This window comes from Ictidomys tridecemlineatus, chromosome 3 (assembly GCF_052094955.1).
Source record: "Ictidomys tridecemlineatus isolate mIctTri1 chromosome 3, mIctTri1.hap1, whole genome shotgun sequence".
NCBI lineage: Eukaryota > Metazoa > Chordata > Mammalia > Rodentia > Sciuridae > Ictidomys > Ictidomys tridecemlineatus.
The window spans coordinates 135,213,392-135,429,604 of NC_135479.1; the positions used below are offsets into that span (position 1 = coordinate 135,213,392).

Consider the following 216,213-nt stretch of genomic DNA (forward strand, 5'->3'; position numbering starts at 1 on the left):
AGTATGTACACAAATCATCAATAAGGGTAATGAAGCTGGATTCAGGGGTGTAAGCCTATATACTGTACTCTGGAGACTAAGACAAGTTCAAGGCCAACCTGGGCAACTAAGTAAAAATCTGTCTCAAAAATAGACAATCAAAAGGACTGAGGATATATCTCTGTGGTACAATTCCAGTATACACACACACACACACACACATACATACACAAAAGGGAAAACACAGGAGACAATATGGTGTATACAGTCTGTGGTTTGAACTGCATATTTAAATTTGCAGGTCATTACCATATAGATATTTTACAAAGCTATGTATCTGGATACGATCCTGAGAGAGGATACATAATTACTCCAAAGACTCAACTCTGGGACATTACTGTCTTCAGGTATCATAAAGTAGGGAATCTAGCAAAAGAATATGATATGAAGTATCAGAAGAAATAGACATAAAACAAGCATTCCAGAAAGAACTAATGGATTGACTATGTAGAAGCTGCTAATAGGTCAAGTAAAATGATGACTGAAAATTGACCAGTGAATTTGTAAAAGTGGAAGTCATTATAAACCTTGATTATCAAGTGTTAGTGACAAAAAGTTTGATTGGATGGGGTTCAAAGAGCTAGCAAAACTTATAAAGATACCTAAGTGCCAAAAAAATGGGGGTGATATCAGAGGGAAGAGAGAAAAAATAATGCTTTTCTCAAATACATTGCTCAATTGCAAACAAGTTTTATCTAGTGTCTCCTACACACCCAGTACTGTTAGGTACTGGATAGCAATGAATTTGCAATTTCATTCATTTATTCATTCATGAAATAATTATTTTTTGAATGCTCATTATGTGACAGATACTTTAAACATTTTAAGTTGTTAATTGTTTTAGTAGTATTTTGATATTACAACAAATTTAAAAGATAAAACTATTACTATATTTTCATAATCCTAATGCATCAACATTTTTTTCACATTTCTTTCAACTGCTAGCCATATGTCTTCATAACTTTTACCCAACATTATTATGTTTTAAGCCCTTATCTTGATAGATATATTTCCATAATATGAAAATTTTAACAGCAAACTGGTTAACTAAGCATTTTCATTCCCATCATTTATACAATCTTCAAATTACAATATACTGTCATTATTTATTTATATGTCTTTTGTTTTCAGTAAACTATAAGTAGACTCTCAAAGCCCAGGACTACTTCTGATTCGATTTTGAACTCCCATCATCTGCCTGTTTTATAGGTAGCACAAAGGTTGTAGAGAAGTGTGTAAGAGCATGAATACTGACCACTTGAGGTCTCATTTTGACTTCTCCACTTGTAGGCTTGTAGCCTTGGACAATTTATTTACCTTCTCTCTATTTCACCTATAAAGTGAAGATAATAATAGTAGTCTACATGTTGTTGTGAGGGTTTAAGTGAGAATGTGGAAAGTCCTCATGATCTTGTCTATTACTTGGTAGATTCTGTGTACATGTGCTACATGAAATTCAAAAATTTGTGCCTGAGATATGCTTCATGAATGAATCATAAATCATTGAAGAATTTATTTTTGTTTCACACAGGTAACTTTTTGAATGTTTTTGGAGAATTTCTTCTTTTGATCAGAAACAGTGTGATGAGCATGTACCATGTACCCTATAGCCAAAGATAAATAATAATTTCTTGGGCTGAATTTTCCTAGGTGATATGAGTAAGTTAAACAACATGATATTTCTATAGTTTTGATTACATTATGGGAGTTAAGCTTCACCAGGGCAGGGGCAGAACCCGAGCCTTCAGCAAGACTGGCATCTACTAGCTCCCCTTTCACCTGAACTCACCTAGGTCCTTTTCTTCTTTTTACATCCCTTTTCTTCTGCTTAATTGCTTTCTATGGACTTCAAGTTCCATAATAAATAAATTAATATGTTTCAATTAGGTAGCTCTAGGAGTGGAGGGGTGGGAGAAAGTCAAGGATGTGAGGAGCAAGGCATTTGTGAAGAGACAAGTCAGTTTGGCAGATGCCTTGGTCAGAGAATGGGGGTAGAATTGGAAGGGCAAGACAGTCAGGATGAAATCCTATTGGAGTATCAAAGGTCACAACAGAAGGTTCTTAAATAAGAGTGTTGACTTAATGACAGCCATTATGAAGCTTCTCAGGATGATTGTACAAATGTTACCAGAATTTTAGGGCAAAGGCTCAGGTTTTGCGGGTTCTAATGGACTAGATTTAGCCACTCGTCCCAAGATGCCAAAGAGACATGCAGTGTGAAGGCAAGAAAAAGCTTTAATCAGTATAGCCACACTGAGAAGCCACACTTTGGTCAAGTGAACTAAGGACTGTCTTAAAGGGGATGACAAAGAACTTTGAGGTTTTATAGAAATGGGCAAGAAGGTAAGGGTTGGCAGGTTTGCATAGCCAACAAAGCAGGGGATTTTAAACAGGTGATGATCTGATTGATCCTTATCTCAGGACTGGTTCTCCAAAGCTCAGGGAAGTTTTATTGGATCAGGGGACAATTCTGTTCCCATCAGAGAAGATTGCTCCTGCTTAGGGGACAGTCTCAGTTTCTGATCGTGGGATAATTGCTACTGCGTAGGGGGACAAATTTCATCATGAGAGAAGTTTTTGGGGGACCTTATCATGGTGTAATTTGCCTGAAAGGCTTGCTGTTGCTTGGGGATAGTTTTTGTGTCTCTGGTTATGGAGATGTTTATCAATCAGACCTGTTAGAATCCAAGGTAATTGCAGGAGAAAATGACTCAGGAGACCTCAGGAGAGAAAGCAAAGATGCAAAATGAAGTCAGAGAAGGAAATAGTGTAGTTGGGTCAGAGCTGGGTCCACCTTTACAACTCCCATCCCCAGTGCATGTGTGTGTGTGTGTGTGTGTGTGTGTGTGTGTGTGTGTGTGTGTGTTGCAGCTGAAGTCTCTTGCTGAAAGCTGGAGAAATGAGAATGAATGCAATCGTTCTATTGGGATTATTTCGTTCTGTCACCAATTAGTTATTTCACTCATTCATTCAGCACACATGCACTGAGAGCGTATTTTGTTCCAGGTATGTCCTAGGCACTGATTATTTACCAGTGGACAATCCAGATGCAGTTCTGCTGTCATGACCGGTTGCTTCTTCACAAGACTGTCAGTTCTAGTAAAAGCTCTGGACTGCCGAGATGGCTTTTCTGTTTCTTCCTGTTGCTCTCTGTGTTTGGCACATGGTGGGCGCTCAAAAAGACTGTCATGGCCTTGCTCCCTAACAGTTAGATACATACAGACGGGAAGAAAAGTCAGGGTTGCCCCGACTTCAGCTGTGAGACCATAATTTTAAAAGAGCACATGTCTGCGCCTATGTGTACGGTGTATGTGCGTGCGCAGGGGGGCGGGGGGGTGGTAATCCTCCCGGAGCGCCGGGCACCGTGCCAGGCTGAGCTGCAGGAGGATGGCTCTCCTTTCCTCGCGCGCTCAGAACGGTCCAGGCAGTGGCTGGGCGCCTTAGGAAGGAGCACAGCCTCGCATCCGCCCGCAGGCGGACCCCTGCGCTGCTCCTCCTCGCAGCGGGCGGGACTGGCCCGCTGTGCCGCCCAGAAGCCGCAGGCTCGGGAAGCCCTGTACGCTGCTGGATTGCGAGCCAAGGCGGCGGGTGGAGCCTGATCCACGATATCGCGGCCAATCGCGCGGCGCCGGGGGAGGAGCCCCGAAGGGGGAAAAAGAAAGTGCGGCGGAAAGTAAGAGGCTCATTGGGGAAGACGGCCGGGATCCAGGTCCCCTGGGCTTCGCTTTGGCCCGGAGCACGGAGAGAATCAGTGCAGGGAGACCCTCCACCCATCCCACCCTTTTGCTGTGCCCGCTCAGCTTCCCAAGAAAGGTGAGTCTCGCGCTGCAGTGAGGACTGGTTTCATCCTGCCACAGAAACTCAGGGTAGATGGATTCTTAGAGATCGTCTCCTTCAATCCTCCTGTTTTACAGAAGGGAAAACTGAGACACAGGGCGAGGCAGAGGCCAGGGTAGATCACTCAGTGCGGTGGCGGGGATTCGAACCCTGCAGTTCAGAGCCCCATCTTTGCGTGTGTAGGGATTAAGTAACGCAGTCGTGGGATCCGTGCGTTTCTGTGCCCATTCTCAGCCCTTTGCGGGATCTACTCCGGTCTTCCTGCGCCTTGCTTGCTCCAGCGCGCAAATGTAAGCGATGAGCACTGGAGGCTGTGTGTCCCAGCATGCCCATTCAGTGTCACGTCGCTCTCAACCCCGAGCTATGACAGCTTGGGTAAAGGCTGCCAGCAGCCTCACTCTCTCCTTTACTGACCTGCTTTCTCGAAAAGATGCTCCTGCTAAGGATATCCCACAGGCTCTAGGCGAAGTTTCAGGGAGAGGGAAGGGACGCCTGGATGCTGGTGACCTCTTATGGTACTTCCAGTTCTCTCCCCAGTCCCGGCAGGGAGCGGAGCTGTTGGCCTTGTGGAGAATGAGATGTTCCTCCTTAAGGAACTGACTTCACGGAACCATGTCGCCCCTCCCTTTCCAGTTTGAAATACTGGGACGGAAATCAGGAGGCTAGAGTTAGAGAAAATCAAAACCACAAAAACAAACTTCTGCTGTTTCCTTAAAGATCCCATTCCCAACCTGTCTTTCCTCCACCACTGGTTGTGCAATTGTGAACCAGGACACCAGGGGAAGCATTTTCCTGCTCTGCTGTCAGATCCCAGGGTTAGTTACCAGCTGTAAAAAGAGGATTTGCCTGGTTTCCAGTTCTGCCATGTGTTAGCTGTCTGAACTTGGGTAAATTAGCCCATCTTTCTAATACTATTTTTCCCCACTCACCAAAATGGAGATTCTAATGGTCACCTTAGGGTAGTTGGGAGGATGAAATGGGGCAGGCAATTCAAGTTACATTTTGTTTTTAGCACAGTGGCTGACCTGGTACCTGGTCTATTTGAAACTGATGATAACTATTATAAATATTCTTGAATAATAATCCTGGAGACTTTGAGTTTTGAGACTGCTTTCTTATTACATTGAAGTGACTTTTTGTTTTTTAAATATGGAAATGTGATGTTTTCTTCTTCGGAATTAGAACAGTTCTGTTAAAGTACATCTTTCACATGTGACTTGGATCATGGATGCTTGATGTGGAATATAAAATTGATATTTCTTAGTGATATGAATTTTCTACTAGTTTTTAGGTTAAGGCTCAGGCCTGTGAACTGCCTTGATCTGAGGCATCTTTCATTGACAACGAGGGGCTTTAATTTAATGAGGGATAAAAAAGACCAGAGGAGGAAGTTGGAAGTCACAGCTGTAATAGACTGTGCTAAGCCTTCTATTCCTGCTCTCTTAGATCAGTCAAGCAACTTTATGTTATTCAGCTAATATTTGTGCAGGGATGCTACTAAATTCGTTCTCTTTTAGAGACTAACTTGCTTTATTTAAACACAAACACACACAGGCCTACACTGGTCTTCCTGTATTATTGCTATTTTAAAATTAAATAGCTTCTTTCATACATCTGTACCCTGCTCATGACAGTTGTTTTTATTTGATTCACACAATAATTCAGTTCTATCTATAGGCCACATCATAAGTCCCTGACTTTGGTATTTATAGTTGGTTGCCCTTCACAGTTCAAAATATTTATATGCAGTATTGATGAGTACCTGAGAATGGGTGTGGTACATCTTGAGAGAAGGTAAGAGTCCAGTGGTACCCACTCAGGTACCTCCCACACCAAACATTTGCAGAGGATGGAATCTCTTGCTTCTGTCAGCTTGTTCCGTGTGCATGCATTGTGATGAGCTGGCGGGGATACATCTGAATGTGTGCCTGAGAGACCAGGGACTTGTGGGGAAAAGCAAAATGTTCAAAATAAGGTCAGAAGAAGGGGATGGAAGGGAGATTGAAAACAAATTTCTTTTGGTTCTGATTCTTTGAAGAAAGGAAATCCAGTTATCCTTACTTCTTATACATATTATTATTTGTTGCTAGCAAAACCATATGTATATATATAGAACTTTAACATTTCCAAAGTACATTCCACATATATTACCTTCCTTGTTATTTGCAGTAGCCCTGGAGAAGGACATAGCAGGCATATTAATAGTACAAGGCACCCATGTTTTGTGATAAAACCTACTTGATTTCAAATTCTAGTTCTGGTACCAAAGTAGCTGGGTGATACTAGCAACTTATTTTACTATTTAGGGCTTCTATTTTACCCAATTCTAAAGTAGGATAAAATTGCTTACTCTAAGAATTTATGTGAAGATTAAATTCAGTGAAATAATGTCAAATATGTGTAGTGAATAGGTGCTCATTAAATGACACCTCTTCTTAGCTAGTCTTCATTTACTGAAAACTGGAATGAGACTCAAAAATGATAGGCTGCCATGGGTCACCTTGATGGGAAATTCCAGCTTTAGGAATATAGTTTATACCTTTTAGCTTCTAGTTTTCCTATAACACCCTGCTACATGTCCAATAAGATCTTGAGTACTTTACTTTAGTTGTTAGGTTACCTTATCTGGCTGGTGATTTCAGGGCATCCTTTTTGTCACAGAGTAGATATTTCTTTGCTAAGAGTACAATCCTTCAACATGACTTTGTAGAATTTAGTGGAGCTGACTCTCAGGAGAGAGAGTTTAAAGTGATGATCTCTAAGGCAACTTACTCATTTTCATTTGTTTGATGTGATGCCCCTTCAACTCTTAGGAGGAAGGATTACTATGAATATATAAAGTTCAGAATTATGTCTGATTTTTCTTTCTGTCCTGGGTGGTTTCTTCTCTCTGCAATCCTGTAATAGTTCAAAGACTGGTATTGAGAAACAAATGCCATGCATGGCCATAGCATCATTCAGCTCTTTCACAAATTCCATGGATAAAGAGTGGAATAGAGAGAACAATATGCAAATTTGAAAAAAAAAGCATCCTTTCCTGTTGATGTTAATCATTTGTTTGGAATCTCAGTCCTCCTTGCGGAAACTTATGGCTGCAGACTTCAGTAGGAAGATGAGCTGTTCTGTTTCTGGTCCAGGCAGTGGGGCCATTTATCTATAGAGACTCCTCACAGGTCATCAGGTTTGTCTCCTTTATAGCAAGCAGACAGGCTTGCAAATGCAGTCCTGGGAGAAATGTTTTTTTCCTTGCTTTTGGCATTTGGGAACATTTATTTATTTGCTTTTGCCAAGAAGTAGGTACATCTTACCTGGTGTTGTTAGGAAAGCAGAATGCGACTGGAGGAAATTGGAGGAGGAGACAGGGGGAAAGAGAGGTTATCTCCAGTGTACATACAATTTCATTTGTTGCTCAACTTCATTGGGCTTTTGCTGGTGACACAGATGTAGGTTCTGGTGAGTCACTGTTGCCTTGCCTGTGAAATATTAAAGAGAGCCACCTACTGTGCTCTTTGCCCATTTTGGAAATTGCTCTGTGGGGAAAGAAAAACCACCAAAGAATAAGAAGGTTACAAAACATTTGGTGTCTGACATGTTGGGGGATAAACTCAGGTTAACTTTTCATTTGCTCATTTTTATAAAACTTGGAGTGCATTGTTTATGCTGATGGGATAGATAGGATGCCCTTCTAGTTTGCATTTATTTCAACTTTCTCAGCTGCAGCGCTTTGAGTTCTCAACTCTGGCAGGTACCTGAGGCACTCTTCTAAAGGGATTATTCTCAGGCTCTGCAGTTAGGAAGTAGGAACGCTGGTGCCTCCTTAGAATCTTCAGTCTCTGTCTTTTCCAAAAGTCAGCATCTTTTCCATAGGAAGAATTTAATAAACACTAATTCTTTCTTCTGCCAGAAATTCCTTCAATTTATTAGTCTGTTAAATTATGGTCATCAAAATTTAATAGCTATTCTTTATTGAACTCCATCATGTTTGTGCTGAATGGTTTACATACATCGTCTTATTCAATCCTTGCAATACTTCTGTTTTTTTTATTTTAATTTTTTTTAGGAAACTGATGTTAATAGAAGTTAAGTAGCATGACCTATGTCACATAGCACAACCAAAGTATGATGCTGAGAATCATCAGTACATTTCATTTTAGAACTAGGAAGAAACTGAAATTGTCCTTTCTCTAGACTAGATCAGAGGACCTGGGCTAAGACCTCTGGCCCATGCCATCCACATCCTGCCATTCTAGTCCTGGTATTACTTTGTCTGTGACTGAGGAATCTCTATTTTGGGGCCTAAATGTGAGAGAGCTGAACTGGATGATCTCTAAGGTTATTCTGCAGTGCATTGTGTAGTTTTCTTTAAGATTCCTTTCAACCAAAATTCTGCAATCACATCTCTCTGCAAAAGTCAAAGTAAAGGGGGGAAATGGGACTAAAGAGGAAATATCCCTGTTTTTTTTTTTTTTTTTTTTGCCCAGGAGATGTATTTTCAAGCCAAACAGACCAAGGCAAGGGAAATTAGCATCCGTTGGTGCATGTACTCTTGTCATTTCATTTCAACACAAAGATATCTTTCACATATATATCATTGTCTGCCTTTTCCTGATGTAAGAACTGAGGCTCAGAGCAACCTACAGACTTGCTCAAGTTTATGCAATTAGTAAAGATTAGAACCTGTGTGTGCTTGAGTGCAAAACCCTTTGGTTCATTGTATTGTATTTTTAGCACCTGAGGACTTGTATAACTACAATCATAAATGCCCCCTCCCTGCATTCTTATGCCATATCTATTCAGGCTGTATCTTTTCTTTTCCTCTTTCCTTTCAGACATGCTGCTCAAATTCTTTGTTGATTTTTCTTAATTTATGGAACTGCCTTAAATGCTTATAACATCTTCTATCTCTAGGATGATATTTGTATGTGTGTGTGTATGTGTGTGTGTGTGTGTGTGTGTGTGTGTGTATGTGTGTGTAAGTAGTTTGTTCATGTCCTTGATTGGCACCTAAGTAGCTGAGGACATGGTTTATCCTGTCCTGTGTCCAGCCTAGTGCCTTGCACATACAAAGTACAAAACTGAATTGATAATGGATTCTTCCTAGGTCAGATCAGCCTCTGTCAAATAGGCCCAGAATTAGTTTTCTGATTTTTTCCCCTCTATTATATCATAAAACTAATTTTCTTAAAGGTTGACTCTATAGACAAATAAGATAATTTTAATTTCCTTTAATTTTCTGTTCACAAAATCAGACACATGATAAGGAGTTATAGAATCTAATAAGATTGTTCATTGCTGGCTCAATGATGGAAAAACACATTTATAACCTAATAATAAAGGATGTTTTGCAGCAAACACAGTGAAGGATGACACTGAAGTGCATGCTTGCATATATTGACAGTAAGGCCAATGTCAAGTGTCATAAATAAATTACCTGGAGAAAGTAGGAAGTTTCCATAGAAGAGAGCAGCTGCAAAAGGCTTCAATCTCAAGACTTTTAAAAGTAGTGAAGAATTCATTTTACTTGATATAATTGGCATCAGGTGAACATAAGGACAGATAACCTCTGATTTCAAGATTATGCCCCATGGGTGCTTGTGGCTCCCACCTGTCTGGCAATAAGTATTTATGATTACACTGGCTTCCTCCTTTACCACTCAATTCTAAAGGCAAAATATAAGATATCTGCATTTTTTTTTTAAATCAGTAGAATAGTTCCTTAAACTAGTATCATTAGAAGTTACAGTGACTTAAAATTGTGGCTCTGTGACATAGTTGGCTTTGACATCCCACTAACTAACCTCCCTGGGCTTGACTTTGGAAACATTATTTGGTCTGTCTCTGCCTTATTTTTAGCACCTGTAAAATGAGGATAATAAAATTCATTTCATCAGGCTTTTGGTAAGTGTCAGTCTAAATTATAACATTTGTTAAAAGCCTGGTGCTGGGGGATTTAAAACTTTATTATGATTAACAGCAATGATAATAATTCCATTGCAGGTCCAAATGAATACTGGCTTAGAGAATAAAAGGCCTAGTTCAAATAATAATAGTTTTTATTTATATAGAACTTGAAGCCTTGAAAATCTCAAAATCTTGCTATTATATACGCATGCACACTTTAAAAATATTACTTCATACTTTGTTACTCAGAGAGACTAAATATTTGTAGCAGGACTGAGTCTTAGATCCTGTCTTTCTAACACCAAGTTGGCATGGTCTAAGACCATGAATTTTCCCTCAGCCATTCAACTCACCAGCCCTGGTTCTGGTTGGTTGCATTTTTCTCTGTGCCTTCCTCACCTGTGAAATGAGGATGTGGACAGGATTCTTTCTCAGATAGTTGCTATGAATACATGACTGGTGAGCTCTGTCTTAGGAGATACCATGCAAGACTGAGAGCAGGGCTTCATTCCTTCCACATCCACAGGTCATGGCATGTGGAACAAGACATTGTAAGTCACAGATGCCTGGCAGTATCATTGGCTTCAGTGAGAATCACAGCTGAACACTGCATCAAGAGTCAGATGGGTAAAGATATCTTATCTGCCTTAGGGATGTGATTCTACCACATTTCTATAACCTGCAGAGCCCACCCCCTCCCCCACTCTGGAATCCAGATTTGGGGATGGGAAGAGAAAATAGACAGCTGGGTTAGGAAAATGTACATTTATGATTTTGGAAATGAAAGTGAAAATTTTGAAAAAAATAAAACAAGCTCTGTGTCACCATTAATCATAAAAGGATAAAATCTTTGGCTTTTATTTGGATTTCAGCATTATGAGTACAAATTTTCTGCTTTATTCTTCTGAGTTTTTAGTGCCCATGGAAGAAGCTTGGCTTTCATTGAAATATAGGAGATCTTTCACTTTATAGAAATGATAGAGACTCAAGAATCATAGTACATAGTAAATATTACTTTTTTAGAAGATTTGATCTCAGTTTTCCAATTACAGAGATGATGGGGACAGGGGATTGAATGATGGTGAATAGTAGGTAGTGAAAAATCGCTTGGCTTTGAATTTGGGATTGGATTTGAATCCTAGATACTGCTTGCTTAGGCTCTCCAGCCATATTCCCCTCAACTGTAAAATGGTAATAAGCATGTCCTATTTATCTCCCAGATATATAGATTAGACGGAGATTTCTTATGATGTTTAATTACTTTATTTAGTCTATTGTTTATTTTTTATTTCATGCCAACTAGAATACAAAATCTACAAGTCAGAGATATTTGATGTATTTACTAATGTATCCCAGGTGCCTAGAATAGTGCCTAGCAAATGGCAGATATCCAATGGATGAGTCAATGATGAATAAATAAATAAATGTATGGGTAGATATAAGTATGATTAATTATCCTCAAGAAGTAGAAATAAATACATGGAACTGGTTAAATAAATAATTTACATTGATGATATTGAAATATAATTTGATAGGTGTACTTATAGACACTTTTATATATAACCTTATACATATACAAATGTGTATGTAGGTGTATGTGTGCATATATGCGAAATGTTTAATTTTATACATTTAGAATATTGAAATGATAATATGTGTACGTGTAGACATGTGTGTGTATGTGTGTGTGTGTGTGTGTGTATATATATATATATATATACATATCTATCAATCTATATATCTATGTTTTGGAGTTATCTGAAACTACCTTAAGAAACAGAAATGCTGAAGTGATTGTTTATTGTTTAAATGCTATAGTTGTTGTTTAGAGAGTTTGGGAGGAAGGAAATATATGTATGTATATTTTCTGTTTATATATAATGTGGATGGACAGGTAAAGAGAAGAAAAACAAGTGATTTCATGATTAAGACATGGAAGACTGATTGAAACAACCAACACTGAAGAGATCTGTATTTTAGTTAAGGTGTTCAGGAAAGGATATCATAGAAGGTGCCAATTGAATGAGGAGAAAAGCCAGCAAAGGAGCCAGGGTGGACCTGAGGTCATGTCTGAGGTGGCTGGGTCTGGCTAAGAGGGTCAGAAGACTGGTAATAAGGTCCTGTGACAGGCAGGGGCTAGATCAGACTGGCCTTGCTGGCCAAGGTGAGAAGTCTGGATTTTGCATAATGTGTGACAGGCTGTCCCTGAGAGCACAGAAGCAGGATGGTGACCAGATTTAACACATCTGGAGCCTTGAACAGAGTGAAGGAAAATGGAGGAGCTTATTTATAAGAAAGGGAGATGGACGGCTCTGATCTCCTATGGGCTGCTATGAACAGATGAGAAAGACATCTTGGTTTCATTGATGTGTCATTCATAGCCTCTTGTACCCCTTAGACTGTCTCAAAGGGGAAAAAATAGGGAAATAGGAAAAACTGGATTCTTTTGGTTTTTCTGAAATGAGACTGTTCTTATTTCCAAATGCAATGAGTAGTGGAAGGGAATGTATGCACTATTGCTCAATTCAATTCAGCTGGAAATTTCACAGTTCCTGTGTAGGTGTTTTATATAATCAGTCCCCCAAAACATTGAACCTAGTTATTTCCTTATAAAACTTCAGCTACCAGTTTCTGAAATCTGAAGAGTGAGCAAATTCAATTCCATATAAGATCAATTTCTTCTTTCTGGCTCTACACATTTAAATGGTATCTAACCCTTCAATAAGTTGCTTGTAGGCCATCTCTCCATGAACTATTTATTGGTCTATGCACATGTATTCAGTCTTATATGTGGCCCTTCATAATGGGAGTGAAAAATAACTTGACAACCTATGACAAACCCCATTTCAAGTGCTTTATGTATATTAGCTTTGAAGTCTCAGGACAATCCTATGAGGTAGGTACAGTTGAAACCAACATATTAGAGAAGAGGAAACTGAGGCCCAAAAGCTGGAGTCCCCCATTTGAACTTGAGCAAGCTAAATTATTATGCCATTCTGCTCTTTGATTTTAAGAAGTGATCCTACATATTTATTCATCTCTCTTTGTCCCACTTACTTCATAGTGTTTTATTTGAAGGAATAGTTCAATAAGTGTATTTAATCAGTGAATGAACATGTGCCCTTTAGTCTCAGGTGGTATCATTTCATAAGCATTTAGTGGTAAAAGCATGGGCTTTCTACTGAGACAACCTGGGCAGGCAAATGCCTCTCCCTACTTTTGGGATATGGTCAAATTACTTAACATCTCAACCTGCTTCCTCATCTGTGTTCTTGGCACAGAGAGAGGGCTGTTGTGAGGATTAAATAAAATATGCATATAAAGTACTTAGCACAGTGCCTGGAACATAATTAGTACTCAGTCCATTTGAGCCCTTTTTATTACTTTTTTGAACTAAAATAACCTCCCCAAACATGCTTATAGTTATATACGCAGGCAGTTTTTCTAGTTGTGCTTGTTTTATTAACTTGCCTTTAAAAATCAAAGCCAAAGATCCAATCATAATCAGTGATGTTAATTTTGTTCCAGGGCCCATTCTGGCACATTGCCCAAAGCAAAGCATGCACTGTGGATGCTAAAAGGCCCTCTTATAGGAAGAACAGCCAGTCCTGGGGAACTGCACGGGAGCAAAAGGTGTTGTGTGACTGCCCTGTCTCTTCCCCTCAAAACATCTGATACACCTGCAGGCAGCACTTGCAATCCTGCCCATTCATCTCCCCAGCCCATCTGCCTGGCTGGAAAGTTATTTTGTATTCCAGCATTGGCCCCCGAGCATCCTGGGTGACAAGAGAAATGCAGGAGAATACCAACAATTTGCCCCAGATAACATTAAATAAGAGTAATTCACAGAACTGGCTGTAAGTTTAGGACCAGATATTGATCGAAGGCTTCTTGTGACCCGGAGCTGTGCTGAGTGTGTTATTTTCATTGTCTCATTTAATCATTACTGCATCCCTATGCAAATTTTAAATTTTAGTTGTAAATTTAATTTACAACTAAAGAAAAACAGAAGTGCCAGTGTTGTTGCCTCCATGAGTGCATTGGGGGCTGTGATGATAAAATCAAATATGTTTTTCTGTCTTGCCACATTTTTCTTCCAAAACAAATTGTGCAGGGTTGCAGTACCTTTGGAATCTCCAGGGACCTCCCCTGCAGTGAAGACATGTTTGGCAGAGAAATGAGACAAAGGTTGTATGAGGGAGTCCAGAAACTTCATTCCATTTGACAGTTTGTTTTGCTCTGGACGAAGGTAGTAACAATGAACTGAGTCCTGTATGCATTTGTTTCCTTCTTTGTAAGAAATCACTGCGGTGCTTATTGGTGGTCTTACTTCATTTTCTGCTGTTTTAACAAAATACCTGGGACTGGGTAACTGATGAAGAATAGAGTTCATTTCTAACAGTTCTGGAGGCTGGGAAGTCCAAGGTCAAGTGACTCTCATCGGGAAAGGCCATCTTGCTGCATTATCCTAAGGCAGATGGTGGAAAGTCAAGAAGGCACACATATTCTCAAAAGAAAAGGGGCTGAACTGACATTTTTATCAGGAACCCACTCCCTGGATAACTAATCCACTCCCACTGTAAGGGCATTAATCCACTGAAGGGCAAGGTGCTCATGACTTCATCACCTCTCAGCGGTCCCACCCTTCAGTGCTGTTGCGCCTGCGCTTATACACATGCAAGAGACACAGAGAGATGGGGGAGGGGGAGAGAGAGAGAGAGAAAGAGAGGGGTGGGGGAGAGGATGGTGCCTGATTCATAGTTGGAACTCATACATATTTTAAAATGAGTGCATGAGGAAATAAATATTCCTTGGGCTTTCTTTTTTTTTTTCCCTCTCTGAGAATGGAAGGTGCTGTGGGATAATTAAAAATGGTGAAATTTCCAATGTACGCCTTTCTTTTTAAAGTTTTACTTTCAAAATTATCTCAGAAGGAGATTATTTTAAATTATGTGGCATTACTTAATCTTGGTTATTCAGGACAGTTTGTTGGAGTGGACTGTAATTCCTTTAGAATTTATTGAGGTGAGATCATTTACCCATATAACAAATGGCTGCAGACTGGTATACTTTTACATTTATGCAATCTGATTTTCATAAATTTTCTTTTCTTCTCCTTCTTACTGTCTGCTAGTTCTTGCTTTCAGCTCACCTTTTTCTAGCAGTTTTCTTCCCATTCCCTGTACAGGGAATGGTTTCTACTTTACTGTAGACTAGGAATCCAGGCAACAAATTTGCTAGAACTATGTGTGTGATAAGAATAAAAGGTGTAGAAAGTAGACTACAGAGATTCTTCTCTGAGTGAGGGGAACAAAAAGGTGTGGTGGTAGCTCTAAAACCTGGCTTCATATAAATCAGGTGATATCTTACATTGTAGTGTTGGTTTTCAGTTACATGTGTTAGTAAAAAGGGACCAGTGACAGGGACAATTCCTTTGCTCTTTTGGACAGTAGCATTTTCTGAGAACTTTACATAGGTAAAGCATTGGTGAGATACAGAGATTAGAAAATCACACAAACCCAGCCTTTGCAGAGTAAGTTTATAGATGGTTATGAGTGATAAGATACATAAGGGGGTTTATAATACAATGTATTTAATATTTGAAATAGTGTAAGAGTATCTAGTGCAAGTTTTAAAAATATATAATAAAGAATTTGGTATTTTAAGAAGAGAGACAACAACTGTGTAGCTCAGGAAGCGGTTTATGAGCAAGTCCCATTTTGAAGGGAGTCTTGAAGTGATGGGCAGGAATGGACATGAAATAGTTGGTGAGGAGTGGTATGTGAGTGAGGGTCTAACTAGGGGAGCAGAAATAAATGGATGGATAATATGGATGCTGTGGAATTTGGGATTCATCAGAGAGAGAACTACAATTGTGGGAAAAGAAGAGCAATTAAACATCCAGAAGGAGAAGTTTGGAGATCAGAGGAAAATCATTAATCATAGACCCTGAGAAAGAGCTGGTGAAGAGGTCTGAGGAAGGCTGTTTTTTCTGTGGTCAGCAGACAGGCAGTAAGAAAAGTTGGATATGATGTAGAAGAGAGCAATGTTCAATCCATGAGAACAAATTATAGACCTCTGCTGCCCCTCACTGTATGGTGTGGGTGATCTGCCCAGGGGTCTGGTGCATGAGGCTGTGGAATATTTCACCTGCCTGGCCTCAGACTTGGAGACATTGGACAGGGAGATCTGGCAAGGTTGGAAGAACAGTGGACGTGGCTACTACCACCAAGGAAGAGAGCCAGCAATCAGAAATGGTGTGCATTAACTGCAGGAGTATCTAGGGCCTGGAGAGGCCCTCTGAAGGCCAGCCCTAACTTGAAACCATTGGGAATAAGAATTCTGGGAAGTGTAATCCCAGTTTAACTTCATGGACCTTGTTAAAAATCCCCACCAAGGACAAGTGTGGTGGCCCACAGCTGTAATACCAGCAGCTCAGGAGGCTAAGGTAGAAAGATAACAAGTTCAAAGCCAGCTTCAGCAACTTATCGAGGCCCTGTCTAAAAAAAAAAAAAAAAAAAAAAAAATCACCATCAACTTATATTCCAGCTAAGGCAGTAAAACTAAAACATAGAGAGAGGAAAGCAGGGCCTTCTTTGGGTAGGACCCAGTTTAACTGAGAGATGGCCTATGAGCAAAGGAATCACTAAAGATCAGACTCTAAAACTTGGGATATAGTTCATTGGAGGAGCACTTTCCTAATATTTGCAAGGCTGTGTATTCAGTCCCCAGCACCAGTAAAGAAAAAAAAAAAGTGAGCTGTGTCATTCAGTACCTTAAATATCCTTTTGAGAAATTTTTGCTTTATTCTGTAAGGCAAGGAGAACCACTGAATATGCTTGAGCAAAGGAGGGGCATTATCAGATTTGTGTTTTAGACAGATCTGGTATTGGTGAGAAAATGTTGCAGATTAGAGAGGGAATAGATGGGACAACTCGTGGGAATTCTATCATAATAACCCAGGGGAAAATTTTGCATTCCTAGAGCTCTATTCTGTCCTCACCAAGGGTGGTGATCCAGAGTCATCAGAAGAGGTTGTTCAAGACCATTCTTGGAATTAAAATGCCAGTGGACATTGCAAGCCAAGGCTGGAATGCCCTTGTGATGTGGCTAGATAATTCCTTAAAATTCCCTAATAATTTTGCTTCTAGTGTGTGAAGAACAAGAGGAAATATATAAGCAATTGGAACAGTGAGTTAAATGAAGTTGGCTCATGTACTCACATCAGTGTCATTTGAGGGAAGGCAAGGTCCTATAAAGATAAAGATACTTATTTCCCTTAGTAAGACTTTGGGCTTTACTGAGTGATAGTCAGGGTATTCCTTGTGTTTGTCCAAGAGCCCAACAATTTATGAATTGCTTTTCTTGTCACTAGATTTGATAACAGCTCTGTAAGGTCAGTTTGTTGTGAATTATTATAAATGAGAAAACAGAAGCTCAGAGGTTGAAATGACCATCAAGAGGCCACTTAGTCCTGGATGATCAAGAGAGCTCACTGGAATTCTGTCTATTCAATGGGCACCTTTCAATCACTCACCTTCCACTTCACTGTGCACCATTGCCTGGTTATCTTCTTGGGACACCTCTTCGGTCATGCTATGTTCCTGTTCTAAATCCGTCTATGGGTTTTGGACTTCATTACATGTAAGGTCTCTTTTCACCCAGGCAGCAGGTGTCTGGTGATCTGGGTGATACAGTTCTTGCTCTTTTGATTCTTCAGCCCAGTGCAGTATTTTTACTGCCTTCGATCAAACTCAAGGTGAAGAGGAAAGTGTCCTTTACAAAAAACATACCTGAGTACCTTAACATCTCTAGGAAGTGCACACATTTTGAATTAGGCTGTTCTCTGTCTTCCCTGTCAGCACTTACCAGCACACATTCCTGCATATTTAAAAGCCTTATCTTCAGCCCTCCTGCCTCTCAGGACACAGCTGAACTCCTTCACTTGTCTTGACTTATTTAAACCACAGGCTCACATCCCATGCTGTATTGCCTCAGATTTCAACAGCCTGTAGCAAGTGACTAAAACACCTGTAACCACCTTTTGCTGCACCCAGGCAGTGTTTTGTCCTCTTAAGAGGCACCCCTAAGGCAAATAAAAATGAGGTAACTACTGCAGGACTTTACTTTGGGGACTCCAGGATTTTTGTTGCTAATGATGTAGAGGCATTGAAAAATGGAGCTTTTGCAGATGTTAAATGGAATATGTGTGATGGTTCTCAGGGAATACTAGATCGCTGGGGTCAAGAGGACTAAAACTCTGGCTTTTACAGTAGGCCTTTGAGGAATCTACCATTTTTAGAATCAGCTGAACCTGTTCCTAGCTGGCATAGCTGGCATTCTGACTTCTCGTCCAATGAGCTCTTTCTCTTATCTTGTTTCTCACCTGAGAATGGATCTTCTTATTGCTCCCTTCCAGGTATTTGGATTTTCTACTTCCTTGTTCTTGCTACAAGGAAAAGTATATAGGGAAAAGTTTAAGAGACTCAAAGGTTAGTCTTCTAAAATAAGACAAAAATAATAATAGCTAACCACTTTGAGTGTTTATGCTGTGCCAGGTGTTGTGTAAAATTGTTTTACATAACTCTCTTACCTAACTCCATGAAGGGTTTACTGACCCTCTTCACCAATAGGGACACTGAGATTCAGTGTGGTAAAGTAGCATGCTCAGATAGGGAGAAGGATTTGGGCCCATGTCTGTGACTGTAAAACCCACAATGAAACAGGATGCTTTGCCTAGTTGTGCTGAGGCTTGCCTTGTTGTCTCATGGCTCCTGTCTAATTTGCTTACATGTACAGCTGAGCATCTTGTAACAGGTGTTTAGTTACTACCTGATTTGTCTGACAATTCTCTGGAAACCCATCTTGGACTAATTCAGCATCATTGGCTATTTGAGTTTCTCGCCTCTTATTGCTTCCTTTCCTCCTTTTCCAATTTCCTTTTAAGTTCAAACACATAGGAGATACCTTAATTAGTTGATGACCATTGTCCCTTTTTAAATGGTATTTTCATTTCCTCAATATATTTTTTCTCACTTCGAGGGTTAGAGAGGTGAGTAGGGAAACATGTGCTTTTCACTGGTCCTAAGGATCCACATAGACGTGGAACTTCTGCTTTCAAATACCGACGACACCACTGGATTAAATGCCCAAAGGTGTCTGAGGAAGATGGGGCCACTTGACCAATTTGGCTCTAGAGATCTCAACCAGGACAAAGTAGATCAAAATTATAGAGGACCAGAATCTAGCTCAACATCTTGACACATTTATTACAGTTGGGACCATATGAAAACGGGACTTGAAATGAATTCACCACCACTAGAGATATTTAAAAAGGGCCTAGACATCCACTTGGCAAGGATGTTACAGGGAGACTTGAATATTGGAAAAAGGAGTTTGAATTAAACTGACATTTAAGTATCTTTCCGGCCTTGAGACCCTGTCTTGAATTCACTTAGAAACTTTATATTGGGAATAAAGGTTTCCCCTTGTTATAATTAACACCAAGTAGTGATGTCGCCTCCTCACTCCCCCCCTGCGCTTCCCCCTTCTGAACAACTGCTCGATTTAAGAAGGGGACTTAGGCTGAGGAAGGATGTGGTTCCTTCCCTCTTGGCAGCACTCTGTGTCAGAATGGAGGACTTGTGTCTGGGCCTGGCATGGTTCCCTCCTCGGTCCCTCTTACCAGCCCAGTCGTGTCTGGGACCAGAGCACGTGGGAGGTGCACATCCGTGTAGAAAAACCTCCCACTGGCTGCCAGCGCTGGGTTGGTTTTTTTTTTTTTTTTAATTTCCAAAGGAATGCAGTGTTACCTAGGGCAAACCTCTTGAAGGAAAGATGATACACCCCCAAACAAGTTCAAGGCAGACTAGACAAGCCTCCCCTGGAAAATATTCCCTTTGTAGTTGGAAGCATATGAAAAAGATTCTTTAAAAAATGGTTTCTTCTTGCTATTTCAAAGGACAGTAGCTTGCAGGCCAGAATGTCAGGAGTACATACTCCCTCCCCCCCCCCCCCCACCGGACCCAATCCTTTTCTATCTTCTTCCCTTTTTTTTTCTTTTAAATTAATTTATTATTAATCTGAAAGCTCTGTTGTTTAAAAGTGATAGTCCTTTGATTTAATGTCGGGATCGAGACAGTTCATTGGTTCTCCAAGGAAGGAATGTTGCAAGGATAGGAAGTGGTCAGCAGCTGATTTATAATCTTGAATGTGACAGAATTAAAGAAAGGAAGACTGGCAGTGGGTTCTACTGGTCAGGGCAACAACTAAGAGTGGACAGTGCTTTTTAATTAAATAAGGTGATCTTTCCTCTCAGGAAGTACAGAGGCTTAAAAATTAATCTTCAATCCGGTTCAGTTTTTTAAATGAAATGTTATAGCACAGTATGTTATGCTCAAATCTATCATGTTTGGATATCTCAAACTATGAAGTTTTATTCCTTGTAGGGAGACTTCAGAAAGTACTAGATATCTTCAGTCAAGTCAGTTCAACTGTCCCTAGAAAATAGATGTTGACAACTTCATAGCTGTAGGAAATCCATAGAGATCCGATCAAACACTGCCTGTAGGACGTTTGGCCAAGATTTCCCATATACACCATAAATCTTCACCAAAGTCATGGGAAGAACAGCAGCTTCAGCTCCTTTAGCAGCCTGTTTATTGCTTCTGGACCCAAGGAGTTGTCTTGATATGGGACCATTCCCTGTTTAGCCATGACTCTTTTCCTGGATATTAATGATATTTTTCTTTCCTTGGATGGATATTAATGATATTTTTTAGGGACAGTGATATTTCTTAGTGGCCTTTCAGAGTTAGGAGACAGCATGGCTTCATCAGAGAAAGGCCTAAACTGAGAATCAAAAGACTTTTTTTTTTTTTTTTTAACATTTCCAATAACAAGTTATCGACTCAAGAAAGTCACCCCTTCTTTCTGGGCTTCAGTTTCCCAATAATGTCCTGGATAACATTATTGATTTATAAGTTCCTTTCTGATTTTCTAGAGGTTATCTTGATAAGAAAGTAGATAAAGTGTGAGAGAATTAAAAGAAAACACTAGCAAATTCAGGGTGAGGTTTGGTGAAAGAATTCACTGTTTAAACACTTCTCAGGAAGTCTTTGCTGCAACAAAGTTCCCTGTGGATCTAGGAAACATTGAGACTCTGAGGAAAATCTGTCTTTTTAGCATACTGCAGGGTATATGAGTACGTGCTATTTGTCTCATTTCTCTTTGCTGGGAGCTGACTAGAAACATGGATTTTATCACAATATATCTTCATATAAAACTTCTATTTTCTAAAAAAAAAAAAAAAAGAACTCAATAATGAGTAAATTCTAGGTCATAGGCCATTATGGAAAGTTAAGGTTTTAGTCCCTGATTAGCAATTTTGCAATCCTGGAGTGGCCACAAGTACAGAGGCATAAAAATCACATATTCTGTGTTATAGCTCTGATTATTTCCAGTAAGTACTGACCTCAGAACGCTCTTGTTATCTTCGGTGCTTTTGTTTTTCTGTCAGTTCAGTGAAGTGGTTGATGCAAAGTCTTCCACAGGTCTCCTGTGATCAAGGATCTCTTTGTCACTCTTTTGATAGGCTGTCTTTCTAAAATATATTCTATATTTCACTGCTATCTTATAGCAAGTATCCTGAGAAATTATACTTTCATTCATAATACAGGGCCATGATTTTGAACATCTATTATTTCTCACTGCACATAATGATGACCCTAGGACCTACTGAAATATGTAGGACTGATACTAAGTAGCTCTTGGTCCCCACATGGATAACTCCCTATGTTTTTATTTATTTATTTTTTGTTTCCTTTTAAAGCCTTAACTTTCTTCCTCCCATCAATATGCCTGCTAATAAAAAGTGTTTGCCTTCCATCCAAATTTGCTACTTCTCTGCTTTGACATAAGAACTCAGTTAACTGGAGTGTTTGAATGAGGATATGAGGATCTATACCCTAAGTGAAGTTGATCATTTCTTTTTTTTTAAGTTGATGCATCCTAGTTGTCATTTAGAGCTCTGGTTTGCCTACATGTTGGTTTTGGACATTTATTTGATAATTGATACTGTCCAATAATTCTTTTAACTGTTGAGGTCGATTCTATTGGTTTCACCTCCCTCTTGTTCAGATGTTCATCTTCTTGAGTAATAGACTCATTTCAGGTTCTTGCTGTGATCTTCTGGGACCCTATTGATTTTTGAGTCTAAATAAAAATGACCGGAAGTCTAAGTGTGGTATAAAAAAGACAAAAGTTTTGAAAATAATCAAAATGCATCCATAGGGAAATGGCTAGATTCTCTATGGTATAGCTGGATAATATAATCATATTTAGGCACTGAAAGGAATGAAATATAATTACATGAACTGGTCCAGAAGAATGTAAATGCTTTTTTGTTAAGTAAAAGAAGCCAGACGTAGCTCCATACGTGATTCACTTTTTGTAAATGAAGAGCAAAAAATGGCAAAGTCTGTTTCTGGTAGTTAACACGTAATTATGTTGGGAGTAGGATTGGATGAATGCTAAAGGGAGAGAATAGTACATAATGTTTTTACCTCCTACCTAATATGATTTTTTTTAAAAGAGGAATAATTTCCCCTAACTTTTTAATGAAAGTTTTCAAAGTTGAAAATATGACAGTGAACATGTATGTCCCCACTACCGAGATTCCATTGCTAACATTATGAAATCCTTGCTTCATCATGTGTCTCAGCATGAACGTGTCTATGCCTGATCTTCATGTGTGCACCTGTGTTTTCAGATGTGTTTACTTATTTAAGGAATGAACCTGGAGCCTTTTGCTAAATGAGACTCATTGCCTATCCCAAATAATGTCAGAGGGAGAGCTTTGACTGATTCACAAAGACACAGAAACAAGTACTGCCAGACGGTTTATTAGCTGTCTTTACTTTAGATACCTTTTCTCTTCTTTATTATTGGTAGTGTTGGCACCAGAGACAGGGAACTTGCCTGTTAGGGTTTGGCATTTGCTAGAGTTTCCTGGTCATCCCGGGAGTCCTCTGTCTCCTGCCACATCATATCGCCTCTACTCTGACTTTACATAGAGCCAACTGTGCAAAAGCCTGTGCACTCTTTTTTTTTTTTAATTTATTTTTTAATTGTTGATGGACCTTTATTTTATTCACATGTGGTGCTGAGAATCGAACCCAGTGCCTCACACATGCTAGGCATAACCACAGCCACTTCTTCAGTTTGTAACCTTATGAAACACTCTGGAAACATTCAGGTTTTGAGAGAAAATACAAATGCTTTGTGGTGCCACTGAGCCACTGCTTGGTTTTAGGGTGTGGAGTCCTGAACCTTTCAAGGAACTTGGGACAGGCCATATTTTGTTTTGGTTCTAAATAGTATCATTTGAAGAAAGGTTATTCATTTGAGGATGGGTTGTAATTAGCTAATCACTATTGATTGGAGAATAATGATAACAGTAATAAATATCAAAAAAGTGAAATATGAATAACTTTAGGCCAGATCAAAATTCTAGGCTCTTTTATTTTGCATAATTCATTTGAACTGTTGGAATTTGCCTTTCTTGTTCGTGATCAGATGTTCCTTCCACCTACACAAAAAAAGTAGAGTCAAACTCATATAAAATCTGTATCGTTTTTTTCCCTGGCATATCACCCTTAGCCATTTTCCCATAATTCTTTGCCTACTCCTCTGCAGATTATACTCATCAGATTTCTCACTTTCCTTTAAATACCCCATTCACTTTTCTGCATTCAGAATTTTGCTCAAGTTATTTTCTCTTTCTGGAAATCCTTCTTTTCCCTTCCCTCCTTTTCTCTTCACTCCCTGCTGTCCCTTGTCCCCACCTGACACACAGACGCACACTCTGGTACATCTGCCTCTCTCTCTGTTTAGACATGGGGTCTTCTTTATGATACCTTCCAAAGCTATCAGCTAGAAGGAATCTCTTCTCTTCTAACTGAGCATGGCAGGGCCTTCTCACTGTGTGGTCTGTGCATCTGTCCAGTGGCAGCCTCCAAGGGTTGCGTGGAAATGCAGACACTTGAGTCTTGCCCTGGAGTCAGAGAATGTGGATTCTCATTATACCCTGATACACAGAGAATCTTTATGTGCTTCACTGTTTGAGAAACACTTTCTTAGAGCAGGTTTCCAACTTTGCCTTTCACTAGATTGCTTTTGTGTCAGTGGATTCTAAAAGACCACGTCTTGTGATCGGAAACTCCATCTTCAGCTTTTGTCTGCAAGGCAGGTTGGAGAGCTTTGTACACAGAAGGGGCCCTAAATGTGTGCTGATGAAAGAAAACCTGTGCTTTCAATGAGGGCACAGAGGGGCTCACATATTATCTCGGTTTCTTCCTCTTACTTCTTTGAGAAAAGCCACACTGATAGGATATGGAGAATGTGAGCCCTCAGTAGCTCACTGTCCAAGAATTGTGTTTAAAACATAGAAACACATCTTGAATAAAGACTTTATTGGCAGGGTTGTATCTGCATCACTCATGATCGTGATTTTGTTCCAGGAATTGGAAGCCTGGTCACAAGGTCAGCGTAAGACCCAGAATCAGACTTTGGTGCTTCTGATCTCAGCAAAATAGCATTGCTTTAGTTGATTACATTTCATTTTTAAATACTTGACAAGGCAGAGGCCTCGTGATTTTAAAGGTTTTTTTCTGCCTCCTATTCCAGTGTGTCTTCAGATTCGTTCTCCCAATGTCCCCATCTTCTCCACTTTCCCTGGCATCACCATTTCTTACTGCCAGTTACTTCTGTCTTCTCTTTTGGTCTCTACAGACTGCTTTTTTAGTTTTCTTAGTTATGCCACTAGAACTGAACAGTCAACTCTTCTGTATTGTTTTATTCTGGTGTTTTCCCTAATCACTCAACAAATGTTCAGTGTAATTAATACTCACAATGAATCTAAATAAATATAATAAACAAATATAGCAAATAAAATAATAAATATAGGAATGAAGTAGATTAAATAAATATGAATAGAATGAAATAAATATGAATATATGATTATGAACAAATTAAAATAAAAAATAATGAAATGGATGGCTATTTGACTTATAAAAGAACAAACCCAGCAGAGGTTTGCCATCTTTTTTGTGCTATTGTAAACAGATCATGAACATGTGATGCCTGCCACATCCATTTCTTTAATATTACTAAGATTACAAAATTGAATACTTCGTTCTACTTTTATCCATGACATTTTTAGAAGATACATTTTAGATCTGTTCTCTGCCTGTGGCATTGGAAAGGATTAGAAATCAGCAAAACAAAACTTATTATTTTGCTTTAACAACCTTCAAGATTTGCACAATGAAATGGAAAAGATAACGTGTGTACATATAACCAAAAAACAAGATAGAAGGGACCAATACTTACAAACATATGTTTTATAAAGTCTTTGTTTAGAGATCCAGGAGGTAGCCAATATGAAAGATGTGGCAGGCAGGTTATTAGGATGTTCTTTCCTCTCTGCCATCCTCCCTTCTTTCTAGTAAAAGTCCACTTTATACCTTAACTTCTCTTTTTTTTTTTTTTTTCCTTTGTGGGTGGATATCTGTATGATGTCTATTCTGAAGTCTATAGCTTCAAAAACGCACAATTCCTTTTTTTAAAAAATTCATTTTACAAACCCTATTTATGAGCCTTTCTGCAAAGGAGATTTTTTCTGTCCTGCCTGTACAATTAGCCATGTTTTTGTTTTCATAGCTACCAATACTCATTATTTAAAGTGTCTTTTCCTTCTCCCCACCTCCCTAGAAGTTCATTTGCAGCTTTCTTCTGTTTTTTTTTTTCTGCCTATTTGTAATAATGGAAATTAGTCTTTCTCATGCATATCTCTTTTTTAGTTTTATCTCCTAGTATTTATTGTAGTGGAAATTATAAAAATTACAGGCTCAGAAGTGTTGGGGAAATAAAATTAACAACAAAACTCTTCTCAGAAATTCTATCCACAATATAAAAAAGAAAGAAAACAGCTTAATTATTTAATGAGCTTTTAATCAGAATGTGATACACATTGTAGTTAATCCACTATGAGATTGCAAAGACAGAAACTGCAATCCTTTATGTACCCATTTTCAAGATAAACAATAATTTGTCCTCAAGTAAGAAGGCTTGACAGCTCCATTTGCCATTCATAGTCCATCTTTTTACCTGATAATTTGGGTGATCAATGGTGTTAGATTTTAGGTAATTGGCTTTATCCAGAAGAATACCAAAATTCTTTTATCTTTATTCAGGAGGTAATTTTGGAATTTGGAGCAGATACCTACCAAGGTTAGCCTCCTATTTCTCCCATAGAAACTAGGAGATATGGACAAAATCTCCCTTGATGCTTACTTTTCAAAGAGATGCGCCCAGGTCTTTGAAAAAGGCATTCCTAGGTCAGGAAATGAACGAAAGTCCTATCTAGCTTTCAAAAGGATTTATATATATTTCAAAGAGAGGACAAAGTCCTTAACAATTACAAGTGTTCTAAAGTAAATGTTCTGAGAAAAAGACGGGGTTTGCAGAATAAGGGGTAAGTATCTCTTCACTTATTTTCAGCTAGGAGAATTAAAGCTCTTATTTTTAGTTTGTATATGTCCTTACAGAGAGTAGATTATATTTCACTATTTTTAACTACTGTGGTTCAGAAATATAGTCTTATTTTTTTTTTTTTGAGTTTAAAGTCAACCAGAGATTCAGATGAAGTTTATCTTTGACCTTGTGTAATATATAAAACACCTCCATGGTGGAATCTGATCTTAACATTCATTTGCATTTCCTTTATTTTAATTCTTGTTGTGATAAACAAAGATACAACTTACTCTTGGAACCCATTTGAAGTGCCCTGTTTAGTGGCTTTAGGCACATTTCCATTGTTGTACAACTGTCTGTTCCATCCATGTCCAGATCTTTTCATCTTCTCCAACTGTATCTGTATCCTTTAAACACTAATTTCCCATTCTCTACTCCTCTCAGCCCCTGTCAATCACTAGCATTAGCATTTTAACCTTAAAAATTGCCCATGAAATTTCAATGTCCTGCCTGTGGGCAATAAGTGAAGATTTGTGTTTCCTCAGGACAAAGGTATTTTCTTGAGAAACTGAGTGGGAAAAATCAACTGGAAAGCCTTTGTATGTGGTTCCCCCATTTGTGCAAGTGATGCTACACTAATTACAAACAATCTCAGTCAGGGCACTTCCTCAGAATCATCTAATTTGTGCCACTCCATTACTTTCAAAGTAATAAAAAAGGCTTTTCTAGTGAAATATATTTTTTTTCTTATAATTCAGGCATTTTACTAATGTAGACTTGGCATTTTCTATGACCTTTGCTCCAGTGAATCTTTATTTTTCTGAATTGATCTTTTAGATTATTTTGTGAAACAAAGCAAACTAAATATTGAACACTTCCTTCAAATGTTTCGTTAATAGTCTGCCATCAGCATTGGGGAGAATGATGCAGAAGAATCAAGACAGACATTCTGCTACAGTCAGAGAACCTTATTTAAAACCAAGCTTTGTTATTTGACTGCGACAATATCAAAGGTGAAGGTAGATCCTTCCCCTTTCGGGCTTAATTTCACCATCCATAAATAGGAAAATTATATCCCTTTCTGAATAAATCACGTGAATATCAAGTAAAATAGGACACAAACAGAAGCTGTTTGCATTCTGTCACAGCACAACTCATTGCTGTTCACTCAGGTTCCCAGCACATAAGAGGAATGTGGAAGGTATTTGTTGAGTGAATGAACAGATACTGTTCTCAAAAGTTGAATCACCTGGGTTTCCTTGCCACTTGTACTCCTGACTTGACTTATCATCTCCCCACTTTTTGGGTTCTTTTTGTCCCCAGTCAAATTTTCTTTTCCCAAAGTATGCTTCAGGTTTAAAAACTCTAGAATTCAGAGTTTGAGGAATGATCTCAAGGAGCCCAAGGACTTTCTGTTTCAGTTGTCCATCAGCTTTTTCTTTCTAAATGTGGCTTCCTCTCCAAAGCTTCTGGTGGTAGGAGTGGGTAGGGGTGGGGAGTGGATTTAGAAATGGCAGTTGCAAATAATCGTCCAGTGGAACATACACAGTTAAGACGAAGGGTATTTCTCTTGTTTTTGCTCAGTGTCAGCATGCTCAGGGGCTTTCACCCATTATCAAAAGATAATGACCTGCAATAACATTGAATCAGACGATGTGAATCCAAATGAAGCAGTATGCAGTGTCTAATCCCAGGAGTTCCCTGTGTGGACACTTGGGTGGTAACTCACCGAGAGGCTCTTGTTCAGTGTCACCATGTACATGATAGATGCAAATGCATGAATTATGAGGCATAACCAACTCACACTGACAAAGGTAGGTGTCAGTCTCAGGGTATTCTGTTGAATGTCAATTGATCAATTTTATGAGAAAACACCTCCCAAAAGATGATCTTGGGAGAGTAATGAGTGTTCAGTGACCAAAGGCGTGGAAAACAAATGAAGGAGTTACTGTATTTTTTCTGGGCTGAGAATCTGCTCGTAGAATCATTCTATTTGGAAGATTGCAATCATTCAATCAATAGTTCAGAGTATGTCCTGTGTGCCTGCTTCATGCTAGCCCCTGGGGGACAAAAATGAATCAGAGGTTAACCTTGTTTGCAAGAGTCAAGACATACATACTTAATTGTAGTTCAAGATAAGCAATTACATTGTCAGGACGGTAAGAGAAGCATAGTGAAAGTTGTAAAGGGAAGGGAGAAATTACATCTGACACAGGGAAGCAGGGAGGCTTCCTGAAACAAGTGGTCCAGGTCTTGAAGGACAGGCAGCATTTGTACAGGTGGAATGGGAATGAAGGACATTACAGACAGAAGGAACAATTAGAGGGGAACAAAGGCACAGGGGTGATTTATGACACCATCTGTGTGTGAACCTGTGGCAGGAGTCCGGGTTATACTAGAAGGAGTGGTGCAGGAAAGGACTGGAAAGACGCATTTGCTGTCAGATCCTGGATGATCCAGAATGTCATATGAAGGACAAGAGGGAAATAGCATTAGAATGTTCTGTGTGGGAAGATTGCTTTGGTCCCTGTCATCAGTCAGCCTTTACCCGTGTCCCCTTGACACCCAAAGCTTACCTAACACATCTGTAGCTTTCTTATTTGTAGTGTGGTAAACGTTTCTTCCTTTGGATTTAGAGGGTAGCATTTCAGTTTGTTTTTCAGGCATTGGTGAATGGAAAGAATATTTATATGTAAAAATGATTGGATTGTAGATCAGCCTAATGAATGCACACATTTGCTCACCTTTCTCATTTTCAGAAATAGCAGAACAATTAAAAATAAAAGTGCCTTTTATTTTTCTAGCAGATATAAGGTCATATATGTGGAGGGGTTAGTGGACAGATCCCCTCGTGTGCTGACTCCTTTTGTAATTGGAGGAATAAAGGCTACCCTCTGTTTTGTGACTCTTTTTTGATGGTGTCTTTACATTCAAATTTGTCATTAGTCTTTAAGTATCCAAAATGCTAGAAGAAGTGTAATCACCTCCAATTAGCTATGCTGGTGGAGCACAGCATTATAGTGAAATCCACCAGCCAGCGTGTCTTATGACTCATTTTAGCTAGTCATTATGCCACAGTTTCTCCATCAGCTGGCCATAGGAATGCATTAGCAAATTAGAAAATTGATTTGAATTTCCCACTTTTTTTCCCATTTAAGAATTCATGACCCTTACTATAAAACCATCTCCACTAGGAAGATGACACACCACAAGAGAACTTTACAGGAATTTTGCAAAGCTTGGGCTATTGCTGGGATAGCTTCCACAGTCCAAACTTTCCTTCTTCTTAAAGAACTTCCGTCAGCATTTCAAAACTGTGCCAAGGATCCTAATGCGTGGAGATAATTCGAAAGAATTGCTAAAGTCGGTTAGGTTTGAGGAAGACTGTAAATTATTCATAAGTAATTTAGTTTTATAGTGTGCTGTGGCATTCTAAAAGGACCTGAGAAGTCCTGTAGAAAAATGATAACTTTTTAACTTAATAGATGACCTAATTGTAATAACCTGGTGTTTCTTTACAACGAGATTGAAACAGCAAAACATAACTTCTCAACATCATTCTGTAGAAGCCCAAGCTGGATCATGTGGATCAATAAGTGGCCTTTGGTGGGTCCAAGTTAATCTGAGAATAAAATGAATGTATCAAGAGGTTTGAATTTGGTAGATGTATTTATTAGAGCTATGTATCAAATACATCCTCTACCTACCAGGATTTACATGAATTTTTTTAAAAATTTTTTATATAACGTGGCAAAACCCTCTAAAACCTTTCTGTGTCAACAGAGCTGCTCCATCTGATATTATTTTCATGAATCTGAAGAAACACCAAAGGGGACTGAAATAATAAGACATTAATTTCAGCCGCAGAATGCCAGTGTTGCTGACCCTGTGGGGTTATTGCAGAGTGAGATTAATTATGCAGATCTGCCACCCTAGGCTTTGGAGTTGAAGTACACTGTTGTGATTCACTGCAGGATCATTCATGTAGCCAGCATATTGATATGATTATTATTCCACCAAGGTTTTATCCGCCCCTAGACAATTACAGAACCACTTACCAGCATCTCTCATTGACTTCTTATTTAAAATTCCCAGGGCCACGGCAGGCATTCAGGTCCTTTTGTTGGAGACAGCTACAGATCAATGGCATGAAGCAACATGGGATTTTCCTCAGGACATGATGAATGCTGAGCTTGTTTGCTAAGCAGAAGATAGACATTCAGCTTCCAGTCGAAAATAATGTTTCCGAGCCTTGTTGTCGTTAACACCAACTTTTAAAGTACTGACAGCAAGAAGAGAGAGGGAACATACAGTGAAAAGAAAGATCCAGAGATTTGGTGTCAAGGTGTTTGAGTTTGAACGCAGGCTTCCCCATTTATTACCTGTGGAACTTTGGGGAAATCACCACTTCTGCAAACTGGGATTGATATTAAATGCCAAACTCCTGAAGTCTTCAGAGGTTTAAGTGTATATATATGTTTGAAGAAAACTTTGTGAATGGTAAAGTGTTGTAAAATATTTTCTGGGCTAATGGGAATGGGTTCCATTCTTGAATTGTTAGTGTCATTATAATCTAACTTACTTTTCATGGCCCTATTGCTTGGATAATGTCCTGTTCACTCCTGTAGTACCGCTTTCCCAGTGCAGAGTGTGGTAACCATGCGTTGATGTGATTAGAAGCTCCAGGGAATGCATGTCCTTGTAATGATGGATAGAATAAAATTCTTGTTCCTCTGTGGTTTTAGGAACTAAATACCTACAGGATGATAGTCGTCTAATTAGCACTTTTTAATATGTTTTTCTTTCTGTTCTAGGATCAGTGGTAGAAAGTATGGCTTGCTTGTGTTTTAATTTTGCTTTGAATGTCTTCCTTATGCATGGGGGCATTTCAGAGTACTATCTGTTTTCAGAGTCCAGCTGTCACCCACCCCTCACCCCTTGGTGGAAACCCCTTCCCCTACCCCATCATTCACACCCCCATACCCTTTTAAAATGCAGGTAATTTCTTCTGCACAGCATGTTGTTTGGTCCCATTCAGTTACTTAATAACATGAGCAAACACAGATGACATGCTGTGCACAGTTTAAAAATAATAGCAAATATTCTTTTAGGTATTTTGAATATATTGACACATATAATCTGTTCAGTGAATGTATGAAGTAGTAATTATTATTCTCCCCATTTTTTAGTTGGAGAAAATGATAAGGGACAGAGAAATGTGAGTGGAGGAAACATAAACTCAAGGGAATATTTCCATAAAATGGGCCCATTGTGCTGACCCCCGAATTATTTCTTTTCCAAGAAGCAGTTTACCTGCAGCCCTGCCTGGCTCAAGTGGACAGGCTATGTCATATTCCTCAGTAAACTACCTGTTATCTGCAGGAGAAATGTAGTCTCCAAGTAATGCAAATATGTGGAACACAAGGTACCCTCAAGGGATGACTTTTGTGATACTTACACAGACCAGGTCACAGAATTCAGGGGAGATAAGGATAATTTCCCCTATCCATAAAATCTCGAAGAACAGCTTCCAGTTAGAACCAGTCAGCATGGTCCACAATGCTCTTGAGTAGTCATGGCAGTGGGGACTTGAAAGTCTGATATCATCCTTCTGTCAGTCAAAAGTCAAAAGGTAGATCTGAATAGGACTCTAGAAACTTCCCTGGGAACTCCCAATAAAACTGGATGATAGAGAGGCACAGTGTCTGTCTCCTCTCTAAGAGGACCTGTTCTCTCCCCTTTCCTCTTTCCCATCCCTTCTAATAAACTCATGCCTGATACTCTGATGCTTTCTGATATGATAGCAAGAATCAGGGTGGGAGCCTTCTTGCTGCCTTAGTTTCCCAAGGCCCCAGTCCTGTTTAACAAAAGTAAGGCACAAAGAGATTCAGTAACTTGCCCAGTATTCTATAGGAACTATGTGGCAGACTCAGTAAATGCATGTTTAACTAAAAGAATAGGATTTTGAGCTCACAAGGTATAATTAGCTATATCCAAGTTGGAGATCCCTACTAGGTTGTGAGTTCCTAGATTCCTAGGCAGGGTAAGATCTGCATAATCCTGTGGCATTTAGCACAGGGACTCCATGTTGTAGCACTCAGTTATGATTAATCAGCTTGGACTGGAAAAATGCCCCTGAAAAGCTTACAGTGCAGCTGCAAAATACCCCCCACCCTGTTATCTGTCAGTATTTTTTTTAGTACATGTTCTGCCCTCCTGCTCAATTTGCTTGTCAAAGCATTTTAAAACCTCATATTAAGCACTGCTTGAACACCTCTCTGAGAGGGAGGCCTGTGTTTTTTGTAAGGAGCTGTATGGTGAAGATAAGGCATACTTGTTGAAATTAGGGTCACTTGAGTCTTTAGTGGTTTATGGATTGGTAGGTAATAACACTATAAAATTCCAGCTCATTTTCATTCTTATGTAAGATGGATTGCAGGGTCTTACTTTATTTGCAATAAAGTCACCAAATGCCAACTGCATATAAAAAGAACCATGACTAGAGTCCCCCACCCCTTCCCTCCATCCAGTGTAACTGGTGGACTGAGGTCACAGCCCAGACTATGGGACTGGTGGGTGCACATTGCCATCTGTCAGGATGATCCTGGTGCCCAAAAATTGGTGAAAGAAGCCATAGAATTTTCTCAACAGGGACACAGACTCACACAGACCTCCTCAGTGTTAGTTCAAAAGGGGATTTTCTTTTAACACTTTAGATACAGAGGCATGGGATTTTCTTTAGGACTTGCTTTTTCTATTATTATTATTATTATTATTATTATTTTGCTTATGTAAATTCCCAGAAGACTTGTGATATTACCTTTGCACCAGGAAGAAGATTAGGGATGGGGATGGCGAGGATACCAAACAGACTGCTTTCCCCTGCTGACTGACGATGAGTGGATGTGGAGGCTCTGCTGTGTTTTCTTTATCAGCTTGGTATATGCTGAGTCCTTCATAAAGGCTTTACTTTAGTTGTTGACTTTAACTCTTCCTAATAAAAGTAGTTATGTAAACTGAGGCACAGGACAATAAAGTGCACACCCACCCACGGCACACAGAGAGTTAATGGTGCAGTCAGGACTAGGGTCCTGGGCTCATCCTACCTTTTCTCTTGTAAGAGAATGTGGGGAGTTCCTGAGAGCTGGGAGGCCTAGGGCTTCCAGCCCCTGAACCAGGGGGTGGGGAGGTTTGGCTCTAGTCTGATGAATGAGCTCTAGCAAGGCACTTATTTTCTGGTAGAATTGGGGGATGCTACGAGGGTAGGCATGCTCTCTGAAGGGACAGCTGACTTTGGCTTTCAAGATTCATTCATGTTTGATTTCTGAACACAGGATCTTGTGACAGTCACAGAACTCTTGGTGACATCTGCTTAGATCAGTGCCTAGGGGGAGCTGCTTTCTGAGGGTTGCCTTAGCCACTTGTGAATAGGTACCTATGAACAGGTGTGTAAAACCACATATTTGTATCACACGTCACCATTTATGAAGCCTTTTCATAAACATTCAGTGTGACCCCACAGCATCCTTTGAGGTAATAATTCGTTATCCCTACTTTATTGATGAAGATACCAGTATAGAGAGGGATTGCATAAATAATCCAAGACCACAGCTAAACAGAATGACCAATAGAAACAGGATCAGAGGCTGATTGTGTTGTGCTCCTCCTACCACCCAGAGTTGTCCTATATTTATATGTGTTTACTGTGTAACAGCACTGGACCCTATGTGGTGGATATACACTTGGAGTACTGGTCTGAATGTGTGTGGGGGGAGTGGATAAGACAGAACCTAAACAAAACAGACGAGGGCAGAATATTCTCAGGGATCTAGGAGAGGAACAGACACCTGCTCACAGTTTTTAGAGAAAGGATAGTTATTTTTGGAGAGGGAAGATAAGAGAGAACCAGGAAAAGCTGCAGAGGGAAGGTGGGGCTTGCAGGAGATGCTTGGAAAGATAGATTCATTTTCTTTTCAGTGGTAGCCAGTTTAGTCTCAAGTGCAAACCCAGCAGCTGTTTATTGGACTGAGGATTTATCTGGGATATGTGACTTGAGCTCTCCCTTTCCAGTTGAGAACTTTCAATGTCTATATCCAGTGGGACCTGAATAGCTATATTGTACCAAAGAAAAAAAGAGTTCATGGTCTAATAACTTTGGTTAATGCTTTGTTAAACCAAGCTGACCACAATATTTACTTGATAGATTACCTTGAGCCTTTATAATGCCGGTGTTTATTGTGACTCTTTGGGAGATATGAGATACATTACTTTTTAAACTCATATTTCTTTTTTTGGTGGGGGGGGGTTTAGTCAATTTTTTTTCTGCTATAACTAAAAGACCCTACCAGAACAACTGTAGGAGGAAAAGTTTATTTAAGGGCTCACTGTTTCAGAGATCTCAGTTTATATACACCCAGCTCCATTTCCTGGGCTATAGGTAAGGCTCAGCATCATGGTGGAAGAGTTTGGCAGCCCACATGATGATCAGGAAGCAGAAAGAGACTCTACTGGCCAAATACAAATATATATCCTCTGGCCATGCCCCGATTCCCACCTCCTCCAGCCATACTACCCTACCACTTCAGTTACCACTCAGTTAATCCCTATAAGGAGATTAATTGACTGATTGGGTTAAGATTGATTTTACAACCAAATAATTCTAAACCTTCTTGCATTGTTTCATAGTCAGCTTTTGGGGGACACCTCACGTCCAAAGAATAACAGGTTTGGATGACTTGTTATGGTTTGTCCGTGAGCATCTGCAGAATGCTCACTACAGGACACAATGGTTTTAAATATACATTTTAGTGGGATTGTATTGAACTTGGCTACTTACTTTCCTAATTTTTTTCTCTCTCTTTTTATTTTATGTGTATCTTTGCTCCAAAGTTGTGAGATTACTGACTATATTCCTTAACAGGGTAGTTATTTCAATATAGTACACAGCTTCTATTCCAGTGTGTGGAAGGGTTAGAGGCTCAGTAGATACTGCTTGGTGTGAGCGGAGCTTGATGCTGTAGACTGAGAAGCCAAAGTGTATAGTCTTGATGGGTAAATCTATGAAAACCTGGCTGCAGGATTTTTTCTTCTGTCCTTCCTGACAGAAAGGCCCACGAATGTGCCTTTCTCTTGCGAGCCTCACAGACAGGAATGTGACCTTCTGACCATCCCTTTGAATTAGAGAGGTTATTAGTGGCCATGTTGCTACATGAAATGTAAGAAGTGAAAACCTCAGTTGACCAAGAAGTTTTCTATGCTAGAAAAGTAATTAATTCAATAACCTGGAGGTGACTGGATCTTGGTCCATAAGGTGATATGACTCTGTTATGTCTGTGGTGGTTGTAATTACCCCAAATTTCCTACTTGAACTTCAGATGACACCGCATGGCCCAAGTGAGTTGCTTCCTCCTCTCGGGCAGTGCTCCTGTGCTTTGCAGTCCCTGCTCTGCAGCACAGCTCTCTTGGGGGTGGACTTACAATCTCCATGAGGTTAGGGATGGTTTCTATCTTCTTCTTCCTGTTTGTTTTCAGAGCTATAAAAATATCTGCTGAGTGAAACAGGAGGAATATTAGAACTTCTCATCATCAGTTTTCCTTCCTCCAGCCCTAGAGGTTTTGGGGATAAATTCTTTTCATGTCATGGGTATGTGTGGGACTTAATTGGTTTTTTTGGTTTAAAAGGGAAGATGTGTGTGTGTGTGTGTGTGTGTGTGTGTGTGTGTGTATTCTGTACCTTCTTTAAGTTTTTTCCATTATTATTATTATTATTATTATTATTATTATTGTTATTATTATTTGGTGTACCAGGGATTGAACTCAGGGGCACTCAACCACTGAGCATATCTTCAGCCCTATTTTGTATTTTATTTAGAGACAGGGTCTCACTAAGTTGCTTAGTGCCTTGTTTTTGCTGAGGCTGGCTTTGAACTTGTGATCCTCTTGCCTCAGGCTCCTGAGCTGCTGGGATTACAGGTGTGCACCACTGCTCTGGGCTTCCTATTGTTCTAAGCATCCCTTAATTTTAAACAAGCAAAAACTGTCCTATATATTTTATAGAAGCACATTAACAGTAAAATACATAAATAACTGTACAACTTAGTAATTTTGTTTAACAAAGGCATCATTAGGTAACCATCATCAAAGAATCAGAATATTATCGGACTCCACAAGCTTCACTTTTATTCCTCCCTGTCAGTGTCTGCAAAGGTAGTCCATTTTTAATCTGAATTCAGTAAGTTACAAAATATTGCCTTTTTGACTTTAGATCTCTGTTCCATTTGCTTCTTTCAAAATTAAGCAAAACAAAACAAAAATCAAACTTATTTCATAGTGACCAAATTTTAACACTTTGTATTAATATAGCTTTTATACTTGCAGAGCCTCTTTCCACATGTTGGGAACATCATTTGATCTTCTATAATCACTCTATGAGATAGGAAAGCCAAAGGTTTTACTGTACTTTTAAAAATGAGGATTTGAGGGCCAGAAGGTCAGGCTTCATCATAGAGCCTCTCATTTATAATCTTGGCTTTTCTGGATGTAATAGAGCCCAAACTTAACTTTTGTCTTGCTCCTTTTTAAACATTTTGGAAACAGCACTAAATCTAGACCAAGAGTTTAGAGTAGGATATGGCAAATATGACCATTATCACAGTGGGTCCATTGTAAATGTGGACCAAGTTGCTTGAGCTTGTTTTTGAAAATAATGTTTATTGATAGTATTTATGATACTGACCATGCTAAGTCCACCAGAATTTCCAAGAATATTCCTCACAACAAATGGTGAGGTAATATTAATTCTTATCATTCCCTAGCCTCAAGTGTCCGTATACAGGGACATTCATCTTCAACTTTTCCACCCACTCCTGAACTCATTTAGAAGTTCCCATGAATCCCTAGTGTGTCAGTCTTACATTGGTCATGAGGAGTGAATGGGTTAGAGCTCTTCCTAAGTGGTCACTGCATTTGCCTCACCTCTCTTCTCAGGATGACCAAGATCATGCAATCAAACATAGAGCTCCAACTCAGTGCTCTTTATAAATTGCTCTTTCACCTCCCTCTCTGAAAACACAGTTCTAGTTCTCCCCATGAGACACAGGACTTCATGGTGATATTTCTTCCCTCACCCCTGAGAGCATGTTGCTATTCAAAATACCAAAGAACAAAAGGAAATCAATCTGCTCACATTCTATTCCAAGCTTCCAAAGATGGCAGGTGGTATATTATGTTATATCTGTTCTCTCAGAGTTCTGAGCACTTTGAAGCTATGGGGGAAGGCAATACCTAAGAGGAGTGTGCTTATATTTTCTGTTGTGAACTTTGTCTCTGCTGTTCTATCAGTAAAGGTTAGCAGCACTGGCTTGGTAAGCCAAAAGTTGAGGCAGTTCACTGATCTCTCCCTGTGTGTCTATTGCTGGACTTTTCTGGAACATTCAGTGCTTAATGACAAGACTGTTATTTTGAAAGTGAATGTTGAAAATAGAAACCATATTTAGGTTAAAACAGCCTTCATTTATTTTAAGTGCCTAAAAGGGCTCAAAAATCATTTGTTCAGTTTTTTTAAAAAAGAAAAATGATTCCACTTAAATATATATTTTTAATCAGCATACAATAAAAGTGAACTTTTTTTTACAGTAGAGCTGTATGAATTTTCTCTTGTGTGTTGAATCATGTAACTACTGCCACAGTCAGGATACAGAACTGTTTTGTGTCCCTCAACAGTTCCTCTGTGCTTTTCTGTAGTCACTCTCATCTGCCATCCTGACCACCATGGTCTGCATTTTCGAGAGTGTCATTTAAATGAAATGATACAGTAGGTTGACTTTCCTCTGAGGCTCATCCAAAGTGTTTATCAATAACAATACGTAAAGCTCATTGTTCAAGGCTGCTGAATAATATTCTATTTTATTGGATGCACCAAAGTTTGTTGGTCCATTCACCTGGTGAATGACATTTGAGTTGTTTCCAGTTTGAGGCCATTAATAGTAGAGCTACTAAAATATTCATGTAGAGCGTTTTGGTGTGAACATAGTTTTTATTTCTCTTGGGGGAAATACTTAGGAATGAGATTGCTGGCTCTATGGCAAGATGATGTTTAATTTTATACAAAAACAGCCACTGTTTTCCAGAGAGTCTGTACTATTATATATTCCACCAGTATGGGAGTTCCAGGTGCTTTGCATTCTCTTCAGCTCTTGGTATTTTCAATAATTTTTAAAAATTTATTCTGAAACGTGTGTAATGGTATCCCATTGTGATTTTAATTTACATTTCCCTCATGGTTAGTGATTTTGAACATCTTCTCACATGTTTATCTTGGGCATATCCTTCTTCGTAAATTATCTCTTCATGACTGAACATTTTAAAATTAGGCTCTTAGTTTTATGTACCCTTCAACTTTATTCTTCTTTTAAAAATTGTTTCAATATTGTAGGGTCTTTATCCTTCCATATAAGTATTAGAATTAGCTCATCGGTATCTAAAAATATATCTTGCTAAGATTTTGATTGGAATTATTTAAATCTGTACATGTCAGTTTGGGAAAAATTGACATCTTCTCAATGTTGAGTCTTTCAATTCATGAATATGGTATATCATGTGGTTGATCTCTTGTATTATTTTCTGTTACAACTGTAACAGATTACTAGAAAAGTTACTTTAAAAGAACCTATGTATTACTGCAGTTCCTGTGATTCAGAAGGCCAAGCAGAATGTGATTTAGCTGGTTCTCTACTTAGGGTTTTATGAGGCTAAGAATTCTAAGTGTCAGCAAGGTTGTGTTCCTTGCTGGATGCTCTAAAGATGAGTTATGAAACATTTCAATTTCTTTAATAGTTATAGGGCTATTCAGGTGGTCTATTTCTTTTTTTTCTTTTTTTTTTAAGTTTTGGTAGTTTATTGGTTTCAACATATTGGATTATTTTATCTAAGTTGTGAAATTTATGCACCTAGACTTTATAGAATAGATTTATTACACTTTTAATGCCTCTGTGATCAGTAGTCATATTACCTCTTTCATTTCTATTATTCATGATGAGTATCTTCTAGTGGTATATCAATTTTCGTGTTCCTTTTAAATAACCCATGTTTTCCTATTTTAGTATTTTTTGATCTTTACTTATTATGGTTTCTTGCATTTTGCTTGCTTGGCTTATTTTCCCCTGCTTTTTTTTGCAGGGGAAGATTAGATCATCTACTTGAGAGAGAGATTTCTTCTTCAAAGTTCTTTAATTCAATAGATTATCCCATAGGTACATATTTGGTATGCTGTACTTTAATTTTTGTTCAAATTCAAAATATTATCTAATTTTCTTTGGGACTTTCTCTTAAATGTCTGAATTATTTAGAAGTATATTTTTAAATTCTGAAGTGTTTGGAGACTTTTTGTTTTGGATGTCTTGTTTAATTCTATAGATAAGAGAATATATTCTCAATTACTTTCAATTTGTTATGGTTTGATTTATGGTACACGATATGACCCATCTTGGTGAATGTCCTCTGTATACTTAAAAAGAACATACTGTTATTTTCTTTTTAGAGTCCCCAAAATGTTGCTGCATTCCCTGAGAAAGGCAGATTAGAATGTTTCCTTCATTTTACCCAGAATTAGAGATTCTATGTCCCTTAGCTAAAACTTGTTTACTGATAAATATTAGATTTTGAAATAGCCTTCACAGGGATTCTCTTATTATTAAAAATTTATAAACTAGGGCTGGGAATGTGGCTCAAGATGTAGCGTGCTCGCCTGGCATGCGCCGGGCCCTGGGTTCAATCCTCAGCACAACATAAAAATAAAATAAAGATGTTGTGTCCACTGAAAACTAAAAAATAAATATTTAAAAATTCTCTCTTTAAAAAAATTTATAAACTAGGTAAGAGTTTGATGATTAAAATAATTCTGATTTCTGAATAAATGTTATTTCCTTTTCTGTAAAATAGTATAATTAATAGCTCATTGTGTCCTTCAAAGGTATGATTGTCACATTTTGAAGGTTGTACCAATCCAAAAGCTACTCAAATTTTGTCAGTAAATTAGAGAAGGGAAAAGGAAAAAAATATGGATGAGGTCAGCAGGACTCTGGCAAGTGATTTGGTAGCAGGGTTGACCCCACATGGGAATGGCCATCTATAGTTCATGCCCTCGTGTTAATGGCCAGGTTTTTCACTGGGCAGATGGTAGCCAAGGGCATCTGTCAACCATGGCAGAAACGAAGCAAGTAATCGCAGTGTCATGGTTACAGGAGGTTTATCTGGCTGTGTCAGTCAGCCTTTCATCACTGTGACTAAAAAACCTGACAGAAACAACTGGGAGGAGGTAAGTTTTGTTTTGGCTCACAGTTTCAGGCATCTCAGTTCATGGTCATCTGCCTCCATTGTTTTGAGCCTGAGGTGAGGCAGAACATGATGTCAGAGGGCCTGGTGAGAGTTTCTCAGCTCATGACTGCCAGGAAGCAGAGAGGAAAGGATTAGGGCCAAGATAAATTCTTTCAAGGTGCATCCCAATGAACTATTTTCTCCAACTGGGTCTCATCTCTCAGTAGTTCATGGAGCCCTCAGTGGAGTTTTCCATTGGTGAGGTCAGAGCCCTCATGATCCAATCACTCCCCAAAAGCCCACCTCAGAACACATGAGACATTGGGAGACATTCTAGATGCAAACCATAACTTCAGTTTAGAACAAGACTTTACAGGGTACAATATGAAGTTTCTGGGAAGGAGAACTGATAACCACCAGGTGGAAGTTCCAAGCCTTGAGCAGTCTGTATGAATATGGAGCTACACATGGAATTGGGAAACTGGGATAAATTCAGTCCTGTGGACTGGTGAAGTGCCACTGTGGAGAAGAAATACTGACAAATGGTGACGCAAAGCAACACCAGCCTTGGGGCAGTAAACCTAGTTTTAGCTTATCCCCTGCTGTTACGACCAGGGAATCCAATAGTCAGAGTGATTCCGAGATAAAGAAGTCCTGAAGTTTATCAAGCTAGAGAATGCAGACCTTAGAAAATTCTACATATAGGGACAGATATTACAGTGCTGAGCACATGTTAATAAATCTTTGTTAACTTTTTTTTCTTGATTGTACAGAACTAAATACATATTTGCTACATGATCTAGGCATCTAAGTTGATAGATTAGAAAATAATATCATTAAATGCGAGAGAAGTACTAATACATAAGGTGGGACATATAGAAATGTCCATACAGTATATAAAATGAATAACACAGAAAAACCTAGCTGGGAATTCATTATATGTAGATTCCAGATATCTGAAAAGCAAGATCTGATAGGGCCCAAAACAATAATCTAAGGCTCAGCTATAGTTCAGATACAGGGAGCTGTTGCATGATTAGGCAGGTTCTTTTGTTTTCTGACAGTTTCTCCATTTTTGACCCAACACCTCCTTACCCTAAGAAACAAGAACCAAAATTGTATTACTGTTTATAATAATAAAATTCCAAGGTTGAATGCAAGATGATTTTAAATGAACCAGTGTTCTCCAAGGAGTTTCAGAGCAGCCAACCGCTTCTTGCTAACCTTGATACCTTAAGTCTGTCAAAACTAGCCCCTTCAATCACATTTCTTTTCATTGTGCTTTGTTTTAATTCATCACAGGGAAGGACTCATCCTAGATTTGTGTTTGCACATAGGTTACCTTTGGATTAGCTTTACCTTGGTGACCTCTCTGCTGCCTCTGGCGTAGTCCAGTTACTCTTGGGAATATCAATTAAGGTCCTCAATCACACTAATTAGAATGTCTTCTAAGTATTGCTTTAGGAGTTCAGCAGCTTATAAACAAGCAAATTGGGAAAATCTAGAGGTGTGCCTGGGTTTTTAAAATAAGCCAAAGCAGTTCAGAAGGCCAGATGGTTTCAGTATAGCCAAGTAGTAGGGCTGAAATTACTTGTGCTCAGAATCTCCAATGAACCGTCTAGTTGCTCTTGCTGACAAGGATTAATGCAGAATTATTAATTACTTTTATTAATGACTTGGATAAGGACATAGGTAGCATGCTGATTGAGTTTGTAGATGACACAAAGCTAAGAGGATAGCAATTACTGTGACAGCCTCAGGACCCAAGATGATTTCAAGACAGAATTTAGTCGCAATCCATCCAATACATGCCTAACAGAGTGACCTCCATAAGGCACAACTTGATGACTATATCACTCCTCTAATCAGAAAATATTAATGATTCCCTATTTTCTATTTAAGTTAAATCCCAAGTCTTCAGTCTTCTCTTCATGGCATTGCCATGTTCTGATTCTAAAGTTCTCTCCTTTCCAGAAAATTCTTCTATAGTTCTTTTTCTGATACCTTGTACTTGAGCCAAACTGGGCTGTTTATAGTCTATTTCCTGTTTTTGTCTCATATTTTCATTAACTTTGAAGATTATCTCCACCAAGAGTTTCTTTTTTACCATACTTTCTCTCTCAATTATAACCAGCCAAACCAGTTCTTGTTCAGTCAGAAAGAATCTCTTGTGTTCAGTCTGTGCCTGCTTCAGCTGCAGTCATCACTTTCCTTGCTAATCTTCAATAACATTTATTGTATCCTCTCTATTTTTACCAATTTCTACTTTGTAGTGCAGTTACTTGTATACAGTTTAAGTCCTTGCTAGACTCTGCCTAGTGCTGTAACTTCTGTCTGAAATGTCTCTGCCTTTCCTAAGTGCCTGTGTGTGTTTTATACACAGTTGATGACACTGAAGTGGTTTGAATGGAGTTTATTCTGAAGAGAAGTGCCTTTAGAAAAGGCTCTATATCTTGCTTGCTAGAGGCCCCTGCAGTTAGTTTATAGTAAATTGTAAACAGAAAATGCTCCTTAATGTTTTTTTTTTTTTTTTTTTAAGAAGTGCCTTGTGTAGGTTAGGAAGGTGCTTTACCAGTGAGCTACACCCCTAGCCCTTGATACATGTTTATTGAATAAATCACGAACTAATGGGGAACAGTAGATTTCCACAAAGTGATGGTGTAAATATTGGAAAGGAGTGGGTTGGAGAAGAAAGATACATTTAATCTCAGTAAAAGAGCTGCTTGTGTTATAATAAACCCTTTGTAATTTTTGTATGACTAGGCTAGAGAAGGAAGCATGATATGACCCACAGATTGTTGCTGATGTGTGACTAAGACAGGTGACATGGGTTGGAACCTTACATTGTCCTTTAGGATTATCATACCTTAGACTGCTTGGCAGTACCAGTTTATACCTTATCTTTCTAGGTAATATTCTTAAAAGTGGCACATTTAATTGATGGTCTAGATCATGCTATTTATTGAGTACCTCTTTGGCTGTATTAGGATGGTAGGTCCCTTTGGTTGTGAAACTTGGAGTATAGACTTTTTTGTTGTTGTTACTGATAATTAAAGCCAGGGACACTGTACCACTGAGCTATATCCCTACATTCCTAGACCTTATTATTTTTTTCCTCTGAGACAGGGTCTTGCTAAGTTGCTGAGGCTGGGCTTGAACTTTTGATCCTCCTGCCTCAGCCTCCTGTGTAGCTGGGATTACAGGCTTGTGTACCATGCCCAACTGCATCATAGGTTCTTTGAAATAACAGCTGTCAGCCTGTTGTGGGTATAAATTCCCTTTCTGTCACTCTCCAGAAACATGATCTGGACAAGTTATCAAGACCTCTGTAAGCATCTTTGTATGGCTGTTTTCTTCAAAACAGATAGCAGAGGTCTTGATCAGGGAATTTCTGAGTCATCTCCAGGTTTCAGGGTTTATAAACCTACAGAGGATTTACCAGTGGTTGGACATATCTAGGGTAGGAAGAAAATAAATTCCTTCCAGAGTTGTTAAATCTCTAGGTCTTCTGCATTAAAGATCACACAACCAAATGCAAGGGCAGGGTTTCTGCATGTTGGCAGCTTCAGCTGGTTATCAGTAGGAAGGCTAGAGATCACAGAAATTGGACTCCTGCCTCATCATCTGTCTCTTCCAGTGAGAAGAGTAAGAGCAGCAGGGCAGAGAGTTTGTATATTTCCCCTTAATATAAATTCAGATTGTGGTGGACGACAGACTAAGTCTGCATCCAGGACTTCTAGATGTTCCATTCATCACTGAGAAGGAAAAGTACCTGGTTCCTAAAATATTCTCCATTGGAATGGACCAAAGGACCTCAGAAAAGGGTAAAATTTCTCTGCCAGAAATGTGACTCCTGGTCAAACATCCAGATGAATATATTATTATGTTTTATGTAGGCAGTTATAGTTTTATGATTAAGAGAGAGTTCTGGAACCTGATAACTGGTTTTTGATCATAGTGCCACCTATTTCTAGCCAAAGGATCTTGGTTATGTTACTTTGACTTGTCTGGGTTTCCTTATGTATATGTAATTTGGAGGTTAAATAATAAATGACAAAATAAAACCCCTATAATTGGTAGGCTCTAATAACTAAACCTGTTGGTATTATAAAACTCTCCTAGCCGCTCTCACTCTATGATCAGTGTTCCTACGCTCTAGTTTTTACTGTTTAAACACTGGAGAGTAGCAAATGCTCTGCCTTACCTTCGTGTCTGTCTTGACAGGATGGGACTTCGGTGGTGTGTAATGAGTCTCTGCTTCTATGGGATCCTGCAGGTTGATGCCTCAGGTAAGTGAATGACTTTTGACAATCAATTGAAGTTTAAGTCATGTTCAGGACAATGTATCCACTCTTTCTGAAGACTAATTTTAAAAGAAAATAATGCTTCTGTCCATTATCTTCTGTGGTAGCACAGAATCATATGTAGAAGAATTTGGTGATAGGAATCTGGTGATAGAATCATTGATGTCTCTAGTCTTCATGGACACAAGACACTTTGGTAATGTGGTCCATTGTGTATAGACAGAGGACATTTTCATCACCTTCAAGACCATTAGAAGACTGTTTCTTTTCCCTTACCCTAGGACCAATGGGAGAACAAATGGCAGTGATGGTAGCACTGTCTATTTCTCAAGCTTGAGCCTGCAGTGAGGAAGGCCTCGGTGGTTAATAGGTCACTAAGCCCCTAAAAACAAACCAGACACCAAACCAAAAATCATAAACCAAATCAAAAACCAATGATGGGTTTCTGCCGTAATACTTCTGTATAGGAAAAAAAAAGAACTTGTCTGTAGTCTCATTCTTTCCTGGGAGGTTACTCTGTAAGAGGAGCCAGCCAAGACCTTTACTGAGTTTGAATAAATGAGAAGCCATTATCAACCCGGATCATATGAATTCAGAGTTGGAAGGGCCTTGATATTAGAAAGTGCATGTTTTGCCATCTCCTCTCATCTCCAGCATTGCTGTTCAGAATCACCCCCTGGTACTTCTAACTAGTGATCACCCATTGTATTTTTGGATTGATTGCATTTTTAGAAAGTTTTTAGTACAAACAGAAATTTTTCTTTGTCATTACCATACATGTTTTCAGTTCAGCTGTATGATTGAAACATAAAATAGTTAATGCAATGTTTCTGTAAATTTAATGCTGGAATATGGGAATCCTCATTTGGAAAAAAAAAAAGATTGCCATGTATAATTTTTTTCTCCTGAATACCATGGACTATACTTTGAATATCTTTGCTTTAACTCTTATTCTATGTGAGAAAGCTTCAGAAATGTTGAATCAGCGATTATATAACTAGGACCCCAGTGTTCTGCAATATATAACTTCAACTGTGCATCACGTGGCATGGATTTGAGCCCTCCTACCAACCTGATCATCCTTGCTGGGTGCATTTCAGTTTTCTATGCCACTTAAAGCATTGTATTAGAAACCAAAAATAGGTCTAAAGGAGGGGTAATAACTAGGACAGAGTACAGCTCAAAGCTGAAAGTAGAGATAACTTCTAAACTTGTTGGCCCTTTGGGACTTCACAGAGGAAAGGATATATTTTAACAAGAGATGATATTCATTGAGATACACTGCTATATAGATGGTGTATACTAGATTCACAGCATTTCTCCTACTTGTTTGTGTTTCTCATTTGATTGTGACCGACTCCATGAGTCCTGATTTTTAAATATGTTGAATATAACCCCCACTGTTAATTTGCTCTTGTTTGATTTAGTTCTGTTTGAATGTTAACTACTCACATTCCTTCCATCCTTGTCCATTTCAACTGAAACAACCCTGCCAATCACTTTTTATTCCTCTCCTGTCTTTCATTTTCTTCATATCGGTTATTATTTCCTGAATGACATTAACTCTTTCTTCTCTCTTCTTCTCCTACCTGTCCTCCTTCTGTTCCTCCTCCCCACTCTTTTTTCTCCCTAAACACCTGTTCTCCTCTTCTCCTTTCTTCCTTCCCTCCCTCTCTTCATCATTACTTCCTTCTCTTGGTTTTAGCCACCCGAGGGCACAGACTTGTCCATCTGTTTGATCTCCAAACATTTGGTATGATGAATGACACACAGAGACATAGTAGGTGCTCAATACATACATGTTAAATTGATGAATAAGTGTCCCTCCATATTACCCTCTTTAATACCCCCTCAAACTGGCTAGCTTTATACTAGAAATGTTTAAATCTGTACTAGTAATTCATTGTGGATCCATGTTCTGCTTCACCTTTAAGGAAAAGGAGAGATGACCATGTCTCTCTTGTTGAAAGATCAAGGAATTCTGAAGTTAATGAGAGCTGGTTCCTCCTCAGTGGAACAGAGCTGCTTTTTGAATGACCTTTACTGTAATCCATCCAAGGAGTGTCCCTTCCCCAAATGCCATTGGTAAGGGAGCTCTCTACCCAGGAACTGTGACTCATACTTCTGCCAGGGGAAGCTGACTTCTTGAATAAGATGAGTTCTCATTCCAGCCCCATTGAGTCACCATGGGAGCAGGAAACATGCTGTAATCCCCTCGGCCCATCTGGCACATACTCATTTGCCTTCCTCATGAAGAGGTGTATTGTGTCTGCGTCAGGGCCGCACTTCCTAGTCGGAGGGAAAGGAGTCAAAAGGAAGCATTGTTGACAAAAATAAAAGGGGCAACTGACTGTGAGGAGGAAAGGGACCATTGCGCATCTTGAGGGATCAACCAAGTTCTCTGTGTGCGAAGGTATCGCTTTTTATGATGGAGATGCTGGCTGACCTGCTGGTCTTCAATGAGGCTCTCTGTGCTTATCTTAATGGAAGCACCAGTTTTTAAAAGGAGCAAAAAGAGAGAGAGTCTGAAAACCTCAAAGCACACTACATGCATATGGGATTATTAAGAATCTTATCTGTTGTTTGGGGACTGTCTATGGAATCTCCCCTTTAAAGAGAAGTTTCCAATTTTAGAAAAGGAACCATAACAACTTCATGGTTTAGTGGTATGCAGTGGGACACGGCATTCTGACTTCCAGATATGGTCTTCTGGTAGCAGAACTATGATTTCTTACCCTCCAGGGGTGGGTGTGCAACATTGACATCTCAGGTAGTGACAAAAGCAAATAATAATTTAAAAAAAAAATCATCATTATTTCCTTTTAAGGAATTAAATCATAGATACTTATAAAAATGATATATAATTATAATGTAGTAGAGTAATAATAATAAAGTTCCCTTTGTTTAAAAAAAGCAGTTTACATTTTACGTATTCAATATCATTTAGTTCTCACACCCAGATTATCAGGTGGCTGTGGCTATTAAACTCCCCTTTTTGGATAAGAAAACTTAGAATCAAAATGGCTAAATGAACTGCCAAAAGTCACACAGGTAATAACTTAGCATAATTGAGACTTCAACTAGTTTCTCAGTTCCCAAGACTCATATTATTCTTACTAGATATGCTTCTTTGAGGCCCTGGCATAACGTAAATAATTTAGAAAGAAGTCATGATCCATGGAATTACAGGTAATCATTTTGAAGGAGTCACAAGTAATCATTTTGCTAATTGTTGAGGAATTACTCAGTAATGGTTTTCTATGCTGCCTAGATAAGGAGTGTCTTTACAGTCTCAAGACCTTTTCTTCAGAAGGAAAATCATGACAATCCTAATTTCAAACCTCAGGATTCTCATTTTTGTTTGTTATAGTATTTAGTACTTCCACTATTAAACTCAAAGAAGTTTCCATTTGCAACAATTACAAAGGAAACTCTGGAGTCACCACACATTTCTCCTTGGCATGTTTCCTGTTAGCTGCATGTTAGAAACTTAAACTGTTGAAGTTGCCTTCAGACTAGAAATAAAGACGTGGAACCGTTGACTCCAAATTGGGGAGACAGTGAAAGTGGCACCATATCCTGTATGGTGAACTTGAAAGATAGTGCCTCAACAAAAAAACATTTGCTGTGCAGATCATATAAGAAAGAACATGCACTGCGTTATTTCCTCAAAATGTATGTATGTATGTACCTACAGATCTTTTAATATAGCTTTTTATTTCAAAGTCAATAGTTAACTTCATGCTAACTGCAGGGTTAAACTCCAAAATATTCTCATTGGGGTAAAGGGGCTGTTTTATAGTTTAGGAAATGAAGAGCCAGGGAGATAGCTTAAGCACATGATGCTCATGATAACAAGTCTGATAGAGCTGGTTTTGAAGGCTGCCTTGATCTCAGAAGCAGGGCTCTTTCCTTGATATCACATTGCCTTGTTTCTGCTATCAAAAGTAAAATCCTTTGATTTCTCTTTTATGAAATCTGAAGAGAGTGGAGACAATCTATTGATTTATTGGGCATGAATTAAACAATACAAAATAAACAAATTAGTAAAGACACTGAGTTATGCTTGTAATTTACCATATTAAGTTCTGATTGTTGTTTTACTGCACAAGCTGTTTAATGACATTTAAAAAAATCATTTCATCACTTTTTGTCACTACGTTCGGACCTGTAAACCAAACCAGCCAACCAACTAACCAACAACAGCGCAGACCCCAACTAATTCAAGCTTGTTTTCATTAAGGAAGATTATGCCTTATAAACACCCATGAGGTACACCCTTCTTATTCCTCAGTTAAATGGCTTCTGAGGACAATTTTAACAACAATGATTTTATTACCTTCTAAAGTGAATCCATTTGAACATTCTATTTTCCAATATCTAGGGTGAAAAGGGGGAGGTTCTTGTTTTTTTGAAAAAGTCCTGCAGTAAAATTTGAGAAAAAGGATATAAAATAAATGGCCAGTGGGATGCCATGAGAGAGCAGAGAAGTCAATAATTGTTTCAAGAGATAGTGAGGAAGACTTCTGCATCAATGAATAAGTGCCTTTTCCTTGGAGGAAATGCATTTCTTATTTGGGAAGAGAATAGTACAGGGTAACGGAAAGGATAGTGTAAAGGCAATTGAAACCAAGCCAAGCTGGAATGGGAGATTGGGAACAGATTGTGGAGCACAGGAATCCATTCAGAAAAAGACAATCATTGTGTTTAATGTATTTAAATATAGTTGGCTAGAGTGCTTCCACCCCTCAACCCCAAATTCTATCTTATTTCTGCAAGGACGTATCATGTTTTTAATGCTACGTAATGGTCCTTTCAGCTTTTGTTAGGAATTCAATTTGTTGCCAGCCTCAATGGCCTCATTTTATTTGAATGTGCTTTTGAAAAACTCCACACTCAGACGTGCTTGTGACATTCAGTCCTGTCTCTGTCGCCCATGGTTGGTCATACTGAACACTCGTCATTTCTATGCAATTTAGTGCAAACATTTGGAGAATGTATGAAGAATACCATTTCATTTTATTCTTAGGCCTAAAGGTCATTGGAGTCACAGAATTTCACCCTGTTGTCCTTTAAATGCTGCTTCTTGGGGGCAGATCTCAGCCTCTCACCATTGCTTTTTTATTTCCCTTCCAAGCTGTATTTATATTTTGAAACACCCTGATATTTATTTTTGGGTTACTTGTACTTCCCAAGGGTGAGTATTATGTAGCCTGATTGAAAAGAGATTTGAGGACCCTAATTTATTGGTCTGATGCTGACTCTGCAAATAAACAGCTTCTTGTAACACACTGATAATTCCATGATTGGAAAAATGACCTGATTCTTACTTCATGTGGCTTTGTTAGTTAAGGGAAACTGGAAATTTTCAGGGAACCCATGAGTGCATAATGGCTGTAGGTATCAAGGCTTAGTTCATAGGACTTTATTTTGCCCTTTGAATCAGTTTCCTTTTCTACTATTTTCCCTTTCCTCTTCCAGAACATGTGTTTCTGCCCTACTGAAGTGAGCTCTGTAGAATCAGGTCTTCACCTTAGAACTGACTCACCACCAGGCCCATTCTTGCCCATTTTGATTCCACTGTTTTCTTTTCTTGCTTAGCTGATTAACTACTTTAGGAAACAAGATATATTCCCACCCAAGATAAAACATGATGATTGCCCTTTAATCTAGTGGGTGCTGCCGTTTCTCATTTAGTTCTGAGAGACAGAGAGAAAATGTGTACACTTTTCAAAAACTCTGGGAACCTCAGTCAATAACTCCACGTACTTGCCATCCAAATCTATAAAAACTCAGGTAACACAATTGCCTTATGTTGTCTTTCCCCATTTTAGAGGGAGTAGAAAGATTGAAAAATACAAGATGGCTAAGCACATGATAGGAGAGAGAGAAAATAATCACACCTTCAGTGATCTCAACTTGTCTGTGTTCTGTTGTTTCCTTGAATTTTGTTTCTCCTTCTACCATGGGAGCCAAACACATGTGTGATAAAGCAGTATATTGTTAAGAAGTGAATATCATTTTCCTACAGTATTTGTAGGTCCTGGAATAAAAATAATTTAAGGGTCTAGCTTTATTTTGTTATTTTTTTTCTTTCTAATATACATTCTTATTTTTGGAAGCGCTCTTTGAGAAAGACGGGAGTGTGCACTTTGTATATACACTAAGGTACTGGTGTTTGCATTCCCCCCCTGAGTATATTATATAGAATGTTGTGGTCTTTTCAAGGTTTAGGTTTGCCATGCCATACCCACAAGGTGGACCAGAAGAAAGTATTTGCCTAACTATGCATCCTCAGTGGAAACTCCAGAGCCTGTTCCTTTAGACAGATATTTTTAGACAGATATTAGAGAAAGGAAGCAGAAAACAAGTGTTATCTATTAGTCACTAATGACTTTTCTATATAGACGTTGACCTTTATTAATTAACTATGATGTGTTTTATATTACACTTGCATAACAGATACAATTATATTTGAAATATAGAGCCTTATTATGTTTCAAAGCAAATACAATATACAAATTATTGTTCTCAAGTAGAACCCAAATGGACCATTATTTGGTATTATTTTGTTTGTCTTTTTTTTTTTTAACATGGAGAAACTTTTAATTGTTCATCATAGACTTGTTTGATGTTTAGATGCAGTAACCCACAAGGTATAAATGGATGTGGATGAGTTCACCTGAAAGATCTTTCCTATAGATTCTCTGGGACTTTAGACTGTCCCAGAAGTTGATTAATGAACTGATTTTTGATTGTCAGAGAGAAAACATTAATTTTATCTATATGTTTTGTAATTTTCTTTGGGCTATTTTGATTTATCTGGTCTCCTAAGGAAAATGGATTTCCTCTTATGCAACATGTTCTGGCACTCAGGGATGGAATTTAAGTAACTTTTCAGCATTTTTCACTCTCCACTCAAGATAAAGGAGAATGAAAAGAAGGGAGGAGGAGGAAAGGAGAGACAGAAATACAGAGAAAAAGAGAAATAGAAATACAAAGGATAAGAATAGTGATACAGACACACTTTAGAATGCAGTAAAGGATTTGCTGGATTTGATAGACAAATTAATCTTTTCAGATTAAAAGAGCTTCTTTTTTCCTTTTTTATTTGGGGGGGGGATGCTACACTTAAATATCCTTTCCTTTGTCCTGAGATTTGCATTGGATCATTGAATGGTTTTCTTTTCAGAGTTTTTTTTTTTGTAAGTTTTATTATTTTCTTCCTTCTTAGTATATTAAAATAATAAGAAGAAATATAAACCTTAAATATAATAGAAGTTTCCTTATATGTAGTGCACCTCCAATTATAAAAGCCATCACCATCTCCAGGGATAAGGCTTTGGAAAGCAAGAATATTTGTATTCTGAGGAAAGTGTGGAGCAGCTGTGGTGGAGACTTGGAGGTCCACATTGCTTTTACAATAATGAAGGAAGAGGAGATGGTCAGAGTCTGGATCCCCTTTTGCTTGTTCATAAATTCTAAGACAGAAAAAAAAATCTGTTATTTGCAACTGATGTTGAGCTGTGAAACGTCTTTGCTAGTTGTAATGTATTGCTTGAGGCTTAGCACAAACTCAGCTTATATTCAGATCTAGAAGAAGGATGCAGCTTTGGAGAATAATTGAAATCATGAAATTTTTGAATAGAGTAATTAGTAAATGGAAGTGTAGGAGGAATCACTCCCTCCCATGTATGTAATGTTACGGAATGCTAAGGGGGCTTTCAAGAAAAAAGTGAAGACAATGTTCTTTGTTCCTGGTTGCTTTATTAAAGCAAAGTCTTACTTATCTCACCTTTATTACTCTAAATATTCTGTTATTAAAAATGATTCTTCATTTCACCTACACTGCAGTTATAACTGATGACTGCAATAATAACCATGAAGCATTATATGATATCGATATTTTTAATCAGTTAAAGAAGATCATGTTAAACTAAACATGGCTTTAAATTTCTTACATTTTAATTGTCTGTAAATAGCCATAGTGTATGTGTTTGTGTGTGTGCACCTGCATGTGTGCACACATGCAATAGAAAAAAGAAAGGCAAGTGAAGGAAATAATATTAATTGAATGAGGGAGTATATTTGTATAATATTATATAACTTATGAAACAGTCCCATAAGATAGAGAAATTTTTTTCTTCTATGTTTACTGATGAGGAGCTCCACATTCAGAAAAGTAAATTAACTTGCCCAAACTCACTACAGCTAGTAAGGGGTAAAAACTTGTATTACTCTTTGGTTTTTTAAGGTGCATGGTATTTTATTTATTTATTTGTTTTTAAGTGATTTTATTTTTTAAATACATGACAGCGGAATGCATTACAATTCTTATTACACACATAGAGCACAATTTTTCATATCTCTGGTTGTATATAAAGTATGTTCACATCAATTCATGTCTTCATAGATGTGCTTTGGATAATGATGTCCATCACATTCCACCATCATTGCTAACCCCTGCCCCCATCCTTTCCCTCCCACTCCTCTGCCCTATCTAGAGTTCATCTATTCCTCCCATGCTCCCCCTCCCTACCCCACTATGAGTCAGTCACCTTGTATCAGAGAAAACATTTGGCATTTGTTTTTTGGAATTGTCTAACTTCACTTAGCATTATCTTCTCCAACTCCATCCATTTACCAGCAAATAAAATGCATGCTATTTTAAATATACCACACTGATAACTGAATTCTTTGTATTTAAAACTCTTTGTTTTTGAAATATGCTGACCAACCAGCTGCATGTCCAAAATTGATGACAGAAAAAATACATATTTGAAAAGAAATACCCAACCGATTAGCAAAACTAAACGTAAGATGTGCTTTTTGATTATGCAAATACTGTTCCAAATTGATTTGTACCAGGCTTCCTGAAACCCCTACATTGTATTTCAAAGGTATATATTCAGATTATAGATATCTTTCTATGTTTATAAACATTTCCCTAAAGGAAAGCACTTCTAAATAAGAACAAGTTTGCAGATGGGTACAGGGAAGCTGGCTCAGTACAAATGCAGTGGGTTTATGTGGAGTGGGAGGCTGGTAACCTCAGTGTGCCACAAGATTGCTTTGCTATATTCATTTAGTTTCCATGTGGCTAACTCAGATACTAACTGAAACTTCTCGGCTGTTTCTCTTTAGCCAACTACTTCAGATTCTGTTCCTCCTTCCATGTGTTAAGGGATGCAGTAAATGATGTTTACATGTGGCTCTGAGATGTTTTTGGTCTCCAACAGTGTACAGTTCTAGAAAATTCTTTGCAGTCTAAAAATGCCAGTTCTTTTCCACTAAGCTTTGGCAGTGATGGGGTGTGAATTTTGAAATTTGATTGTGGTTTCACTCCAAGTTCCATTTTATTTCTGATGGAGTTGGAATGTTTTATCCTGCTCAGAAACTGTCACTTTTTTGTGGGTGTAGCAACAAAATGGCTAAAATAACTGTCACCTGGACTTAGCAAGCACACAAAAGATTGGGCTGGAGGGATTATCACCAACCTATTCATAGGTAAGCTATTCCACTTACTGCAAGCTCTCCAAAATTGAAATCCTAGCATGTTAATACACAAATCCTCTTCAGTTCCTAAGGAATCAGGTTTTTAATAGGCTATTTATCCATTTTAAAGAGTAAAATACTTTTGTCACAGAAGGATAAATATTCCCCTCTAATTCTGAGACTGTATCTGGTGATTTAGTAAGAACAGATCAAAGATCTATATAACCTCAAATTTTAGGGAAAATGGTACTTTATGATTAGATGGAAAACTGTGTTTAGCAGATGCTCTCTGGATACCTGTTGTGGACAAAGCTTTTTATAATGGGGAAGGAAAGATAAATAAAACATTTTGCATTTATTCACTTGTTCATAGTGTATGGGCATGGGCTAGACCTGGTCCTTGTCTATACTGGTAAACAAGGCAGACATCTCTTCCATCATGGTGCTTACAGTCTTGGGGATGCATTGTGGCTGAACAAAAGAAGTAAATAAACAGATTTTTATAAAAAAAAATCTATGCTGATTATCTATAGGGCATTGTATTGATGGAAAGTAATGGGATAATACTTCCCTTGTTGGTGGTTAGGAAAGATCTATGTAAGATGTCTTTCTATTGAGATCCAAGGAGGAGAAATGCCATCTATATGCAAAACAGAGGGAAAGGCAGTGGAGTGGCATGTGTCAAGGAAAGCCCTGAGGATCATTCCTACATTATTGCTGGAGCTTCAAGAATTTGGTAGCAAAGGGCAAGGAATGAAGAGGAAGAGGTAGCACATACTAAGGGTTTGTTATTATTTTCCTTCATGGTTGGAAAAACCACGGGAAGAATTGATGAGGGCCATCACATTATCCAGCTGTCATTTAGCATTCATGCTAGTTACTGTGTACGAAACAGATTGGAGAAGATCCCAGTTTCTCTCTGCATGGTGAACAAGGTCCTTTAAGCAACCCTTTCGTTGTAAAACAGGTAGAAATGCTGCATTTAAAGATAAATGTCTTTTAAAATGAATTGATGAGTTGGTAAGGAATCCTCAGAGGCCAAAACTGAAGTGAAAACAGGAATCCATAAATGAAAGGAAAGCAGTTCTGTAGCTGGCGACTGCCCAGGATAACATCTCAAGTCTGCAGCAAAAGATGTGTTTACATACTAGGAAATTTGGGGTAGTTTCTTTAAAAATAAAACAGAATTCTTACTTTATAGATTACCCCCAAACAATTCTTGATTGAATTAAATATTTAATTTTTTAAAAAGCAATTAAATCCTAAAAGTACTAAAAATCCTAAAAGCAGCAAATATATGCAAACATTTTTATAAAGTTGGTATAGAGAAGGCCTTTCCAGAGACATCACCAAAGGTAAAGCTCTTAGAAGAAAACTTGGTATATTTGATTACACAATGATTGGGAAAAGTAATAGGGCATTAAAGGAAAATGAAAAATTGGGAGAATACATTATGTGGTAAGGGTTAATATTATCAGGAATACAAGGAGCTCTGACATAAACAAATCTTTCCAATATAAAGTAAAAAAAAAATGAGCAATTATTTAAAACTGGCAGTTCAGAAAGTTCAAAAAAGAATTGAAAACGAGGTGATCCTACTAACTTAAGCTCAAGTTCATGAGTAGGAAAATAAGAGCAAAAATGCAACTCCATTTTTTATTCATCAGTTTGGCAGAGATTAATGGGACAGTCCTGCCTGGCATTGGTGGGGACATGGTGATCTAATGAGCAAGTAGGGTGTTCTCATACACAGAGGTGAGCAGAGAGAGTTTGTACCTGGAGTAGGTCATGTGGAGTGTATTGTGGCTGTTTATTTCTAAGGTGCTGTGGAAATGCCTCCTGGTGTCCTGGTAATGAATCTTTCACACATAAACTCTGAGGAAATATTCAGAGAAAGCACCAAGATGTATTCATAACGGTGTTTTTCATAGGGTTATTAAAATAGATAACACTGAATGTAAATATTCATTGATAAAGTGTGAATAGATGAATTGCTGTCAGTAGAGGGGAGTACTATGGACCTATTACAAATATAATGTGAACAAATTACACCCCACATATGTATAATATGTCAAAGTACACTGTCTTGTATATCTAAAAAGAGCAAAAGATAATTAACTTAAAAATATATAATATGCATTTATATTTGTTGATGTGGTATGTTTCTGATAGAGCTTTCTGATTAAGAAAAGGTACCATAAAGCAGGGATAGATCAAAACCTTTAAAAACAGTAGCAGTTGCTTGCTGGACCTGGATGGCATTAACTCATGAGAGTCAAATGTTCAGTTTTCAGGAAGTTTTTGAACCAGTTATCAACTGCTTGGTGGTTTGGAATTACCTCTAGTGAGAATACTTATCCTATGGAAGCTGGTAAACAGATGCTACAAATTTTCTCTCTCCTCTACCAGCCCACCATGCACGTGGAAGTCCATGTGTACAGATGTGTAGAAAGCCTTTGGTAGAATATACAAACAAACCTTGACAGAAATTATCTTTAGAAAGTAGAACGATGTTTGGGTTTATTTCCTCATTTAAAAAAATAATTTTACTAGGGCCTGAGGTTGGGGCTCAGTGGTAGAGTACTTGCCTAGCATATGTGAGGCACTGGGTTCAATTCCCAACATGGCATATCAATAAATAAAATAAAGGTCATTGACAACTAAAAAATTTTTTAAAAAATAATTTTACTTACTGTCTGAATGTATTACAGTCATAATGTAATTACAGATAGAGAATAACAATTTTTAGAAGTAGGGGAGAATGAAGATCTCTACTTGTTGGAATTCTGGGGATGGTGAGAAGAGCTAACTGTGGCAGACTCTGTTGTTGAATCATTGAATTTTTGTTTTCCCCTATGTTGGTATGTTAATGACTTCCCTAACATAGAGATGATTTGATTTCAATATTTATAAAATGACCTCCCTAGATTACTAAGTTACATGCTTTCTGAGGGCAAAGAAATATTACTATTGATTTTACTGCATTATGACAACCGCTGGTCTTTGTATATTTAAGTATATATTGTCAGGAGAATTAATATTAGCTACAGAAAGAGCTGGAAGTTCCAATCAGTGAGTCCTCACTTTCTCTCATCAAAATTTACTAATTCTGGATACTTAGTCCCCAAATTATTTAGATGCTTACCTATCAACCTGCTCTTTTAAACATTTTTATTGATTACAGGCAGCTTTCTGTTTTTTAAATTTTTTTTTTATTTTTCATCTTTGTGCTTGTTAAACACAAAATCAGTGCGAAAGAGTATGCTCAGCCAGCTGTCAACATTTCAATTTCTGTGGGCATGATTATGCGTGTGTTAAACAAATGAATACTTTTTCCTTCAGCTGTCAGCATTCCTGCATTTCTCCATGCAGCAAACATATGTAGTACTGGGTTTACATTAGGAGCTGGAGACAGCGCGCATTATTTTATATTTACTAAGCATCACTTTGGTGAATGGCATCATGCAGTATTTTGCAGTCTAAACGTTGTAAAGTAGAGCATCATTCCTCTTCACAGATGAGGAAGTATGGGCTTGTAGAGGTCAGATGATTCCATAGTCCTGCAGTAAGTAAGAGAACTAGGACTCAAGCTCCTGTCTAAGCCCATTTATTATTTTTCCTGGCTGGTCCATGGGATTCCCTACCCTTTCACTACTGAGGACATCATTTATTTTATATTTTTCTAAATACTCCTGTTTCACAAAAGAAAACTAGACATGTTAGTTACATAGCCATCACTGCAATGTAATATGAGAACCTTTCATTACCCAAAGAAGAAACCCTGTATTCATTAGCTGCTAATCTTCAACCCTTTCCTGCCCTTCTCCAGACCTATTCACTAATCTGCTTTCTATCTGTGTACATTTTCCTGTTCTGGATATTTCATATAAGTGGAGTCATACTATATGAGACTTTTTTTTTTACTGGTTTAGCATAATTTTTTCATTTAATACAATATTTTTAAGGTACATCCATATTACGACATGAAACAATACTCCCTTATTTTTTATTGACAGGTAATATTCCACTGTTTATTCATTCATCACTTATAAACATTTGGATTGTTTCCACTTTTGGGCTGTTACAAATAATTCTGCTTTGAACATTGTAAGTTTTTGCATGGACATACATTTTCATTTCTCTAGGGGATATACCTAGAAATAGAATTCCTAGGTCATGGTAAATTTATGTTGAACATTTCGAAGAACTCTCAAAACTATTTTCCAAGGTGACTACATCATGATAAATGCTTTTTGAAGTATTGAAATAGCAGGTGAGTCTGAAGTGGGTTTTGACAACTCAGCTTTATAGAATGACTCCTTCAGGTAAAACATATTGCAACAAAAAAGAAGAGATGGATGCACATTCAAGTGACTTCCATGTGTTGGCTATAGTGAAATTGGGAGTGTACATATCTTTTTGTGGTCCTGATTTCAGTTCCTGTGTATGTACACCTCAAGTGGTATTGCTGGATCACATGGTAGTCTATTTTTAATTTTTGAAGGAATTTTCCTGGCGTTTTTCCAGAATGGATAACACATACAAGAAATCAGCCTTATGAAAAGAGAAAACCCTGCTGCTTGCAGCAATATGGATGAATCTAGAACATATTATGCTAGTAAATAAGCCAGTCACAATACAATATCACATGAGCAATCTAAAATAGTCAACTCATAGAAACAGAGTAGAATGGTTTTTGCAAGGGCTAGAACAGGTAGAAACAAGTATTAGTCAAAGGATACAAAGTTTCAATTTTACAAGGTAAATAAATCCTGGAAATTTACTGTACAGCTCTATCATTAGCAAGATTGCATTGTATAAATTTACAAAGAGGTTAGGTCTTCATTATAAAGTGTTCTTTTGTTCATACCAATAATGAAAATAATAACAACAAATATGGTGGGAGGAAACCTTTTTGTTTCATCTTGTGGTGGTTTCATGGATGTATAATCATCCCAAGATCCATTGAGTTGGATTCAGTAAACATGTACAATTTTTATATGTCAACCAAACAAACCTTACTGAAGTGAAAAGAGGAGGAGGAGGTGAGGGGAGGAGAAGACCATGGTGAATTCAGAAGCCTTCCTTTTTCTCAGCTCCTTAATCTTTGACCATGCAGTGGAGCACCTGAACATTTACTTTTTATTTAATGTTGACAAAATTAAATCTCAGTACTATGGGAGCTCAGAAAATATCTTGGGTCCGAAAATGCCCTGGTTAATTCATAGTATATAATTCAGAATAAAAAATCCTGAACTGAAGTTAGATCATGGTTCCTTGTGACTCTTAGTGTCCTTTATCTATAAAATGAAGATGATAATATTGGGCTTGCCTATCTCATGGAGTTGTTATGGAGATTCACTGAGATAATATATTTAAAAGTTTTCTGTACCCAGCCAAAGGAAACAGATGCTCATTCAAATAAGCCTGGAAACTGAGAGCACACACTTGGCAGATGGGTAAGCACCAACTGGCCCTCTGTGATATGAGATTAGGATTGAGATTTCTGTATTGGAGGGTGGATGCTGTCCTGCAGGAAAGTACATTTCCAATGTGATTAAACCTTTGCCCAGAAAGGATTTTCACAAACTCTAAATGTTCATTTACTTATCAATATTCTAAGAATTCAAAGGCAAGAAGTAGCATCTTTTTGAAACTCAGTTGCTTAAAAACCAGTCTCTGGGCTCATGTTTTGTGACACTCATTCTGGTTTTGATGACTCTGAATTGGTTCTGACTTGTACTGTTTTTCAGTTGTGTTTTTTAATGTAATTGCAGAAGGAAGATGGGAAAATAAACTGTATTCATCATTTCAATAATGATTTGTTGAGATTTGAGCCAGGCATTTGCTAAGCTTGGGACACAATGGGCAACAAAACAGGACTTGTTCCTTTCTTCATTCTACAGTATATATAATCTCCTATGTTTTTGTCTAAATGTCTCTGGGTTTTTGTTATGCACCATGATTCATAGGTGGCCCCATGACCCTTTGCTTTAAAAATGAAGAACAAAGTAGAGGTCACATTTACTCTCTTAAAAAATATAAATGAGAAATAGCACAAGGAGCATAAAGGATCTCAATGCCTTAGTTCAACTCTGTTGCTAATTTGCTAGGTGACCTTGGGCAAGCTCCTTAGCCTCCCCGAGTCTGTGTGTCCTCAACTGTAAAATTGTTCACTTTCTTTGGACTCTAATACTTTAGGATTCCGTAATTGAAATAAGTTTGAGGTTCAGGAGCCTCTGAGCCAAGTCACCTTCCTTTTTCTTACACTTTCCATTAATCCATCTCGGCTCTTTCCTCTGGCTCTGCCTGCTTCTGTCCATCTTAACAGTCATCCTAGGCTAAGCCACCCTGTCTTGCTCTGGGAGTTTTTTGCAGTAACTTTGTAACTGACTATTTTTGCTCCTTCTTTTTACTTCTGCCAATTCAGTCTTCACACAATGACTAGTGTGATCTATTTAAAATTCTAAATTAAGCCAGGTTTGTCCTTTGCAGGTATTTACTGTTAAGATTAGGATTAACTTCCAGTTCCTTCCAGTAACCAATGTGACCCAATGTGTTCAAGTCCCTGCCTGTTGCTTCAATTCTTTATAAGTCATTCTCTTTATTGCTTCTGTCAATGAAGCTTCTTGAGATTCTTCCAGACATTCATTTGGGTGGTTTTCTTTCCATTCTTAAATTCTTCTATTTTGGTGGGGGGTGGGGTACTGGGGATTGAACTCAGGGGCACTTGACCACTGAGCCACATACTCAGCCCTATTTTGTACATTTATTTAGGGGCAGGGTCTCACTGAGTTGCTTAGTGCCTTGCTTTTGCTGAGGCTGGCTTTGAACTCAAGATCCTCCTGCCTCAGCCTCCCAGAGCTGCTGGGATTACAGGCTTGTGCTACTGCACCTAGTTCCACTGTTAAGTTCTTTCTTTGCATAACTTTCCTCTCAACTTTGCTCTTTACCTCTTCATTCAATAGCACTCAGCTCAGAAGCTTCAACAAAGCTCCTTTCCCTCCCCAGCTGTTGACAGCTCAGGATGACTAAGATTCCTGTGATATATCTTTCAGGTTACCCTGTACTTTCTTTTCATGGTATCCATTCAATAGCAATTAAGTTATTGATTGCGTCAATATTTACTTATTACCTAGTTAATTCATTATCTAAAGTCTCTCACCTTCCAAAGCTCCCTGAAAACAGGCAGGGTTGTATTCACCTGTGCATCTTTAGTACCTGGCAGAAGACCTTGCACTTAGTAGGTGCTCAGTAAATATTCCGTGAATGAAGGAATGGAATTTATCAATGGCAAAAATTTCCTTCTTTATGTCAGCCATGAGATTATGAGAGATCACGATGTGTGTCAGGGAGTCCTTGAGGAAGTAGAGACTTTTATTTCCATGCAGTTATCAGTTTCTATTGTTAGTAGTGTCCTTGTTCACCTTTTGTAGAAACACATATCCACCAGACTATGCTGGGCACTGTGCAGGGTGTGCAGGACCTGGGTCCTGTCTTGAGCTCACAATCTAGCTGGGGGTCCAGCCAAATTCTCAAGTAACAATTTCATGAGATAGGAAGTGGCAAGGGTCACAAGAGAGGTTGAGAGAAACTGCTAAAGTGGTTTTGAAGTGAGAGAAATCGCTTCAAACTGAGAACAGGCAGCTATGTCCAGGGGTGTAGTGTCTGATTGAGGCTTTGAATGATTAGTGTGGTTTGACTACTTGTAGATTGTGGATAAAAGACATAGCAAAAAGGGGTTATAACCAAACAATTGCCTCCTCTTGGCTGTTACAAACAAAGCCTAATCAAGAGGTAAGAAGTGCACCTTTGAAATAATTCATTTTTTATTCACTCTTAGTTTTATCTAATTTAGTTTTGAGGTGTATGAAATCTATGAATTGACACATGCATACAACTGTAGAAAAACCATCACAGTTATGATACAGAAAAGTTGCATTGCCCCCCTGAATTTCTCATGCTGTCATTGCACAATCAACTCTTCCCCAATAACAGCAATCACTGGCAATCCCTGATCTGTTTTCTGTTCCTATAATTCTGCCTTTACCAGAAGGTCAGATAGATGGAATCATGCAGGACTTGTTTCTCTCACTTAGCATAATGCATTCAAAATGCATCCATACTGTTAGGTATATCAGGAGCTCACTCCTTGTTTCTAAGTAGTAGTTTATCTTCCATCCTGTTGTTTTATCAGTTTTTTTTCCATCAATTTGTTTTATTCATTCCATAATTGAAGAAAATTTGATGACTTTAAGTTTCTGGCTATTAAGATTAAGGTTCCTATAAACATCTGTGCACAGCTTTGTCTGAACACGCCGTTTTCATTTCTCTTGGGTAAATATCTAGGACTGACATTGCTAGGTCATATGATAGGTATATCTTCAGTTGCCAGATTATTTTGCAAAGTGATTAGGCTGCCATTTGCATTCTCATCTTCAATGAGAGAGAGTTCTAGCTGCTGCCAATCTCACTAGCACTTGGAATTTTCTATTTTAAAATGTTAAGTAGAGGCATCTCATATGATTTTTAATTTATACCTACCTAATAACAGGATTTGGGGATATCTTTTCATATGCTTATTGTCGAGGTATAGAGGTATATCTTCTCTGATGAAGTGTGTTGAAATCATTTTTCCCTTTCATAATTAAGTGGTTTGGTTTCTTTTTGGATTTCCAGAGTTCTTTATACATTCTGGATATAAATCTGTTATCAGGTGATTGTAAATATTTTTTTCTCATCGTGGCTCACCTTTGCTAATTTTTAATTTTTCTAATTATTTTAAAATCTTGTTCCCTTATCCCATATAGGATCTAGTACTATTCTTTCTCTGTTCAGTATGCTTATAGAACTTCTAGACTTTTTCAGGCATAGTCAGGCTGGAGGGATCTGAAGATGAAAGAAAAAATAATTATCTAATTAACATGGAGCCTTTAGGTATCTGGAAAGAAAATCTGGTTATTCAAGCATCTATAAACTGTGGAATAATGTCCCGATTGTCTTGTGAAGGTATAAATGATATGCCTTCCATTGAACACTGTCATTCTTTGAGGTTTCTAGTTGTTAAAATACCTTGAGATCAGGCTTCAGAAGAAGGAAACAGTGGAGACTCTAGATAATTAGATCTCACAAACTGCAGTAATTGCCCATGTGCAGCTCTATAAATTACCACTGATGAAGGTGGGTCTGGGGGATATAAAAGGCGCATGCACTGGCAACACAGTCTTTCTCACCTTGATAAATCAGTCCCTCACTATAACAGTTGTAGAACAAGAGGACCATCTCAGAAAGCCATTAGCTTTGCTGCATCCCTCCTTAGTCAGGGTTCTCTTAACTTCTTTTGTAGTTCAGTAAGTAAAAATAGATAACAGAGGGAGAAAGATGGTCCTTTCTTTTTTAAAAAAAATATTTATTTTTTAGTTATAGTTGGAAACAATACCTTTTTATTTTATTTATTTATTTTTATGTGGTGCTGAGGATCTGAACCCAGGGCCTCACCTATGCTATGCGAATGCTCCACCGCCAAGCCACTACTTCAGGCCCCCCAAAGACGGTCCTTTCTATATACATGTGGAGATGCATCAGCCTCAGGGCAAATATATTTTTCCTAATGCATCTTTTATTTCTGCTAGTGGTTATTGATAGGTGTCAGTCATTCTTCAAGTAGCACCTGTGGCTTTTAGTTACTACAAACATTAAGGCTATTCTTACCTTCTATGACACTGGTCTTCCATTCTCGTGCTCTCCTACATTATCCCATACCCTGTTCACCGATCCCAGATGACTGATGCGTCACTAGTCATGGCTTCTGTGGTTCTCATAGCCCAGACTCCTTCCTTGTCCTTACCACTGCATATTCTGTTTGCTTTTTAGGCACAAATCAGATGCCATCTCTTTTGTGAAAGCACCATTGAACTCCACCTTGCTCGCAGTCAGAATGAAGAGCTCCTTCAGCCTCTTATGACATCTTTTCTCTTTTTAGCATTTGCATCATTTTTACTTTGCGTTGTATTTGTCTGACTTTCCCTTCTTTTTACCTAGGAAGAATTGTTGAGAGCAGAAACTCTGCCTTCCTTATATCTGGATCCCTCATCAAAGTCTGTTATCAACTGTCACATGCTGTAGGTTCTCACTGACGGTTTATTGATTGAGGGACATGACATAACCCACAGTTCACCCTGCTTCGTGACCCAGACAGAAGAGGTGCCCGAGTGGCTGATAGTTGTAACTAGAGGTGACAGGGCGATCTGATGTGTTCTAAGCCAAGACAGTCCCATTTCCCCACTGGATGTGACTATGCTCTCCTGTCTAGAATAGGATAAGGATGATTTGATTTTGAGTAATAAGCAACCCGACTCTAATTGTCTATCTTAAATGCCTTCCATTGTTCTGCTTAAGGTGATTTTCTACCAGCATGAAATGTTCTCCTTCCCAGACAGTTGATGGAGGAGCTGAGTCATGCTTGACTATACTTAATAAGACAGAGGCAGCTCACGCCCGAGGGAGCTGCCTTTGAGGACACGTTGACATTTCTGACTCCTCTGCTTTTTGAAAGTGGGTGTTGTGAGGGAAAGTTGAGCACGAAGATAGCTTTGGAGTCTCCACTGGAAACAGGCCTGTACAATGACACTCTCTAATTCAGACAGATGTGATTGGCGCCACCACCTCTTGGTTGTGACATGTGCCTTCTGATGCTGGCAACTGTTAATCATAGATTTTACACTCCTCATTAAAGAGATTCACTCACTTTGTCCTACTTTCTGTTAACCAGTGCCCCCACCCCCACCATTTCCTCTGATTTCACATTCTTTAAGATTCAGCCTAAGGAATACTCTTGAAGTTTAGAGTATATTTTATACTCTATCACATTATAGAGATGGAAGGGACTAGAGATCATCCGGTTCCACCTTACATTATACAAGAGAAACTGAGTCCCAGAGAAGACAGTTTTTCTTGGCCACAGTCAGAATGAGATCTTAGATCTAGAAAGAGGCAGGTATATGTTAGAATCCCTATCTCCCACTTAGTTGCTGGGTAACACATGGACACCCCTTACCAATGCATCAAGATTCTTGTTTCTTAAAAGGAACCAATAAAGCCAGGTGTGGTGGCACTGACCTGTAATCCCAGTGGTTTGGGAAGCTGAGGCAGGAGAAACACAAACTCTAGCCCAGTCTCAGCAATTTAGCAAGACCCTGTCTCCAAAAAAAAAAAAAAAAAAAAAAAAAAAAAAAAGGACTGCAGATGTGGCTTAGTGTTAGAGCACTTTTTGGGTTAAATCCTCAGATCCACAAGGAAAAAAATAAAGCCAGTAATAGAACTATCTGGAAGAGTTCTTAGGAAGATTTAAAGCAATAATAAATGTAAACATCCCAATACCTGACATCTGAAAAGCAGCTGATATTTGAGAGGTGGAGGTGATAGTTAGATTAATAATGGAAATCACACTGGCAAAATAAGGACAAGAAACCAGAGTCCTGACCCTGTGCCATTGTTCCCGGAGGGAATGAAAACAGATGTACCCCAGGAACTGTATTTAGTGGTGAGAAAGTTTAAAGAGTCTCTCTGACACTGAATTTCTATATTCAAGGAAAGAATCAGTAGCTAGTTTGTTACAGGACAGAAGAAAAGAACGTGGTTTGAGATGATTGTTAACATAAAGAATCAAAGTGAGTGGAGTGTTTGACGGAAGGAATTGTGTATAAGGTCTACAATTTAGTATCTTTGCTGACTGAGGAGTGAGTCCACATTTAACCTGCTTTCTACATTTTAGAACTCAAATCTTAATTTTGGAGGTTTTGACCTTGATTACCCTAAATGCAATAAAAACTCAACCAATAAACAGAAACGAACAAAACATGAAAAATGATTCATTTTCTCTGATAACTCTTTCTAGGCTCTCATATGCTTCTTTGTAAAAATGAACATAACAATTGTAACTAAAACCTACTAAGTTCTATCACAGCACAGAAGTCATGTGGAGTTCTCATGAATGATTCTATTTACCCCTAAAAAACATTCAATGGGGTATGTGATTTTACTAGCTTCCTATTTTGTTCTGTGGCTCTGACCTATGAGGAAACTGAGGTATATGATCCTTTTTTTTTTCCAAGTACCATGTATATGAGAAGCGTTGCTCTAGCTTGATTTTAGACTCAGCAATAACTATGTGTGAGCTTCTTCACCTACAGAGTGACAGAGGTGAAGATAGTCTTTGTTCTTGTGTGGCCTGGCCAAACAGAGCACATGCCCCGTTGTCTTCCATGGCCCACTAGTGACATTATCAGCAGAATCCCTACAAATTGGAAACTAAAAAGCCAAGTATTATCTGAGAGACTGAGATCAATGGAGCAATGTCTGATTCAGAAATCTGCTGCCCATTAGCTCTGTGAGCTTTCTAGGTACCCCTCAGAGACACTTTCAAAACCTCAAAATGGGGTTGTGACCTCCACCTCTAGTGTTTAAAATGGCCATCTAAACTAAAGATTATGATGAATTGCTAACTGTTAGCAGTCGTGGATTTGTAATCTTAGGTGGAATATGCTGTGGGAAAGAAGGTAATGAACACTAAGTGATGTGTTTGAAACATTTTCCTCCCTTCAAGAGTATGGAAATAAAAACTGTTACATCTGTCTAGGCAGACACCTTGACTCTCAGTGTTGCCATGAAGCATTGGGAGACCAGAAGTCCCCACAGATGAGTGTTCTGGACTTGACAGTGTTCCTTTGGTATATACACCTAGAGACACATGAGATAGATACCTGGGCAGTTATAGTTGTACTGTGAAGCCACTAAAAATCCTCTGCCTGGGACTGCGGACTCTTTTTCTGATCTAGTACCTATTTTTCTAATTTTAAAATTTCAACTTTACAGTAATTATTTTGCTTTTTTTTTTCTGTGACAAAACATTGTTGGCATAGCCAGTGGTGAGGCCATGAGAGGATGCAAGATAAGTTGAAAGGATTATTTAAGAGACAGAAAATATGATCATTTTGAAATGTTTGCTATTGCTACATGGGAGAAAAGTGTGTTCTCCTGTTTTGCTTTCTCTTTGTTAAGAGCTATGGATTTCAGTTAAGTTGCTTTCCAGTTTCTGCTTCCTCTTCAGAAATAGATGTGATGGAGACAAACATGGTCAACCTCAAGATTATAGTGAGTCAAGAAGCTGAATATAAATGAAAGTTTAAAAATTTAATCTCTATGTGTTAGGTTTTTGGAGCTATGACAAAATACTTAACATAAACCACTTAAAGAAGTAAAGATTTATTTTGAGTTGTGATTTTATTCAATGGTCCCTTGCCCCTTTCACAGTAGGCCTGTGTTGAGGCAGAACATCATGATGGGGAGCATGTGGTGGAGCAGAGTTTCTCACCTCAATGAATCCACCAATGGACTAATCTGGTGTTGGGATCAGAGCTCTCATTACCAAACTGCTTTTCAAAAGCCCCTCTTTTTAAACACAGCTGCATTGGGAACCAAGCTTTTAACATATGCGTCTTTGGGGGAACATTTGAGATCCAAACTGTATGTTTTAGTCAGCTTTTCTGCTCCTGTGATGAAAAGACTTGATAAGAACAATTTTAAGGAGGAAAAGTTTATTTGGGGCTCGCAGTTACAGAGGTTTTAATCCAGAAATGGGTGACTTCATTCTTTGGGGTCCACAGTGAGGCAGAACATCATGGTGGAAGAATGTGGCAGAGAAAAGCATCTCAGGACATCAAAACAGGGAAGCAGAGAGAGACTAAGCTCAGCTCACAAAATCTATATCCCACAGGCAAACCCCCCAATAACCTGCCTCCTCCAGCCATACCCTACCTGCCTGCAGTACCCACTCAGTTAATTCTTATCAGAGGATTGACACACTGATTGAATTAAGGCTCTCATAACCCAGTTATTTCACCTCTAAACCTTTTTGCATCGTCTTATACATGAGCTTTTGGGGGATACCTCACGTCTAACCGTAACACTATATATAACACACTGACCTCCAAGGAGAAAAGAAAACAGACTGGTGTTAAATGTAGTTAGTATAAACTCTCTTTTGTGTTTGGCTTTGTATGCTGCAGTACTATATGATTGTGTTATAGAGCAAATATCTAGTAGTCTAGGAGATTTTCATCCTCCTCTGTAACTAACCCAGTCTTTAACCTCAGGCATCCTCTCAGCTCACATGTGCAGCCGTTTTCTAAGATGTATACTGGATTATAGATGACCTAAATATTTGAAAAGTTGGACTGGTGTTTCATTTTAGCATTTTATCTTCCCAAATCCTGTTCTTCTCCTTGGGACAGGGGTGTGTGTGTGGGGGGACTCTGCTGTCCAGATGAGTAACCATTGAAAACGGAACCACTTGGAACCCTCACCTCTTGAATTCTTCCTGCCATCCTATTTCTCCCCATCCTTCACCTGCCAGACACCCGCTTGAACCTCCCTCCCTCAGCTCCCAGCTTTTGATGCTTGCTTCACTCACTTTTCTCTCAGAATCTTTTGTTTTCTGCTTGTCACTACCAGCCTTCAAGAAAATCTACATGCTTGACACGTTATTAAAATTGGATGAGACTGCACTGGCATTTCACAGGTGAGGCCTCTGTTAAACGCTGTGGCAGGATTGTAGCCTGCGTCTCTTCCTCTGGCAGGTGATGGAGATCGCAAGCTCCCTTTCACTCCAAGCAATTTGCTCAGAATTGCTGGGGAGCTTGCTGGCAAGGCTCACAGATGTGCTTTCCTTTGATTTTGTATCTGTACGGAGAATATGGCTACAAATCTGGAGGAAGGGAATCAGAGAGCCTAACGGAAAGCTGAAGACCCTGATAGGCTTTTACTGAATGAGTCTCCTGTACCTTCATGTGGAACATGAGACTTGGGAGTGGGGGCTTCTAGAGACCACGGGGTACCTGGAGGACTTGTAAATTTCCATTCTGCTGTTGAGAGAAAAAAGTGATTGTTGAGGTATCTTGGCTGACTGAGGAGTGATTCCACATTTAGCCTGCTTTCTACATTTTGGAACTCAAATCTTAATTTTTGGAGGTTTTGACCTTGATTACCCTAAATGCAATAAAAACTCAACAAAAACAAACAAAACATGAAAAGTGATTCATTTTCTCTGACAACTCTTTCTAGGCTCTCACATCCTCCTTTGTAAAAATGAACATAATAATTGTAACTAAAACCTACTAAGTTCTATCACAGCACAGAGGTCATGTGGAATTTTCATGAATGATTCTATTTACCCCTAAAAACCATTCTATAGGGTATGTGATTTTACTAGCTTCCTATTTTGTTCTGACTCTTACCTATGAGGAAACTTGAGGTATATGATTCTTTTTTTTTCAAGTACCATGTACATGAGAAGCATTGCTCTAGCTTGATTTTAGACTCAGCAATATCTATGTGTGAGCTTCTTCACCTACAGAGTGACAGAGGTGAAGATAGTCTTTGTTCTTGTGTGGCCTGGCCAAACAGAGCACATGCCCCGTTGTCTTCCATGGCCCACTGGTGACATTATCAATTTCAGACTTCTGGCTTGAATTCTTGGCTGTTTTCATCCTGTTTTGAAGGGAAATGTTCTATTCTGCAAATTTCTCAATATCAACAGAAAACGTTTATGCCATTACAGATTTGGAATATATTTTACTGAGATGATGCAGTGGAATGATCAGGAAATTTAGGCTGAAAAAGAATGATTCCACGTGTGCGCTAGCAGTGTATTCCATGTCTTTCACCAAGCCAGCTTAGTGTAGTTGTAATAAGAGAGAATTTTTCTAAATGTTTTTTTCAAAACTCCCTTGTAGTCCAGCACTCTCAAACACATTGCTAGAGATCATAAGTTTTACATCAGTATTTGTAGAGCCTTATGCAGTTTGAAATTGGTCAGACTCGGTTTGGAATTGAGAGAGGAATGTGATATTAACCACAGCAGGGCCTTACATGGAGAGCTGTCTGCTAAATGCTTTGCAAGTCTCATTTCACCTTCACAACAGTCTTCTTTCACACATGGGGATATTTAATTTACTTGAATATTATCACATGGCTAGGATGTAGCAGAACAAGGAATAGAACTGGGATGGTCAGAGACTCACCATTGTGTACAGCATAGGCAAAACAGTTTGTGGCTATAAGGGACTTGGTTTGGTCCCAACACAATATTGTCCCTTCTCTGAGACCTGTCTCTTGAGTATATTCACTGCATTTGTGGAGTGGGGTATTATCTTAATGGAACTGGAGGCTGTGCATAGATCTACGATCAGTATGTTTTGGGAATCTACAGTAATATGTGAAATACATTTACCTCCGGTGCAGATAGTTTGTTTCTTGAATGGAAATTTGAAGGAGGAAATCATATTCTTTTCTGGAGTTTGTGCTCATAGCCCGTAGTACTCATAGAACTGTGAATAAATAATATGTATTAAAAAATAAGGAAAATAAAGTATGTTTGATTATTGTATGAGAATTGTAATTGGATCTTTATCCAATTTAATCATGGATTAGAAAAGATTGCTTGGGTTAAAAAAAAAAAAGGAACTCCAAAGCTAACTAATGACTGCTTAGAGTTTCCCCAGTGTACTGTGCCACACTTGACATAAGCCAGTTTATTTACTGTCACAACAGCCCTGCAAAGAAAATCATTCCCTTCAGCCCCATGAGGATACTCATTACAGTAATTTTTCTTGTAAGGAAAATAATGGAACCATGGTACAAAGGCAGCATACCCAGAATCCCTTCTTCATCCTGCTAACTCTTCCTGACTCTATGATGAAAGAAGCAGGCTATTCTAGGTGGTGATTAGATGCTGCTCTCTACATTCTTCCTTATTATGTGCAGCAGCAGGCAGGGTGACTACAGGACCCTTCTTGGACAGTAAAGCCTGATAATTCAGGGTGGGTGCTGTAAAACCAGTTGTAAAATGATTTGATGGAGACCAGGAAGGAGCCTGCAGCTTTTAGAAGCACCTCTAGGCTTAGAACCTTTGCTCATGTCCTCTGCCACAAGGAAGATTTTGTAGAAAGTGATGTTTGTGTTCTCAGAGGGAGAGAGAGGAACCTCAGCACAGCAGGGAAGGGATGAAGACTGTGTTCAGAGATCACAGTTTGATCCAGTAATAATCGTTAGGAAAGATCCCAACCTTAAGCCATCCACTAGATAATTTCATTTTATAACAATGTATTAGCTACTCTATTTCTGAATTTAAATTTCATAGGTTTGTTCTCATCTGGTGTGTGTGTGTGTGTGTGTGTGTGTGTGTGTGTGTGTAGGGGGGCTTCATTAACTTTTTCAGTTCTTCATTTTCTCCTCTCTCCCCTCACCCCCTTTTCTTTATTTTTGATTGTCTGGTAAGGCTTTTTAAATTTAGCTAGCCAGCCCTGATAATAGGTAGAAATGGGTAGAAAAGGGGTAGAAAATGGGCAGCACAGTGTAATTATAAATACCCTGTGTCACAGGGAGGAGTAGTACACCTCTGGGGGTGGAACTTGTTCAGGAAGATCTCTAATCAGGCCTGCTATTCTGAAGCTGTGCCTTGTGGATTTTCCTCCCCAATGCAAATCCTTGTTCAGAATTTGGCATTCTTTCCTTATCAGGCAAATCTTATCATCTGTTATCATCTGCCCAGGGCTAGTTCCTATTTTCTTCAAATTACTCAATCAAGAAAACTCCCTTTTTTGGTGGGAGTAAGGTATTTCTAATTATCTGGTCCAGGAAAGCCATCTGCTGAGTTATTAGCCCGGTATTATTGAACAGTAAAAGCAACATGAGGATGGATGACGGATGCCATAGCCTCTCCAGCCCTCTCCAGCCCCCAGCTTGTCACTTCCCTTTTGATGGCTTACTTGACAAATAAGAATTCTCAGAAACATTTTCTATGCCTTTGACACATTTGGTTTTTTTTTTTTTCTCCCCTGAATAAAAAAAAAAAAAATCTTGTTTTAATAATATTTTCCTACTGTAAATCATTTTCTACATAAATACTGTTTGCAGATTTTTCTTTTTGAAAATTGGTGATGTATTATAGGACAATGTTAGAGAAATACACAGCTATTTTAAATATTTTTTCCCTGAGAAACAAAAATAATATATTTTTCAAATTTAAATATCAATCAAAGAGACTTCAACTCATGGAATGGATAAAAACCCTTAGGATTTGTGATGATCAGCTATCAATAAGGAGATTCAAAACAAAAGAGTGGTGTAAACTAATGTTTCTCCATCTTTAGTATGGATAAGGATTGCCTGAAGATCTTTAAAATGAAGGTTCTTGTCAGTAGGTCTGAAGGTCTGTAGTTCTGTAAGGGTCCGGTGGAGCGGCGGAGAAAGAGATCACACAAGAGACTGGCTCCATGCAATTGGCAAAAGGGGATTTATGGGGATCCATTCCAGCGCGCTGGGGCTCTGTGCTCACTCAAGAAGGGAGAGCAGCCCAGAGCCCAGAGCACAGGTCAAGCAGAGCTTAAGTACACTTTCTGGAGAGGGTGGTGGGCTTTGCATACATCAGAACAAATCATCATGAGGCGCAGGAAAATTGAACAACAACTCTGAGACGAGATTATCACAACAGGTCGGGCAGGGGTGATTGGTCATTCCTAAGCGGGTTACACATTCAAACTGATTGGTTTAGGCCCTGTGACAAACTGCACAGGGCCCTAGGCTAGATGGCCAGTAGGGCGTTGTCTTAACTATCTCAGGAATCTGGGTGTATCCAGGAATTTAATAATACCTAATCTTTTACATTCAAGATTTCCAGCTTAGAAACTTTACCCTTTCATTTCCTGTAGCCACTCTAAAATGCTGATGATCTTGATGGGTCCTGGGCCACACTTTGAGTGAAAGAAATATTAAAAAAAAAAAAAAGCGTATTTCTCATTTAAAATCTAGAAGTAGAAAATTTAGGGCTGGTAAGGTACCTTCATAAGTTGTTCAAGGTCCCATCTTCTTTCACTTTCAGATTTCATCATCTTAAGGGTATGTTGGTCATTCTTATGGTCCATGACTTAGCTTCTGGCCATCATACCAGGTGATAAGTAGCAAAATGGAAGTAAGAGGGTGGTAGAAGGATCACAAGAACCGTAGGAACATATGGATATCTTTCAAGTAAGTTTCCTGGAATCTACCTCCATGATGATTTTAATTATTCCATTGACCAGAACTTAGTCCTTTGACCATATCCAGGTGAGAGGCAAATTGGAGAATGACATCTCTGTTCTGAATGACTGTGTGCTCAACTGGAAAATTCTGAACTCCAGAAGAAGGACATGGATAGGGTGGGAGTATGGTAAAAGTGATGTGTCCAGCAGTTTTTACCACAGACTGGAGATCTGACACAGAAAAATGATTTACCAAAAGTTACATAGAATATCACAATTCACAGATTAATTGCAACTAGCATTAGTCAGCTTTTTGTTACTATGACCAAAAGACCTGACAATGACAACTTAGAGGAAGAAAAGTTTACTTTGACTCATGGCTTCAGAGGTTCTGTTCATGTTCCACTAACTCCATAGCTCTTGGTCTGAGGTAAGGCAGAATGCCATGACAGAGAGAAAAAAGCTCAGTTTATGACAGAGAGAGAGAGAGAGAGAGAGAGAGAGAGAGAGAGAGAGAGAGAGAGAGAGAGGGGACAAGTATAAAATATAAACCCCAAAGATATAATTTCAGTGATGTACTTCCTTTAGCCACACCCTGACTACTGTTATTACCCAGTGAATCCATCCAAGTGGATTAATGTACAGATTAGGTCATAGCTCTCATAATCTAATCATTCCACCTCTTAATATTCTTGTATTAACTCAGACATGAATTTTGGGGGGATACTTTGTAGTCAAACCATAACAACATGCATAAAAATTCTCATCTTTGTAGGACATTATATTGTAGGGTGTTATGGTTGGACGTGTCCCTCCAAAAGCTCATGTGATAGTCAATACAGAGATTTTCAGAGGTTAATGATTAGATGATGAGAGCTTGAACCCAATCAGTGGCTTGATCCATTTGATGGATTGATAATTTGAAAGACTGGCTGATAACTGTAGGCAGACAGGGCATGGCTGAAGGAAGTATGTTACTAGGTCCATGACCTTGGGGAATATATCTTATACTCCTGGTTCCTTGTTCTCTCTACTTCCTGGCTGCCATGAACTAAGAAGCTTTCCTCTGCCAGGTCCTTCCACCACCATGTTCTGCTTTCTCCTAGGTCCAGAACAGTGGGCCTATGAAGCCTGAGCCCACATAAACTTTACCTCCTCTAAGATGATTTTGTTCTGTTTTCAGTCACAGCAACAAAAAGCTGACTAGCACATAAGGTCACTCACTTTGTATAACTGTTTTGTATGGTTATGAGTTTCCTTTTTTAGATATGAAAACCAAGGTTCAATTGGATGAGGGACTTCATTGGTCATGATGCCTACTCTGACTTCCCTCCTAATACTGTGTACCCTGCCTCTCCCCCATTCCAGATCCTTCTTCCTGGGTTCTGTGTTTGTCTTTGCTCCATTGACTTATCATCTTCCAACATACTATCATATGTACCTTTTTATTTAGCATGTTAATTATGTATGTCAATTTCCCAGTGTTAGAAGGTGAGTTCCATGAGAACTATTTTCCCACCACAAGCTTCTGCTTTAGTACTGGGCACATGGTAGGATGATTAGCACATAATTTTTACATGAATGAGTAAAACCAATAGGTATCAGAGCCTGCCTGATAATATCTTTATCCTCAACCCTAACATTCCATACTCTATGCCCCCTATATGAAGGCTTCTGCTGATGTATGTCTCACTGGAATTCCTCTCTGACTCAGAAACTCAGTTCCACACTTAACTTATTTTATTCTTTGTCCTCAGGATTCTTACTCACGGTGGCTAGCCAACTAAACAGTTTGATTGTACCTGGGATTCTCTGGCGATCACAGTCCTAGGTCAACATTTTCTGAAGAGTCATATATACCACTAGGAAAAAAAAAACAAAACTATCAGAATGGATATAAAACCAGCCCTTCTGTTTGACTTAGTCTCTGCTTTCAGCTTAGATTCAATGACGAAAACCTGCTGACGGGAGGATTTTTAAAGTGATTGGGTCATTGACATTGAGTTCCAGTTTGGAATATAAGAAATGACTGGTAGTAACCTCAACCTAGTCTCAGGAATACCACCTCCATCCTCTACCTTGTTTATAATCATATATTATGGTATAGTATGGTATGGTACAATATTATATAACATAACAAAACATATTTTCATGCTTTTGTTTGGAAGTAATCACTTAGTTCATTTTCCTTAATTAATCGTGTGTGTGCCATCATTTTTTTAAAGATTGTTGACTTCTCCATGAGCTAGACTCAAATTTATCATGCAGATTCAGCTAACATTTTGCTGTAGTTTGGACCTGAATGTTTCCTAAAATCTCATATGTTGAAGACTTCGTCTCTATTCCATGACACTATTGGGAGGTAGTGAAACCTTTAAGAGGTGGGGCCTGGTAAGAGGAAGTTGGGTGGGGGGGGATGGGAAGGGGACACTGGGACCCTAGTCTCTTCCTCTTTTTCTCTCTTTGCTTTCTGGCCAGTATGAGGTAAAAAAGCCTCCTCTATCTCATACTGTGTTGTCACAGGCTAAAAGCAACAGGGTCAAGTAACCATGAACTAAAATCCCTAAAACTAAGAGCCAAAATATACCTTTCCTTTTTATTTACTTATTTTTAATTTGTTCTTTTTAGTTATACATGACAGCAGAATCTATTCTGACATGTTTATACAAACATGGAATATCTCTAATTCCAATTAGGATCCCAGTCTTGAGATTCACTGTGGTATATTCATATATGTACATAGGGATATTATGTCAGATCCATTCCACTGTCATAAACCTTTCCTGGTTTAAGTTGATTTAACTCAAGCACTTGTTACAGCATGAGAAAACTTACTAACACACATAGGCTGAGCTCCTTTCATATCACTAGCCCCTTTGGTTCTCATATAGCACTGTAATACATGTAGGTTGCATGAGCAGAAACAAAGTTTAAAAGGAGAAGCATTTTATTCAAGATCATATTACCTGTAAGTTGCACATGGCAAATAATTACACATGGAAAGTAACTCTACCTTGGGCCTTCCACAGTTCCCGCATTTGCTCTTTCTTTCACGTACCGGAGCTTCCTCAGTCTTTGTAGTTGTGTGTCTCTACCCCAGCACTCAGCACAATGCCTTGCTCACAGGTCTCAATAAATATTTAATAAATATAAATATATATGAGCAACTTTCCTGTGGGAAATAATCCTGCTTTGAATGTGTGAGCTTAGATTTGGGACAAGCATCCTAGATCTATGTTCAGGCAGCTTTTATTTGTGCTACCACTCAGGCAAAAGTAAGTCAATTAATCTCTCTGTCTCCGTTTCCTGGCATGTAATGTGGGAATGGGCATGAAAGCCGAGAGGGTGTTGTGAGATTAATTAGTTAAAATGTATACCCTGCTATATAAATGCTAATTGCTGTCAGGAGCGTGGGGTGGATTTTCCAGTGACTTGGCTTCCCGAGGCTTTGCACATTTCCATTAGTCCTCTGTGCCACCAAGTCGCAGCCTTAAGAAACCCTTTGGCTGAGAGAAATGATGACTTTGTTGTTCCCCCATGTTGAAGGGCCAATTTAGAAAGGACTTCCACTGTGGAGTAAACTGGATAAGAAGGGGCATTTTAAACAAAAAGTAATTCAGTGTGCCAGTAATTTGCTAAATTCTCTTTGCTGTTATTAGAGACAAATCTATTTGCATAACAGCCTTTCCCTGTCTTTTCTGAGGCTGGTGCCTGCAGTGAATCATATAATTAATTTGGTATTACATGACACTCCAGCCTGTTGCCATAGATTTTATTTTTATTTGTTCATTGAATAATTTAAAAAGCTCTGACAAAACACCCTTAGGTAGCTGGCGAGAAAAACTTAAAAGCTCACAGAACAAATTTCAAATGGACAAATACCCCAAAGAAAAAGCTTAATAATAATTGCATTTTTGCTAATGCTTATGAATACTAATACAAATGCTTTCACTCCCTATTGTAAAGGAGTCTTATTCTTTTTCTAGATATATACATTTGGTCCATGAAATATAACGTGAAAGAGTCACGTAACAGGTATAATTATGGCTTTTCCAAAATGTACTCAATGTAATTTGATTGAAAACCAATTAAGTCAATGGAATCAACCAGAATCTTAGTGATTGATCTGTAATTAAATTTTAGTATGTAAGGACTTTTAACAAATACTGTTTAAAAAGCGTTTACTCTTGATTTATTATGTTATGAAACGAAAATTCACCCTTATTATTCACAATATACAATATACAATACCAATTGTTATGATGAATCTCAGTGCCTTAATATAATATGGGTTTATTTTTTGCTCACATCACAGTCCCTTGAATGTGATATGGCATTCGTAGATAGTTCTGCTCAATACAAGGATACATACTCCTTCCTTCTTGTGATGCTATCCTTTTAAAAAATATCTGCTATTAGTGGGTGCATTGGTGCATGCCTCTTATCTCAGCTGCTCAGGAGGCTGAAAAAGGAGGATCACAAGTTTTAAGCCAGCCTCAGCAATGGCAAGGCACTAAGCAACTCAGTGAGACCCTGTCTCTAAATAAAATACAAAGTAGGGCTGGGAATGGGGCTCCATGGTCAAGAGGCCTTGAGTTCAATCCTTGGTACCAAAAACAAACAAACAAAAAGTCTACTTTTCAGGGTCTCCGTATAAGGAAAAGAGAAAGCACCAAAGATCACATATCAGGATTCATGTTGCGCGTCTTTTCTGGGTATATTCCATTAATTAGAACAAATTACAGGACCCCAACCCTACTACTGGGGATATGTAGTTTTCACATGGGCCAAGGAAGATATAACAGGCTTAATGTGCATCCAGCCAGTCTTTCCAGTCTTTCCTTGGAATACCCAAAGCTTGTTTCATACCTCCTCTTATATTATCTGCCTGACTGAGTACCTGCTTGTAGTTGGCAACTGCATGCTAGTTTTTTTTTTTCTTTTTTTCCTATCTCCTCTTTCTTAGTCAGATCCTACTTTACAAAAGAAAAAAGCTACCTTTCACTCTTTGTCTGTCTTACAATCATTCATTGTTCAGGGCTATGGAGACCTCCAAGGACTAAGTGACACATTGTAATAGAGGGGTCAGAAAGTCTCCATTAATAAAAGCACTGTTAACCTCTAGCAGAGCTTCCTTTTTCTCTCCAGTTTATCAGTGTTCCTGTAGCAACGAATCATGGCATTAAAACTATGATATGTGGCCCAAGTTTTTCTGATGTGAATTGAGATAAATTGCACAGTGCTGTGGCCTCACGGACGATAATTTTCATTTAAAAATTGCCCATGCCATCATTTGATTGGGGCCAACCAATTCAGAGAAAGGAGATGCCTTTGGAAACAGCATAAGGAATGTCTTTATGAAATACAGAAGGCAGGGACATCTGATTTCATCTAGACCACAAACCGAAGATAGTGAAGTTCCAGCCTGCATCTGCTGTCCAACTGTCTGTCTGTCTCTTCACTCTTTTTAATCACATACTTTGTACTTAGAAGTTGAAATGGCTATCATACCAATACATTCCAACACATTTTTTTGGAATTAAAAACCAAAATCAAAGACTTCTCCTAAGAGAAAGGAGGTGCAGATGGGATGATCTGACACTGGCAATGACTTTGCCAATTGTATTATGGGGTAGATATTTCCTTACTCATTCCTTCTTTTTATTTCTAATTATTATTTTCAAAGAAAGTCATGCTTAGAGATTGTTTTAAGATCTGTATATTAGAAGACCTGTACTCAAGTGATTGCATTCTTTCTGCTTAAATTTCCTGACTCCCACTAGCTATCCCCCTCAGAGGTAAGAACTTTTGAATATTTATTGCTTCTAACATTTCCTATCTATACTTTGATAACTAATTTGTTTATATTATTTTTCATTCACTCAACTATAAGTATTTTATTTTTACTTTTAAAAAATTATAGTAAATGGGGTCTGAGGTTATAGTCCAGTGATAGAACACTTGCCTAGCACATGTGAGGCACTGGGTTTGATCCTAAGCACTACAAAATAAATAAATAAATAAACAAACAAACAAACAAATAAATAAATAAATACAATAAAGGTATTGTATCTATATACAACTAAAACAAATTTTAAAAAATTATAGTAAATGAGGAGTAAATACAGCTATCCCCTATTCCCTATCCATTCTTCTCTATATAATACTATTGCATATTTGCTAGAGTCAATAACCATTTAATTAATGTCTTTATATGTTAGTGAATTATGATTATGTTATCTTTCTTATTCTCTAAAGTTATTAGTTGCATTTTTCAATATGCTTACTTAGTTTTTGTCATTTGGTAACCATGTTCATAGTTTTTGGTTACCTTTCTGTGTAATTTTCCACACCACTCATATCGTCAGATACTCTACCTATTTCTGTATATTTTCTCTTTATTGCTGATTCCTATTCCTTCCGACTGTACTGGTTCATCACCAAGTCTGCTACACAGCTGTCATCTTGGTTATCTTCCCTGTCATTCTGAGGATCATTCCTTCTTTCTCTTGAATTCCCTGTTCCTGGAACGTGTGTTTTCCTCTTTCTTACTTTATTTTCTCATTTTGGTGGTACAAATGCATCAACAGCTATCTAATCAAGAGAACGTGGGAAATAAAACGAGTGAGTCCTCAGGATTCTGAAAAGGTGGACCTTCACACTTCATTGTTTCATCAGCTTTAGATTCAGGATTAGAATTAATTTTCCTTCATATGCATTGCTCCATTATTTTCTAGTTTCCAATCTTGTGTTTTCTAGCCAGCCCCCACACCCCTTTTTACTTTCTGGTAGCCAAAACATTTATAAAGTGTAAGTCTGTTTTCCTCTTTGATGCTGGGGAATAATGGGTATAATAATAGATTATTTTAAATTTTAAAAAATGGTATACTTTGGGTCTGGACTTTTTATTCCTTTTGATTATTTAATCAAGAGTTTTTCTTTTTTCTGTTTTTCCCTACTTTGGGTCGTATACTATTGAATTGTTGAAATTTCTGGCTGCTCTTATAACTTTTCTGTTTGTTTTCCATTTTTTTCTCCTCTGCCTTTTAGGGAATCCTCAACTTCCAAACGAACCATCAATTTGAGTTTTACATTTATAATATTATATCACAGTGCATGTATATGCTATATTACCTTTGTAATCATTTTTAGTTTCAACCAGCTCCTTGTTTTTCTGAATATTCCTTATTACAGCTTCTTGTTCCTCTTTCAGGAATATAGTAGGTTCTTTTCTCTCTGAAATTAATGATAATTTTTAAAAACTATTTTTTTAAAATACTTGTTTAATAATTTTAGTTCACTCAAAATTTTCTTTATTTCCCCCCAAACTACTTTTTGTAATAGATTTTTTTTTCTCAAGACATCTTCTTGGGTTAACTGTTTGTATTGAAGAAGCAATTAAGAAGTTGATTGGAAATTCTAAATGTTGGTGTGAAGCTTGTTAACCTTGAGCTTTTCTCTTGGATGATATGACTGTACAATCTGTTAAAAAAAATCTGTGATATTAAAATTGTTAGCTCTTTCTACTTAAAAGCTGGTTAAATTACCCTGTCTAGAGGGTAAAAGTTTAGCTAACCTCATCCTTGGAGCTGAGTGGGGAAAATTGTTACTAGAAGAATGAGAATGGAAAAAATGACACAACTGGTTTGATGCAGCTTGTATACAATTTTCTTTATTTGACCATTTTCCCCATAGCCTTGGTTTTGAGGTACCTGGTTGCATCTGCCATGTTAGGATACATTATTGGCAGCGATAATAAGCAAGTTATCTATGACTTAATAACAGAGATCTACTCTGTTACATCAGGGAACAAGCTGGGGGTGTCTTAGTTTTTGTGTTCATATTTGCCATAGCAGAAGAAAAAGGAAGTTGGTAAATATACCCTAGACATTAAAACACCTACTACAAGTGACACTCTTGCCATATTGCCAAAGTCATACAGCTTCTCCTTACATCAGAGATTCAGAAAAGTACAATCTTATAATGTACCTGGGAGGAGAACCAGAAATAGGTGAATGGCACTAATGACTTCTCACTTTGTACTGAAAGTTCCTGGGTCTTTTCACCATCTGAATTGTAGATCATTTCGTTCTCCAGCTTTTCCCTGCAGATTTATGATATGTGTTCTAAAATCTGATAAACTGGCTACAACTTGCCCATTTTGATGTTTGTTTCTCACGTTCTTGCTGTTACCTGGTATTGGCATGAAAATTGTTCTAGTTTTAATGGTGCTTCAGAAAGGAATGATATTGGATGCATTTATAAGTGTCATATTTATCAGAAAACCTATGGTTATATGTTTTCTATAAACTGAATGAGCTAATTCTGCAACTTTGCAGTGTTAAAGTAAATAATGAATGTAGTAAGGTAGACTTTTTTTTCATTTAAAAATATGTACTGGTATCACAAATGTATAATGATGTAAACAACTTTTTGATCTTCCCAGTTTTCTCTATATGTTGGATTTTAAAAGGTAATTCTAATGAAAGCATAGAAAAAATAGTAATTTGTTGAGTCTTGAAAAAACTGTTTCATTTCCCAGAGATTTATTACTTAAGTGTCATTTTTTTTCAAGTCAGAAAGATTCAAATTCTTTGCTTCATTAAAAATAAAATAACTACCATTTAGTTGTTCTACCAATTATCTAGTGCTACAAAAATGTTGCCTAACAATCACCAACTTAAATGGCAAAATTTCATTTTATTTGTTCCACATGTATTTTTGCTCATGAGACCATAGGTTGCCAGGCCCAGTTTGATCCAGGCTGGGCTTCCTCTGACATCTTTGGTCAGTTGTGGAAGGACTGGATAGCTGTGCTTCTGGAGCTGTCCAGCTGCAGCAGGGCTGCCTCAGCTCTACCCCATGTGTACTCTTATTTACTAGTTGGCTTTCCAGGGCTTGTTCTCATAGTAGTGACATGATTCCAAGAGAAAGCAAAAACTTTAAAGTCCAAGGCTCAGATTGTCACACAATGGCTTTTGCTGCTTTGTGTTGGCCAATACAAGTCACAAGGGGCAGCCCAAATTCAAGGGATGGGAAATAGACTTTCCCTGATTGAAAGACTCACAGTTTCAAATTGCAGAGGTTGATGATTTTGGAAGGAATTAAGGAAGGGGCCTTTAAAATATTTTTTGAATAGGCTATGTCTTTTAGAATTGTCAAGTTATCATTAAAAATAATTTTGATGTTAAAATACATAATCTGGGCACATCAATGAAGGAATTTAAAGAATTGAGTGACATTTTTTTTTCTGGCCATGAAAATTTTCCTGGATGCTTATATATTAACAATTAATTTTCAACTGATACTTAACTCCTCTCATTTAGAACTAACCCATCCAATTATGAATACCTGATTTCACTGAAATTTTATATTTGACAAATACTTATAAAACTGAAAATCGAACTTGAATTGTATATGTTAAAATCATAATAAAACTCATTCCAGAAGAAACAGAGTGTTAACACTTACAGCTTTATATATTTATTTATTCTTAGAAGAATAAGATGATGAAAAAAATGTCTGAAGACTGTCAAACATAAGAATATATTCCACTGAAGTGAAATTAGGTGTAGAGACAGTGGAATTGATACAATTAAGGAGAAAAAGAAGTATGGAATTAATTACACTTGAAAGAAAGCATCTTTATATATTTTTAGGTTTGGCATCATTGTATGGCAATCTCTATTCCGTTGGGTGTAATTAAAGGAGTGATGTAACCATTTTATTTTAAAATGACAATCATTTACCGTATGACACAATGTATGTCTTTCCAATTATTCTACTTAGCAGGAAAACTGAAATGTATTGAAGACTTAAAGTTAGGATGAATGTAAGGGATTCAAGAAACAAATAAAGCTATCTTAAGATAATTTGGGGGGGTAGCTTAAAGGACTCCCATTACCCTTGTAATCTCTTCTGTTTTTGCCCTCCACTCAGATTCCACTCATAAGAAGTAATTATCATGTGTTTTTTTTCCTGAATTGAGTGATTATTTTTCATTATAAAAAATAAATCCTGAAACACACTGTTAATTTTGTTTGACTCTCAATCTTTGAACCACTAGCACTTTTATTCCCCAGTGAGCATCCAGGAGACCTTGACTTCTTAAGGTCTGTAGTCACGCTGCTCAGTACTGTATCCGGTATGATCCCTAAATGGCTAGCCCAGGTGAAGTTGTAATGTAAGTGTAAAATAAATGGAATGTTGAAGATCTACTGCAAAAAGAATGCAAATGTAAAATAACTCATTAACTTTTTTCGGATATCCTGGATATACCACGGCTAAAGAATACATTATTAACATTAATTTCACCTGCTTCTTTCATGAGGTGACTGGGTATCTAAAATTATATTTCTATTGGATAGTGCAGATCCAGCCCCCCAAACAGGAGATGTGGGAGCCCAGAGAATTCTCTCTCTCTCCCAACTAGTTTATCAGTTACAGTTTCTTCCTGAGGACTTCTCTGTCTCCAGGAAGTGAGAAAGCACATGACTTCTTCTTCAGATGATATCTCCCTCAGTCCTTGTAGGGTTTCACAGGATCAAGCTGTCAGATCAAATGTTTATCCAGATGATATCCAAAAGACAATGAAGAAATGGAAAGAAGCAATTTCTTTCACTAGTGGTGTTTATTATATGCATTTATTGGAGGGACCATCGAAGGAGATTCCTAGAAAGATTGGATATCCTAAGGAGAAAGTGTGTCCTCTGGAGGACTTTATTTTGAAGTGACCCATCTTCCCTTTTCTTTCCTTTTTATTATTCTAGAACGCTGTGATGACTGGGGACTTGATACCATGAGGCAAATCCAAGTATTCGAAGATGAGCCCGCTCGCATCAAGTGCCCGCTCTTTGAACACTTCTTGAAGTTTAACTACAGCACAGCCCATTCAGCTGGCCTTACTCTGATCTGGTATTGGACTAGGCAGGACCGGGACCTCGAGGAGCCCATTAACTTCCGCCTCCCTGAGAATCGCATCAGTAAGGAAAAAGATGTTCTCTGGTTTCGGCCCACCCTCCTCAACGACACGGGCAACTACACCTGCATGTTAAGGTAGCTCGACTGCTCTCTCTTCCTTTTGATTCTCAGGCTTTATTCGGGTGTTGAATGCACCATGAAGCTGGGCGAGGGAAGGGAGGATGTAGAGTTATGCTTCACTTCAGTGTCTTAGCCTAGAAGGACTGAAGTTTGTGCAGGGAGAATGAGCATGCTCCAGGAATATTCTCCATGGGTGGTTTGGAACTTTGTTTATTTGCCCCCTTCCCCTGGCATTCGAACACATATCCCTAACTTGGAAGCATCCACTTCCCTAGAAAATTAACAAGGCTGGGAATAGAGCCCATTTGAGTCTTTTATTCTTGGCATCTTTCAAAGTGCCTGGCCTAGAATAATTCAGAGTACCTTTATAGAAGAAAGAATATTTAGGAAACATCAAATGTATGTAAGACAGTGTTTAAATTTTTCTACTGAAATTCCCCTAGGAAGCAAGTGAATACCACATTCCTGAGAATCTAAGACACTATTGTTAAAAAACCTACCATTATTGCAATGTTTATCAAACCCATTTTTTTTCTCTAATATCTATGTAGATTTTATCTTAAAACATGTCTGCTTTTCTTTTACTGCAGATTAATGTTGTTTTTGTTTGGGAGTGGGCAACTCTTAAAAAAAAACTGAGACTCCTTCAAAGAATAATAATTTCAAGGCTTAGTTCTTTGGATACCTTTTACTTACAGTCCCTTTTACCTTGATATACTTTGTTTTCGAAATTCTCATCTAAGTTGTGACTTTCATTTTTATTTTTTCAAGCTGGGGAGCATTTTTTTCTTATAATATAATTTCCTACTATTTAATGGGCATATTGCTTTACCAGAGCAGCAGTAACAAAATACCAGAGACAGTGTCCTAACCATTAGGAATTTCTTTTCTCAGAGTTCTGGAGCTGGAAGTCTAAGATCAGAGTTGGCAGGATGGGTTTGAGTCACAGCACCTCTCTCCTTAACTTGCATAGGGCCATCTTTACATTATGTCTTTGCACCAGGCTCCCTCTGTATATGTCTATGTCCTAATGTCTTTCTGAAAGGACAATAGTCATATGACACTTGACCCCCCCCTTTTGAGCTCATTTTACCTTACTTATATTTTAAAGGCCCTGTTTCCAAATAGAGTCATATTCTGAAGTCAAACTCAATATATGAATTGGTGTGCGTGTGAGACACAATTCAGCCCATAATAACTACTAATCCCATCTTTTTTTCTCTCATCTTTTGTGTTTCTCTGCTTTCATAAATACAAGCTATGCTATGATTACTTAAAAAAAAGTCCTCTATTGCAGAGAAGCCTCGAGATCACTGTGTCCTAAGGGTCTATGAGGCCTCTAAAGACCCTTCTGGAGCTTTCACCTGACAGTGGTTTTATTGGAGTGAATTTTAGATTGGTAGTGGGTTCCCATGGAGCATGGAAGTCAGCTGTTCCCATTATTTATGTCCCATTGCCACTTGGTATAAGTTAAAAAAGATTATATTGGAAATAGCATGAGAAGAGAAGGCAGAGAATTCAGGCTGCCATTCCAGCTCTGCCACCACTTTGCTGATGAATGTAGGCAAGTTGTGTCTATATCTGTTGTCTTCATTATGAGAATTGGCCTACCTGCTCTTTAAGCTCCTCTTCCTTTTTGATGATTGTTTATCCTTTACCATTTCCCAAGTGAACATTAGCAGATCCCTGGGATGGAGTCATCTTCTGTTTTCCATTAAGACTCTGGTCTCCACTAAATGATATTCTATAGTCTCTGTGTTATTTTTTTTGCTTAGCTTCCCACTGCTTGCCCAGAGCAATTCCCTAAACTTTCCTAACCAACCATTTTACATCATAAGTGTAGAACTGCTTGGCCAGTAAGGCATGCATATACCTTTAATGTTATTTATCAATTAAAGATTGTCTATTACCTGCCTGCCTATCTTCCAAGTCTCCACGGCAAAGTGAGAATTGAAATTATCATCTGGGAGCATTTAAAAGCTTCTCACTGGGCTGGGGTTGTGGCTCAGTGGGAGAGTGCTTGCCTGGCATGTGTGAGGCACCGCATACAAATAAATGAATACAATAAAGGTCCATCCACATCTAAAAAAATTTAATAAAATTAAAAAAAGCTTCTCACTGCCCTAAGATCATTTCTAAACTGGGAATGGCCTTCAACCCAACCATGTGGACTCACAGGACTAGATAACTTTAAGGCCATGAAGTTAGATTCATCTTACTATATTTTACCTTATATTCTTGCTCCAATAATAGTCAAGTTTGGGGATTGCAAAAGTCAACCACTGTTCATCACTTTTATTCAAATCAGAACATATATCTTTATATTCAATTGAAATATACCTTTTATAGCTTCTGCCAATAGAATCTTTGTTTTACAAGGCACAGGTCCTGCCTGCCACTCCCTTATGCCACATTCTTAGTATTGTCACAAGTTGTTTTTGGGTACTTCTCCTCTTATGTTTGGGAATTCATGCCCCACCTCTTTCATTGTATTTAGTATCAATTCATAAGTCAAATGTTTACTATGCTTTGATCCTATTGCCAGAAATAATGAAAAAAAGGTGGAAAGTGAAAGGACTCTAAACACTTATTTTTATTATTCTATATATCCTATCTTGTTTCCCTATATGTAGATAAATTTTTTTTAAAGAGAGAGTGAGAGAGGAGAGAGAGAGAGAAAGAGTGAGAGAGAGAGAATTTTTAATATTTATTTTTTAGTTCTCGGCGGACACAACATCTTTGTTGGTATGTGGTGCTGAGGATCGAGATCGAACCCGGGCCGCACGCATGCCAGGGTAGCGCGCTACCGCTTGAGCCACATCCCCAGCCCCATGTAGATAAAATTTTATATCCATTTTATTCATTTAACAAATATTTTTCATCACTTACTAAAAATTTAGAAACTACTAGATGTGATGAATATAATAAATACCAGTAATCATATGGAGCTTGTTTTACAGAGGATATAGATAGATATCTATGATATAACCATTTAGTTTTATATTATGATAATTTTTAATAATTATTTTTTTACAGAAGGTAAGGATTTATTTTGACATAATTATAAAAGCATGGAATATAATTTGCTCTAATTCAGTCCCTAGTACTTCTCCTTTCTCTCCACTCCTCTCTCCACTTGTTGCCTTCTCCCTACTGTACCGATGTATTATGATAAATGTCACCAAGGAAATGTTCAAGGTGCTCAATAAATAGGAGACCTAAGCTAGATGCAAGGTAATACCATAAAGGATAACAGAGAAGAGGAAACACCTGTGTAGATATTATTATGTGATTTCAGTCATTCTAAGTAGATGATATGTTTGTTTTGCCCCTCATCTTGATTGATTTTATAGTTACCAATAACAATTTTGAGTGGTTATACCATATTTTTTTTAAGTCTTCCTTTTGTTTGCATTTTCTCTTGATCCTAGTGTTTTATTGCTGAGATGGCACTAGATGGACATTTTGGGGTATGTGTCGTCAACTATTTCCCTCTTTCCATATTTCCATCACTTGAAAAAAAGATTTCCATACCAAATTATACTTTGCCCAAGCTGTTTTTACCATTGAGCTATGCTTAAATATTGCCATTCTTGCCTTGCTTCACCAACACTGAGTATTATTAAAAAATTTTAAGTGAAAAATTTAAACACACTCACATGGCACCACACATTTCTCACAAAATCCCAATAGCTTACCATGGGTATCATAATCTGCCCTGTGGTTGGGCATTTTATATCCCTAATCCTTTCTCCTTTTTAAAAAGTCTAATATCAATAATGTTCAGGGTCATGGGTAAATATTTTAGAGCATTATCAGTAGATAACTGTGTTGATAATTTTTATTCTGTGATACCAATTGGCATAAGAAATGCCTCCATAAGCCATTCAGTTTTTACAGGAACTTAACACACATAAATGAAGTCTCTACTTGGTTCACTTTAATGTGGTTGCTATATTAAGTGAAATGCAAATGAGACTACCTATTTATTGCATATTTCTTTTTTCAGGAACACTACATATTGCAGTAAAGTTGCATTTCCTCTGGAAGTTGTTCAAAAAGACAGCTGTTTCAATTCCCCCATGAAACTCCCAGTGCATAAACTGTATATAGAATATGGTATTCAGAACATCACTTGTCCGAATGTGGATGGATATTTTCCTTCCAGAGTCAAGCCCACTGTCACATGGTATATGGTAAGCAAATTAGAGCACATTTTATTTTTTTTTCTTAAATGACAGTACTTATTTGCTGAGTTAAATGTAGGAGCTGAGATTTCTCTTTTATGATTTCTGCTTTAATAACTTTGCATAAAACTTGCCACTTCCTCGTTTTATACTGTTTCAAAGAAAAAGGTAATGGTTGCTTTGCCTCAGCCCACTGTTTCTTAATTTACATCACCTGGAATACCAGAACTAACTTGTTTCTGTTCATTTCCTGTTGAACACATTTTGAGAAATGTCTTCTTTTACTCACTGCCTAATGAGGTCAGAAACTGCTGAGTCATCTGGTGAACTTCAGCTCCTTGGTTTGTCAGGACTGTAATTTGGTATTTATGTGTGTCATTCTGATTTGCCCTCCTTCTTGGGCACCATCTCTCTGTGGTTTCTTCCACATCTAAGGGATCTGGGAAGTATTTAATCAAAAAATGAAAGTGTTTGAAGGAAACACTTATGGTAGCAGGAAAGCTAACTTAAATCTCAAGTTCCCACTTACATCAAAGCCAAAAACTCAAGGTCTGCAAAACTTGGTGACAAATTATCCATGAGAACTCCTTTCAGTAACTGAGTGAGAGAAGCTACCAAACCTTTGAGACTCTTATGGGAAGGCAGGGAGGGCAGCAGAAGAAAGTGACATGTTGTCTGGCCCACCTGAGAGCAGGAGGCCCCAAAAGAACCACAAGTGCTCATGGGAAAGTACAGCAGGCCAACTCAGGAGCAGCAGCTGAAATTAGGAGAGGATTTACTGGGAAAAGACAGGTGCAAATAGTAAGAAACTCTGATGGGGTTGGAGCCATTCTAGTGCCTTATAACTCTAAAATGTTAACAGATACACAGAAGAGAAGCAGCTACGTAAGGCCCTAAGTTTGATCCTCATCATTCAGGAAAAGGAGAAAATGAATTAGATTAGGACAATGTAGAGGAAGGAAAAAGAAAGGACTTGCAAAAAATGGAGGAAGGGAATAGTCAGGACATCCCATGGCAGAGCCACCATAGATTTGGAGAGGAATCTTTGTGAAGTTAGAAAATCCTGACATATTCTAAAGTCCAGGAAAAAAAAATAATTTGACATAAAAAAATAATCAACAACAGCAAAAACAAGCAAGCAAGCAAGCAAGCAAACAAAAACCCAAGGTAAAATCCTATTCGGAGCTACAAGAAAAAGTAGACAGAATAACATCTATGCAGAAAAAGAAGGTATGTCAGAAGTGTGTATTATTACCTACTTCAAAATGAGCTAAAAGACATTAAGAGAAATCACAACAAAATTGAAAGAATAACATAAATAAATAGAATTAGAAAAGTCCAGAAATGACATAACTCACTGAAAACTTACAATGAAGAAAATATTGTTTCAGAAATGCAGGTAAACTAAGGAGAGAGAGAGAGAGAGAGAGAGAGAGAGAGAGAGAGAGAGAGAGAGAGAGAGAGAGAGAGAGTGTGTGTGTGTGTGTGTGTGTGTGTACCTATATAAGTATGTTCCATTCTATTGAATTGATAGAATACTCTATTCCCCAAAACTCCCTTACCCACCTACCCCAGCAGAAGGGTGCACACATGGTCACACACACAAACACACCATACATAATGCCTGATGACTGGTAGGAAGTAAAAAGGAAAAAACTTTTTAAAGTAAAAAATAAATAATGAATAAAATAAAAAGGTTAAAGTAGCTATACAAATATCAGATAAAGTAGACTCTAAGACAATGAGGATTACCAAAGATAAAGAGGACATTCTGCAATAGTAAAAAGGTCACTTTGTTGGAGGCATAAAAATAGTAACAGTAAATGTGCCTTTTAAAAATGCCTTATAATACATGAATCAAGAGTTAACAGAATTCAAGAGAGAAATAGACAATTCCACAATCATAGCTGAAAAAACTTAAATTCTCTTACGTGTTAATGAAACAACTTAGGAATTAACTTAAAGAAAGTGTTAACTATTAGCCAAAGGTGTGCAATTTGAACTTGAATAAATATAGTGCTTGCAATGGTTTTAATTCAATGAAGTAAGTTCTAATTCATAAGTTTATAATGATATTTGTAAAAATTTTCATTACTTGCATTTGAACACTGACAGGAAATCAGTTTATTATTTGGAAACCTAGTAAACAAAGAGAAATAATTTAATATTCCTTCTGATTTTCTTGGAAGAAATATACCATTTGTAATGAAATGGTGCAGAAAAGTATGTTTTATATAAGCATCTTACTAATAAATGAAGGAGAAATTATAGATTTGAAACACCACTTTGCAAGTCCCAGTTGGTTAATAAATCTAAGCATTAAGCATCAATGATTGTTAATGTCACAAAATGATAAACCACTAGATATTTTTCTTCTAATAGAAGAACACAGTGTTAGCTATAATCTTGTCAAATGTATTGATCAAGTCTTTAGATACTGCTGATATTTTGCCAGAAATCTAAAGAATATAAGAATATATTGAGGAACCCTATGAGTTTGCAGCTGGCAAAATCCAGACTGTGTGAAACTCTACAGGCCAAATATGCTGGGTGATTCAACGTGTAAGAAAAGGAAAGGCGTGGAGGAGGAATGTCTTAAGAAACATGACATTAAAAGAAGCATATAAGACATTTAAAAAAATGGATGATACTATAACATCTAAGGATATACACATAGGTGATAAAAATGATCAATGAAAACAAAGAAGTGATTTTACTATGAAAGTATAGATAGTCACTACTTCTGTGGACAGAGAAGTAAAGAAAGTGTGATTGACATGGGACACATGGAAGGCCTTCAAGGGTGATTGGCAAAGTGCTATTCCTGGACCTGACTGGTGCTTACCAAGATGTTTGCGTCAAAGTAATTCATTAACTCATACATATGTTTAGAGTGGATTTTTTTGTATATGGTTTATTATATATGTTTTATTGTATAATAAAGTGATTAAGAGTAAGGAAGAACTTGAGAAAAGGAAGGAGGGTGAAAGGAGAAATAGAGGAAGGGAGAGAGAGGGAAGGGTAAGGAGAGGAAGAGGCAGATTGATTTTAGAGCTTCACCAACCCTGCATGGACCTTAGTTGAATTCTGTTCATCAAATGAGTTGTACAACAAACTGTGAGAAAATCAGACATTTCTGAACTCATAATACTGATGATATCAGTGAATTATTATTTTTTAAAGCTTGATAATGGAACAGTAGTTATACTTGCTGAGAAAGTCTTATGATTTAGCAATATAAACAGAAATATTTGCAAATAAAATTTTATGATCTCTGTGATTTGTCTCAAAATAATTTTGGGGTAGTGAGTGGGTATAGATTAAATAGAACATAGACTGATACTTGTTAGGGCTAGTAAGGATACAAGGGCTCATTTTATGTTTTCTTTGTAATTCTCCATAGTATGAGACAATTAAAATTGCATAGATGATTAAAATAATAACATTAACAATTTTACATGAATAAGTGTAATATATTTACAGTTTAAATGTGTTGATCTATTTACTCTGCAGTCAAGGTCTTTAACCTTGTGTGCTTTTTCAGTTTTCTTCCCATACAAATGCACTCATTTTCTCCTCTCCTTTTTCCTCATGCAGTGCCCCTGACTAGAATCTCCTTCTTTTAAAACAGATTAAATTCTACTTGCTACATGAATTGTTCCTTGCTTTCTCCATCTGGAAATCACTTTTTCCATATACACTCAGAGCTATTTATTTATATCTGTTTTCACTGCATTTATTTTTCTGTAGTCATTAATTCCTGTATCCATTCCATATCCACTATCTGAAGATCAGTTGTATTCACTGTAATGTGCCAGCAGTCTGGGGGAAAAGAGACAGATGTCCAGCTCTGAAATCTCAAAGGAGTGCACAATTTAACATGGATGAGTTCATAAGAATAATTTCTGTCCTTATCAAAAGTAGAACTTATATTTCACAACCATGATAAAGAGGAATTGCTGGTGGTTTTAAGAAGAGGAAGAGCATGTGTTCTGTTTGTTCATGGAAGAGGAAGAGCATGTGTTCAGCTGTTTCTTCAAAGTAATACCATATCCAGTGATTCCTTGGTTTTGTATTTTCCTCTCTGGAAGAGGATTGGTGCTATGAACCATGGCAGGGAATAGTGAAAGAGACACTGAGGAGTAAGTAATGCATTTAATAAATGTCATATTAAGTTAGAGATTTCTGCAAAACATCTGGGTGGCAGTGACTAGCAGATAGTGGTTGTGTACTTTTGGGTCTGGAGCTTGGGGGGAAAATCAGAAGTGGTGATAGAGAATTGGATGCATTTCTGTGATGGTTGAAGCCCTTAAAAAGGCTATATAAAGTGAGAAGAGAAGCCAGCCAAGGTCAAACTCTAGAGAGATTATTCATGAGGTGAATGGAAGATAAAGTCTGGAGAAGAGACTGAGAAAAAAAAATGTCACTGCCATAAAACCATTGTTGTGGCAGATAGCCAACAGTGTGTGAGTGACTGAAAAAGACAATCAGCAAGCAGCCACCTCTCCGTCTTCTACTCCTGATGCCTGTTATGCTGTTTTTTTTTTTTTTAAATTTATATCTTTGCCTAATTGAATGACACCTTTGATCGTACAAGTTCTGCCATCATGGGAACAAAATCAAGGATTTCATTTGTTGCACACTCCTGTTGCTGTACAGTAGGGCTGGTCTTGCCTTCATGCTCTATGTTCTAAGTGAGCTGCAAGCACTCACTTAGGTATCTTGGCCCCACTATACCAGTTCTCTTTTTGTTGAAGTATCTACCTTGAAATTGTAGAAATGATCTTTTTTGATAATTTAAATAAGTCTACAATGGTTAAAAGTTACATTAATTATAATCAGTTCTAGCAATTTTGCTTTCTTTGTTATCTGTAAGCAGAAAGAATACTGCTGAATTGAAAGGAGGGAAAGGAAACCAATAATCTCACATTTTACTAGTGTAAGGCAGTGTGGTAGGTGACATATGTAATCATACATAATACTCATTAAAATTCTGTAACATAGATGCCACCTTTTAATAGATTGGGAATGGGAGACTCAGAAAGGTAAATGATTATTGTTAACATCTATTGAGCCCAGGGACTGCATTCTAAATGCTTTATTTTACTCTGTCTCTCAATATCTTTTGTGAAGTAGATTCTCTTTTGTCACCATTGTAGTTAAGGAAACTAAGGTACAGTGTAGTTGAGCAATTTGTCAGAGGCCACAGGGCTAGGAGCCAAGCTTCAACCCATGTGTTAAGAATCCACACTTCTGCATTATCTTCCATAATTTAATCAAAGTCATCCAGCTGCAGATGGGAGTCTGGGATTTCAGGCAGGTCTATGTGGTCTCTGAGCTCACACTATTCAGGACTGATATACAGGCTGGTTCAGTCTTTACTTATAGAATTCCAGCACTTGGAAGACAGGCAATCTTTGAATAACAAATCAAACTTTAGGCTGGACTGAGACCTAGGAAAGCCTGTAGAGGGCCTTGGGAAATCACAAGGGTATCTAATAAACTGAGATTGGAAGAAACAGAAAACCCAATGTTTATATTTCAGAAATGCAGAGGAAACGGGACAGGATTGCTTTTCTGCTCTCTGCATGTCTTCTTTTTCTCTTTCCTCCTCCTTTCGGCATGGCAGGATATCCTTAATTCAGGATCCAGAATTCACAGTTCTCTCATTCAACAATCCTGTGGGGTAGATTGATGTGCAATAAATGTTTGTTGAATAAAGCCAGGTTTCCTAACCAGCCTGAAAAAACAAACCATGGTTGGTGAGTGATCTGCTGAATTTCAAATAGCCAGTTTGTCACAGAACTTCTGAAACACAGTATGTATATAAATGGGAGACTGCCTGTTTATTCACACAGGGACTTCCAAACATGTTAGCAGGAAGGACAGAGGTAAGTGATCCTGTTGGTGTTGTTTTTATTGTTAGATTTATTTAAAGAAATGGGTTTTAATATACAGAAAGACTTCCTCACTTTCATATTACTGGATTAATTCTCTTCCTCATTGTTGTAGTTGGATATTTGAAAGTTCATGTTAGAGAGATACTAGCGAAACAGAGGCAACTTCCCCACTTCCCTTAGGATCAGGAGAACACTTTATTGGGCGTTTTGTATATTACATTTGTGGCAATTGCTGACATTCTCTCAACTGCCATTTAGCAGAGTGAGAGACATTCTGGATATTAATTTTTAAAGAACTGATTGTTCTCATACCCATGGTGATCATTAAAATGGGTGTGTTGCCTTCACTTGTCATTTTGGGTATGAAATTAATCCAAACTGGTCAGATATTGTTTATGGATTGCTCTCAGAAACTAGGAAAATCTTTGATTTTTTTTTCTGACAAAGTTCCATCAGGAAAGAACATTTCTAAAAAGCATCAATCCAAGTCTTTTCATTGGCATAGCATGTCTTGTTGGGAAGTTAGTCCAAGGTCTGTGTAATAGACTTTATTTTTTAAATGCTTGCTTCAATTTGGTTTGACAATTTGGCTAGATTGATTCGTTCACTCTCCTTTCCCTATAGTCTCTATAGAATAGTGATTCTCAATTTTTGCCATGAAGTTAGTGTGCATCATATTCTCTTTTAGAGCTATACACTCATAATTCTACATATACATATATGCATGACGTTATTTTATATACTTTTAGATCCTCTGAGGACCAAGATTCATCACTTAAATAAAATTCAATTCAAGCAAATGTCTCTGAAGCCTTGAGGCTGAATCATACCAAATGAATTACCTACTTTCTATTTTGATAGAACTTAATTTATATCTCATCTTTGTTCTGGTAGCAATTGTCTTTCTCTTCTGCACTAGGTAGTGAGCTTCTTTTTCCTTTTCTTTCCCCTAAATAGCAGTCACACAGCACAAAACTGAGCCAATATATATTGCACTTAGGAATTGATTGGATAATTTAATGAATTAGGCTGAACTGTAAAATTCCATGAGGGAAAGTGCCACTCCTATTTTTACTGACTGTTATACACCCAGCTCCTAATAGTGCCTGGCACAGAGAAAGGACTTTGTAAATATTTATAAATATTGGATGACTTAGCTCTGTTTATTGGAAAAGACTGGTTTATAGAACTCTTCTGACACTTCATGGCAAAATATAATGTATTTTATGCCATCTTAATCTTGGATACAAAAACTTCAGTAGCTATTCCTGACTCTTCAGATCTTATATCTTAATTAAACTCTTTGTAGTCTTATTCCCACTTCCCCTATCCATCCTGTAACCCACCACCCATGTCTTATCTTCCACATGCTTACTACCACTTACCTACTCCACATGTCTTGGAACTTTGCTTCTTCCAGACACATTTTTGATGGTGCAACACAAATGTATTGAGCTCCATGTGCCAGACATGGGGCAAGTTGCAGTCCATGGAGAATAGTGCTCCTTCACGTCCTCCTGGCCCCTATAGGAGTTAGTTTTCTAGAGGAGGAGGCATTCTCTATATAAAAAAAAAACATCATAATGAAATAATTTTTAAGTATTAACAAGGAGGGAAATAATACTAGGAGAGTTGCAGGTGAGTTCTTCACATTTTTCTCTATGTCTGGAGGGTTTTTCTTTCCTGTCTTTCAGTAGCTATTAATATACTACTTATCCTTTAAGAACCAGCCTAAGTCTTCCCTCTCCATTAGTTTTTTTTTTCAGTGTTTTTGATTTGATCTTCAGGTACTCCCTGCCTCTGTATGCTTTCCATTGTCTTATGAATACCAGTAAGTTATGAATCCCTGTGAGTTAGGAGACATGTTTTTAACATTCTTTTTGTGCATTCACACAGTTCTTTGCATGTTGTGGTTTCTTGAATGGAAACACTTACTTCACTGTGACATTCCCTTGATCACAGCCTTCCTCTCCCCATACGCTTCATTTCCGTCCAAGGATCTCAAGAGTCATTTCCTGTGCTCTTCTTTACCTGTAGGTTGTGGTTTGTTATTACAGCAAATGTTATGTGGTTGAAAAGTTGCTCTTCTATTTCACTTCTCTCTTTTGGGTGCAGAATGAGGAACTGATGGGTCAATTAGGAGGACTTTATCTTCTAGTTAGCTAAGTATTTGCTTCATTGAAGAAATTCACTTGCCATTAATTCATTTCTTGCTTTTGGAAATATGGAAGTATGTTTTGTATTCTTTGAATATCCAACTCTTTGTTCATGTCCATTTTCTTCTGATTTCTGAAGTCATTATAAAATTTGCAGAATTTTGTTTTTCAGGATTTATTTCTATGTTCAAAAACATCTGTGTGTCTTAGGAGTATGTGCTAGAAATGGAGCTACTTGTAAGAAAAAGAATTCACCAGACACTACAGGCTGAAGTTCATTTGCATTTATAATTTAATAATGTCTTGACATCCCCCACCAGCACACATACACACATTTATTCATTTATGTTCTTAAAATTCTGTAGATGTCATAGCTTTAAAACAGCTATAAAATGTTCCTTTCACCACCTTCGTATACAGTGCTGTTGAGGGTCTCGTGTGGTAGTGTATACCTGTAATTCTAACACCTCGGGAGGCTGAGGCAAGAGGATTACAAGTTGGAGGCCAGCATCACCAACTTTGCAAGACACTGTCTTAAAAAAGAGAAAGGAAGGAAGGAAGTTGGTTGGTTGATTGATTTTAAAAAGGGATTGAAGATGTATCTCAGTGGCAGGTGCTCTTGAGTTCGGTCCCCAGTACTCCACCAACAAAATGCTGTTGACAGGTTCATTAATAATGCTTGACTTTTTATCCTGAAAAAGTCTGCTTTTTTAGTTTATCACTAACTGCAGGAACCAGTCTGATTAAAGTGATAGAGCCAATCAAACTATTAACACTGGGCTGACTCCAGGCATAGAATAAGTGCAGGGCCACTGTATGAAGTGAGGACACAAGTATCAGGTGGGATTCAAAGCAATGGCTTTGAAACAGATAAATTTGAGTTTACAACTGAAACAAATAGATCCAATTTTCACACTACCTACTGCTATGACACTGACTGTTGTAACTTACAGATCCCATTTCCTCATCCATAAAGTAGGGATAAGAACACTGCTAACTTTTTTTGAAAAAGAATCAGATAATACAGTGCATGTTAAGTGCATGTTTCAGCATATTCTTTATAGTATCAACTCACTGCTGGGGAGAGTTGCTCATTCTTAGTTAAGAAACCAGTGAAAGACCTTTTTCAGCTGTGTGGAACTAGGTTTCAGCTCTGTACTGTGCTATCTCTGAGATCTCTTTATCTGTCTGTCTCATTTTTTCCTCTCTGTGAAACTGGAGCATATTCAGTCTGATGTGTCTACTTCACAGGGATTTAAGAACACTAAGCTAACAAATGAGAGAGAAAAATATCTTTGAACTGTTTAAATGAAAGGTGCCACAAAAATCCAGTAGCTTTCTATATACATTCTAAACTCTGTTTAAACCCAATCTGACACAAACTCCTTATCAGAGTGTGGTTCTTTGTGGCTTTATACTTTGTGTGTAACCTCAGGGTACTAAAATCTTCTCCTGACGTGACAAGTGTCCAGGAGCAGTGCTTAGTCAAACAGGAGAAGCTGCAGTGTGAAAAGCTAACCTGAACAGACAACATCAGCCTCCTCTTGATGACCTTCTCCAAGAAGCAAAAGTTCAGGGCTGTCCTTAAAAGACACATTTCCTGTATCACAGAATTGCAAAATGTGCCTCTTAGGGAAATTGCCATATTTCAAAATACATGCTCCAGGAATTGAAGAAAGAAAACCTCAAGCATACAAGAATCAAATATGTGAGGCCAGGAAACTGAGCACACACACCAGTAACAGATTCTCAGCATGTAAAGATCTAAAGTTCCTTAGAGATTACCTAATCTTTTTTCCCATTCATGAATCATTGATGCTTAAAAGAAAAACAAAGTTTTTTGAAAAGTAAATATTCATCATGTATTTCTGCCACAGAGGATATATGGATGTTTAAAAAAATATATATATATATATATGTATTGCAGTTGCTCAAGTTTTCTTAGTTATTTTTTAAAGATTATATAAATATATATATATATACACACACACACACACACACACACACACACACACACACATATAACGAGATGGAGAGATAGAAAGCAGGACTTGAGTTAGTACAATCTCAACATTTAACCATCAACTCATATGAAAATATGAGTTAGGAGCAGAAATAAACTCTTAGATGGGGCTGATGAAAAAAGCTTTGGTTTTTGGATTCGGGAGTCTATGATGGTCAATTGTGAAAATTGGATAAAAGAGCAGCAATGACTGATGTAGCAATTCTACAGGGTTACCAAGAATGCCCAAATCAGACATCTTAAATTGGAACCTAGTTTATCAGATAACAATGGCTTGATTCCTTAGTTAATATAATCACTGAAAAACTATAGAACATTATATTTGTTCTCTTAAGCAGGACTTGCAATTGCTCAAGTTTTCTTAGTCATTTTTTTAAAAAAACCTTAACCCTGCTTCACTATAAACATGAGACTATGAGAATTTGAATGGTGGATTCTGAGATAGGAAGCCTATGCTTTTGAAATCATATCTCAGTTTAATATTTTCATTTCTCTTTTGAAGAAATGTTAAGGACATTTATTCCACATGTTCTTTGCAGAAACATCATCCAGAACTTGACTAAAACAGTTTTGTAAAAAAATCTATGTGCTGCATAGATATTTGAATGCTCTGTGAAAATTTAGATATGAGAGCATTTGTGTTCATTTGTTTTCTATGCATGTATCTAACGAGTTACATCTTTCTTCTTCTAGGGTTGTTATAAAATACAGAATTTTATTAATGTATTACCTGGAGGCATGAACTTGAGCTTTCTCATTCCCTTTATTTCAAATAATGGGAATTATACATGTGTTGTCACATATCCAGAAAATGGGCGTACCTTCCATCTCACCAGGTCTCTGACTGTAAAGGTGGTAGGTAAGCATGACTTGTGTTGAGTACACATGACAAATGCAATAATCTTGTTTTGGTTATTAATTATTTATTACATTTAATAAATAAAAGACTTTTTTTGTTCACTACTGCAGTTCTATGTGTATTGTAAGCATCCAATAATTGTTGGTTGACTGAATATGTGAGTGAATGAAGTAAAGCACATGGGAATGAAAGTGTACTAGATAGATTGGTGTTTAAATTATATCACCTCTGCTTTATAGCGACATGACTTGGTTTTGGTCAAGATTTCAGTCTCCTAATCTATACTCTAGGACTACCTAGCTCTCCAAATAACTGAGAATATTAGAAATAGCATATATATGTGCAGTTCCAGGCAAGCAGTGGAGACTTACTGAATGGTATTAATTTTATCATCAAAAAAGTATTTTACTTGAATTAAGTAAACTATGTCTTTCTATGTATTGAAATTTCTGTTGTTTTTGGTTGCCATAGGTATTAGCTAGCAGTATTCAACTATTATTTTGCACTGAGAGAATAGTTGGTAAGAAATAGGGGCGGGGGGAGGGGAAATGGACGATCCTAGACAAAGTCAAGACTCCTATCAAACCCAGAGATCAAGAGAACTAGTATCATGTGGCTTTTGGGGTTAAGCCCTAAATACCACCATCTCTACTGTGCTCAAAATGATGGAGTATTAGAGGGAAACACTGAGTCCCAGCAACTGGAAGTAACCTGTTTTGACACTCCATTAAGTGGAACAAGTAATTCTAAATGCAGGTCAGTGCTCAGGGATTTGTCTGTTAGTCTGACACCAGATTCACTGTAAATTAGAAAAAAAGGTTTTAACAAAGTGCAAGTAAAATTCAAATGAAATAATTTTTTAATCACTTCTTTTTTGTTTACTTTTGAAATAATTCTGAGGTTAGGATTAATTCAGGACAAAAAGGAAGACTAAATTTACAGTTTAGCATGAGAGGCTTTTAGAAGTCAAATGAACTAATTATCTAAGCATATATTCATCTCAGCAGTTGTTTCTAATACATGTACTTCAATGTGTCAGTTTTTAGAAAGTTGGGAGCAGGTGTACTTAGCCATCCTGATTTATAGATATAAAATTTGAACCAAGAAGGGTGAAGTGGTTCTGAACATTAAAGCAACAAAAATTCATTTTTTAAAGCTGTAAAACATTGAATATTTATTATGTATCACTGGGAGATTACTTAATTTATATTTTTAAATTTATTCCTCAAGCTGAAACTCTGAGGTAAGTTTTATTTATCCTTAGTTAAGGAAAACTTACTTTCAAAGGTTAATAAAAATTTGTCTTCATAGAGTTAGCATGTGACATGGTCAGGATTAGAATCTGGCCACTGAATATTTGACCCTTAAAACCACCTCCAAGGTATTTTTCTTTCAACTTATGAATATAGATTATTATAAAAAGTAGTACTCCCAACATTTATCTGATATCTCATTATTACTTAGACATATGGGCTATCATTAATTATTTTTTAATTTCTGCTGATCTCTGCATTCATATTTATTTAACCAGATCCTATGTTAGACACTGAGCATTTTGAGGAGAAATATTTAGATAATAACCATAACTAATAATCATGGATTACAAGTTGAAAATATATACTACTCTCATGCCATATTTTTGATCTAAAATTAATTTGGCATTTCAAAAAGAAAAGGAAATATAGAGAGAAGAAATAATGAAGACGTGAAAGCAGTTAATTGTAATGTAGTATGGAAATGTATCTCATGTAAGCCTCAGAAGTCAAGAACACTGTTTAAACCCTCTATCCTGAAATATGGAGGAAACTCAATATGTGTATTTGTTTCTTTGTAAAGGAAAACCTGTTTCTATTGGCAACACTTCTGTGACCAAACGTGTGAGTTTTCCACACCAAGCAATTCTCCAATTCTCTGTGGACACCATCTGTGCTTCCTACAATTTAATTCTGTTTGATACTAACTACTTGGAGCTAGGACAGACCCCACAGGTTAAGGTTAAGTCCCTCAGAACTGCCTCAGTCCCTCATCAGAAGCCAGTTTCAAGCAGTGTGTCCCCAAGTCACCCATGCTAGGGTCCTACTTGCTTACACTCTGAGGATTCCCACAATGTCCTCCTCTGATTCTGTGATCTTATGTAATGGCTCACAGTGATCACTTTACTTATATTTACTAGTTTATTTAAAAGGATTCAAATGAACAGCCAGGTAAAGACATATATAGGGTAAGATTTGAAGGATCCTGAGTGAAGGAGCTTCTGTCTCCATGGTATTGGAGTATACCATCCACTTTCCGACCTCACATATGGATGTATTTACTAACCAGGAGGCTCTCAAAACCTCACTGCTTAGGGATTTTATGCAGGTTTCATTATATAGACATGATTGACTTAATCATTGGCCATCAGTGATTTATTCAATTTCCAGCCCTTGTCTCCTTTCTGCACATTGGGAGTTGGGGCTGAAAGTTTTAGCTTTTTAATCTTGGCTGGGAATATCTCTTGCTCTGAAGTTATCTAGGGACTTACACCATGAGTCTTCAAACTAACATACAAAAAGATATCTCACTCCATATACACCAAGAGTCTTACAAGTTCTTGAGTCAGGAACTGGGGACTTACATCAAATAACTGGAAACAAAGACAAATGATGCTCATATTACCCATAAACACTAAAATATTACAAAGGTTTTAGGAATGCTATATCAGGAATTGGTAACAGAGATCAAATACATATTCCCTATTATGTTACACTTTGCTTGTTTTAAATGAAATGTAGTAATTGAGTTCATATTAGAATAAAACTATGTGCCTTCTTTAGAATTGAAAAATTGTACCAGGAAAATTGGAAAAGCTTCACAGATTTTGGAATAAGGCTGCAGGATTTAATACTATCTCTCTTTTTTCCCCTTTATTTTATTTTCCGTCCATCACAGGCTCTCCAACAGATGCACTACCTCCCCAGATTTATTCACCCAATGACCGTGTGGTCTATGAGAAAGAACCAGGTAATTATAGCTGTGCCTCTAAAATTCACTGAGATTCTCTTAATTACAAAAAATAAAAGGAAACTTTAGTACAAGACAGTAAGGACTATTATAAAGAAATACATGAATTTGAACTGAAACGTTGGCAGTTCTGGGGATCAGCTACTTCACTGATCTCAAGGGCAGCTCGGGGAATCTTTGCTTCTCTCTCAGCATCTGCTCCCTTCTGCTAGCAGTTTTCCTCTGCTGATTGGTGATTTCTGTGTGATGCAAACTTGACTTTGCACAAGGTTTTGGCTTACTGAGGATGCAATAAGAACATAGGACATCCTTCAACCTTCTGCTTCACTATAAAAAGGGAAGAGGATGAAACTTGGAGACAGGACCGTGGCTCTCAGAGGTCTAAATCGATAGAGATAATACACCTAGATTCAGAACACCACAGAATGTTTACTATGGCTCTCTGACTCTCCTATTTTTGTAATTTTTCATGCTGGAAAAAAATTGCTTATAACTGTCTAACTAAGAAATAATTTATGTCCTTCTGACTCAACATTTCCCAAGTTAAGTGAATAGAAAACTATAGAAAAACTTTAACAATTTCTAAATTGTATCATTTATAATAAATTCATTCGGTATGCAATATGAAAGAGAATGTGTATAAAATGTTCTAAAAATAATATAGCCAATAATCAGCATGAATGGAGAACAGCAATACCAAAACAATTAAAATGAGTTTGCAAAAGTTGTTTGCCTTATTTAAAAAATAGAGATTACATTATGGGATCTGCCAATCTCAAATAAGCTGAACTTCCTAGAATTGGCTTTGGCTTTGTATAATAATATGAACATTCTTCCCACTGTCAGGGTAAACTCCTATTAATCACTAAAATATGTTTCACCTACTTATAATATTATGTTTTCAAAAACAGTTCTGGACTTGATGTTCATTTTATCACTTTATTGATCTAGGAAACTGGAGGAGAAAGACATACGAACTATACATCAGAAGGGAGAATAGAATATGATCCCAAAGTTAGATCAACCTAAGTACAAATCAGGGTGATCAGGTAACCTATCCTCTAAACCTGACACTTTCTGAGAGTGAAAATAGTCACTATTAATAACTCACCAGGAATCCAGGCATAAAAGAGTATTCTTCTTAGTAAGCTAAGATGGGAAATCCAGTTTAGGTCAAATTCTGGCCTAATACTTATAATAATTTGACCTAGAAATGTCTTTTATCATTTATGTGTAAGGTAGCTTTCTGTTGCCGTGACATAATACCTGAAACAACAACTTTAAAGGAGGACTGGTTTATTTGGCTAAGTTTCAGAGGTTTCAGTCCATGGAGAGCTGGCTCTCTTGTTTCCACGCCTGTGGTAAAGTCGAACATCTTGATGGTAAATGTGTGGTAAACCAAAGATGGCCAGAAAGCAAGGGGAGGGCAGGGGTCCAACTCCTAAAGGTTCTACCACCTCCCAAAAGTGCCTACAGCTGGGGACTAAGCCTTTAGCATATGAGATTTGTGTTACATTTAAGATCCACACTATAACTGTCTCTAAGACTCAGTTTTTGCTTCTGTAAAACATGAGTATATCCTTAAGATTAAATGACCTTGATTGATATAAATATTTAGCACAATTACTTGTGCAAAATTCCAGTGTGTAGATTGCTGCTGCTGTTACTGTTAACTACTCTTCTCTCTGTCTGGGGATCTCCCTAATCTCATTTTTCCATCTCAGAAGCATACTTTGGAACTTCTATTTTTAAATTGCCTGTAAGTTTATTGAATCCACCCCAATATCACGAGAGTTTCAAAATGAGGAATTTGTGGTCAGTTCTCTTCATTGATGGAATGTTCCATCTTCCTTGGACAACAACCAAAGATCTGGGGAGTCTTTTCTTGGTCACCCTTTGTTTATGAGAGAAATAACAGAAAAGAGGAGCATTCCATAGAGATTTAAGACTAAAAAGCTATTGCCAGTGCCTTTTTGAATAAACAATGTCACTTACAGAATATGTAGATTGCATTAAATGTGTCCATTCTAGTAATTTTAAATAAAGCTGTTGACCTTCTTTTATTGGTTTTGTCTTCTATTTTATTATTATTTTTTTGTAATAAAGTATGGCAGATTGCATTAAGATAGTTTACAAGAGAATTAGACCAATGGAGTCATGTGAAAGTTGAAAAATGATGTCTTAACACAGATTAACATTATCTGCTACCTGTTTTCTTTTCTTTTTTCTTTCTTTCTTTCTTTTTTTTTTTTTTTTTAAGGAGAGGAGCTACTCATCCCCTGTAGAGTCTTTTTTACATTCATTAAGGACTCTCACAATGAGGTTTGGTGGACCATTGATGGGAAAAAACCTGATGACATCACTATTGACATAACCATTAATGAAAGGTATCATGTGGGCATGTAAGGGGTGATTAACCTTTGTTCATCAGTCAAAGGCCCTTTGATTTATATTAGTTAACGAAAGTAAAAATTCTCATTTTTGCCTATAACTAACAAAATTTTCATATATTTAATGCTTACATCTCAAAGCAGGGATACTAGATTTGTCATTCATGGACTACATGTCACCCAAGAATTGACTTAGAATGACCTGAGGCTAGGCATCTTCATCATAGTTTGCCAGCGGGGCATGTACCATACTGCTTCTTAAGCCCTACAGGATTCATATATTTATGATGTCAATTGGAATTAGATGGAATGTACATCCTACATGAATGGACAGCTTACAAAATAAGGTTGAATATACTTGAAAGTAGTTTTCTTTTTCTCAATCCTGTATGTGCCCATGTACTTATGCTTCAGATAATTATGGGTTAGCTCTTGTAGTTCCTTGTCTTTCTCCTTCTCAAATACTTCATAATTACTTTGAAAATATTGAATAAACAAATAAATGTTCATGAAGTTTTGTTTTAAAAGTGAATGGGTAACAATATAGTTCACTCATAAAATAACAAACTGGGTCACTCTACCCTTAAAATTACCTGATTTTTTAAGGGAGATGGAAAAGAGAAAAGTATCAAAGACAGAAGACTTCTCTGTAAATGAAGTATACCATTGCCAAAGAGCAACTGGTTTACTGCAGCTAGCAATGAGATTAGCTGATCAACTATGTGGCAAAGTAGTTTCAAGACCTTAAGCTTTATCACTTATGTGCAAATAGACCTTAAGCCACTTGAATTTCTAGAATTCTAAATCTATGCTTTCTCCTAACAGTCAATTCAAATTTTGCACAAAAATCATAAAATGTCTGCAGGTACAGTAGGAGTAACAATGATAGAGCAATATTTTCAATACAATATGATAAATGCAGTGACTGAGATGCATTGGATGTTATCGGAGGATTTAATAGGAGAGTCAGTCAGTTTAAGGAGATTATGTAATGCTTCTAAGATGATACAGTACCAAAATCAATATTTGAAGGATGAATAGGAATTTTTCTAGTTAAAGAAATGAATAGAATGTTCCTAGTAAAAGGAACATCCTGCGTAAAGGCCTGGAGTTTAGAGAAGCAGAGCATATTGAAAGGCATAAAAGAAGCTTTCTGAAATTGAGCTGTTTTTTTTTTTTTTTTCAGAAGGAATTGATGAAAGATGGGGCTAGAGGCTCCAAGAGAGAATTATTATTGATCATTTCAGGAATTCTGAACATCATGTTTCCCATCTTCATAATAATAATGAATGAATAGCAATGAAGTCATGCTGTTCCTCCTTGCTGCTATTGAAACACATTCTCAGTGCTCAGAATAGCAGGGGAGTCAAATTTGGACTGAACCAATAAGAATCCTTAATCAAATTTTCCTGACTGACAGACAATAAGCTTCATCCAAAGGAGAACCTGGATGGCAGTTGCTATAGGAGATACATATTTTTCCTCTTAAAGGAATGGAGTACAAAAGAATTTTAAATCTTGATCTTAGACCCCAAATTCTTGATCTTTAATTTACTGAAGTTTGAACATATTTAATTTCACAAAGTTTTCTTGCTCTGAGCAGATCCTCCCTTTATCTGTTAGGATTTAACCATGAGATTTCTGTATCTTCATCCAAATATTCTACCTTTGTTCAGAATCTAATAGTAGATGCTGTACTTCGGTGGAATTACCGAAGTACAGCATCTACTATTGTAGGATAATAATAATAGTCTTCAGCAAACATTTATTAAGCTATTATTGTTCTAATACTTAAGCATTAATATAATCAGTTCTCAGATTTCTTCAGTAAGTTACTTCATATAATGCACCTTGTAGGGATTACTACCTTCCTTTTCCAAAACTGGAGCACACCGCATGAAAGATTAGCCATACTGCCCGAAGTTTATAGCACTAAATGACAAAACCTGGATCAAAACCCAAATAGGTCTGATCCCAGAAGATTATTTCTAAATCAATACAGCATCCTGCCTCAGAAATTTGAGTGAAGGAGACAGTTGGCTTTGAAGAAAAAGCTCTAGCAAGAAGTTAGCATTGGGATTTGATCTAGACATTAGGATAGTGTGCAGTATAGATGGTGAAGAGCTTGTTGATATCTAGCTCTTTCCCTTTTATGGTCACTGCATTGCAAGTAACACTGCTCATTAGCATTCTTTCTGCCCTCACCTGGGTAGGGGCTCTGTGGGTGCTTATTTGTCTGATTCACAGAACATAATGGCCTCTGAGTCTCATGAATGCTTTGGTTTTCTTTTCCTTGTGTCTAGCATAAGTTATACTAAAACAGAAGATGAAACAAGAACTCAGATTTTGAGCATCAAGAAAGTTACTCCTGAAGATCTCAAGCGCGACTATGTCTGTCATGCTAGAAATGCCAAAGGAGAAGTTGACAGAGCAGCCAAGGTGAAGCAGAAAGGTAATGGATGCACTCAGCAGATGGATCTGTGAAGTCCAAGTGTAACAAGTGGTGAATAGGAAAACGGGAAACACTGAGAGCTCCTAGCATGGCCTCTGACGCATAGTAATGAATCAAAGTTTGAATGAGAACTCGAGCAAAAGTTTCCATCTATGTGAAAATACTCAAATTATTTTTTTTCCCTGGTAATGTTAGTACCTTAGTACCCAAATTGTTGCTCAAAAAATCCATACAATCATGAGGCTCAGTTTTATACCTATTCCATCATAAAAAGTGGAAAATAAAGAAAATATTCATAGCTACCAGGATGTAATAAAATTGGTAGTCATATGTTGTTTGTGAATTATAATGTTACTTTTAGAAATCATTAATAGCAGAGTTCAAGTTTCATAAAGTTGATCATACCTTATGACTTAATGCTTTTGGAGATTTTCCTACATAAATCACCTAACAGGCAATTAGGTATCTATGAAAGTTCATAGAATTATCTATAAAAATGAAACACAAATAGCAACCATCTAATTGTGTGCAAGTAGTTAAGGGATAGAGTATTCTTGCAGAAAAATGTAATTTTAAAATTAGCATTTTACATACTATGTGTCAATATTCAAGTAGTTTATATAATGTACCAATAGCTATAACTGCTAAAATGAAAAAAAATTAACTTAAAATAATGTAAAAAATGATTCCTATGTTAATATTACCCTATTTTTACATAATAAATAAAAATTATAAAGCCTTCTTGTGTGAGCTGTTGCTCTAAAACAGGCTGTCTAACATTATTTTTGGGTCTTTCCCCTAATACAGTATCCCAGACAAATAATCCCTTTCAGAATCTTTTTCAGTGGTTGAGAGAAAAGAAATGATGTCTTCACATCACACATGCAATGAGGTCATTCAGAAACATCCTGGATTCTACTGTTTGATAAAGCTTATAATATTCATAATGAAAGCGAAAATAAAAATTAAAAAACAGCTGATAATTGTACATTTTGCACTGGGAATAAATCTTTTTTTTTTTTTTTAACTAATGAACAAACAGGATGCACCTGAACATTTCATTACACATGAGATAGAGGCAAAGCCTAAAATGTGTATATCTCTCAAGTCTTACTGGATTTGTTCAGGATAAGTCATTGCTTCTGCTCCTCAGTTGCCTAAAGACTAAAGTACATGATGTTAGCAGTTCTTCAATGTTAAATCCTGAAAGCACTACTAAAAATCATTATGGATTACATCATGCAATGCATTATCTCTACTTTAGAAGTCAGCCTGTTGAAATCGTGATTTCTGTGCATCTTAACTCCATGACCTTGAAAAGTCACTGAATCTCTCTGAGTCTCAATTTCTTAATATTTAAAGTAGGCAAATGCTTGCCAATACCTCATCAGGTTGTTTTAAAGTGCTCAGAGCGGGTACTAGTGTATATTTCTATGTATTAAATGCTCAGTAAACATTAGCTTTAAGTATTATTTCCACAAGGCTTTCATAGGTGTTACTTGACAAAGGCTTTCAAATAAATATCATAGGTGAGGTTGAGCAGTATTAATCGAGTTATTTTAATTCAGGACTCATAGATTCTTTAATATATAACATTTGATATGAATATCTACAGTGGCTTGGATTATTATTGGCAGGATATTTTCAAATATGTTTCCAGATTTCTTAATTATGGAGCATTTTATTGGGATTTTCTTCTGAGACTTGTATTCTGGGGAACAATCATGGAGGTTATATAAATTAATAAGTAATTGTCAAAGCATAGAAACTATATAGAAATAAAGGACAAGTCTGCCCACCATAGTCACGTGAGTAGCTACCCTGACACAGAAGCCCTGCTCTGAATGTAGCATGGACACCATCAGAGTGAAAAAGACGTGTGGACCCACTAGACCAGATGCTCTGTCCTGAAAGGAAAGCCAGACAATGAGCCATTCAGATCTGTACACCCAGTGGTACCAGAGGGGTGGTGGCTTTGTTTTACTTAGCTTCTGTTCTGGGCCAGCTAGTGCTAGAATTTAGATATGATATCTGAGCTCACATTCATGCTTTGCATTTATGAATCCTTCTTTGATTCATTAACAAGCATTCTATGTACTCTATGAAAATGATGAGAGGAAGGGGATTGGATCTAGAATAGGTTTTATTGACAGCATAATTGTATCAATCAGCCAAAGCCAAGTGTTATAGAAGATGGAGCTAATGTAAACATGTGACATATGCTCTTGGTTTATAATAGGAAAGTTCTGGGGACTGAGGGATGGTGTATGTTTAATTTTATGAGAACCTGCCAAATCTATTCCAAAGAGGTGGCATCAATTCCCGCCTCCATTAACAATGCAAGTGCCCTATTTCTTCACTACTTTTGGACTTGTCAAACCTTAAAATTTTAGCCATACCACTGAGTAGTGGTAGAATGTCATTTTTAATTTATACTTCTCAGAGATTAGTGTCATTAAATACTTTTTATGAGCTTATAGGTCACTACTTACTAGTTATTTCTGTGAAGAAGTGTCCTTTGACATTTTAACCCACTTTTTGGTCATTTGTGATTTAATCTAATGTGTTATAGGACACGCACCTATGTGCACACACAACACATTCTCAATACAAGTCATTTGTCAAATATGAAACTTATACATATTTTCACCTAGTATATGAATTCCTTTTTTCTTTGATAGATATAATTTTTTAAACAATTATGAAGTTTGTTTTATGAATTTCTTCTATTATGGTTAGTGCTTTCTAAGTCTTGTATCACCAGTCTTTGTCCTGTATTAACAGTCCTGCATTCCTCTGGAAAATTAGATTTTTCCTTATGTAGTTAGGCCTATGATGCATTTCAAATTATGTTTTTATGGTGTGAGGTATAGGTTAAGTCTAGTATTTTGTTTTTGTTTTTCAAATAGATAGTTGCTCCAACATTATTATATGGAAAATATTTCCCTTTTTTTCTTGAATTATTTTGGTAACTTGGCCAAAAAATTCCTTTGCCTCAATGACAGCTGGTCTATTTTGGTATCTCCTGCTCTATTAATCTATGCCTCTTTGGTCTAATACCTCTTCATCTTGATTAACATAACTTAGGATATATGTAAGGACTATTATAGAGACCATATTTTTCATATAGATTTTAGTATCAGCTTGTCAAGATCTATACAAAAGCTTGCTGGAATTTTGTTTGGGACTGTATTAAACATATAAATCAATTTGGGGATAACGGAACACTTAAAAATATTGCATTTTCCCATCCATGAAGATGATGTTTATCTATTACTTTATGTTTGTCTTCATTAATTTCTTTTAGCCTTTTTTCTGTATTTGAGTGTACAAGTTTTGCACACATAGTATCAAATTTAACTCTCTATATTTTGACTTTTGTGCTGTTCTCACAGTATATTCACATTCTACTTTACAATTGTTCAGTAATTAAACACAGAAGTGCAACTAATTAATTGATCTTGATCTTTTGACCTTCCCACATTCATTAATTATAAAGGAAGCTTTTGCTTGTTTGCATGCTTTGGTTTGGGCTCTTTAAGATCATTTCATCCATAAATAAAAAGAATTTTATGTATTCCTTTCCATACTTTATACCTTTGATTATTTTGCAGTGTATAGTTCTTTTGTTTTTTTTTTTGGACCTCTCATACACTGATCAGTAAATTATGGGACATGATCGTCTTTGCATTTTTCCCAAATTTAGAGGGCAGGCTTTCAGTATTATATATTGTTATATATAATATGATGTTATCTATACGTTTTACTGTAAATGACTTATCTACATAAAGGTAACCTTTTATTTTTAGTTTGCTGAGAGGTTTTTTGTTTGTTTGCTTAATGAGTGTGTTGAATTTTTACTTCCATCTGTTGAGAGATTCATGAGTTTTCTTAATTTTAGTCTGTCAGTGTGATAATTCATAATGATTGTTTTGAATTTTTCGTCTAATCTTGCATTCTTTGAATAAACCCCCATATCATCACGATTTATTGTCTTTCCTGTATATTACTAAGACTTGATTTGTTAATGTTTTGTGAAATATTCATTCATGTTAAAGATTTGTCTTAGTCTTTGTTTATAAGGGATATTGATTTAAATTTTTATCTCTTGTAATGCCTTTTACCAAATTTTAGAAATAGCTTCTTTTGCTATTATCTGATAGCCTGTGTATAAAATTGGTATTCATTTCTAGCTTAAGTTTTTAAAATCTATTATTTTTTATTGATGCACAGCAATTATCCAGAAGAGTAGGTTTCATTGTGGCATAGTCATACAAGCACATAACATTTTGTTCAATTTCAGTTAACTCCTCTTGCCTTCCTCTCTCTTCCCCAATCCCATTCTTCCACTCTACTGATTTCCCTTCTATTTTCATGAGATGTCTCTCCCTTTCCCTCTTCTTCCTTTTCATTTCAGTTTCCTCCCTGACTTCCACATAAAACAGAAAACATAAAGTCCTTGACTGTCTGAGTGTGGCTTATTAAACTTCACATGATGCTTCCTAGTTCCATCTATTTTTATGAAATGACTAATTCCATTCTTCTTTATAGCTGAATAGAATGCCATTGTGTGTATATATCACACTGTCTTTATTCTTTTATCTGTTGATGGACACCTAGGCTGGTTCCATGATTTGGCTATTGTGAATTGTGCTGCTATAAACATGGGTGTGCATACATTCAATATAGTATGCTGACTTCAGAGAATACCAAGGAGTGGTGTACTTGGTTCATATGGTGGTTCCATTCCTAGCCCCTTGAAGAACCTCCACACTGATTTCTATAGTGGCTGTATTAATTTACATTTCCACCAATGGTGTATAGTTACTCTTCCCCCACATTCTCCCCAGCATTAATTGTAATTTGTATCTTTTTTTGGGGGGGAGGGTAGTAGGGATTGAACTCAAGGGCACTCAACCACTGAGCCACATCCCTAGCCCTGTTTTGTATTTTATTTAGAGAAAGGGTCTTACTGAATTGCTTAGCACCTTACCATTGCTGAGGCTGGCTTGGAACCTTCGATCCTCCTGTCTTAGCCTCCCAAGCTGCTGGGATTACAGGTGTGTGCCACCACGCCTGGCATAATTTGTATTCTTGATGATTGTCATTCTAACTGGATTGAGATGAATTCTTAGTGTTGTATTGATTTGCATTGTCCTAATGGTTGAAGATGGGGAACAAACTTTTTTGGTCTGTTTTTGTTGACCATTTGTACATCTTCTTTTGAGAAGTATCTGTTTATTTTCCCATTTGTTTATTAGGTTTTTTTGATTTTTTATATTAAGTTTTTGGAGTTCTTCATATATTCTGGATATTAATCCTCTCTTGAAAGTATAACAGACACAGATTTTATTCCATTCTGTAAGCTGTCTCTTCATTCTCTTATTTCCTTTGGAGTACAGAACTTCTTAATTTGATCAATCCTCTTTGTTAGTTTTTGTTATTATTTCTTGAGCTATTGGAGAATTATTCAAGAAGTCATTATCTGTGCCTATATCTTGAAGTGTTCCCCTGTGTTTTCTTTTAGCAGTTAAAAGTTTTAGGTCCTATACTTAGGTCTTTAATTTGTTTTAAATTGATTTTTATACAGTTTGAGAGTGAGGGATCTGCTTTATTCTTCTACATATGAATATTCAGTTTTATCTCCACATTTTTTAAAGAGGCTATCTTTTCTCCTTCATCTGTTTTGGATGCCTTTGTCATGAATCAGATGGTTTTAATTGTATAAGTCTTTCTCTGTGTCTTTTATTCTATTCTGTTGGTATATGTGTCTGTCTTTATGCTAGTACCATGCTGTTTTTGTTACTATGCCTCTGTAGTATATTTTTCAATTGAATATTGTTAGACTTCTGTAATTATTCTTTTCTTGGTTGGAATTACTTTGGCTATTCTTATTCTTCTGTATGAATTTTAGGACTTTTTTTTTCTCATTCCTTGAAGAATGTTATTGGTATTTTAGTAGGGATTACATTGAATATCTAGATTGCATTGGGTGATATGGCCAATTTACCCAATATCCATCAATATTGGAGGCCTTTTCATCTTTTAGTGTCTTCTTCAGAAATTTCTTTCTTCTGTGTTCCATAATGTTCATTGTGTAGGTATTTCTTAGTTAGGTTTATTCCTAGGTATTTTTATTAAGTTATTGTTTTCATGATTTCTTTGCATTTGTTATTAGCATATAGAAAAGATATTGATTTTTTTATGTTGATTTTGTATCCTACTACTTTGCTAAAAGTCTAGTAGAGTCTTCTAAGTATAAGATCATTTCTGAAGCAGGGATAATTGACTTCTTTCTTTCCCACTAGTATCCCTTTTATTTATTTTTTGTCTTGTTACTTTAGCTAAAATCTCAAATACTATATTCAATACAATTGGTGAGAGTGGACATCCTCATCCTATTCCTGATTTTAGAATAAAATTTCTCAGTTTTCCCCCTTTCTACATGTAATAGGATTTGAGTGTGTCAGATATTTCTATATATATATTTCTATGGAGCTTTTATCAAAAAAGATTTTTAATTTTGTCAAAGGGTCAAAGGCTTTGTCTGCATCTGTTGAGATTTTCATGTGATTTTTAGCCTCAGTGTTTTAACATGGTCTGTTATGTTTATTGCTTTGCATTTGTTGAAACTTTCTTTCATTCCTGGAATGAAACTAATTTGATCTTGGTATATAATCTTTTGAATGTGTTATTCAATTTTGTTTACAAGTATTTTATTGAGAATTTTTGCATCTGTGTTCATCAAGGACATTGGTCTGTAGTGTTTTTTTGCTATGGTTATTTTGTATACCTTTGTCTTGTTTTGATATCAGGGTGATATTGGCTTCATTCATGTAATGAATTTGGGTATGTTCTTTTTATTTTATGGTAGTTTTGATAATTTGTTTTTCAAGAATTTTTTTCTAATTTACCTAAGTTGTCACATTATTGGCTTATAGTTTTTGTTGAATAATTTTCTCATTTTTAATATCTACAGAATTTTTGGTGTTGTTCCACCGTCATTCCTGAAATTAGTAAATTCTGTTTTCATCGTGTTTCAAATGGGTTTCCCAATTTTATTAAGTTTTGCAGTGAACAAACAGGTGTTCATTTTTTCCTATTAAGTTTCTTTATGGCATTTCATTATTTTACTCATCTTTATTATTTTCAACTTTTATTACTTTATTTTTAATTTGACTTTTTCCATCATTTTAAAATAAAAGCTGAAGTCACTGATTTTAAGTAATCCTTCTTTTCTAATATAAGCATTCTGAACTATGAATTTCCCTCATGGGATTTTTTTCAACCAAATTTAAGAAATGTTGAAATTTTATTATCATTCTGTATAAAATATTTTCTAATTCTTTTTATTTGTTTTGACCCATGTGTTGCTTAAGCATAAGTTACCTGATTTATATATATGTGGGGGATTTTCTAGATCTTTTAATTATGCTATATGTTAAAATCGATCTGATTGTTAAAATTGACTTAATGTTCTCTCTTGGAAAAATAATTTATAGTATTTCATATGTCATCTAAATTTAGGTAATTAAATTAGCAATGGAGAAAGAAATTCAAGGGAAGGATTTCTCTGACTTAGAACCACCTTAGGAAATTTTATGATGGAGTGGAAAGAATTCTGATTTCAAACACACCTAGGTTCAAGTTTGGGCTCTGGTGCTAGCTATGTTTATAAACTGACCCAAGTGGTCCTTTTCTTATCCTTCAAATACCCAACTCTCAAAGTATCTGTGAAAACTGAGGAATTGGATAATACATACTTTGCATTGTGCTATAAGCTTGGTTTTTAGCTTCTAATTTAATTTTCTTGTGACCAAAGACATACTCTGTTTGATTTATTTCCTTTTAAGTTTTGGTACTTTTAAGGCCTCACAGGTTGCCTGTTGCAAATGTTTCACATGCACTTGAAAAGGACATATATTTCAGTGTATGGATGTGGTATTCTGTAAGCCTCAACTAAATCAGTTGGTTTTAACATTGTTCATGTCTTCTATTTTCTTGCTATTATGTTTTCCATCATCCTAGTCATCCAATTGTTGAAAGAAAGGAGGTTGTTAAAATCTTTCTTCTTATTTTTTCCAATTCTTTCCTCCATTTTGCTAGTATTTGTTTTGTGTATTTTTGAACTGTGTTATTAGGCTCAAAAATTTCTCATTAATCTTCCTTGCTTCCTTTCTTTCCCCCTTTCTCTCTTTCTGCCCCGCCTCCTCTCTTCTCTTTCCTTATTTATTTATTTATCTTTTTTTTCTCCCCACCCCACCCCCTTCTTTTTTTTCCCAAGGTCTCTCTGTGTTGCCTAGACTGATTGCTACCTCTCCCATCTCATCCTCCAGAGTAGCTGAACTACCATGTATCCCCTGCATCCTGGTCAGTGTGTCATTCTGATGAATTGACTGTTTTAAATTATAAAATAGTCTGTTTTATCTGTAATACTGTAATATTAATTAAGACACTGTAACTTTATGGTAGTTAGTATTTGTATATCTTTTTCCATTTTTTTTAAATTATGTCATTGTCTTTATATTTAATGCATATATTGTAGATACAGCATATTATTGGGTCTTGGATTTTTTAACCCAACCTGATAACTTCTATCCTTTAATTTGAATTAGTCCATATATATCTTTGATACAATTATTTGTTTAGGTTATGGGAATTGAATCCAGGGGTGCTTTACAACTGAGCTAAACGCTCAGTCCTTTTTAGTTTTTTATTTTGACAGAGAGTCTTGCTAAATTGTTTATGGTCTCACTAAATTTCTGAGACTGGCTTCAAACTCATGATCCTCCTGCCTCAGCCTCCTAAGTCACTGGGATTACAGGCAATTTTAAACTGGTTTTATTTAATTCTATCATCTTGCTTTGTGTTCTGTACCTTTTTCATCTACTCTTTGTTTTATTTACTTTCCTACCTTCTTTTTGATTAATTGGTAATTTCTTAGAATTCTACTTTATCACCTTTTCCTCCTGTTTCTTCTACCTCTTTTTATTGTTTTTGTTTGTTTTGTTGCTTGTTTTTAGTTTTTCCTCTAGAATTTGCAATAATTATTTTGAACTAATTGGATATTACTTTATGAAATCCTTGCAATGGCATACTTCCATTCCCTTTCTCCTGTTCATTATGTTGTATATGCAGAAAATATTAGTTTTGCATGTATTATGAAATGCCATAATGTATTGTTATGATTTTTCCTTTAAATCATTTAGTTAAATTAAGTGAGATAACTAGCACTTTATTTGCATATTTTCAATTTCTGGCACTATATTTATTCTTGGTAACATTTTGGTCTTCAGAACTATTTAATATTTCTGATGGTTCACATCTGCTGGTGATACATCCTCTCGGTTTTGTTTTACTCTGAAAATGTCTTATTTCGTCTTTTTATATTTCAATATAAAGTTTTCAAATGCATGTAAGATTTAAAAGAATTATACAGTGAGCATATACCCTACCTAGATTCTACCATTAAGGTTTTGCTATTTTGTTTTTTTCATGTATCTAGTCACTCATTTTCCCATTTATTGATTCATCTTATTTTTGATACCTTATAAAGCAGTGTCAATATCAGTTAAGTTATTGCCTAAAATGTTTAAGCATCTTAACATTACTGAGATTTTTAAAATTTATTTATAATTCCTTTTTTTGATAAAACCTACAGTAAGAAATTGTATAACTCAAGCATATCATTTGATAACTTTTGAGAAATGAATATATCTATGTAGCCTAATACACTATCATGGTATAGTATATTACCATCACCCAGAGAATAACTCCCTGATCCTTCCCCTAATGGGTTTATTCCTACTTCCCCTACCTCCTCCACACTTGGTAAGATGATTGGTTTAAATTTCTTTCTGAGAAGATTGTTTTTTCCTCTTCTTGAACTGTATATTTGTGGACCCATACAGGATTCACCATTGTACAAATGTTCTTTAATTTAGCAACTGTTCTTGATATACACCCACACTGTTGTGCTTAGTAGTCATTTGGTTCTTTTGTTTGCCAAGGAGTAATTTTTCAAAAGAACGTATTGCAATTTTTTTTTTTTTTCATTCTCTGGATGGTGGACATCTGGGTGTTTTCCGGTTTGGGGGTCTTTTAAATAATTCCTCTGTGAACATTCTTATTCATGTCTCTTTATGGACTTATTTTACTTTTCTGAGGTGAATACCCATGACTAGAATCACTGCTTAATTTTATCAGAAACTGTTAGACATTTCTTCTTAAGTGGCTGTATCATTTGTACACCACCACCCAGAGCGTATGCAAATCTTCACCATTTGGTGTTCTTAACTTCAGCTCTAATGGTGAGTGTGCCTTATTATAATTTTATTTTTATTTCCCTCATGACTAAATACTGAGAACTTTTTCCTGTGCTTATTAACCATCTGTAAGTGTTCTGTGATATGACAGTTTAAATATTTTTATCCATTTTACAAGTGGGTGAATTGTGCTTTTATGATTGAGTTGTAGGCGTTCTTTATCTGCCCTGGATAACACTCGTTTGTCACATACATGTTTTTCAAATACTTTCCCATTCTGTCACATGCCAGTCTGTTTACTAGTTTTTTTTATTAATTTTTTTTAATATTTATTTTTTAGGTGTAGGTGGACACAACACAGAACCCGGGTCCTGCCCGTTCTAGGCAAATGCTGTACTGCTGAGCCACAATCCCAGCCCCTTTTACTAGTGTTTTAAATTGATAGAGGCTCTTACTTTTGATGAGGTGTTTTAAATTACTTTTACTTTAATGCTTATTGCTTCCTCTGTCTTAAGAGAGCTCTGCATACTTCAGCCATGAAGTTTTACCTTTTGTGTAGGTCCATGATCTACCTCTAATTATCAGTTTTTAAATAAATGATATGAAGTAGGAATTGAAGTTTAATTTTTTTCATATGAATAGCCAGTGATTCTGATGCTTTTGTTAGTATTTTCAATAGATATGTAATTTTGAGTTGAAAGATTTTTTTTTGTATTTTAGCTCTTTAAAGATGCCCTTCATTTTTTTCCTGCAGAAAATTATTTATAATGTGAATTGGCAGCTTTTTAAATTATTATTGTTCTTTTTATATATGTCTCATTTAATTGTGGTACGGTGGATTGAACTCAAGGTGCTGAACTACTGAGCTACACTCACAGCCCTTTCTATTTTTAAGACATGGTCTCATTAAGTTTCCCAGACTGGCCTCAAACTTGTGATCTTCCTGCCTCAGCGACTCATGTAGCCAGGATAGCAATCATGCACTGCTATGTCCTGCTCTCATTTCTTTTTCTTTGGGAGATTTTGAGGTTTTCTCATCATCGCTTTGTTTTGAACAATTGAACTATGAGAGCCTTAGGTATGGTTTTATTCATATGTATCTTAGTTTATTAAACTTATTGGTTCTCTAAGTTTATGTTTATTATTAAATCAAAAAATGTTCAGCTTTTGTTTCTTCAAATATATTTTCCTATAACTCATAGTATTTTCTCATTACTCTTGCAGTAAAATTTATGATATACAACTCAGTAGTTACCCCTCAGGTAACCAAGCTTCTCATTTAATTTCATTCCTTTTAAAATCTGAGTTTGGATAGTTTCTAGTGACTACATATAATTTCTTTTGTGACATCTAAGTTGTAGCATTTTTAATTTCAGAAATGCATATTTCCATTTCTCTATTGTAATATTGATATTTCCTATTCTTGCATCATGATAGTCAAGATACCTCTTGCTTTTAATTCAGCAGACAAATTTTAATATACATTTCAATGTATTTACTGGCAATTGCAGTATCTTTGCCAATTTTGGTTCTATTTATACTGGATAATTTTTTTCTGAATATGGATCACATATTTTTCTCTTTATCCTATTATTTTTTGTCATGTGGTGGACATTTTAGATGCTGTATCACTGAATCTCTGGGTTTTATTAGAATGTTGAGTTTTGTTCTAGCAGGTAGTTAATTTGCTTGCATAGGCATTTGCATATTTATTTGTCTTAAGTCACTTTCCATATCTGCATTAGAATAGTCAAAAAATAAATAGCCTTTTCTGTAGGGCTGCATGGGACCTACTTCTAAGACTCAGCTTTCTGTGGCATCTTTGTAGCTAAATGAAGTTTCTGACCTCTAAGTGGCCTAAACTCAGCTCTTGTCCAGCTCTGCAGAGCTCCAAGTATTGTGCAGTTTCTAGCTGCTATTTGCCTGACCATGTAAAGTACCACCCTAAATATGCTTCACTTTGATTTGGCCAAAGACTCAAGGTAACCCCATGTGTTTGCTAGAGTTACTTTTCTACTCTACTCCATTGCTAGTGTTCTCTTCTCTCTGGTACTCAGGCCTATAAATACATGCCAACTATTCTTGAACTCTAATTTCTTTGAATTCAGTGTAACCTCTGCCCTCTTCTGGCTTTCCTCTCTCTGTTCCACAACCCAGTTTTGAGTTCAGGATCCCAAACTCGGGTTGTTAATCCTGCTGCAGGTACAGCCTGGGACACAGCGTATGAAATGATTATCAGGTACTCTAGTACTTGCTTCATGAATAGTGGCCTATTAAAAGAAGAAAACTTAAAAGTTAAGATTAAGCCCATGATCCAGGCTTACTCTTCTTTTGTCCCTTTTCCCCATAAGATAACAGTGGATAAGAGAGAAAGGATCCCCATAGATTGCACTATTAGTTGTCCAATTTTGAAAAACCTTTTGTTTTGTATAAGGAAGGCTATTCTACTATCAATTACTCCTCAAAGGACAGAAGCTGAAATTCAAAATACATAAACTTTAACAAACTGCAATAGCCAAATCAAACCATCTGCAGATCAAGTCCATCTTAAGTCTTTGCTTTACCGTTATTTAAATAGAGAATTCTCTGTTTGCAATTGAGGAAAAAAATGGTCATTACCAGTTTCAAAAACTATCAAGAAGTTCCATAAGTTTATCAAAGGGTGACCATAGATTCTGTGGTCCCTTGGAATCTGAGTAGGTGGCATTTGCTTGAAGGACTCAATAGATAGCAAGTTTCCAATTACAATAAGAATGAAATTTGGAGTTTGGAGACATTTTTTTACTGTAGAATTGCAAAAAATGAATGGAGGAAATTTGGATTCAGGAATAATAAGAAGCAAATGGCTACATCCTGAGTTAGATTATTATTGAAATCAATGAGGGAAGCAGTTCAGGAGTCCAATTTGGCCAAATTTCATCACCCCTTTCTGATTGGAAATCCTTTAGTCTGAGAGTGCATAAGGGTAAAATAATTATGTCAAAATGCCAGAGGTTGCAGCTGGGGCAGATAGAACATGTGAGCAGAGTGTCACCCTTTCCCGGTAAACCAGCACAGCTCCACATGAAAGCCTTGTAGGGCATCCCTTGCACTGACCCAAGCCATTTAGAAAATCAGGCTGGTGGGGAATATTTTAAGAGTTCAATTAGTTAAGTAGCATTAGGGTCTCCTTTTTAGCAAGATGACTGCACAAAATTATCCATAAATATGACATGTGTGATTGTATGACACAAAACAAAATTTAAAGGCTCATTAGAAAAAAATATATAGTAGTAAAATGAATGCGATAGAAATTTAAGAGGGTAATTGATCTTTTGGTCATTAAGCAAGACCTCTATTGACGGTTAGAAAAATCCATTTCAGGTAAGTGTAGCTAGTGACCTTTCCTCCTCCTCCCCTGGATGGACATTTTAGAGAGCCAAAATAACTCAGCAAATAATGCAAATAACAGTGGGACCTACCCTGGCGTGCTATTAACATAACACGTACTCGGAAATATCAAGGACACAACAATTTTTGTGCCAGCTACCTGAATTAATCTTAGCAAATCCTCAGTAACAACACTTCTGGCATTTTATGGTGGGATTTTCTTCTTTTAATAGGCCACTATTCATGAAGCAAGTACTAGAGTTCCTGATAATCATTTCATATGCTGCGTCCCAGGCTGTACCTGCAGCAGGATTAAGAACCTGAGTTTGGGATCCAGAACTCGAAACTCTACAATTGACCCTTTAATTAGAAAAGTTTGGACTCAATTCCACTGATTACCTTTTTTTTTTTTTTTGGATAGAAAACTGTTTTAAAAGGAATCGCTCCCCCTTATATATGACCAATAATTAACTCATGGCAATATTAGGCAAAGATCCCTGCCCTTTGAAGTGAGAATTGCTCCATGGTGATGTTGGAGCATTCAACCATGGAGCCACATCCCCAGCCCTATTTTGTATTTTATTTGGAGACAGGGTCTCACTGAATTGCTTAGCCTCACTTTTTGCTGGGGCTAGCTTTGAACTCATCCCTCACTACAATGACTAATAGACCTCCCTTGCCTCAGCCTCGTCCCCTGGTCAACTCTATCACATACCTTTTTTTTTTTTTCTTTTTGGCATTGATCACTACTCAAAATTAACGCAGATTTATTTCCTTTTATTTTATTTCCTTTTTACTTTTCTGCATTAGGATATTATCTCCCAAAGTACAGAGATCCTTTCTTTCTTATCCACTGTTCTGCCCCCCAAAGGCTGTGGCAAACAGTACATGTTAATAAGTAACTGTCAAATCAACAGTTACCTAAGTTAAGCCCTTCTGTTTCAGATTCAGCAAATGTTCTATTCCTTCCTCAGACTCTTTAGCTAGTTACCACAAGCAACCAAAGGGAAGTTTCTGATACATAGTACAGTGTGAGAATTATTTAAATATTTAAGTAGGATGGATGAAAAGATGGTCCCCACCTGGAAAACTGGGAATGTACAGATTAGGGGAAGTGAGAGGGAGTGGAGAAGCAGGCCTATAAGATAAATCACATTATATAAATAAAAACACTGTAAAAAATTATAAACAGAGAAGAGTGGAGATTTCTACAGGCAGAGCTCAGCTTGAAAAAAAAAAGGGTTTTATCTTTCAAAATAATGGCATTTTGAACATTGACCTTAAAAACTAAAACAGGGAAAGCACTGTTCCAATCAGAAATTCTTGCATGACCAAGGCATTTTGTGACGTCTTCTTGAGTTTTGTGAGGAAAGGACAGTGGTCAACAAGACAGGAAGGTTGTCTGCTGTGACCAGTGATTCAGTTCTAAAAGGCTTGGTTTCCAGGGCTGATGAGTTATAGCCAGTTTTAGGTTAATTGGGAATTATCTCACTCTATTTCTTATTAAAAAAAAAAAAGCAGACATGGTGTCTATGGCATAAAAGTAAGCAGGTTATGTGGAAATCTGTCCATAACCACATATTGCAAGTCAGACTTCAGAGTGTGTATCCCAGAACTGTGGACATGGGAGATGCTTCTGGCGCAAGCATACTAAGCATTTTGGATAAAAGCCCTCTGTTTCTGCCAACTGCAAATAAGATTTTTGAAGCCTCTTTGCAAATAAAGGAAAAGGAACTAAATTCCTTCTCCATGACAGTCTACCAATATCATGGGCTTTTCCAGGTAGGACATTTAAGACTCCATTCCAGAGACAACCAATCAGAGGGTAGAGGGACACTGTTCAAAAATGTTTTGAGTTGATGTATGGGTCGGATTGTGAGTTTAATTAGATAGCTTTCTGAATCCTGCCCAATGTTAAGATTCTGTTTTAGTTTGTTTATCATCAAAGTTCGAATCAACTGATAGCTAAAAGCACCTTCTATGCTACAAACAAAACACAGTAAAATGAATATGAGACAATCTAGTATTATGAAATAGAGTCTAAAGTCTACAGTGTTATCTCTGTTTATTCAAACATGTAAGTCAGGTGCAGGGTTTAGCCGCTGGGCTTATCCAGCTTTGCAACATGATGGGCCACTGTGATTACCACATAGAAATTCCTTCTGGTTTGTTATTTATTCCAGTGGTAGCTCCAAGATACACAGTAGAGCTGGCATGTGGTTTTGGAGCCACGGTCCTGCTGGTGGTGATTCTCATTGTTGTTTACCATGTCTACTGGCTGGAGATGGTCCTCTTCTACCGGGCTCATTTTGGAACAGATGAGACCATTCTAGGTAAGTGATGAAAGTTTGATGTAAACCTTTTCTATTGTCGTCTTTAGAAAACATATTCATTTGATAAAACCTAGGTTAACTAGACGATTTAAGCACATTACCACGTATTCCAGTCTTTACTATTAAAAACTCTTTCCAATGTGTAGTAGTCTCCTTTCTTAGATCAATATGTGATTTAGTGTGAGATCAGTAATGTCCAAATAGGAAGTATAAAGCGAGCCACATAGGAGATTAAAAATATTCTAGTGGCCAAATTAGAAAAAGTAAAAAGAAACAAGTAAAAATAATGCTTAGACTCAGTGTGTTCATATTATTTCAGCATGTAATTGATACACGTTTGAGATATTTGGCATTTTTTACACTAAAATTTCAAAATTCAGAATGTGTTATATTTTACACTCATAACATATTTCAGTTTAGACCAGATGCATTTCAAGTGCCTGATAGAAATGTGATTTGTGGCAACTGTGCTGGCTTGTCCAGGTCCACACTCTGTACTCAAGGGTGATCCATGCACCAGCAGCATCAGAATCACCTGAGAGCCTATTAGAAAGAGACTCATAGTCCTAACCCTTATAGAATCAGAATCTACATTTTAATAACACTCCCAAATGATTTGTATACACATTAAAATTTAAGGAGCACTGCTCCATTGCAAAAACTCTGCCCAGAAATAAGAATGAAACATTTAAACATGCAGATACTTAGGTCCACCCCATGAGGATTCTAATTTGACAGGCTTTTGGAAGAGGCACATAATTTGCATTTCAATGACTCATTATTTTTATAATTATACAACTTTGGGAAAGATTAATCCTTGAATCTAAATATATTTTTAATTATAGTTCATTTCAGGTATATTTTGGACAGTTTCAAAAAGTTTCAATTTATAACTCTAATATATAAATGAATGATGTATCAAGAAAAGGAGTAGAAATTCTCTACATTAATTAACTTCTGGCACCTACAATTTATGTCCATGTTATGTTTTAATCTACAGTTGAATAGGCTAAACCTTTCTCTTTCTCCACCATAGACTCAACTAACTAAGATGCAAACAGAAGACACATTGAATAAAAATTTAAATTCAAGTAGCTATTTTGCCTGGGAAGTACCACATGGAAAATCACATTAGCATCTATCACATAATGTATACATGCAAAAATAAAAATGTCCCACATGCAGAAGTTAGATTTAAGAATAAAGGTCTTACTTTTGATAAACTTTTCTAACTGATATGGAATCTGTGTTGCTTTTGCTAGATGGGAAGGAGTATGATATTTATGTATCCTACGCAAGGAATGCTGAAGAAGAGGAATTTGTGTTATTGACCCTCCGTGGAGTTTTGGAGAATGAATTTGGATACAAGTTGTGCATCTTTGACCGAGACAGTCTGCCTGGGGGAAGTAGGTATTTCACAGGAGTACAAATGATGTTACCCTTGAAAGGCAAAGGGATTCTTAGCTTTAGATTGTGTGATAGAGTCATAGTTCTATATTGGATATTTAATGTCCAATTCCTTGATGTAATAGAGACTTCTCCAGAAATAATACTATATTGTAAGATTTACACTATTCAACTTGTTTAGGGTATTAAAAATATTTTTCCTGGTTATCTTTAACAACTCCATTTCAGAAACATAGATCCACAGTGGAGTTAAACTATATCAAAGTGCCACAGCTTTAAAAGTCCTTTAAATTCATATTTAGATTTTTAGAAAGTTTATACAAATCTGCATTGGTTTTCTAAGAATGTTTTGTTTTTGTTTTTTTACAAAGACTGAGTAAAATTAAAACGTTGTTTTTATAAAGATTGAGGTTTACTTAGTTTTACTAAGACTGAGTTACAGATTAGGGTGCATAGAATTTTCCCTTTCTTTTGTTCACTGACAATAGAATATTTTCCTTTGGCACTTGGCCATTTCCTTTTCTTTGCTTTTGCTTTCTAGCAAACTTGTACTACTCAAATTCTTTTTTTTCCTTGGGTCTGCTTCTGTTTTATCAGCTTATACATTTGAGATTTATTTTAAAATTTTACAAGGTATTCTAGTAGGTTTAAAAAAGAAAAGCGGAGATTGCTGAATGTCTTAAAGCAAAAGTATCTTTTCAAGGCTAAACTATAAAACACAAAGCAGTGGTTCACCTGTGTCTTTGTAAAAAACACAAAGTAACATTTATAAACTAAACTCCCTACCTTTGAAATTCACTTGCACTGTCTCTAATCTTAAGCATGACAAACTAATTTTCTTCCTAGAAGATCCTGTTTACATTAATCATTTGTTTAACATGTTTTTGAAAGATGTTATGTGAATCATTGAGACATAAGATAGGCTTAAATATTTTTCTCATTTTGAATTAAATAGATCTGCTATCTTATTTACCTAATCATCATACAAAAGCTTATCATATTTGCCTTCAGAAGATATCTCTTTCAGTATAACTTTGCCAGGAAATGATAAATTAATCATATGGTTAAAGGATAAATTCTGTTCATTTTAATACTTAATTCCCCCATATCACACTCACCCATTTATCCTTTCATACAGCCATTCCATCAATACTTTCTGTGTGAAAAGTTAAGGGAAAATATACATATATAACTGGGTAAGACCTTCCAATAGGGGTTGATAGTTCTTGGGAGAATTCAAGCTTTCTCTTGCATTACTCTTGCATCTTTCTTCTGATAGATTCTTGTGTCATTTTGTATCACCCCCCCCCCCCCCGCTTCTCTTGCCCAAATCACTTTGCCTCTGGGTCTCTTTCTATGCTTACATGTGGTCAGCCTCCAGTTGAGCTTCTTGGAGCAGATAGATATTTATTCCTAAATTCTCCTCCAGGTTGCACATGCTAGATTCTAATTGCCTATCTTTACCTATTATTTCTGAACTCACAAAGATTAAGCATTGAAAAGACTGCATAGGGGAGCATGGTGAGCCATGACGTACATTTCCATAACATCAGTGCATCACCTGGAGTTGGCAACTATTCCTGCCCTTGTAAAGGATTATATAGCCCTCCCTAAGCATCTGTGAGGTGATAGATTAGTTTCAAGAATTTACTGAGAGGAATTAATCAGAGCCCCTTACTGCAGAATAAAATTATACTGCTCTTCCATTTCCCCGGCTTTTTCTTCTTCTTCTTCTTCTTCTTTTTTTTTTTTTTTTTTTTTTTTACTTTAAAAAAGAGTTTGCCAATGAGTGAAAGTAGACACATCAGCAACAGCTGCAGAGACACATGACTCCCTAGTAATGATAGTATTTTGAGGAGAAAGATCAGGGATTAATTTGGTCTCCACAGCAGAGAGAGGTAGAAAGCCAAGTTGAGAATGCATTTCTAGACAAGGTCCCATTGGATTGGCTGTATTTTTGAAGGTCCTCATCCAACCTCATTGATATCAGTCAGAGTCAAGGAGGTGTTCAGCAGTGGAGGGGACTTTCAAAAGTGAACATTCCTACCCTTTCCTGTGTTAGCAAAAAGTGAAATTCTCTGATTTGGACTCTACAATATATATCTTTTGAATTTTTTTTTTTATATTAGGGAGATTATACAAAGGTGTCTTTGTATAGGGCTTAGGAGTAGGTCTGACTGGGTTACAACATACCATGCTGTTTGTAGAAACTGATTCCTGTGTCACGCATCTGTTCATTGTGGCTTTAGTCATGCTTTGAAAGACTGAGGTCACAGCCATGTTTTGGCTTCATACTTGTTTGGAATCTTCTTTTTGTGGAATATGTGGATGCCATTTCCATTTTCCCTGAGGAGAATGGCACTTAGTGAAGAACATGATTGGGTCTAAGGATAACCATGTGCTGCTGGTAAGGTTTCACCTGGGTTCTTCAGGCCGTCACCCTGAGTTCCCTCAAGCCCCATGCTTTTGGATAGTTCTGGGCCAACACTAATCCCCATGGTGTTTTCTTTCCCAGTTGTCACAGATGAGACCTTGAGCTTCATTCAGAAAAGCAGACGCCTCCTGGTTGTCCTAAGTCCCAACTACGTGCTCCAGGGAACCCAAGCCCTCCTGGAGCTCAAGGCTGGCCTAGAAAATATGGCCTCTCGGGGCAACATCAACGTCATTTTAGTGCAGTACAAAGCTGTGAAGGAGACGAAGGTGAAAGAGCTGAAGAGGGCTAAGACGGTGCTCACGGTCATTAAATGGAAAGGGGAGAAATCCAAGTATCCACAGGGCAGGTTCTGGAAGCAGCTGCAGGTGGCTATGCCAGTGAAGAAGAGTTCCAGGAGGTCTAGCAGTGACAAGCAGGGACTCTCCTATTCATCCCTGAAAAATGTATGAAAGGGAAAATGTAAAGAGTAATGAGAACCAAGGGTACTCCTGGGAGGAAGAGCCCCCCCCCTTTTCCTTCCCAGTTTATGGTTTGATAGGCAGAAAAAAATTCTCAGCCTCCTCATAGGGATAAATTCAGAGTGACTATCTGGATGGCTGTTTTGCTTCTCAGGCATGACTAAGGTTTAGAATGATAGTGTCAACAGTCTGTTCCCAGTCTCTGATATTCCTGTGTTCTTTTCAGGTAAAGACTGGGTTGAAGTGAATCTCCTCTTTTACATCCTCCATCCCTGCCCCCCCCCACCTCAAATCTTAACCTTATAGAGCAGCTGTGTCTGTGGATTTAAAAAATCCCTTTACTTGTTGACGGGTATTATAATTTTCTGATTAGAGTATTTTTTTTTAATTTTATTTTTACTCATCCATTAAAAAGATAATCAGGGCCTACATCTATTTTTTTCTGAGGATAAACAAGCTCTTTTTCTCATTTGGCTGTTCAATACACCACCACAGCAAGACCGACACCCACTTAGGAGGTTACAAAGCAATATAACTAAAAATGTCTCTTGATGATTGATTTAAAGGGCATGTTGCATTTCCTCTTACTATATCACATTTGCCCTCATCTCAGGTAATTGATGTTACATTTATAAACTTGAAAATATATCATAACTTTTAATTACCGTAAATCCTTGATTATCTTTGGATTGATTCATATTTATTACTCCATCTCCCTCTCTACTTGTATCAATCACTCAGAATTTGTAGGTTAACAAACAGATTTTCAGGTGACTCTATACTTGGTTCAGTCTGAAAGGCAATTTCTAATGGTGCTAATGGAGAGCAAAATGCTTTTAGGGCATTTCTAACTTGTGAAAAGAGTGCAGAACAGGATGTTTAGCAATTTGCCTTTTAATCCAACCTTGCTAATGTGAAAACTAGGAAAATGATTTCTCCTCACTTTTTTGTGTCTCCTCATTGTAATGTGTGGAGATTAGGTTAAGTAACCTTGACAGTTGCTTTTAGCATTAATATTCTAAAAGAATTAATTGTACTTCCTGTAATTTATTCACTAGCACAGGTAATATCTTGATCCAAATAAGTCCATCTGAAAGTCATTGTCAATGAAACTTTTCTGGTTGGTTTTAAGTAAAATTTTAATGTTCTTCAGACTTGGAAAAGTAAAACTAAGTGCAGAGTTTACAAAGTAGATATCTATGTTACGTGTAGAAAATGTATATATGTGTATATATATATACACACATATAAGTATACATATATATAAATATCCACACACCTTAATTTTATATGCTTGTGTGTATATATATTCACACACAAACTGTGTATGTGTGTATATGTATGAATCCACATGCGCATGCATTATCTATGTGTGTATACATATACACAGACACATATGCATGTGCTCATCTTTAAACAGCCATTAGTATGATATTACAAACCACTATAACTCTTGTCCAATTTTTAAATTATGTTTATACTGTAATGCTTTTGTGTTGGTGTTGTCAGTTCATTAATATTATTTGTGAATTTGCTGCTCACAGAGTGGTACTTGTCATTAGTTCTTGCCTTCCCTACGCTCATATAAATAACTTATTATGGCTACAGCTGATCTGGGTTGCAGTGGACTCTGTTGTACCCAGAACTTCTTTAGTCACTGCTAAACGGTAGCCAGTTATCTGGTATTAATTGATTTTCTACTGTATTCCTAGAAGTCATATTAAGAAATTAAGCATGCTAATCCTAGTGCTCAACTATGTAGACTGCTAAGTAATAAAAAAAATAAATATACCTATAAATGAGTTTGGAGGATACTATGAAACACAATAATTCATAATTTAAGGAGGCCCTTGTCCTAGTAGTATGAATTTTATTATGCAATTCTAAAACCGTCTTCTATATATAAGCATCCTTTATCAGTGTTAAAGTCCATAATACATAATTTTTCTACGTAGAAATTATTGATTACTTTAAATTGAAAAAATTATTCCCCTCTGGATTCTTGACTATAAAGCTATGATATGGAGTCACTCTTGGAATGAATATTTTAGCCTTTTTAATGCTTTTTCTTATGATAAATCATAATTATTCCCGCTACTAACCCTTTATTTACAAGACCAGAGGAGAGTTGACTCTGGAGTAGCTCTTAATGTCAATCATTTTAGGAGCTTTAGGTCAACAAGGGGTGGTCTCATTCCCAAGGGGCCATTTTCTTGCGATGCTGCATTTTTTTTTTTTTTTGCACTTTGGAGCTTCATATTTATCCTTAATACCATAGGGGCCCCTGGAAACTCCTTGGTTTGTTTTTCTATTTATATTCCTATCTTTCATATTGAGTTTTTCCAAATGCTATAATATAAAGCAAATCAAATCTAATTTGTCTCATCCTAATAGAACTTACTTTAAACATGTTTTCTATTCTAGAAGATGCCCATCTGAAGGATATAGGGACATATACTCATAATTTAGAGAGCAAGAACAAATGATTTCTCTTATAAAGTTTAGATCTATGACATCAGTACCTTCTGCACCCAGGTTAACAAAGAACCATGCTATGTAGAGTGTCTAATTACACAATCCCATACAATTTATTGAATTCTCTTTTGTATTGCAGCTTAAATGATTCTTAGGATTCTAATAAAAAAAGCACTCCATTGTACTGGGAACAAAAACATCACTCCACTTGTTAATTACCCATTTTCTTTCTATAGGTTTTAATATTTTAAGATTATCTTTTTAATTTTATTCATGAAATTTTGTATTTTCCATTTTTCATTTGATTTGTAAATTTACATATTTTTAAAATAAACCATTTATTTTCAGCTTTGAATTTTATTTTGTGCATGTGTTTTATGTCTTTATTTTCATGTTAAGAATAAGGAATAAGAATTAAAATGATCAATTATTGCAGTATAAAAAGAAATTAAATTATATTTAACTTTTTTTCTGAGAGATATCTGAAGATAGTGGGAACTTCATTCAACAATGTGATATACCAAACATGGGAATGTGTCTGTATATGTGTGCATGTGTATACAGTGACAGGGATACAGAGCATGGAGGAGGAGAGAGAAGAGAATTATTCTTTTCAAAAAAACCACAAACATTCCTTTCAGTTCAGCTTAGAACTTTAAAGCTTACAGGAATTTCTTACCTTTTAAACTTTAAAGTAACTCCAAGACAGCAGCTTTGGCAGAAGAAATTAATGCTGTGCGTTAATAGATGATAATTTGAACCAAAGACACATTTTTCTCACAAACTTCAAGTAAATAAGTGAAAAATATTTGGAAATGCATTTTCTTTTGTGTTAATAATATTAAGCCCTTAGGGGCAAGACTGTCTTCATGCTAAAAAGAAAAAAAATCCCCATTTCATCATTTATTCCAAAAACATTTATTGAGCCCCTATAACATCCTCTGAACTGGTTAACTTTGTAAAAAAATATTTTGCTGAAGTATTTTCCTCTTGCAAATCACTCCCCAAAGGGTAAAGTTCAAATCAATGGATCAAGGTTACAAGGAAATAGATTTCAAATCAATTGGAAACAACTGTGTCAGAGTTGAACAATAATGAAATTCCCTATCTTTGGACATGCTAGGTGTCTCCTTATAAGATATATAGAAGCAGAGACTTGATTGATTCATATTAGAGTTTATATGTGGAATTTCTATATTGGATAAGTAGGGATAAGTTTTAAGTTGCTTTCAACCCAAAAATATTAAATGACCTCCTAGAACATAGTGGTGACTCTTTGGAAGATTCAGTATCAGCATTTTGGTAGCCTCATTTACTGAGCTATTACCTTGTTAAAAGCCTCAAGATACTTTCTTCAGACACTCACTGGTGCCACTAGATTTTTCACACAAGTAAATTTGCAATGTTGTATGAGATACACATTCAGCAACTAGCCGGTCTTATTTCTCTGTTTTTACCCATGTGACATAAAGTAACTTTAGCAATGAGCTAGGAAATTATTTCAACATTACTTTTGATCTATATTCATTTTAAACTAAATACACAGAATTTCAAACCCTATTAATCCTCATCAATCCATGTATCAAAGTGATATTCTAAAGTTAGTATCAGGAATTGATACAAATTCAACAAAATTGGTCCATATATTATTTTAATAAGCACTAGACATTGAATAATAATTTAATCATATGAGCTGTTCACATGACTACTGCATGCTAGACATTTGCATATAGATACCTCATTTGTTTTACATTTCTACAAGTTTTCTCTTATGCATTTCATAGCAGGATGACCTTATATTCAAAAATGTTCAGACTAAAAACAGACACTGGAAAACCAAGATTTAGATTCAGATCCATCTTCTAGATTAGGTGCACCTTTTTTCTACTGTACTTCAAGTCTTACCAGAGGGAAGAGGAGGGGGAGAGAGAGAAGAGGAAGGAGAGAAGCATACTTGTCCACTTTTATCCTAACCAAAGAACAAACTGCAGTCATAGTTTTCTTCTGTGTAAATTCCAGAGGGAATATGACTTTAAAAGGTGGGTGAATCCTTGAGTGTGGTAGAATTCTGGACCAGAACTATGTCTTCAACTCCAATACAGTGCCATAAAAGAAAACTGATGTCACACCTGTATAGTCACACCTCACTTTTTTTTGAGTCAAACAGAATAAAAAATCTAATTTAGTAATCCCTCTTCAAATAATATTTACCATTAAAAATGATAATAGCGTCCATCTTAAATATGAAGGTTTCATAATATGGAAGGTATTTTTAAAATATGCAGTGAAGGAGGCAGCTTTCTTTAAAGTACCAAGTGAAGAGAATTCTATGTATAGGCCAAGCCCCCTTGGAGAGCATCTCCACTCTCAGTCCTCAATGTCTGGAATTCTGCCACTCATATCTTTATTTAGCATTGTCCTTTTTCAAATGTAAATCCCTCACTTTCTGGAAGGGAGATATATATATATATATATATATATATATATATATATATTTTTTTTTTTTTTTTAAAGAAAACATAAGCCCTGAAGACAATTTTTTAGAAGATCTACAGTTTTACTTTCAACTGTGGTATCTCCATTGGAAAAAAACCTCATATTTTCTTAAGGTAATATTTTGAAATAAAGTGTACCGTACACACAAACACATACATAAGTGCACACACAATTTGTGGAGTTTGCCCAAATCCTCTACACAAGCCATGTTGTCTTAACGTTATTTTGCATTTTTCATGAACCAGAAAAAGCAGTAGACTTCCCACTCTGATATTCTCTAATTTATTAGATGCAGCTTCAAGAGATCCTGAGTAGGAACAGCAAGCAGGAACAAAGGAGTTACCAACACACACACACACACACACACACACACACACACACACACACACAGGTTTTGAAGAAAAATGGACATTTAAAATTGTCTTTTAATACCAAAAATTTCCAAAATAGCTTTTTTTATTCTTGATAAAAACAGTTAAATGTCAAAAATTGAGCACATGTCTATGGATTTTCATTCAAATTCATGTTAAATGCACTGATTGGAAAGGATTAATCTACTTTGGATCCTATCTCTTCATTCCCTGTCAAGTTCATTAAGATCAAATTTACTGCGAATTTACAGTTTGTCATGACAAACTGAAAAGTCTCTCAAAAAGTGTGGGCACAACCTCAGTCTGTCTTTGGCACGTGATTTCAGAGTTGTCTGTGGCTATGATTCACACATCTGAAGTTCCTTTACTTAAGATAATCGCATTGTATAAGTTCCCAAATCTCACAGTGAGTTAAGAACTGCATTTATTTGAAGAAGTTTCCTTTGGGATCTGTCCAAATCTACCTTAGCAACTGTTAGAAATGAATGCTTTGCCAGAACTATTAACTAATTTATTGATTTTTGTCTATTGTCATTATTTTTGCTTCTTCTCGATTATAAGGTCAGTTTTTACAACACACACATACACATACACAAACATACACACTTACACATAAAGAAGAGAAGGAAGGAAGGAAATAAATCTTAGTTGATAATAAAATCAGTACTATGTCCAAAAATGTTAAGTACCAAGGGATATAACTGAGGATCTTTGGAAGTGGTAATTCCAATTGGTCTTTACCAATCAGACTATGTCAAGAACATTTCCTTTGCTATTCAAAGTGCTATTCTTAGAAGATACATATAGAACTGAATATTATTCAGAGGAAAATGATAAAAGTTAGAAAAAGACTGGAAATTACGTCATTTATGGAAAAAAAGAGAAATCCTAAATTTATTTAATCTACAGGTAAGAAGAAAATACAGTAACATCACAAAAGTTGTCAAATATTTCAAACATTTGAAGATGTCAGATCTAAGACCATCAGATAAAACTTGCAGTTACGAAGATTTCAAAAGAAGCAATAATCTACAGCCCCAAATTAACTGGATTTTAGAGATGGTTCTCTTAATTCTTGAACCATATTCTGGCTTTTCTTTTCTAATAGTAAAGAAAGACTATTCAAGAAGGGACTACTACAAGTAGGGGGTTTTGCAATGGGGACATATTCAATTCAAATCCTTCCTCATCCTTGAAGGTAGCAAATCCTTTGAAACTATTAATAATAAAGGTACAGATGACATTCCTTAATTTCCTGACTAGGTGGATTCTTTAGCACTGAGATCCTATATTTTCCAAATGTCTGTTCGTTGCCTGTCCTTTGTCAGATGCACAGTGATGTACTGGGATGTATAGAAGTTTTCACGGACACCGTGCCATCTTTTCATTTTCCTGTAGATACAGTGGAAGCAGTTTTTGATTTCATTCAGAGGAGCCGAAGGATGATTGTTGTCCTGAGCCCAGACTACGTGACAGAAAAGAGCATCAGCATGTTGGAGTTTAAACTGGGTGTCATGTGCCAGAACTCTATTGCCACCAAGCTCATTGTGGTGGAGTACCGTCCCCTTGAGCATCCACACCCAGGCATCCTGCAGCTGAAGGAATCAGTGTCCTTTGTAAGCTGGAAAGGAGAAAAGTCCAAACATTCTGGCTCCAAATTCTGGAAGGCCTTGAGGTTGGCTCTTCCCCTGAGAAGTCTGAGTGCCAGTTCGGGCTGGAATGAGAGCTGCTCTTCTCAGTCGGACATCAGTCTGGATCACGTTCAGAGGAGAAGAAGTCGTTTGAAAGAGCCCCAGGAGCTCCAGAGCTCAGAGAGGGCTCCAGGTGCCCCTCCTGACCCTGGCACCTTGTCCAAGCACCGAGGGAAGCCCTCTGCAGCCTGTCGCTGCTGTGTCACCTACTGTGAGGGAGAGAGTCACCTCAGGAGCAAGAGCCGGGCAGAGATGCAGACGCAGCCCCAGTGGGAGACACACCTCTGTAAGCCTGTTCCCCAAGAGTCAGAAACTCAATGGATACAAAATGGCACAAGATTGGAACCCCCTGCTCCCCAGATCTCAGCTCTTGCTCTTCACCATTTCACAGATTTGTCCAATAACAATGACTTTTATATCCTATAATTACTGTGTGGGGTGGGTGGTGGCTTCTCTCTCTACCAGTCCTCTTCATGTCATGAAGCTTAGGGAATGACTGACATTTTTATCATCTAATGGACTATCAGATGTATATCCCTTTTATTGATTTTTAAAAACTATTTATTTCTAGGAGACAAAAGACCTGAAGGACCTGAATCCAGAGTTATTGCCTCTAACGGCCTCAGAAGAGCACACTCTTCTTGGGTCCTAGAAGGTCAGTATGTGAAAGTTGCCTAAAGTCTGAACCTCTATCTTTCCCAAAGGTTTAAACCCAAGCTAAGATTTTAAGTATGTTTCCTATGAGTTAGTTGATTGATCTTAGTAAGGTGTACTTGGACTATGACACTGTAGGGTGTACATTTCCCCAGGGAGCACCATGGGAAAGAGCTGGTTCTGGTGAAAGTTTCAGGACAAAGCTCCAGAGAAAACCTACAGCACATTTTCCCTCAAAGAATCAAACATACCCAACCAGGGATATATGGTGTTCTCTGTCTCACTGTAAACTAGTGTGCTCTAAATTTCCTAACATTGTTAGCATCAATAAAGTTATATTTTTATGTCATTTCATTTGTACTAACAAATTTTTAATTTCTCTCTTCCCTTCTACCTATTCTGGCTTTTGTATTCAAATCTGAGGAGTATTCCATTTCAGAAAATTGAGATTAGGTTTAGAGAACAGGAAAAACTGAAGTATCCCTTTTGTTTCTTCTGAGGTGTATAGAGAGAAATCTGGGAAAGTTCCAAAAGACAGTGAGAAAGTATTTAAATGAAATGGGATTTTACATAAAAATCTAATTTTTTTTAAAGTGACAGATGATGAAAAACTCAGTCTTTTAAGGGATTTTGGGGGGAGTTTGGTGCCTGAATTCCTTCTTCTCATTCAGAATTCTGAGAAGGGATCTTAAATGCCTAGTGCCTATAAGAATTAGAAGATAAGGAAAAAATAAAGGATGGCTAGACACAAGCATAATACAGGGACCATCTATCCATGAATAGGATAGAGGTACAGAAAAATATTTATTTTTTGCCAACATATTCGCATAACAATAAAAGGCAGGTGGCACTTGAGTTAGTTAGTTAGGAGCATGATGGGGAATCCCTGGGTCTGCAAGTAACTGAAGAACATATATTTTATACAAAAGGAGTAAGCTTTTAGTCAGCTCCATTTGATTGCTGCTACTGATTTAGCCCTGTGTTGTCAGATTTTGTAATTTTTTTCAAGAGAAACTAAAAATCTAGATTTTTGTATATACTCTCAATTATGGAGTTATAAAAATAAAAGAAAAGCAAAGAGCTAAGCAAAACACATCTGGGAGACATATTTAGCCTGAAGGATACTAATTTATAATTTCAGAACTAAAGTATTCAGCCAAAGAACATATGTCAAAAATGGGAATCCAAGTGTCCTAGACAGTACTGGTACTGGGGAACATAAGCTGGCCCTAAGGATGTAATAGGGAATGTTTATCCTCTCCCCAAATTGAAGACATCTGGGCCATCAGAATAGGGCTGATCTGACGTAACATTCCAGCACAGGAGAAAAAGCTGAAAAACAGTGTGTCTTCTATCTGTTATATAAAGGTTCCCTGCCCGTTGGGTTTACTGCAAGAAAACTAGAAGCAAAAACATCTGTAATTTCTGAATGGAAGCGTATCAAAAAGATCAAGAGACCATACTAGCCATGCCACCTTTCAATACAGTCACCTCCAATACCTTAGTCCTGGCTGCTAGTGAGCTTAGCCTAATGAGTGTGGCCTCTCCCAATCAGTAACAGAGTAGTGGAGAAAGAAAATTCTAACTTTCTTAAAGAGGGAATCAGAAGATCATTTCTGTCTTGAAACTAGAAATTAGAAGGTACTTTCTCTGAAGCTAAACAGATGAAGGTCCTCCAAAGTAAATGTGATTTACCATGTAAATTTTAATTCGGAAATGACAGGCCACCATAACTGTATATTCAGCAGGAAATGACTTAGCACAACCAATGATCTGGTTCTATATTACACCCCTTCTTGAAGAGAGTAATCCATTCTTGATGTACGTTTAAGCATCTGAACTGGGAAGACAGACAGTGGTTTCTCTCCATTTATATTACAATAGGTAATATAAATGGTTCTAAATACTCTCAGAGAAATCCCCAATCCAGTGTTAATCTGATCAATATAGTATGCCCAAACTGTAAAATATCTTTGGAAATAGTTGAAAAATTACTTTTGTAACTTACCAATTATATTTTAAGGGGATAAAACTAAATGCAAGAACTAATGGCAGAGCATGGAAATTAACATGATCTCTTATTATATATAGCCATACACTTTTGGAGCTCCCAAAGCTAAATTTTGGTTGGTATCAATTTCCTTTGACAATATAAGTACAGCATAAGTGGTATAAAGTAATAGTTTTGTACATTAGCTATATAGGGATCAAAAAGATAATGGACAGTATTTTACTATATGGAGAAAGTCTAGGAAATTATGCTATTATTCCTTGATCTATCATGCCACAGTTGAATTTGATATTTAGAGCCATGTACTTCAATGAGGCATATGATTATAGGCAAAATTTTTTTCTTATGAGCCTTAAGTATCCATAATTGAAATGACATAATTGTAGACTAAATTAATATATCATTGTTAAGAAATATCGCCTTTTAAAAGCATAAATTTAAAGTCTAATAGAGTCTTGTGTCTCTCCTTTCTGTTTAATCATGGTCTCTTCAAACTTTAATCTCTTAATGAAAACTTAGAAGATATTAATTTCACTGGGTGTTGTGGGTATTGAATAGTATACTACAAATTTATTTCACACAGATCAACTATCTTTTACTTTCATAAAATACCTTGAACAGTTGAGAACAGAAACCTATTATCTAGCTTAAATGATAATCAGCCAATTAGCGAAAGACTTGGGTTTCTACCTCAGCCTTCTAATAAGGTATCCAGTGCCAATGCTAGAGCCAACCCTGGAGTATTCAAGTGGAAGTATTTATATTATGAATTCATCAAGATGAAATTACTTCAGAACTATAACACATTAAAATTTTAAAAATTAGTTAATGTAAACCCTATGCACGGCTAATTAAAGGTTTTATTAAGTTTGTTGTATTGTTTGACCTTTTCATATTATGATTCTATAGAACTTAATTTTTACATGTTGTAATTTTAAGAAGTAGGACCCTTTTTTACACTATGGTCTTAGTTTTTCCTTGAAATAAATTATTTATATTATTCTTAATGAAATATCAATATATATTCACCCCTTATCTGGAAAACAAATGTAATATTTTAGCAGATATGACACTGACAATTCCAGAGTGACTTCCTTTTTTCACTATTAAAAATTCTAATAATAATATTTTCACTTCCAGATTGAAGATTTAAAGCAGTTGGAAAAACTAATGTTCCTGTTCAGAAAAAAGCATGAATAATAAATTGAACTAACCATTAAAATATGAACAGAAAGACAGACAAATCCTTTGGCAATGGTTTCAAACTTCTGCACATCAAAGAATCACTTGGGGGGGGGTGGCAATTCAAATGAAGACCCCAGGACACTTCCCTTCCCCAAAGGGCTGTCTCCTTAGCTCATGGACATTGTTATTTGAATAAGGTCTTATATAGGTCAAACTTGGGAAAGGATGCAAGGAGAACCTATAGGAAATCTTTCAAGCCCTTTCCATTTTCCCTATGCAGATCACAAGAGAGAAATCCTAAACCCGGGTTTTATTCAAGTCTTCATGAAATGTATCCCTCACAGGAATCATTTCACATTCATATGGAAATGCATATTTCTTGATCCTAGATTAACTACACAAGGGTCTCTAAGGTGGGGCAGGTCTGCATTTAAACTTCTCACGTGATCCTGATGCACAAAACATTTAAGAACCGTTAATTTTTACCTCTCTTTTACTCCTCTTTACTCTTGTAGGCTCTGATTTTCTCCAGCCAAGGAAGACTACAAACCATCTTTTTAACAAGGTGTTTGCAGGCAATAGATGAAAATGTAGGGCATGGTTAGCCCTTGGAATTGCCTCAGCACAAGGAGACAGTTGAATAGAGTGGTTAGTAGAGTGTACTTGTGATATATGAAATATATGGACATTTGGAACTTGGTGGGAGTGCTGTAGTCATCATGTGTTAATAGAGTAAGATAAGCTCTGCTAGGAGAACAAATACCCTCAACATTTCAATAGATTCATGTAACAATTCTTATATTTCATTTATGCCACATGTCCAGCATAGGGGCTTGCTTTGTTGTAGCTTTACCATCTGAAATGTGTGACTAGCTATTGTCACTGGTCAGCTTAAATTGACACTCATAACTTTCACTTACAATGTGTTGACCAGAAGGAGCTCCAAGGTCCTGATATAGTCATAGAGAAAGCTAGGAAGAAAAAAAATCACATTGAACTTGGTGAACACATGGCCCTGACTTCTACAAATGAGACGATAATGAGGTATTGAAGTAACCTGAAGGGGCAAGAAACTTTCAAACAGATATGCCACATACTTTGATGATGAAGAAATAGAATAACTTTGCTGCCAACACCCCATCTGTTTGTCAAGACATCAAGATAAAACAGCACACAGAAAAGAGTAGCCCTATACATTAATGTCTCCCAACAATATTTGTTGAAAGAATTTATCATAGTAATTGTAGCTTCTGGTTAAGGGGAAGAATGCTTAATAATTTCAAAGTCACTGTATTTCGTTACTTTCCATTCAGTGGCTCTAGTTGGTTCTCTAAAAATGTGATGCTCAAACCATCTGCAAATGAGCCATTTCATTTTGAAAATTCAGGGAGCCTCAAAAGAATTGAAGACATTTAGAACACAGCAGAGCATGTAACACGGTCATTAGAAGGCATCTCTTGATCCATTTATCTGAAGAATTAAATAGGGAATTCAAATTGAACCTGCCACAGCTCGAATGAAGGAAGAGACAAATGCTAGTGTGGATATCATGAAGTCTGATTCTCTCTGTGCATCTGTGTTCTCTATGATTTGGATTCTGTTTGTATTAAAATTTTGAATTTTTGTATGACTTTTGTAATGTGTACAGTATCATTTGGTTATATAAGAAAAAGCTCTCTTTGGGTTGGTAAAGATCAGTATTTAGAAATCTTGATATATACTAGAAAGTTATAGTGTCAATCAAAGGAGATATTTGTTAGTGTAGAGAGCAGACAACTGACACATTCAATATTCCCGTTTTTCCCCTAGACATTTTGAACCTTTAAAAATATTTAAATGGAAAAAGCAACCTTTGAAAGTTTCTAGTGGAAGGAAAACAGAAAGATTCCAAATAAACTCTGAATTCAGATAATGAACTGTCTTTACCTTACTGGAAGTGATAGGTATTTTAAATATTCCATTGCTTTATTTAAAAAAAAATAAAACAAAGTCTGATATTCATTTATTTATTTTTATTTAAAAATAAAATTATGTATAACTACTTATTAATTTCTTCTATCCTCTCATAAGCTGTATCACATGCTTAAAATTAATTTATTTAGTAATATGCTCCTAAACACCTTGGGTAAGTAGTTATGAACCAGAATGTAACATTGTCATTTTAAAAATTGCACATATCTGAGGTCTATCCCAGACAACTAAACCTCTAGAAATAATTTAGTTATCTGCTCTTGTAAATGAAAATTACCTTAAGTATCTTTAAAACTTTTGAAAATGATTAATGAAAAATCAATGATGATATATTATGAATATGGAGTAAAAAGTATAAATAAGTTCTACTATTGTAAACAATATATTTTATTAAAGTGTGAAGCTTAAATAATTGCCAAATACTGGATTTGAATTCTTTATTTAGGAGATAATGAATATTTTATCCTTTATTTTCATATTATTCACATTATTATTATTATTATTATTATATTACATATATTACATAAAATAAGTGAAGAACAAAATTTAAAAAATAGAGTTATAGAAATAATTGATATAATTACACTGAGCAGCCAAAGGAGGCCATATTCCTAATGTTTATTATTTTGATGTTATCAGTCACCTAAAACAGATCAAAGTATTTAAGACATAATGACATGGTTATGGGCAAAGACAATGGATGACTTCTGAGAAGAAACAGAAGAAAAAAGTAGAATGAACAAAGCCCATTTACCTATTTCCAAATATTATGAATGCAAAAGAGAAGGGAGATGTCTAAGAACTCCCAATATCAGACTGTAGAGCTAAAATGTAGAGTGGTATCTGAGTTTAGAGAACAAAGTTGGATATTTATTTTTCATTATAAGCACTCTTGATAAAGTACAAAAACATTACATAGGAGTCAGAGAACATGATTTGGAATACCAATTCTTCTGTTGATTGTTTGACTTTCAATAATACACTTTTGCTCTCTAATTCTTAGTTTGCTCACATATCAAATGGTAATAATATAATATCTACCTCATTGAAATAATGTAAGGGTAAAATTGTATAATAAATGTGAACCTCTAAAGTCTGTAATGCATGTGTTTGGTAGTTGTATTTCATCATCATCATCATCATCATCATCATCATCATCATCATTATCAGTGTTTTGTTTATAAAAAGAATTTTATAATTCTTTCAGAGGAAGTGAAGAGGTCTAAGAAAAGTTTTTTTTTTTTTTGTAAATTGCTGAATTCTAGGGAACTTTCCCAGAGCACAGGTTTAGCTGTAATCTATTATATCTTACAGTTAAGGAATAGAAAGTTCAATTTATGACCATGAATGTTAAAAAGTATAAAAATATCATCTGAAAAAGTAAGAAAGGAGAAAAATAGCTATTTGTTGTTTGGCTCTTTAAAAACTTACCCTTCAAAAACTCAAAACAATAAATATTTATTTCCTCACAATTTCTATGGGTCAGGAATCTGGTAGAGACTCAGGTGTGTGATTCTTGCTCAATATAACAAATGAGGAGACTGTCAAACTGTTGGCCAGGGCTGTGGTCATCTGAGACTTGACTGGGACTGGAAGATCCACTTCCAAGGGCTAGAAGATTCATTTCCAAGGATAGGCACATGGAAGTTGGTAGGGACCCTCCACTTTTGCCTGATAAACCTCCCCCATAAAAATCTCCCCATAAGTCTCCTTGAATAGCCCCATGACACATCAGCTGACTTACCCTAGAGCTTGTGATCCAAAAGTCCCCACAAAGAGGAAGCCAAAGTGACCTCTATGACCAAATCTCCAAAGTGGATATTATCTTCTGCAATATTCTCTTTGTTAGAAATGAGTCTATGCGTCCAGCTCAAACTGAAGAATTGGGATATTCACCTTTTCCTCTTGGAGTGAGAAGTGTCAATGTTTTTATGGACTTTTTTTTTTTTTAGTTTAAAGTTGCCATGGTAACATAGACATATTTATTTTTTAGATCAATAAATTAAGGACCAGAAAAGGAAAGTGACTGGTCCTTAGCCTTCATAACTTAATCCCCAACCTTAAGCTACCTGACTGTGGTGGTGCCACGCCTCAAATGAGAGCTGTTTTCTTCTGGCTATGAACTCTCTGGCCTGGTGAAAGACTGCAGAAGTGGGGAGTCACATCATCTGTAGTTCTGGAATCCCTTTTATTCTTTTTCTATAACTTTACCCCAATATCTAACCCCAGCCCCTTATTCTATTTTATTTGACAAAGGAGAAAGGTGGGCTCTGGGAATCTGATATGAGTGAAATCGATGGGCAGGTGAACCACATTCTTGTTCTGGTTTCTGACATTGAAATAGAACTTTTATTCTGGGATCACCTCTAGAGATGTTGAAAGTGACCATTTATTCCAAAAATCAGCCATTAAGGAGAAAAGATAAAGTAATTGCTTTCTTTGAACTGAAATGGTTATATATTAATAACCAAGTAGTTTCTCTCTGTATCTGACTTTTGAGCTCTTAAACCAGAAATTCTGTAGGATGCTACAATTCTATGATTCCTTAGTCACCAAGTAATGCTTAAATAATACCCTCCTCGCCCCTCATGTACACTCCTACTAACAATCAGCATCTAGTGGTATTTGAAAGAACACTTAAAAGACATGAGGATTCTTCCCAAATGATTCATACACACGTCTTCTATCTGTTGAGTCCTAGTTCTTCCAACATGTATTTGTCACTTGTAAAGCTAACCAACTACCTTCTCTCATATGTGTTTTCTGTTACTGGGATGAATGGCTTTAAGAAAATATATTGCATTTACAGGGAGCCTGTTCATAGTTCAACTCTGGGTGTTTCCAACTTCTCTAAACCAATTTTAGTTTCAAGGCCAAAGGTAAGCAGATTGCAAATTAGATTGAAAAATAAAAAGGTACCTTTGTCTTCTTAACAGTTTTATGTTCTTATCTATTACCCATACAAATCCCTATAAACCTTCCTATTATATTTCCATATATTTTATAATACCAAGAAAAATAAAGAGAGTCCAGTTTTGAAATTACCTAAGTGTATAAACATCAAAATCTCAGGGGCTAGGAGATCTGAGTTTTAATAGAAATAATAATCCCTTTCATATGGGATATTGAACAAGATATTAACTCTGCCATCAATACAATGCAGACATGATGTTCTAGGAGTTGGTGTAGAAACAGCAAAAGAAGAGCTTGGGTGAGACTTAAGGCACAACCAATGACTTATTCCAAGTAAACCAAACTCAGATGTTTGAGGAATTTGGCATTCTCCATAAATGCACCAAATGGTAGTTGTGCTGCTCAAAGTCAAACCAAATCTCCAAGATTTCTCAAACATTTGCCCTCCTGCTCTTTCCCATGAAGGTCAAGAATTTAAGCTAAATGTACACTATTCATTCCATTTCCTAAACACCAAATACTCTCACATGCCAATGCACTCTTGTTACTATTCTCTGCTTAGAATACCTGCTCCTTTCCTTCCTCATCATAAGAGCTCTTACAGTGTTTCAAGTCCAGCTCAAAATGTTTTCAAATCTATGAAATTTTCCCCAGGCAGAGTTGGATGTCCTATCTCTAGAATTTGTATCATTCATAATATATATATTCATATATATGTGATATATATGAATATATATTTATATATATAAATATATTCATAATATATATGTTTATATATATTTGTATATATAATAATTTGTATCATTCATAATATATATATGAATATATATTTATATATAAACATATATATATCATGAATATATATGTATATATATACATATATGTATTTCAGTTACTCTCCTGTAGCTCTGATGAAGAGATATTATATTCCATATTATATACTGAATCTCTAATGTGAGTACTTAGAATGGTGATTGTCATATATTGATTTTTTCATTCATATATTTTAATGAGTTGTCATGATGACTTTCATTGAGAGAAAAGTGCAAGTTCCCTACCCCCTTTCTTTTTTCCTTCTGCCTTCCATACTAAATGCAGTATTTTATCACCACATGATATGCATTTCAGTATTGGAATTCTGGGGCTCCCAGTACCACATACAACACACAGTACATTTAGTCCTTGGCATTATTTGAGGACAGATGATCTATGATCGAGTTAGGATGGAAAAAGCTCCAGCTGTGCCATGCTTGGCCTGGTTGCCACCTCACATTAAGGATGTCCATCCCCTCTCCTCTTTATCTGCAGTAACACCTGATACTGGAATCAGCGTTGGGCTCCTCAACAGATGTTCTGTTTGTGATCTTGCTATTAAATAGGCTCAAAATGACAGAACACTAAGCTGTGATGAATACTTTCTACTTACAGTGTACCATAGAGTATCTCTGGCTAATGAATTAAAACAGAAGAAAATTAAACATGCTTATTATTTCAAGATCCAGATGATGTTGGAAAAACAAAATAAAGTACTTTGATGATGTAGGGTCAGATGGCAATTTAGAGATGAGTTCTTCCCCATATCTTGTATCATGTATATTGTCCTCTATGGGCCAGTAAAGTCTTACAAGATAATGCATCTTAGAGTCTCCTCTCCTGCTCACCACCCTGGCTGAGATTCAGTACCTATCATCTCTCATAACAGCTGTCTAGTTTCCATTAATGACTCCAGTATACCTCCCCAAACTCTGTAAACTCATCACAAAATTACAAAATTCTGGAATATAATTGTGCCCAGGACACTTCAATTCTCTTTCTACAATATGAATAATTTGTTGTTTATTTTACATTTTGTATTCTCCATTCACTAGCATGAGCCTATCTTTAGAAACTTACTTTCTACTTACATATATGTGTACAAGGTTTAGGATACCTGGTATGAGATAGTAAAACATCAAGTACTATTAACAGCAGGAGGCATTTTTGCCCTGGATCTAACTTGGCTGTGGAATAAGTCTATGTAAGAAACCAGGAGCATCTGTACACAGTGAATTGAGGGACAGCAGCTGATGCTTTCAGTCAACACCTGATTTCCAGGTGAAGCAAGGGGAATATCTAAACCTTACCTTCTTCCTGCCCACCAGTCACTGTCTAGTGCCACTCATTGTTGAACCAAAACAGAAATCAGAACCAAGGATCCTTGTAGATGCTATCTAAAAGTTCAGTCTCTCTGAGAATAAAACAAGGTAAAGAAGAACAGAGAGGATCTAGGAAGCTCACAGAAGATATCCATATCTGAGATTTTTAGGAGAATATGAGCAGAGAAGTAACATGAGTATATGTTAGCAAAGTAACTCTAACTGTTTTGCCTATTGCAGTAATCAAAGTAAGAGAAGATGGAGATTTGGATCAGCATGCTAACAAGGAAGTGGTGAGAAGTGCTTGCAAATCATGTAGTTTTGAAATTTGAACAGACATATTTTTTTTGACAGATTAGATGAGTAATGTGAAAGTGTAAGAGAAGCCAAGACTTAATTTATAAATTTGGTCTGAGCAACTGGAAAGATGGAGTTGCAGTTTTGATAGGGGTTGAAAGGAATGTGAGATTCCACCCTTTTTTAAGTTTAAGATACTCTTAGATTTAAAAATGATATGCTTTGTACTGAGAAACTGCCATTCAATAGAAAGGATTGGGAAGTATCTATTCATATTGAATTCGTCAGAAACTACTGTAAAAAGTGTGTGGCTATTGGGAAAACAAAAGGTCCAGTGACAGCTCCTGAGGCATCTCAGTGATGGGAGGTTGAGGACACAAGAAAAAAAAAAAAGAAATAAAATAAGAAAAAAACTGGAAGAATATAGAGCTCTGTAAGTCAAGTAAATACAGTGATTCAAATGATCCGTATTTCAAATGTGGGGGCTGCATCAAAAAGATGTAGATTGAGAATTGACTATTGGTTTTACCTACATAAAGTTCATTGGAAAAATTGACAAGACAAGTTTTGTGGAATGGTGGGAAGAAAGTTGCAACTGGAGCAGGTTCAAAAGAGTTAGAGAAAGACAATTAGCAAGTAAAATATTTTTCAAAGGAATCTGTCTATAAAAGAAAACAAAGAAAATGAGATGGATACTAGAGGTAGAAAGTGGCATCAAGGAACACTTTGTTCTTCCTAGGCTGATGAAAGGAATATCAATAAGGCCTCACTGAAGAAAGGTAGTCTGTTTGATGTGAAACTACTTACCATCTCTGTGTGTTTTTCTTCACATTGGCACAAATGGACAGGTAGATAGGTAGAATGGGAAAATTTAAAGATGCAGGATAGGGAGGAAGAATGACCCTGAGTGATTTGGATCTCATGCATAGTGAAGCATTTCCTTAAATAGCACAGAGTCCAAAGCAACAGGGGTGAAAGGGGAAGGCCAATAGATGTTGTGCTGGGAATTTGTGAAAAGTCTCTTCTAGTTCTCTACTATCGATTTCTAAATTTAAAAACAATCCATCAGTTTAGAGGGAGAATTAGAGAGGAAATATCAGGTGTTGGATTTGAGACAGAAAAACCAGGTATGAAGTGGTCATTTAGGAAATTAAAAGAGTGAATGGTCCAGTGCAATGCAGTATGATTTCTGTAGAAAAGTAATGAGAAGGTCTACATGAGAAGGATGGTCATGAAATTCAAATGAGATCAGTCAGCATGGTTATGTGTTTTCATCCATCACATTTAGCACATGTGCAGGAGGGGAGTCGGAGAGATGGGTTCCTAGGATGGGGACTGAGAAGGCATGCCAAGATGTGATTGCATTGATTGTGGAATTTAAGCCATATAGGGAGTGACATGGGGACAGCATAGTGGTCTGGGTAAAGAGCTCTTGAAATTAGAATACTTGGGCAAGTGAGCTGAAAGACAGAAATTTAGAGGCTTGTAACAGATTGTGGGGAAGTTGCAATTCCTTATCATAATGTTAACAGAAAGACAGTGGCAGTGAACAAACAAGGTATGTTGGAAATAGGACCATTCTAGGGGAGGAGATCAAGGAACTGAGAGGCCAAAGGATTAGAAGTATAATCTGTGTCAATATTTTAGTCATAAGAATTATGGCAAAACTATTGAGAGAATGGTAATGAGTTAAGTGTTAAAATCATGAAAACAGGAAGAAGGATCAGGGGTCAGTAGATGACTACATTCCAGAGGTAATCTGTGTGATTCACATAAAATTTAAACTGGAGGATTCTGTAGAGAAAGGGACAATGATACAGAAGCAGCAAAAAAAGAGAAAGGAGGCTATTTTTGTTACTGCTAGCCAGTTGAACAAGGAGTATGGGAAGAGAATTCATTACTCCAGAGGGCTGGAGGAGAAACATTATATCCAAGGGCAACACAATTTGTTTTACAGTAAGAAAAAATTTACAGACAAGAGATAGAGAATATCAGAAATATTACTGATGACTTGGTATGAATTTCCGGGGACTTAGTGAGAAGGGGAAGTACTACTTGAGGAGCAAAGGAGTAAAGTCAGTAAAAAAGAAGTTCAGAATCACATTTGAATGAAGGTGTTCTGAGAGGCGTGGGTTCATGTGTCACTGATAATGTCATTCATCTGACTAACCCCAGCAGGAAGATGGATAGGGTATTGGATCAGGTAGGAGAGATCTGGAGAATCTGGTAAGGAATAGATTTTAATGGGTCTATGAGTGACCACAGAATCTAGTATTTTCTGGTCATAGCTCATATAAATAGGAACAGAACACGATGGGATTGTTCCCACCATTTTCTAGGAAGAAAGGTGTAGCAAGGCTGTGAGTGTTGCATTTAGAGGATGTCAGAGTCTTGCCAGAAGCACACATAATCCTGGGGCTATCTCTTGATCCAGGTTGATGGAAGCATGAATTAGAACTAGGCTCTTCAGTTGGGTATAGTGGCATGGTCCCAGCAACTCAGGAGGTTGAGTTGGGAGAAACATTTGAACCTATGACTTCAAGATGAGTCTGGATCAAGCAGTAAGACTGTCAAACAAACAAACAAAAAATCGAGGCTCTTTACTTTCTGCTCACACATAGTGGTCTACTTGTTTACATGTTTTAAGTTCTTTATTAGCAGTTCTTTGAAAGCACAATTATTGCTGCTGCTCAGTTCCTGCCTGCTCTCCAAGGTCTCACACATAGCAGGTGCTTCCTAAGCTATTTTAAAATAACTGTCGAGCCCTCCAAAACTACTATTGAACGTTCCTATTCCAGCCTAAATTTATGCAGGATACACATAAATGCTTATCTACTTCTGGAATTCTCAGAATTTTAAGTACCCTATCCCTGCCAGAATTGACTGCATGGAGGATATTTCTATGAGATTTTAGTCACAAAAACAACTTACTCCCAATTCTCCAAATTATTATTTTCTTTAACATTCTGTAAATCTTTGATATGCCTTTGGCCTCAGAGGTCCACTATTTCACCTCTTTCAAGTAAACCAGTTGTTCACCTTGTGAATTTTTGCTCAGGATTTGAGGATAAGCACAAATATCACATCATTGACAAATGTATGACCAGTATACTTTTGTAACTCAGTGTCCATTCCTCCTTTCCACAGTAATAACAGTCTGACATTTTAGGGCATCCAGCTCTTCTTTCTTCAGTCCTTGTTTAAAGGGTAGAATGAGATTCAGAATAAACTAGATTTACATTCATCTAACAAGTAGTATTTACTTAGTCATGGCAATTCAAGAAGATTTGTAATCCAAACTTATGCAAACAAATTCAGCTAGACCTACTTTTGGATTTTTTTTTTTGTGTGTGTGTGTGTGTGAGAGAGAGAGAGAGAAAGAGAGAGAGAGAGAGAGAGAGAGAGAGAGAGAGAGAGAGAGAGAGAATTTTTTAATATTTATTTTTTAGTTTTCGGTGGACACAACATCTTTATTTTTATGTGGTGCTGAGGATCAAACCCAGCACTCTGTGCATACCAGGCAAGAGCGTTACTACTTGAGCCACATCCTCAGCCAACTTTTGGAATTTTTAGAAAGAAAATTATCTTTTGGTGGAATTTCTCAGAGGATAGAAGCTGCTAAGGCCTTTTATATCAAGTGGTAAGAGATCATCTGAATTAAATCCACATGGAGAAAGAGAACACAAGACCTGAAAAGAAAAAGACTCTTGAAAAAAATCCCTTTGTGTTCCCGCAATATCTAAAGTAGTTTCTATCTCTGGACTTTTCAATTATGTATCAATACATTTTCTATTTGTTTTTCTGAAAACAGTTGAAATGGTAATCTTCCATTTATAAATAATTGACCTTAACTAATAGAGTCAATTTATACGATGGAAAGTTGGAAGTCTAGGGTCTAATAATCAAAGTCCAAGATCCTGAGACTTTTCAGGCCTTCCAGGACCCATTATAGAAACAATAAGTCTTTTTGACAGTGGAGAGAAAAGACTTTGTCTAGGAGCATTCTCAGCTCTAACCCTCTATTTATGCTTCCCATATGATGAATAACATCAGTCAGGTCATTAATGCAGAGATAATTAACCAAAGATAATTAAAAGGACATTCTTCCTTTTGAAAGCCATGCAAAGTCTACAATTAAAGGTTCATCCAATTATGACGGTGCCCATATTCAACACAAGTCACATAGTCTTAAAACAAAGCCTGCCCTTGAGAGCAACAAAGGAAAGTTTAAAATCAAAATAGGATTTCTGCTTCCTATTACATGTTATCAAGCCACTTACCCTTATGATACACTTTCAATGTATTTCATTTGGGAATTTCAAGTTTTTTATTCAGAGCTATAAATCAATTAATTAATCAATTATCATTAGTTTAGCAACAACCCAGAACAGTACAGTGAAAGTTTACATGCCAAAGGCACAGAGAACGCTTTTCCAAGCACACAGCAGAACTACTTTAAAATTTTTTGGAAAAGAGATTAAAGATATATCCTATTATTTATTTTTGTGAAACACATTGTCTTTTGAAGAATTAATGGAGAAGAAATGAAGGAAACATAACCTATCCCTGCAGCGTCTCAGAATCAGTCAACAGAATGTCTATGACACATGGCCTTGTTTTGTCATGCACACCTTGATCTGGCAAATTCTAGGCTAGTTATCTTATTTGGAGAATTACATTTCATGAACCATAGTGATTGGATATGAAATGCAATTAAATATAGACAGTGATCTGACTCTAGGGGCCCATGTCTGATGTTTTACATTAATAGGGATTATATGAAAAATTCCTAGCTGTGTACTTTATTGATAATTATGTTTGTGGACATTGTTTTCCTTTAAAAATCAATACTTTCATCCTACTATGTAGTCCTTGTTGATCTCTTTGATCTTGACATTTTCTGTGAAAGGTTGTGTGGAGGAGAGAGGAAGATGAAAAGCAGTTAGGTCTACCTATCCTCACATATGTGAAGCCATTTAATCACCCTGGGGACAAATATGCAGAAGAATTATCCCCATTTCTTAGGTGAGAAAACAGAGATTCAGAAAAACTAATTTGTTCAATGACCAGACAGTCAGCAAGTGACAGAACCAAAATTTAAAAACCAGATAAATCTGGCTGCAATGTCTGAGTTTTCCTCAGAAATCAGGCTGCCTCATAACATTTCAAGTCAACACAATGATCCTTAAGTGGTTGTTTATATTTTTGACACCATTGACATATCATGATGATGAAATGTGATCAAGAATGGTTTGATGATAAATAAACCTTATTATTTTGTCATTACAGAGTCTAATAAGACTACACAAATGGTCTTGTGAGTTAAAGGATAGTTTTCTGTTTATGGCAATAGCAATAAATCACATTTCTATAACATTTCACAGTTTTGAAATATTTCCATATGCTCTATCTCCTTGTGATTCTGTTCTCACAACAACCTGTGAACTAAACAGAGCCAACATTATTCTCACTGTTTCACAGTTGGAAAATCAAAAGAGAGGGAAGAGGTTTTCTCAAATCCAATGGAAAATAAAAAGCCAATATGAAAATGCAGGTCACTCATACACTATTGTATTCGTCTTTAAATAATAAATTTTGCATATCTGTTATGTGACACATACTCTTAATTTTTCAGTATGTCAAAGCTATTACTCAGTTCATAAATTCCAGCCTTAGATTACAGGTATATTAGATATTGATGATAGTGCCTACCAGCTCTTCACGGTTTCCCAGCCCCAACCTGTTCTTCTAAGAGAAGCTGACTTAGGTTGTTCTTTGGGTAAGTGCATTGGCTCAAAAGCAGCAAATTCATAAATGATTGGTAATATAAAACATATTACATAAAATATCTGCTCACAGGGGCAGTGGCTGTTGCATAGCCACTCGGATATTCTAATTCTAGAATTCCAAAAGGGAAATATAAAAGATAATAAAAACAGCTGTTAGGAGGGAAAAAGTCATTCAAAAAGAGGCAGAGATTGAGAGAACAGGAGAGACAGACTTCTGGGCTCAGTGGCAGACTTTTTACACACTCTTACTCAGAACCTAAAGCAATGCTGCAAAATATGTTTAAAATAAATTAGAAAGAGCTACCTAAAGAATACAGTAAGAGAGTACTACCCACATGAAAAAAAAATGAAATAGAATCTTAGAGTTGAATGAGAAAGGGTTGAAGCTATGCTTCCTCTGAGAGAATAGGGTATATGCATTAATGGCTTGAGATTTTAATGCTGTGAGCCAAAATTTGCCAACACTCCATTTTCCCCTTTATAATGAATGTCGTTGCTGAGTTTTCAGTATAGACCATAAGCCAAAATTAACAATGATATTATGTGCATGGGATCCTAAATTCTCTGACATCTCTGGCGACTAGGCAATGGAACTAGAAAGTTATTAGTAAGAGATTGCTATCTTAGTCTTAGATTGATGTTTTAGACCTGTATGGAGCCCAATTTTACATTGACTGAAGTATTTAGAAGAACACTGAGTAGAAAAATTAACAATTAAAACTAGTCTTCCCTGCTGGGCCAAAGCAGAAACCTCTAAGGTACTGCCCCCACAAAGAGAATTCCAGTATTCATAATTTGCACAAAATTCTCTGAGACGTTGACCACTGAAGGTATTCTTATAGACATGAAAAGCAAGCAGACAACAGACCTGCCAAATGGGAAAATTCATACATATAGAATCACAGGAAAGAGAGAAATAAGAAAGAAACTTTAAAATGAATGTGTTTGTGAGTTTTGAGGGCTCAAAGTAATCCTCAAACCCTGGTCTTAAAAAAAAAAAGAAACATAATACAAGTTCATGATACAAAAATGAGTAGTTTGACTTTCAGTGAACTTCTTATCAGCAAAATTCGAGGTTAGTCAACTTCTGCAATAATATTATCAAAGTACTGAGGAAAAAATAAAGCTGTCGTCCTAAAATTATGTACCCAGCTAAGCCATAATTCAAAACCATGGATGAAACAAATACATTAAAAAATGGTAAGTTAAAGCACTATCCCTGGAATCTATAAATAGAAAATATACTGAAGAAGGAGAGAATGCAAACCCAGAAGGAAGGAATAGTATGGATAAAGAAAATATGAATAAAAAGTTAAATAAGATGTACTGATAAAAGAATTAAATGTAAATTTTAAAATAATTTGTGTATGTGGAAAAATGTGAAATTAAAACACTAGATAATAGGAATATGAAAGACAAGGGGGAGCAAATAAGATACTTATTAAGGTGGTGAAACTATGCTATCAGTTGGGTATGGTTTAGAATGTCCTTCAAGTTGCATGTATTGAAATTTACTGTTCATTTTAAGATATTCAGGGAGTGAAAACTGTCGTGTTGGGAGGTGAGGCTGTTCAGAGGCAATGGGGACTAGATAAAGTCATCAAGATGGAACTTCCATGATCAGATACTAGTGGCCTTATAGGAGGAGGGAGGGAGACCGGGGCACACACACATGCACATGCTTCTCATATCCTCATGTGAGGTCCTGCACCACTGTGGAACTCTGCACCAAGAAGACCCTCAGCCGATGGGGCCCATGAAACTTGGATGAGAAATGTAAACCAAAATAAACCTCCTTTCTGTAGGTATCCAGATTCAGTTATTTCATTATAGAAATGGAAACATGGGCTAATACAAACTAAGTTCAAAGATACTTGTAATTGATTAAAATATAAGACCTTTTAAAATTATTTTAAAATAAGGGAAGTATTATATATTAAATACAGATATATATGTTTATAACTAAAATATAGAAAACAGTAAAGTCAAAATTGATATTAGTAGTTACTTCTGTAGAAGAGGAAGAGAAATGGGACTGAGAATGGGGAAATGGAGGTAAGATTGTATAGTGCTTTATTTCTGTTAGAAAAAAAAGACTAGAAGCAAATAGAACAGTATTATCAGCTGTCAAATCTGGGTGCTGAATGTAAGGGTATTACAAATATCATGTTATTCCTTTTCATTTAAATGACTTAAGTATGTACATACATATGTAATCCAAGAAACTCTAATAGCAGATTTTAAAAAGATCATTTAAAACTCTTAAATTGGAAATATCAAATTCCTTCTAATAGACACTGAAATAAAAATTGTAAACTCTTAGTTCTGCTAAATTTGATAGCTGACTGTATTCATAGGGACACACAAATAAGTTACAAATATTTCTGGATTACTTTGAGACTTGTTCTGTATCTGCCAACATCAATGTCTTTAAAATAAACCTAGTTTACTTAAAATAGCTTAAAAGAATCTTTATTCCTTTTCATTTAAATGATTTAACTATGTACATACATATGTAATCCAAGAAACTCTAATAGCAGATTTCAAAAAGATCATTATCTGAACTAATGTGTATATTTGATTTGATTTCACCTGATTTGACTCAATTCATTGTAATTCAATGTTCACTCAATTAGGTGCTAAACCAGATGTTTGAATGGGAAGATGTGTAAAGCAGGAAACTTGTTTTCAAGTAGCTTGTTGATTGACCTAGTAACAGATAAAAGAAAATTAAATAATTACAATACAGACAGAGTAGCACATATAAGAAGTATATCTAGATGTGTCCAAGAAGGATGCATGGGAAAGAGTATAATTCTGACTGCCAGTAGTGAGAGACTGCCTCAGAGGAAATGACCTTGAAGTGGTGATTTTTAGAATAAATAGGAACTTAATTTAATTTTATCTGTTTGACTCGATGCCTCTGAGGCTGCTTTAGTTATGTATAAAACATTATGACAGGAAAAATGTTAAAATGTCATAATTTTAAAACTTAAAAAAGTTTTAATTGACACATAATAATTATAAAATATCATCTTTGATGATCAGAAAATCCACATTCTCAATAAATCTGCATGACCCTGAGGCTCTTAGCAAAAGCTGAATGGTTCTTAATATTAGCTTTGCCACTGTAGATGATTGAGACTTTCAGATTCTTCACAACTGATTTTCTAATTTATTTTCAGAATTATCTTAATTTTTACCCACTTAATTTAGCAATTGCATAGTCATTTTTCACTATTTCTAATAGGATATCTTGGACCAGTGATACTATAAATTTGCCAAAATAAGATTCAATAATAAAGAAATGTATTGATTCACATATATCTGGAAGTTTGGAGGCAAATGGGAACCCAGTGAGATATGTCTAATGGTTTAATAGTATAAGCAAGGGTCCCAAGGTATAGATTCCTGCTATCTCTCCATTCTGCTATCTGGGCTTTAATCTGACCAGAGTCCTTCATGACTCATATTAATCAGGTTCTCCAGAGAAACAGAACCAATGAGTAACATACAGATACCAATATAGATATAGACGTACAGATATAAGAATAAAGCTGTTGATATCAATATGGGCATAGTTACTGATTGATTCCTTTTGAGGAATTGTCTCATTTGATTATGGAGACAGAGCAGATCATGATCTGCTATCTGCAAGCTGGACACCAAGGAGAGCTGGTGGTGTTATTAGGTCTGACTTCAAAGGCCTGAGAACTAGGGCGCCAATTATATGCATTCTAATCATAAATAAGAAGATGAGATGGGATGTCCCACCCCAAAGAGTAAGGTGAAGGAAAAGATGAATTCCTTCTTTCTCTACCTTTTTATCTTTTCAGGCCCTCAACAAATTGGATGACCCCTGATATCTACTTGGTTGAGTTCAAATGTTGATCCAGAAATACCCTCACAGACCCAGAAACAATGTCTAAACTGGGCACCCTGTGGCCCATTCAGGTTGACACAAATTAACCATCGCAGTTACTATATAGCTATGGAAGTTTCAGTATTAATCTGTATTAACATACAGATAAAGTAAGGATAATCTCTCCTTTTTATTAGGTGCATATATATTTGGAATCATTTATGTCTTCTTCATGAACTTTCTTCCCCTGGTAATAATATGTTCTCTTTATCTCTAGTAATACTTTATATTTTAAACTCTACCCTGTTCATTATTAATATAGGCACACCAGCTTTCTTATGTCTAATGTTGTATGAAGTATCTTTTTATTTTACTCTTGTTATTTTCAACCCATTTATGCTCTATATTTTTGCTGTTTAATTGGAGTGTCCATTGCACTTTTATTTAATGTAATCATTGATATGGTTTAAGTTTCTCATTTATCTCACTTATCCTGTTTCTCTAGCCTCTTTTCTACCTTCTTCAGGGATAGGTGATCACTATTGTTAATATTAATTTCCTGCATTGATTTTTAGATAAATGACTCTATGATATTTTGAAATTGTTATGCTATAGATTACAACAAACATTGTTAAATGATTGTGGTTTAGCTTCAAATAATATTATATAATATTACTTCATGAAATCTTAAATAATGTAATTCCATTTTTGCCCCTGCCCATTTTACTAATTGGTTTATATTTTACTTCCAATACACATTATAATATAGTGTTATTATTTTGATTTAAATATTTAATATTTTTTAAAATTTAAAAGTACATATAAAAATTTGGATCCTCAAATATTTTTTGTTTACACAGATATTTGTCTATTATCATGCTCTTGCCCTTCTTGCCTTTCCAACATCCTCTCTGGTATAATTTTCTTTCAGTCTAAATATATATATATTTTTTGCATTCTGGTCTAATGCCTAGGTCCTCAATCCACATGAAGTTGAGTGTTTTGTAGGGTGAGAGGCAGGCGTCTAATTTCATTTTATTACATTTGGATTTCCAGTTTTCCTAGCATCATTTGTTGAAGAGGCTATCTTTTTTCCAATGTATGTTTATGGTGCCTTTGTCTAGTGTGTGAGATAATTGTATTCATGTGGGTTTGTCTTTGTGTCCTATTATGTATCATTGGTCTTCATATCTGTTTGGTGCCAAAACCATGTTAAAGGTCTGAGATTGTGATGCCTCCTGCTTCTTGCTGAGGATTGGTTGGGCTATTCTGGGCCTCTTATTTTTCCAAATGAATTTCATGACTGCTTTTTCTATTTCTGTGAAGAACATCATCAGAAACTTAATAGGAATTGCATTGAGTCTGTATAGTGCTTTTGGTAGTATGGCCATTTTGATAATATTTATTCTGACTATCCAAGATCATGGAAGATTTTTCCATCTTCTAAGGTCTTCTTCAATTTCTTTCTTTAGTGTTCTGTACTTTTCATTGTAGAGGGTCTTTTTTTATCTTTATCTTTTTGTTAGATTGATTCCCAAATATTGTATTTTCTTTGAGACTATTGTGAATGGGATACTTTTCCTAATTTCTTTTTCAGTTGATTAATCACTGATGTATAGGAACACACTTGATTTATGAGTGTTAGTTTTATATCCTACTACTTTGATGAATTCATTTATGAGTTTCAAGAAGTTTTCTGGTGGAATTTTAGGGCCTTCTTAATGTAGAATCATGACATCTGCAAATAGGAATAGTTTGAGCTATTCTTTTCTTGTTTATATCCCTTTAATTTTTTAATTTTCTCTAATTGCTCTGGCTAGAGTTCCCAGGATTATGTTGAATAGAAGTGATAAAAGAGGGCATCCCTGTCTTCTTCCAGTGTTTAGAGGGAATGCTTTCATGTAAGTCACTAGAAAAAATTACTTCAGATTTTGTCTGTGTGGAAATGTATTTATTTTGTCTTAATTTTTAAGGATATTGGTACTGGAAATTAAATTCAAGGCTGTTGATTTTTTTGATTTGTTTAATTTTAACACTTTAACTTCTAATACAAAGTCAAGAAAATATGTACTGCTGTTAAACTTTATGCAGTATTTCTTTTGTATTTGGATGCATTAAAGTCATTTTATTTTGTTATAATTGACATAATTTTAAATTTATACATGGTATGTGCATGTGTTAATGACATTTCATCTGTCTATATAACTGTATGACCATTAGCTTAATCAAAATAGAGAATATTTTCATCATAATGAAAAATTCTTTCATGCCTCTTCTCAATTATGTATGTACTTCAGTCAAAGGCAATAATTACTTTTTATTGTTGGACTGGTTTTGTCCTCTCTAAAACTTCACATGTAGAATAACACAATATATTCTTTTGTGAGTGTGTCATTCAGCATATTATCTGTGAGATTCATCCAAATTGAGGCATGTATTGGTAATGTGTTCATTTTTAATTATTTAATGGCATTCTATTATAAGAATGTAATATGTTTTTTAAAAGATTGTATTTTTCACAAACTTGAGTTGTTTTCAGTTTTATGCTTTTTAGAATGAATCAATGAATATTCTTTATAAACCTCTTTGATAAATTATGCCTTCCGTTCTATTACATAAATACCTTTGAGTATAATTACTTGATTATAGGGTAGACATATGCTTGAAATTACATAAGGATCTGCTAACCTTCTCCAAAAGTTATTGTGGTATTTTATATCCCCACGAGCAATGTGTGAAAACTCTTCTTCTTGCACCAATATTTGATATTGTCAGGCTTTTAAAATTTTAGTTACTTGAGTGGGTGGATGCTGGTATCCCATTGTCAATTTAATTTGTGTTTCCTTAACAAGTAACCATGTTGGGAAGTTTTTTCGTGTGCTAATGGGTCACTGGTCATCTCGATAGCCACAGTTTTTATTTCCCTCATCCTATTTATTATTTTTCTTATACAGTTAACTTTATTGTGAAGTTTTGATGGATATTATTGTTTTTGTCATTGTTTAGTGCTGGTAATTGAATCCAGGGCCTCATACATGTAAGACAAATATTCTACCACTGGGTCACATCCTACTCTTATTATTTTGACATTTCTTGATGGAGTTTAGAAACAAGTATATCCTTTTATATATAAGATATGTGTATACATGTATATGTATTCACATCTTTATATGCACATACATATATACAGATATATGATTTTTAACAGTATAGAGATTATTTATTAATTTTCAATGCTATATTGTTGACCAGGAAGTTTAATTTAAATGAATCTATCACTTTTATTCTTTTACCACTACCAAGTTTGGGGTCTTAACAATCAAGTTTTCCAATCCCAGGTCAGAAAAAGAAAATTCGCTAGGGTTTTTATTCCAGAAGACTTTTTCTTTCTTCCTTTTTAAAAATTTTGTTTGTTTGTTTGTTTAGTTTGCTTGCGTGTTTAGTGCTTTATCCGTTTTGAAACAATGATTGTATAATGTGCTAAATAAAAGTCACGGTTCATTTTTCTCTCATTTCATGGCTAGTAATCCTAGCAACATTTGTTGTAAAGATTAATCTTTGTCCATTGAGTTGCTTTGGTGCTTTAATTGAAAATTAATTTACTGTGTTAAATGTGGATCTATTTCTGTGCTCACTGTTGTGTTCCACTGATCTATTTGTTTACCTTTATTCTATGCCACACCCTTGATTACTGTAGCTTTATAGTGAATTTTGATATCAGGTTGTGTAAGTTCTTCAATTTAAGTCTTCTTTATCAGAGTTATTTCTTGCTCTTCTCAGTCATTTGCATTTTCATATAAATTTTAGAGCCATCTTATCAATGTCTATTTAAAGAACTTTTGTTGTGATGATTGAGATTGTGTTGAATGCATAGCCAATTTGGGCAGAATTAATGCCTTAGCAAGACAGAGTCTTCCTATGGATAATTGGATATTTCCTTTTATTGAAGACTTTTTATTGAAGACTTTTACAATTTTGTTCAGTCTTGCATGTCTTATATTAGGTTCATCCCTAATTATTTTTGTGATTTGATACTGTTGTAAGTGTAATTGCTTTTTTAAATTGATTTTTTAATTGTTTATGACTACTATATAGAAATATAATGGATTATGGTAAATTGATTTTGTATGAGTCAATGGTGCTAAGCTCATTTATCAGTTTTAATGGTTGCTTTACACAATCCTTGGCCCATATTTTTAAAAGATCAGCCATGTTGTCTGTGGATATAGTTCTGTTTCCTTTCCAATCATTCTACCTTTTGTTTCTTTTTTCTTGCTTTATTGCATTAACAAGAACCTCCAGTATACAATGATGAATAGATTGGTAAAGGTGAGCAACCTTGCTTTGTTTTTAATCTATGAGGGAATTAAATGTTTATTTGATAGTTTGCCAATAAGTATGGTATATTCTGATGGGATGGAGATACATACAAGCATGTGCATGTATGGGAACACATGCACAACCCCTATCTTTAAGTAGAGGAGATTTTGTTCTGTTCATGGTTTGCTGAGATTTGCATAGTGAATGGCTGTTGAAGGTTATTATATGCTCTCTTGAATATTTTAAGACAACATGCTGCATATTTTATTCTGTATTCAATTAATATGGTTAATTATATAATTACATGATTTTCAAATACTAAATAGATTTTTATTACAACATCAACAGGTATGTTGTTTCATGTGTAGCTGTGTTGAATTTGCCAACTTTTTTTATTTTAATTTTTTTAGTTGTTGATGGACCATTATTTTTTATTTATTTATATGCAGTGCTGAAAATTAAACCCAGTCCCTCACACATGCTATGCAAATGCTCTACCACTGAGCCACAACCCAAGCCCCTAAACTTGCCAATATTTTCTTAAGGATTTTTGCTTCTATGTTAATGTGAGTTTCTTTTTCATGATATTGCTTGCTTCATAAATTAATCTGACAATTGTCTCTCCTCTTCTGTTACCTGAAAAAATTTGTGTAGGCTTATTCTAAATGTTTTTTAGAATAAACCATTGGAAACAATACAGGCCCCAGTTTTCTTTGTATGAAAATTTTTGATATATTAAACATATTGAATATCTTAATACTTTGCACATTTTCTTTTTTATTTGATGAATTATATTAACTAAGGATTGCTTATTTAATCTGTCACTAAATTTGTTGGCTTAAAGTTATTCATATATTTTGTTGTAGATTGTTAGTGTCTGTTAGAGTCTGTAAGCAAGTCAGGATGGTGCCTGGCATTTTGCCAGGGGAATGTTAAGAGTCTGTAAACAAGTCTGGATGACACCTGGCAAAATGCCAGAGGGAGTGGTTTGTGAAGTAAGGCCAGCGAGCCATTAAGTGTGGAGATTTCTTATTGGTTGACTGATGTATCTAGTTTATGCTAATTAAGATAAGCTGTGTGGAATATATAAATATCGCTCTGGTCCTACAATAAATGGCTCCCACTCCTGCTGTATCAATGTACACAAGTTGTTCGTCACCACCTGGTTATTTTGCTGCAGCCGGACTTCGGCAAGTGTGTTAGGATCTCTGCTGAAATCCCCTCTTATTTTAATTTGTTTATATTGTTAATTTGTGCATTGTCTATTTTTTTTATTATTTATATTTTTCTAAAGGTTTACTATACTATTCTTCACAATACCTAGCCATTCCTCTATGAATTTCTATCATTGTCTCTAGGCTATTATTACTGATTTTGTCTTTATTTTTTTCTATCTATTTTTGGTTGTTTGGTTGGGAATTTCTGAGCCCCTCCCCTTACATGCTGGGTATAAAATTCTGAAACTACCTAAACTCGGGGCTCAGGGGATTAATTGGTTATAGCAAAATCTGTGCCTTCTGAGCTGGCTGCAGCCAAATGCATCTGTTTCCTGCTATCTTTGGTGCCTTGTCTCTTCTGTCCCTACAATAGTTTCATAGATGGAAGAGTTTCTCCATTCAGGCTGGTTACAGAATCTATAGCCTTTTCAAGTTTTTTGTTTGTTTGTTTGTTTGTTTTAATTCATCCTCTCTGGGCTTGTGCTTTTAGTCTCATTTGATAAAATTCACCCATATCTACTCAAGCATTCCCTCTGGCAAAATATTGTGGCAAGGCTGGTATTGTATTGATCATGGTTCTGAACCTCCCCCTGTGTCTATCTGTTGCATTTCAGAGTTGGAGGCACATTTGATTATTTGCGGAGTCCCTCAAATAATGCTTCATATTGTTAAAGGCATGGGTATAGGCCTTAAGTTCCCCTAAAATTCAGAATGTTACATAAGTTCTCCTGCTTTTCCTTCTCTCAGGGAGGAGACAGGAGTTGATCAAAGGAAAGGGACTCACATAATTAAGTGGGGATTTCACAAGTTTTCCTGCTGGGTTTATGTGGTTGATTTCATACTTCTCTGGATTTCTCACAGAACCACTTGATCAATTTGTTTTTTCATTTGTGAGCAATGAAGTCTCTAGGACTTCCTATTCTATCGTCTTGTAATATCATTCCTAACTATTTAATTTTTAATGTAACTCTTGTGGTGTGAGTTAGAGACAACAATTTTCTATTTGTGTCATTTTTAAATGTTTATTTTCTTTAGAATAAACAAGATAAATTTTAGCACTATATTTAATCCTCCTTTGTCTTTTCTGCATTGATTTTTAGAGGTTGTTCTGAGAAATACTATATATTTATCTTATCAGTATCTACTTAGAACTAATATTGTATTACTTTATATGCAATATAAGAAACTTGAAATAGCATAGTTCCATTACCATCTCCCATATTTTATGCTACTTTTTGTGTTTATCATTGTTGTATAGAATATAGATCCCCAAGTAATGTTATAATCCTTGCTTTAAATAGTTCTTTATTTTAAACAAATTTATTTGGGAAATATGTAGTACTACTTTATATTTATTTACCATCTATTTGCTCTCTCTTCCTTTTGTCTTTGATTTACAGAAGTTTGATTTTGTTATATCTGTCAGTTTTTCTTGCAGCCATCATTGAGGATTGCTGATTTTACTCTTTTTTTTTTTTTAGCTGATTGGATAATTTTTTAAAACTATCCGTCTTCTAAGTTCACTATGCTGTACAAACTAGAGCATGCCCTCATGCAGACAGCTGCTTTAATAAAAAGTTCACTCAAGACATTTCCTTCATTCAAGGACATATTCACCTTGATTTGTCTATTTTGGTCACTCTTATGCTTTTAATTGATTTTTCTTAGTTTTGTTCAGAGAGTTTACAATTGTTATCTGCAAACAGATTATTGATACACCATTACCAAAACCAGATTTACCCCTAATCCTTATTTTGGTTTGTTATGATATAACATGATGACAATTACTTCAAGTACTTACTAAGAGAAAGAACACAGTCTTGTGGAATTAAATACTGATGTTACCGCTGTTTACCGGTGACAAGTCCTTGCTTCCCCAACGCTGAAGTATAACACCAGAGAAGAACACCGAGGCAAGTTTAAAGTGGAAAGTTGAAGCTTTATTATAGGACAGCAGAAAAGACTTCTCCCCGAAGGAAGAAGGGGACCCAAAAGGTGGAATCCATGGAAGGGCAAGATCTTCCCTTTTTTATAGCTAAGGTTTTCTTTCAGCTTTCCCACATTCCTTTGGCATTCCTGTCCTTTGTTCTGTTATCTTGCAGTGATGGAATATAGGTTGAAAGGCCCTAAGGGTGGGGGGCAGATGGGCATAATCTGGGAGTAATCTGGGCAGTAAGGGCTTTTGAATTAGCATCTCCATGTTTGCTGGCAGCTGTTTCATTAATATTTCCTTGGGATGGGCTCCATCTTTATCTTACTGGATATTAGACCCCTTGTACCTAACTACACTAACTACCTATCTTTAAATCTGGCTTCACTGATAGTCCCTGGATTACAGTGGTTAGGCATAGAAGTTTTTCACTTCATGGTGGTGTGAAAGTTCATCCATACAACTATCCTGATTTTCAATTTTAGTATAGTAGTCAATAAATTATATAAGATAACTTTGTGCTAGTTGTTTTTGCCCAACTGTAGCTAATGTCGGTGTTCTGATCATTTTTAAGATAGGCAAAGTGAGGCTATAATCTTTAGTAGGTTAAGTATTTAACTGTGTTTTCAATGTACAATGTTTTTCAAATTTGATAAGTTTATTGGGATGCAACACTATTACAAGGGAAGGGGCATCTGTATCACTAGGGTAGGCACTCAGAGATCACCTCCTGACCATTCAACAACTAGCTTCAATTGTGAATGACAATGTGGTAACTTGTTGGAGCCGTGTGGGGAGGGAGTTGACCTGTTTCCCTGACAGAAGGAACAGCGTGGTGGGAATGTATAGACACAAAGGCCTAATTTGAAGAGAAAATGAGTTTGAGGCAACTAGAGAAGATGAAAACTGAAGTGAGAAACTCTGGGAAAGATGGATCCACAGAGGTAGAACTCCCCAAATCTGTAATTTACACCCAAGCCTTTGAGTGATCTCTAAATTGCATTCATGCAAGGTAGAATGTCAATGCACTTTAATTATGAATAAAATGAGTTACCTTGTTGAAGAGGTGTGAGAAAGTAGTTGACCTGTTTCCTTAACAGGAGGAACACAATTCTGGGAGAATTGTGTTCTGAAGAAAATTTGATAAAATCAGGGTGACTTGAGCGTGAAGGGTGAACATAAAGCAAAATTTAAAAATGTGGTATATTAGTAGTCAGCCAGACCATGTAGAGCCTGAAGAACTGTAAGTATTTTGAGCTTTAGCTTCAGGGTAATGGAAAGTTGAGGAAGAATTTTTGAATAAGAAAATGGCATAATGAGATTACTGTTTTGTAAACATTAATCTGAGTGCAGGAAGAAAAGAGGTTATAGAGACAGACAAGAGTGAAGAACAAAGATCACTTGGGAGGCTATTTTGGTAAAGGTATAAGGGAGAGTTGACCATAGCTTAGACTAGCAGGTGCTGACACAGTAACAAAATGCAAAGACTGAAAGGACCATTATGTGATGAAAGTGTTAGAACTGATGAATATGGGTTATATAGAAAGATATGAAGAAAGAATATAATTTCCCCTCATGTGGACAGGGATCCTCATTATTTTATTTGATAATATTATTCTCAAACTGTAAAAGAGTGTCAGTCGTGTGGATATCAAATGAATGAATGAAAAGGTAATACTTTATGTAGCACATAAATGTTATCCTCCACCAAGATGACAAACATTGATAAACACAGATTGATAAAAACAGTGTTTTTTTTTTCCTTTTCTTTCAGGTTGTGGAGCTTAGAGAATTTTCAAATATCCAAGCTGAAATTTCAAGTCAGCAGTCATTTTAAGGTTATAGATTTCAGAGGAAAGCTCTGTGTTAATGTACTGTGAATCATCTCCATTTGGTGGCAACCGAACCCATGGGTAAAAATGAGATCACTTAAAAAGTGTGGAGTGGGAAAGCAAGAAAGAATGTTCCAAACAGAGTCATATTCACCCTCCTTTTTACATGTTGAATTAAGAAAGAAAAATCAAGACAATTAAGAAAATGGGATCATAGAGTCAGGAGTAAATGAGGAGACTGTGATATTCCTGTTGTAAGGACAAATGAAGCAAGGCACCAAAGACAGCAGGAAACAGTTTTATTTGGCTGCATCCAGGTTCAGAGGGCACAACTTTTGCTGTAATCAATTAATCCCCTGAACCCCGAGTTCAGGTTCAGGTAGTTTCAGAGTTTTATACCCAGCATGTAAGCAGAAGGGCTCAGAAGTTCATAGTCTGCAGAAATTTACATAAAAGCACCTTTTTCTTTCACTGTTTTGGGCAAGTTAATCCTTCAAGGACAACACCTGAGAAGGGGAGAGCTTCTTCTCCTATCTCTTTCCTCCCCCTGCCAGCTGTTACCATGGTGCCCAGTTGGTAAATCATCTTTAAAATGTAGATATCTTTGTGAAGCCCAGCTCAGGACCAGAAACCTTGCTTGCACATTTCTACAAACTACTATACTGGATACATTTGTGAAAAACTAGTAAGGGGGTGTCCAGCACCTGAAGTGCTGATATCTTCCCAGCCAGTGACCAAATAAAACAGGGCAACACGAAAATAGGAAGTTTATCTACATTGAACTTTTTTGCAGAGACTCTTTTGCTGATAGTCCCAAAATTAGCCATGGTGAAGATTTCTGGAGAAGGTCAGTTAAGACTTTTCTGTGGAGAAAGGGGGTGCCACTATATTCCAAAGATTAAAGAAAGATATTTCTTCAAGAGGCACTGCTGATTATTAGAGAAGCAAATTTAAGATTGAAAAAATAGCTACTGGGTTTAGTGATATGAATATATTGTCAGTATAGTGAGACTTGTTTTCATGTTGTCCCACAATGTTTTGTACTTCAAAGTATTTTCTAAAATAGTATTGTCCTGAGGACATACCAGCCCAAATATGACTGTAAAAGACCAGAAGATGCCACACCCCAAATATACTTCTTGAGCATATTTTAGGCAGGTTATTTTAGGAAACTGCAAAAAATAGGAGTAGCTCTGGAAAGCTGCCCTTTTGTAAGGGAAATTTACATTTATAAAGGCCATCTACATTAAAAATGTGTCTGTATCTGGAAGAGACTGCTCTGAGAAAGCCTTTATTACTGGAAGGACATTTTTATTTGCCTAATAAGACAATGGATTCCTTTTTCTTACCTTCCTGGCTTTTTTTCTACCACCTTCTAGAAACACCAAGTTCCTATGCTTTTCTATGGCACAGGACGAAATACAAGCTTGAATCATCTGGCCTTTTCTCTGGTCTCCTATTTTTTTAAGCACTTCCTGTGTATATGCATGCGATTATGTTTTTTTCTCCTTTTGTGTATCTCAATTTAATTTGTAGCCCAGCCAAAAAAACGGGGGGAGGGGAGATGGAGGGAAACCATTTTCTTTCCTCTCCTATAATGAAACTATGGTTAAAGATAAAATAAACACATATGTTAAATTTCTGAAAAGTTATTTAAATATATGTTTTAGATACATTAAACTTTTGTTTTAAATTCTGCTTGAATGATACTCAGGGATTATACAAATATTTGCTTTCTGGGATGCTTACAGAAATGTCATGCGAGGAACCCTGTTTCTGCTGCATTGCTTTCTCCGAGTTTCTACTCTTTTCCTTCTAGACTCTACCAATATAATATGATCCTTCACTCCTATCTTCAAGGTAGTCAAGACTGAAATGCAGAGGCTAAAAATATTTGCTTAGCCGCTATTTTTATAGTTTTCTCTGCTTAAAATCAGCTGTAGTTCATTGCTGGGTTAGAGTGTATATCTGTGATTTTAATAAAGAAGTTAATAATTGAAGAAATATAGCATAATTAACTAAGTAGGTCTGTTCTCAATGGACTAGAGATGTCCCACAAGGCTTTGGTGATCTTCAGATCCCCTGGTGGTAATGTAGAAAGGTTTTCAGTCAGACAGCCTGCAGAAAATGAACTTTTTACTTCAACCTAATTATTGATAGCTTAAGAAGTCAATTACATAGTTGTAATTTGCTTGGCTGATGTGGAATAAACACCTCTTAAACCCTGAAAATGCTTCAATAGAATGACGGAGGAAATATTAATAGCATCCAATATTTATCTTGCTCTTTGTAGTTAATAAAGTGCCTTTACAATCATCAATTCATGGATTTCTACATCTCTGTGAGGAGTATATATAGGAGTCATTATAATTATTATTATTATTTTTCTATATGTGAAGAGTCTGAGGCTCAGAGGAGTTAGGGAATCTGTAGAGACCAAGAAGGAAGTAGTAAAGACAGGACAAGGCAGATAGCTGCTCAAATTTATGGTTCTGTTACAATTCATAGTGCCTCCCTAAACAGCCTACAGAGGGAAGTCAAGAAGCCTTGGGCTGAAAACAGCTGTAACAACAATAACTTCATCTGCACGGGAACCTACGTTCTGTAAGACCTTTCTTGTCACAGAATCTTTTTTGTTCCTTACATTGACCTAATTGGGTTTTATTGTTGTAGTGTTGTGATGAGGATGATCTAGTCTGAGACCCTCCTGAAGCAAAGTCAGTCAAAGCCTACCGGGATGATCCAGACAGGAAGCCATGACCCTGTTCACCCTCCACTGAGCCCTGGGATGTCACTTCTGGGTATTCAATAAAATTTGCCTTCCTTCCTCTCATCTTCCTCCTTCTCCTGAATCTCCCTTTATTTCTCTAATTTTCCCTTCAATACAGGAAATATAAAAGTAGCTCTAAAAGTAGGACAAGTAGAAGAAGCAGGTTAGGAATTTCTTTGTAGTGCTCTGTCAGATGTTATTTCAATACTTCTGTACATTCCCTTAAAGGAGGTACTTTTCATTGGTCAATATTTCATGGGTCATGGATTTCAGTTGCTCCAAAGTGAAAAATATGTTTTTAAGAAAAACAGGATGCTTTGTTAAAGGGTGTGACACCGTTTGTTCTCAGATGATGCAGGCTCATTTTCAAACTACTGATTGTGGGCACTGGCTCAAATAACTGTCCATGTATCTGAGCTGAGGTTCCTTGGGAACCTGGAACAAATGTAAAAGACTCAGATATGTTCCTTTATTAGATACAGGGATTCTAGGAAGTAACAATAAAGGATAAGGAAGAGTAAAAGGAAGAAGGGGGTATGGTCTCATACTAGGCTTTATGTACTGAGTATCCACCACCAGGTTAGCCTGATCCATCAATCCCAAGGGACCATCTCTAAGAGGCTGAGTAAACTGCATTACATGACAGATTCTTCATAAGAAAATCATTTACACTCCAACTCTCCTGTTGGGCAAATGTTTCCCACATAAGAGTTTTCTTTATTTTTTTATTCGGTACCAGGGATCGGACCCAGAAGCGCTTAACTACTGTGCCATATCCCCAGCCTCTTTTACATTGTATTTAAAGACAAAAGTATTGATAAGTTGCTTAGGCTGGCTTTGAACTCATGACCCACCTGCTTCAGTCTTCTGAGCTGCTGGGATTAAAGTGTGCATCACAGTGTCTGGTTCCATACAAGGTTTTAAATCCCCACATTTCCCTGTTGTACTCATATGGGCTCAAGTGGGGTCTCACAGCTTCCCATTTCCTGCACTGATAGGAGTGCCCCAAGGTGGGAGGCAGGAGGTGTGTGGTGGAGACAGGAGATACTGCCAAATTACATGTGGGAAGTTGTGGAGTCAAACAGCTGCAGCTGGAGATGAGAGACAGGTGAGTCCAAAAGCATCAAATGGTCCATAAAGCATAGCTGATTGAGATCACCTCTCTGATCTCTCATCTACATTATCAGACCTGGTTACATGCACCGTCAGAAAGTCTCATTTTTGTGAGAACACTGTTCCTTTGCTTTTGTTCAATTTGTGACCAAGTCTCAGATGTTGCCTTCTTAAGATCACTTAGATATAAAGAATTACAACACTATAATTATTTAAATACACTTCTGTTTCTGCTACTTCATCCAGCCATGAGGCTGTTATTGCTATTATCATTATCTTCCTCTTCTAATTTTCATTCTAGATCTTCTTCCTTCTCAGCTGGCATGGTGTCTGGTCTGGGTTGCTTGCCTTGCCGCTGTCTAAGCCCTTAGTTTTCCTCCTGGACTGTGGTTGCTGCTATTGTACATTAACTATAATCATGGGGTACAAAAGCAGGCAGCAGAAAGCATCGTTTCTCCTAATCATCAGGGCTGATAAGTTCCCTTCTTTGACTGTTGATTCTCTGGAATGAGAAACCAAGAGAAAGTGGGTGGTCAGTGCAGTTTCAAGTGTATGAGAAAACTAAATGTAGATCCTGGAAGAAGCATTTACCCTTCTGGGAACCAGGAACTCAAACTTGGCAAAGCCTCGGAATGCCAAGTGATGAGCTACCCAAATTATGTAATTGGGGCACTGGGAGGAATGGTGAGATGAGGAGGATTTTATTTCCTGTTTCCAAGATCTGTATATATCTAGATTTTTCAGAGAATTATATGTCTGCTTTTCCTCTAAAGAAGAGAGAGAAAGATGGGGGGTGGGTGTATTAACTTTTAATAGCATGTTCTTTGTGCTTTCTTATCTTTTCTTTTACATTGGTCCCAATAAATCCAGAGGTTTTTGTTGTTGTTGCTGTTTATTTTGTTGTTCAATGATAGGGGAAGAAGAAATAAAAGATAATTTAGATTGTGTGTGTGTGCTGCATATGGGCATATTTATATACATACTTCTTTGACTATCCAAATGTCCCAACAAAGAGAGATGATAGTCTCCTAATATTGGGTATACAGTGGTTCTTTCTCTCATCATTTCAACTTAAAATGTCCTGCCCTGTTGGTTTAGTTTCTTTCCCTCTTCACACCCCCATAGCCCTCTGTTGTGATATCATGATCTAAAATTACAACCCACCCCTGCTATTTAAGGAATTCCCCCACACGCATCTGTGCATTTAACTTAAGACAAGCTGCAGGGGTTGTTGTTGGTGTGTGGTGTGTGGGTTCTCCAAACCAAGTCCCGATTTGCAACACCTACATCTTGCTCAGCTCATTCTGATGCTAGGATGGTTTCCTTCTGTGAGTCTATGTCAGCGAGGTGCTCCAGGCAAAGCTGTTGCCCTCACAGAACCTGTGAATTTAGTTTGTTCCAGGAATAGACTCCTTATTCCTATATGCAAGTGAACATTTGGAGCAGGTATATTAGCTAAGCCAGCTTTAGAAGATTAAAAGAAATGGCTCTTGCTGCTAAAGGCTAAGCATGCTTTGCTACACCTTAAAATGCTTGATCCAAACCAATTATATGCAAGCACTCTTTGAGTACTTACTACATGCCAGGAACTGGTTATTTCATATTTTAAAATGTTCATGAAATCTATAGTGAGTCAAGAATTGTGCTGGGAGTAAGCAGAGAAAGAGAAATGTAAATTACATCTATACATATGTATTATTAAGAGTGATAAAAGAGTCTAATAATCATGATAATCAAAGATCAAGTAGGCAAAAAGGGTTAAAGTACCAACAAAAATATTATGGCTTTCAAATAACACAGTGGATCTGAGTTGTTTTTAAAATGCTAAAACACTCTAAACACATAAGTTGGACATTAGCAGGCTATCCACGGGTAAGAAATAGGTAAACATTTAGGTTTGGTAGTGTAACCTCTTCCTTTCTCTGGTTGTTTTCCCTTAATAAGCTTTTCTTTTAAAAATCATCAAAGTCCGTTTCACTGCTGTTGTCCAATCATGGATTTTTGGGAAAGCAATCTCCTTCTAAGGGAAGAAGTTTGACCAATTAGCAAAGTGAACTTCAAAGCATACTATTTCTCTGTAGTTGTATGTATGTATGTATATATATACACAAATGTATATATATACATTTGTATGTATATATGTATGTACATATACAAATACTAGTATAAAATGAATTGCCTTATATACTTGTGGCCACGAAGCCACAATCTCATAACCTAGTTTGAAGTCCCTGAATTAGATGGATTCCAAGCTACTTCAGGGTTTGCTATTCATTAATCTGAGACCGGTAACACTGGAGAGTCCTAGTACATTGGTCAGGTTTACAGCCTCTGGTATAACCAGTCTGTAGTGGCCCAGCGTCCCTTGCCAGGATCCTCTTTATGTAGTGCCTGCCTCCTTGCTTTCCAGTTCCCAGTGATACCACACATACAGAAATTTATGAAGCGTATACATTTAGCCCCAGAATTCTGCCTGAACTTGAGTTTATCCTCTACCTTTGACTCCTCTGGTCTTGTGCACTAGGCTGAAATAGAAAATCTTCCAGCTTTTCCTTGGGACCTAAAATCAACCACTTCTTTGCATGACCAGTATAGGGGGTAGGTGTGCCCTAGCTTCCAGTCAGAAAATATTTAGACTAAAATCTTCAGCAAACCATACCTCTCCTAGAAGTGTTTTAAAAATCTTAACAAGGGGAAATTTTTTAGATTATTTTTGACCTACAAATCCACACATTATAGTATTCCAGAGTTGTAGGCAGATACAGGTAAACCTGAGAAAATTGAAGATTTGAAATTTGTCAGACTACTACATTTACTGAATTGAACCTATTGGAATTAATACCTTCCTCCCCAGAAAGGAGACGAAAGAAAAACATCATATTACAATATTTCTGATGTAAGCAGCAAGTGGAAAAAAAAAAAAAAAAAGTCGAAAAAATTTTATCTGGCACCACCTTGTGGTGAATGCCTGAAGTATAATGGTTCTTAAGCAGCCTTATCTTTCTCTCTTTAAACATTGCCATGGATCATCTTGCATGCCCTAAGCAAAAAAAAAAAAAAAAAAAAAAAATGTCTGAAATTGAATTGCAATTCATTTGCAACTGAATATTTCTAGCATAAGAACAGAGAGACATTTCAGGTGTTCAGTGCAGCAGCAAAATGTATTAGAGAAACTGTAGTTCCAAAAATATTTTCCAGGACACTCTTGCCATGAATATGAATAATTTTTGGTGCATGAGGAACTTTTGTCACAACAGAGATAATAAATTCTACTCATTCATTCGAATTCTATAATTAGTGAAGAAAATAGTTAAATACCTTATATGGATAATTTATTCAATAAACAAATATGGTGTAACCCAAGTTTTGAAACAAAAATGATTTGATAATTCTGTTTTTAATGGATAATTCTGGATGCAGTGGAAGAATTGAAGTGGAGAAGAGAGTGGAGGAGTCTAGGGGATTGGGTGATGGAAGGAATCTGTGACCCAAGGCCTATAAGTTATAAAGTGTTGATAAGAAAAGAGTATGAACTAGGACAGCCAAAATGGAGGAGGAGGAAAGATGTATGTTCTAGGGTCATTTCTAAGAATTGTGGGAGTTGTCACACAATGACCAGTTTGAACACTGAAGACTGGGAGGAATTGAGAATACAGACTCAAGACCTTGGTCCTCTAGAATCATCCACTGGACAAAAGAACATGCTCCCTTCCTACAGTGGTACATCTCAGGGTTTTTCTTCCTTGCAACCATCATGAAATTCCTATATTATTCAGATCAGAGAGAGGAAAAGCAAGATTTATAAATGTTAATCTGCCTGTTCATTTAACCTGAATTTAGAAGAATTTAAACTAAATTTTGAGAACAGGCTATAAAGCCAGGAGTGGTCCTTGGTGTGGAGGAATATGGGTTGCCATGCCAACTCTGCTCCACTTATTGTGTACAACAACTTTATCTGTTTCTAGCCTCCTGGTTTGTATAGTACTTTCAGTACCAAGAGTTGTTTTAGGCACTGGGAATTTAAGTGAATGAAAACAAGAGGAATCCTCATTTATCATAGTTTTTACTACCTGGTTGAGATAAGTAAATAATCAAGGAGGAAGCTCTAAAAATGTGATAAATCCATATTTTTAATAAAGACAAAGAGGTTATTAATAGTCCTTTGAGAATGCAAAAGAAGAAGTAAATCCCTACTTTGAAAGTTCAGCCTCTTTAAAAATGGTGAGATTTAAAGTAGAACTTAGAGAATGAATAGAATGAGTAAATAATCCCATTGGAAATGAGAAATGAAGGTCCTTCTAGGTAAAAGAGAAAAGAGAGCAAGGGGAAAGCCTAGAGAATTATGAGTAGCTCAGTGTGCCTGAAGGATGCTGGGTGGGAGGAGGGAGGAAGAAGAAAGGGAGGGATAGATAAGAGGTGGACTTTCAGAAATAACCAAGAGTCATTTACAATGTGCTTTTTTAAAAGTGCATAAATGAGAAAGTGTGTTTGTGTTCCTTTACTTCTAATTACTGCCTTATTGTTAAGGGATTTAGATATGTGTCTTAGCATTTAAATAGTGCTCTCTTTTTGTTTGCGTATATGGGTAATTTTCATCTTTTGGGATTTACTCAAACTGAAAGCTGCAGTCACCACAATTTTTCCCTTGTAGAAGAGTTTCTTTTTCTTTTCTTTCTTTCTTTTTTTTTTTTAACACAGGACTGTGCAATGTTTTAGACATCCATAAAACCCCACTGCACATAACCTCATGTGAGGAACTGCAGGTCCAGCAGGCAGCCAGAAAAGAGAAGCAGAGACTGGCATTTTGCTTCTGGAGTATGACTAACCTACAATCTTCTCAATTCCAACTGTTTTCCCCCTGTAACTTAGTTTTAAATATTTTTTTTTCCAAACTAGGGACTGACACTCAAAATGTAACCCCTATTTCCCCCTTCCCCAATAGGAACTGATCTGAGATGATTCTGCAGAAACGTCTCTCTGATCGAAAAGAAGAATGGATTGGAAAGTCATCTTTGAATGGGGGTTCCAGTAACAGAGAAAGTGTGGGTTTGGATACCATAGCAAGAGACAAGAATCCTGTATACAGGTATTGGTGTTGAAGTCCTTTGCATCAATCTAGACAAAGGCCATCCAGGGGAATAGCACTTCTATGTCCCCTATCTCCTTTGAGACTCTCCATGAGGGCTGAGAAGAGCTGCAGATGACTACTTTTGGATGAATGAAACCAGGTCTACCAACCACGATGGACACTGTAAAGGGGATGTCAAGTGGTGAGGCTGAGTAGGTAAGCATGGGGAGGTCACTACTTGGAATAAACCTTCTCATCATGATAAGTTCAAAGTATGCTAATAAGTTTGAAATTTATTTAGATGGCTTTGAACAAACAATATAGCATTTTAAGCAGGGGAATAGCATGATCACATTTATATTTTATACTTATCCGTCATGCTTCCATGTGTAGAATAAACTGGAGGGAAGCACACTGAAGGCCAGGACAGCTAGAAACACTAGCAATAATCTGGACGAGGAACAGTCACTCTTGCCCGCTCCAGAAGGAGCACGGATGTTGAGACATGGCTGGACTCAAGATGATTTAGAGAAATAGTAGTGATAGGATGTGGGAGGCCATGCTCGCATGTGATTTGAGTTACCTTGCTGGCTGGATGAGAGGTGCTTAGACACATCTTTGTGTCCAGAGCTTTCCCCAGCCTTGTTGGGTCCGAGGGGCTTGTCCGTGTGGAAGCGTGTCTGGCCACTACCCCTGAAGACCCAATCGTCTCACCTGACCTTGGAACACTGCCCTCCTTAATCTTTATTGGATGGGATTTTCCCCAGAATTTTTTGTTCCCCAATAAAAGTCCACTCCCTGGTGTTCTCTCTCTCTCTCTCTCTCTCTCTCTCTCTCTCTCTCTCTCTCTCTCTCTGGCCTCTTCAGTAAACCTCACTACTATAATAGGTAGCTTGAGGTTGGGGGTAGGAGAAGCTGTCCTGGAGCTGGTTTAAAAATAATTAGAGTCTGTCTCTTTAATTCAAACTCCCATTGGATTTCTCACGTAGCCCAACCTTCACCTATGAAGCCTGTGCTGGCCCAGGGCTAAAATAAGACTTGGAAATATATTGGATATTTCCACAGCGATGAACAAAAATTTTTATAAAGTGTGGTCTTGCTTCAAATCTTATCTTGAGCACTTTTAAGTGTTATTTTTTTTTTCTTTCTCAGTGTGGGAATGTGCTGGATCCACATGCAAAGGAAACTGGAAGTGCCACAGTTATTGCTCCATGAATAGCACTCACCCAATGGCACACAGGTAGCTGGCAGAAGACTACTCCAGCTTCTCTTCCTTGGTTCTCTTGGAGTTCTTGACTTCCCCAGCTGACTTCTCCAGTTGCCCATAGTGGCAATGCTTCATACTGCTCCCTAGTGGGCATTCTTCCATTTCAATTCACTCTCCTACCGATATTTCTTGGGATCACTTGAATATATGTCTCACGGTCTGTTTTGGGGGAACCCAAATGGTGACCATTTTCACTGCAAATTGATATATGTAAAATATATCAAAATTGATATATGTAAAAATGAAGACTTCAGATTTGGGGGAGATAAACTCAAGATAGTGACATTAAATTCTAGTTTGTTAAAGCTCTTAGACTCTTCCTGGTATCAGAAGCTCAATTTCTGGACATGGTCATTTTTGGCTAAAAGTTCTTTTTAGACATCTAATGTGCTCATTTAATCTGCATCTTAGACAACTAATCTGCATCTAATTGAATGCTAGATCAGTTAGAGATTGTTACCTCTGCTAGGTGAAATTAAAATCTCTTGTACAAATCAAAGAACATGTTTGATATTTCTTTTAAATTTTACTCCATTTAGGTTAGGGCAAATATTGAGCTATAGTCTGAATTGTCTCCCGCTAAAACTCCTAAGTTAAAAAACTCTAAACTCCAATGATTATATTTGGACATAGGACCTTTAAGAATATGATTAGGGTTAAAATCATAGGGTAGGTATGATAGGGTAGGGTCCTGACCCTGTCCTTAGGAGAAGGAGAAAGGCCACTGAAGTGCACACTCTCTTTCCTGTTTTTTTCTTTGCATATTTTTTATTGGTGCATTACAGTTGTACATAATGGTGGGATTTCTTATTCCAGGTTTGTCCATGCACACAATATAACAATATATTTTTTAGCCAATACCATTCCCCAGCACTCACACACTCTCTTTTAACTATGAGAATACAGCAAGAAGGCAGCTGTCTATGAGGAAAGAAGAGAAACCTCACCAGGAACAGAATTGGAAGCAACCTTGATCTGAGATGTCCAGCTTGTGGAATAGTGAGAAAATAAATCTGTGTAAGCCACTTAGTATATGGTTTTTGTTCTATGGCCCAAACTGAAAAATATACTTGGGTACATTAATATGTTTTTCTGTCTTTACTGCTTATTTCCAAATTTCTCTATTTTCTTTCCTTTTTCATAATGTTTAAGAGAATGGTTTTCAATGCGAACTAATACTTTGATCAAATCCCTTAACTATCTTTACCTCAATTTTCTCATATGTAAGAGGAGATTAATACTAATACTTATTTGCTTATCAGGATTATTGTGGAGATTAAATATTAAAATATATTAAGCCTGGGGAAATTATTATTTATTATTGTTGTAAATTTTCTATCTTTATCCTTCTGATGCCAGTGATGAGAATCAATCAGGGCTGAGTTTCATTTCCCCAGATGTGGAAATTTCTTGGAAAATTAGGAATGGAACCACCATTTGACCCAGCTGTTCCTCTTCTTGGTCTATACCCAAAGGACTTAAAAACAGCACAATTCACAATAGCTAAACTGTGGAACCAACCTAGATGCCCTTCAATAGATGTATGGATAAAAAAAAGTGACATATATCCACAATGAAATATTACTCAGCAATAAAAAAGAAATAAAATAATAGCATTTGCAGGTAAGTGGATGGAGTTAGAGAAGATAATGCTAAATGAAGTTAGCCAATCCCCCCAAAAAGCAAATGCTGAATTTTTTTTTTTTTTGATATAAGGTGGCTGATACATAATGGGATAGGGAGAGGGAGCATGGGAGGAATAGAAGGACAGAGAGGAGGGAGGGAAAGGGAGTTATACATGGGGTGTTATAGATGGGGTTATAAATGATGGTAGAATGTGATGATCATTATTATCCAAAGTGCATGTATGAAAACATGAATTGGTGTGAACATACTTTGTATACAACCAGAGATATAAAAAATTGTGCTTTATGTGTGTAATAAGAATTGTAATGCATCCGCTGGGTATGATTGAATACCCAAGAAATGCCTAGGCAAGAGTAGAAAGCAAGTCTTATTTAACACTTATTTAACAGAGATAGACTTGTCCACAGAGAAGAGGTCCCCAGAGCTGGGTGTCTGAGGAAGTGGGCGTGTCCTGCTCCTTTTACTTTTTATTTCCCTTGTTATCGTGGTCTTTCCTTCTCCCCCCATCCTGGGTATGTGACCAGTGACCAATGACCAGAAGGTGGGTCAAAGATGGAGTGATCCAGGTAGGAAGGGAGTGGCCCAGGCCTCAGTAAATAACAATTCCTACAACCCCCTGCAGGGACGAACTGTTCCAAGGCAGCGGGTCACCTTGGCAACTGGTGGAGGAGGGTGAAGGGCTTTGGAGATATTAGTATTTCATTTCCTCTTGAATCAGCCCCCGTCTTTCTCATTGGACCCAATTGTTTATTACCCACACTGACTGTCTTTTTGTCCTCAAGTCTCACTTTCTTTATTTTGCAGGAAAATAATATTTTTTTTTCCAAAAAATTTAGTTGAACCTTTTCATTACTTTCTCACTCTTACTAACACAGCTCTTTCCTTACCTTGGTTCCACTCTGCTTTCTAATTCCTTCTTGCCACACACTTCTTTCCCCTGGCAGATAGAGCTTCACAAGCTCATCGTTATTCTTCCTTATAAAGGGTAGTCAAACAGACCATCTATTGAGGTTTCTACTAGATCAATTGACAATTGATTCAATTTGGTCACTAGGCAACATATTTTAGGAAAAGCATGCTATGAATACTGTTTTTGCACTTATTTTCCAGTAATAAAAACTTCTGCAAATAATCTCCAGCTTTGTTCTAGGATGCATCCAGGCTTAAAATAGTATTCACACTGCCTGCCTTTGCTTGCCCATTATGCCATAAATTCTTTCCAAACATGTAAATCTGTATCAAGATGACACTGGTATAGGATACAGATGTATGATAGAAGTAATATCAAAAAGGAAAGAGAATATGAAAATAGCATTAGGAAATATGTTATCAGAAGAAACACATGTAAAATAAAAGAAAACTGACTAAAAAAAAAATACCATACCATTAGTTTCTCTGTCACTTAGCTCTTCATATTCTCTAGTGTATTAGTATTGGGACCTTATTTTTAGGTTTTTTTTTCCCCACAGTGACCACTAGAGGGCATTGCCAGTCAGCAGTGAGGGTGTTTCTTTCCAAATCCTTAACCTAAGGAAAGTTATATGTGATATAAGGCGGCTGATCCATATGACTATATTGTCACACAGGAGCATAAGAGCAAAATTGAAGTGCTAAGACATAATTATGTGTCATGGTAAGATTTTTCCTAGAACTGAGATTGAAGTTTAATAAATAGTTGTTAAAATGTAGTGGGATATTGCTGTAGATTTTATTCTCTGCCAGGTTCACTGTAAACATTGATGTTGTAGTTGATTCATAGCTTTATGGTTGCATATGCCTCATACCATTTAATTGGTACATTCTCTTGTAGTTTGGAATAAATAGAGGTCTGAAAATTGGAACCTGTTGATGATGGGTGACCTCACCATTGCAAGATAGCATAAGCAGGTTTTTAGAAATGAGAAACATCTTTTTTGGAAAGTATAATATTGCCTAAACCTTTAAACATATCTTCAAATTCCTTATTAAATTGATTTAAGGTGTGAATCATCACTAAGCTACTCCAGGCTTGATTTATTAGACTGACATAGTAAACCAGTGACAAAGCATGAATTTGACCTCCAAATCTCCCTGCAGTCATTTAGATAATCTACTGACTCTCCTCACGGGCTACTCACGCTTTCTTTGATCACCTTGAAGCTGTGCTGTTTTGAAAGCCTGCAATATGTTATAGAACTGTTCTGCCCTCTCTTTATAGGCTTTAGAATGCTCATATATGAAGTTGAGAGGGGGGCAGTTTTAAACTTGAATTTGTCTCAGTTTGAAAACCTGTGGATTGTCTAAGATTAGATTTCTGGCAGCCCAGTTGCAAGAGACAGGTTTTCCCTTTGATGGTCCTAAGTACTCCTGAGGCTCACCTGCCTGAATTACAAAGGACATAAGGTCTGTTCTAACCTTAGGTTACCCAAGAGGTTTTGGCTTTGCTTTCAACACTGCACCCTCCTGGATTGCCTTTCCCATCAAGGATTGCTCCTCCTCTGTGGTTTCCTTTATTTTCCTCTTTTCCCTGGTGTCAGAGGGCATGTTCAGGGATCACTCATCAGTCTATTTTCTTCTGCGTCTGCCTCCTTTCCTTTGTGTTCTCCTCCAGCTTCATGGCATTTGAAACCACGTATAGGTTAGTGATTAAAAAATTTTATCTCCAGACCTACTTTTCCCATATGTACCAACTTTTCTATTCAGATGTCTGCCATATAACTCTATTTGACAGTCTAACAGATACCTCAAACATAATGTCTCCAAGACCCAATCATTGATCTTTCCTCCAAAACTGTTTAACCATCTCAGTTTACAATTTCTAGTTTCCCAGGTGAAAAAGGCCAGAGTCCTCCTTCACTCCTGTCTCTCATATCTTACGTCATACCCAGAGTCAGAAGTATAATTAAATCCAGAGTTGGATATTTTTTTACCTCTTTGGGCTCTGACTGCCATCCTTTCTCTTAGGTAATTGGAATACCCTGTATGCCTCTATTATCAAGACCCAGAATAATAAGGCACTCAAAGATACCTCTTAAATTATAAATCCTCTTCACTATGCATCTATAAGTAGGAAGGCCAGAGAGAGTTTAGGGCAAGAAGCTCACATATTAAGGTGCTATTGAGGGCATAAGTGGGTAATATCATGATGGAAAAACACAAGGCAGATGTGGCATATTTAGCTGAGATAGAGCAGCTACCATTGGTGACAGAGGGGAAGATGTCAAGACTGGCAAGATCTGAATGACTTTAAGCACAATATTTATTGCCTGAATTTACAGAGATATTTGTGACTTACAAAATATTTTAAAATATGATTATTTCATTAGGTCGTCAACCTTCTCCACTTGGGTAGGTAGAAAGAAAGAAAAAAGGTGGCTCTCTAGAAGATTAAGGGATATATTCAAAGCCACAGAGAGGCATTCAGCCTTATGGGGCCATCTTCAGATTTTAAGACGTAGGAATTTTGTACTAGGCCTGGAACTAGTGAGGCACTTTGATGAGTTTCTACTGGCAAAATAGGAAAAATAAGAACAGAGAAGAAAATTTTCACAAAGTTAAAGTATTTCATTAAAACTCATGTCCTTTATGTTGGGATTAAGTCCTTTGCAATATTTGGTGTTCAAATGTTCTTTACTTTATAATAATAGTAATAGTATTTGTAAATGTCTTAGCCTGATAAAATCAAAAGTTAATTCCTAAATTTGAAAAATATTATGGTCAATAATATGTAAAATCTGGGTACACTGATCTATATATAATCCTATGTCTCAGGTAAGAAAACTTGAGGATCAGCTTGCATTCTCATTAACATGTTTTCTTTCTAGGTGATGCTTCAGCTTTTGAAATTACTCAGTTTTATATCTATTTAAAGTAATAACTTCAAAGCAGGAGAGACTCTATGGATTCTATCTGCATGTGTCTCATATATATAATGTTCTGTTCTTGCTCTGTGTTTCCATTCAAAATTGAGTCTATAATATGAGAAATATAAAAAACTTTGTTATTACTTTGTTAGATGAACAGTAGTGTTCACCTCATCAAAGAGTTCAAAGGCAATGATGATTAGATTTTAGAAATTGTCTACAATTCCAATAAAAAAGTTGCTAAATATGTGTCATAACCAGTTCATTTTTGAAAGTGGTAGCTAGCTATAACTGCTCAGAAATATTGTGGGTAATAATGAAAGGTAGGTCACAAGAAAGTAAAGTAGAAATAAATATTTCATCCACAAATGACTTGGAGAAGGTGGAAATAAATATCTACTCAGAAATGTACTATGGGTTAGATCAAATATGACAGGCAAGTTGATCATGTGGTACTTGGTCAAAAATAAAGGTGGGAAGAATCAGATTTGTTGTGAAAACTCATAGGACCTGACAAGGAGTGTGGGAGGTTGCATTGCAGAACCATCTCACAATACTCAGATATAGGCTATTTTTTAATGTCTATTAATGACAACCTGTTTTATAGTGCCTTTGCATAGTCCTTGTTTATAGAATCTTAATATTTTCTTTGGACCAGAAATTAGCACCTATAGATAAAAGTTACTATGAAGCAACAATTGTGTTCAAAGTAAAGGAAATCTTCCTAAAAATCTCAAGTACTAGATGGTAAATTAATTTCCTTGAAAGGGGAGAATTCTCTGTCTTTCAAAACATTAAATGGTAGGAGATTGCTTAGAAGGACTTCTGTAGAGGAACTTATTTGTTGAATAGGTTTGAGGTTGTCACCCCAAAGTCCTCGCCCATCCTGACATTTTAGAATTTGTGTTTCTGGTACATAGTATTTGTTGTATATAGAGCATATCAAAGGACTCTTCTAGTAATTAAGCTTCCAAATAAGTCTGTTCAAGAATGGAAAAGAGTCCATCTTGTGTATTTTCTAGTTGTGGCCCTTTAAAGGATACTACATTTTTACCTGGAAAGGAATAAATAATACATGCCTATATTCAAATATGGTTCTCCCGGTGCATTCTAGACTTCTTAGTGATGCATGTTGTTAGTCATTTTGAAGCTGGAACTTCTGCTCAGATGTTCTGTTCATGATCTGAAGACACTTCTCCACCTCATTCTCAGTGCTCTCAGGATACATGGATGACAGTGACGTGGCTGTGACCAAACCCAGTACCAGAAATCCCATTAATGTAGCGACCCTATAGGGACTGTTTACATAAAAATAGCTAACATTGAAATTTCCCTACATTTCCTTCTAAGTGATTTACATTTGCTGACTTGCATAATCTTCAAAATAGCCTTATGATGTTGGTTCTAATTTATATTCCGATATTACAAATGATGTAATGGAAGTAGAATTTAATTAATATACTCAAAAGTCACAAAACTACCAAGGGAGATATCTCAAATTTAAACTCAGAAAGTTTGAATTCCAATCACATGCACTTCATCTTTGAAATATATTGCTTCTTTTTCATTTCTACATGAAATAATATAGCCCCTACAAGAAAATAAAAAGAAAAAAAATAAAATTAATAATGAGAGGCAGTGAGATGGAGTAGAAAGAATATTGCACTCAGAATCATGACTTTGGATTTCTGGTCCACTATGCCTCTATTTAATTTTGGGTGAACCACTTAATGGCCTGTGCTTCATCTGTAAAATGTAAATTGATTTAATGCCATTTGATTTAATGCCTTTTATTTGTTTCTTTTCAGATCTTTCACAAATCACCTTCAAAGGCATGATCTCATCTAAGCTTTGCAGAAATTGTGGAAGAAACTCGAGGCTCAGAATAGTTGTGACCTCCACCCCTGTCCACCCACTTCAATATACAGATGGTGAGGATCATAAGATTCCAAAGCCAATGTTTCTTTCTACAGTATTCTGATGTCCTATTTTATATGCATTTTCTAAACTGTAAAATAACTTGCCAGTATTCACTTTTATAATTAATGTGGTACACAATGGTGGATTGGTAATGCTTTCAGTAGAAGAAGGTCACAAAGAAAGAACAGTTTTGGAATTATTTGAAGGAGCCAGACTAATTTACGTGAAAACCACATGCATTCTTAATTTGTTTTGTTTAAATCCCAGAATAAATGCAAAACTGATGGAAGAATATGCTGCTTCTCTGTGCTTTGGTGAATTCATTATTTTATGACATGAGATGATAAATGCCTGAACAGCTACAATTATAAAAGAACCATACAACATGAAAATACATACATATGTGCACACGCACACACACACATTTTGTTCCCTCCAGGGTTGTTGATTGGAACAATGCCAGAGAAAAGAATCTTAGGTGACATAAATACATTTTTATTTATTTTCTGAATCCCTTGCATGTATAACTTTCTCCATGGGAGGTTTACTTCAAGAGTGAAAAGAAAAGAAAAAAATGTGAACAAACCAGATTTTGTGATTTATTGTCTTAGAATAGTTTCTGAGATATTGTTCTCCTTCAGGTACAACCTGAATACTTTTGCAACCATTGAGTACTAATGGGAAGGAGTTGGGGGTGGAGTCTCAGCTGTGGCCTTGGCTTTTGAACAAATCTTTAGTTTCTATTTTATCTTTGTATACTTAAGAAGCATGAATAGAAGGATTTGCTATTTCTTACTTAATTTCTTTTTTAAGCACATGTACTCTAAATATAAACTATTATGTAGGAGAGCCTGTGTGTCTACTTAATCCATATGCAGTCACTGTAAATCCTTTTATTGGTTATAAGTTTGAAATCTGAGAACTCAGTTCTCTGTTGGTGTTCTGGGAAGTCACATGAAAACCAACGGCAAGTTTAATTTCCCCGTTGTCTTCTCAAAACAGATGGGTGGGCTTCAATCGTTTCCTTACTATTCACTGCACATTTCATCCTGTAGCATACAAAATGGAATCTGAATCCCAGAATGCCAGATTTGCAATTTTACCCATCAGGGAATCAGAGTCCCTAGATGTCTTATTGAAGAAGGAATTTATGTAGAATTTAGACCTCAAACAAATGTAGGAGGAACTGAAAAAATGAAAGTCTAGTTGGGAATCGGAAGGGCCAAGAGAAGGCCACCAAGCAAGCATTTGCAAGGGTGAACAAATAGGGGCCTTCATGGAAGTCCAAGAAATCCAAGGATTACAAAAAATTTGAACACTCAATACTTGTGACTTATTGAGAACTTACCATACCAGGTACTATGATAACTGCTTCACTTTCCATAAGTGTTTTTCTCAATGATTTTTCCCCAATTATTCACAAATAAATTAACATGAAAACGTATACATATAGAAACTGAGTAGGAAGCCCACACTATTAAGAAGAGCCACATTGTCATCAGCTCAAAGATCCTAGTAAAAAATAACTTAAGTGAAGTCTTTAGGCTATAAAACTTCTCTTTAGCGTAATATGAATTTCTTTGAGGGAATTCAAGGAAATATCATAAATGAGCATTTGAAGAGAGTAGATAGCTCCATAGTCAGCATGAGCATGGATCAGGGAATGAGATTATCTGAGTTCTTTTCTCTAAGCTCATCATGGCCAAACTGCAGCTTTTGAAACATTTCAGTAAGATGAAATGGGGTGAATCTCCTCACTTGACAAAAGTCTCTAGAACCTTATCAGCATAAGGTTCTGACTGATAATAATCTGAACCAGGCTCATGAGAGCAAAAGGTATGTTAGTGATGGCAGTCACTGGCAAGTCTGTTTCTTGGGCCACATTGCTTAAATCTGTTTGCTCTTTATATATGTTGTTCAGTTGGCATCCTGAGTTTACCCTTCACCATGATCCTTGAGATTCCCCTTATCTGTCTTTTATGTTAGATACCTTGACCTTGTTTTGAAGTAGATTACAAAATCATGAGCTTTGTGTGAATGGTTAAGGGAACATTTTACTGAACTAAAACACTTGTGATTTCTTTCATCTTTGGGATGTATCTTATTTGGGGAGGGCTTGATGAAAATATTTATTTTAATAGAGTTTTCCTTATTTAACTATGAATTTTGAAAGCATTGGTCAGTTTTATTCTTGCTGCAGTATTATTTGTTTTAGAAGATCAAAATCATTCTGAATTTCAATATGCATGGTACCTTGTTTTATTTTTCTCCTTCCTGGAATCTTGTGGGATCTCTCTCTTTGTATCTCAAGTTCTTGAATTTTCTGAATTTAGATATATCTTCTTCTATTTATATCAATTTATGGTCTGAACAGCATTTTCTGATATATTTTATTAGTACTTTTCTCTCTTTTCTTTTTCTCCTTCTGAAACTCTTTCACTTAGATGTTGGATATTTAAACTCACTCTCAAAAAAAAATAATATTTTTCCACATTTCCTTCTCGTGCTATTTTCTTTTCATTGGCATTTCCTGAACCTGTTCTTTTCAATTTTTTATTGAGCTCCTCCCTTGTACTATTTCATGTTTTAGTTCTTTGAAATTTTTATAGAACTTCTTGTTTCATGGCTGAAATACTTTTCCTATTGCTATAAAGCTAAAAATTACAGTTTTTATTAAAGTTCCTTCTCTTCACATAGAATTTCTTCCTTCCAACTCACTGTCTTCTGTTTACTTTTGTCTCTGTTACATTAGAACTGTCTCTTACACACACCCATGCTTGACAGTGGGCTGCTCCTGTAAAGAGTGGGGACCCAAAGGTGGATTCGGTTTGCCATGTGGCTTGCATTAGCTAAAAGGTGGTCTGCTTGGACTTTTGGTGTGGTCTTTCTCTTTAGACTTGTCAAATTGAAAAAAATGATTGTCTTTGTGTACTTATTACTTAAAACATCTCTTGGATGAGTTTTAAGTGTGTGCTGGAAGGTAATCCATCTGTTTTAAATTTTTTAAAACTAGGATATCTTCACTATATTATTAAACTTCACAGAAAATATCAAACTAAGACAAAGGTCAGTGACTGGGAAGTGCTCATCTTAGTCTTACTTTCATGGAAATGAGTTTAATGAGTTGTGATGTGTCCATGTTATCACAACTAATAAGTAGATAAATCAGGATTTGAATGTAGGGAAGGCTGACTCTATAGAACTGCACCAAGATTTGTTTCTTAGAGACCATATTATTGCCTAGAGAACAGCCTTTCTCATAGTTTATGAGGACTTGATATTTTACTGTCTGTATGGATAAAATTGAATTCAATACAAGAGGCACTTTAAAATTAGGAGAACTATTAATTGATTATATATATATATATATATATATATATGTATTTTTTTTTCTTTCTGGTACAGGTGATTGAACCCAGGGGCTCTTAACCACTGAGCCACATCTCCCAGCCCTCTTTTTTTTTTTTTTTTTTTTTTGCGCTTCACTTTGAGACAGAGTGTTGCTGAATTGGTTAGGGCTTCACTAAGTTGCTGAGGTTAGAGTTTCTTTGAACTTGTGATCCTCCTGCCTCAGCCTCTGGAGTCACTAGGATTATAGGCATGAGCAACCACGCCCTGCTTGATTATATAATTTTGACTGAATATTTCAAACCCCTTTAACCTGGGACATTCATTCTAACACTGCTACTTCTACACTCCAAATAAATTTTAAGTCAGTGCATTTCTCCTCAATTCCTGTGTTCCCTTTCCAGACTACTGGATTATCACAAAAGCTTCCTACCAGAGGGCCTTATCCATTTTTGACTACTTCTTACACATCATGAATACAGAACCAAGAAGAATCCTGCCAAAATGTTTTATCATGCCCTTTTCTGTCTTAGAATGTTTTAATGGTTTTCTATAACAACAAAAGGTAAAATGTGACTGTCGGGGGCTGCCACATAGGAACTGAACGCCCCCTACCTTTAAGTAATGGAAAATGTAGAGACTGGCTTCCCTGACCTAGAAGCAGGTAGATCCTCAGCAGAGGAGCACAGCTTTGGGAGTGGGCATTACCAGGTGGGAGTGGGCTGCCCCTTGTAACATTATCTCTTTGCCTTATATGGATGGAATGTTCTTTCAAACAACCTCCCCTAATAAAACCCAGGCTCCAGGCGTGCTCCCCCTCTTTCTTGCCTGCCTTGCCTCCTTTGTGAGAGCTGGGTCAGAGAGGCCATCATAGAACCCAAAGAAAAGGGTATTTGTCTGTGAGCCATTCACTATTTCGTGCCAGCTCAGTTCTCCTGGAGTGACCCTGACTGGTCTAGTCATGTGTCGCGACATGTGATTCTTCAACTTGATCCACATAGGCTTTCCAGGCTGATTTTAACCCATTTAGCTTTTGCTTCAATCACTATGCAGCAATCATAACAGCTTTACTTCCAGTCCTTGAAAGTGCCAGGGGATTCCCTGTTTTAAGGATTTTGCTTATGCTGGTCTCTCTGCATAGAATGTTCTTTCTACCACTACCACTTTATGGTTATTTTATAATCATCCTTCAGAGCTCAGATATCTTAAATCATTGTCTCAAGAGATCTGATGTCATCTTAACCCCAGGTCCATAACACCCTTTATGTTTCTTTTCATGGTTTTAGCTTTTCTACATATAATACCGAGGTAATCAGAAAAAGAATGCAATCTGAAAAATCATATGTCCCATTGAGTGAATTGATAGCTTATTTCGACCACAAGTGTCAGAAGCATGCTATCAGATGAGAATGTGCTGTTAATTCACAGAGAGAGGGTTTAAGAACCCAGTAGGTGTGAGACCATAATGTGAATTGGAACAGCATCAGAAGGTTGGGCTTCACCACCCACTTGGTGAATCACCTCAGTCAAGCCAAATTGCCTCCACAGGCTTCACTCACCCTGCAACTGAGGTGCAGAGATTAGACATGAACAATTCCTATGGATCCATCTAGCTTAGTATTCTGTGACTCTCTGTTCCAAAATATGGATTTCAAATGATTTTCAAATACTGCAAAGAGCTGCAAAACTGTTTTAAAAGTTAAATGTTAAAATAAACATCTAAATACACACATAAATGTATATATATGTATGTATATTATATATGTGCACACACACACATACACATACACACACATACACTTTCTGAACTTCCTTGAGTAGGTTAAGATTTACCACCATAAGAATTTTTTTTATTTTGATTTTATTCCAACATTGAAATTAAATACATTCCCAGAGTGCACACCAGCTGCTCTGAGGGGATCAGTGATCTAAAATTATCATAGAAAGCAAAGAATATAGTGTTTAAATGCCCTTTGAATGCATCATCTAATGGTTAGCATGAAAAGACCTGAAAATGAGCTGGATATAGTAGGCACACACCTGTAATCCTTGCTACTCAGGAGGCTAAGGCAGGAGAATCATAAGTTCAAGGCCAGTTTTAGCAACTTGGAGAGACTCTGTCTCAAAATAAAACAAAGGGCTTGGATGTGGCTCAGTGGTGAAGTGCCCCTGGGTTCAAACCCAAGTATTACAATTAAAAGAAAAAAAGAGATGAAAATGAAACATTTCTCAAACTACAAGAATCCAATGCTATATAAATATGTACTTGCTAATGTGCTAGTGTATGTAGGGACAGACTCTAGGATGGGCATGAACCAGCATTAAATTAATAGGAAAGTGAACACTTTCGATCAGGCTATTATCTCATTTAAAAGCCAACATTTAAATACAAAGACAGGTCACAGTGAATATGGTTTACCTTTTAATTTACAGGATTGACAGTTTTATGGGAAGTCAGAGGCCAATGCTTGCTCATTCTAATCTGTTAAAGACTTTCTTTCCTTACTACCACCATAGTAACCTATCTTCAGAAAGAATCATGGTTGGATCCAGATTCATTACATTTTAACTATGATGGGAGTCACACCTAAACACTGATTTAAATAGTTTAGAAACCCCCAAAGATCTGGATATTGACTACTAGTTTTATGTTACTAATTATAACTTTTGGAGAAATCTCACTATTGAAACTAGGACTGAGCAAACTTATAAGAACAGATAGGAAACTTGTAAGTTCAACATATAAGAAAGTTATGTCAAGGAAAACTAACAAGCAATGGATCTTGTTCTATAGACATTTTTTAATGGAATTTTTTTAAAATGACAAACTGTTAGATAATATATGGAGGTAGTTATGGTATTAACCTCAAAGGTTAATGGATCTATCATAAATATACCTTTAACAATGATAATGCTTTACACATGTGAATATTTTAGAGTTGTTTTTAAGGCCTTTCACATCAGCTGTTGACTATATTGTGAGGTCTTGAATAATTTGCAAACATCTCATTTTTTTTCACAGAGTAATGTTCCACATTGATAAATATGTAATAAAATATGTTTTATGAATTAATAGATTTATTTCACTTAACAAGTGGTGAGGCATACAGACATTATTATACAATTTTATATGTCTACCAAAAGTTTCAGTGATTTGTCAGCTTGTCTTCACTGGTTGATGAAGGAGAGAAAAAAGACACTGTCTATATTCTGTATGTTTTAACCTTTAATAAATTAGAGATAAAATCCCAAGAAAGAGAAAAAAGAGAAATGATCAATAAAATCTACAGAGATGGAAATTTTCAAAGAATAAATTCCTTGAACTGAAAATTATTATGATACCAATAACAACTGATCAAAAAATTTATTTCTTATATGGATAGAGAGGCACCTCAATTCAGAATTTAATTTTTCAATTGTTAGATTTGTGCACTGTGTCCTAACTTAGTGTTTTGGTTTTGTACAGTTTTTGATATTTAAATTATTATGAACTACTACCACTAAGTTCTTATAGTGCTCATGTATGTATTATCTTTGTTTTTAGAAGATTTAAGGAAGGTATTTGAATTTTTATTAAGGTGTTTATGTCTTAAATAAAGTGACACTTGAAATGTAAAATTATATGGATTTGAATGCCAATTGTAGAATTGAGTGAAGAATGTTGATAATTGAGGCAATCATGTTAGCAAGTCTTGGGGTGAGAACCCACTGAATGTGTATGGTTGGGGGGTGGTTTGGTTGGTGCATGAAATATAGGAAAAGGAAAGAATGCAGGTTAGGACTAGGTTAGGCAGTAACCTGACTACCCAACAGAGCCCTTAGTCTCAAGAGCAGGCAGAGCTACGGATGGTCACTCAGCAAAGGAGTGACAGTATAAGTGCTGCATGTTTTCTTTTTAAAGCAATTAATGAACACATCTTCTGTTCTATGATCTCTCTGGTGATAATGAAAGAAGAGTCACGTGTCGGTCTGAAGTTAGTGCTAAGTAAGAAACTAGGGTAGGAGCTGAGATTATTTCAATATTCCAATTAAAACAAAAAGTTTATCTACCACTTACTAGGTATATAACCTAGGACAAGTTACTTCTCTCTATGTCTCATTTTCCTCATTTGTATCCTACAAGATAATTATTAGAATTAAGTGATAGATTATATTTATAATAATTAACATCATGCCAGCTACATGATAGGTACTTAATAAGTGCTTATTGTTATTATTATTATTATTATTATTATTATTATTATTATTATATAAAGCCAACTAAGATATATTATTTAAGGAGATTTAAAAATTGTTTATTGTTTTGCTTTTTTATTGTCATAATTATGTTTCTAAGGTACAATGTAATGTTTTGTTACATGTATACATTGTGGGATGATTAGATTAAGCAAAATAGGGTGCTCATCATCTTGCATACTTGCTATTTTTGTGTTGAGAACATTTAAAATCTATTTTATTAGCAATTTTCAGATACAATACATAATAATTATTAACTGTATCCACCATACTATATAATAGATCTCCAGGACCTATTTCTCTCATGAGTATGTCTCACTAAAATTGCTGTCTTTCCTCAATGGAACTTTCTTTCATAGTTGAGACATCTTACTGGACAAAGGTAATAATATACACCAACAGCAGCATTCTAAAACTGTCCTCCTGGCCTCTCTCTGCTTCCAGTGTTTTGCTAAAGAGAACTATAGCAAGGAGGTCACATCAACTGGAGTTCCTGCTATTTTGCACCTTATAACCAGAAGGACAACAAGCTCGTGAAAGGATACTCTATCACGCTCGAGAAGCCAAGCATGAGCTCCCTGTGTGTGCTCTTTTCTCAGAGTGAGTCAAGCGTGATGTTTCACTCATCTTGAAGTGTTTGCTACACACTTGGCTCTCATTCATTGACTAGCGTTTCTTTGACCCAACCTATGCATGAAGTGGAATGGTGGCACTATGCTCTACTACTTATTATACTGTTCCCCTTAAATGGCAGAGGTCATCTCATGATGGAGTCACATAAGAGTTCTGTCACATTTCAATGCTTGGAAAAGATAAAGACTGGAATAGCTATGCATTAGAAACAAATTTTCAGCCTTGATAACTAAGGAGGTTCTTATTTACCTTTGGAATTGATTTTATTTCACTAGACTCCAAGGATAATCATGATGCTGGACAAAAACTATGCAGTAAATGCACATGGTGTGAAAAGATAGTGATTATTCTGTTGTTATTACTCAAAAAAACTAAGGAGCCAAGCCAATTACACCCAGGAGAAAAAGTTGAGATAAATGGCATTACTTAATCCAACTTATTTACTGAACATTAACCATATGCCAGAATTTCTTTACAAAGTTGTTGGAATTTAAGCATGGTCACACAATGGTTTCTCCCCTCAAGATATCTCAAATGGAGACTCCCATAAGGAATAGGTTTGGTGAATAACAATAACTAAGCACTATTAAGATTAATTTCTTTGATCTCAAGATTTATTTATCTGCCTGTCATGAAGTACAACTCTGGCTATGTTTGCTCACATCTTTTGTGGTTGGAAAAAATGTTATTTGGGAGAGCTAATACATTCCTTTTAATGAAATTTGGTCATCTGAGCCCCTTAGTTAAGAAATACAATAAACATCTCCATGTTATTTATGTCAAATTTTCATCAGAGACATAAAAGTTATAAGTTTGAAGGGAGGGAAGAAACACTGAGATTTCCACATTCTATATACAGCATTATGTTGAAATCATCATTTGAAGCATTTGGTATTAGCTGGATTATCAAGTACCAGTAAAGAAGGCAAAAAGTTTTTTTAATATATTGTTTCAAGATTGACAGGGGTTCTTCCTTGTTTGTGGTTTGTAATGACAGTTTGAAATTAGTATTTCAGTGCTGCAATTTCCCAGAGTCTCTACAGAGAAACAAGAAGATTCCATTCCTCTTGTGTTCTGTTTTAAAATTCTAGGAGTGAATCTACCCAGTTTTTCCACTTGAGGATTTGATGTTAGAATGTGTTCAGCTTCCTAAAAACAGTCTTCTAAAGATTGCTGCAAGTCTATCATCATTTGATTCCATTACATAAGAAGCTTATCTTCTGATTTTACCATGAGCTGAAAGAAATTGGACAGAAATATGTTCTAAGAATTAAATTCCTAATCCCAATCACATCAATCCAGTAGATTAATATTTGTTTTTGTTAAATCCAACGAAGTATTTTAAATGGAACTCAATATTTTGGCCAAAGGCAATATTTTAACAGTATGTTTAACAACACCTATTAAGATACTATTTATTAGTGGGGCTGGGGATGTGGCTCAAGCGTAGCATGCTCGCCTGGCATGCGTGCGGCCCGGGTTCAGTCCTCAGCACCACATACAAACAAAGATGTTGTGTCTGCCAAAAACTAAAAATTAAATAATAAAATTCTCTCTCTCTCTCTCTCTCTCTCTCTCAAAAAAAATGATACTATTAGTGATTTTCTGTCTATTGTGTTACTTCTAATCAATGTGCTGGTATGAAATTATTACCTGGAAAAGTCACATTTGATATCTATACATATATAAGCTTCTAGTTAACCTAGGTCCAGATGGGTCACTGGAAACCTCAGGGTATTTCCCTTAAATTGGAGAAAATAGATATTCTCTGATTCAAGAGTCAATCAGTAAATATGGATGAAGCAGATATGAAAAAACTTTATTTGGCAGAAGGTCTTACCAACTTTTTGGAGAGTAAATCCATTAATAATAATTCATTTACATAAACTTAAAAGGAGATATATGATAATAAATAATCAATAATAAATCCATGATTATTTATTATTGGTTGATTATTATGATTATTTATTTTTGGTTGAAAAAGTCTCTGGGTGGCTTGCCTATTTATCCATGTAACAGGAACAACACCCATTAGGCTAATTGAACACTGTATATCTCTGGTCTGACCTCAGCTATCAGAGAGCTATGATGGTTATGTGGTTTTAACTGTGTCCAATCCACTGAAGTGGCAAACATTCTTTCAGAACAAGTAGCATTGCTTCCTTCTTGTTTGGCTACCCATCAACAGTCATATCCTTGGACAAGATGACCATATGTGTATTATATTATTCTTTTTTCTCTTAAGCTGAATTTTTGTATTTTTGTTTAAGTTGGAGTATGGACATTTCCAACACCTGGAAGTGCCTTTGTCTTCATGTCATAAAGCAGCCTAAGAGAATGCACTTTGTCTTTGTCTTCTATCTCCTTTGGTTTCTGTACAAAGTCTACTGCTAAAGGCTGAAAGGAAAATAGAGGCAAAGTCATCAAAAGACTGTTCCTAAAAATATCTCTTACCAGGGTCAAACTCTTGTGGAAAGGAAAATGGCATTTTCTTTGTGGATCTATCCAACAGTATTTCTATGTACCAGCTTGTTACACTGTCCTTCCTGATAGATTGCTTCTTTACGTAGGTCCATTGTAAAGTAAGAGGGTTATTGAATTTCCTCTGATGAATTTGTCACCCAAGAACATCTCGGAATCATTCTTAGAATCATTAGCTACTCCTCCATGGCCTAGAGGAATTTGACTGCTATAACTCTTAGGACTCCTGGACTCCTAGACTCCTGTGTGATTTATATTACTTTGACAATTGAATGAGTCAAGGGGTCTTCTACTCAATATATTTGTAGAGTTTCTTTTCTGTAAGAACTGTTATAATTAATGAGGTGAGCTACTGCTGAAAGTTTTCTCTCTTCACTAGGAAGAGGCAGATGCTTCTTGATGACTGGCAATCAAAGAGAACAAACCTGCCACAGGGAGCAATGACAGCCTTAAAGTGTTCAGATACATCCTTTTCTAGGAGAGAACATGATGGTATGACAAGAAGGAATTAATTACACATCCAATCTTAAAATGGAAAAATTTTATGGCCCCAAATATTCTGTTAACCAAATAAAATATACTGAATAAAAATAATTTCTTTCTGAAGACACAAAATAATATTGAGAAAAAACTAGAGGGAAGAGATTTTTTAGAAGATAGGATACTAAAGTCTTTACTAAATTTATGGCTAATAAGTTTTTGCTAAATTTATGGCTAATAAAATCAAGAATCACATGTCCAAGTTCAAATCCTCTCTGAAAACTTGAGAGTCATACTTATGGATAAAACATTGCTATCTTTATTGTATTTAACGTCCATTAAAAATAACAAAAAAATTTTCATAATCTCTCTCTTAGTTCACAAAGATATCTTCCTTTTTGGAGCTTTTATAGTTTAGACCATTCACTTGAACTGTCATATATTATTATGTTATATACTATCATTTTCTATTATTTACTGAGTTCTATAGCATGCCACTTTATTCATCTTCATTGTAAACTATTTAAGGGTTGGGCTTATGAGTTTCATTTCTTCTCTAGTCCCTGCTCCTTGCCCAAAGTGGGTGTTCCATCATTGTTGATGTACTGAGACTGGGGCTTCATTTAAAAAGTAATATAAAATTAATACTTTCCAAACACATCAGTGACATTTAAGCTTATTATTTGCAGACTGATAATAATGACTGCATCAAACAAGAAACTTTCCTTTATACAAATATTTGTATCTAATTATAGAAATGTAAATATGAAGATGGATACAATTACTGAACCGACTACCGGTTAATACAGGCTTATTCTTTGCATAATCAAGGTATCCCTTTTTCTTCAACATGGTGTTTTTGAGCACTGATATTTTAAATAAATGATGCATTTACATTGGTAATCATATAGTGTAAAGAGCTTGTATTTTTTGAATGACTTCTCATAAAAATGGAAGATAGAAACCAGTCCTTCTACTTTTATATGGCCCAAAAGAATTCTGATCTTGCTTCTCCTAGAAGGTTCACTTTCTTCTTACAGGTTGAACTGAAGCATTGTTTTTAATCTAAGAGTTTGGGAAACTATAGATGAATGTAATATAGAGATATTTAGTTATAAATTAGAGCAGTGATCAGAGTCTGGAGATCAGATTTGAAGCTCTGGCACTGTTGGCCATTTCCTGTGGTAATGGGTAAATAATATCTGCATAGTGATCTCTTCCAAAAATAATAATACTGTGGTGCCTCAAGATACAAGTTTTGCATTTTTACTCCCGCCATCAGTCCTAAATCTGCTGTTTCTCTTTCATCCTGAAACATTACATTGCTGTCTAGAGTTTCTCACCTTGAAATGAAAACTTCAAGTTCATAAAGGAAACAATCTATAGTGGAGACAGCCTCTGGTGCCATAAAGAGCGGTGGAGTCTCAAGAGACACAGAGTGACTGCGCAATAAATGGTCTGGGCAGCTTAAGTGTCAGGAGGCTGACTAGGCCAACGTGGGTGATTTTATTTGATACTATTTACTTATTTTTCCTTATGCAATTTTATTTGCTTTGGACAAGTTCTTCTTAACAAATACACTTGAATCAGAATCTAATGTCCACTTCTTAATACTCCATTATGTTGGGTAAGTCATATGTTCTCTGTGATACTTCGTTTCATCTCTAAAATAATGATAATACCTAGCTAGCCAAATTTTCCTGAATATTAAATGAACATTTACCTAAAAATATTTATTAACTATTATCTTCAAATTCACAGAATGATCATGATAATGTCCCTGCAAAGAATAAAAAGATTTGAAGAAAATCCACTAACTCCTTCCTTGATTTTTTTTTTTATTCTTAAATGGGTGACTGAACAATATTCCAAGTAGAATATGTACTAATATCTTTTAAACTAAAGCTTCAAAATTGTTTGAACTTACTCTTGGATCATCAAGCAAGATTTTCCTTCTCAAGAAGGAATCTTTAGCCAGGAGCAGTGGTGTATTCCTATAATCCCAGCAGTTCGGGAGACTAAGGCAGCAGGATTGCAAGTTCAAAGCCAGCTTCAGCAATTTAGGGAAACTCTATGCAACGTATGAGATCCTGTCTCTAAATAAAATAATAAAGGGCTGAGGATATAGCTCAGTGGTTAAGCACCCCTGGGTTCAATCTCTAGGACAAAAAAAAAAAAAAAAAAGAAGGAGAAGAAGAAGAAGGAATCAGTATATTCAATTTATAAAAAATCAATTTTCTGCTACAACTACCACTATTATCACTACAAACATAATAATAGTGTTTTGATATTGTCAATATCATGACATTTAAAAATGTGTTAAACTTTATGAATTATTTTTCTAAGAACGTGTCTATAACTTATTGAGAAATGCTCAGGGATGTTGTGCTGTGGCATTGAGTAGTTGTTCTTTCTACTGAGAGAACATTAAAAAAATTACAATTAAGAAAAAGCTTATCACCTTAAGAAATAAATAGAAAGGAGAGGGGTGGTGCAAATAAAGAGTGACCTAAGACAATGTACATCTATTGGGTTAGCAGAACTAGGAAAAAATTATAGAATTATATATATATATATATATATATATATATATATATAGAGAGAGAGAGAGAGAGAGAGAGAGAGAGAGAGAGAGAGAGAGAAAGAAAGAAAGAGAGAACTTTTTTTTTTTGGACTGCAACTTTAGCTTCAGAAGTAGAACAAGCCCAGTAACAACATGGTTCCTAATAGAAACTTTAATCAAGTCCATTGAGTTTCAGTGGATTTTTCAACACCTGTTTAGAAATCTCATCCTTTTATGCAAATAAGGTTGAGCCATAGAACACAAGGACTGGTATTTCTACAGCTTGATTTCTTTCAATCCCAATGCTTCTGAGCCATACGTAGTCAAAGACAGTAAGAGATGGTTGTACCCTGAGTCAGGTCATGATTATCCAGGGATTTGGCCATTTGTCTTCATAAGCAACTTTCATGAGTGAAATGTGTGATTATAGTTTCAAGACCCTTGGGAAGGAAATATGGCCAAAATAAATAGGGATATTGAAAAGAAATGATTTTTTTTCTCTAACTTTCTCTTTAAGTTTGGCTGAAGAGTCACTAGCTGATATTTGGCTACTCCAAGGTTTGTGGTTAGAGCCAGTGGAGATATTTAAAAGGATTAAGCAATGCTGACAGGCACCTGCAACTGGAGCCCGTATTAAGTGTTTACAAACTATGATTCAGTTAAAAAATGAGGGCAAAGAAAATTTACAGAGCCCTTAAAGATAAAGAAAAAACTTAGCTTCTGATTGCTAAACAAAGTCTCTGAATATATCAGATTTTAACTAATGAAAAACTTGAAATGCTCTGACTTATAAAATGTATGGATGCACAAAGATATAGAAAATTAATATTATCTGTGTAGTTTGTTTTGTTTTGAATTGAGAAAGTGATCATGGCTTACCTGAGAAGTCACTGCCTTGGGTTCTGGTTTTCAACTAGATAACATATATCATGATCATCTGAAACAAAGTAATAAGGGGGAGGGAGGGCTGGGCCCTCAAATGCTGTGACTCAAAAGACTTTGAGTTAAGGCACCAGAGACATTTCCTGCTAAACCAACTCATTCACTTCACAGACGGTGTGTCTATGCAAAAATACATTTCTTCATGTTGTGTATGCCCACACATGAACTTTGTATTATCCATATTCCTCTGAGAAGTCAGAGTCTGTGCTGACTTCTTGGAATTCCCAGAAGTTTTCACACAATTTTGCAGTTTTTGTTATACTCTGTGTTGTGCACTATATTCATATCCATTTCTTTCTTTAGATGATAATTTTCCTAGGGTGAAGACAGCTGCATTTCTACAGGTCTGTAGGTACCCACATAAAACAGGGATAAATGTATTAAAATTCATAAAATATGATATTGTAGCTTACAGGGTTTTTTTAAAATAATAAAGTCATCTTAATTTTGAATAATGGTATAAGATCCATGTGTTTTCCAAATAAAAAAATTTGAGGTCATCTGATTCCCGTCTGCATCTTTATATCTAAATGCACGGAGATTTGTTTCAGAGGTCACAGATTTTGACTGATTATATTAAAGGAATTCCTTTCTTGTCTCTTAATTTTATTGATTTACTTAATGTAAGTACTATTTTTCACCTGGATTTTTGAAAAAAATGTGTAATTTCTCTTTTTTCCTTCCTTCTGTCTTCTGCTCTTTCTCTCTCTTCCTAAAAAGATCCTTTTCCTAGATTTTAAAACCTCTTTTGATACCCTATTGCTTACCAGATAAATCCCAATACCTCTACATATTGGTCTCTTCCTGCTTCAACTTATATATCAGGGCTCACCTGCAATCACTTTCTTGACTCCTCCAAATACATGAGGCACATTATATATCCTATATCTTGCCACATGTTTCCTTTCAAAAGGCCCTTTGTCGCTTTTATTTGCGGTAAACTCCTAATTAGGCTATGAATCAATCCTCCTCACTACACTTGTGACGGTTTCTTGAATTATCTCTCCAAAATTAGTATTTCTATACTCTTTGCAAGGAAATTTGATTTTTTAGGCCAAAGTCTAATTCTAAAATATCTGCTACTCCAGTCTTGTCCCCAACTTCATATTTTTTAATCAGTTCTTTGAGATAAGATCATGACAACTGCAGAAATGTCTTGCTAGAAAAGTAGATAACTTTAGAAAACCTAACATATTAACAAAACATGGAGCATGGAATTTATATAATACTTCACAGTTTACAATAAATTTATATTTAATGTCAAATAAGGAAAAAATATTTCTAACCAATAACATGCAAATCCAAGAATTAGCCCCTTTGATTTTGTTTTTCTGTAGTGAAATGTTTTCCTGGACTTCTTTTTTACTTTGTCACATCTGGATATCTCTGGACAAAGTTTTTTCCAGACAATTGTGCTGCTCTGTCAAGTGAATAGACTAAGAGTCTGTTGAGATAAGGTTGACAGGAGGTTCTAGAAGGACACATGCAACTAAGTCCAAAGCCCCTCAGCACCTGTTGAAAATAGTAGCTCTTCTAAGTGTCATAGGAGAAGAAATGTATCTGAAGAGGGTCCAAAGGCTTCCCAGAGAATTCAACTCAGGACTAGCAGGGTCCTTGGTATATGTAAAGGATAAGAATTTCAGCATGCATCCATCAAAGGCACAGGCAAAGGCTTATTTAGAAAGTAGGGACAAATGCAAGGAAGAATAGGGGCAATCTTTTGGGAAACGCAAGGAATACTCTTTCAAGGGAGAATGTTGACTATCTTCAGAGGGAGAACAGCAACCTGTTGGTATGGGACATCAATATTAAAGGGATGGTGCTAGAGGCTGGACTAGAAGTAGAGACATACACAATTTTGTGTCAGTTTTCCCTGTGTTGGTGCATTGGCATCACATTACATTTTCAGATAAGGACATGGGTCAAGAGTGTGGGTGCAGGGCATGGGCTGCTTCACTCACAAGTTAAAACTGTTCATGGGTGCTTTCTGCATTTCAGTCATTCATGGGTGTTTTCTGGATTTTAATAGTTTATGGGCACTTCCTCTGAGACTCAGTCTCTCTCCCCTTATTCTCAAATCCCTATCTTATAAGGAGAGCTCTGAGCTATTTACTTTGAAACACACACACACACACATATATGAATATGCATACATATATATACAATATTACTTTTAGAGCAAAATTAGAGCAAGCAGTTAATTTTTAAAAGAAATTATATAAATTGCATACCTCCACTACATACAGATGTGCCCTATCCTGACTTTAAACTTTATCCTTGCAATCCTTTTCTAAAATATGCATACACATGTGGATGACATTTGTCACTTGCATTTGCTCTAATAGTGCATTTTGAATATTTTTATACTGTAATTTTTCTTTGAAGATGAAATTTATAAAATGTTCACCAAAGTTTTCTACATTCATAAAAAACTCAGAGATGGCCCACTACAGAGCTAGGCTCAATCACAGTTCAACTTTTTGACCCATTTGAAGGGGAATGATCATGATCCTTGTCCAAGGACTTCTTGTAGTAAGCAACCTGTCCTAGCATGCTCTGTCATGAATCCTTGGGATAATGATTGCTGCATGGCCTTACTGGGCCTTGTTATTATTGTTTTTCAATGAAAAATAATGACCTACTTTAAATTTTCTGTAATACATTTTGAAAATGATCTAATGATCTCTCTCTTCCTCTCTCTTTCTCTTTAGAGACATCTTTCTGAGACTGAAGTTTTTCCATCTATAAAATGAATGTGTCAGTTAGATAGTTTTAAAAGTCTTATTCAACTGTTATATTTCCACTTCTGAATCAATTTTCTGGTCTGCCATTTTTATATAATCGAAGTAACTTTTATCATTAGAATTAGAATAAAGTGCTTTATTATTTTAAAACTTTATAGTTTTTTTCAAATTGTTTCCTGGTAGTCATTGTTAGGACTATGATTTTGCAAATGTAGCAGCTTCATCAAGATTTTCAAATTTGGTGCAAACCTTAAGCTTTGTTATTCATTAATATATTCTGCTTCTTTAGACACTAGATTCTTAGACACTGGCTAGAGGCCAACTGATCCATTTCTGATCTTCTCAACTCCCTTTCTAATGTAGTTCTGACTGATTTGACTTTCCCCAGTTCACTAGTAGTTTCCACACTTGTCAAGCTTGTAAACTCAAATCAGGCCTCCATCTTCATTCTCAGTCCTAAAAAGGTCAAACCAATGTAAGGTAATATAATTCCATGAGAATTGGAAATTTTCTTAAAAATTGATTTCCTCCAATCTTTCATTGAATGGGTGTAGGAGGGAATTAGGATCACAAGAGAAGTAATTTGATTAGTTTCATAAAGGAAATGCATGGTGAAGCCAGAACTGACTTCCAGTTTTCCCAATTCCTACCCCAGTCCTCTTTCCACAGTATTAAGCTAATTTTCTGATGCTTACTTGTAAAAGTATCTTTTCTGAAAAATCCTCGAAAATTTTCCTTTCTCTTAACCCTAAAATATGGTGTTAGGCAATCACATTGTTTCTTTTCCATCCTCCTGACCTTTACATTTTATGCTAAGTGATTTCCTGGAAGTGAATCATACCACATCAAATACATTTTTCCAAAAGTCATTAACTTGTTCTACCTTCTGAATTCATCAAGACACACAGGCTTTGTAAAAGCCCCTTGAGGAATTGCTAAATGTCTCAGACATTTCAAAGATGTTCTGGGTCAAATTACCATTTAGAAAGAGGACACTTAAATTAGAGGTGAGTGAAAGAGTTGAAAAATCAACTGATTTACTCCCTGAAGGAAGCAGGAATGTCTCAATTATGTGCAGTATCAGGTCAGGCTTCTCTGGAGATTTTATAGTGATATATGATTCCAGGTCCCTGAAAAACCAAACCTTTATGGATGACCTAATTTAGTTATAAAAATAATTGCTGTAAAGGGCAATATTCACCTTACATTAGACTAAAGCATAGGCTTTTGAAAATTCATTTATGCATTTGATTCACTTACAGAGCAGACTATTGGACCTTAATTATTATTATTATTATTGGACCTCAATTCCTGTTTTTCAAACTTTTTTTTTGATGGTGCTTAATATTGAACCCAGCAAGTCAAGCACTCTACTAACTGAACTATATCCCTAGTCCCCCTCTTTCTCATATATATATACATATATATACATATATACATGTGTATACACACACACATATACATGTGTGTGTCTTGCCCCCCCCAAACCCTATTCAACTTCTAAGCTCACAATATCTTCCTGAATCACAGTTGCTCATTCTTATTCAGGAAACCCTATAGCATTTAATCCCCCTCATACTACACAAGTTTTTGTTATGATAATAATAAATTATACTTCCTTTTTCCCCATCCCCTGCTTCTTTGTAAACACTCTATAGAAGAAACTGAGTTCCATCTCCATCCCAGAAACCAAGATAGGTCCTGGAGTCTAGTAGGGGTTCAACAGGTGACCAAATTTCATCAAGAAAAAGCTGATTTTGTTCTGTTCTACTTCACTCAGATAAATGTTTGGAAATGAATGAGTTAATTATAATTACAAAAATAAATATTTGCTTAAGATCCATGACCAAGGATTCAAAATTGTGCTTTCTGGGTTTAAAGGAATAAAAATGATCATTTTTGAAATGGAGGCTAAAAATGTGAATCAGCTGATTTTGTATGTGAGGAAACAAAATTCCACCATTTAAACCACCCAACGGGAACACAAATAGAAGTGGGCTGTGAGGTATTTACATTAGACTTAACATTCATTTCTTTAAATGAGGAATTTGTGGTAGCTCAGTTTCCCAAAAAAAATGATATTTTACCAGCAGTCACGTTTGTGTGTGTGTGGCCACAGGCTTGGCAGTGCTTAGAAGAGGGATTAAATAGAGAGAAATGCACCCCAGATGTCAACCCCAACCTATTTATTTGATTTGATCGATCTCATGGCACTTTCAACTTCCTCGACAAATAAAGGCACAAAAGCCGAGTTAGGTCAGTCATCCTTCTTGGGTTTTGTCCTAGAGGATTTATTCTGCTCACATGCAAAAGAATGTAGAGTTGGCTTTCCAATTTGTATTAAAGCATTTAACAGTGTGAATCAAATTCATAAAGCATTGGCGGAAACCTTTAGCTTTAAAATGAACCCTGAAGGAATTCAAATAAAGGCTGTGTCCTCAAAGGATCTTCTATGTTACAGGTACAATTCTACATCTGCCAAAAAAGTGCCTACTGAACTACAAGCTGAAACAATGCAGTCGTGGGAATGACAATCTGCCATGTCTTTTGAGATCATAAATCTGTGTGTGAGCTTGGGAGAACATCAAAGTGAAAAATAAATGAACTATACCATGCGTTCCACATCATCAAAAACTTGCCACTGGAAGACATTCAAAATATCACTATCAACATCTCATCTGTTTCACAAATATTCTTCTAAGTGAGTTCAGCTTCTCCTTGCATAACTGCAAGGACAGAGAACTAACTCATTACCTGCCAGAGAAGCCTACCTTAACTTTAAATGAATTTCTTAAAATACTTTGTCAACATTGGTTACCTTCAAGTTTTTAATCGATGGGGCAATTACATTTCTTATGACCACAAATATATCTATTCTGTCCATATGAAAATCTTTTCAATAGAAGAACCCTAATTTCTCATCTATCTAGGTTAAATGTCATTACTTTCAACTGTTTTTCTATGTGACTTCAAGGATCTTCACCATGATCATTATTTGTGTCCATTTCTACACACTGAAATATGCCTATGCTTATTAAGCTCAGACTTACACACAAAATACAACACATTTTTCCTAGGATTTATTTTCTGGCTTACCTTATTTGCTGACATTCTTTATAAAATATATTATTAGTTAATGTAGGTTGCATTCAGAAAAGTAATTAAACAGAAAGTTTAGTTATTAACCCAATTAAAAATTTGCATAGTTCTTATAAAATAGTGACAACTTATTGAATATATAAAGTAAATGCTAGCACTTTTATTATGGCTAAGAAGTTTTATTATTGTAAAGATTTCAATTTCCCCAAAATGTATTTATAGGATCTATTAAACTCATCATGATTTTTACTGAAAGCCTGTAATAAGACAATGAGCATTATATGGAAATATAAGCAAATAAGAATATGAAATGATATTGAACTAGAAAAAAATGTGCATATGTGGAAACTTATTTTCATAAATGAAACATGAAGTTCTAGATAAAATAGATATGCAAAATATAAAATATAGAGTAGACCACATGTAAATTGAACACATCTGAGAAGACATTTGCAAATCAATAAAGAACTTGGAGCTTATTTATTAAGAGGTCTAGAATAAATGTTCAGAATGTTAGAAAAAAATTAACTTTGCAAGATATACTGAAAATATGCAAGGTCAGGTCAAAGGGTACAAGGCACTAAAAATGTAATTAGTTTTCTGAAATAATCATGTTTTATAATTTTTGAAATCACAGAGAAATCACCAAATTATTTTCTCCCTACCAAGTTGATTTAGCATGGTGGATCTAGGTAGTGTACTAGTAAGATTTTATGAAGAATTTTAAGATGATCAGAGTCTCTGTCAAATATTGTGATGGTGAGCAGGAAAATTAATATAACACATGGTCAAAACAAAAAGTGTTATTTGTCTCATATAAAACTTTTTTTTCTATTTATTGATGGAGATTGAGAAGATTACATTCTTCAGATATATAGCTGAAAGTCAAATATCAGGGAGAGTCTTAATTTATCCCAATAAGGCCTCACAGCTGGTTCAGCTGCAAATGATCTCACCATCCTGTGAAGGTGACCATATTTTGTTGAGGGTGATCATATCTGCTATGATCCATGTGAATTTGAAGATATCACGGTGCTGAATTGATGAGGCCCCCACCTCAGCATACTTTGGGTCTTGGCAATGGCACTAACCTACCTCTTCTATTCCTCCAGGGTTGTGGCATTGCTGCTGGATTACTCTGCTGGTAGTTTGAGGGAGAACTTGAGGAGCTTCCATTTGGCCTTTCTCCACAGTCACAATAATATGAGGTTTCTGCCCACTGCTAATATATCTACACTTAGGATCAGAGAAATGACTATAGGGTATGTCCACAGACCTGGTACATACATAATGAGGTATATCTGTATCATAATTCCATTCATCTTGTGGCCTCCACCTATTCTCATTTTGATAAGAACACAATGCTTTTTAAACTCCAGAGCCAATGGCTCCAGAAAGATCCGTGAACTGCTTTAGATGGAAAAGAGGTGGGAAATAGTTATTTTCTGGATATGAGGCAGCATTGCAAGGTCTTTTCTCCAAGACTGGGCCTCTCTTTCAACTGCTGGGCGTTGATCTGAGGGTTGTTATATGAAGAAACTGACTAGGGGAACACTATTTTCCTTTGCAGTCACTGACGTCAGTTTTGCGCTCACTAATATTTTACTTTTCTGGTTAATCCATTATAGCCTATCCATCTCATCCCTAGCATCACTGTGGTCAAGTGTTCCTTAGCCCAGATCCTCAAGATAATGTAAATTGTTAAGAAATTGTTTTCTTTTAGTGTCTTCTGGAATGTTACATAATTTTTTCTTTAGCCATTATTGCCAGAATTCCTATCTTCATCCCAGTGTTGGTGAAGACAAAGATAAAACCAATCTCCAGCTTTTGCAATAGCCATCACTGAACTGCTTGCAGAACTTGCCTGCACTATGTATCACTTGTATGCATTGTGAACTCACCTGTATGCATTGTGAACTATCTGTTGGTGCAGCGACTTGTGGTAGTGTTGGGGTATTTTTGCTGATGATGTCATCGGTGGTACAATTTTCCAAAAGGAGCCGTCAATTGGCTTGGTGTATCTTCCTCCCTTCTGCTTGTCATGATCGTTCAGCTAAAATTTGGGGGCCAACAGAGGTGAGGCAAAGAACCTCACCCCCCAGCCCCCCCTGCCGCTGGTACCTCTCCACAGGTGTGGCTGTATACTGGACCGGTAGTCAGTGACGGGTAAGATCCAATTGCAATGGTACCAACCTAAGACAGGAGGCTGACGCCTTGAGGTCCACTCATCCAATTACGGATAAGGACCATATGTACTATTGGACAACTTAAGGCAGGCACGGTCCCTAAGGCACATGCTTGTTGTTTAAACAGAGAGGGGGAGATGTTGAGAGCCACAGCCAAAGGGGCCCCAGCAAACTTTCAGACTGCCAGCTGATGATTGGCTCACAGCAGCTCCAGCAACATCTAGCTGATTGGCTCCTCTGCGGTGATGCTCATTGGGCTGTTTCCCTGCCCTTTCAGACTGCCAGCCCTAGCAACATTTAGCTGATTGGCTCCTCTGCGGTGATGCTCACTGGGCTGTTTCCCTGCCCTTTCAGACTACGGAGCTGCTCATTGGGGGACTTTTTTGGCTCCGCCCATGCGACCCAGCCAATCGGCCTCAAGAGCAGGAGGATTGTGGGAGGTGGAGAGGCTTGTGGTTTTGGGGAGAGGCTTGTGGGAAGCGGGTGGTGGCAGTTGGGCTCTGAGGGTTTTTCCTGAGGAGCTGTTTTGTTTGGCGTGTGTGGTTCTAAAAATAAAGTTAGTTTCTTTTGACAAGTGGCTCCTGATTGTGCCCAGCCAGATTATGGCAAAAGACTTTTAGCTATCTTCTATCTGATCAAGGACTGAATTTTCTACTCAGCCTATGCTGAAACTGATCCTAATCATTGAACAATAGGAAATCAGGGGAGATAAGGACAAATTCTGAGGAAGAAAATCATCATCTTGCAATGTTCTCCTCAGGTAAGTTATTTGTATATTATCCAAGCAAGGGCAGGATACTGTTTTCTGACAAGTATAAGAGGGTAACTTTTTGCAAAGAGGTTTTAGTGAAGTCTGTTGCTCTCAGATCATACATCCAAATATTTTTTTTTCCCAAGTTACAAGATCTAACTCCTTCTGGATAGCAGATCTTCTTTTTTTTTTAGCATAAAAGTTTTATTACAGTTCTACATTTAGTCTCTTTGGCAATTCTATCACCATAATAATTGAATTATGAGCTTGATTTTTAAGATCAGTCTACTCTTGAGCTTGAAGAAATGAGGGCATCTTTAAATGCCACGTGGAGGCCTTCCAACTTGCAATGACTTCCCTGAATTGATTGTTGGCTAAATAAATTAGGCCTTTCTCTTTCTTAAAGGCTTATAGGGAAATGAACAAAAGTCTGCCAACTACATCATACTTAAAATTATTATTGCTCTCATATCATTCAAGTGCTAGAGTTGTTATATAAAAGTCAGTCATGTTTCATCTTCCAGATCCACCTGAATATTAGCATGTCAGGGATAATTACCACTTCTTTACCTCCAACAAAGGAGCCCCTGGGCCACTGACTGATGAGCAATTGATCTAGTTCCAATTTCAGTCCTGAAGATCTAATTTGTAGAGCTATTTCCATTGTCAGCTCCCTTAGCTTGTCATCCTCCTGGAGCAGTATGTGAAGTAAGCACCTTGCAATCACAGGTAGCAAAGGGGAAGAACTAGGGAAAATGAGACAGAGTAGGTGGAAAAACCAAAGAGAAATATACTTAATATGATCATCTGTAGACATGGGTAAGTAAAATTATCACATAGATGAATAATGTGCTCAATTTTATTCTAATAAATTGGTAAGTGTGAAACAGATAGTTTCCTGGGAAAATAACGAAAATATAAAATTTTTTAAAAAGAAGAAATAGCATTATTAAAACAATCAAATGAATAGAAACCATTTAAGGGACACAGACACATTCTTATTCCAGTGACTGCAGTACCAGTTGCCACGGGGACATAAAAACAAGTAGGGGAGGACTATAAAATGTAAACAAGTGTCCCCTTTCACTCAGAATAATTTCACTCAGCTCAATTGACTCCAGAGACAGACCTTCACAAATGTACAAGGATAAATGTTCAGAAATGTTTGTTTTGCCATTGCTTGTAATAGTAAAAACCAGAAATGACTTTGATGAACATTAGTAGGAAACTTGTCATGTCAATTCTTGTTGGTATATTTACATGTACCAACATGGAGAATTGTCTACATGCTCAAAGTAACAAGCAGCAAGTCATCCGATAACAGGTCACATTTTTCTTATTAAAGAGTTGGGGGTTTAGATCAGTGGCAGAGCACTTTTTTACCAAGGGTGAGGCCCTGGGTTCAATCCCCAGAAACACACACACACACACACACACACACACACACACACACACACACTTTCTTGGTGCCAGCAGTGGAGCTCAGTGGCAGAGCAACTGCCCAGCATGTATGAGGCCTACATTCAAACATCAGCAATGGAAAAAAATTAAGAAGATAAAGAATGTGAGTGTTTTATTAATATACATAAATTAGAATGTTTATACGAAACATTGGAGTGACACACATCATGTTATTAATAGCAGTTACCACTGGAGAATTGAGTTAGGGTGTTTCCCTTTATTTTATAAACTTCTGTAAGTCTTTGCTCTTCATCAACATAAGGTTACAGTTCTCATAATCCAATCTTTTTATCCCTGAATTGTTGAATTGACTAACACCTAAGTTTTGAGAGAGCATTCCTAGATCCAAAACATAATATAGCATATAAAATATATAATCTCTTTGTACTACAACGGGAAGAAGTTCAAGGTTTATTATTCAATGAAAATTCAGGCAGTGCATGTAGAATTATCTAATTTCTGTTTAAAATAGTGGTATATCTGAATAAATTATGAAAATGTAACTTTTATTAATAATATTAATTGATATTAATACATAATTATCAATAATTCTTATTTTTCTAGAATGGCATTATAATAGTCTTTCCTATTCTGTATTCAGTCTTTTATTTAAATATTTGTATTACTTAAAAACTTTACATTTTGTATTATTCTGACAGTTAAAACAGTAATAGTATGTAACAAAATATGTATAAACTTTTATAAGTCCCAATAATCTTGTTAGTGGGTCTGAACTTATACCTTATCAATCAGGATTTTAGACTTAGATTCAAGGAGTTGATACTTTTTTTGTGATGGATTCAACCCAAAGAGGGAAGCTATACAAATAATATTAATTGAATTTTTCAGTTTCTCAGTAAGACTGATGATTATAGTAATGGATTTAGAAAATAACTGAAAGAGAAAAAACTCAATTTTAAAAGTGAGAACAACAAACGTAATGGATTTGAGTCAAAGTCAAATATCAATCGAACAAAAAGTTGTAGGTATCTTGAACTCTGCAGAACCAGCTACATTTCACATGGGAATAATCCTGTTTCACTTTAAAATTAATATCCAAATCCATCAACCACCTAAGGAATCAGCTCTCTCTCTCTCTGTGTTCAGTCTGTCACTAGCAGGGTAAATATAGAGTCAACAACAACAAAAACCAGACTTCTGGATGTAGTGCAAATATCACAGAAAAGACAGATTGTCCAGCTCAGCTTTCAACAAATTTCCGCCCTGTCTAGGCCACACCTTATTTCTATATAACATGGCAGGGTTAAAGGAAAATTCAGACAGTGAATATATGACCTGAGGACAAATGTAGTCTGTCTGTCCCAGGGTAGGGTCAATCTGATATTTTTCGCAAAAATTAGAAGTCTTAATTTACTAATACAGCTCACTTTCTACAGGGACCTGAATTAATCAAGCATTTAAGTCTTACAGTATTTCTGACAAGTGAGAGGAAGGGGAAGACAGATGTTATTGTCTCTGTATGTCAATATGAAGAGGTATGTCCCATGAAAAGAGGTTAAAATTTTATCTTTTCTTAAATAATACAAGTAGGATGCTAATTTTCCAATGAAAACACAGATAAGCAATGGTCATATTGGAGAAATAAGAAGCCATACATCCTAAAAGGGAAAATAACATTAAGTATTGATTGAGACATTCTACCATTTGCAATTTGGTTTTGAATTAGAAGTGAGTGAAATAATTCTACAAGTGGCAAGATAATATAATTTCAGATTTTTCATACTTGTTTTTCCTGTCCTATATCAAGCTATAAAAACCAAAAAGGAAAAACAATAAAACACTTTCCTATAATTTTTAGTTAGAGCTAGACATATGGATTCATTTTGGACACTTTGATAACATCTTACATTTTAATGGTTTCAGAAAATTCAACTTATTATCTTGCTCCTTTAAATTCAGCTATTTCTGTGGGTCAATGAAGTCAAAGACTAAAGGAACAACCTACTCCTTGGACTTACTTTTTTTATCTTGCTTGTTTGGAATGCAAGTGAGGACTCATGTTACTTTTGAATCAGCTCATGGCAATTTCACAACCTTCTGCTCTGGTATGTCTAAGGAAAGCAGCTTTATTAAGACACAAAGAGCAACTCATTCAACTAATCATTTAAGACTTATTCCTATAATGTTTGAGAAAGTTGGGTATAGACTTTGAAATGAATGAAAGAAAATGTGCCTAACTCTGACTCTTAGACAAAGAACAGTTAGGAGTCTCTTAGGGTAAACCTGTTCTGTTTCCTTGTTTCTTTACACTGTAGTTTGGCAAATATGTACTTCTGAAATTTTTATTTGGCAATAATTTCCAAACTTAGAGTCTAAGTTGCAAAAATAAAAATAGTGAAGAGGCTATCCTTATAACTTTTACCCAGCCTCTTATGGTTAACATTTTATCTCACCTGCTTGATCATTTTCTCTCCTACTCTCCCTTGACCATTTCCTCCTTGAATTGGCTTCTCAGGATGAATGTATTTATATTAGTGTGAAGGCATTGCAGAGAAGCAGACAAACATGATCTTGTAAGGCAAACACCTCAGGTGTCTTTGCAGGAACTCCAGGAGACTGGAGGCATCTTTTGTGTTACAAGAGAAAGGAAATGACTTCCTCTGGACTAGAGGACACAGAAGAATCTGGAGGCCCACGTTTTGAAGCTCATCCCATGAAACATCCCCACTACAAGCTTCCAGTGTCATTCTTTCCTATCTCCACCTTGTTGACAGAAGGAATCAATTGAGGTTATACACTTAGTCTCCTGAGTAGCTTTGTTACCTCTATAATTTTACTTCGTTCCTCCCTCCTGTGCAAGAGAGGAGGATCTCTCTAAATGTTGCCACAGTTCATATTTTCATAAATGTAACTACTGGAATCTGTCAATTTATTTTTGTTTTTATAAATTTGTTATCATTATTATTTTTTCAGTGCTGGGAAATGAATTTAAGGAGGCTTCTACTCTTGAGCTATGTCCCCACTCTCTTTATTTTTTGAGATAGGGTCTTGCCAAGTTTCTGAGGCTGGCATCGAACTTGAGATCCTCCTGCCCAACTGTCTCCCAATTAACCCATATTACCATTGTGTGCCACTGTGCCTGGCTGTCATTTTATTTTTAAAAATAATAATTCTTTTGAAGCTATAAACAAAAGACAGCCAAATCACAATCTTAAGAATCACTGTCACTGTGATTTAAATGCCATCATTAAAAACTGCTTTGAACGCTAAAGTTTCACCTGCTACTAGCACCTTACCCCAAATGATCACTAGGAAAGTCCTTAGTAAATATAATAGTATGGTACTCAGGAGTTGCCACAACCTCTTTACTACAGCAATAGTCCTTGCTGCTCTCTGACTGGTGAGTGTTGTCAAATCCTATCTCAATTGTTTGCTTCTTGGATCTCTTCTGTTACCAAACAAGTAAATCTAGTTCCCTCCAAAGGTGGGCATGACAGTGTATTTCTGAAAGTGACTCCAAGCTCCAAGGGATGAGAGTGAGTTTGAGGGGGAAGAAGAAAAGAGAAAGCAAGCAAGCAAGCTAATATTGTACTAATCACCCCTGTGGACAACTAGGGAGACATTTTGCTAGGCGTCTTACATAGGAAAGAACTTATTTATTGCCCCTGCATTTCAAAGGAAGAAAAAATTTATCGACTGGCTTCTATCCCTTGTGTTAGGAGTTGCCACATGGGGTTTAGTTCTCTCATAAATTTAGATTTTCTTTATTCTCAGAATGGGTGATGGTTTCCTGGCCATTGCATTTAGGACAACAGAAAGGAAGCTCAGGGAAAGAAAATACCCTATACAACTGATGTGAGATCACACCAGCAAATTGTAGGTTGGCACCAAAACCTGGAGTAAGAAGGAGGGCTGAAATAATGTAAGGTGAGATACAAGTTGGGTTTGTTGTACTTGTCACTTAAGGAAGAGGAGAAGTATTAGTATTACAGGTTTAAAATGTTAATAAAATTAAGAATATTTTTGCTAATTAAATGGGGATAAGATTTGTATTTATTTCATATGATCACTGTACTAGGCTGTTTTCCATTACCAAAACATGAACCCCTGGAGACACACTCCAACTATATCTAAACCATAGTAGCTGCCCAAGCACCAAGCTTGGTGGCTTAAAACAACACTCTTACAGTTCCAAAGGCCAGAGGTCCAAAATTTAAAAAAAAAAAATGCCTTCACAACAACATTTTGTGTTTGACCAAACATCTGGACACCTCAGCCTAGCCAGATTGACTTACAGAATGAAACATCAGTGTCGTTTTCACTGTGCTCAAAGTGTATTACTCTAGTCTCTGTTTCCATCATCTTGTGACTGTCTCTCTAGTTCCAATTCCCCCTGACTCCATCTATGAGGACGCTGGTGATTACATCAGGTCTATTCATATAAATCAGAATAATCTTCTCATGTCAAAATCTTTTACTTCATTAAACCTTGATTTTTTTTCACTTTCTCTCTTTCCTATCACATTTCATTACCAATAATAAGAAGAAAGTAGACTGTATCTTCAGCAGTTTGATGGCTTTTCTCAGCAAATAATCAAAGGTGTTGTCTACAATTCTACTTTTCATATACCCATAGGATGTAAATCAGCAGTGTTTGCCCTCTTAGGAAGTGTTTGCTGTATAAAAAGATCCTCTTGCTTCCAGTTTCTAATAACATGCTTCTCATTTCCAAGTCCTCACTAACAATGTTTTTGAAGTTCAGATTTCTATTAATGGTAGGTTTGGGATGATTTATATATTCTCTAAGATAACGTAGGCTTAATCTTCTGTGACTTTCAAAATTCTTCAAAATTTTATTCATTAGCCAAGTTAAAAGTCACTTCATGAATTTAGGAATGTGTCACAGCAGCACCCTACTTCCAGATACCAAAATGTGTGTCAGTGTCCTGTTGCTAAAACAAAATACAACAAATTTAGTGGCTTAAAGCAACACAATTACTTTCACTTAGAGTACTGGAGAACAAGAGTCCAAAGTCAGTTTTTCCGGGTATAAAATCTAGGTATTAATGTGACTAATACCCTCTATAGAAGCTTTGGGAGATAATCCAATTCTTGGATTTTTGAACTCCTAGAGGTCATGTAGGTCATACCTTCATTTGTGGCTCCTGCCTCCATTATCAAAATGCATCACTTTGATCTCTGTTTTCATCATAGCATTCCATTATTTCTATAGTGACTCTTTCCCCCTCCCTCTTCTGAGAACCCTGTGATTACATTGGATCTCACGTGGAGGAATAAGTCTAATTTTCCTATCTCAAAATCCTTAACTTTCTCCCATCTGCAAAGTCTCTTTTGCCATAAAGGTAGTATTTGTGGATTCTAGGGATTAGGACATGGGCATCTTGATATTAAGAGGAAAACTGTCAATGTACCAGAGGTCCTCCATTTCAAGTTTCTTTAGAGAGTATAATTGAGTGTGAGAAGCCACTATTCTGCAACCAAATGGAAATATATATATATTCTTTTTAGTTGTTGTTTTAAAACTTTTATTCTGTATTTTTGAGGTTTATAACATGATATCATGGGATATGTATAGATAGTAAAATGATTACTCTAGAGAAGCAAATTAACATATCATAGTCTCACATACTTTTTTTATGACAAGAGTATGTAAAATCCACATATTTAACCCAAATCCCCAATACAATACAATTTTATCAACTAAAGTCCTTATGCAGTACATTAGATCCCTATGCCTATTCATATAGCATACCTGACATGTTTATCCTCTGGACTACATCTCCCCATTTCCTTTCCCCAATTCCTGTTTTATACTTTATTTTTATAGATTTTGATTTTTTTTTAGATTCCAATGCAAGTGAAATAATGCAATAGTCTTCTTCCTTTTTTTTTTTTTGTACTAGACATTTATTCTAGGGGTATTTTACCTCTGAGTCACATCCTTAGCCCTTTTATGTTTTATTTTGAGACAGGGTCTTGCTAAGTTGCACAGGGCCATGCTAAGTTGTTGGGGCTGGTTTTGAACTTGTGATCCTCCTGCCTCAGCCTCCGGAGTCAGTAGGATTACAGGTGTGCACTACCATGCCCCGCTATTGCTTTTCTTTATGTGTCTGGCTAGCTTACTGAGCATGATGTCCTCTAGGTGCATCCATCCGTGGCAAATAGCAGGATGATATTTTTTTTCTTTTTATTTGGCTGGACTATCTCATTAGGTGTATGCCACGGTTCCTCTCTCCATTCTTCTGCTGGCAAATATTTTTTTTTCCAATATCTGCTGCTATGAGCAATGAATCAGTGGGCTTTCAGTATCTTCTTCATGAGGTTGTACTCTCTTCTCCTTTAGGTACAAGCCCAGATGAGGGACTTACCAGGTCATATGATAGTTCGAGTTCTAATTTCTTTGGGAACTTCTCAACTTCTTTCAAACAATCTATATTCTCATCAATAGTATACACATACACATAATAAAAGGAATATTATTTTCTTGTATTATTTCAGTTAAACCACACCCTTGATGACATGTCTTATCTCGTCTTTTCAATAACAGCTGTTCTATTGAGTGTGAGGTGCTATCCCACAGTTTTAATTTGCATTTCCCTAATGATCAGTTTTGTTGTGCACATTTTCAAGTATTGATTGGGCTACATTTATGTTTTCTTTGAAGAACTGTCTGCTCAGGTCTTCTGTCCAGTTTTCATTGGGTTATTTGTTTTTCTACTATTCATTTGTAAAAGTCCTAAATTTTGTATATTAAGACTATATTAAATGTGTACTTTACATGTGAGATATAACATGTTTTTCTCAATCAATAGGGCTGCCTTTGCATGTTGTCGATCTTTGTGGAAGCTTTTTACTGTGATATAATTCTATTTACTCATGTTTGCTTTTGTGACCTTAGTTTTTGCTGTGGTACTTAACATCATTGCCAAGAGTTGAAGTTGTAGCTCAGTGATAGATGGTTTGCCTAGCAGGTACAAGGCCCTGTGTTCAATTCCTTCCCACACAAACACAGTCATTGCCAAGGTAAATGGGGTTATCTTCTATGATGTTCAGAAATATTATTTCATCTCTTCTTTCTTCTTAACTATCATAAATATGGGAAAGGGACCTAGAAAAATATGTAAGAGTAACGTTCAAAAGTTGTGTTTTATAGAGAGGCTTTAGGATAGTATTTGGAATGAAATTTTGGTGGCAATACCTTTAGAAACTCGGGCAGGATGGGAATATCCTTTGGATTAGAAATGCCTTCTTTGTTGGCAAATGTTACTCTGGACATTGAATCTGACTGGCTTCCACAAGAGAATTATAGTAAAATTTGAAATATAAATGGGATATAAACAGCTATATATGGAAGGAAGGGTAGTATAGGCAAAGGACAAAATGTAAATGAACACTAGGGGATGTAGAACACATATTATGAAATGACCTGCTTGGTGTCGCAGCCTTGATACCCAGACAGCACTTTCTGATGATTCCAATCAGCTAGTTCTGCAGAAAGTGCCCTCTGTGAGCTCTCTTTTAGTTGTTTTTGAAGCTGGTTTAACTGAAATAATAAAAGAAATAACATTCCTTTTATTATTGTGCAAAGGCCATGTTGTATTTCAATCTCAAAGTGTAGTCACCAAGTTTTATTTCAGCAAGTAATGAGGGGAAGTTCTGTTTCACTTTTCCCTGTGACTGAAAGGAGGATGGCTGGAGCTGCAGAGTCTCACAGGGACCTTTGGGGAAAGTTCCTTCTCCTATACATGTATAACTTCTCTTCATGGAATTTAAAACTAGCCTATGGTGTCAGTCCTCTCTGTTTCCTCTTTACCTTCCCCCAATTAACTAGATCATTCGTTCAACAGATATTTATTGGGTTTTGACTATGGATAAAAGCAGATACAAGATAAAGGGGAAAACTGAGCTTTCTCATCAAGGAGTTCATATATATCATACATATTGGGGCTTGAACCCAAGGGTCCTTAAACACTGAATCATATCCCCCTCCCTTTTTAATATTTTATTTAGAGATAGGGTCTCTCTGAGTTGCTTAGGGCCTCACTAAGTTGCAGAGGCTGGCTTTGAACTTGTGATCCTTCTGCTTCATTCTCCTAATCCCCTGGGATTACAGGGGTACATCCCAGGGTCCAAATACATATTGTACTCCTGAAAACAAACTTCCTCCTGGAAACTTTCCCAACCTGAAATCAACTCATGTAAATGCATGCCTCTTTCAGGTTACCTACAAGTAGGTTAGACAACTAACCCTGAATCACAAGTCAGTTCTTAAGGGATTCTTGCTGCAGAGAATACACACAGAAGAATGAGGCAAAGAAGAAGGGCTTGAGATAGACTGTGGACTGTCAGATAATGTACTCTCAAAAGTAGGAAATGCTAATAAGGTTATGGAGAAGTGTGGAAGGTTTTAAGAAGGAATATACTCCAGATATTTAAAGTGATTACTCTCGTAGTTTTATCTAGGGGACATGAGATGCTAAAGCTGAATCTCACCTACATTACCTTGTTAGTAAAACTAACTTTTGGAGGTCTAAAAACAAGCTACCACTAGTCACCATCTCAGAGTAACACAGGCTTTTTAGTAGGCAGTTACTACCTTAGGAGTTGCAATTTTAAGGGCAACACAAAGTTTTACTTTCCTATCCAGTGCTACTATAAATCAAAACATTTTATATGAAGGCATTTCACATTCAAATGTATGGAAAACTTTTCTACAAGTCCTTTATAAAAATGATAATTAGTAATTATTAATAATTT

General features: G+C 36.4%; 1 protein-coding gene across 5 annotated transcripts; it reads left to right on the top strand.

Moving 5' to 3' along the window:
• The first annotated feature begins 3,415 nt into the window (after window positions 1–3,415).
• On the top strand, window positions 3,416–140,287 carry Il1rap (interleukin 1 receptor accessory protein). Of its 5 annotated transcripts, none has more exons than XM_078043871.1 (12): window positions 3,556–3,852; window positions 44,848–44,912; window positions 84,268–84,553; window positions 88,548–88,734; window positions 99,498–99,663; window positions 102,595–102,666; window positions 104,927–105,053; window positions 107,360–107,508; window positions 123,326–123,475; window positions 124,738–124,881; window positions 134,515–135,093; window positions 135,379–135,468. In XM_078043871.1, coding segments are annotated over exons 2-12 (1,926 nt in total). In that variant the 5' UTR covers window positions 3,556–3,852; window position 44,848; the 3' UTR covers window positions 135,381–135,468. The 5 variants fall into 5 exon arrangements, with proteins under 5 accessions (XP_005342431.1, XP_077899997.1, XP_021577092.1 ...); XM_021721417.3 differs by lacking the exon at window positions 134,515–135,093 and adding an exon at window positions 139,173–140,287 and having other exon boundaries at window positions 3,562–3,852; window positions 135,379–135,462; XM_040270149.2 differs by lacking the exon at window positions 134,515–135,093 and adding an exon at window positions 138,613–139,166 and having other exon boundaries at window positions 3,563–3,852; window positions 135,379–135,462.
• The last annotated feature ends 75,926 nt before the right edge of the window (window positions 140,288–216,213 follow it).

What these genes read in the sequence shown, in the direction of transcription:
- Il1rap (XM_005342374.4), top strand. Translation starts at nt 44,849, where the DNA reads ATGGGACTTCGGTGGTGTGTAATGAGTCTCTGCTTCTATGGGATCCTG. An exon ending in AACTACACCTGCATGTTAAG is followed by an intron (nt 84,554 to 88,547) that starts GTAGCTCGACTG and finishes TTCTTTTTTCAG; the next exon opens with GAACACTACATATTGCAGTA. An exon ending in AACAGATGAGACCATTCTAG is followed by an intron (nt 123,476 to 124,737) that starts GTAAGTGATGAA and finishes TGCTTTTGCTAG; the next exon opens with ATGGGAAGGAGTATGATATT.